This window comes from Caloenas nicobarica, chromosome 1 (assembly GCF_036013445.1).
Source record: "Caloenas nicobarica isolate bCalNic1 chromosome 1, bCalNic1.hap1, whole genome shotgun sequence".
Taxonomy (NCBI): Eukaryota; Metazoa; Chordata; class Aves; order Columbiformes; family Columbidae; genus Caloenas; species Caloenas nicobarica.
In genome coordinates, this window is record NC_088245.1 from 10213624 (window position 1) to 10422999 (window position 209376).

The 209376-nt window shown below is 36.1% G+C and overlaps 1 protein-coding gene across 1 annotated transcript; it reads left to right on the forward strand.

The window, feature by feature from the left end:
• Nucleotides 1-58959: 58959 nt before the first annotated feature.
• SEMA3E (semaphorin 3E) lies at nucleotides 58960-202339 on the forward strand. Its single transcript, XM_065632373.1, has 17 exons — nucleotides 58960-59080; nucleotides 133501-133661; nucleotides 141847-141906; nucleotides 146958-147077; nucleotides 163923-164016; nucleotides 172373-172492; nucleotides 174526-174668; nucleotides 177202-177316; nucleotides 177659-177728; nucleotides 179004-179148; nucleotides 184111-184333; nucleotides 186971-187062; nucleotides 188242-188283; nucleotides 191460-191626; nucleotides 197543-197610; nucleotides 199147-199286; nucleotides 201887-202339. The coding sequence occupies exons 1-17, from the start codon at nucleotides 58966-58968 to the stop codon at nucleotides 202337-202339; spliced, it is 2328 nt and encodes a 775-aa protein (XP_065488445.1). The 5' UTR covers nucleotides 58960-58965.
• Nucleotides 202340-209376: the final 7037 nt, after the last annotated feature.

The window sequence follows — 209376 nt, forward strand, 5'->3', positions numbered from 1 at the left end:
AAATCTATTGACTCTTTCTAGAAGTTCTGCTAAATTAAAAAGCAACCCCATTAAAACATGTAATAGAGGAAAGATTTCTGAGTGTTAATGTGGTGAACAAACTCAAGTATAAGAAAGACTATTTGCTTAATCATTAACATATGGATATTCAATAAAAATGCTTTGAATAATCTCTTTTGAGGGAAAATGTTAAGAGTTGTAGATAGTGGTTTTTGGGTTAGGTTTTGTTTGTTTGTTTGTTTATGGAAGCAACCAGATTGCATTACATTACAACCAAATTACACAAACAGTTGACAAAAATATGATGAATTTAAGCTGATTTTGGCTTAAGGGGAAAATAGCAGTGTTTGTTTATGTGTAGAAGATAGTAATGAAAAATAGCAGCATAACAAACATTTCAGGGCCAAGACCAAGCCATGCCCTTAGGTGTCCTTGTAGTGTTTACATGGAAGTTTTAGTGGCAAGAATGACATTGTCTAAACTGGACTATGGCCAAATTACAATGAATTCACCTTTAAATATTGCTATATTTATTTCAAGAAAAAATAGTGTGATTCAATGAATAACTGTAGATGTCTTTTTTACAGATACACGATCTAGTCACTGTTGTTCTGTCTATAGACAATAGACCTATGTAGACATAGAATTTTCATCACAAAATATGAAATTATATGAAGTAAATCCAAGGTATCTACCCAAAGTAATGATAAGCAGTTTGGGTACAGTGGACAGAGTGCTTCTGTTGCCTTTCTACAGTATAATCAGGTAGAGAAAGAGAGGTTTCCTTTCCTCCTACAAACTTTAAAAATCTGCCTCATTAAAGGATATTAAGACAAAAGACTTCATGGAGAGGAGGAGTGTTTAACTCCTAGTAAATACCCTGCGCATCATAAAGATGCTGGAAATTGTTGGGTTTGATCTGGGCGAAAATGAAAATATCACTGTCAGTTATTACAGTCATGTCTGGCCAGACAGATGTATAATGATAGCTCATATCTGAAATACATGTTTTGAAGAATACCTCCAGAATTTCCATTTGGGAAAATAAAAAAAAAAAAAAAACAAACCACCTTTGCTTACACTTTGTGTATTTCCCTGATCTTTTAGGACTTTTAAATTTTTTCTGAATCTATCTGCAGAGAACAGCTTTTAGGTTAAGTGCTAGAAAGACAAATAAATTCAACAAAATGCTTATGCAATAACAGCTCTGTGTATTTGATTTAGAAAGACGGGGGAAATCTCTGTTTTCCCTTTGGGGGTGTTTTGAACAGCTAACTTTCTAACTATACGTATATTTGTGGCTGTTTGAAACCATACAGCTGGCTTTTTTGGTTGCCTTTGAACCATATTGTCAAACTTTAGTTAAGGACCTTGTGACCCTCTCATCTATTTTTGTCTTCAGTCCCAAAATGTGTCATAGCAGTGTTGGTAATTGTTCCAGTTTTCACAGTATCATAATGCTTTATATTAAGTTCATTGGGTAAAATACTTTTTTTGGAGAATTGTGGTTATGACAGTTTCCAACCCTTGTTCCTACAATCATATCATCAAAATTTGGAAAAGGCCTTTGGAGGTTTTCAGGTCAGCCCCAATGCTCAAAGTAGGGCTAATTTTAAACTACAGAGCTCAAGGTCTAAGGATAAACAAGTGAAGTTCTCTGACCTTCTCACCTATCATATGCTCCAGCCCCCTAATCATCTTGGAGGCCCTTCCCCTAGGCTTGCTCAAGTGAAAACAAGAAGAAAATAAGCAAAAGATTGATTTACTGCTTTTTTTGTTTCTTAAATGTAAACTGGCTGGAGTAGATTTCTTCATTACATAGTCAATATTCTTACTCTCCCTTGTTGGAGATTTCAGTGCTTCCATGAGAAGGGAAGCAAAGCGAACAAGCAGGTGAGATTCCTGCCTGCTACTCTGCATGAAAACATGTTTCCTCACATGCAACTCTTTGTGGTCAGGACTGTTTCATTCTGTCTCAGCAGCATCTAGTATAACAAAGCCATGTTCCTGCAATACTGATCTTGATGCTGCGGCACTGCTTTCCCTCCCCCTCATCCCTTGTTGCAGAGGTAGAATAAGTAACGCCTCAGAAATGTGTCCTCTCAGGCATGGTGTCTCCTGAAGCTCTCTTGGCTTCCATGCCACACATTCCAAGAGCCTTAACACACTCCCCAGCCTCAGTATACAATTAATAAAAGTCTGCAATTCCTGCTATGAGCAATTACTGAATATCTCTGCTCAAAATATGCTCTGTTCAGCTGGAGTACCCCACTCAGACTTTATTAAGACTTGGCTCTGTTATCATCTGTTTCCCAGCCAGGAACTATGAGAGTTATGACACAGGAGGAAAACTAAAAAAGCAGAACTGACATTGATTTCCATGTGTGCGTGATCTTGCTCCAAAGACTAGTAACATAGCAACAAGAGTTGGATTTTTTTTTTTTAAATCTCATTTTCCCCCTGTTTATATAGCTCTATTCATCTTTTTTAAGACTATAGTTTAAGTTATGTGCTTCCTTCAGGGCATTGTGCTTTTATTCAAAATAGAGGATGAGTTCACAATACCTTGTTCACAGAACTCACTTCCAAATGTGTTATGCTTATGATAGGTAAACACTGGTGTAGCATCTGGTTTTGATGGAGTTTCTGCTTTTATGCACTACTGCTGTTGGTCTGACCAGATCATCATGTATGACTTCATCGAATATCAAACAGTATGGTTTAATTGATTTATTTTACATCTGAACCTGCACATCTTCATTCCACTCTTTACAGCACTCTTGTGTAACTTTCTTCAGTAATGTCAATCAAGAGTAAGCTGCTTTTTAGAGATGCATTTTATTTCCACTCTTCAGTCATGTTCCCTTTTCATGTAAATACAGTATTATCCTCTCCTAACCTTAACAGTGGAGCAGAGCTACCAAGTTACATATGAGTATTAAGACATTGTGTAACATGATAATAGCAAAGTCTCAGTCAAATTTGTGGGTATCTGGCTGCCTGGACACTTGTGTTCTGGGGTAGGTATGGGGTCTCATAAGCTGGTGCATGTGGCTACTGTGCAGTTCAGAGGAGAATTTCCATGTAGCTCCATGCTTGAGAAGCTGAACAGTCAGAAACGATAAAGAAACATATGGTGGTTTAACATTTACCCTTCTGACAATTTGGCAGGTACTGTCTCAGCTCAGAATTCAAAGCTATGAAGCCTCTCAAAGCTTTCTTTTTCCGAGATGAGAAAGATCAAATCCTTGACAAGATATGGTTTTCTTCTTATACTGAGTGTTTAGAAAACTTTCTGGTAAAGAAGCTGAGGCTGAAATCCTTTATTACAAGGGAAAATGCTCCCATGCATGTTATTTTTATCACCTAACTTCACTAATGTCCCTAAGCTTTTACTGTGAGAAAGAGACAGGATGAATCAGAGGAAGAACCTAGTTACATATTGACCTAGTTATTTGTGGCAATTTTTGAATCTGCTTATAAGAAAAATAAAGCTCCTGAAAGGAAAAAAACCCTGACTGTAAATGCTCTATCAAACCATACTCAGGTGAAATACTTCCCAGTACAAAATTTTAGTCCTTTTCCCTCAGACACAAAGTTTGACTCTTTCAAAGTAATTCAACTGAAGCTCAAAGTATCACTCATACTCTTCCTGTCAATCCAAACCCTCTTGCCAGAGCCAGCCTACCTATTCACTGCTGCCCTTCAACCGAGCTCCTAGCAGGCTTTTATGAGGACCAGGTGATCTTCATGCTATTATTTGATCCCCCATCTCTCATGTACAGTTGGGAGAGAGCTGATTAGTTGCAGATGGAGGTGGTTTAAATTTTAAGAACTTTAACAACTACCACTGTTTATAGTACCTAATACCAGATTTCAACTAAGTGCCAATGCTCTGATCATTTGTTTGATCTCCAGATGTGCGCATATTCAGAAATTGATAATGTCATAGTTTCTATCTCAAAAAAAGCTTTCCTGAACTCAAGTAGGGGCCAAAAAGCCATATAGCTTTCAGTTAGATTAATTATGCCATAGTGAAAGGAATTAGGAGGACAAAAAATATAACAGACACTAGATTTGAATGTTGCTGAATTTCAGGAATTTCAATTGTCAAGATTTTCAGCAGTAGGAAATGATCACATAATTCTCCCACTGCAGCTTAGCACAAAAAGGAAAGAGGAGGTTTGGTGTTGCCATTTTCAGTGAACCACTTTTAAAGGGAAAACTGGACCTATTAGAATTTTGAGGTAGCAAATTTCTGTCTGTCCCCAAAGAGAAACACTGTATTAGGACTGCTTTGGACCTGTATATTTGATGGGTGGCATCTGTTATTTTGAAGAAAGAATCAAGTAGTAAACTGATGAAACTTGAATGGTGTGTTTCTTTTAAAGTTGTTTTGTTTTGGTTTTGGCAGAAATAGTGTTTCTGCAGCCAGAGATCATGCTGTTTGCTATAATTTAACAATTATATTTAAAGGATTCTCCTATCTTTTTTAATTCCTGGGAAACTAGAAGAGAAATACCTATGAAAAGGAATATACTGATAAATTCAAACAGACATTTCAATGTTCTAAATAATTTATTGATACTTAGAAAAGAACAGATAAATACACAGGTGGCTAATTTTTAATGTGAGCCTCTCAATGATTTACTAAGAACATCGGCCCGGTGTTTCATACGTGTTCTGTTCAGTACTCAGATGCACATAAAGAAGTTGTCCTGAAGGAATGAGAAAACTGCTTCATAGCAGGCATGATGTCTACAGTGCAACACACACGCCAGTGCTGATCGAGAGATTAAGTTTCTCTCAAGGATTATCAAGGACAAATGGACTATTTTTTTTTTCTGTCAAAATTTATTCAAAAAGTGAAAAACACAGAGAAAGGCTTCGATGAGGATTTTGAGCAGATGTAAATTGTATAGCTCTCCATGAACACATAGATGAAAAGACTTTTATGAGCTAGTAAAACTTTCTTCAATAATCTGTTGCAATTTCAGCAAGGTAGCTTTAGCACAGGGTTTACTTTGACTGTATATGTGGTTCCACTTATTTTGGCTGAACTTCAACAAAGCTCATGAATGAATTTAGTCTACAATGGAAGTCAGATAGGATTGCAGTACTAAGTATATGTGCCTGAGGATAATTCTTATCAAAATAACTTGTGCATATGAATGTGAATATAACAGAGGAGAACTGAGTCTTCGGTACGTTCCTGTGTCACTAAAGTCAGTCTTCACCTTGAAACATGTGATCTTGCAGTGGATTATAGCTGTCACATGCCAGATGGGGGAACTCAGGAGTACAAGCCCTATCCAGTACAACAGCTGGCACTACAGTAAAATGCTTAAATACCTCTGTAACTTAAAGCAAACAGTGCAGTCTCCCTGACTTGCAAGGGACTTCTCCCACACCTTAAAGGAAGCTCATATTTTCACAGGTTTGCTGTCTGGTGCAGGAATACCCAAGTGTAAGTTTTGAATCTTTAAAATAGAATTAAGCTATTTTAAATATTTTTCTCTTCACTGTTATTCCTTTTGCAAAATTATTCAGACTGGGCAGCTCATTAAAATCCAAGTACTTTACACAATTAGTCAACTAATTCATTCAATATCTTTGTGCAACTAATAAATAGTAGCATTTCTCTACTAATATTCCTGTGCTGAAATCCTCAAATGATACTTCAGCAAATAAAGTAGTTAAAATAACTGAAAAATCTCAAATCACTGTCATTTTATTACTACTTAATGACTTTAATATTATCCATTATTTTGTTCTGAACAAAAGAACTTCTCTTGTCTTCACTTGGCCTGAATACAAAATGAAGATTTTTATCCCATTGTACCCAATATACCAATGCACCTCTACTCTTTATTAAAACTACGCATTAAACAAAAGAATGCTTTTCTTGATGACTTATACAGCAGGAATGGATTAACTTCACTCTTCTGTTTCTTTTGCCAAGCTAACATGAGTTAAAAAAAAAAAAAAAATATCATTATGTCAAGTAGATTTTGTTGCAGACTGGGAAATCTGAAAACTTCAAAAGTGAAGATGAAGACTTTAAATAATTCTCAGGATCCAGACCACTGGGCTCATCTGTGTAACTATCTTCTGTGTTTTGATTTGAAAGGTTGAGCTACCCCTGAATTCATTAAAAACAGCAGAGAAACCAAGTAAACAATAAATTAATCCACCCACCTACAAGATTCTTCTTCCCTTCTCACTCAAAAATCCTACCTAAATCTCCCAAACAAGAAAAAGTAACTGTGAAGGTGAAAGGTTGAAAAAAAATCCCAAATGGAAGCTGTTTGTGTTTAGTATATCTTTTGTCGGTTTAGACTACAACTATTTATTTGACTAAAAGGAAGAAAAGCTACAATGCTTATCGTCCTATCTTCTCACAAGTGTTCTTCAAGAAGATATTCCTGGCAAAATCATTCACAGCTAACTGGAGATGAAAGGATGATAAAAATAGGGCAAAGTGACTGTGCTTTTGCTCTGTTAGACTCTGCCTATTCTAATCTGTTTTCACTTAGTATCCATCTGTTCTATTGTCTTTAGTTCTTTCACATTTTTGACCACATTTAATGTCATCTTCAAAAAAAAAAAAAATAAAAGCAGCAACCTCTGATAGTATAGTTAGGATTGTGAAACAAAGGGAGAAATACTGTTTCAGTATGCAGATCCACACTGACTAAAAATACTTCTACCTTGTGTAAACACATCAAAGCAAAAAAGTTCAAGCTCTGTATCAGACTTGGACTTCAGCAGGTGTAACTTTTTAAAATTTTCTTTAACATACTTGGTAAGAAAGCCTTCAAAAAAGCAGGCTTCTCCACCTCTCTGGCTGAAGTTAAATAAATAAAAAGCCATTTAATGGTAACTCTTAATGCATGTTGACATAGTAGGTATAGAAATAGCTGATTCAACCTTAAGAAGGTAATGAAAATCAATGTAAGGATGATGCATGGACTGGAAAATACACCTCTGACTTTCTACTGTATAACTTTGTTTGATGAAATCTTGAGAAGCTCTTATCTGCCAATAAATTAGAAAAAAAAAAAAGATTAATGAGATTGTTTTTACTTCAACACTTTATCATTTGTCTTTATTCTCTAGTTAGACTTTGAAACATCAAAGCACTTAAAGCCCTTTAAGCGCAACAGTGTTAATCAGATGTTTCAAAATAAGCCAGCTTGCCATTGTGTTTTGTTAAGTTGGAGATAGATTATCAGTCGTGTGATGTGATATATCACGATCCTTCAGTTAGGCATATAGTATGAGATACCTGTACTTTTGCTGTAGTGGTGGTAAACAGATGTCCAACAGAGTCTTGCAGCAGCTGCATCACCTGGAAAGAGTGCCCATAGACAGACAACTAAAACTTTGTGCTTCAGCCAACATCTGCCTTGAGTGATTCCAAATAAGTGATCTCTACCAATATAATCACCAAGTTGAGCCAACTCTCAGCACTTTCCCTTTGACCCATCTACCCTGCAGTCAAAGGTGTAATTTCAGGACATGTAAGCATATTGGGACTGGTATAAATCAGCTGCCCCATGTACTAATAGCCATGATCCGATAAGCAGCACAAAAGCATTACGGGCCTGAACAAATACTGCAGGTCTAAAGGCACAGTATTCCAGAATCACAGAATCATAGAATGTCCTGAGTTGGAAGGGACACACAAGGATCACTGAGTCCAACTCCTGTCTCTGCACAGGACAACCCCACAGTTCACACCGTGTGTCTGAGAGCCTTGTCCAGTCTCTTCTTGAACACTGTCAGGTTGGGGCTGTGACACCTCCCTGGGGAGCCTGTTCCAGTGTCCAGCACCCTCTGGGGGAAGAACCTTTTCCTAATGTCCAACCTGAACCTCCCCTGGCACATTTTCCTGCCATTCCCTTGGGTTCTATCACTGGTCACTAAAGAGAAGAGTTTGGCGTCTGCCCCTCCTCCTCCCCTTGTGAGGAAGCTGTAACCGTGATGAGGTCTCCTCCTAGTCTCTTCTCTAGGCTGAACAAACCAAGTGACTTCAGCTGCTCCTCATACGTCTTCCCCTCCAAACCCTTCACCGACTTTGTAGCCTCTTCTGGACACTCTCCAGTAGCTTTATATCTTTTTATCCTGTGGTGCCCAGAACTGCACTCAGTGCTCCAGGTGAGGCCGCACCAGCGCAGAGCAGAGCGGGACAATCACCTCCCTGCCCGGCTGGCGATGCTGGGCTGGATGCACCAGGACACAGTTGCCCTCTTGGCTGCCAGGGCACACCATTGGCTCATGTTCAATTTGCCATCAACCACAACTCCCAGATCCCCCTCCACAGAGCTGCTTTCCAGCATCTCGTCCCCCAGTCTGTGGTCCACATCCTAGGTGAATGATAAAATCAATTAGAGGTAGTTTTACATGTTTCATTACACATCCAAGCCACAGAACACACATACACTAAGTATATTGTATTGAAAATGATTAGTGAACAAACTACTCCCTAGAAGATGACAAACATGGGCTGCAGTAGTGAAAATCATAGCTTAAATAAAACCAAGCTGTTGTGGGCCCAATCCAGCATCCTTTCTCTACAAACAGCCTGTGCCAAAGTCAATGGGTGAGCTTGCCTTTACAAATATGGAAAGATCATGTCAATTCCTTCCAATAATAGTCATTACTCTTTTAAAATATGTACAGAGTAATAAAAAAGCAAACAGTGTTTGAAAGCTAGTGTTACTTTTACCCCCACTGTAGGAAATGTGAATGCTGTCTATTTCTTCAAATAATACATTCATCATTTTTTCACTCTACAAAATAATTAAGTGACTTGGTAAACTTTCATATTCGTTTTGCTTATTCTTGTTTCTAACCTGAAAATCTACAAGTGTGTTGTTTGTTGTTTTTTTTTTCTTTTTTTAAATGAACCTACAACATTCTTTCAGATATTCTTCCATTACTGTGAATCCAGGCACAACTTTGTGCTATTTCAACAACCAGCGAGACAGGTATGTCTCTGCCGGCGCGTCGGTGTACGTGTCCTTCCCATTCTATCACAGATGAAGATGGAAACATAGCAGGTAGAGTAATCCCATTTTTCCAGGCCTTGAATCTCCCCATTACTTTCCACTCTTTAAAGAAGAATGGTTTCTGCTCCCTCATGCTGTTAATGGTCTCAATTTTCTTTTGTTAATATGTGCTTAAAATCTACTGAGTACTTCAGACCTCTCAAGGTTTCCTAAAAGGGTCATTTTATTTAACTTTCCATTCCTTTCTCATTCCTGTTCATAAAATTGTTAGGTCTGAATCCTGGACTTTTTCAAGTTATTGCCAAAATTTGCAATGAGTACATTTACAGCTGGAACTTCAACCTATTTTTATTTTTGATAAATGTTTTGCAAAAAACACTGGATTTAGCAAAAGGTGAGGTATTCTGACATGTTGGTACATACTTTTGGTCATCCATTTTTGGTTTTTAACTTCTTTGTCTTCCAGAGGTACAAAACTGCTATTTTAAGCACGTTAACGGCAGTTGAACCAAATGCCATATGAATTTCTCATACTAGCAAGTGAACGTGTCAGTTTTCTCTCACCTGGATCCTTTCAGTTGTTATATTTAGCAGTATAACTTCAAAGTATGACTGGTAACAAAAGCTGTATGCTACTGAATCTTCATTCAGATTTGATTTTCTGTGAAATTCTGGCTGTGAAAATAGATTCTTTTAATTACCTGTCAATATGCATGGACTGTGCATCATAATGTGTATTCCATGTTAATAGTCTTAAAACCCAATTTATGGGTAGGTGGGTATTAGAATGGACTCTCCAGGAATACTTTTTGAATATATATCTCTCAGATTGCATTTACCATTTTTTGCAGTCACAGACAAGAAAAGGTTGCCAAATTTTACTGTTCACTTTTCTTGGTTTCAAGAATGAGGGGTGAAATGAATGTAAATATCATAATTCCATTAAACAATACTGGATTAAGGCATAAAATAGAGAAAAAAAATATTTTTTTATCCTGAGCATTATACATTTGGAAGATTTTTTCCATAAAAAACCTTAAAAGAAGCAGAAAACATTTATACCCCAAAATTGCAGGACTCCTGTATGTTTCATTTTTTTAATAAGCTGCCAATAGTTTATCCTTCAAATCAGTGAGATTTGCCCCAGGTGTCTTCTGGATTTTACTTCATCCTGAGGATCTGAGCTGAAGTGCTTACTCTGGAAACTGAAAAACAGAGTTTCAAATGATCTCAGTATTCTCTGCTTCCTTTTTTTGTTGTCTTTACCAAGTAATCTAAGGGAGTGAAACACTTCAGGACTAAGTTTTGCTTAGCTTGCATAGTTACTAGACTAAACTACCTCACCCCTAGCATTTTATTTTCAAAAGAGCCAGCAAGTGTGACAATCATCACTTCTATATTTTCACTTATGCTGTTTTCCATAGTTGCAACTTGAGCTGTTGCTGTCTTAGAAGTTTTAATAAAGTATTTTGGCCTACTATATTTACTGCTATAAATGTTTTGATGAAGTATTATACTTAATAACAATATTTTAGGTACTATTTTTGAACATAGAACAGAGAAGTTAACATAAAAAGTACTGCATAAAGTTAAACAGAACATGAAGGAAAATAAAGCTTCATTATTGGTTGACATGTTAAGCATGGAATTTTCCTTATATATTTTATTGTGAATATGTTCCTCAGTTAGTTTCTGCTTTCAGTCTATCTTGAACTGTTACTATAAGAATAAAAACATGTCTTTACACACTGACTATGTATAATTCTTTGCCAATGCAGAATTACTGTAGTGTGGTTTCATGTAGATCATTGTTTGCTTTGGCAGTTTTTCTCTTTTTGACATTTTTCCATGGCTTGTTGAAAGTATCTTCTTTTTGACAACTACCATAACTTATGTCCAAAGTGAAAAGAAGCTCCAGCTCCAAAAGTTAAAAGAGAAAAAAAAAAGACCTGGGTTTTGTTATAATTCATTATCTTGTTCCAAACATCTCAAATGTTAGTGGTAGGTAAATATGCTTGGATTCAGATCTTTGCTGTTGGATTAAATTAAAGATTATCTTTCTCCTATTTTCTACATCCCCTTTTTTGTTGTTAATATATATTTTTAAACTACATAATCTCAACTATCACTTATTAAACGTGATGCATATGTTCTTTATGATGAAGGACACATCATTGCTTTAAAAAGATACATTCAAAGATCTTTTGAAAAGTTCTTTAAGTTTGTGTGCCTTTAAGGAATAGATCATCAGTGTGGTTTTTGCCTTTCAATTTTTTTATGATTATAAATCTGAAACTAAAATGGAGGTGATATATTCCCATATAGGTTTTACTTTCACCACAGTCAGGAAGTTCATAATGATGGTCCTCACCACAAGTGTAGCTTGGCCTCAAACATATTTTTAGTACCTTATTTGATATGTTATTAAATTTCTATGCTTATACAAAGTAAAAGCTGTATATAAAAGAGAATTTACTGTTATTTCAGATCAATATTTTCAACTATTATGTTGTATTGTTAGATTTTTGCAATTTATTTTCCAGTAATTTTCAAGATACTGAAGCTAAAAACTTTCAAGAAGATATTCCAAATTAATGGTAGAATCTATACTTACACATTTCTTTTTCCAGAGCCTTACATTTGAGGGTCATTCCTATACCAGCTTCACCGCCATGAGCCTCAGTCTGGCTGAAATAATATATTAAATCGGGTAATCATCCCATATAACTCCTCATACAGATTAGGGTATATGGTTGACGCACATACTTGGCTCTTTCCATCAGTTATAATGTTTTGTGAGTTGATTGATTATTGATTATCAAGTAAGTGGAGAGAGATTTTGGTCTGCAATATTTAAGCATATCATGAAGCTCTAGCAACAAAATCACAGCTTTTACATCTCCTAAGGAGCTGAAGAGTGCTCTGTCTTGGCAAATCCAGGGACAGAAAAAGCTGGTGGACTCATCCCCCTTCAGGCTATGTGGTGAGGTATGGGTTATCATCTTCTGGCAGTTCTTAGCTATTGAGTGACCTTCTGTCAACTAGCATAAGTTTCAGGGAACCTTTGTGGATAACTGGGTATTTGCTTTGTATAGATTGGAGGCTGAATGCAGTTCAAGAACAACTTAAGAAATGAGGTCACAGTTTGCATCCAGCTACCAGTGTATAAATCTTAATTTGTTAAGAAACTGTGGAGCTAATGTCTATGATTAGGGATTTTCCCACTTTTTTGCCGAAAGTGTCATATGACAGTACATGTGTCATCATCTTCAGGTGGAACTTTGCATTGCTACTTAAGTTTCAGGAATTTTATAAAAATAAAAAATCAAAGTTGTTCAGCATTTACACAGGAATGCTTTCTGAGGAATCCAAAGTGTATACTCTAGGACATGAACAAAGTAAAACATCAGATCATTTGTATCAGTTTGATAGGAATGGTCAACAGTCAGCACGTATCACAGCAACAGAAAAAAAAAATAAATACAGGAAATGTTAAGGTGGTTTTTTTCTTCTCTCGTATTTGCATTCTGAGGTACACTTTCTCTTTTCAACAATCTTTGTAGATCACCAACAACGCAACACTCGTTTGGCTTTCTGGTGGTAGAAGCACTAAGTCTTGATCCCTCTCCAAAATTTCTATTCTAATAATAGAATATACCAGCTTTACATCATTTTAGGACAATTGTGCAAGAAAAAGTTATCTTGTTCTGACAGAAGATGTGCTGAGAGGATTCCACAGGATTCCCCTATTTGTATTATGTGGATGGAGGGGTAGAGTGGAGCTTGTTAAAATAAAATGGATCACGTGATTCTGAATGTAGGTGTTTGCTAGAAAAAAATACTGTGCTAGTGGGTCTTTGTTTCAAGCTGTAAGGATATATGAATACTTTATTTTAAAATGTTAGAGGCTGATGAATCCAGTTGTTCAATGAACACGAGGCTGTTGTGACTCCATGTTCCAAGGCTCAGCAAGGCTGAACATGAAGGCGTGTCCTTGTCTCTTGGTGGGCTTCTCACCAGGGACAAAGGTCTCACCATTCTCCTTGGATAGCCTCAAGGAAGTGGTTCTGGGTTCTGCATTCACATTAATTTACTGGGGTTTCTCAGGCTGATACTGTTCCTCTGCATGCTGCTGGGCTTCTGTGTTTATGCTGATTAGTTTTTAATCATATAATCTAATGTGCCTTTTTTCGAGATTTTTTTCCTCATAGCATAGTTAATTGAATTTACAAAGTAATAATTACCCTTCATGGTCAACAGCAAAATATAAACGCACATTTCATCACAGATATTTTGAAGGCTTGCTTTGTACGGGTGTATGAACTGCTCCAAGCATATGTGACTATAGCACTTAAATCCAACAGTACATTGTTCTTGTCTATTCTATTCATTTCTGTCCTCCACTCTTATTTCCATATAGTCACTCTGCAATACCTCTATGTTAAAAAGTAAGAGAATTTTTTTCTTTGGACTTAACATAAGAGATCATGAGAATGATGATGACTTTTTTCTGTAGGATTTGCTCAAGAATTTCTGTTTTATCCTTTGATAACCGCTAATGTTCTAAGGAGAAAATCCTTCTTTTTTCACTTGAGTAGTGGAAGTTTTGCCAACATATTAATAATTTGCCACCACAATGTCTTTTAGACTTTTAGACTAATTTGACTCATAGTGTTGAATGACATAAAAATAATGATTGGGCTCAATAAAATTATTTGATAGTCTGTTAGGATGCCAGATTAAAAAGTGAATGGACTGATAGTGTGTTACTTGAGAAATATTTCTCAGCTTTTAAGACTATTTTGAACATTATGTACGCTGAAAGATTCATGTCCTGCTGATTTTCTGCTGTATCACTGTTATATGATAACATCCGTTTCTGACCTTTGGGATGATGAATAATATCATGTTGGGACAGTCATCTTAAATACCTTTGTTAGGAAATTCATATCCATTGAGAGAGGTAGGGGGAGATTTATTTTATATTGACCATAGTTTGGAAGGTTAATATCAAAAATTGAACACAGAGTTAGGTTTTTATGTTCTTAGTTCAGGCAGACTTTTTTTTTTTTTTTTTAAGGGTAGTACTAATTTGGAATCTTGAGTTTTAGAAAAAAATGTAAGGTTGGGTCTCATTGGAGTACTGCAGAATATGTACCTGAATTGTTTTTTGAATAAGTCATCCTCTGGTCCAAGATCAGATGGAATTTGGTAACAAGGTAAATGGGCCTCACAGACAACTTATTGACCCTACAGTCTTCTTTTCAGCTGCAGCCAAATCTTCAAATCACATACCATACAGCCTGCAGCAATGAGTTAACTTCCCACTGAGAAATATCCCTTTTTCACTCCATACAATTAAGTTTTATAAAATACTATGAAGTCAGTATGATTAAACTATAAGGGAGAGGGCTTGATTTTACTTTGTGTAAGAATGAAGGGTATAATTTGATCCTTAGAGAATGAGATAGCTTCTATTTTTTTTTTGTTTGTTTTCCCCATATGAAAATGATATTTTCTTGTGATGGAGATGTTTTGTGAGACCATGTTGGTCTTAATAAACTCTGGAAATGGAAAAAAAAATTGATTAGATAGGTAATATGGGACTGTCCCTCAAGCCTGAAAGGAAGTTCATTGTCCTGTGATGTAGGCACAGTCAGCCTGTACAGTGCAATCCACTAACATCAGCTCATTAGCTTTCTCTTTGTATTTCAGCACCCACTACACAGTTATTAAGCAGTAGAATTTCCAACATAGGTCATTTTGACATGGACTACAGCACTAACATCTTCATTACACAGTAGCGTATAGAAAAAGTGCATCACTGTATGTTATTTTAAATATTTTATGAAGAATTTGTGCTTTGGGAGCTTTATTTTACACTGTGTAGCATTCAGTCTATGTATTACTGTATATCATACATGTGTTTCATTTAAAATGTATATGGTTTCAGTGCAGCTTGTGCGAGAACATGAATTATAAACCAAGTAGCACCTCATAATTTTGAGAAACAGAAAATGTTGCAGAAGCCAGATACTTTCTGGGGACTATATAGGAATTTCATTACATAAATTGTCTTTTGTCATTAAAAATATCTAAGAAGACAGCACAGTGGTTCTCATTTGTAATTGTGCCCCTTTTTCTGCAATAAACAGGCTGAAGTGACAAAATCTGGTGAGGCCTGCTAAAATGAGAATTTCCCACCTCAAGGGGATTCTACATTGACGTAATGGCTGCAGTGTGCCCTAATAAACACCAGCAACAGAGGCAGAGGAGAAGCTAAACAAACATTAGCACCTGTAACAGTTAATGTAAAAGATGAGTTGAAGCATATCAGTAAATAGTTTTTGAGGAAGAGAGTAGATAATTAGGAATATAGAGAGAATAGGAATGTCCTCAGAGCAAAAGAGGAATCAGTAATTTTTGTGATGTTATGAGAAATGAAAGGATTAATGAAGCAAAGAAATGTGTAAAAAGAAAAAAAAAGTAAAACAACTGTCAGGGGAAAGGGCTTGGAAAACGACAGATAATGTAGAAGAGCAGGTGCCTGTAGAAAATAAAATTAATTAAATGCAGAAATTGAACTATACTTAGACATGGTATCAAAGAACAAGTTCATAGCTAAGCAAGAAATAACCTTGGAGAGGAGACTGATTAAGCAGACAAAATTTGAGTCTACATGATTTTCCAGTATATAACAGTAAACAGACAGTTTTGGAATGAACAAAGATGCTTCTTCTGAAGTTAAAATACTTCTTGCCTTTAGAGAAGACTGAGATTAGTTTTGGTCAGAGAGGTGCAGAAATGTCCTTGCCTCCAGTTGGTACTGAGCATCGTCATAATCTTGAACCCAATGATCTAAAATTTGGAAAAAGATTAATTATTGTGCAGGTGCATTTTGTGGAAATTTTTCAGCTAGAGAAAATATTTACTGTTCTATTCTTGCTTATTTTCCTCAACATTTCCCCTGAAGAGCTGGCAAGTACAGCATTCCTAATTACATTTGTTGGCCAAACTGTTGAAAGAGACAGGCTTGCCCAGACTTACTTAGAGAGCTGCGGAGAGGTGTGTAGAAACACAGAATAAATTAAAAATACTGTTATTCAGAGTTCCAGCAAAAGTTGTGAAAATTGAATCAACAGCCAAAATTATGCAGAGTTCGAAAGAAAAAAGGGTTTGGATCCACACTGTGGTGAGATTAGTTAGAAAGTTTTACTTTCGATTTTCTCTGTAGAAAATAACAGAGTTTTGGAGAGGAAAGGTTTTTAATGTTTCCATGTGTTTTCTCCCATCTCCCATAAAAGTGGTAATAATCTGTGTGGTGATATTTAGTAGCCAACTTTTCCTTATGAAAGGAGACAGCAAGGAACAAACTTGGGAAAACACAGATATGAGAATTACTATCACACAGAAGTGTTTTGGTTGAATGAGAAATTTAACTCAAGAACAAATTTTCAAAATTACATGATTTCTGGTTTTAGAAGATCTATAAGCCTTTAGTAGTAGACTTTAAATGGGATCTATGCTCAGTCAAATGTTAAAGTTTAATGAATTAGTGTCTATCACAAACTGAAGCTACTGGCCCTTCATTTACTCTATTCTCATGGTGAATGTGAGGCTAAGTGTGTTAAAAATATTAAAGTTACAGTGCCTCATCTCATATTTGTGAAAGGATTTGCATTGTTTTTCATCAAGGCTGTGTTTGTGCTGTGTATCTGTAAAGCTGTTTAACACGGGACTTGTCTTCTCTAGGGTTAGATGTTTCGTTGCGGTCTATCATTGAGCCATTCCAAGGTTGATTCATCCACTTCTGAAACAGAAGTTTAAGATGAGTGAAACGAACCATCCATTTCAGTGTGATGGTACCTTCTCCCTCACCTCTCAGTGCTGGGGGACCCTGGCCAATGAAGGTGAAAGTTCAGTGAGATTTATCTTACCCTCAGGCATTCACTGGATTCTTTGTATCACGTTTAACATGGAGTTCTGAGGAAATTAAAAACATAACTTGTGATTTCTGCATTCTATTGGGTGTAAGTATAGGATAGTTCTCCGCTAGAGAGAGGCAGCAGACAGGACAGCTTACTAGATTCAGTCCAAAGCACCATCTGAAAACGCACAGCAACTGCTTTGCACTTGTGTGGAGATCACACAGCCACTCTTTTCTAACTGTGCTTTTTCAGACCTTCCACCAAGCGGTGTCATCCAGCGAGAACCAGCAAATACAGATACATTAATAATAGTTCAAGGGTTAAGATAATGGTCATTTCTGTATGATATCTTTACTGAATGTGTAAGTCTATGTTGAAATAAGATTTTTAAAGCAGCCTCTGAAAATTAAGGAAATATCAAGGTTAAGTTTACTTGTGTAAAGATAAATAACAATCTTGTGTATATATGTTATACCCTTTGTCAGAAGACAAATTAGTCATATAGTTAAAGACCACATCACATTTCAAATGAAAAGGAATGTTCTCTCATTTCCTATTTTTAAGAGTTCATAATTTACAGAGATTTTTTTGATGAGTAGTATCAACATTTCAAAAACCAGACTGATTAAAATAACATCTCTATTACATTACCACTCTCTCAGTCAAGAACAAGTTTGAACCATAGATTCATTGTTCAGACGTGTATCAGCACAGGTAACCACCTATCAACTATCTGTAATCACAGGTTGTTATTCTTTATGTGGGTGAGATAAATGAATACTCAGACATTTTGCCCTGGCTTTCGCTTTCACTGGAGAAGATGATAAAACAGAAATGCACAGCTCAAACCATGCTCCTCGTTTCCTCTCCAAGCTTCTAATCTCCTCCAAGGTTCAAGTGGCGTGTTTCAGGCCCTGCTGATTTCACTTTATCTTCTCCCAATTTTTCTGCTCACCAGAGGGCCCATTGTCTCTTTCTGTTTCGGTCCAGTTTCCCCTGGATGTATGTGTGCTGGCTTTATTCCCACAGCTGTCTCTGCAGCAAAGAAAAAGGTCATATTCCAATATCTTCTTCCTACCATTTTTAATGCTCACGGCAAGACCTTCTCAAAGAAACCGAGAATGAGAATTTAACATAGTCACATAGTGTTATTGTCAGGCTTATTCTCAGCCTGTTATTTCCTTAATTTGGACATTTTGGTGTAACTGAAACCTTTGGAGAAAAGGTACAACCTATAGTAGACTTGTGGAAGTTCACCCTAAAATACTAGTTTTGTCAAAACTGTAAACAACAAAATGCAAAGTTTCGTGGTGGAAATTGCTGGGTGATGTTAATAAGAAAAAGTGATATACTACCCCTGAATGGGAAAATATGTGAACTACATTTATGCATTGGCAGTATACTTCCTGAAATAGCTGTTAAACAAAACTATTTTCAGGTCATAGAGCCCATCTCTTCTTTCTTTAGTGCTGAAATTGCTCTGAAATTCCAGTATCCATGTTTCCCTTTTACCTGGCTGCCTAAAACATGTTAATCTTGCAGCCAGGACTCTCTGGCCACACACAAGTTGAGATTTACTGCCATGAAATTTTGATGCCAAGGCCAGGAATGTATTTTTCCACCAAGAACAGCACACGGTATGTGGCAAACTTCCTGTCTGGTCTGACTGCTTTTGCCATTTTGGACTGGCATAAGAGGCTGCTGGAGAAAGGCTCTGCTCATGACTTGTCTTTAGTCCTGCTGCCATTTTCCTTTGACTGACTTCAATGTGAAAAACTTGTTCCATTCTGAATGGTTTATTACTAACTGGCACTTACAAAAATAGCATAAAGAGACTATTTTATGCAAGGGAAATACAGTTATGCTTCCAGTGTGCTCCTGATGTACTTCATAAGTCAGTAAGCAGGTTCTGAAACTTTTATTTGTTATTGTAAATTGCAAAATGTTTCTGTTTTTAGAAGTATTCAGAGAACAAATACATTCCTTTAACAAAAACCAAACAAACAAACAAAAAAAAGCTATAGCTCTTCGTTTGCATATATCTAACATATAGCAGGGCAGTATTATCTGCAATGCAGATAATTGGACTGAAAATTTTATGTAGTTCTTACTCTACCTTCAGGTTGCTAGATAACTTTACAGAATAAATTTTCCATTTCCGTGCATTAATTTATCTTCATAGTCACCCTGAAGAACTTAGAGTTTAAACAAAAATGGATAATGTTGAATGGTCAAGCTGTGAGATTTGAGTGCTGCAGACAGTGTATCCCATGTTCAGTGTGTGATTTATCACATGATAATATTTGCAAATGGAAGCATCTTTTGTTGGCAACAGTCCTTTATTTTTATCTGTGTGAGTGAGCCAAGAAAAGTAGTATTATTTATTGAACTTCCTTTATTAATATAGCAGAAGCAGTTTCAACAAAAAAGTCAATTATTATGAGGCCCCCTTGGGCTTGATGACTTTACACTCCTCTAAGATGAAAAGCGAAGAGGAAGAAGCACTGTTATCTCATTTCAAGAGGTAGAGAGTTACAGGCTTAAACACATGGACGAGTTCCCACGGAGATAACAAGTTACTGAGTAGCAACCAACGCATTGTAACTGTCCTTTTGTGTTCTCTTGGTTTGTGCAAATGTGAAGTAATTCAAATAATCCTTATCCTCTTTCATTACATATTTTGTTGAGGACCAAAGAAATGTAAATCAGTTCACACTTGTCACAGGCTAAGAGATTGAAGATACACGTTGTTGCAGATCAGCTATATTGGGTAACTCATTATGGCACCATGAATTTCCATGTGTCTGCGACTTGAGACCTAGATTCACTTTCTGTGCCAAAGACTGAATCTACACTTCTTGAGCCTTACTCCCATGTCTAACCTAAAGATAAAATCAATGCCACTTTTATATTTTTTCAGTGCCAGCCGTGACAACAAGGGTAACTCAGGAAAGCCAAGCACCAAGGTATAGCTGGCCTGACAGTGGCGGGGGGGAGGGGGAAATATATATATATATAAAAAACATCTTGAAAGAACTAGATTTTCAGCTGTCATTTGTAGAATCAAGAAGCTTGCATATTCAGATAAGCAGCTAGCATTCCGAATATTTATTCAGTGAAAGTAAAGCTGATACTTTTGGGTGCTAGCCAGTACTCCATCACTATTCATTATTATTAACATAGTGTTATTCCAAACACAGATCCAGTATTTGACAAGATTATGATTGCACCTAGTAATGTATCTTGAAGACAAGAGAAAAATTCTAGTAATGCATCTGCAGCAGCTGCTCAGTTTTAGTATGGTCACTGTGATTTTTAAATTGTTACTCCCACGTGCCTTGGGTTTCTTTTTTGATTTGTGGGGAATAAAGGTTTGTGGTTTGTGGGTTTTTTTCATAAAGTATCAGAATGGAGTTTGACACTATTAGAGAAACTGGGATCATTAATTCTCAGTCAGAACACCAGCATAATCAATTACAACTTTTCTTCTTCCAACACACTACCGGTTATTTAGGCTGAGGAGAAAGATGTCGTCACATTTCTGTAGCATTTTGCCAGTAGTATATACATGGCTTTTGTGTTTAAGAAAAAGGTGGGTTTAAAACAAAAAATAATAATAAGCCAACTTTCATGAAAGTAAGTTCAGAGTTTATTCTTTCCTTATAAATGGTTTGGTGCTATTTGGTGAAAATCTTGCAGTCTGGGACTTCTGATTGCTTATAAAAAACCAGGAGTGTTACAATCCATAATATCCACGACTCCTGGATCAATCTCTGGTCCATTTTCTGCTAAGTAAGCAGTAACAGTTCCTCATGAGGAATAAAGAGGAGCCAACACAGAGAGACCACTGACTACAGAAGGTTTATTGTGCAGTCTATTTACCACATTATCTAATTTAAGCTAAATTCAGTGCCTGGAAATAACTCCATTGTACTGCCCTTGGGAAAAAAAAAAAGTCTGGAAGAAGATTTGATCACGTGTATGAGAGAATATCTTCTTTTGGGTGCATACAATGATTTATTTCAGCACTTGCTTGATTGTTCTTCAGAATTTTCTTGACTTAAATAAGTCCTTTTCTCTCTTCCCCTAAAATATATCCTCCATACCACTGTCTTTTATGCATTTTAGTTGTTATGACGGGTGAGATTTGTCATATTTCTTCTTGGTCATATATTTTCCTCTTTCAGGAAGATCAGGTGAGATGGAATCATGCAGGGACAAAGCAAGTGTCAGGGACTTCAGGGTATGACAGGCAAAAGCTTGTAGATGTGGGGATGGGGAAATTTAGCTCAGAGAAAATGAAGGTGCTCTGAAAAACAGGGACTAATCAGCCAAGATTTAGATGAAACGAAATGAGAAACTCCCTAGGGATTAGAGTGTGGACAAAGTTTATTGCATTTCAAAGATCTTTGAGTTAGTTACAACATCATATGAAGGCAAAGTTCCACCTGCAAGGATGCATGGGGAAAGGGAAAGTTGGTGCATAAATATTTCTTATTTTACTTCTCTATTCCTTGGATAAAAAGAATTCTAAAATATTCCTCTGTATAAAAGAACTCATGAATTCTAGTTTTCTTTCTTATAAAAATGTAACTTTTATTGATTTTAAAAGCCTTGTGGTCTTCTTCAGGGAGCTCATTATAAGGGAAGGGTCTAGATAGGTCTGCTTCAAAGTAACAGCTAACTTGGAATGTTATCAATACTTTTCAAAGAAGAGTCTCTCATCTGAAATGTGTCTCTGTCTTCCTCTGTGTGTGTGTATGTGTCCGTATGCATACATATGTATCTCCTAGAAGTGCAACTATATGTTTGTATGCATGTGTATTATTACATGTGCATATATATATGTAAACATATATGTAAATATACGCATTCCCTAAGTATGTCTATTAACTCATTCAACAGGAAGTTGCTTAAAGAAAGTCTCATTTTGATTAATTTGTTTTTTTCAAAACATCATTGAAAAATACATTTCACATGTAAATGCGTGTCATACTGATTTGACATGAACAAAGCCAGTTATTTGATCCCAGTTGCAACGAATAAAATTTCTCTCCCACCATTTCACTCTTGCTTTTAGAGGTATCTTCTGAAGTTAAAATTGCACATGTGGCATAGACCTGTATTTCACCAAATGAGTTCTGTTAGCATAGTCATAAGGGTTAAATTTATGTGAACAGGAGACCAGGAGTAGTCTACTAGTCCCAGTGGATTCCTTCGGTTCGGATTCACAATTTGTGTAAGTTATGATAACCGTCTAATTAGTGCTTTGGACATACAGTTTTCCACTTGACAGATGAACTACAATAGCTCTTTCAGAAATTCTACTAATTATGTCTTATTAGTATCAGGCAAGACAATATAAATCTCATTTCACAAGAGATTTACAAGAACGCCTACTGTGAAGTGGCTCTTTTTCAAATGACCTCTAGTTTCTTTTTCTGCGTGTTAGCTGGATATTTCTAGAATACAGTCCTTAATATAAAGTATAGTACACAACAGTATCTAAAAATGTCAGTGTCTGAGAAAGTAGATGGTGTTTATACAAGCTAAAACAGCTTTAGGGAAAAACTAATGCTAATATTCGTTTTTGACAAATGGCTGTATCAAAATGAAAACACTTTTAGTATATATATCCTAATCAAACTCTGAAAAATTCTAAATGGCTTAACTTTAATTTGTTTTCACTAACACATGAAGCTGAACATCTTGATTCTGGATAGGAATTTTAGGTTTAGTACAAAACAATATTTTTTTTCAATTAAAAAAAATTCTTATTTTCTAAAAAAATGGAAAATCACTAATCACCAAAGCTTTATGTGTCTGATCTGTTTTTAGAGAAGTGGCATTTGATTTTTTTAATTGTCCTAGAATTAACATGTATTCATTTTGATTGGTTTTTATCAGAATACAGCATGTCTAATTAAAAGTTGAGAAAGTATTAGCATTCTTAATATATCTCTATCTTAGATAGTGAAAAAATAAATTGGGAAATGTTATTAATAATGCTTCTGGTAGAGTTTGAATATGAATAATTGTCCTACAAGCACGAGTTTCCCATCCTATGAAATTAGTCATGACTTGGTAGAAACCTCATCGCTAGATCTGGAGTAGAACCAGCTGGATCTGGGATGAGCTGTACAGAGAATGATTTCAATATAAGGTATGGTAAAGGTTAATTTATTATAACTTTCTACACTGTTGCTGGTTTTTGTTGCTGTTGATGAATGAGAATTAATTGCACTGTGTATGTTGTAATGTCATGTGAATGAAGTTTGTGTGCATAAGAAGAAAGTAATAGGCCTCTGTGTTTCACACTGCATTGGCAAGAAAGTGCACATGATTTGGCAAATTCAGTATTCATGGAACATATTCTATATTTGGTACGAATTATACAAGTGTGCAAACTTCCTGTGCAGTGACAAACCCTACAGAAAGTACTTGATATTTGTTTTGAGGAACAAACATGGTTCCTATTGCACTGGAAGAGATCATATATGTCTTTTTTTTGTAGTTCACATTTTTAGCATCAGCAAAACAATATATTTCTCTGTATGAAAACAGAGAGGTTAAAATGCCTTTGCTTACATCCGCATAGGCTAATGACTCATGCTGTATTTTAGGAACAGGCCAATTTCCAGTCTTTGATCACTATAAGCTGAATAATGATTTCCAAAGCCAAGAAAGAAAAAAAGTGTAATTTCTTCATCTGTTAGAACTAAGTACAGTGTACTTAGTAACAATGAAAAATAAATACATGGAACCAAATTCTGGTTACATACAACAAACTTAATTTGTAATAAACCCTTTGAATGTATTTTTGGTAAAGTACATGTAAACAGGTGCATTTCCCAGCTGTTCTGGATACGGGATGAAAGCAGACTCTGTAGAGTCAGTGGACTGTTCATTTTATCCGAGGACAGGTGATTTAAATCAAAAGTCTCAGTTGCCTTATGTCTTGGATATCTTTTACCCTTAATTAGTTTTTAGCTTCTTAGTTGTTTAATTTGGTAGCCATTTACTTTCCTGTTGCATATATGGGAATCAATCTGAATTAATTTCTAATGCATTGCTTTCTATAGCTTTTTCTAAAAGTGTTGTCTTAGGTTACAAAACCTTTATTTAATATTTCTGTCATATGCTATCGAAAACGTAATAAACCAGTATGTATAACGCAATTAAGCAATTCACCAAACTTGGGTATTAATTTCATTTAGGTATTTTTATTTCCTACCTAGTTATTTTCTTGCAACCTATGAATTAATCATTTTGACCCTAATACAGCTTTATGTGAGATATATGTGACTCATTAACAATTACATAATTTGACTATTGAGTTGCAAAATTCTTGTAATATATTTAAGCCTTCAGGATTTATAATTTCTTTCAATAAACAAACAAACAAACAAACATAGAATGGTTTGCATTGGGAGGGACTTTTAAAGATAATCTACCCCAACATCCTGCCATGTCCAGGAACACCTTTCACTAGATCAGGTTGTTCAAAGCCCCATCCAGCCTGACCTTGAGCACTTCCAGTGATGGGGCAGCCACAGCTTCTCTGGACATCCTGTTCCACTTCCACTTTCTTCCTTCTGTGCAGTCTAAATCTACTCTCAGTTTAAAATCATTGTTCCTTGTCCTGTCACTACAGGCCTTGGTAGAGCCCTCTCCATCTTTCTTATAAACTCTCTTTAAGTATCAAAAGGCCACAACGAGGTCTCCCAGGAGACTTCTCCAGTCTAAAAAATCCCAAATCTCTCAGCTTTTCTTCACAGGAGAGATGTTCCAGCCTTCTGACTATTTTTATGCTGTTTCCCCAAAACCTGGCTAAAATCAGTCACTTACAAGACACACATAAGATATTTTCCTTCCCACAGACTTAACAGAAAATGGACTTCCTTAGCAAGACCTAGTGGACCAAAAGAGCCCTGATTTATGTTAAAACAGATGTAGTAATATTTTCAGTAGTGTATATTGTTAATGTTTCGAAGTAAAACCCAGCTTGAAGGCATGTCTTTGAAAAATGTCTTTTCATCTAAAAAAATAAGTTATATTTGGAACTTATCCTAACATAATTCCACCGGTTCTCTGCAGAAACCATCACTGTTCCACACCTTGGATTTTTTCCTAGCCAGTCAGGTAGGTTATGAATCATAAGTACTGTAACAGTAGTAGTATAAAGTACAACAAAACACTCAGGGGCTTGCAGAATGCATTGCACAGACTTTGGGATGTCCATCCCTGCAATGGCAGTTGCTCTACAGGAAGAGAAATTCAACAAATACTACTACCACCAGCAATCTCTGTCTGAGCCCACATAAAAAAAGTGAGTCCCCCACTCTCTGTTCCCAGGTCTCATCCTGAGTGCCCCCAGCTTGTTGCCTGGCTCTGTAGCCTTGCATTTCTGGGTCTCCTTTCAAACGAAAGGAATGGAAGAAACCAACATTCATTACAACTCATCCACTAATGGGCACAAGTTGGGGACCCACCGCAGAGTATAGCTGCACCACAGATAGGTACCCATATTGTATGACATGGCCTGAGGTTACTTGCGAACATTAATGGAGATAGAAAATGGACAATGTTTCTGCAAGGACCTTTTTGTGACTGTACAGAGCCCTATTGACTTTGAGCTTGTGCGGAAATCTGGCTCATATGGGATCAAAGTCATATAGAGTTATAAAGAAAAGGTAAGAGAACTTTTGCCTTGTTTTACCAGCTGCCTGCAACGTCTGCTGATTCCATGAAAACTGAACTCAAAATGTCACCTTCTTTTTAATTACAAAGCCAAGAATCAAACTATGCTTAGCAAAGTATAAAAATAGAAATCTCTGCAGACAAGATACCATTACCCAATGTCTTGTTAGTAATTCATTTGTTTTAAAAGGAATTGCCAAGAACAAGTCACTGTTAATTGTACAGCAGGTTATATTTACTTTTCACAAGAATGTCAGATGGAACTGCATTTTCAAAACATTTTTTACAAGCAAATCTCAGAATTTCCAGGCTTCTCTAAAAAGAGTAGTTAGTGTTTAGTAAAGTAGGATGTGATTTCACGGCACATTAGTTATCCCACATTAACTCTCAATGTGAACAGTCCAGCCCAGAAGTAGGTAGTGTGCCAGAAATTTCTATACTAGCTCTACATACAAAAACTTTTCTGCAAAGACAGGGCCTCAGGCACCATTTATTCACCAAATTATTGCCATTTTTTTTTAGCAAAGCCTTATTTTACTACAACATTTCTATGTCTGTGTGGTACAAACTCAATTTACTGAGGCAGTTTCTTAGAAAGCCTTAATGAATAGGGCCAGATCTTAACTTTACATCTCAAAGAACAGATATTGGGAATGTAACGTCCCCCACTTCCCAGTGGACCCCAGCATGTGGCTCTCAAATGGTGCAGAGACAGAGGAGCAAAGAAAGCCACCGTGAGATCTTAAGTATATGGCAGCCTAGTTAATTCTCAGAGCGCTCCTACCTTTCCAAGAACGACCAGCTACTTTCATAAGGAAACGAAAACCATTATGGTTGCAACATGGAGGAGATTATAATGCCAGTAAGAAATGTGGCACTTACATAATCTCCATCATATTTCAATTGGACAAATTCTTGCTTTTGCTCAGTAAATTCACTGCAGTTGTGAATATCCCTCATCCTATTTATCCTCTTTATATCCTTAAGCATTATAAACATCCATTCATAGCAATTTTTTATTCCTTGAAGGAAACATTAGTGAAACGCAGGTGTCAGGTTGCACATAGTCATTGTACACATTCTGAGCAAGAGAATCATCATGTAAATGTATCTAAAAAATACCCTAATTCCTTTGAATTTGAAAGTTATATTCACATATGAATATAATTATTATTACAGTTACAATGAACCCCCTCCAAAGCCTCAAAAAAACAACAAGAGTTTGAGATTAATCTGCAAAGTTTATGGTGACAACCCAGCCTTTTATATACAGCTTTGCAGAAGTAGATCTCAAACACCTTTTTGATTTGATCAATGTCATGCACTCTTTAGTCAGGGAAACTGAGACTGAATATTGAATTTTTTTCCCTAAAAACTATCCAACAGCAGAAGCAGAAACTGCATTAGGCTATGTGATAGGCTAGTAAATCATGCCTATCTCAGAAACTGAGAGTTTTGTGGTTGAAAACTACCCATTCAGTCACATCAAGTAGTGGCTAAACTTAATAGCCCTACTCTCCGAGTAGGAAATTCAAATTTTCAAAGCATTTAACATTTGCTGCTAATTTCTTCCTCTTGCAGCTCAGACAAATATTATTATTATTTGTTTATAGGAGGAAGAAAGTGGGGCAAAGAATTAAGATTTTTTTTCTCCAAGCTAAACCAAAATTTTCTGGGAGAGACAGGATTACACTTGAAGAGTCCTGCTTTCCTACACTGTGCTCAGGCCACTTTCTCACTTCCCTTCCTTCAAATAATACAAATATAAGTGCTCATCTGTCTACTGAGTATATATTTTTCTGGGTTTAAAGTCTGCAGTGTTAACATTACAGCATTGCTAACCTTTCTTCCCTTTTTATTTCAGCATTAAACTACAAGCCCTTACAGTAATGCTTCAGGACAGAAGGAGGCCACGCAGTCCACTGCAGTCATTCCCAGTAACACGTCGCTAATGTTTTCATTGCTTCAAAGTGCTTGTTTAACACTTTTTGAATGATCACAGCTGTGGTTTCTGGTGCCATCTCAGATGATCCATTCTCCATGTTAATTACCCCTTTGCATTCTGCTGATTGTCACAGTGCCTGATCTTCTCTTGTTTGACCCTGTGTCTGTCAGCATTAAAACTTCCAAAGTTCTGTGTAACATCCTCATATCTCTTAATTGTCTCTTTTCTCGTGAACATTTACAGTGCACAAAGAAGTATAGCAAGGGGTTTTACCGCTGAACTCTGTGTGTTAAAGCCTGATTCACTGCACATGAATTTAAGATGGCTGGAGATGAGAATCCAGGTTTCATAATCTGTGCCACAGTTATTTAACAATGCCTAGTAAAAATTGCTATCCTATATTCCTCTGCTTAGGCAAGGAAATGTGCTTATCTTTTCCTTGTGTACAAGAAGCCACATATTAAAATTCGGAGGCCAAATTCGTACTGTATCTTCCACAGACTTCGAATCAAATTACTTTTGAGTATGGCAAGCTGATTGATAGAGCATTTCTTCCTAGCTAGTTGCACCTCAGCAGTGACCACTTCAGTTATAATAATATGCTAAGTTTAAGGCTCACATCTACTTTTCACATTTCACTTCTAGTCCAGTGAAAGGTAGTGTTTATGATCAGCCACATATACATTGTGATTTGAAACCATCTAGTGTAGGACCCCAGCAAGGCAGCGCTGAAGCAATGAGGACAGTATCATTTGACACTTCGTGGAAATCTTCCATTGCAGTCTGGAGTACTGGCAACCCCAAGAAAAAACATCCTCACAGAGACAATTTGAAGGATGGGGGGGCATCCTGTGATCTAGTTCCAGCAGTAGTGTGCAGTTATGTTTTGAGTATTTTTCTTTTATGCTGGTAGTTTGGGAGAGCCTGGCTAAGTTTAGAAACTTCAGGAACTCAGCAGAGCCCCACATGAATGTAAACGTCAGCTCTTTACCTGCCTCTGGTGAGGTGTCTGCTCTTGTTCCCATTGTATTCCTATAAATAGTATGGAAAAGGCTGGCTGGGGGATCACTGTCTCTCACAGAGGCAAAATACCAACAACCACATATTCTGCTACCTCTTACCCCTTCACAAGGCCATGGCTCCTAGACTCTGGCTCTCAGATGCCTCTTATACAGGGAATTTTTTCTTTCTTTGAGAGGTAGGGGATACACATTATAAATGCTTATATCCTGAAAAGTATTTTCTGTATTCATTTCCTGTTCATTTTTCCTGAACATTTAATATTTACTATTCACTGAATATTAATAGCATAGCTATTACTCAAACTTGTGTTTTGTTTCTGTATTTATTTTTAGGAGAAATACTTTGTGTTGCCCCTGCATATGCACGATCCCAAAATTCTTCTTTTTTAAAAGACTTCTTGAATACTTTCTCCCTAATTTTCGGTATCTTGCTTATCTGTTCTGTTATTTTGACATATAAATAGTGCATAAGAGTCTCTCCACTGTTTCAACAGTTTTCCATTATCTTTTCCCTTATCTGCAGCTGTAGATTTTTCACATGGTTCAGTAATATACTTCAGGCACTGTAGACTCTCTTTTATTTTGGATACTTGGTAAACCTTTGACACCAAGAAAATTAATGAAGTTTGGGGAAAAATAAAATTCACTCAAATGTGTATTTCTTGCTGTCCATCCTGATCCTTCTTCCTGCTCAATTCTTTCTTCTTCTAATGATGTTCTGAAAAAAACACATCATGAGAAGTGCAGAATGGTTAGTCTAGTGTTATGTGTCAATTTTAGAACTTCAGGTATTGCCTTGCTGAGTTTCATATCTATGTTTTCTTATTCTCTCACAGTTGTGATCTAATCACTGAATTGTAGTGACATGATTTTTTTTTTCCTGATTAATAGTTTCTTCATCTCCTAGAGGTTTATCTGGCTGCAGATGCTGGGAACAGCTCTCAGCTGATCTTTTGGTCATGCAGTTTTCAAAATTATTCTACTTTCACGGTTGGATTCAGCTTGGCTTCTAACGTATCTCACGGTTGCCTTCGAAGGCCACAGTGAGCATGTTTAGATGATATTTTTCTATTTGCCAAACATATCTGGATGGTATTTACCTTTAAATAGCAGAGATAAGGAAGCTCTGCCTGTGGGCCTGTCCCTTCCTCTGCTCCAAGCCACCCACAGCCATGCAAAGTCTGACAGGCCAAAAGGCAAGACGCATGACCTGATGTCTGGAGGAATTTAACTACGCTCTTATGGCTTGCCTTTTGACTCTGTGCATTGGCAGGCATCTCTTTGCTTAAAAATACTATTATTATTATTATTATTATTATTATTATTACTAATAATAATAACAACAACAACATCATATTCTTTATGAACCTAGTCCTTGTTCTGCCTCTGTGTTCAAGATAGTAGCTAGTTTGTGATGTGATATGCCAACATTACTCATAGTTAACTTGGCAATGCATGATAGTGATTCCCATTAGAAATGTGGATGTCCCTCCAATTCCTCGGGAAATTATATTTTAATATGCCTTCTATAACATGTTCACGTTTCCCTTTCTTTGGAGACTTTGACTCCAAATGCATTTGAATATCCTTAACATGACAGTTAGTTTCCAGGCAATGTCCAGCCATTCTCCAGAAGTTAAATGGCACACGTATACGTTATTTATTGAAAACAGTAAGTCTCTTAGCTGTCTCTGACAAAACAGTAGATTGTGGCTTGCTGACTAAAGGCTGCACATGTCTCCAGAGATGAATTTCCCTGGTTTGTATCACGTTCAGACAATCACATAGTTAGAGGTGGTAAACTATGTGCCAGCTTTGTCTGATTTCTGTCTTTCTTATAACATCTATTACATCTCTTACTTTTTATTCAACATGGTTGTAGTTATTCTAACCATGGTGAGAAGTTAAATATTAGTGCCTCTACACATCTGTTTCTGCATTCTGTGCTCTACATCGGTAATTTACCAGTAGGTGAGTCTGAGTGTTACTCATTTCAGTGAAAATGAAAAGCCTTCTTCCACTCAGTGTCTGTGGAAGGGGAATTGCACTCTTCCTTCACTTTTATTTTTTTACTGGATAAGAACTTTGAGGTGGGTTTAACTTAGCCTGGAACCTCAGTGAGAGCCACTGTTCCTCTTCTTCTCAGAGAAGTCATTTTATACTGTAACTCAGTAGAGCACTAGGGGTGCATTCACGCTTTTTTTTTTGTTAACTGTATAACTTGAACATGGTTCTCATTGCTGCTCTTTCATACTGAGCGTTTCCCCAGCATACCTCTCAGTTGTTGCATAATATAACTTTCCCCATCAATTTGTAAGCAGCTGAGGAGTCAGAGCTGAAAAAAGCTGAGATAAAGGCTGTTATATGTGATGTAAATAGATGTGAACTGGCGAATTATTATTGCTCTTTCATTTTTCCATACTGTGTAGGACTGTGAAAGTCAGATCTGGCAGAAACAATGCAGTGTTCATAACTAACAAGCAAGCCTTGAATTTAAATTTGATAATTTAGATGGGTGCAACTGGATGCCTGTGAGATGAAATGATTTAGTCTGATGTCAGCACGGTCTCTGATTTGGAGAATTTTAGGACTCCAATTTGTAACCACTGAAATGCAAAGCAACATATGCTTCACCAATAGATTAATAAACTAAACAAAACCACAGGCAGAGATCTACATAAAGTACGAGAAATATTCATACAGATATTCTCTGTTATAAATATTATTTGAATGATAACTGAAACTCCTGGGGAAAAATTAAAATGAGACCTGTACTGTTTTAAGCTACTCTTAAAATAAAACATCCTGTTACTAGATGGTTTACAGATAAATTATTGGACTCAATAGAGGGGAAATTCTTTTGCCTGTTTTATACAGGAGGTCAGGTTTGATGATCGAATGGTCCCTCCTGACCTTAAAAGCAATGAATCTACTCCTTTTCTAAAATGTACACATAAAAGGTCAAATTTCCAAGACTGGAATATTTCAATGAAGGACCAGAAGCTCTCTAAGATGTCTTTAAAATAATGAAGGGGGTAAAAAGAGGCATAAAGTAAGGACAAGAGAAAGAATACAAAATAAATTAAACTAATGAATTTCTATCTTTTGCTCTACAAATAGGAATAAAACATTAAACATCAGAGCATGTCATGTGATTCCAGAAGTACTTATGTGGCATTGCTTAAAATCAACTCCAGCTCACAGCTCAAGCTAGTCTGTTTTGCAAGGGATGTTTATACACAATCTCTCACCTAACAAGAACCTGAAATTCTTTGCTAGGGGGAAAAATATTTTATGAACTGAATGTGTACATGTCACCCCATGTAAACACATAAACATAATTAAGTCGTTGCGTTAAGAAATACCCGGATCAAAATAGCTACTAACTACCTAACAACGTTACCACAGTCATGGTATAAGCATCCACCCTCCCATACTATCCTGAGAGTGAAATATCTACAGAACAACATTTTCATTTTTGGAGTTTATGCTCTAATCTCAGTAGGGCTTTCAGTGTTTAGAGGAAGTCTTGATGAGAGTCACTCTGAAAAAAAAGGGGGTACATACTTTTGAGGCATCCTTTAGATCTTGTTTCTAACTGTGCCTTATTTGTAAAAACATTATACACTAAAAATTATGTTCTTCTGCTTTAACTCAAAATAGTTATTTGGTGGCACCATGAAAAAAAACAACGCTCAACTGCAAACAGTACAAGCCTATACCCTCTTAACAATCAGTACATAATTTAGGATTCTCCAAATATTTGCATTTCTCATCAATGACTTATCAAATACAAACAGTAATGAACATTCCTTCTCCTCCATCTTGATGAGCTCTGCTTCTTTGGAATATTGACTTCCTTATAATAAGGGTTTTCTAAACTGTAATAGACAAGGGTATATTAAAACAATACACATGCTATGCATTCATTCCCTCAATCCATATGAACTTTATTTTGTGCCCCATTAACCTTTACCACTTGACGAGAGTTTAATTTCTAATCCATACAACTATTTTCTGACAAACTATCTGTGCCTGCAGATAAGGCAAAAGTAGAAAGACATGATATTTGGAAGAAAAAGGCTGAACTGGAGAGCACAGCAAGAGGTGTTTTATTTAAATGGCAGTTTTTCATATAGCAGCTCTTATCCAAAGACCCAAAAGCACTTCAGTTTTGTAGCCTATATGTTAGATCACTGTATCCATTGTTGAAATTCAGCTATTTCTGGAGAAAGAATAGAGCAGCCTTGTGAACATACATAAAGATGACACATAAGATAGGAGAATAATAAGAAATCTTCATATCAGTGTAAGAAAAATAGATATAGGAGCAATTAGGTGAAATTTAGTCAAGATCTAAGAATCTCTGTCACTCAAATCTAGGTCATTACACTTACATCTTGCTCAAAGGATAATATGTCTCAGAATTTCTGTCATAATATGACACCATACTTCTATTTAGTATAATAAACTTTGTGTTCATATACCTCGTTATTATTAATAGAAACTAATTACTGTAGATTAATTCCCTGATATGAATGGCTCAGAGTTTTACCTGCAGTACAATGACTTGTGAAGTTTTTTGCAGGATTAATACTTTCATTTTTAAATCTAAAAAATAAGATTTTTGTGAACTGTTTATGCTTAGAAAGCAAGTAGAAATGATGCTGTACATTTCCTTGTTTTCCAGGGTACCTGAGCTAAATCCATTTAGGCTTATATTATGCAAAGTTTTAAAAATAAGAGTGGAGCTCTTATTCTGTTTAAAAAGAACTCTTATTTTAGAACTAGCAATAATAACATCATAAAATTTCCTGCCGGGTCCCTTTCTGTAAAAACACAAAGCAGGTTTTATACAACTTCTCTTCCCTACACCTCAACCCCCCCACCAACATACTCAGGAAAGGGAAATTTTTGAGAGAAAGCCCTCACTGGCAATGACCATCTGTCTTTGTGTGCACTGGTAGGTGCTAATTGGCATGAGTGAAAGGAGGTGGTAATAAACACTTAGCCCAGTGTAGCCAGCCCTGTTTGACTGAAAAAGAAAGTTCTTTGAACTTTACTGGATCTTCAACAAATAGAGCTTTTCAGCATAACAAATGCTTAGATTTTTACCAGTGTTAACAACACAGTAGTTGTGTCTACAGGGATATGGAAAAACATACAGGCATGACTCCAGTTCTATAGCAAAGGAAAAAGAATTTAAGTAGTGGTACATTTTCAGCCATTAACATAGCTTTTGTTTTAACACTTGCTACCCCAGAGGAACAGTTTTAGAGCTTGTAGCCTACAAGCAGAATTGCATTTTAGAGAACAGAGGCTTTGGTGTACCCTATACCTTCATATGGTGCCCTGATTTCAGTGGAAGTTTCTCAAATGTCATAAGGCTTAAGACTAAGGTTGAAACTTGGAAAAGGAAAGTGAAAATCTCAATGTCACTTTGTACATGTGTTTTATATATGAATGGCACAACATGGTAGTCATACGTGAAGTGTGTGCTCAATAGTACATTTCTTTCCCCAGATTTAAAATTAGTACCACTGGATTCAATAAACTAACTCAGGGCAGGGAACAACTGTCAGAATCAGATCTGTCTGATATCTTTAAATGTATCTTTAAAAACTTTACTTTTCCCTAACGTGAAAGCCTTTTTAGATATGAGTTCTAAAGAATAATTTAAAAATCCTCCAAATGAGTCTCTTCAGTCACAGTAATAAGTTGTGCAGAAAAATCCTAGTACGATCTTTTGAAACTATCAGTAAACAGCAATGTGTGCTTGCGGCCCAGAAGGCCAATTGTATCTTGGGCTGCATCAAAAGGAGTGTGACCAGCAGGTGGAGGGAGGTGATTCTGCCCCTCTGCTCTGCTCTGGTGAGACCTCACATGGAGTCTTGCATCCAGCTCTAGGGTCCTCAGCACAGGACACACATGGACCTTTGGAGAGGGGCCAGAGGAGACCACAAAAATGATCAGAGGGATGCAACAGCTCTGCTGAGGACAGGCTGAGAGAGTTGAGTTTGTTCAGCCTGGAGAAGGCTCTGGGGAGACCTTATTGCAGCCTTTCAGTGCTTAAAAGGGGCCTATAAGAAAGATGGGGACAGACTTTTTGGCAGGGCATGTTGCAACGGGACAAGGGGTAATGGTTTTAAACTCAAGTAGGGAAGATTCAGGCTAGACATGAGGAAGACTTTTTTTATAATAAGACTAGTACAATACTGGAACAGGTTCTCCAGAGAGGTGGTAGATGCCTCATCCTTGGAGACCTTCCAGGCCAGGCTGGACGGGGCTCTGAGCAACCTGATCTAGTTGAAGATGTCCCTGCTCATGGCAGGGACTAGATGACCTTTGGACTAGATGACCTTTGAAGGTAGTTTCCAACCCAAACTATTCTATGATTCTATGAACAGAAGAACTATATTGCAGCCATATTTAGTACTGTTAAATAATAAAGCAAATAAAAAAAATCTTAGAACTTAACAAAAAAAAGAAATAATAACTCATCTTGAGTGCATATTTTCTGTGATTTTTAAGTTATCTTTGTTGAATTTATCAGTGTTTAACAGGCACCTTGGGATTTCAAATTTGAAATCTGAATTTTACATATAAAAACATAGATAAGACAAAATTAATCTCTAGTTCCTGTTTGCAGCAGTGCTTCTACTTCTTTACCCCTGCTAAATCCATTCCTGCCTTATGCTTATCTTTCTCCATATGAGTTCAAGCCATAAATAAATTAATAGATGTAAATTTGAAATTCGTGACATTTTCCTTATTTCAGTTCTTTTTCAAATATCAGCCATTACAGGGGCAGTATTTCACTAAATATCTGTAGAGCACATGGTATAAGAAGCACTACATATTGGCTGGTAATTCCAGTTGCTACTGATATCAAGAAAAGAGCCTATATCATACATTTCATGTGGCAATACGGATCTGATCCCAAACACCTAGACTTCTCAACTACATCTTGGTTCTAGAAGAGCAGAGAAAGAAAATCTATTTCTAAATTTATATATTTGCAAATTGACACTTGCTAGCAAAGTTGTCACAATCTTATTAGGTTTCTTCAGTTATACGGTTTATAAAAGCTACTTCATGCATATTAAATTCTTAAGTGAAATAGATTTATGTGGGAGAGAACTTCCTCTCAGTTTACCATCAGTACAGTTACCCAAAGGATCACAGTTCATGTCTAATTGAGCTTTTGCAGCACAGTCAAAATCACCTACATAAGGAGATAAAAAAGACACCATAACTCTAAAAGAGAAAATACTTTATTCTGCTCTGCTTCCTCCTTGTTTTTCACTCCTTCCCCTTCCACACCCTTAGAGCAATAGCACACTGCATTTTAAACATTCCCACAACAGATAAATATTGACATGATTTCCAAGTGATGACCTGGTTTGTCAATATTTGAAAAACTTAAAATGATGTTTGGCCTTAGTGTTATAATAAAAATGAGTATGGTTTTTGCAATTCTTATTGAACTGTTCCTATAAAAAACACTCGGTTCTGCAGGTTGCGAAGAGCACTCTAAAACTGTTTATTTGTATAGTTATCATTATGGCTGCCATATAAAATTTAAAGACCTCTATAGCTGAGCGTATGGACCTCTGCAGCTTAAAGTACAAGAATCAGCCTCCACTCTTCAGTCCATAATATCCTCTTGTCTTCTGTGGAATGGGCAAAAACTGAGGATCCATACCACCCAATTTCTAGTAGCCTAATTTAGATTGTTCTGTTGCTAAAAATATTACAGGACAACTTTTTTAGTTACTGGAAGAGCTTTAACATATTTTCTTTCCTCCTTGCAGAGATCAATTAGAATATCTTCTGGTAATGTGAAGTATATATTACACACTATCAAAATATTGTATAGTGCCTTCTGTTGGATAAATGGAAACAGGGTCCTCAGACTATCTCTGTCGAAAGTGTTGTTTTCAGTCTCGGTGTAACAATTTCTCCCGACCTTCTCACCTGTTCCAAATTCCCTGCAGAAATGTGATCATATCTAAAGCTGTCAAATAGAAATGATGGCTGTGCATTTTAGGTAGGAAATGTTTTGCAAGTCCACTTATTATAATGTAGAAAAGTTGGTGTTACGTGTTTTTCCCAAAAGGCCTTGCTTTTAATATCTGAAATTACTTGCTGTGTCTTTCTGAAATACAAAAAAAAAAAATCACACTTGTTATTTCTCGTCATGTCTTCTCTCATCTTCTTTGAATGAATGTGTTGAATCAATCCAATTGTTAGAGGCTGATTGAGGAAGAAGTTCCATCAGATAGCTTTTAAGGTAGGAACAATTGGGGATTAGCACTGACAAGCAGGAATCAGTGCCGGAAACCAAGAAGAAAGTCCAGATTAAGTAGGAACAAAGGGCACTTTTTTTTTTTTGCTTGATGCAATGCAGCATTTCCTTCCTGTTATTATTTTGCAATAGTTTTACAAAGAATAAATAAACAGGCCTCATTATATAATACTTATGGATCTTGGCTTTCTACTTACTTTCTTTTTTTTTTTTTTTAATTTTTTCATTGAAACATTATTCTGGGACAGACTTAATACCTTCCCATGCCAAGAACTTCAGTTAGTTGCTAGCTAATTTTATCAGTCAAGAAAAACTTGAGTTAACTCAGTAAGTAAATCATAGTCTTTAGGCTAAGCTGGCACTTTGAGACCAAACATTTACTTTCTTACTGAGTGAAATGTTTTCAACTGTCTAATAGCATAAGTAATCTTGACTATGATTATCACACTCGTATGTCAATGCATTACTGAATTATTTGGCCCTAGTTTGTGAACTAATGGTAGCATATAAAGTTTTTACTTAATGTTTTCAGTAGAGGACTTACATGGGACAAAACCAAGTCATCTAAATAAAAGGAAGAGGCAGCTACATGGCACTTCATAGCATGTTGTTGTAATGCTTTCCTAGTGAAACTTTTTTCATGTCGAAAATAATCTAACTGGTGCTGAACAGGGGCTTTGGGAAGCCTTCCACAGAAAATGGTTATGTACTAGTTTGATGGGACTTAGAGCAAATTGCAAGTGTCACAGAAGATTTTTATTTCAAGATTTTGAGGGTGCTTTTAGAGAAACAAATGAATGGTACTACAGCAGCTTGAGAAAGGGAATAAAAAAAGTCTGAAATACCAATGTATGTACAAGAGGAAAAAATCTGCTGTCTGTCAACTGCCACAGCATTGGTAACTTTGTGATTGATATACAATATGCATAGTCCTAAAAAAATCACTGCGCAATTTGAATGCTGTCTATTTAGACACACAACATTGTACGTTTTTTTATTTTTAGGTCCTGGTAGCAAACTTTGTGTCCTGATTTTACAATTATAATATGATGCATAGCTTTAAAGTCATTAGGATTAATGTCAGTAAAACCAGTTAATACCCGTATTTTGAATAAAACAAAAATTAAAAAAACAAACAAAAAACTTTTGTCTGGAGATACGCCTAGAGTATGTAATTTTTTTTGTATTTTCCATCTGACTTACAATCTATTATTACATGTTGTTGATAGCAACCTTAAAACCAAAGAATGGCTTTGTATTCCGCAATCCCTTTGGAAGTTAAGCTCCTCAGGACGGCTGATTGTTACTTAAATCAGATTTTACATAAATCAGTCTTAAAAAAAAGAACCATTATAACTGTACTCTGTTTGGGGTTATGCTATCCATTAAAAACAGACAGCTTCTTCCAGCTACATGTCAGGAAGTACCAGCCTGTCCTCAGTACCTCCACAACTGTTTCTAGGGGATCTATTAATTACAATTCATGACACTTGCCAAGTGCATCCAGCTCTCCTGGAAAGTAACTATAGCAATGAAAGAATATGTCAGATAAGCCAAAGTCAACTGTCATTGCCAACATCAGGAATGTTGCACTGGACAATGGTCACTGTTAGACAGAGCAGAGCCTTAGCTGAAATCCTCTGTGGATTAAGGAAAAAAAAAAAAATAGTAGGTTTAAATATTGATTTATATCTCATGGGCATCATCAAAAGGATTTAACATCTTGGAAAATACAAGGCCTGAGATCAACCACTTTGCATAAAGCTATGCCTCCAGCTTGGCAAGTACTGGCATGATGCTAGAAGAGAACAAATGTGTTATATCAGACTCTGTTACAGGTCTCTGCTGAGAATGCCATTCATAAATACCTTAAGTGCCATTAACTGGTGTCGTCTGATGTCCTGCGTAATTCAGGGTATATATGATCCAGCTCTAATTCAATACAAAAAGTAATGTGTTTTTTCCTGTGTGGAAGCTGATAACTCAATGTGACTAAAGCACAGCTTCCAAAATGCACTTAGTTTTATTTTGAGGCTTTGTAAGTGGTGAATCCAACATGTTCGCCTAATCTGCAACATGATTGTGTTAAGAGAGAATAGGGACCTTATTTTTATTGAAACTTTTCTGTCAAATTTGTTGTCATGGATTCTCATTGTGTCTTTCACCACAAGATTAAAGTATCTGTGATATTTTTATTCTCATTTTGAAAAGGCTTAAAAACAACACTGGAAGTCCCTTTGATAAACCGCCATGATTTATGTGAATCTTTTTGTCTAGTTTTCACTCATTGCTTATGATGGTATTAAAGAAATACACGATCTTTACTGACCACTCAACCTTAGAAGTATCAGAGCAAACATTGGAAGTCTCTCGCCTTGCATTAATAGTACTTGATTCAACTTTCACAGTATAAATTGAAAAATTGCAGGAATCGTGCAGCCAATAGGACTTTTTTCATTATTTGTGTTTTCCAACAGAAGATGTGTGCAATCATTGAATACCATTTCAGTCTCTCTTTATTTGGATTTTCTTAAAAGCAGATGAATGACTTTAATTAGACTGAATATCACCCGTGTGCAGGAATAGTCTCAGGGAAATAAATTAAACTACTTGTGAACTAAGGATCTGATTTAGGTCAGGGTGAGGTGACATAGCTTGATACTTCGCCAGTTTTAGCAGGCAATATATTTTTGGACTGTTTTTTGGGAAGTTTACAAACTTCTGTCTTCACCCAAAGATTGTGCAGTCTTTTTAAAGACTGATCAACAGACCAAAACTGCCTAAGAATGTGAACTCACAGTCAAGTAAAATCATTAATATAACTATAAATGTAAAGATCTTTCTTGTCAGCAATTAATTAATCTTTTCTCTTCTTCTGCTCTCTTGAAACATCTCTTTCCCGATCTTGATACAATAAGAAAATACCAGTGCATTTGAGCTCTCTGAGAATCCACTATAAACTAAAAGCAATTTTAATCTTTTGGATATAAGCAGTATAGACAGGACAGTTGGTTTCTCACTGACTGTTCCACCTTGATATGAGAATCTAGATTTCAAGTATCTTTTTATTCTGGTTAGCAATTCTGATCAAACAAGGAGCCAGGAAGATAATCCTGTGAAAACTTACTCTATGCTTCCCATTAGTTTTCTTGTGTCTTTCTCTGAATTATCTGGTTTCCAGCACTGTAGAGAAAAAAATTCTAGACTTGACAAACGCGATTCACTATAATAGTTGTTTTTTAGGAAGTATATTTGTCATTGACAGAAAATAAAATTGTTCATTATCTTGCACAGCCACGCTCTTACATTCTCTAGGAAATATTTATTCCTTCCTAAGTTGAGGATGCTGCCCTCCCTCCGTCCTCCCTCCACCCTCCCGTTGCCCTCCCTCCCTGTTTATCAACTCTCTAAGGTTCCTGGGAGGGCGGGTTGAGAAGGTGGGGGGAAGAATCTACATTTCAGAGGAAGCACCCTCTCTATTGGCAAGAACTTCATGAAACCACGCTTCTTTTGTGTTGTTGATTAAATTGCCAGCCTATGCAGAGAGAGGAAAGGCGACAGGGCATTGCTGTTAGTATTTCATACAGCATGGAGACACAAAGAAACCATCAAAGTGATATTAAATGATGCTAATGAAGCAGAATTGAGAAACAGAAAATGTCGTGTCACTAAATAAAATACGGTGCTATTTATATAAAAACAAGGATAAAATATTCCATGTAATTCTAAATACATTTTAAAAATTATTCCAATAACTTAATAAAATATTGGACTATAATTTCACATAAATGTCAAGAGTTGACACACATGGACCAAAAATCTGGAGTCTGAGCTAAAAGACCTGGTCCAGAAAGACAGAAGTGAAAGTAAGCATTCAGCTTTAAAGGATCTTCAACATGAAAGTTGAGAAATTTTCAATGACCATGTGGAAATTTTCTGTCTGCTTGGAAATTTGTGTTTTCAACTTTCTAAGCATGGAAGTGATCAGAAATAAAAGAAAGCTATGTATTTTTTACTGTAAGTAGCACTGGTCTGTAACCAAGAAAAATCTTTTTTTGAACTTGTTTCCTGGTTTGTTTTTCAGACTTCTCATTGACTTCATGTTTCATTCCAATGTAGAAGGATTAGTCTCCAATTGGTTGATTACTCTCTTTACATAAAATATCTTCTCCTTCCCATGTTGCAGTTTCCTGTACAAAAAAAGTATGATCTATCTTAGGAAAACTGTAAATATAATGTTATTTCAGACACATATTTTTCTATTTGTTTCTTATTTTTCTTTATGTTTTTAAACAGAATTAGTGAGAACTACGGTCTACCTATGTAACCTCAAAACCCCAGGTTTTACATCTACAGAGGAAAAAAGAGATTGTGAAAACTTTTTTTTTTAAAATTACAAATAGGGCAGAAATTTCATCTGCAAGTCTGTAAAATTTGATGGGATTATTGGGTAATGGGTCTGTATTCTGTTTCCTTACTGTTTAAATGCTAACTTAAGTTGAAGAGCTGTTTTACAAAATCAGAATTATTTCAATGAAATAATTCATTTATATTGATCATTAGTTTCTTACGTATCTACCTAATGACAAGTGGAATTAAAATTCTGTGGAGTTTGCAACTAGAAGACTTGTGTAAAGCCTAGACACAAGTGATTACATGAGTAAACATTTGTGAGAGAAATGTGTAAAAAATGTGTGCAATACTGAAGAAGTTAGTAAATCTACTCATTTGGCTTATAAATTCTCATGTGATAATTTTAGATTTGAATCTTTAATGTCACATGCTGAAGATCAACTTTGAACTAAATGGTCTTGTAGAAAAAAAAAAGTAAATAGCCATATAAGGGAATCATTAAGAAAAATTAAAACATATGGTGGTATAATTTATTCCAAATATGAGTAACTCTTAACTAAGGAGTGGGAGTTTCCAAGTTTAGAAAGTGAATTCTGTCACAAATCAAAAGCAAAGTCAGCAGTAAAAAATCTCTATTAGTTTGACTCTAGTATTTAGCGGCTTTATTATTTTTCTTTGTATTTATCAGAAAAGGTTTTGGTTTTCTATAAAAATTAATAAAATAAACCCATACAAGTTCTATTCTGTGTAAAATAGGTTATTATTACAATTATTATTATGGTAGCCTACAGAATTTTAAGCCTTCAGTAATTCCTGTTCCAAAGGTCAAAATAATGCAAAAATTGATGTCAACTCAAATTTATCACATGATGTGTAAAGGACTGCAAGTGTAAAGGAGTACAGGTTAGTCTCAGAAATGTATCTTCCTTGGCTTGTAACAGATGCTGGGAAAAGAAGGAGCAACACAACTTGATTTCAATACATTTGATATCTTGGCCATTTTGGAGACAACTGAGTGCAAAAGAAAGTAAGAAAAAATAGCTTATCCCTATTTATATGACCGTATCTGAGACTTGGGCCTAAAGTATTATGCCACACTCAGGTCTGTCATAAAAAATATTCTGTCAAACAGCTGAAAAAGGAGAGGAAGGGAAGGGAAGGGAAGGGAAGGGAAGGGAAGGGACGGGACGGGACGGGACGGGAAGGGAAGGGAAGGGAAGGGAAGGGAAGGGAAGGGAAGGGAAGGGAAGGGAAGGGAAGGGAAGGGAAGGGAGGAAGGGAGGAAGGGAGGAAGGAAAGAAGGAAGGAAGGAAGGAAGGAAGGAAGGAAGGAAGGAAGGAAGGAAGGAAGGAAGGAAGGAAGGAAGGAAGGAAGGAAGGAAGGAAGGAAGGAAGGGAAAATGACCTAGCAAGAGTCACATAGGAAGCCAGTGAAGCAGAACCACATCACATTGACTTGTTGGGCTGTGCCACAATTTGTCACCCCATTCTAGTGTAAACTTTATCAGTTTTGTACCATTAAAAAAGCAGAAACCAATGCAAAAGAAAAAGTCTTTCTGATTAACATTACTGGCAGACGTAGTTATATAGAGATTTTTCTTGTAACATTTTCTTTTGAAGGAAAAGCAACATTCCTTCTTATTGAATCTGATGTTAGTTTTACTACCTCTAGCAAAAATAACACATTGTGATTTTATGGTTCACTTACAGTGCTACTATACTTCTTATGTTTTTGTGCAGTATAAGCATGATCTCTACGTAGATAATTAATAACATCTGCCTCCCTTACATGGCAAATGATGTTTCTTAAAACTGAGTTGTTTAATTTACACAAGTTTTACATGAGACTCACAGGAACAATTTTAAAGTGTTTAGCTTTGTGCAACTTTCTAAAGGGCTTCAGGCATCTTGGAAAGCAGATTATCTTAACTTCTGTATCAGAAAGAACAGAGTTTATTTAAAATTCAGCTTGTTTCTGTTGTGATTGTTAAAGTAAGCAATATCTTAATAGGAAGAATTAGTCTTACAATGTGATGGTGGAGTTAAACATGTATACACTTCAATAAGATAATTGTTTATACAAAAGGTGTTTGTATTTCAGATTTGATATCTTTAGACTCCATAAATATTCAAATAAATGTCTTTGTTGCATACATTTCACATGAAAAGTAACATGTCCGTTTTTTCTTATGACGAACATCAGACTTGAAGAAATGAAGTGACCTGAACAAGTATTTCAAAAGTAGAGCGAGGAATTGAATCTGGATCTCCTGAATGTTAATTCTTTGGTTATAGTTGCTGAAGTAGCCATTTAGGAAAGAAATTATGTGTTGCTGTTCTGCATCTTTCATATGACATTCCTACAGTTGTTCTTTTGGCTTCCAATAAAGTAGTCTTGTGGTTTAGAAAGCAGCAAAAAGCTGCATATTCATCTCAGGAATTATGAAAGGAAGCAGGTGGCTAGTTGTTATTCAAGTAAATTCCATTTTTTTCTGCACCTTGAAAGCAACTTTTAAAGCCAGTTGATGAAATAAGAAAAAAAAAAGAGTTATATGATTCATGGTGCTATCTAATGGCTGCCAATTGTAAGAAATGGACTCATCACTAGGAATCACATTTTCTGATGGAAAATGCAATATATGTTGTCAGTATTTTTGGGAGACTGATTGTATTCTTGATAATCCTGAGCAATTCAGGTAGATCTTAGCTCAGCCAAATTTAGCTGTTTCAACATGTATAGATATATGAACTACTCTATAGAGGACAGACAACTAAGTATCCTCAACAGTCAATAAAGAGGTTTACTTTCAGTACAGCTTAGAGGTAGGTTTCTGAGACTTAATGCTGGTACTTGACCCATATTAAGGTGGAAAGAACACTTCAACTAGTGCTTGTGCAAGGCCTATTTAAGCTTCATGACCAAGACATCAGATATATCCCAGGAACTGCAAAGAGGAGAGGAGGCCACAAGAGAAAGAGATATCTTGTCACTGGGTGGAGCAAAGAGGTAAAAAATGAAAATGACACAGAGAGATCTAAGACATAGCTGGTTTGGTATATGTTACATTTAAGAGGTAGTCATTTAAAAAATAATCACATATCTGGAAACAAAGACTGCTAAGCAGTTATATTCATCCTCTAGGAATTCTGTTGTTTCTCTGTTTATGTATGTGTTAAATTGTTGCCTTTTCTTCCTTAGATGAAAATTTTGTGTGTTAAACAATGTTTGTTAAACCTTTTTTTGTCAGGTTAGAAAATTAGTTCATTGAGAAGCAGAAGTGTTTGCATAGTTTTCCCAGGTTTCTCGATGGAGCCAGTGTTTTTGTAGTGGTCCCTATAAAATTTAAAGCCAGGTCCTATTGCTGCCAGTCAAAATTTGGCAGAAGGAAACACCGTACTAATACCATGAACTTCATGCCAAGATTCAAAATAATAAGCCTGTTCTCCAAAACAGAAACAAACTTTTCAAATAAAATCCCTTTCCTTTTTTTTTTTTTTTGTTTTTTTTAAGTTTGATGATTATTTAACTGTAGATATTATCCATACGAAGAAACTTTACAAAAAGGGAAGAAAATACTAGGGGAGGTCTGAGGGAGACTGAAATGCATGCCTAAAAGCAAATTATCTGTAACAAAAGGGAAATAATTATTAATTAATCTCAACACTTCACATTTTATTTTTATTATGTTTTTATTATGAGGGAGTTTAATCCAAAATATCTAGTGATGATTGGAATCACATTTCACTATCTTGTGTTAATGAAAATATTATCTTTAATAGAAAAAAACTCAGACACAAATGTTATATGTTATCTATATGGTGGAAAGATGTGGAGAATTTCAATCTGAAGAGAGTTACATTTTTGCGCATATTGGTTAATGCATCTTCATAAATGCTGCTATGAGCTTTTACAGTAGACTAAAGACCAGGACATTTGAAGGAGGTTTTTTCTACCAAGGGGTCAATTGAACATGGGCAGCTTGAGAAACCTCAGAGGGATGAAGGGCAGCCTGAGTTAAGGAGAAAATCCAGATTAAAACCAGTTCTCAAAACAGTTAATGATTATTATTTTTTTAATTCTTCCTAAATGCTTTGTATTCTTTATGTTCTAGCTAACAAAGAGTAAAATTAGACATTTATAAAGAATACAGTTCCAAAATTAATGAAGTCTAGAGAACAAAACTTCTGATTTAAATTCACAACATGCAGAGTACTAAACATTTTAGGGATTTGTTCCAGGCCAAATCCAGTCCAGAATATTAGCAGCTACACTGGATAATTTCTAGTTTTATTGTCCAGTGGTCAATGTGAAATATTTGGGCTGAGTCCCATTTTCAGCTAGGTTTAATACTCTAAAATGGCATGTGAAATCTTGTGGTGGCCTCAGCAAAAAAGGACAAAGGTAGATTCGATTGTATAAAAACATGTGGTTCTTCTGAACAAGATTGGTAGTGCATTATTTTTTCACTCATCAATACTGAGGTACATTTGAGCACCAAAATGTGCACTCTCTCTCTATGTGGAGTGGTTTTGGAAATTAAATGAAGATACTTAGGCCTAAAAGATGACAAAGCTTCTCCTGCTGCTATGATTGTGGAGACAAAGTTGAAGTGTTCTGTAGATATGAAAAAGCCATGCCAATACTTTCCATAACCATGGTCACTGGGACCTTCCTACTGCAGTATGGCAGTTTCTATGTTCTTTCTAGCTCCTTTGAAATCTCCTCTTGTAGTTTTGCCTTCTCTTTTCTCACATCCTATCCTAAAAACACAGTTACCTGAAATTACATTTCTTAACTTCTCTATGCATCACCTCTTTACATTGGCTCATCTCTGTCATTGTATTATTGGTACCAAGACTCCCTCTTTCCCTCCTTTGTGTAAATGTATGTAGATTCATTTTTAGTAAATTCTATTTGTGTTTCTTGTTTCTTTCAAGCAGGACGGCACTTTTCATAAGTATTAATTTCCCACAAAAATGACTGAGAAAGGCAATGTTGGTGAACAATTGCCCAGTGAAAGTCTAAAATTACTGAATGCAGAAAAGATAGTTGGTTTAGTATATTTCTCAGATCACGAGATCTGGGGGTCAAAGTTGTCGATCTTCTATAGAAATTATAAAAGAATAATCTTAAACTTCTGAAAGCACTAAAATCTGGAGGAAAACATTCAAAGAAATCTTGATCCTAAGACAAATTCCTGAGAACATCTGTGGAAAGAACTAGTTCAATAAAACAAACTTAGAATTAAGTCTTTCCAAAAGTTAAGTGCCAGTGAAAGACATGTGTTAGTATATGGTTTTATTTTTAGGAAGATCATTTAAAGATATTTTAAAAACAGGATATTAACTGTGGAAAATCACTGGCCCTTGAACTGAAATAAATAAAATATGACCCTCAGTACAAAATAATTCCTCCCATCTTATAGTTATTCAAACAGTGAAGTCAATTGGTCACTTGTTGGGTGTTCAGCCCATGGAGGAATAAGCTCCCAGCTATGGCTGATCAAGATTTATGTATTTATAAATATATACTTTTAGTTGGCAGGCTTTCTTGATCAGGCACACCCCTTTTTTAGAAGAAAATGGCACATTTCCATAAAAGTGACATGTAATACTAATATTTCTCAGACAGGCTTCCATTTTGCTGAGTGTTTTAGTCTGATGATCTGAACATGGGAACTGAGTGCCAGATCTACTGAGGTCCTGTGAATAGTGCTATGTGAATAGCAGTATTTCAGTACTTTAAAAGTGAAAATGAAGTTTTCAGTTGAATAGAATGTTAAGTTATTTTTCTCTTTCTCAAAAGAAAAAAAATAGTGTTTCTGGTGAATGAAAGATTACATTTATAGTGAACCTCAGAGGAAAGGTCCAAGTAGATCTAAATAAGATAACCTTCTTGTTTGAGGTGGGCATGCAAAAATACTAGACTACCTGGCCTACGGTTCATCTTCACGCACTGCTTCATTAAAAAAAAAAAAAAAAAAGACTTTACATTCATGGTTTTAAATCAAATTGTGACGTAGTTTGAAGTTGATCCTCTGACATCTGGACATCTAATCCCTGGTCTTTTGGATCAACATAGGTAAGATTCACACTCTTGCTTTAACATTTTTATAAGCCTAGTCACGTCCTTGCTATTTCCATGAAAAGCAGTTGTATCTGAAATTATTCAGTCAATTCAATGTGAATTTATAAGCAGTCAGGAGACAACAGTCATTTTGATCAGTTCATATATCATTAACGAGACCTGACATCTATGCTACATGAGTTCCAGGAGTTTAATTTTGGGTTAGTTCTAGTCTGATTCCCTGGACCAGTGCCCAGTAACAGTAGAAGCATGTTGGGTGCAATCCTGGAATGCATCTTCCAGTTTAGTTTCATCAGAAAGGAATCCAGTTTGCATCTTTGCTCTGCAATGCAAATTGAAGAGATTCACTACAAGTCCTAGTCCTGCTCAGAACAAAAGTGTCCATGTAGGCAGATGCACCCTTAGCCTGTACACTCTTTCTCCCCAGGCAAAGTGTTACTGCAGTCAAAACAGGGTGTAAGTTCTGCAGGTTATACTGTTTTCTTCTTTCTATAACAAATAATTCATGTCACTCTTTTCTTCGCATTCATAGCAATCACTTTAATGTAGGCTTCAGCTGAATCTTTTCAAGCTTGAGCATCCTTTGACCTTGAGACCAGAAATGCCTTATGGTGATTCTTGATTACAGCAGTAGGTCTGAAAGTAGAAGGAGACCAAACAAAGTCCCAAAGATTTCAAAGAGGAAAGCAAAAACTTCCGTTACAAACAGTTTTTGATTTCTTTTGTTTTTCCCATTGACACAGTTAGAAAAAGGACATAAAAGTCCCTTTAACAAGGCATATTCAAGAAACTTTGTCAGTGGTACAGAGAAACTGTACAGATTGCAAAGACTTGGTCAGAAACTGAGGGATAGACCTGTGCAATGACAGAAGTGACTAGCCTAGCCTCCTACATAATATTTACTTCCAGCAAAGTGAAATAAGTGATAGGCACTGAGTAGAATTTGTTCTCACAAAAGAGTACCTGAGTGTTAAAAGCTTGCACAGCATAAACAGAGACAGGCATTTGCCTACAAGTGTGTCCTGCAAGAGGCAATACACAGTCGCTTTTGCCTGGATCTGGGATGAGAAAGAGTCTTTGGGCCCAAATGTTTCATATCTATCTATTCATGCACAGGCCGGGGGGATACAGGAATGCTTTTTCCACAGTGTAAGTTTCTGGATCCTATGCTGACCCTGACCTTATGAAAGGGAAGAGGCCGATCCACCTTTATTCCATGTAAGAGCAGCTCAGCCTTCATGTCAGCCTAAAATACAAGGAAAGATGCATGGGAGAGGTCTCGGTGGGAAGGAAAAAGGGAGAGTAAGCACTGAGTGATGCCAAAGGCTGCTATAGCAGGGAAGGCAAAGGGGTCTGCAGGTGTGGGGGGAAGGGAATGGCTCCTGTCCACAGGTGAAAAGGAAGAACACAGAGAAAGGTCTCTGCCCTCACTCCTGCCCTTCTAAAATCTCTTGGAGTCTGCCTCAATCTCATTTCATTGAGCCAACTCAGGACTCGGTAACATTTCATTTGCTCTCTGACTCTTTTTTGGACTGTTCCAAGCAGCTCTCTCCAGCCCAGGAGACAATTCACTTCAGGGATGCCTTTCAGCAAGTGGCACAGAAAGGCTGCACCAGTCTTCATTCTACACAGTCCTTCAACATTATTTCTGTAGGCTTTGCATCCTCAGAAAGACCCACAAGCCTTCGTAACTCACCCAATGGCACGCAGACACAGAACCCTAGTTTTGTTTTAGAAAAATGCCAGACTAGTGAATTGCAACATAACCTCCTAAGTATTAGACTGCTCAAAACTAATAAAATACATAGAGTGAAAATCATACCTCAGGAACTCAGGATCACAGCGAAACCTGTAGTCCACACTTTATGTAAGTGGATGTGGTCAATCTGCACTATAGTGCATTAACCCTATGTAGTACGGACACGTCAGTTTGCGCCACTCACTCTTGTAGCCACAAGCATCCCCCAACCTTCTTAACACCGGAGAGGTACCTTCCAATCCCAGTTCTACTCCTGGCTCCATTTGCCTGCCCTCACTTCCCTGAAACTCACTTTGCTCAACTTACCCAATAAAACCTCAGTTTTTCGCCATCTCAGAACTGGTATTTACTGTACAGATGCAAAAAATGTGATCTCTGGAATCGGTGTCACAGAAATTATCATCTGTTTGAGGGGAATTCCTGAAGAGGGAAAAGCAAGTCTAAAACTAAGGAACAATTTCTAATTTTCTAACACAGTTACTGGGAACATTTTTTTGTTGTTTTATTTCCTATTTTTCTATTACTAAAAAATTCAGGATTTTGAACTCTGACCCAACAAATTACTTGACCACATGCTTAACTTAAAGCACGTGAATGCTGCTGTTGAAATCAGTGGAACTGTTTTCAGTCTGAAGGATAAGTCTGAAGTATTGCCTTGGATTACTGGAACAGCAGAAGTGTGTTTTATTCATGATGTTTTCAGTTCTCACAATTAGTGCTGCAACTAACTTCATGTAACCCCAAAAATTCAGCTTGGTGAATTTAACACACATTTTTTTTATCGTTGTTTGGGTTATTTTGTAATGAATGTTTTAACGTATTCAAATTTCTCACCAATTGCATTATAATTTCAGGATATTTATTGGTCCTAGCTGTACCTATTAAAAGAAATTGAATCAAGTCATTTTACCCAACCAGAAAATGAGGCCATCCTGTTTCTGGCCTTTTTAGTGATGCGATAATTTGGCTCTGAAATCTTAGGAAAATATAACTGAAGGAATAAGAGCTACACAGACTGTACAAGTAATACATAGGAACCCAAATGAGAGGGTTCTGTGTTTTACAGACTGTGTTAGTATTCCAGGTGATTTAACAGCTACCTAATATTTTAATTACTGTTATTTTTAAAACTGCATCATAGTAACTGCTATGGTGGTTATGCTGAGCATCAACTAGCACAGCAACACTGGACTGTATAACTCTCTGTATTGTAAACCAGGGCTTCCCCAGGCAGCCATAATTTGTATGTCCTTCTGGTTTTGCCTACTTTAACTTTTCTATTTTAGGGAATACACATGTGCTTTGTGTTAGAGCAAGTAAGTCATAGCAGACTAAACTACAGTCTATGGTGACTTTCCCTTTTGGGTCATGGCCTCCTCTGGTGTTGGAGGAAGATGGTCACTTCTATAAAAACAAATTATGATTCAGAGAATCCCTACAGAGAGATTAACCAGAGAAGTGTGGTTTCACTGTGCCCTCACCAAGTATACAAAGTCTCTGTATAAATAGTCTCATACTGGTCTAATTAATCAGCTCTCTAATCCTTGCCTTGCCCATTACATAAAAAGTGGTTTTGTTAATTCAAAATAGACACTGTCTTGAGCCACAACATTTATAAGATCATAGCACCTAGGGATGGAAAACAACCGATACATCATCCGGTACACCTCCCCAGCAGGGCATGCTAGCCTAGTTAAAAATGACCCAAATAACATGGCTTTAACCATGTCCTGAGCCAGCCAGTCCACCGTCTAATCCATCCTGCTGCTACAGTGATTTCATTGATTTTTCTTGATACCCTGTTTCATAGCTCCAGCCTCTCACTTTGAATTCAGCTCAGCTATGGTGAGGGAGTGAACATCCCTTGCCTGCTGACAGCTTTCCACATTCGTACAGACAATTGCTCGTCTCCTATTTATGCTTCTATATTGTTGCTATTGTTTTGAATTGGGGAAATTTGTGTATATAAAATTTCTGTATCAGCCAACACAGTCTTAGGATTTGATTTTTGATGTTTTACTCGTGTCTGGTAATATTATTGCACTTTTGCTACACAGCTATAAAACTGGATTTCTAAGTAGTTATTCTAATGACTGTAACAATTGATTTTCTTACTGGAACATTGTCAAATCACTATGAAGATGGAAGTATCTTAGTAGATGAGGATAATACTCGTCCGCCTTTAATCATGATAAAAATGATCTCAACAGGCAGACAACAGATTTCCCTGAGATAAAGTATTCACTTATCTACTTGTAAAATAGACTTACACTCCTCTCTTATATCCTCAAGTTTGTAATTTAAAGGATTAACTTAATGCTGTTTGATACTCTGTCCAGGGACTTCTTGAAAGCTGAAGCTGTTGGCTCTTCAATAAAGAAAATATATTAAAGCCTCCGTTTTCTCCGCTCTCCCCCCCCCTTTTTTTTTTCTTTAAGTGAATATGTTGGTGGTTCAAATAAATATCTGTCTAGACAGATGTTAAAAGTGAAATCAAATGATAATGAATTCTGCATGATAATAATAAAGCAGACGACATTAAAAAAGTGTTTATGGTGTATGGAACACCCAAGTTCTGAATGCAAAGTCAGATCTTTCTGTTTCAACTATTGTACAGCAAAGGACAGTAAGTGAATCAGACAAGAAGTTCTCTTAAGCAGTCCTCTTAAGTTCTCTTAAGCATATTACAATCTATGGGTGCATATCTGTGTGTGAGTGTGGTAAAGTGGTTGGAAATGTAGCAATGAATTTTTTTGTTTGTTTTTCTTCTTTCAAAATGATATGCTTGGATTTTTAAAGACCTTAAAGGAAATAGATTGTTCAGTTCCCACCACACTGGGTTCCTCATTCCTTTGAGATGTTTTGTACAGAAATTGAAAGGTTCAAAGTCTCCTGCACTTCCCAAAGCTGTCTGTGGCTACAGCAAGATCAGCCACTGCTCACCAGGAATTGCTGCAAAATACTGGGGATTTGTGTGCTTTAGTACTCAGTGTCACAGTACCTAAGTGTTAGCTGCCTGACAACTGTAAAGGGATTCAAAGCAGGATATATACCTATGAACATCTTTATACCAAGGAGAGAATTAGTGCTTTAACCACTGTGACACAGGAGCATATCAGCTAAGCTTCTTTTCTGTATTACAGTTGAATATAGACAGCTCACTTCTAAGCATGCTCTGAATTAAATGCCTGAAAGTGTGTCTTTAGATTTCTTCCGTCTTTCCTTTGGTTTTTGGACCCACATTGCTGTCACAAGAAATCTAATTCATTCCTGAAAGCAGATTATGTCCCACTGATACAAATCACAGAATATACCAGTTCTTGCTCTCTGCTTTTGGAATCTGTCATGGTGTATGTCTTCACAAAGAAGTGAGTGAAAATACAAACGAAGTACAGCGCAGGACTTATGTCCAGACTGATGATGTCTTTACCTTACTCAAGTAGGAATGTGGCATCCATTAGCGGGTGATAAAACTGGAACTGATTTTCAAATATTTTGCATGAAAATGCATTTGCAGCTCTAAAACCTGCAACTGATTTGTGGTCAACATGGTTTATTTTTTACAAGTGTGTTCCATTTCACCTTTAAGATGATAATTATATTAAAAGATGGCCGTAGGCTTCAGACAGAAAATTTGTAGGTTATAGCTTCACGTGTCTGATCAAGGCAAGAAAACTTTTGTTTACAGCTGTCTCTGATGGTGGCCAAACCACTTAATTCTTGCATAGAGAAATTAATAGCTAAGAACTGAAGCAACTAAAGAACACCTTTAAGGCATAAGATATTCTTATGTAAACTACTATTTTGTTTGCTGTTTTGTTTCTTTTTTAAATAGTGAAAAATCAAGAAGCAATCGATTGGAATAAAAATCATTTAAAGGGAGAACTACACAATATTCACATCATTTGGGATAAAAAGAGGCATCATTATCTTTTAATAAAATATATTCCTCATTGTGAGTTAATAGGAAATTTCTGATAGCCATAACTACTTAATATTAGACTTTTGACTATTATATTTTTATTTCCTGCTCAGTGATCAGTGGAAAATATGACATGCTGTATTTCATCTCGATCTTCGACAAACAACTAACTTCTTCATTTCTTTTTTTCTTTTGAGAGCCTTCAGCAACAATTTAGTAGCAAAAATGTCATTAAAAAACATTCCCCTGGAGAAATTGGTAATTTGATTTTCATCTATAACTAACCATACAGATTGCTGTGACCGATGTACTAATCCTAAGTCAGGCACATGGAGTTTATTTCAAAAATAAAATATGCTTATACGCCATTTTTTAGTGCAACCTATAAAGAAATCCTTCAAGAGGTCTGCATTTGAAGAAACATTTATTCCACCTGTTTTTATAGGTTAACCAAAGTATTTGATCTATGTTGCAAGTAGTATTGACATTCACCTGTGATTAGTCATAGAAATAACGTTACTGCAAATAACAATGTTCCAAGGACAGTATGTTTCAATATTTACCTGTCAAACCCCAGTCCTTCTGGAGTTAAGAGGAAAGTAATTTAATTGAGAATTCTTTTTCTTCCACCAGAGCATTAAGTTACCATGTAATTTTGTGGCTAGTTTGAAGTACAGGTTCATGTTTAGTCAAACACTTTTGCTTAATGAATATTGTCTAAATTTGATCTTGGATCAAAGAAAGAACACACTGTGTATAAAACAAGATGAATAACACTTCCCCAGCCTAGAAACATTACATATAAACGCATCCACTTTCATGCAGGTTTAGGATCCGACTTCTGCAGACAAAAGCAATGGCCTAAAACATTTCTAAATGGAAAATTCCATATGAGGACTAAGTTTTATTATTACTTCCTGTTATTTCCTTTTATCAAACAGAATCTGACAACATTCTCCTGCTATCAGTTAGCATATCCTCCCGAGGGCCAGTGGGGTCATCCAAGCAATGGTTCTGCTTGTTTCATTGTGAGATATCCCAGAAGATATTATTGAGTCATTGCTCACTGGTTGGATCAGCTTTTTCATGTTCTTGTTGTGTCTTGTCAGCGTTCTTACTTAACATGTCCACAGAAGTTTTTATGGGTCGACAGGGAGTTATGAGGCTGCAGTACCTGCACCGTGCCCGTGACAAGCAGTTTTGTGTCACTGTTTCTTCCAGTACTGCTGACGCAAGACAGCCAGTTACCAGTTTGTGATGGAGACTGGAGCAGACACGAATTCCCACCTCAAAGGCAGAGATAAAACAGAGATAACAACTACATGATATATAGATCTTCATCTCCTACATCTGGTGTAAGGACTTTTGTATGATAGAATTTGAAAGCTGACGTGTGAATGATGACTGCAATGCTCAGTGGATAACTAGTGACATTAAAAAACTCTACAAATTAAGTACTGTGAAGAAAGTTATTTGTGTCTTTTAAAGTTTTGTCTTTCAAATAAATGAAGATATGATTACCCATGAAATACAGCTGCCTCAGATTATAGTACTAATGAAGATTAGGCATCATTAACATCAGTGGAGGCCACGCAGCTCCTCTTGGGATTGCACACCTCTTTTTGATCTGTAAGCATAGTCCAATAATGAAAGAGAATTCCTGCCATGGCTCAGTGTATCGTCATCAGAAGAAGGAGGCAGTCTTGTAACTTTGAAACCTGGTTTTAAGTTATGGTTGTGGTATTACTTGGACCACCCCAGCTTTCAGATTTCTAAACACTTCATTTTGCTTTATAGTTATAATGTTTAGAACTTGTTACCAGTGCTAGTAGCTGCAGATCTACTTCTTTATATCCTGCTCCTGCGTTTACATTTCACTCTATCAGTTAAACTTAAACCAGTTCACATAATATGTCAGAAGCATTTTGTGTATTTAGATTTACAGGCTCAATGACTTCATTAGAATTGCTCTGGATCTGAAGCGGCTTCAGCAAATCAAACTGTGGTTCACAGACTTTACATAGGAATTCACAATTAATTTGTAGTGCTTTTAGTGGACTTCTTTACTGTACAAAAAGAATGCAAATGTACACAACAACCTTTTTTTTCCCCTTTTGATTAAGAAAAACTGTCACCTTCCTCTTTAGGACAGTGTAATTATACAAATTCTACCCCAGCAATCAAATACAAGGTTTGTATTTGAATGTCCAAATAGTCTTTACTTGCATGTTTCCAGGCATGATTTTTTACTTGTCTGTCAGCATTTACTTTACTGGAGATTCTATTACTGAAACAAATTGAGGTTTCACAGAGATCTGTTGTATTTGCTTTATTAACAGAAAATAAGCAGTAAACCTTGTTTACTCTTCAGAGACCTAGCATTGTACTACACGCAGGCTCCACAGCTCCAGGGCATCTGTGTTTGTACTCATCTAAGACTGAATCCTAATATTTGAACATCTTTGTTGCCATCCTTCTACTACTGTTTGAAATCCTTTAGGAAGAAGTCTTTCAAAACACCCCTGGAGGCAAGACCATATGCCTATTTAATTGAAAAGATGCTGAGGCAGAGAGCTGGACTGCCTCGCCGGAGGCCGCTGTTTCTCTTGACTTGAAATTGTGTGTACCTTTCCACTACTGGCTTAGCATCAAAACTCATTGTGTAAGGGTGGAGGTTGGCGTAAGGCTTACGATCCTTATGCAGCAATTTGAGAAAAAAATAAAGTGAGGATTCACGCTGTGAGAACATTCACTTTTCTTACCAAACAACAACAACAAAGTCTCCACCATATAGTGATATGTCAATTTTCCCTTTCTCTTCTATTCTGTCAGGTCTCCTTCCAGTGCAGGCATTTTTCGCCACGCTTAGTAGCCTTTCCCTGCTTTCCCACACCGGCACCTCTTGCTGACAGCCAAAGCTTTAGCGTCGAGCGGCAGCTCCAGCTTCTGCTTCTGCGCCTTTGCTCCATGGCCCTTCCCTCGGCAGGCAGGGGAAGGAGCCCGAGGCACCCGCACGGCCCACCCTGCTTGAGAATCAGATTTCAGACAAAAAAGCTTTGTCCTTGGGCACAAATATGAAAATCAGCTTGTTCGGGTATTTCTCACTCCACCGGAGCTTCAGCCCTGAGTCATGTTGTGTTTGTAGGAGCCAAGGAGCCGTGTAATGGCTGGGGATGTGTGGGGTTAGAGCTGCGTGTGGGTGCATGTAAGTTCGTGTTGGTGGGGAATTGTCCTTATTTGTACGTATGTCTTGTTTGAATAGACCTGCTGCACCCTAACACTAATCCCTAAGCATAAATACAAATCAAGGCCCATAGTTACCAGCAGTTCCCTTGTCCCTTCCACCCCTCCAGTTCCCTTTCCCCAACTGGAAAATGAAACCAAAAGTTTAAAGTAAGGAAATTGTTTTGAGCTTGTCGCACTAACTTTTTGGTATCACCTAAGGATACCATTTGGGCTATCTCAGAATTGGAAGTGTTTAAATTTTGCAGACTTATGTTGAAAGAAAGAGTATTTGAGAGTTCTATTAAATGAATGTTTTGTGGTTTGTTTTTTGTTTGGTTTTCTTTTGTTTTATGGAAATATTTCAACAAGAACTCACAGAATCACACCCAAAGACAAGTAAAAATTTTCAGAGTCTTCACTAACCTCAACAAGCACCAGGTCAGGCTCATTTACAGCATATTTTGATGGTCAAATGCAGCACATTTGTTTGCATCGTTACTACAGAAAGGTGTCAATCATAATAATCATCCCAACAGATAAATAATAAACTCACACATGCTGAGGTGAGTGCTTGTAGGCAGGGCCTACATTGCCTTCTCCACAGACAATGTCTCAAGTACACATGCTGAGCTGATGCCAGCCAGCCAGCACATCAGCATAAAATTCAGTGTAACCTGCAGTTGTGTGCAAGAAATGGAGCAAATAGCTGTGTGATTTAGCTCTTGCTCCTGTGGTTTAACTGCTGTTGGCACAGTTTCCAGCTGATTTAAAGCAAACCCAGGTATGCCTATGTGACCTGCTGTTGGAGAACTAACAGGTAGACATGACCTCCTCCCCGCTCCTGATTATACAGCCTCCAGGAGTCCTTGGGCATTCTCGTGATTTATTTCTTTATTTTCACCGAAGTTGTGTTTTGTGGGGTTTTTTTTTTGTTCGGTTGGTTGTTTTTTTGTTTGGTTGGTTTTGTTTTGGTTTGGTTTTTTGTTTGGTGTGGTTTTTTTCCATCCCGGTAGTTAATATTTTTTATTCTTCTTGAACAGATCTGTCTTCTCCCATCCATGTATCCCGCTATTATAATGATTAGCAGTTCAGTATATTATCGTACTGGGTTCTTTTCAGTTTGCTAGCATACAGAAATTTCTTATTAAATCTTTATCTCCAGATATCATTATCTTTTGTTGGCTACCAAATTTGTTTAAGAGCATTATTGTCAAATGCATATATTACTTTTCATTTTCCTTTCTTTGTGATTCTTTTTCTGTATAAAACAATGAGAAGAATAAAGACTTTACATGACTTTAATATTCCATTATACTAAAAAAATTACAATTTTTAATGACCAAAATTCACCTCAGAAAATTCTAAATGATTCTATGCATGAGGTCTTTATTACAGGGAACTTTATTCTTTAATTAATGTATTCCAGACATAAATCTATGTCTAGATTTTTTTAAAAAAATGTTCTTGCCATGGGTATATTTTTAAGTTACAAATGATATGAAAAGGGATGAAATTTTCTGGTATTTCTTAGTTGCAATATAAGAGGTAGCTGCTTGACACTTGTAAAGCTGATGCTGTTTATCATGTTATCACAGTGCTATGCTCAGATTTTTTTTTTTAATACTGCCAAATCCTACAGACTTCTAGTCAGATAAGTAATTTTACTGACATGTATAGATGACCTAGGATTCCAGACTTGCATAAATTTAAAATGTAATGGGGAGAAGCCACTATGTAAAACCACATTTGGAAAAAAAATTCATGAAAGCTAAACTTTTTTTTTATTTTTTAAATAAGAAAGTATATACAACTGGAATCTTTTTATTCTAATTCTATTGGTAGCATGCTGCTTAACGACTCTAAGTGATAATGTACTTAAATAGTTAATTCAAGGGTTAATCCTCCTCTAAAACTGAGCTGCGAACAAAAGCTGAAATGACTTTTCGAAAGGGAGGGACGGGAGGAATTCTGACCCTTCTCCCGATGCTTTACAACGTGAAACCACGAAGCAATTGAGGAATCAGCGCACGGCACGTGGATTAAAATGCTTCCTAGGAGCAGCCAGCACTGCACATTGCCTCAACCCTCCCTGAACTTTCTCAGTAAATACAGCAGCCTGACAGCCCGGCTTCCCCGCTGGGTGGATCCTGCAGCTCCAGGAGGGAATGGCACTTCTTGTTTTTAATTAGCAAAGGTGAAAGGTGAATTAAAACTAGCTGTTTGGCAAGTCAGAGCAAGGGGCTGAGTTCTGAAGAGCACCAAGGAGGAGGGTGCTTTCTTCTTTTTTTTTTTTTTTTTTTTTTTTTCTCCCTCCCTCCTTCTCTGAATGAATTGCCTTGCAGGAGGGACTGAAAATACAGCTTCTTCCTGAATCCACTGGCAGAGTTACTAAAGAGAGCTCAAGACACAACACTGCAGAGTAACGCCTTGGAATGTCCTCGCACTTTATAAACAATTGTCCTAGGGAGGGAATATTTTTACATGACATTTGCACAGCTTGACAAATGGCTAGCTGGGGCTGTGTGCTTCTTTGATGAACGTTGAATTTCCCATAGAGACACCCCACAAACTGACCAAAGAGAGAGATCTAACTGCACTGGGGAAGTAGAAGTGGAACTTGGAGGCTTAAAAAAGCCCTCACCAAAACAACAAACAAACAGCAGCAGCAGAGTGAAGAGCGCAAGAATTTTATCTTGGGCAGGATGGCATCAGCCCAGGACCTTTTAATCCTGGCACTATATGGCTTGTTACTAGAGCTACCGACTGGATGTCACGCAACAGATACGAGGCAGCCAAGGTTACGTCTGTCACATAAAGGTAGGTCAGTGTGTCAGGTTTATGAAGACTTTATGCTAATACAAGTTCATTGACTTCACTGAAAGTATTGCATTGGGGCTAAATTATGGTGTTTTGACAGAGTAACATACTCCCGTTCAGAAATCTTGTGAATTGTTTCCTTGTGCTAACCTTCATCCATAATTAAGTTGATTGAATTCAGGAAGATTAAGGCACTTACAGTGATGTCTTTAGGCTACTGAAATATTCTTCTACCTAATAGTGTGTTAGATTTACTTGTTATTCTGTCTTAGATTCCGTGCACTAAGGAGGATGTCTGATCTCTAATAAGAGAAATGGAGAAGATAACCTGAAATTATTGCTGAATAAATATACTCTTATGCATCAAGCAACTCTTAAACAATTAAATGTCTGTTTCACTTTTAGAATTCTATCTATCTACAAATATAGCTAAGGCAAAAAGACTGAATTCCTGTGTAACCATATGATTCATTTTCTAAACTAGCAAGTGTCATCACACTATAATTAAAATGACTAACTGCCAATGTAAGTCTGCTTGCAGTTTAAATGAGTTACCCAAAGGGAAAAAAATGTGGTTTTTTTTCTGACATATGTATGTAAAGTACTTACAACTTTTTTTTTTTTTTTAATTGTTTAAGTTTCTGTTTACCTGAAGCCTGAACAATTCTTCCTTAACTCCTTTAGAGTATCTCCTTGTTCAGTTCTGGATTGTATGTGATTTAAACTCTTCCCTATGATTTGGTTTTAATCCTCGGTCTGTATAAAAGTACCTGTGCACAACCATGCAATTTCAGTTATCTACAGCAGTACATACATGTATAGATCATGTTCTTAGAAATAAATGACAGGCAGTTATTGCAGTAGGAGTGAAAAAATTTAAGTGTGCAAGATAAACTGATGATTGACCAATCAGCAATGTTTTGATATTACCTCTTATGCAAAGATGAAAAGAAAATGCCTTTTTGCTGACATAGTTGGGAATGAGCAAATGCTAATTTACTCAAGAACACTTCTGTGGTTATGAAAGTGATAACTAAGCTTCATCAGTGTGAAGTACATTAGAATACCTATTTTAAGTACGGCTAAGATTTAAGAATTAGCATCAGCTACAGCTCCACATGTAGACAGCTTTAGTCTAAACAAGGTTTAATTGTGTTTTATATAACAAGCTGAATTACCAATTATAAAGAAAGGAGAAGCTGAATAGGATAATTGGTCTGAATGTCTTGCTAGGAAGCTATAAGAAACGGGGTTTGCTTTTATAGGGCAGTGAAACATGTTTTAAAGAGAGAATGATTCGTCATGGAAAGCTGTCTTGTAAATAAACAATTAACTGTTCCCAATGAAACAAAATTAAATGATCCCTTTTAATATATAAAGCACTTCTTTTTTAGCCTATGGTTTCAGAGTACAGTAGGAATGAGTGACAAATACTGTTTATATAATTTTTTCATCTCTCTTATTTTTGAAAATATGCATTTGAACATTGATGTATTTCTAGTTATAATTACCATTGTTATTGATACTTGATTGCATGTGATGGGGTAAGGGTGATGAATAAAGCACGGTAAACGAGACAAACAGACCTACTGTTATGTTGGTTCAGGACTCTGGCTTAGCTGCCAGTTTTGGCAAGCTCCCCACTATGGTGCCGCAACTATTAACTGCTTCTGTGCTCACTTGTAGAAGTAATTGTTTTTCTGCTGGTTGGAATCAGTGTACATTTTACTATATATTACTTCCATTTTCAGCAGGGACCCAGTAATTTGGTCACAACACATCATAACTGATATTTTCAAGGAGATTTTAAAACACCCATTTCTCACGGAGGGCAAAACCTCCCCTGCCCGTTCACTCAGATCCGATGACACAGGAAGATCTGTCCCAAGTAAATTCCCTACCACAGACACACACATCACCATCTTATATTTCACCTTGTACAACACCCGCTTGCATTTTTCACACTTACGAAATGTGACTGGTTTTACAAGCTGTGTTGCAGTCAATGAGTGCATGACCACATACCCTGAGCCAAGGGTTAGAAATGGCATACCTGCCTGCACCCCGGGAACAGCTATTGCAATGCGCCCCAGCCAAAAGAATGTAGCGACCAAGCATGAAGACAATGAGTAAATGTCATTGCTGTATTCACTAATCAAACAGGAACAGCAGGAGGGTCCCTCATCTTAATTGCCTTTACTCCAGGGAGAGGCTGCTGTGGGTACCAGCTAGGCAAGAGGTAGTTACAACGAGGTGGTTATGCGCCCTCTTTACAAAGCTGCTCCAGCCTGTCTTGTGAGGTGCTGTGTGGCACAGACAATGAAGCCCGTATGTGTAAATCTTCAGTGTGGAGTAACTGTAAATTCAGTTAAAAATTTCACTGCAAAGACCCTGAAGCATGAAGGTAAGGTGGCCTGCTCACTGCCTCTATTTCTAACTGTGGATGCTGGTGGCTAATTGGGATTCCGGCCGCTGCAAGATAAGCTAGTGCGACTGGTAAGATAAAGGCTTCTTTGAGGAGTATGATGAGGTTTATGGACATGAGATTTTTTTTTTTTTAATTGTTATGGAAGAAGTATTTAAAACTAGTCTTTGTTGAAATCTTGTTAAAGAGCCAAGAGAAGGCTTTCACAAATTACAGAGACTCTTTGATTTTTATATATTTCCAAATTTTCTCCTTTTTTTTTTTTTTTTTTTTTTTTTAGTTTTGAAGTGATGCTCAGTGAAGCTGTAGAGAACTGCCAGTGAATGAGAACTTTTTGCTCTCACAGCAAACCAGGCTTCACCTGCAGCACACACATGCCTCCAAACCCACTGCAACAAGATCAGGTCCTAACCCTTGCTCAGAGGGGTCACCTGATGGATAGGAATACCACAATCCCCTTGCCCATTAAGGGAGATATTGTGCAACCTCTGTTTGACTCTATGGTCATTAACTCAGCTTCAGTGGGAGTTAATGAAAGTTTTGCATTCTTGAACAGCTGTTAAACCTGTCAAGTTAACGCAAATTGTAATGGTGATTATTGGTAAGATAAAAGATGGTCTTTACTCACAGTAAACTCAAACATGAGAATTTTGTCATTCCTTTATATAGGTTAAGAATCAATCCTATAACCACCTAGTAGTCATTTTAAGATCCTAACTTTATTTTTAGTAAGTTGAACTAGATTTATATCCAGGACTTGGAGGCGTGTGTCTACCAGAAAATTTACACTGCAATTAGTAGCACTTGTGGTATTAGTGGCATGGTTGCACTAAAGGTCAGTGTTCGATGATGACCAATGAAGATCTTGAGGTCAGGTACTCCAATAGCTTCGTGTTGATTTGTGGAGATAAAAGTGTATTATTGCTTGCTCAGTATTACAGAGAAATAAATTTCTACATTATTAAGTTATAGATTGACAACTACATTTAAAAATCGTTAGCTCATTTTACATACAGTACAGGCTCTGCCTAATGAGGTGTTAATGGAAGCCAAGCTTCAGCCCCTATTCTTTATAGGCTGCTGGTTAAATTCTTTCCCAGTATCCCACAGTTCAAATTCTCGCAATGGGAAATATATAATTAAGGTGAAATCAGCACACACTGCATGTTAAAAAGAAACTATTTATATTACAGATTGAAATGGATTGGGTTTCCAGAGATCAGGAGGGATATATTTATATAAGCTGAACAGAGCTGCACTAGAAGCATGTAGGCCTGAAAAGCCCATGAAGGATGTAATTGTATAATTCAAGCATTACACATGGTTTGCAGTGTATTTCTAACATTTTTTTCCCCCTAGTTTGTGAATGTGGTAAAGAGCAAAGGTAACATAGTACGAAAATGAGATGTTGAGCCTTTACAGTGGTCTGTTCAATTTTGTTACTGCAAGGAGATCTGGTACAGTCAGTTATGTGCAGACATTTGCACATCTTGAGAGATCTGTTTTCCGTTTTTCCCATTTACACTGCTCTTGGGTGACCTGAGGGATTTTGTCATCACTGGATCTCAGGTTGGGTGGCTATACACTGGACATCATTTTTGTCTGGAAAAGGTATGGTTAACTAGCAATTGTGCCTGCCTTATCCATCCAAATATCTCCCTTTTACCTGCTGTGGGAACTGCTTGCTACATTTATAGTAGAGTCAAGCTGCAGCAGACTAAAGGAACAGACGGAATTTGAAAGGAAATTATCTGGATTAGCAAATTTGTTCTCCAAGCCTAAATATTTTAAACAAAAGCAGCAGACATCTAAGAAAGGGAGAGCTGAAATGTAGCAGAAATAAAGTGATACTTTCCATGTTCATAAACAGATTATAATATGTAGAATGAGTAATGTTAGACATTTAATACATAAGAATTTAGGTTGGTTAGGGCTGCCTAATCATCTTGAGGGCTGCTGAGGTCTGTTACAGCAGAAAAACTGTTTCATTGCCATTTGCGGGAGCCAGACTTTAAGAGCACCTACTTTAACTTTCTTGATAATTGTAATTTAGAATTCACTTTAATTAATGCTAAGAGTTTCATCATGCTTAACCATGATATCTTACTGTGTCTGTTCTCTAGCTAGGTGGCAGCAAAATTTACACAGGGACTAATGACTAAATTGAATAACAAAAAATGTAGGGAATTTTTAGACAGGCATTTGTGAATTGTGAAGCAGAAAAATGCATTTAATGCAAGTACAGTATTTGCAATTAGTAATCACCTGGCCACATAAATCATGACTTATTAATGACTAGCCATACAACCCATAACTGAATCATGACTGATTCAATTTCATACATGGAAATGTTTTCTATTTTTTAACAGCTTTCACTGTAATAGAATTTTGGTTTTGAATGCCTAGGAAAGACTAGTTTTCCTACTAAGTCAAATTCAAGAAATATATTAATTCATGCTAGATATAAATCACCTTGAATTAGTGAGGGTGACAGAGCACTGGAACAGGCTGCCCAGAGAGGTTGTGGAGTCTCCTTCTCTGCAGACATTCAAAACCCGCCTGGACGCCTTCCTGTGTAACCTCATCTGGGTGTTCCTGCTCCGGCGGGGGATTGGACTGGATGATCTTTCGAGGTCCCTTCCAAACCCTAACATTCTGTGATCCTGTGATTCTGTGTATCAGAATAAGGATTTGGCTTATGATCTAAGCTTACATGTAGTCCAGAGAAGTCTGTATAAAAAAGTCATAGATGATTATGTCTATGTATATGTACACATATATATGTATCTATAAAATATGTGTCTATATATATAACAGATTGAAGTTCAATTTTTTCTTACAGTGAATTAAAGAGCAATATAACTCCAAGGGTTTAGGAACTAAAGATCTGTATTATCCTGTATTATGACTCCAGGTCTCGATGTGTTTGGATATAAGGGCTGATAACCAGAATTACAAGTGTTTGGAAAAACCACATGACAAGGACTCTCTTCTTACCCAAATTCTCGAGGCCACATAGAACTCAGTGTCAACAGAGAAATGTCTTAGGGAAAGCTGCACAAGTATCTCTGGTCCACTCGTGGGGTAGAGAGGAGAGCTTCTGCATCCCTTCTCCCACTGGACAGACAAGTGATTCTTTACCAAAGATCAAGACAAGTTTTAGGTTTATTATTCATTCATATTACAAGAGGTGACTGGCAGCAAGTTCTGGAGTGTTTCCAAGTAATCCTGGAGGGACTTATCAAGACAGAAATTTTTTGGCAGAGAATCCATGATAGTTCCTTTCATAACTGCATTTTGTTGACAAAGGCTTCTGTAAGTATTGCTGCAGCAGAACTCTGAAGTGATAAGCACCACTGCCGGGGATGCAAGAAACAGACTGTTTGCTGTGTAACATCAATCACTTTCCTACTTTTGCTCTAAAGAACTAGGAACCATCTGAAGGTGCAAGACCAGAATATCCAGCATGCTGCTGCTTCAACTGTAGCTGCCTCCCTGCTTTCAAAGTGATAACACCATCTGCTATTTTAAATTCTTCGTCAGATATTGTATTCATCATTATCTCACTGAAAACAAGTGTTATATTTTACTTAAATGAAAACAGGATTAATGCTCTTTGTATGATTTGCAGTATGCTGTGCAAGGGTGAGCATCCGTTTCAGGCCTTTTGAGAAACTTTCAGTCAATAAATACTCTAAAAGTGTACAATGGGAATACTAAATATTATTAGAACTGCCACCCTGGTTTTCTTCATCTAGCCAGGCATATATGATGAAGTTATAGCATGCAGGCAGCACTAATTAGGAAAATCTCAATTTCTTAAAGAAATTCATAACTTGCAGGGATAAAGATAATAATCTTTGTTTTACAGGAAAAAAAGCCCTCTTAACTTGTGTATACTATTTAAAATGTTTTGCGTTGGTTAGTTAATGTTTTGCATTTAAATAATCAGTTAAGGGTTCATGACTAAACATGAAAGAAAATGTTAAAAGAGAAAAATAATGAAATTATTGCATCATAAGAAATCTGTAGTGTAGTTTAGTTATAATTCCAAACTTCTGTAAATAAAGGACATAAGTAACTTTGAAGAAACAATATTTGAGAAGTTTTTAAAATAAATTGATGAAAAATTTAAATTGATGAAAAATTTAAATTAACATCACTGAAACTCAGTTTGAGGAACTGAATGAATTTACTAGATACATTTAAACAAATAAAACCTTAATGATTCTCTCAGAGCGTAATTTCAAAAGCAAATGTTACCGACCTATTGTTTCCCCAAATTTATCATCTCACATTAACAAATTCCTTTTTCCCTTGATCTTGGCTCTTCCTATCATACTCAAGGCTGCAAATTCTTATTTTGGAAGAGAGATTTCACCTTGTTAGTGAATTCAATTGAGGGTTGACTTCACTGTGTTTCTCCTCTAAGTATTTTCTGTTAGTTTTGATGAAGCTATAGATTGACATGTTTTCATTCATCCTGCATCCCCTTGGCAAACTGTTTTATAGCAGTCTAAAGACATGGGTTTTTTTCCCTTTCAATACAATGTAAAGCAGGAATGTGTCATCATGTATTTACCTTTTTCTTACCCTGTGGTGATTTTCATGCCTATTTATTTATTTATTTATTCTTTTAAGAAACATTACAAACGCAAAGAAGTGTTTCTCTGTTTTTTTTTCTGAGGGTTTCTCAATGACATTTCTTGTTGCTAGACCTTCTCAGAGGATTTGTAAATCACAGCACATTATTATCAGGCATATGTACATACTGTTTGGCAGCACTGCTCTGGGTGCATATATCATCCGAGTGATGAATCTTTGTTTCTCTTCTAGTCTACTCTCATTTTTAATTTACCTGTAATTTGCAGGACCTCTGCAATATAATGGCATGTCAAAGGTTCTTTTTACAGTTTCTGTGCAAGTATGTACAGGAGATCTGTAGCCACAAAGATCTGAACAAGGTGATGTGTGCCAAACATCTTGGCCCTGGCATGAAGCACAGACTGTATGTGTAGCCAATAGCTGCAAAACTTGGATCACTCATGTAGCTGAAAAAAAAGTGATGGAATAAAAGTTGAATCTCATCTTTAAATTACTTTTTATTAGTCTCAAGTAAAAGCAGATAATTGGTAGTTGTTGATGTCATGTCTCGTGACCCTGTTTCAGTATTGTACTTGGTATACTTTGTTACCTCTTCTGTCAATCAGAATCTGCTCAACTATCATTAAAGTCAACAAGGGTCTTCCAGTTACCTATAATGACCTAAGATTTGTCCTTGAATGTGGTGAAATGTTTCAGATCGAAAGTGCATTTGCTTAGTGGAAGTGCCCTCCATTTACATTGTACACTTCAGAGTTTACCAGGAAACAGCAATGCTCTCTTCCATGTTGTCTCTTTGCCTTCCATGGAGAAACTTGTGCCACAGCATTTCTGTAACTCACTTGCTGTTACTGGTTGACTTCTAGTACTTAGATCTCCCGTATCAAGGAGTGGATTCAAAACTGAATTTTTCAATGCTTCTGCAAGCTAAAAAGTCAACACAAAGGAAACACTGTATAGTGTAATAGCAAAGATTAATTTGTGAGAGACATGCAACATCTAGCTTCTAAAATTATATCACCATTCTTAGTTGAATTTGCTTGACATGATCTTTCATATCAGAAACCTAGCCATGAAGGATAAGTTTCCAGTCAAGGAAGGCTGTATGATAGACATGAAATTTTTGTGCTTTTTATGACTAATACTTTATAGTTCAAAAGATCCCTATGAATATTAAATGTCAAAATACAGAAGAAATAAAAGGCCAAAAATTTAATTCATGAAAAAACAAAAAAAATCCAAAGCCAACCAACCAAAGCCTGTTAGCCAAAAACAAGAAAGGAAAAAAACCACTGACGACTTCTCATATCCCTTTAGCCTGGGCAGATGATGTTCATTATTTATAAGAACTCGATGACAAGCAATATATAGTCCTCTTCAGACTGTGATTTGGCACCAGCAGCTAAGAAAAAAAAAAAGTTGTTTATGATCCTTGTGAAATCATGTTGCTAACATTTCTACTTCATCAGTACTGAAGAATTTCAGGTTTTAGGAAATTTGCCTTTTCAGTGCAGCATGTGAAGTTAGTCCTCTGTTTTTATTTCTTTAAATCTCTCCAAATATATTTACATACAAATTTAAAAGATTTGTGGCAGTTTTTTCCAAGCTATTTGCAAAATAATTATCTAAACCAAGGAACCAGTGCTTGGAAGACAGGCATTCAGTGAAGGAAGACTTCACTCCTCTTAACGTCCTTAGTGTATCTATTCTCTACTTCTTCTCTGTTTATTTTTATCTAAAGGATTCCTGACTTCATACTGTGAAGCAATTGAAGCTTCTGTGGGGAGTCAAACAATGGGCTTTTTACTGTTGCTAAGTTTGCTTTATAGGCTTTTTCTTACAACACATTTGTTTAATAGGCCTAGTAAAATGGTGAATGCAGCTGTAAATATATCTTTTATTTGTTGATGTGCAATAAAATCACGGGGATGTTGCCCTTTTCTTATTCTGATCTTCCTGACAGGGTGAAAGGAAATTGTACAAAATGAATGAAAAGTGCCTTAAACTGATTGCAGAAAACAACAGTCCCCAAATACCTAAGGGTCAGTACCTTGTTTCTCTTTTAACAGATGGTTTCTCCCAGCAGTGTTACTAAGACTTAATAGTAGTAAAATAATAGGCTGTTTGATGTGAAGGAATTATTCCAGATAGCACTATTCACTGAGGTCATCACTGAAGGTCATTTTTCAGCCAGAAAGCTAAAGGTTAGCAAGCATTGCCCAACTCCACGAGCTCCTGCAACTCTTCATTTATGATTAAGCTAAGTGTTTTCCCATGGGTGTGTGGTAAAAGCCAAGAGTAAAGGAAAATAAACCCATTCCTTTATGTATTAAATATTTCATCTCAGTTGATTGAGAATGCTATGATGCAAAGCTTGAAAATATGTCTTGTCTGGGAGCCCAGAAAGACGTAAGCTGTCTTAGAGATCTTGTTCTTATTAATGGTATTGCTGAAAAAAATGTCTTTATGTGCCTGTGTTTACATGCAGTAAGTCATTATTTTCTCTTCTCTGCTTATCTTAGGCATGGCCATGTCCTTCTGCATATTTTCAGGTTACACAAGCATCTGGGATAGTAGTCATTTCTAAACACACTATTGAGGAGGTGTTGAAGCATTTAGCAGGTTGAGCATTTGTTACAGCTCAGAACCAGGCTGTAAACAGTCTCAAGCCCTTCATTTATTCCATAGTATTCCTTATTGAGTGACTGCAGCTTCTGTGGGTCAACACTATAACACTGCAATAGGTTATTTCATTTCTAAAACACTTTAATTCTTGTAGGTAAAGTGCTTTGCATTTAGAAGGTAAAATAGTTACAGTAAAGAGTGGATCTCCAACAACAGCTTTGAATACAGCACAATATTCTTGAGTTCTATGGCTAAGCATACGAAACCTTTCATGCAAAAATAGAACAGAGCCTTTATTTCACTTCTACTAAGGACAATAGCAAACCTCCCACAAGCTTCTGTGACTAAAGAGTTGGCAGGATATTCCTCGTTCCTGACTTTACTTTCTGAAAGAGGTGATTCATTTGGCTCTTGCACTTAGCCTGGAAGTGTATTTCTGTCCCTCCTGAGTATAGAAGGAGAATAATGGTCAGCTTAAACTGGAGGCCTAGTTTACACTCAGATAGAAGTAGGTGGGATGGATTTGGGATGAATGTCTCATGATAGATCTAGGATGTTACACATCCAAGGATAAAACACTTTCACTGAGAATGACTTACTGCAGACCTCACAAGCTGCAGCATTATTGCCTTGATAAAATATAAGCAAAGATATTATTACTAAGTAGTGTGTCTTTGATCCAATAATGGTCTGGAAGGTGGGGACAAAGGTGTAGTTACTTGGGCAGTGACATGAGCCCTGTAAGTGGCTACCATAGCTGATGGACACAGCTGTCTCTGGACCACAGTAATTACTCAGATGTGTTCTGCATCTGCTTAGTGCAAAATATGCTGACTTTGTTTAAGCACAATATGCTGATTTAGGTTAAGGATTATATGCTGATTTAGGCTAAGCTGCTTTCAGAACACCTTAAACTAAACTGATGCACTATCATATTGAAATAGGTGAGCCTCTCACAGCTGCCTCACAGCTACCCTCTGGCCAAGAAGGAGTAATAAACAGTGCTTATATACAAGCTGTTTAAGTTATTTTGGCTGCACACAAAGCAGCCTTATAGACCATATCCTAAAACATTGATTCTATTAATACTTGATCACGTGTGTACCTTTAATCATACAAATGACTCCATTGATTAAAAGTTAAGTGGGGGGTTGTTTGCAAGATCAAAGTCTAACGCACAGATTCTTTGTGGCCATCCCTGTAGTGTGATTGATTAAGACCAACCATGACAAAAGTTGTTCTATTTTGCCCATACCCCAGGCATTACAAAGCAACATGGAACTCTGACAATTTTGATTTATGTGTATAATTTCACTTTCCATTTTATTCTTTGGTTAAAACCACTTATGAAAAGGCTTGAGACTTACAACTCACCATGCTCCTTTGTTACAAGGAAAATGGTATTTTCAGAAAATGCTTCTTTGAAAATTTTATAGAGCACTGTAACATGTGTGGGTACTTGCCATTTAGAATTGTGAAATAGATGTTGCAAGTGTTATATGTGATCTCTGTAATTTTCTTGACACAGAACAACCCCTTACTTTGTTAGAAAATGCAACAAATTACTTCATAATATCAGGTTAATGAATTGGATTTTTTTTGTGGTTTCACTTTTACTGCTTTAATGTGTAATACCACTAAAACCCTTGAGCTGTAAAATTAGATCTCTGGGCTGTTGAAAACTCCTTGTACTCTTAATTTAAAAGTAAAACAAAGCAAAAAAATACTTACAGCATAGAGATTTGAAAATAATCATAACCGATGTTTATACATTCTTGTGAAACAGCTCCTGAGTGTGCTGTGAATTTGATAGCGGCATAGTTATGGTCTACCTTGGAATTGTTGAAAGGTAACAGACATATTGACATGTAGCGATAACTGATACTATCACCTGGGAATGCTGCAGGACCTGTGGGGAATATCTGAGTTAGAGTTGTCATGTCTTTGCATGTTTTATATCTTAAATACTGTAAACTATAAATTAACACAAATGAAATAGATTTCCAATCTATGACAAAAAGGTGCCTCAGAGTTTTCCTGAGTTAGTCATGCCTTATGTCCATGACTGTAGTCCTGCTACAACTCTGTTGCGGTGATTTGGCTTCTGTGTTTAACTGTTCACAACATGATGGTAAGTTTCTAAAAATGTGGATTTCTGCACAAACTCTCTCAGTGATTTTGCTTTATAAGAGTTTGGTTGTTCAGTCTGCAAGGTCTGCTCATGCCAGACATTGCAATTTTGATAACAGAGGTTACCTATTACTGTATCCACCTGAGTCCCATACTTTTGGTTGTAACTGCATTACAGTTTCACAAGGTAATAACGTGCTTCTGTTGGTATCTCGGAGTTCTGCAGTTGCTCTCACAGGGACTGTAATAATGCTGATACTATTTAGTCACTACAGGATTGTTTACAGACTTTGAAAAATGCATCTGAGAGCACTAAAAGTTGGAGGTAAATCATGAGAGCAGTTTTCATAAGTGGATTAGAAAACCTTCAGGCTGACCTTAATATTGTTGATTAGACAAGATTTGTTTTTATCTGATCAGTTCTTAACATAAGCAATTATTGATTTTTACCCTTGTAAAGACCTTGCACCTCCTGAAAATTTAGATGGTGAACCTCAGTAAAGACCTTACAACTGCTGAGAGCTATCTTAGGTGATGAACTCCAGAGATCTGATTGTGATGCTTATAGAAGTTATAGTACCCATAAAACACGTCTCTGTACAATTTTAAAACAAATTATTTTATAAATAAAATATTTCTTCCGGAAAAACAAGAGTTACAGTTGTTTTCCTGCAATGAGAGTATTTCTGTTGGGCTGACTGGATCACCAATAATGTGTTAATAATCTATTAGATGTGAGAAATCTGGATTCACTTTGAAGTTATATGAAAAACTTTCAACAAACTCCTCGGATCCTCAAATATTTAAGTCGTGCTAAATCTCATATTTTTTTTTTTTCCCCAGTAGAGTTATCTAACCTAAATGTGCAAATAAAACTTCCTTCCAACTATCTATTGTTTTGCCTATTTAGGCTGAAATATCTTTGACCAGTGTGACACTGGCAAGAAGAGATATTAAGAAGGACATCCCTCAATAGGACTCAATCATTAAAGCAGAAAAAAACACAAAAAGTTAAAGAAATATATCCTAGTCTCCTGTAAGGTTAGATATCATGTCCCTTGGGCTTTGTCCTTTCCCCTCCTGAAATAGTCTGTGATCTTATTCTCTTTATCACTAGCTTTTTTAGTGTCTCCACTTAAAAAAAAAATCACCTAATCCTTCTAAAGTCATACTCATCTTTCCTCATCCTTAGTATTTTCTTACCGCAGTACACATGATGGTATCTCAGGCACTAAAGTCTCCCTTATAGCATCTTCCTCTCATGTAACCTTCAATAGTATTCCTGGAACTCTTTATATTTATTAACCACATTTTTGGCTCCTTACATGGACAAAAAGTAGCAGATTGTTTCTGCGTGTGCTTGTTAACCACTCAATTTGCATGTGAAAACTGATTTGCACAAATGCAAAAATCCTGCTAATTGTATTAATTGGTTAATAACTGTGTTCTTCCTTTTGGTTAAGGAACTAATGGAGTATTTCCTTTTGTTAACTACTGATTTTCATTAAACTTGGAAAAATGTAATATTTTTTAGACTGCCCTTACTCCCCACCCTTTTCCCAAGAAATTTGAAATTGGTCAGAGGGATCCCACCTGTCACAGAGAACAAACGGCTAAATAGATTGTGTCACTGATGAGCACAGTAATTAAAAAGGCCGTATTTTCTTAGGAAATAAGACTCGTCATCACCTTAGTCCTTCCAAACTGATATTTCTGTAGTGAAGTCTGGTAAGCTCCCGTCAGTTTAGTGGCAATGCAATTATCTTTTTCAATAGCTCCTATGGAAATTTCTGTCTTCTCCTGTGTTGCAGGTAGGTGCTCCTAGGAAGTCCAGCCGATCACCAAGCACAGTTTACGCTGAAGATATATTCTTATTACACAAGTTAAAAGCACTAGGTCTGCTTTCTTAAAGATTAAAAGTATTAAAATTAATAGATACATGGGGTTTGGTTCTTAATGTTTTGTCTTTTATCAATAAAATGAGTGCGATAAATGAGTATTTGGAAGACATTTTCTATGGCGCGCTCTGCTTTCAGATAGTTTAGGATTATCATCCCAACTCTTCCTTGTAGGATTTTGACATGATCAATCCCACTGTATCAGTATCAGCTACTTTTTACCAATAGACTTGTTCATATGAACAGTTAAAAAAAAAAAAAAAGCTTATCAGGCTAGCAGCTGACAAGTGTTTAGACAAGCAAGATTAAAATTTATGGGTATCTGGGTATCTGAGCATAGTCTCATTTAGGAATAATAAGAAAAAAACATCCGCTGTTTACTTTGTATTATCTTAGATGCTATCATTCAGCTCTAAGTGATAAACTATTAATAAATTGGTTTATGTTGTGCTAACAAACAGTTTTATTTATCAGTAATCATAGAACCGTGGAATAGTTTGTCCTTTTGAAGGGACCTTCAGAGGTCATCTAGTCCAATCCCGCTGCAATGAGCAGAAACAACTTCAAGTAGATGAGGTTGCTCAGAGCCCTGTTCAGCCTGGCCTTAAATGTCTCCAGGGATGGGGCATCTACCATCTCTCTGGGGAACTTGTTCCAGTATTTTACTAGGCTAATTGTAAAAAATTTCTTCTTCATGTCTAGCCTGAATCTTCCCTATTTGAGTTTAAAACCATTACCCCTTGTGCCATTGTAACAGGCTCTGCCAAAAAGTCTGTCCCCATCTTTCTTACAGGCCCCTTTTAAGCACTGAAAGGCTGCAATAAGGTCTTCCCAGAGCCTTCTCTTCTCCAGCTGAACACCCCAGCTCTCTCAGCCTGTCCTCCCAGCAGAGCTGTTCCAGCCTCGGGTCATTTCTGTGGCTCCTCTGGCCCCTCTCCAGCAGGTCCATGTGTGTCCTGTGCTGAGGACCCCAGAGCTGGACCAGCACTGCAGGGGGGGTCTCACCAGAGCGGAGCAGAGGGGCAGAATCACCTCCCTGACCTGCTGCCCACGCTCCTTGTGATGCAGCCCAAAATACGACTGGCCTTCTGGGCTGCAAAGACCCTCCAAAGTACTTCAGTAGAGCAGCATTTTATTTGGATTGCTAAGTCAGATAACTTAACCTTTTTCCTTTTGTTGATTGTCCTGTAAATGCATTCCAAAAATTCTAGTGTGCTGATGAAATCAAGTTTTTCCCTAAGCTGCTGCCATTTATTCTTTTGTAATGTTTATCTAGATACTCTTAACTTACTTCCCTTTTGCAGATAGTTTAGGAATGTTAAAATAAGCCTTGTTTTCTCTCACTTCCTAGAAGCTGTAGCAATACTTTTAAATAGAAAATGGTAAGTGTTGTCTTTCAATTCTAGTCTCCACAAGAATGCTTATTTTCCCTAGTAGTTAAGTATTTAATTCAAAAATTCCATATGAACTGTCTGAGATGCTGAGACTTCCATATTAATAAATTGAGGTACGGCATTTTTCTTTTGAAGTCTTAGGCACTGAAATTTAAAGAGTTTTGAAAATATAAACATTAGTTTTAAAAAATTATAGTGTTCATCTTTGCAAAGAATTCTTGGATACAGAAGTCCCAAATATTGGAAAACTGGACAGTAAATTGAAAGAGCTTTGCATTTATTTCTTGAAATATTACATGCTTTTCTGGGAAGTCTGTTGCCATTTTGCCTGAGTTTAGCAAAATTGCCTTTTGATAAATATCAATGAGTACTAACAACTCCTTAATACATTGAGTTTAAGTGGTACTTTTTTCCTCTAGGACAGAGGTTTATCATTTTAACTTCAAACAAGTGAACATGTTTTGAACAAGTATTTGTGCAAATTGCTGTGGTGAAGGACAACTGCAAGGAAATGTTTGATTGCTCATTTATTGCAAGGCAGCTCAAGTGCCACATGCATCCTTCTGCAGACTATTTGGGTTTGAGTTTGACTACTCATTCTTCAGATTTCACTGTAGCTTTGCAAATCACAAATACAGAGCTTAGGAACACACTCAGTTTGCAATGGTTTAGCAAGTCAAGTGGCATCTGGGTGCACATTCACAGCCTGCAGCAAATATAAAGTAAAGCAGCTTCACAGGATCATTTTACTTTGGGGCCAAAATTACTTTCATTCTAAGGCATCCAGTTATCAAAAGGTAGCTGATGCATGTCAACTTGTCTTCTCATCATAACATGATCATGCATCAAATTGCCATCAGTTCACATGTTGTAGTTGATTCTTTTCTGTTGGTCTCAGTGCTTTCTTTTTTTCTTTTAAATGGTTTCTGCTTGAGTGAAAAAAGCACATCTAAGACCATGCTGCTTTATTTTGTGGGTTCTTTAAAAATTCATTTTCCTGAATATGACTGATTGCTATCATGTGTTTTTGTAACGTCCAGCTAATAATACAAGGGTTTAAAGTAACTTTCAAATTATTTTGGTCCTTTAAATTTTATTATTGTATATATTTTTCTTTTTATTTTAATGTCTTCTGAAGTTTCATATCATGAGGTTAATTTATGTCCTCTTATTTTTTTTTTTCCTTTTCAGTATTATTCTCCCTCTAAGAGAGCTACATTTAATCCTGATGTGATCACTATTACTTAATGTCTCGAGTAGAACTACTTTTTCATTTTTTGACTAGCTTTTCCTTTGACGTATTCCAAAAATACCATTCCAAGAAAGTATCATTTAACAGGCAAAATAGAACTTCCTTAAATGTTTTCTTTATTATGCCAGATAATCAGTTTACAAAAGAAAGGTCCAAGACATTTTCTAATGTAATTTTATTTTTTTGTCTGGGCTCAGTCATCTCAGCCAAGCCTGTGTCATTAATATTCTGTCTAGTAGAAGTAGAACCATATCTTCATGGTACTCTCCATGTCCTCTACAGACATCAATTTAAGAAATAAATACATTTAACATATTTTATTATGCACACATTCTTCTCTGTAGACTATAGCAATGTTTTTACCCATTCTTTTGTGGCATATGTCTCTTGCTCAATTTTTGGGGTTCTGGATGAAGAAAAATTGTAAATTTTTATAAAGAGAAGAGTTTCAATCCTGTCTGATTTTCTTGAGTGGATCTTCATTTTACTATATTTTAATATGAATTTGAGAATACAGAAAGCAATCATTCAAGTTTCAAATCAAGGTAGAGGGTTTACTTTGACTTACTGAACCAATTTAGTGCAAAATAAATCAGTTATTTTCAATGAGTTATTATATTTTAATTGCATGTACTTAAAATCTCTAGAAACTATCACTTGTTATTCAGGATAATTTTTATTTGTCATCTAGATAAGAATCAGGTTTTAAAAAATGAAATATTTTCTTATTGGAAAATATTGGATGTTGACACTGTAATGAATGAAGAACAGGACTGAAGCAGTACGATATCAGTATTTCTGTAACTAAATAGTAGAAACAGTGGAAATAGGTAATTATGGTTTTGATTATTAGTCCTTGTACAGCTTATGTTTCAATGTATATGCAATGCTACAGGCTTGGGGAAGAGTGGCTGGAAAGCTGCCTGGTGGAAATGGACCTGGGGGTGTTGATCAACAGCCAGCTGAACATGAGCCAGCATGTGCCCAGCTGGCCAAGAAGGCCAACAGCATCTTGGCTTGTATCAGGAATGGTGTGGCCAGCAGGACCACGGAAGTGATTGTCCCTCTGTACTCAGCACTGGTGAGGCCCCACCTTGAATCCTGGGGTCAGTTTTGAGCCTCTCATTATAGGAAAGACATTGAGGTGCTGGAGGGATTTCAGAGGAGGGCGATGAAGCTGGTTAAATTTCTAGAGTACAAGTCCTGTGAGGAGTGTCTGAGAGAACTGGATGTGTTTACCCTGGAGAAAAGGAGGCTGAGGGGAGGCCTTCTTGCTCTCTACAACTACTCAGAAGGAGATTGTACTGAGGTTCGTGTTGGTCTCTTCTCCCAAGTAACAAGTGATAGGACAAGAGGAAATGGCCTCAAGTTGTGCTAGGGGACATTTAGATTGGATATTAGGAAAAAATTATTCATGGAAAGGGTTGTCAGGCATTGGAACAGGCTGCCCAGGGAAATGGTGGAGTCACCATCCCTGGAGGTGTTTAAAAGACGTGTAGAGGTGGTGCTTAGGGACGTGGTTTAGTTGTGGACTTGGCAGTGTTAGGTTAACTCTATTCTATTAAAGGTCTTTTCCAACCTGAACTTAAGGTTTGTTTATTCCCTGCCACTGCCCCCCTCCCCCCTTTTTTTTTTCTTTTTCTGTTTTTTCTTTATTCTATGAAGCACTAGAGAATGGCAAAAACTAGAGGCAGGCTTCATACTTCTCTTGGCATGAATTTGTCAGGTACCCCTCTGTTATGTCCTTCTGACATAACCAGGATTAAACTGACAACTATATTTGGTACGAAAATAAATATTCCTCTCTTCTCCAATTTTATCTTCCCTTTTTTGTGATGCTGACACTCTTTCAGATCAGCTATAACTAACAAAGTGCTGCTAATGGAGTAATTGGTAATATGCTTGAAATACTTTAATTTGGCACTCTTTATTTACAGCTTTATCTGTGGTGTTCAGATTGTTTGGGAAGTTGGAAACTGTGTTGTGGTCTGTAGCCCAGACTGATGTCTGGAATATTAATATCTCCTGGGAGTCCTCCATGCACTTGTAGTAAGGTTGCTTTTAATTAGGTGGAACTAGACTTCATAAGCCACATATCTCTTTCCAAATTTTCCTGATATTAATTTTTAAGTTTTGTTGATGTCAATGAGAACAGAGACATCTGATTGTCATTCAACTGCAGAAGATTTCAATAACTCTAACTGTTGCACATTTCAGGCCAGCAGTAGTATAATTATATTAACCTACTTAGATAAACAAGAACGTCTACAAATTTTCTGACAAATTATCTGTTATTTAAAACATTTAATCCAAGTACAGGATTGGAGTTGGCCATCTTTTGCTTTCCAAAACTGTCAGCCTTTTTCAGAAATCAGTTTTATTTTTATTTGCTCCTTTAAACTTCTGCTACAACCTGAAAAATTCCAAATAGTTCCAGTTGTCTGTTAGCGCTCAGACACAGACAAACATTGACTGAATTCTTAGTTTAAATGATTAAGCTTTTGATCCAAGACAAATGTGAACTCTTAGTCTGCAAAAAATTCCCAGGTAAACTTTATATGGCTAAATTAAGAGACTATATTTCTTATGTCCTGTTAGCTTATCCTGAGTTTCACAACAGATGAAAACTTTCTTCTTCCTTTGGATAAACTGGAAAGAGAGTGACACAATTGAAAAGAACAACAGATCATTCATGACTACTGAATAAGCAGCACGTTTTTTTTTTCCCCAAGCTGAGCATTTCTGAATCAAATACCCCTTTTGTGTCTGTTTCTGTGTTAAAAGCATACATTCCTTTAGATAATGATTTTATAACAATGACTGATGATATAAGAATACATGGAATTTGATCTCAGTTGTAAAAATCAGTACACAATGAATTCAAAAATATCTGATGAATAATGCATTGCATTCTATGTAATTTCAAGATTAAGTTTTCTTTCAGCTGAAGACCAGATATCTCTAGAAAACTATTCTATAGGAGAAGGGGAAAAGAAAGGACAAAGCCTCCCTACTTAAATATACATCACATATGTATTATTTTTTGTATGTATTAAGGTCAATTGAAGAAGATTTCAGCTCTGTATCGCATGTTGATACTCAAGTTCAGCATGTCCCCTGAACATGTGTTCAGGACTTCTGTGAACATATCATCTGACATTTTAGTGCTTCAGTTGGCTAAGGTTCTTCTGATCTTTTCCAAATTTTGAGGCAACTTGTGTTTTTTTGGAAGCTTAATTAGGTTTGCCTTTTTTTTTTTTTCACTGCATTTTCACTGCAAAATAGCTACAGAACTAGCTCTCATACTACAGCCCAAGCTGGGCTTTGTGCTTTGTTTGAATAACCCCTAAACTTGGCCTTAGATTTCTTCTACAAATGAGTAACGTGTAAAAGCCCAAATTAACAGTGTAGCGAAGACGTGATCCTTTCAAGCTTGACTTCTTTCTTTCTTTCAGTTGATAGCTAACTAAATCTACTCAGAGCATTAGAAATATGCTGATGAATTTGTACTGTTTGGGAAGTAAAGCTGAGTTGAGGCCCTGATGGTTACTAACCATATTCAGGCAGAGTGTTCCCTTCTGATTCATAAAACATTATGACTAAGTAATTTTTCTGGGGTTTTGCGAATCCACACCAAATTTCTTGTTCTTTATGATTCTACAGTCTTTTCCGTATTAGCTATCCCTATAGTTAAATGCTCTTAGGATCTGTGATTGCATCTGTATTAGAAAAGAAATAGTCTGTGAGCATCCTCTGAAACAATTTCAGGGGGCCAAGAGGAAAGAAAAGGGAAGATGTTATTCCCCATCCTGCTCCCTCCACTCCCCCCTGAAAAACAAAACAAACCAACCAAACAAAAAAAACTTCACAACAAAACACTATAAAACCAACCACATCTAGAAAACCACTGGAATTTGGTTCAGTATGGTACAGATTTATGTGTTGAAATTGGTTAAGGCCATGTCACTGTGACCCATTTCCTCTTGACATGGGTTCCTAAAATCATCTCAGCAGGCTTTGTGCCTATACATACTCCCATCACCCTCAGGCTACAACCAGAATCATGATAGATGTATTATTCACATCTTGTTGTGAGAATCTACAACCTCCTCATTATTTATAGGGGTCTGGGTCATCATAGCAGAAAGTCAGAGAGTAGAAACTAATGAATTTTATCTGAACTGATAGATCAATATCAGTCAGGTAGATAATCTTGACCTATGTTATTTGTATATTTAAATGCCGTTCCATGTTGCAGAGTTAGAGCCACATAACCACTGAAGAAATGGGATGTCTTTCTAACCTTTCAGATCTGTAGTCAGTGGGACAGCTGGGTTATAGTCCTCAGTCAGACACTCTTAATCTAACTAAAATGCTAATTGTCATTCTGTGGGATTGGTCTTACATTTGAGGAGGAAATATATCATCTGAGAGACCTGTGGAAAAGATCTTGTGTCTGAAAGCTTGTTGCTTTTTCCAACTGTTTCAGCTATTATAAGCTATAGCCTCTTTATTTTCCTTACCTACACTCTTGGAGAATCATAACGACAGTCTACAATTAAAACTTAGGAAGTGATTGAGTTATTTTAAAACTAGTCATTAGCAAAGATTCATATAATGAAACCCTCCAAAACAATTACTTTGAAATGAAAACCAAAATAATGAACAGTAATGTTGTGGGATTTTAAATATTTAGATAATTTATCTAAATATCTCTGCTTTATCTCTTATGCCTTGTTTTTACCCTTGTAGTTATAACTAGGATCATAAATGGAAGTGTGACGATATTCTAGAGGAAGATATAGAATTACAAAAAAATCCTTTGCATATTTGTCGCATCTTAAATTCAGCCAATAACTCTGAATTTCATACATTGGTAGTTCTGCATTTGGGAATACAGTTTGAGGTAAGCAATTTTAGGGCAAATTGGCTATTTGGAACTGCTGGAATGGAAACCAGTGTTGCCTTTCTGCAGCTACAGTTGGCCGTCTCAAGCTGGCATGCACAAACACATTGAAGACAGATTTGAACTGAAGAACTATGTTGCATTATATGGCATTATGCTTTGATAGAATCTGACACAACCTTAAATGTCAAGTTCCCACTTGGCATGATAAATATAATTTTTCAAAATAGCTTTTTTTTCACTGCTTCACATTTGACAAGGAGATGTGAGTTTCTCTTTACTTGAAATATTTTGATATTACTGGTTTATTTATTGTTATTATTTCAAATAACAATAGATGCCCAAAATTTTCAGAGTCATCCCAGATAGATGCAATGTAGATGAAGCAGATTGTGTGCATGTTTATGTATTGGCATATATTTCCTCCTACCGACACACGGCTCAGCCTATAGAAAATAACAGCAAACAACAAAGTAGATCTCCTTAAATTTTTACACATAATCCTGCAAAAACTATACCTTTGCTCAAATGAAGACATAAATTTTGGTGTAAGTTAATACTTCTTTGTGAAAGATATAACTGTAATAAATATAGATACAAAATAATCTTATAATAAAAACTATTATCACTTCTGAGATTATATGAATGATCTTTAGAGACAAAGTCTATATACCGCATAAATCCTGATTTGAATACCTGTCATTTATTATTTGGTTCTTGCAATGTTTGCTGTCCTTATTAAATATTGTGTTTCACAATGCGTTAATTTGCTATTTATAAAGTATGATAGCTGTTTTCCTGTTCTTCCCAGTAAGTCACTTTATAAATTGTTTATTGATTTTGTGACGATATTAACAGATGTAAGGCTCGACTATTCGGAATCCTAGTATAGCTAAATTCAATATTTCACTACCATACCTTGGTGTTTAAAGAAGGCTTCCTTGTCATTTTAATACCACTTGAATTTTTAAAGCCAGGTTCCTTAATCCTACGGGACTGTCTGGAAAATAGATGAACTGTTATAATATGAAGGTTACCGTATTTTAGCTGAATAACCTTTGTAGTTCACCCTGTCAGGAAGAGCCATTAACGACTTTGTCCTTCTCCCATCAGTAAATCCAGACTTTCTAAAGAAACTGCGGAGCACTCTGAAACTTAAGCAACAAATCCCATGTTTTCAATTTTCTCTTCAAGACTTCAATTTTGAGTAACCTGCAGGACACTGAAATCTTGCACAGAGTGTAACAATTGCTGTTCACTACATGTAATTGAGAAGCAGAGATCCCTGGTGTTTCAGCTTACCAGGGAGTAGATCCATGGAGTATAGCCAGTTTCCTGGACTATTCATTAAGTCAAGGATAGAGTTTTCTACTTCGCTATGGATCAGTTAGACAGTTTATCATTCCTACAGATTGAAAAAAACACATCTATCCACATCTCCTAGACCAATATTTTTTCACCCTGTATATTGAAATAACATGTGTCTTTCAACAGTCAAAAGTCCTGTTGTTCGCCTGCAGTGATAAGTAGCTGCACTTATTCAGAAAGAATGTGATGTTCACAGTTAAAAAAGGCTGTCCAGTTTTCTTTTCTCCTACTTAGCATTGACTAGCTGAATTCTGTTTTAACAAAAGGAATTGTAATGACCACAATCTCCAACATAGGCAGACAAAAGTAGGGCCTTGAGAGCAGAAAGTCAATATCAGTATTGGAAGACTTTGCTGAGGAGATTGCACAACCTGGTTTGCAGCAACAATTGTTTCAGTAAGAGTATGTCTCGTCTCAACCTGTACATGATCATCTTTAAGTGACTGATTGTAAAAAGATGCTTGGGCAAGTGTGAAATAGTAAGCCCTGAGCAATTTTCATCCACACCTGGCTGTTTTTGTAACCTTTCTACATAAGAGAAACCTGAAGACTCTGAGACAAATTGCATGATCTGTCTTAACTATTTGCTTTAAGTATTAGTACAAACACAGCTTCACAACTTCTGTGTAATAAATCAATGTAAAGTTTGCAGCAGTACAGTAGGAGTCAGGGCTGATTATGACAATGATGATAATTTTATTCTTTAATTAATGCTACTATGTCAAATTAGTCTAGTCTACACCTGGCATTTCAATCATCATAATTCAAACACCTTTTTTCCTGGAGTGACTACACACTTATTCATAAAGCAAATATTTCAATAACATCATAATTTTCTTCTCTCTGAAAGAATAGTTTTCCAACTTGAGATACTGAGTAATCCAGGAATTAAAAATGTCTTCGTTATGTTGTATGTGCATAAGTTTCTACTTACACTTTCTCTGTTTATGCCGGGAACTGTAGTTTCCCTGTACTCAATTTTAACATAATCAAGCTAACTACCATTGCCACTCAGTGCAAATTAAATTTCATCCAAATTTCAATTCCATTGCAATTTACATCACCATTCAATGTAAACTAAAGTATCATCCACGACTTCAGTGTACCTATCTTGATTTCACTGGTTTACATCTGTGCAGGTTCAGTATACCTATTGCTTCACTGGACATGTAGAGATGTGCTGGGCCGGCCCACACGTGCAGTGATGGATGATAATTAAGTGGAAGATCTTTTCCCAAATGTAAACAAAACCATTACAGTATTTAGTTTTAAAAAGAAGATATTCAAATCATAATCAACTGAATTAGAGTGTAGTAGGTATTTTCTCTGTATAGTTCTTATCAAAAACACTCATAATCCTGGCAAAGATAAGACTTTTACAAGACCGGCTGGAAGAAAAAATGGTTGGAAGCATGCTCCCAGTCACATTAATTCTTCTTCAGATTCAATTCCTAGTGAAACTTCTAGTCACTCTCTCTTTAACTACAAAATAGGAGTAAAAAGGAAGGGTCACAATAAAGCAAGTCATTTGACATGTACTGGTATGGATTTATCTATCATCTATCTGTCTGTCTATCTATCTATCTTTTTTTTTTTTTTTTTTACTCCAGCAAAGCATATATCCAGCCAGAAATCTGGAAGGGAATAGGGTGGTAGGCATACAGCACTGCAGCTCTAGATTAGCTAAATAGGCTCAAACAAGGTTTTACAAAAGCCACTGGAGGCCTTTGGTCTGTCTGGGACCGGGTATATCACCAGGAACAACCTCTCCTGAAGGCTGGCATCTGCTTGATATTTTCAGGCACTCTTGTACTGAGGCGATCATCACACCTAGCTACGAAGTGCAGTATTATGCTTATCATTTCCACTCAGTCTTTGGTCTCTCTCATGGATCCAACAGGGAACGATTTATTCCATAAGTTTCCAAATATCTCAAGTCAGTAAACTCTCCATTGTATTAGACATTGCACAAGCGTCTATCAAAACAAAAACAAAACCAAAACCAAACCCAACAAACAAACAAAACCCAAACAACAGGAAAAAGAAAGGGCTGTAAACTCATGTGTCTCACAGTTTAGATGTAAGTGCCTAAACATTAATTAGGAAATCCTCCTACTTACCTGGGAGATCGTTTTCACAGCTACTGTGGCCACATTAGAGGCACAAAATTTAAAGGCCTCATAGCCTAGACCTTCCCCTTGTCTCAATGGATATTGAATGTAAAATATTACATGGCTGTCAATGTCTAGATGGATGTTGAAAACTGACCTCCCTAAATGATATATGTGGAAATAAGTCTATTCAGCTGCATTCTGTGACTTAGTCTTCATTAGCCGATATGAGAACATCGTTCTGTCTTTGGTCTTGCTTGATATATATTGGTTAAATAATGTTATATACATAAGTATTATATATATATTGATTAAATAAAGTTAGTTTTTTCAATATACGTCTAAATACAAATATTTATCTAGCAGTGCCTATAATGTGGCATTTCCTATGAGAATGTCTCTCGTACAAGAAAGAGTCTTTTCACATCTCTGACTATTGAAATAGTACTGCCTGTACTGAGCACACAGGGTTGGGATAGATTGTTATAATATTCTCTTATATCCTTCAAATTTCTGGAACATTTCTTATTTGGCATAATTCAGTCCAACTCTGTTGAATGCATAGGCATGTACAGGCTTAGCACAATTTCATTGTCAATAGAGTCCTCATTTATAAAGGCAGTTCTGATGCCCTTTCATCATTAATGTTCAGTTTTCATCAAATGCAGTTTTTTTCATTGGACTTTGAGGAAACATATGATATATATCATTTTAGCTGCTACTGCATGCCTGAATTTAAAAAGAAAAAAAAAAAAAAGTAAGAAGTTTTATTCCATTTAACCACAGCATATTTTTTTCCATCCTCAGGGAAAAAATAAATAATTCTGGTTGAAAAGGATACTCTGTTATGTATAGCATAATGTTTTCTCTGACATTAATGGATTTAGCTGTTTCAGAAAGCACTGGAAATAGAAGACTTTAGACACTAACAACTAAAATCACATCACATTGCTTTTATTAAAAGCAAAAAATCCTTAGAAAAGAGAGCAGACATAAGTATAGTTTCAGCAGTGTCCATTTCTTTGAAAAGAAAGAGACTTCCAGGATATATTTTCTTTAGAATCATATGTAAATATGCTTAATTGATGTACTCAGAGATATTTAATAATGAGTAATTATTTTTAAACAGAGAGAAGTAGCTGTCACATCAATAGTTTGGATAAATCTAGGGACTCTGCATGCATTCAATTTTCATAAAGCATTAATGTGACTCGATATTTGATATAACAACCGAAGAAATTTCTGAGATCCATCCAGCTATGCTTTAACATTTTTAGCACCATTCCCAATTATGTTCTAAATGAAAGTCTTAAATATATAGATATATAACTTCAAGTACAATGTTTAAGATGCCATATCTGGAATATCATAGAATTTTAACAAGAGATTCCACTCAATCTATTTGCACTACTAATAACTCTGTTAGCAGAGTCTTCCCTACTGATTAACTGCTTCATTAAAAAAGTAAATAGTAATGTGAATTGATTTTGCAATTATTTGTGGAAAGGAATTTTTGTGGATGTACCTGAGAAGTGGATTCTTCATAGCAATTTTTTACTTCATAAAAAATCAATTTTTTTTTTCACAAAGAAACTGAGCCAGCACATTTCTTTTCAGGCAAATGCAACCTGAAAACAACATATACTTTTCTTATCTTAGCCATTTTATTTTGAGTTGAACACTAGACTACTCTTATTGGTGACTTGCGTTTTTAAAGAAGTTTCTGTTCAAATGCTCAGATGCTTCTTTGGCTGGAGTACCTTATAACTAAATATAATATAACCATGAGTCAGTGCTATGCATGCATAACTTTATTACTGAAACATTCATGTCAGCTGACATTTTTGATGAAGGCTGTGGGATTTCAATGACCAAGTCCTTATCTAATCCACTTTAATCCCTTTGAACATTCTACCAGTAACTATTGAATTCTCCTAATGAATAATTTCTGAAAGTACCCATGTACTTCTCAAATGATATATAATGTAGCCCTTTGAAATAACTTGTCTTTGAGGAAGAAAACAACAGGTGATTTTTCAAGTGATAATTCTTAACTATTCATATAAACTAGTTGATTCTTTTACTATTTTAAGGACTTTGCTAGCTTTTTGCTATACATGCAGCAGTTTAGCAACATACTTAATTAATTAGCTGTTTGTGAGAAAAGTATAAAATTTTTTATGTAAGAAAAGTGTGAATTATTGAAAGACATCTATAAAAATGACCATACTTATATGTGGCAATATAATTGAGCACAGTTACTATTTATCATTCTCCCTAAAATTCTTTATATATATTTTAAACTATATTTTAAATCATATATTAGTTTTGTATCAAATATTCATAAACATACCGATGTAAAACACAAATGCTTTTCTAAGTTTAGTTGAATTACAAGTCTGGCATATCTATATGTCTTCACTTATTAACATTTTAATGTTATTGTTATATTTATCTATCATGGATGTGAGATTAGGGTGACATTTGTACAAATCTGTAGCAAGATTCTTCTATTCCCAGGGAGCAAAACTTGGCTTTTTTTTCTGAAAATATCTGGAATAGTAAACTCAGTTTTGTTGCTTATCTGCACACTGCCTGTTCTTGCTGGAGAAATAAGTATTAGAGCAATTTATTAGTATTCTGGCAAGATCCATAGGATTTAATGAGATAGCTCTCATTTTTGTAATCTTGTAATCAAGTAAAATTTAACTTTAAAATGTTATTCTTCTGAGCATTTAATTCAGTTTTTGTATGTATAGGTCAAATTCCTTATTTATATTGGTTTAACCATACTGAAAAAAATGGAGTTGCCTGCAGCGTATAGTGCTGCACAGACATGAATGATAGTATATGTATTTTACACAGACAAAAATGGGGTTCAAAAGCTATCTCATGAATTTATAATTACACTCCACAGAAGGCCAAACCAAATGACATGTGTGGTTGTCTGCCATTTCTTGGAGACACCAATTTGACAGTATCCACCTTGACTTTTGAACCATTCAATTTCAACAAGATATATCCTGGTATTTTATTTACCTTCATAATCAGATCCATAAAGTTACTTTTTCTGTTTCCCGGGAAAAAAACCATGGGGACCTCAAATTCAGTGAGCAACTAATTGACTCTTAAACTTTTCTTGCCACCAAGAAACACAATCTGATTTGGAAAGCAGTTCATAATCTGATCTTAGAAACCCCTAATCATGGTGTTATTGTTGAGTGGTGAAAACATGCATTGTTTGCTAGTATTTAATGAGCTGAGTTTAATATCAATAGAAACCAGAATGATATGGAAGTAAAGCTAGCACGTTATTCACTCAATTCGAATGTAGGTAATTGTAACATTTCTAAGAGAAGTTGTCATATTCTTGCTTGGTGCTCAAATGTAATATCCCTTTTCTCTAAATAAGAATCTCATGTTTTAATTTTATTTCACTGTTTGCAACAGAATCATGGATTGGCAGGGGTATTAGAAACTTATGTTTTTAGCATCAGTCTGTATATTGATCTGATAACTCTGTATTCTTACCTTTTACCATTTTACCATTTTTTTTTATATACTAACTTTATGACCATGGTAATCACTGTTTTCAGTGAGATCTGTGAATAATGACATTTAGGCTCAGCCCTGGGGTCAAATATTTCCATGCAAAGTCTTGGACTTAGGAGTTCTCCTTGTCATCAACAATTTTAAAATGTTCATTTTCAGCACTACTCATCTATTTAATGAGTACGTTGGAAAAGATTACCAAGATTCAACATTAGAAAGATCACCAGCATCTAATTTCTCCTTTATTGATCTTCTTTCTACTTGTTGCACATGCCTCATTTAGTTTTGGAGACCTTTGTGTTCCTTACTTAGAACTAGAAAGTTCCATTTTGGGAGCAGCCACAATAAAAGAGTTTTCGTCTTCTCACTTACTGATAAAGATGCCTGCTCTTGAAAGTGTTATCATTCATATAATAAATAACTGAGAATGCAATTCTTCTTTCTTATTCATTACTGCATGTTGTTCTCCTGAGGAAAACAGGTACTCTACTCAGTTCTCTGTTCACATACTCTGCTGAAGTTTTTTAACTTTTCATACACAAGACAGATCACTTCCATTATTTTTTCCTAGCTTATTTATATATTGCTGTGAGCTTTGACTTGGGTCTTTTCTTACTCTTGAGCCTTTCTTTAACACTACTTTGGGACTTAAATTTCAATACCTGTCCATTAACTACTAGGAAGTGCTTCACCAGGTGACCATAATTGCTAAATATTTACACAGCTTCAGTGAGCAAAGTTGGAATCATTGAGATGCATATGAGAAGCCAGGTTGAAGACATATAATGATCAGAAAAGATGAGAAAAAACAAAAAAGACAAGAAATGAGAAGAATCCAGACTTTTACCCATTAAGATGTTACTTGGATACCTACCATGTAATCCACTGAATGCTCAAGTGAATTACTTTCCTCAGTGAAACCGGAATGCCGGTTCAGAAGATTGAGGTAATACATTGAATGTCTCTTGCATATACATTCATTTAAAATATAAAATAGCTCCTTTTTTAATTTTTTGGGGGAATATTTTAAATATTAGTTACATAAGACATTGTAGCACTATTTAGTTAGGAACCTGGAAAACAGAGAAGGAAATATGGCTTGTCTACTAATTGGAAAGTATTACGAGTTCCATTGCTCATCTCTGAAAGAAGCACAGCCTATTAAAAAGCAACACTAATTAAAAGATTTTAAAAACCGAAGGGATTTAGAATTTATTATTTGCTGTGGTTAAAAGCTAGTTAGAATGGAAATGAAAGTTTAAAATTATACATAAATAAAATTTGAAATTTGAAAATTTGATGTCCGAATGACAGAGATGCTTACGGTTGGAACTAAAATCTAATATTTTGTAGCATTATACTGTGGACATTGAGTGGTAGTGAAAATTAAATCGATTTGAATTCTGTTTGGCTATTATGGCTATTAATTTCTGTATCACAGCTATTTGGATTTTGACTTTACTTTTCCCTTGGAGATATCAGAGTGTTTTAGAAGATTTATAATACTCATTAAATATATGATGCTCGTTTAATCAGCCATCTGCCTGGTTTACTCATTTGGAAAGCCGATATGTGTCTTCTGCATTTATATAATTTTTGGTGCCCTCGTCAAAGCAGAGGTCAAAACAACAACATGCTTGTGCATGGCAACTGTGAAAAGTCAGACAGTTTGGGCTACCCATGTTAGTAGTGCCACGTCTGAAAAATTATTATTAGCCACTTGCCTAATTTTTAGAGGCAAGTGACAAGAACCTGAGAATCTTGTATCCCAGTCCTCTGCTCTTCCTAGCTAAACCACTTTTTCAGGACAACCAATTCTCTCTTCACATTGCCCCCACCCCATGGAGCTCTCCAAGCTCCAGTAACTCTCAGGCATACTTAGTTAAGCTTGTGTGTTTCTTATTATAGAAATATTTTCTTGCAGAGGATATAAATTAATTGAAACCGAGCCATTTCTAGTTTGCAAAGTATACAGGCTTTGCCAGTGAAGGCATCTTTAAGAAAAGCATTAAAAATATTCAAGAGAGACATTTTATTGTGCCTCCACTCAGTTTCAAGAGCTACAATTTAAAAACTATTCAGTTCATGGTCTTCGGATTTGATTTTTAAGTCACAAAGTATTATTTAAAAAAACCCACAGAAGATACATAATCTTTTATTTACAAGTTATTTCATAAACAATTTTACATAAAAATAGACATGGAAAATATTTGAGAGGGTTATATTCAATTTGTTGATTTTGTTGTTGTTGTTGTTCATTTATTTAGATTACCTCCTCATCTGCTTCACATATGAATCAGAAAGAATTTACCATTGGGGAGAGATGAACTGTGGAAAATGTTATCATTATGGACATAAACTTGCAAAGAAACTGGCAGAACAGGATGAAGTGGAAATATTCTACAGAAAAGAGCACTACCATTAAATAAATATAGGATGAATTTTCTTTTGTTCTATCTATCCTCTCTTTCATGAACAAATGCGTCATTAGGGCCAGCAACCACTAGCAGCTTGATTTTAGAAGGCATTTCCACAAATATGAGACTATGGAACCAACAGAGAAATTAAATACTGCTTCTTTATTATAATCTAAATCCAACAACACTGGAATAATTTATGTATACTGTTATCTCCTCAATGTGAGATATGAGAGAATGAACCGGGAAAACAAACAAACAAACAAACATACATCTCAATTGTTTGCTGATTCAGAGTCAGTAAAAATTCGTGTCCTCCAGTACTTAATTGAGACTTTTCTGCAATGAAGACCAAGGTCCTATGTCACCACACAGTAACCTTTTACAGGTGTAAGTGCCTCCCTAGACTGAAAGCAGCCATCACTTTACTAAATATACTATTTAAAGTCAGAAAGAAACTCAGGAATTGCACTCTTCTAGTGAATAGGAAAAAAAGGGCAACATTGTAGTCTCAGTCCTCAGGTAACTAATGGTTTCAGACATCTGCAAGACAAAACTATGAAACTTTTGAGTTTTTATTTTTTTAAAGTAATAATCTACTTTTGAAACAAGAGAAGAAGTCTCAGTTTTCCTCCTTGACATAGCTTCATTCGCACCTAACTTAATAGGTGGAACATTTTTTATTTGAGATGTGAGAGGTCTGAACTCCACTTCCTTCCTTGGCTGATGACAATTCAACCTTTTATCCTACACCTCCAATAGAGACTTTTAATACTGTGTTGGGGATGCTTGCCTCTCCTCCCACTGCAGCTATCACTTTTATAAAAACATTTGAGTCATTAAAGAGAGGATACGAGTGAAAGTAAGGCTCTCATATGGAAACCCAAAAGCTACAGCAATGCTTTGGCTAAGGAAATTCTGGACATCCAGAACCTGAAGTCCTCCACATATTTTCTATTATTTTAATTATCTTCACTGTGGAGATTCATTACACAGCTAGTAAAAGCTGCATGTCATCTGTTCTGTAGCACTGAATTTAGCTTTCTCTGAGACTGCTATAACACTTCCTTGCTTTTCACATCAATTCCTATTTTAAATTCTGAACAGAAGTCCAGTCATTTACAATTACACAAGAATGTTAATGTATTAAGTTCTTCCAATAGATTATTCTCAGACTTTTAAAAATCAGCATTTGCAATGAAAATATGAGTCTGGAAGAGGCAGATTCTACTTATCTGCTAACAGATTCAAACTGAGGATTTGTTGATTGGGAAGTTCAATTTTAATTGCTTTGAAGACGTTTCAGCTTTCACAGTTCCTGTTCTGGAAAAGACAGTTTGCTTTTGCTAACAAATGAGAAAAAACTACAATGGATAAATATCTTAAATAAAACAATGGACACTAAATATTTCTTTGGTCTGAGCCCTATTAGCCAATGTCAGTCCCTGGGAGATTTGCTGCCAGTAGCTCGTCATATTTTTTATATATCAGTAATGTTTTTGCTTCTTGAATCACCGAAACCCACGTGCAGCTTAGAGCTGCAGAATGGTTAGATCAAGAGCTAAATGCCCCCACAAAAGTATAAAACCAGGACAACTCACAACCGCTTTGTTTTCCTTCGTGAGCTTCCCAGCCTGGCGGCGCTGCCTGGAGCACTGAGCTGGCCCCACTGCCTGCCCAGCCCTGGTGACAAGGTGCAGACAGGGAATTAACACCCTCTTTGGCTCAATTTCTCCACTCACTGGCCAATGTAGCTGAGCTGGCATGGAGGTGGGACAGTAACTTATTTCTGGAAAAGACCATAAGTAAATGGAAAGGCTGTGGGAGTGAGGAGGAAGCGAGGGAGGAACTATGACTCAGAGGGATGTCTGTGAGTCACAGTGTTTCCCTGGGCTACCCAGCAGTTACACACAGTCTCCTGCTTGGGTAGTTCAACAGCAAAGTGAGCACTGAGAACTTGAATTTAGAAGTATGGGTTTGCAAAGATGTTGGGTTTCTCAGTGATGTTTGTGGTTTTGTGGGCTTTCAACTTGAGCTGAGGGCATCTGAAGTTAACTCTGATGAAGTCATTAGCAAACCTGAGATCATGATTCTGCTTCATTCCTTCCATTGCTTTCATTGTGAATCTCACAGTGAGAAGTACAACTACAACAACTATAGACATCGCAACATAATTAGAAAGACCTAATTTCTCACTCTAGAAGTTCATCCTTGCTGGTGGACATCTGCCAGTTGAATCTGAGTTTTAAACAGCCATTGGCTGACAGTGCAGCTGGGTGCTTCCTAGGAGCGGGAATACTTTTTTCTACAGATTCACTCTAGTGGTGACTTTCAAGTGTCCTTGTATTTCAGGGTATGTTGAAATGCATTCATGTTCAGATGTTCTAACAGATCTAAAATATTAACGTTTCTGTGAATATATCTACATAGTGAACACGTTTGTTCCCACAGCTATCACTGATAAATTTCTTCAACTAAATACGAATCCATTCCTCTTTAAGATGGCAATTATGCTTAACTAGCATTCTGCATAAGGATGTTCAAATGAATCAGAACACATACCTACGAAAGACTGGTGGCAACATTTTTCTTTGCCCTACTGAACAGCTGCCCTGATAAAAGAAGTAAAATATGGAACAGATTGTGCCTCCCAGTTCAGGTGCCTTCTTCTCATAATCTGAAAAACAGATTATTCTTTTTGTACACCTGATTTGCTGCTTTTACATCAAGACAGGAGAAAGGCACTTTAGTCTTTGCTCTGTCTCACTATAATCACAGTCTCAGCAGCATAACTAAGAACTGGGCCTAGAAGACTGTCGAGCATTAAAACTTCAGTGATTTTCTAGAAGAATCTCCATAAAAGCCCCTAAATCTTCAGTACTGATTCTAGTAAAATAGGAGGAAAGTATATTTTTGAATTGATACAATCCAGCGTTAGGAAATAATTTGGTGCTCTTGAACTTCAGTGAGAGTTTTATGAGCCCCAAGAGAGGCACAGGACTCCAGGTGCACATTAAAAAACCCCTTGGCATTACATAAAGGTGAAATAGTTGGCAGCTTAATTTTCCTGTGATCTTATGTTCTTCTGATAAAGTAAGAAGATAAAAGTGTTAATATGAAGATAAGATTTGTATTTATGTGTTTACTTATATATTAATGTAGTGTGTATATGACTGTATGTATACACATTTCTTTAATGGCTGTCTTTGTACATATGTACATAGATATACCTGTATATTCACATACACTCATATCTCCACACTTTTGGTTTAAGAAGTTTCATCCTTGTTTAAACATACATTTTTCATAAAAGCCGTTACAGTAATTGTTCCTGTGCTGTGGGTTAGCGCTGTACTGTATTTGCTCAGTTATATTCCTGTGCACAAGTTGTACAGTTTTTCATTCACTAATTAGTGCACAAATGTGTTCAGTATTTAGTTACTTTTTCTATATTTTTTTAATAAATGCATATTTTTATCATTCACGTGTCTGTACTTAAGTAAAAAAAGAAGCAACTAATCTGGCAAAATTCTTAATCACACATAGAACAGAAGACTTCAGTTATTTTTTATGTACATTATTTAAAGTATGTGTGTTTCCCATATCTTTAAGTATCAGAACTTCAGGCAACAAATTTACATTTCTATGAGGAAGTTTTCCATTAAAACAAGGTTCTGTTCCCCAGCGCTGAGATTTCAGCCAACTTTGCTGTTTGAGTGGCCATACTCCTCCAAGGGAGAAAATTCCCCTTTTGGGCAAACAGGAAAGATAATACATGCATTCATGGTCTAAAGTCTGTGTAGTATGCTTCAAGTTTAACATTCAGCTTCCTTAAGAGAGTAGAAAGAGACTTCTGTTTGTGGTATAAATACACATGAAAATGTTTCCAAAAGAGAATCTTTCCACCCAGTCCGAATATAGAATAGTTGTAATCCCATATATTTAGGAAAAGTTTCTGAAACTCTTCTGTGTTATGATTTCCTAGGACAAAATTGCCGAGTTTACATTTTTCAATTACATTAATGAAAAGATAAATCAAGGTGTAAAAGGAAAGAAAACTGTAATTACAGTTCTTTCTTTCTTTCTTTCTTTTGGTGTAAGAAAGAAAGAAGTTGACCCACACGGACACTAGTTGGAGGAAAGCATCAAGACTTATTCCTTGGCAAACCCTGACATAATCTTTTCATCTCAACCCCATGTTTTGCTGTAGTCAGATACCAGCTGTAGTCAGTTTGCATGAGTCAGTGTCCCAGTAGCATGGGCTACACATGCCAGTGCTGCAAACTATTAAAGCTTTTGAAAAACCTTTGTTTCAAGGAATTTTAATTATGGCTTACAAGGTCATTCGTGTTGAGACTTTATATCATGGGCCAAACTTCAGATCTTCGTGAATGAGGCAAGAGGTTAGTATGTGTAACTTAATCCTCACTACAGAGTTCATATGCTGCTGATTATAAGCTTGTAAACAAATACTCCATATCTCTCCTGTCTGAAACAGCTTTATAAGAATTTTATTTTTTAGAAAAATAAGAACAGGTGACAAGGACAAATTGTCCCAAAATATGCGCAAGAAAGCTAAACCCTGAATTTCTGATGAAAAACAGATTATAATTAGAAATATCAGATCTCTTCAGACTGTGCTGAGTGTACTTAAGTCATGTCACAGTTTTGCTGCCAAGGAACACTGGTGCTTGGCTTCAGTGAGACATAGGATGACTTCCCCTTTCATTTTTCTCAGCATCTGGTTTCCTCTCTTTTCCCTCTTTCTCGATGTGGACATATATTTTATAGACTAGACTTGAGTTGAAAGCATTGAATCAAAATCCTTGCTCACAAATTTATGAACTCCTTAACTTATTTGACAGTTTGAATGAGCAAAATGTTTATGAATGCTACCGTCTCTCAAGGGACTTAGACAGGTGTAAAAAATTTAATCCAGGTGCTCATTCAAATATTGTTAATTTGCATGCTGTAGAAATCATAATGATGTTTCTGCTATTTATTCTACCATTTATACTTTACAGGCATCTATGTGTAAAGTCTCTTTGGTCAGTGCAGTAATACTGAATTTATGTTGTCTGGTACCTTTTTACTAGAAAAGACATAGTTATTTTTTTCATTCTTTTCTTGAAAAGAGCTATTGTGGCATGTCTGTCTCTCTCACTTTATTTGACATATATGACTTGTCTTATGCCTTAAGAATTAATTTGGCTCACTTGTGTAATTTGCTCTTTTAGCCTGCATTTATCATTGTTGCTTCAGAGAGCATTTATGTCCTCAACTGAATCTAAATTGTGTTAATTAGGAAAATATCTAATGGCATCTTGCCCATTACCATGCCTGAATGGCCGTGTAAAGTTAGAAAAAAAATGCAGTGTTTTTCTTTAATTCATATGAAGTCTTTCAAAAAATGCCAGCATTGAGTTATTTATCTTTTTAGACACCGGTATTATAGTAGACGAAGACATAATAAGACAGATTTGGATGGGAAATTATGTAGACACTTTTTTTCTTTTTAATAGTGAGAGTAATGAATTGTTGGGACTTTTTTCTACCCAAAGTGGTGGAGCAGCTATAACTCAGTGTCTTTCTAAATCATGTACTTGAGCTCATCAGGAAATTATTAGGCTTGATGGAGAAATTACTTAATTAAATTTTATGCCCTGTGTAATGAAAGAGGTCAAACTAAATAGTCATAATAATCCTTTTTGGTTCTCACTTGCAGGTGAAATTGTGGCCAAGTGAATCTAGGGCCTAAATCCTATTGATTTCAATAAGGAAACGATTTAATCCAATAAATTTATGAACGAAACTTTCACTTATGTTAGGTGAAGGCAGGAACAGAAAGTATAGGTAATTTATTTTTAACCTATTGCATTATGTAATCAAGTGTTATGAAGGAGAATGAGGTATGGATACAATGGTATAGAGCTATGTTTTTTGCTGTGACAATAAAATTTTACATTATTAATTTTGTTTCATACCAAAGGATTCAGAAATGTTTTGTGAACTGATAAACCAAGTTCATAATTTGTCTCAGTAAAGAAATGAAACTGTCTCTTCAGTAAAAATACTTTGGTTATTTTGATAGCTTTGTGCAATGCTGGTTTTGTCATAGTGATAGGGTCATGGTATACTAATAGCTGGAAAGTGGTTTGTTGTCTGATAGGTTAAAAGAAAATGAAAAGTTCTGCTTGTAAGAGTTCTACTCATAGACTTTTTAAAAAACTCATATGAATTTAATTTGAGATTAAATCCCTTCAGTGTAAAATGTGAATCATGACAACAGCAGTTCTGATACAGCTCAGAAAAGCCTGAAAATTTGTGTATCTTCTGCTGATTTGTTACTATTTGGGGCAGTTCTGCACCTATGCAGAAGGAATTTGGAAGTAAAACAAAGAGGCATCCCGATGGGAACTGTGGTGGGTTCAATACTGATGCATCAAATCAGGAAGTTTTTATGTGATTGCGATGAGGTGTCTCCAGAAGCATCAAATAAACTGTGTGCTCCTGTCGTCACTAAGAGCCTCTATTTCAGCTTATTTCAGCTTGGCTCCAGCTTTCCCACCTTATGGAATTATTTTTCTTGGTATCAATATTCTGTTTTCAACTATGATTAATGATTTGAGATTATCCAGTATAGAGCCAGAGCATCTTTGCACAACGGGAAGGATGGGACGGAAGATAATAGAATAGAATAGAATAGAATAGAATAGAATAGAATAGAATAGAATAGGACTATTCAGTTGGAAGGGACCTAGTCCAACTGTCTGACCACATCAGGGCTGACCAAAAGTAAATAAGCGTTAATACCTTCACAGCCAAATATGTTGTAATTGCTTTGGCCATTATTTTCATTCTCACTGAATTTATTACAGAAGCCGTTTGGTATGATGTTGAAGTGTTAGCCATGTACTGAGTTAATGCACAGTTGTCCTCTGAGGAGATGGACTCAATTATGCAAAAGGTTTTGTTATTGTTATCTCGTGTGCATTTACCAAGGGAGAAAATGATAAAAGTCCCTACTTTGTCATGTTGAGAAAACAGCTGAATGTCCCTATGGAAATTTAGCATCTTTCCATCTGTCTTTTCTTAGCTCATTATGACTAACGCAACTTCCAGCAAACCTGTTAAGATTTTAGTTAACATTGGGCTATAGTATTTATTATATTTAATATTGATATAGTGTGCTTGTGTGTATATGTATATACACACATCCTATATATTGTGTGCTGAGGAGTAGGTCTTAATCCTCTTCCAGTGAATTACAGACCTTTTTGGCTTCCCTGAGACACAGGTTTAGGTCCCTGCTGCTTTTTTTCTTTTTCAAGTTAATGCCTATATTTTTAGCTCCTTCATCTAATGTGGTAGAGAGACCCATGGAATTTAGAATCTAAAGAGGGTCAGTCGGCTGTTGTGACCCCTAATTGCTTCTGTCTTAAAACATTTCAGTGTTTCTAAGACATGTAATTTTTGTTCTTTTCAGTGGCCATGAAAAGGGGTAATGTTAGCGTTTTGCAGTTAATTCAATTACTTTCCACTTGTGAAAATGCTGACAGGATTTCTGATCACTGGAAGAAGTGCCCTGACTGTTAGATGTGATTGGCAGCACAGACATAACTTATAAATTGCAGCTTAAATTAAAGCATTTTATCTTCACTCATATATATGCTTCATGACAAACTGTTCAGCAATACTTTTAAGCCATTATTTCAGTGAATTGATTTTCAACAGCAATTAATTTCCAATTTGTTAGAGAACATTCTCAGTCAAATCACAGACAAGTCAAGATCTGATTCAGTAATGGACAAGACTTTAATGCACTTGTGATTATAAGTTATAGCTGTTGGTTTTTAAATACTACAGATTTTATTTTTTCAGATTTACACCATCTACAATACCACTATTATCAGGAGACTGTGCCTTCTGCATTTCATATAAACTGAAAATATGAAAAAAAGGAAGATTATTCAAAAAGAAAAGTGCCATTTTCTTCATGCTGGAGAATACAAGTTCCCATATTAAAAACTTTTTTTTTTTAATTTTGTTTTAAGATACTAATAAAAAATTGCCAACAGCATAATAAGAAAATCATTTGGAAAATAAAGCATGCCAAAAGGCAGTTAGGAAAATCACAGAAGAAAAAAGACCTTCTTTGAAATATGGTTATTACATGTAAGTTTACTTGAAGAGTCCAGTTAGCTCAGGTTTTCTCTATAGTCTGTGGAAAGAAAGAGACACTTCCAAAGGGTGAAAATGCCACTATGGCAAAACAATGATTTAATCCCATTATGAATTTTGCAGACATGTACATGAACCCTGCATTAAAACTTAGTAGAATAGATAATAGCCACATGTTGAAGTCATATTTAAAATTCTTAAAATGCATTAAAAAAAGGAAACTTAAAGAACAGGAGAAAAATTTTTTAAAGTATGAAGACAAGTGATGGTCTAAAGGAGCAAAGGATAGACTTTACTGTATTTTAGTCTACTTTTCCTTTAGTTCATTTTTAAAATTTAGTTTATGTATCCTGAGCAGCTAGAATAGCAATATTTAGTCTTCTGTATATCAACCAATGGCAAGGTCTTTCTTAATTGAAGATATGTCTGGGCCAGTTGGTGGAGGCAGCTGCAGGAACAGAAGGTCTGACTGGGACCATCCTGAACTCTTGTGAGCAATAGTGTTTCACGGTTTGCGGAAACAGATTTCTCTATTCATTCTGCAGCTCTCTGTGGGCTAGAAATGAACAGTTCCTTCTCAAGGCAACTGAGGTCTCCTTGTTGACTTTTCATCCCTCCTCAAGGAATACGGGAAGATTGATGCATCTCCCAAAATTTGGAAAGCAGGAACAAGGTCAAGTTGCTATACTTTTTGCCTTGACATAGTATGGAATATTGGTTGAAATACCTTAGATGTGCAGAAAATAGGTTCATGCTTTCAGCAGTGAACATCCAAACCACCATTATAGCTGACTTCGAACTGAAAAATAGTGGCCTAAAGATGTGAAAGGAATAATTAAATCACACTTCAATCTATACACAATTAAACATGTTAAATGCAGTCAATGAACATGCTGTTCAAATAATTTTCTTTTTAATAATAGAAACTGAATTATCTTCAAATACATGCTAATTAGAGATATGAGCATTAGAAGTTATTAAGGACAATTAAGAGATAGAATTATGTTAATGTGTAATTTAAACCTCGCCATGAAAACTGATAAGACTTTTTTTGTACTGTTTTAATCAAATTCACTTTTGCACTCTGCTTCATTTTAATTAATACTTTCTATTTTTTCAGTTTCTTTGCTTCTCGAATGATAATTAAAAATACACAGTGTTTCGTCCATTTAGAAAGGAGGTTAAATGTTTCATTCCTTTGAGAAAAATCTCAATTATTAAAGATCTGTTTGCAGTCCAATAGCTAGCTTGTTCTTAAGACATAAAGTCAAGCATTTGTTGCATATTTTACAGGATTTTTTTGCAATATCCACGTAAACTAGCAAACAGTTGCAAGATATATAGAGTAATTGCTTTTGTCATTTTACTGCTTACGAGCAAAAAAAGTATATCTTTTTATAAGTGTTTCTTTATTATGTCTGTATTTAATTAAATTTAGATACATGATTTTCCCCATCATCATGTGTTTTTGATTACACTGATACCTGCATTAACCTGTATTTTGAAGGATTTAAGTCTTAAATATTCACCATCTGTTAATAAAAGAGATTATCTCACTGCATTTTGGAACAGGTATAGATTAATTAGAACCTTTTTTTTTTTTTTTTCTTTCTCATAAAGGAACTCTTCAACACAGGAGTTACGCAGTCAGAAATGTATCTTCTGGCTGAGTGCAGTTTTATTGTATCATTACCTAATCCATCAAAGATGTTGATTTTATCTTTTAATAACTGGAATAGTTGAGACCAAAAAAAATGAGACTGATTTAATGATATGGCAGTTTTAGCACAAAGCACACATTTTAAATCTAAGATGTTGCCTGAAAGGGGAGAAATTGCCTGAAGGCTATGGAAAAAGCATTATGGTATTTCAGTGACAAATTTCTTTACTGCTACTTCAGCAAGGTTTACAGCTGGTTGCTTCTGTTTGTGCTCACAGAGTCTTCTAAGGATTATGAGATTATTTGTGTTGACTAAAATAAAATAAAGTGAAACCTGAGATTTCTGTACAAAATTTGTATTGCTAAACTTATATAGATGTATTCCTAGGAGTATCTTTACACCAGTAATTAGAGAACTCTACTGCCTCAGTGATACTAGTTTTGAGATGAATGTAATATTACAAAAAGTCTGTGTGAAGCAGCCCCAAAACCAAACCAAATGAAATAAATACATTCTGACAGGAAGAAAAAGGATATATCAATTTAAATTGTAATGAGGAACTTATGGAGGCGATTTGTAATTAATAATCTCCTGGACAGACCTATACGATTTATAAGTCCACTGAAAAAATCATTCACAAATGTTACTAGTTGGCAAGATATAATTTAATAATTTGTCAGAAAAATCTCCTTGATGTCTTTAATAAGTTGTTTGGTGAAAAATGGCCAGTACATAGGAGTAAATTCTTTTAACTAAAATGGCATTGTCCATGAATCCACCAAGAATTATTATGATGCCATAAATACAGATTTACTTTTGTTGAAAAAGAAAAATAATCAATTTATTTTGGGGAGAACCAGTTGGATAAAAGAAGTGAATGGAACTGACATTTTAACTTTTCTTGTGTAATAACTGTAAAAATTCTACATTAAGAGGTCATAAATCTTAGATGAGAATGGGTGCGTTGTTTTTTTCCTTGCTTGTTTCTTAAGATTCTATGTATTTGTTTGTTTGTGTGGTTGGTTGGTTGTTTTTTCCCAAAGTGAATTTCATTATCTTAAAGTATGCAGAGACATATAGGCTGCACCAGTATAGAATATAGTTTCATCTGGACTTTTCTCATAGACAATTTTAGATGGTTTAATCAGACTAGGTGAAAGAAAAGTCTTGTGAAATCCTCCAGTTTGTTCAGAATTGATGGTTCTCATTCTGAATTATGTAAGAATATTTCCATAGGTTTGCTAATCTCTGAAGCCTTGGCAAATTGTAATCCAAGATCACAAGGGCTGTATGAATTTGTCTGATCTGTTCCTCATTGATAGTAGGTTGTCCACAGGTGTTGGGGGAGACTGGAGTTTTAACTCATTATTTGCCATAACCAGCCAAACTTCTAACAGTTTTAATAACATCACCTTTTCTGTCTGTTTACCAGCTATGGGTGGACCTCAAGACACTTTGTGATTTCAGCAGGAACTGTGGCTGTCAAACAAAGTTCTCTATTCAGTGTGACAGGCTTAGCTTTGGCCTCAGTTATTTCTTTTACCCCTATTAACTGCTGAACTAAGAGAATGTTATGTTATTTACTCTGAGATTTGAGATGCTGAAGGTGATCTGAATAACCAGCAACAATTGGACTTTTAAGATTACAACCTAAAGTCATCAGACATGTTAGTTATGTTCACTAATGTGTTGTTAATATGAATAGTGTGTCATGGGAATTTTGAAATACACTCTATAGAAGATGATCTGTATTAGACTTTCAAATACTTCCTTGGAAGATGATTGTATAAACAGCTAAGAAATACTGAACAAAAAAGTTTTCAGACCATCTTTAAACAGAAGACTGTCTCTTCTCATATTGTTTTCTTGGATAAAAAACTTCAAAAAACTCCTGAAGACTGAAAGCATGAATGTTAAATTTGGCATCCTAAATCTTTGGTTCCAGTTCCAGCACATTGATATTTATTATTTTATTTCAATCACCATGTTTTCAGATCTTTTGATCTACTGATAACCTGTTAAGCTAACTCTCAGGAAAACCTGAAAGTAAAACATTATTCTTAGCAAGATTGTGCCAAACATTTTAACAGAGTAACTGAAAGGGATCTGGAAGTTTTGCTTTAAACACTGCACAGGAGGTAGTACAGCAAATCAACTATGCATGAGTAGGTGATAATGGTCATTTAGGTAAAACGAAGTTTAATCTGAATCTAGGACAGCATACTTTTGTTTACTTATCACAGAATCATACTGGAAATATTTCAGATGCTTTATAGCTTTTTATGTTGGCTGAATAATGCAAGTAATCTGAGAGGACTAGAGAGAAAAACCAGTGTGCTAGCAGACAGTCCCCAGGAGAAAAAAATATCAAAAACATAGTCTGTGTACCAAGATGACAATGGTTCTATAAATGGGTTGCGAGCAGATTCTGAAATCCAAAGACATTAACAACAGATGGACCAACACTGTTAGATAAAGAGTCTTTAAAAGTCAGTTTTTAACTTTGGAACTGCAAGTGAATCAGATGGATGGAGTAATTAAATCCATAATTTCATTAATATGCTTACAAATATGATTACCGAATTCTTGTGCCAATGGCTGTACCTGAGCTTGCTATATGGTCATCCTTTATGATCAGTGAAGACAAATAAGCACTTGTAGAGCACAATTTACCTCAGAAACATTGGACTTGTATAAGGATGACCTGAACACCTATTTTCTTAGAACGACTCACTTTGTTGCAAAGAGATTACACAGCTAGAACATATCTACGTATCAGGCTTCTGAATTTGGATCTCCTGCCTTTAATGTCAGATTTAGTAATGTGTTAGGCACATATCTGCATCTTTAGGAAAAAAAAAGGTTTCAAAGATTAAATGTTTCTAGGCTTTGATACAAGGACAATGTCATTAACCTGCCCTCTAAATGTGATCCTGATATCTTATTTGAGAAGAGCTATGAATGAAAGTATTCTGTAACTGCAAAAGTGAAAGAAGAACCCAGTCTTCTGGCTTCTTTGGCTGTGAAAGTATTGCCAAATGCCTGCTGCCCTGGAAGCCTTAACAGCAACCCTAACAATTTTTAATGCACTTGACTGAAAACAATTGAAATTGCAATTGAATTGCAATTGCTACAAAAGCTTGAGTTACAACTGCAATTTCTGATGGCAGTTTCCTTGGCACTTAGTGAGATTTTGAACAGTGCTTTAGTTGCAATTAATAGAAATAATTGTGTATCTGTAATTTCCTGTGACCTAAAACCAAAATATTCTTGACTCTGATTGATATAAATTCTAATAACATTCTAATGAATGTTAAGTATTTTTTTCTTTTTTCTTTTTTTTAATCATTAAATGAAGTAAATAGAGTTGGATGTCTTTATTAGAACAGGACATGAAGCATGCAATTATTTGGCTAGCAAGTAAATAGTAACTGGCAAACTGTAGGCAATCTGGAGCTCAGATATTTGGACATTCCTGGTGGTCCCAGAATCTGCAGTGAAGACTGAATGGCACAGGGACTGAACTATTCTTGCAGCTGAGTGGGTGGTTCTCTGCAGTTCAGAGCTAAAACAAATAACTAGCAAAGGCAGGAAAATATTTACTGCCACTACCCACCACACATACTGTCACCACACATAATGTACTGGCATTGTGACTGAAAATAACTTTCCTGGCTCAAAGACTATCAAAGTAGTACATTCTCCACCAATAATACAAGGTGTTTGCAGACCAAACAGTGTGGGAACAACATCTCATATACCACATCTGTGTCACTATATTCATTGTAGTAGTCAGCGCATATGTTCATCTTATCTAAATTCAGGCACCTGTAATGCTTAAATTAATATTATGGTCCTAATAAGCTGCTAATGCAGTCAGTCGAAAAAGATGGGCCTTTCCAGATGGAAATGCTGATCTTAAGTAGGCTAAATTACTCTTTGGAGTGGCTTATTTCTCTTCCTTAACTACTGGTGAATTTAGTTACTGGGTCTGTATCTTGGGTGCCTTTGATAAGTTCTTACTTGGGGTGGAACGACTCTGAATCCACATGGCTCAGAAAATTATCAAGGAGGGTACAAATGAAATGATAAAACATCTAGGATATGTAGGCCTGAACTGGTCTCCTATATTCAGGCTATTGAAGAGAAGTGGTCAGAAAAAAGTACTTTTCTTTTTTTATCCTCCTGATATTCCTCTGAAATTTAATCCAATATTAGTGCTGAGTATGACACCTATTTGTTCTAGTAAGTGAACTGTTCAGTTTTATCATTAGACAACAAGTCTTCTCTTACAGGAGGTCATATGTGAATTAATACTTAGTATACAATCTATCAAAACCAAAATTCTATCAATATTCACTCTATTGCCCTCACAGCCAAGAGGGCCAACCGTGTCCTGGGTGCATCGAGCCCAGCATCGCCAGCCGAGCGAGGGAGGGGATTGTCCCGCTCTGCTCTGCACTGGTGCGGCCTCAGCTGGAGCACTGGGTGCAGCTCTGGGCACCATGGTATAAAAAGGATACAAAGCTACTGGAGAGTGTCCAGAAGAGGCTACAAAGTTGAGGAAGGGTTTGTAGAGTAAACCGTATGAGGAGCAGCTGAAGTCACTTGGTTTGTTCAGCCTGGAGAAGAGGAGACTGAGGGGAGACCTCATCGTGGTGAAAGCTTCATCATGAGGGGAGGAGGGGCAGGTGCTGAGCTCTTCTCTTTAGTGACCAGTGACAGAACCCGAGGGAATGGTAGGAAGATGTGCCAGGGGAGGTTTAGCTTGGACATTAGGAAAAAGTTCTTCCCCCAGAGGGTGCTGGACACTGGAACAGGCTCCCCAGGGAGATGTCCCGGCCCCAACCTGACAGTGTTCAAGAAGAGACTGGACAAGGCCTCAGACACATGGTGTGACCTGTGGGGTTGTCCTGTGCAGGGACAGGAGTTGGACTCAGTGATCCTTGTGTGTCCCTTCCAACTCAGGACATTCTATGGTTCTGTGATTCTATTTTCTTTGTCTTCTGATGAAAAAGAAATCACATTGGACATAGCAAGTCAAACATTAATGTTTAGCCATTCCAGTTGTTTCTTCTCACCTTTTAGAATGAAAACCAGTCGGTCTCAACCATATATACATTGAGCTTTAGGAGCGTATGACTCATCCAAATTCCAAACAACAAATCCGTGACTAGTGTATTCAATTCATCAAGCAATGTCATCACATCATACACATCATACCCTGAAACGTATGTGCAATTTTTGGCTTAAAAAAGTAGAAATTGCCTTGGAAAGCAGGAACCTTAGAGTCTTCCCTCTAAAACAATGAACTAACTATTAGTCTAAGGTCAAATGCATGTTTGCTCGTTTGGCTGCACAAGCCCTCTCCATCTTCGCTGATGTACCTTTTTAAGCCAGCTGAATTGCACCCTGCCTCATAAAAGAAGTTCGCAGTGATTTCACTGAAGTGTCTTAATGAATGGTTAATGATAGGTAAGGATGTATTAATCAAAATAAGGAAGTTAAGAGTTCAATTTTAGGTAAAATTATAGGATAATTTTGATGAAGACCACTGTTGAAGGTTCCAAATCTCATACACTGGAGCATCTGACTAGCTGTTACAGTTACTGACATTTAAGGACTTTGTGGTCTTCATTTTAAAGCACAAGTATATATTTATGTATTTACACCCTTGAGCTATACCATCAAAGGCATCTTTGTAAGCTAAAATTTTTAGTAAAAATAAATTAAAATTGTTCTGAATGCTACTGAAATAATAAACCAGGCAATCCATCTGGAATTAATTTTACCTCATATTACAGGCTTTGTGTCACTGCTGTCCAATTTAACATCGAAAAGCACAAAAAATAACATTGACATAAGGATATAGTTATGTTTATACGTACAGAAGCAGATTTTTTTTCTGTTATTTTCAAAGTATTATCCTTAGAATTGGCATCCTCAGCTGGGTTTTGGAAAAAAAAAAAAAGAAAAAATCTATAACAGGCATGTTAAAATGCAGAGGTAGAAGCCTATGAAGTGAAAAAGCTGTCAGTTCAGCTACTGTTCTTAGTCAAATACTTCTGTTGTACCCAATGGGAGGTTGGGAGACTGGAACTGGAGATGCTTTCCCAGAGAGGCTTTGAGCAAAAGCATAGAATACACGTCTGCTGGCTGCATCAATGCTTTTTTTCTTAGAGTCCGTTAAGTCATGCCCATTAAAGTCAATAGGGTCTTCTTTCTTTAGTATGCCTAGTCTGCCTCCATCAAAGCAGAATAAAACCTGTTTTTTCTTTTAATTTCCTGGCATTACATTCAAAATACTTATATAATACACATTTAAAAAAAAATATGTATATGAAGCTTAGCCTTTGCAATGACTGCAGCTGTAAGATACAGGAGAAGACAATTAAATCACTGTTCAGTGAGGACTGGGCAGAACTTAGAGATGGTCTAAGTAGAACTCAAAGCTAAGTGGAAATTTGCTTTCAGTAAGGGCAGTAATATCGAATGTGGGAATAAAACATTATTAGTAACAATAGATATATTCAAGGAAAGTGTCTCTATTTGATTTAGAAAACAAAACAAAACATAAGGAGTTTGAAAATCTTAAGTCAGAAGACACAATCTTCTTCAACCCAAAGTATAGACTTATCCAGCTGTCTAAAAGTGTGGCTCCAAGTTCATTCAAGAGAGAAAGAGGTATCTTATTTAATTCTAAATATGTCTGTGCATATATATAGGTACATATGTATGAAGTAATTTACTCTTCACATATGCTTATGTCTTCCCACTGATTATTTGGAACCTAAAAGGCTATTTTATGCTAGATTCTTACATTTGATTTTGCTAAGTTTAGGTGGAGTATCTTTTCAACTTAAAGAAAAAAACTGTCCTTAAAACATGGAATTAAATCAACAGTGAGATAACATTGAAGACAGCTTCATCAAAGATAAATGCACTTACCTGTACTAATTTATTGTTATTTGATATATGATTCATTTCTTCAGACAGATGAAATGTAGTAGAGCAAATGTGTCTAGATTTCAGTAAAATATTTAATATAGTGCTATGAGATGCTATTAGTCAGCTAAAGGGTTAGGGCTGGACAAGTTTTATCACACACCTTATAAAATAAATAAAGCAAAATAATTTGACTTGAAGAAGGGCTTTTTTTTTTTTTAATTCCAGAAGGGTTATTCATGGAATGCATTTTGTTTAATAGACTCATTTATGTGCTTGGCATAAAAACAAGCAGTATGCTAATGATATTAACAGCTAATGAACAAAATAGATGACCTTAAGAAATAAGTGTTAGACTGAAATAAATTGAATGAAATGTTAATAGTCCTGAATGCTTGGTTGTGAACATAAATGTCCATAACAAATGGCTGCACTAAAAGCTGCAGCCAAGATTCTTGGGACCCACAGGGAAGGGGAAAACAGGAGGTTAAGGGCTGATCCCAGAGAGATTATTAGCTCAACATTAGGATTGGCCAGTCAAAGAAAAAAGGGATCCTAAAATCTATTAAGCAAAATATTTCCAATGGAATTGGGAAATACTACTATATGAGGTATGGATAAGAGTGCTAATGGATGTCAGCACAATGCCAGTGAGGATGCTGAACACTACTTGCCATATTGAGTCTTAAGACAAGTTTCATTGTTACCTCCCAGGGCTGAGCTCATGAACTGGGACTCCAAGTGAGAAGGTAGAAATTTTGTGCTGCTTCTCCAGCTTCCTACTTCTGATGCCTACAGCAAAGCTCTGTGAAGACATGGTGTCCCTGCTGTGGCTCAGAAGCCAGAGTTACTGACTTTTACTCAGGAAAAAAGCTTAAGTAGCATGATCTAAAAGAAGTGTCAGGTTGGTGGTGCACATGGCACATGGAGCGGTACAAGTGCGTGGTGCAATGCCCTCTCCTTTCCTTCTACACAGATGATCACACACCCATCACAGTTCATGTCATGGAAAAATCCTGTTTGAGTCGTGTAGTAGCAAGGCAGTAGCAAGCGGCTGCAAAACTGCAAATTTAGAAATATGGCCGCAGCTAAAAATCATAAGCAGTAAAAGAAAATGAACTTCAGGTAAAAGGAATTTTTTTTTTGTGCAAATGTAACAGGAATAAGGCAAGGAAAAAACGTAAAACAGCAAATATATTTAATTTTCCCTAAATAAATTTTGTTTCAGAGTTTTCCATGTGACAACAGCAGTTTTATAAATGAAACAGAACGAACATGCCATTAAAGTGTGACCAGAATGGAGTACAGCCACATTTATGCTGATAGAACATATTTCCATGCAAACAATGGTTAGGTATAAACAGCAGGGAGTCCATTTATCTGTTCATCTAGTCTGTGAGTTACTGTGCACTAATGAGCAGCAGATGAGATAGATTTTTTTTTTCTTCTATTTTTTTTTTTCTCTGTGGCTTTTTGTTTAGTGTCTTTGGCCTCTGGAGAGAATTCTCGTATAATTTACCTGGTTTCGAGTATAATAAGTTTTAAGGTTCATAACATACACTTTCCTAAATACCAACAATTTCTCTTCTGCTTTATAGAATTGCATGGATGCATTTTCAAGGGGAAATATTAGTGTAAAGGAACATGTATAGCAACCTTAGATAAGTATTTATTTTTGTTTTCCCTTACTTTATATTTCAGGAAAGTTTGCAAAGTTTTATACTATGAAGGGTAGGTGAAGATGATAAAAGGTAAACAACAGACTTCTACAGAATACTATATTATTTACATTCTTAATATTGTATTTTTGTGATTAATTTCAGTTATGTTTTTCTCCCGGTAGAATGGTCTTCAAATATATTAAAGTAAACGAGAGAAACAACAATTCAAGGTTTCCAGAATATTTGTACCTTTCCCTTAATGGTATAACAATTTTTCAGCCTTCTAACAAGCTTCAGTGGTGAGGAGATAGGACTATTGCGACATGTGCAGACAACTTTATTTGTCAAATTATACTTAGTATTTTTACAAAGTTCTAATCCAAGAATGTTAAACAATGAAAAACAGATGAATCTTTTTCGAGGTTTGATTGCAGAGTGACAATAAAACCGTGGCAGATGTATTGTTAACCCCCTTTCTCCACATTTAGCCTCTCCTCTCCCCTCTTCCCACTAAGGACAGATGATTGGAAGGGAAAGAAGGACCGAGAGAAGAGACTTGGAAAAATTAAAAATGTTTTACTAACGTTACTAATAAAATAGAGAAAATAATACAAAATATACAAAACCAATCTTGAAAGTCCCAGCAACTGCTCTGGCAGATGTAGGGCTGGCACCCGAAGTCCTGGACTGGACTCTGCAGCCAACCGGAACTGGATTCAGTCTGTCACTGGGCCTCAGTTCACAGGGACAACTCGCAAGGTCCTCTCCTAATGTCGGCTATAGGGAAAAGGGATGAGATCCTCATGATCTCCCACTTTTATATGAAGTATCACGTGAATGGGATGGAATACTCAGCTGGTCAGTTTCTCGTCACCTGTTTCAGTTCACTGCTCTCGCGGAATGTGCATCCATCCTTATCAATGACCTTGCATTCCATTGCTATGTCTACCAAAACATGTATCTAGTTTTCAGAAAAGTGCAGTTAGTAACGAGACTTTAGCTGACAAGAAAATTCACTTAAAGAGAAACTTGTTTTTAACAAATCCAGGACAAATTTAAAATTCTGTGTTTAGAAATAAATGTTACATTAACATATCTGATCCATACAAGTATCTATATTTATCTTCCACAAAGAAAAAAAGAAAAAACTGTTTGAAAAAAAGAAACTCTGATATGTGCTTATGCCCTTAGATCGGAGCTTCTTGTAAACACAAGAGAATATGCCCAGAGGTCAATGACATAGTTTTAGTTTTAGTTTTATTTTCAAAGGAATTTAGGTGCCTGAAAATGGACCAGAGTGATTTTCCAGTCTAGCCAGATTGGAAATAATGGGACTTGGTTGCCTAATGTGCATGGGTACTCCTGAAAACTTCACTATGCTTTGTATTTTTAGGTAAAATTGTTATGTAGCATTGGATATAAACATGATGCTTTATTAATTTAAATAGCTTCATAAACTCATTTTTACATTATATGGCAAATATTTTCTTGAAGAGGAGTATTAAAACTTTAGCTGCTGCAGGTGTGCAGTGGGAGTATTTGCATTTTATTAATGGTTAAAAATATTGAAAACAATAATATCTTGGATCTGATATTTAGTCCAGATTAACAATGCCATCTTCTTCTTACTTACTATGGCTTTTTATCTGCCCTAATCCTATATAAATGTATTTAAATGTGATCTAGTCATCAAGGACCTAATTAAATGTAACACTTAACAGAGAGTTTGGAAAGATTTTATATTCTCAAATGTTATGGGTAAGTGAATATGAAGACAAACATACATTATTGTTTAAAATTACAATCCCTTCACAGGGTGGAAGCACCTTTAAAAGGATTATGTGCTTTCGGCAACATAGAGGAGTGAATTTGCTTATACAACTGAATGTACTGATAGAATTTGCTATGAGCAATTAATGCTATTGACATTAGTACGTGTTCATGAATGACAATTACAATCCATTTTCATGCTTCTAGATGTGTATTACATTCTAGAAGACTCCGAGGCAACACATGTACTGTGTCACCCAGTCAGTATTAGAAGTCCTGAAACATCAGAGTTTTGCCAGGATCCTCAGAAAAAATGCCAGTCAAGATAAGCAAATGATTCAGCTTAAAACTACCCTTGCATTCTCTTTTATTATCAGAAAAATATTTCAGAACAATTAACTAAATGGACTCAAGGCAGTGGAAACCATATCTGTAATCCTCTTGTGGGGCTAATTAACTCCTTTTTGTTACTTTGATGTGGTTTTGTAGTTTAGATTGTTTAATTTTGGATTATGCAATTCAGCAAGTCTACATTATAGAGTGGAAAATGTAGCATTATGCCTACAGCAAAAAGTGAGTGAAGACATATTGGCATGGCAAGGTTGATCCTGTAGCACACGCAAGATTATTCTTTTCTTAAATGAGAAAAGTTGGCTTTTGCAAACAAGATGGCGACCTATCACATAATTTAAGTGAGAAGGCAAAGGTTAGCAGAGGTGTATGAAAACAGAATTCTTTCATGCTGTAGTTGAGTAAGAGGCTGGCAGAGTTATACTACTATGGTTTATAATATAGTTTATATTAATATACACAAAAAAATGGAAAAGCTTGAAATTCTAAAAATGTATTCATGATAACAGTAATCATTTGTAGATTACTCCTTAAGGAGACATGATATACAGCTCCCTTCCCTGCCCAAAACCCATGTCCTTTCTATGTGCTGAGTAGTGTATCAGAAGCTTTGCACTGAGGAGTCATCCCCACATCCATTCACAGCCGTAACAGTTCTTGATGTGAGGGACCGTGATGATAGAAGGAAGAAACTTTGAAGCAAAATTTTGACTGCGAGCTTTAGATTCTGTTCTTGGCTCTAGAACAAGTCACAGTTGCTGAGTTACTTATAAAAAATAACACTTTTCATGTAACTCTGCTGTTTCCCCTGGGGACCAGCATTTGTGCCTATGCACAATATCTCATATGCTTTATTAATATATACCTACTGTAGAACACGTTTATCTGATGAGAACGTGCTGGGTAAAAGTGACCTGTATTATTTTACTATCTTCAAGGTAATTACAGATTGCAGTTTCCGTGGTTTGAAGCAATTATTTCATATATCATCACTGTGAACTAACCTGTTTTATTAGATTCTAGAACATTTCCCATGGACAAAATCCATGATACAGACTTATTGGGGGCTAGACGTAGCCCTGAGATTTGGACCAATTAAAATAAAAGAAATTTCTTAGTTTGCACTCCATACTCAAGTGCTTCCTGGATTAAATGAGATTATTATTATTGAGCTATGTGGTCAGCCTAAGTATGTCAAACCAGCTTCTAACTAGGCATTAACTAACAGATTATAGATATGCTTTTCTTAAGATATTGTTGATGGTAACTGAAGTTACCGCTGCTCACTAACATTACTGTGGTAACATTACTTATGCTTATTATTGCCCCTTGGCTACGATGCAGCAAGTGGATATTCCCCTACTATTTCTTCAAACGCAAGGCCAAGGAACTGGGCCCTTTGTTGTACATATGTGAGATATTAGGGATAACAAAAACTCTTCTCACTTAGCTCTCTCACCTCTGCTGTAATATATCAGTTAAATAGTAATTATTCTATTCTGGAATAGAATAGACATGCAATAGACTAAGAAATTATCCAAATTAAAACAAACCTAGTAGGGATAGATTTAGTAAAGTTTACAAAGAATTTTCAAAAGCAAATCCAGAGCACAAGCACCCTTTGAAGCATTGACCTGTGGTTATCCCTTATATTTAAATTTTTCATGTTCTTCTTGGCAACTGTGAAAACTAGCACTCTTCCAAATAATATTTGACCATGCTTCACGAGACAGGACAAGGACCATTCTACATAAGGGGGCTGGGTGACGTTATGTTACTTGCAGATGTAGATGGCAGAACATTTTATTTTATGGATGTATGCTGTGTGTCCTCTGAGCCATAAAATGGTTTTATTTAGTAATACTTTTGCAGCCAAGGAAACCATAGTCCTTCATACTAGCTGGGCCTATTATAGTGTTAATACTTCTCAAACAGAAGAGGTGGTCATAGTTTCACAGCTGTATAAGTTGTGTCATAATTACATCATCTACAGCTTTTTGTTATTGATGTTATTTGTTATCTCATTTGAAAATAAGAATGGCTAAATGCAATTTAAATAATGCTGAGAAGTACCAAATATAATTTTTTAGTTTTCTTCTATAATAAGATTTCTAACACAGAGTTGTTCTCTAAGTTCACTTTTTAGCACAAATGAACTTTAATTCAGTCTCTCTTGGCTTGTTCTACATTTCATAATTGAATGGAATGCAGAATAGAGAAAACAGGATTCACAGTGACTTTCCTCCATAAATTTTTGTTGAAAATCATAAATTTTTTGCCAATATGATCAAGGTCGTCCTTGATTCCAGACATTGCAATTTATTATGCCATACTTTCTTGCATTCATCAGCATGCAACAGAAATAATACCATTTTGAGCTTTTTGATCATGTGAAAACATTTGTCAAGCTGACATTTTGGCTTCTTCACAAAAATGCATGAAGTCCATCCACAGTGCATAGAAAAGGTATAAAATAAAGCTCTTTTTAATGCCATTTTGAGATGTATGATTAATGGGATACAGCCTGTGCATTCATGGTATCTCATTCTTGACATTTGTAGCCAGTTTCTTCTTTTATGAAAATTTTTCTTGTAGCATTTATATACAATCATCCTCCCAGTTCATCACCTTTTTTTGTCACTTACATGCCAAAGAGTCTTGGCTTTCCAGGGAGTGTTTCTACTAAATACTCTTGCTACCATAATATTTGGTTTCTCCACCACGCACTCAGTTTTCATCTCTCTTGGCAAGACTCTTTTTCATTCTACAGTTTCAACAGAATGCCATGTTAACAAAGTATTTTAACAGAAAGAAACTATTACTAGTCTATTTGCTGTTTCACATGTAATGAAAACAATTTGAATTTGCGTTGACACACATGCACTAGTGGTGTTCATGCAAGAGAAAAAAAATAAATAAAAACAAGTGTCAGCAGTACTGGAATCTTATAGTTGTGTTTTACAAACAATTTCAGTGTTCAGTGACAGATTATATGGCTTGAGTGTATGCCTGGAAGCAATAAAGAGTGAAAAGAAGTGAGTTAAACTACAACAGGTGAGAGTATCCACTTATGCAGAAACCGAAGAGTCACCTTTAAACTATTACTTCTTCATTCCAATTGTGGATAATCTCTCAGAAGAAATATACTCACAGAGAATGCATAAAAGGCAAAAGAACCAGTAAAGGTCTGTGACCACCTCTGAAGCTTCTTCAGCCTTTGACTCTGCTTCTATTCCAGGTGCATCAGCACCAGCATTGCAAGTTATGCTCTTTGCACACTAACAGCTATCTCTGATGTTAGCACATACAGAAGAATAAAGAGAAGCTACTGGATGCTGTGCAGTGGGTCACATCCATATGATGAAAGAAAAAGGGATGAGAACTTTTCAAAATCTGTTACAAAACTGAACTGAGAAAATGAATATGTGGCTCACTAACCAGTTCAGAGGGAAAGAAGAGATCTTTACAGAAACAGTAAGCAAATTAAGTGTTAGTTTTAAGTTTCATGAGAAAAGACATTAAATGCTTCTGTGTTGTAGGGGAGCAACAGGGTATTTGTAACTATGAAATAGCTCATTAAAAATCTGCCACTGAATCTGTCCTTTAAAAGATGTGCCATCGTATCTATAAGTGAGGATGCTTGTTAGTAATAGCAATTATTTCTCACAGCACTAATAATTGATGCTTTCCCAGTAGTCAGTGCATGTTCTTTTCAAGACATAAAAAAGTTTTAGTCTCAGTCATCTTCTTCTTGCCTTATTCCCTTTGCTTTTTCAAAGGCAACATCCCTCTCCCTGCCTTGAAGCTCAGAAGCTCACATCTTTTGAACTTGTAGGTGAATAAAATACCTGGCAAGCAACCTGCCAACTGTAGATCAGCTTCCAGTTTCAAGGTAGACTTTTAAATAAGCTGGAATACTTTTCAGGGTTTGTTAGCTCACCAAGTCTAAATGGCAGATTCCCATATGCTGAACACCGTGTGGGTCTGTGTAATTATCTATCACAGCAACCCTATTGCTGCCATATAATTCACTGATTTTATGGGCAGTGCTGCTGGTGCCTGTTTAACATATTTCTGCTGCTTAATATGTCTTAAATAAACACTATCAAATATCCCTTTTTTTTTCCCATGCTTTTTCTTCAAGTAAGTCAGCAAAATACTAGAGATTCTCAGCAGCTCTGAAAGTAAAACCTCCTACCCCCCAAATAAAGATTGAAATGCCAAAATATGAAGATCTGTTTTAAAATGCTGGGTTTTTTCCTACTCCAAAATACAGCTCAGGTGTTGCTGTCCAAACATTAACAACTGTTCAGAACCATTCCTTGTGCACACATAATTAAGCAAACCCTAATAAGCTCCTGTTGACAGTAACAGACAAGAGACCCTATTGAAGGTATGGCAGTGCATATTTTAATGCCATTATTACATTTTTAATTGAAATTGGTCTCCCCTTAACACGCTACTCTTAACCTCTAGGTACAATACAGTGTACAAGAGTTTTGAGATAGCTGTACATTAAAGGTGTGTAGTTAGGCATAAAGCCAAAGCCAAGTGCTCCCAGGTCCTGTGGAGAATATCCTCCAAGGAATGCAAATATTTATATTCAGAAGGTATCCTTAGTAGCAAGTGATTCAGCCTTCAACAATCTCCAACTCTTCAGAAGAAGGAAGTAGATTATTTTCTAATGTTAATGAATTATTAGTATTCTATTTCTATTCATTTGTATCCATGAGTAAATAAAAAAGCATTGTAGTACCACCATCTTTCTTTGCTTACAGTATATTAAACAGCATTAAACTGATACTTACAAATCCTTGAGCTTGATATGGATTTCCTATTAGCTAGTTTGTGCTAAAAAACCTGTGATTTGTATAGACCTTTTTGATGTTAACTAGTCATCATTTTCTAAAAGTGATAAATGCAAAAGCAAATTCCAGTTTTCATGCTTGTTAGCAATGGTGGAAACAAAAACTGTACTTTCTTTCAACAATTAAAAAATTTTGTTAGATTGAGGTTTGCTGGTAATCAGCAAGCTTCCAGATGTCTTCAGCCTCTTCTGTGTGAGTTTTGCTTCTATCAGAAACAAACTTTGCACATAACTAGTCATAATTTTAGAAGGTCAATTGCTTATGTCTAAATTAATTTGTGAAAGGAACAAACGCTAATATACTGTGTAACTAAAGACTGCATAACATAAATAGTCAAACGTGTGTGTCAAATGATGGAGTCAGCTTGAAAATCACTAGCATAGAAGTATTTTAAAAAGAATGAAATGAAATGAAATGAAATTGGATTATTTATTTTTCAATTTCTTTTGCCTTCGAGGTCTTCATGGTTCTGACACATTTAGCATCGTCTCCACAATCACAAGAGACACTTTCATTTTAAAAACATTAGGTTCTCACGTACACTGAACAATCCAGTCGTAAGGATTTTCAGAAAAGTCTGTGATGCAACAGTCACATTAAAATGATGGAAGCTGACAGTGTTGTAAAACAGGTTATGAATTGAGTATAAGCAATATGTTGCACCTGTGTTGGCAATTTTATTCTATGTGAGTACAACAACCCCTAAGACTCTCCTAATATAAAGTTCAAAAAATTAGGAAGGTCTAGTTTTATGGAAAAAATAAGATAGCTTTCAGGTTACTTAACAGATTGTCACTAGGTTCTGGTTATTGAAAAATTGGAGATAAAACCAATGTGTTTGTTTGTTTGTTTGTTTGTTAAAAAAAAAAAAGGTTAAATACAGTTTTTGCTTAGCAAAGGGGGAATTTTTATGTTATAAATATTCCATTAGTCCCTTCTGAAAATGAAAATACAGAATCCCATATCTGGCTGGTTGCCTGAAGAACACCTGCAAAGCAACATAAATATTCTAATTTGAAAAGAAACCGAAGTATTGGCACATTAAAATATATTACTTTTCTAATTCATATTTGTATTAGAAAAGTATTGAAATATGGAGTAAAACATTAAAATTCTATTACACCGTGAGTCACAACATAGTGCTATGCATTAATATGAATGTTTAAGTTAATTCTCTGACCAGAAATACTTCAATATTACTGCACTCCTTTGCATCTTTCTTGTACTGAATGCTAAGTGCTTGGTTCCTCAAGGAATTAGAGGTATTTAACAGCAGCGAGGATAAGGATAGTAGACTTCTGTCATTGCAGAAAAATAATTTCACAGTACTAGCGATAGTGCTTTTCAACCAATGCTTCTGTTGAATCATTATTTAAATTTACAAGATATCGTTCATAATTAACAACACAAAGAAAAATCCCATACATCTACCATAGAAAAGCTTTCCAATTACTAAGAAAAGACATAAAGCAGGCATTGTCTTTCTCTTAGTTCTGTATGTCATTTCTAATAAAGATTGAATAATACAAATTCATGCTAAAACTAATCTTCTCTTTACAATAAGAAGGCTCTATAGAGCAGGAAAAATTATTAACTTTTTTGGTCTGGCTGTTTCCCAATCAAAAGGCATATCAGTTACTGTGTATTACTAGAACATTCCAAGCATTAAATTAAATTATAGACAATAGAATCAAGTACAATTTACATCTGTGGGACATTAAAAAATGAGGCGTGTTCAACAGTTTATTTATTCCCAGTAGAAATATCCCTGCTGAATTATAGTGCTCTTAAAACATTCTTTCCAACCAGACTTTGCTGTTTCAAATGCATTCCTCAGGCAATGTACATATTTAGTTTTCAAATGTGACATGTAGAAATCAACCTTGATTTTCTTGGATGGCTTGACTTTCTTTAGTTGTGCTATGGTTTAGGTAACCTTATCACTCCCAAGTTCTAACCCTGCTACTGGACCTATACAAACAGCCTGAAGCATGCTTATTCAGCAGGACTACAAATAAGCACCAAAGGTCCACCTGTGTTAATACATTTTGAAGGCTTCTGCCACTTATTCCACATGATTAATGTGCAAGGAGAGGCCGAATACTATGGAGACTGAACCTGCAGTCTTTAGTCTAAACATGAATCTGTAGCATCTGAAATGAAAGTTACAGTTAGTTCAATACAATTAGAGATCATTGCAGTCATAAAAGAAAGGGTTACAAATGTTACCGGTAGGTTTGGATGTGTATTTTTAAATTTATCTTAAAATTGTTTAGTAAATTTTTAGTAAATTTTGGATTTTAATAGTAGACTTCTTATCTTCATGTTCCTAACACAGGAAAATTCTTTCTGTAATTTAGATCAGCAGAATGTACAAATCACAAACAGAAATGTGGTGCATCAATGGCCAGATTTTACACAGGTGTAAGTAAATGAAAATTTATGCCAGTGGACATAGGCTAACTGAAATGAGCGACATCCCTACATGTCTGGCCCTCAGAATGTGTTTCAGCAGTGAAAAACTACTTGCAATTTATAATAATATCTTTTGCACAATGTTCATGCCATCTTCTTTTGCTGCTATGGTGTTTCTCTTGGAGACACTGAGGCTGAATGGCACAATACTGATGTCAAATTCATTTCAGATTTTGTTATACTACTCTCTAATCACTTATATTTCTATTCCTTTTTTTACCCCAAAAGACTCATTAGAACTCAAGAAAAAAATGCCAATACCTGCATAGAGTTTGTAGCTTGATGTGAAATTTAGTGTTTGTAACTGTGTGTGGAGTTCTGTGACTTAAAGCCCAAACTGGGTGGTATTGGAAGACAGAAGAAGGTAATTAAGAATAAATGAATCCAAATTTCCTTGAAGTCTTGTGTAATTTAACTTCTGAATGTTTATGATAATATTATGGAGACTTACTCCACTTTTATTTTTTAAAATTTTATTTAAAGCTCTCTTACATAATGTAAAAAGGAGGTGGAATAAATATTTAACATGAAGGGATTCCTTAGATGTCTTTAGTACAACTTACTTGAAGCGGAGGATGGGATTTTGAGATACGTAATTTGCGTTAAAGGGTTGATGCTTGTATTTTTGGTATAAATGCAAGAACAGGGCAGCTGGACTTAGTGGAAGTCACAGCTGCCTTGACAATGTCAAGGCACCTATGCAAACAGCATCACTTCTCTAATAGATTTCAGTACAGACAGCGTCTATATTTCTGCCTTACTATAAAAGCACATGTAAACCTTTATCATAGCAACCCATCAACAGATACACAGTGAAAATGAATCCTTCTGAAGGCCCTGAATTCTGATCTTTATAACTCATCTAAAAAGAACAAGAAAGAAAGCAGTGCAAATTCCAAAAAGTTAAGCTCTTTGAAATAAATTAATAATTGATACAGAGGCACTGACCTAACTGAGCTATGAATTAGCACAATGCTAAATCCAGTAAGGAAGAAAGAGTAATTGTTTTCAATAGCTATTTAGCATTTTTTAAAGCTATTGAGATAAAGGTGACGGTCATGGGCAAAAGAACTGAGAACTGCAGAGAAAATAGTTATTGACAAATGGCATTAACAGAAGCACCACTCTAGACTTGCACAGAAAATACATAATTTTAAATTAGCACTGTGACAATTTTTAGAGATGATCTTCATTTATTATATGAATGGCTATAAACTCTTCAGAAGGAATAGGCAAGGAAGGAGAGGTGGTAGGCTAGCCTTATCTGTTAGGGAGTTTTTTGATTGTCTAGAGCTTAATAATGGTGATGATAAGGTTGAGTCTTTGTGAGTGAGAACCAATGGGAAGGCCAACAAGGCATGTATCCTGGTGGGAGTCTGTTATAGAGCACCTAACCAGGATGAGGACAGAGACAAAATATTCTATAGGCAGCTGGAAGAAGCCTCAGGATCACTAGCCCTTGTTCTCATGGGGGACTTAACTTACCAGATGTCTGCTGGAAATGCAACACAGCAGAGAGTAAGCAGTCTAGGAGGTTCCTGGAGTGTGTGGACACAGCTGGTCAGTGAGCCAGCTAGGGAAGGCACCCTCTGGAGCTGTTGTTTGTGAACAGAGAAGGACATGTGGGTGATGTGGTGGTTAGAGGCTTTCTTGGGCATAGGGATCACAAAATGATTGAGTTTTCAGTTCTTGGGGAAGTAAGGATGGGCATCAGCAGAAATGTTACCTTGGACTTCTGGAGGGCAGACATTGGCCTGTCTAGGAACCTGATTGACAGAGTCGCTTGGGATGCAGTCCTGAATGGCAAAGGGGTTTTAATATACATATAAACATACATATATACATGTACACAAATACACATTCTATGGGTCACAGAATATTTTCCTCAGATGCCTGTAGGAGATGGATGTAAATATTCTTTTTTATCTTTTTGTTATGGAGAAATATTTTACTTGGAAAGGTGACACATCCAATTAATGACCTGGTATCAATATCCTGTGAGTACAGAAAACTCTGTTCTTTAATATAAATTTTATCAAGGAAAATGAAGACAGGGAAATAACCTGGAAGACACTTAATCCTTTTCGAACTAGTGCGTAGCTATTAACTAGAGCAGATTGTCAAATGCTTCCTCCTATCTTTTTTTAATTGGTTCATATAATAGTAGTTCTAGTGCTCACTTTTGCAGATTATTCTGAAGCTAATGGATCTGTCACATTATTTGTATCCATATTGCTAAATGACTCAACACAATTCCTTATCTTGTTCTTGAAGTATTTGCTGATTTCTTTCTTTCGTATTTTTTCTTTTTTTGTTTTTTTAATTTCAAGAGCAAGTATATACAATTGTGCTGTTTTAGCAACTTTATCTTTCATTGCTTCCAGCCATGTAAAATGGGGAGAGAATGTTTTATACTTATCTTACACTGTACTTGAACAAGTTGATGAGACTATTACAAAAGATGCAATGAAGACCATTTTCATTTGGTTTTCTTGCGATACAAATATAACACACATCATGGACCATGTGGTATCTTAGTGCTGTTCATGCAACTCTTAGATTGACAAATACATTCCTCTGCAAGAGAGCATGTTGAAATCAGAATCTTTATATAGATAATATCTGTTTCTGTGAATAAAACTGGACTAAATAAACTAGATATATTACATATGCATTTACACAAATGAACATTTTCTAACTTTTCCTTTTTTAAAATTTTTCTCTACAAAGAAAGCTGTCTCACTGCCTTCAGACCAGACACTATTTTGTAATATCCTACTACAGTCAGAATAGAATAAAATATTCCCAATTCTTCAATTTTTAAATAGAGAAAATTCCCTTGAACTTCAGTTAAGCTTATATAGTAAGTGGCAGAACTACTTAAGTGTAACGTTTTCCTGTAAAGTATTAATGAAATATAATATAAACAATTAAATAGCTTTCAGCTAAATAATATATGTTTAGGACCTATTCATTCCTAAGAGTACTAACTTGTGACAGTTTGATAAATATATTATTCTGTGACAAGCTATTTCATACAGTTCCTGATGTTCTTTTTACATATTTTCCATAGTATCAGGAATGGAGAATTGTATTCTGATGGATAAGTACTGGTGCAATATGCAGCATGTATTACAAAATTAACATGTCCTCAGATAGTCTGAGGCTCATAAATAATGTACAGAATATAAGTTCCTGTTTCTATTGTATTCTAAACAAAAACATTTCTGTCAGATTCAATCATATGGTACTTAGGATAGATATATAGTTCTAATATAATATCTTCAAAGTTTTCATGTTTATATTTGAGCTAATTTTGGAAGTAATCTTCATATCTCAAAAGTCAATAGTTAGAAATTGTCTTGTAATCCTTCTGAATGTTTTCTTCTACGTCTTTCCTACATCTTTCCATCTCTAAATACTACTATAAAAATCCATAACAGTTTCACTAATGACACACTCTTTTTCCAAAAGTTCATTTGGTTTTAGAGGTAGCTAAAAGTATGCAGAAGCTCTTTGCTGGCTACATGGATCTTGGTTTATATCTGATTTTTTTTTTCTTCTATGAAGTATTACAAAATCATGGAAACTGAATGTTTTTATTGATTAATATTTTGGGAAAAATATTCACATGTTTAAATTAAGACTTCTGGTTTTTTCAAAGAACATTTCATTTTGAAATGTTAGTTTATTTGCAATAAAAAGATGAAATAGTTTTCATCAAAATAAACTCTCTAAAATTATTAAAATATTCCTATCATGTCAGTGTGAAAATAACAGGCTTTTTCTATGTTTGAAAATATTCTGTATTTTAAGGTTTTATTCCAGTTCAGGATGGAAACATTTTTCAAAGCCTTTAAAAATTCTTTCAGTGCCAGAAAAATATTCCCTCTCAGTTCTAATACCTTTTGTGTGTTCTGCTCCTTTCTTTCTGAGGGCAAATTCTCATCACAGAAGAATAGCCTTTGTGTCACCCATGGTACTTGCATTCAAAATAGGAAATGTCCAATAGTTACACAGACATCTTGAATATCTTGGCAAATCACGTAGGGCTATATACAAATACTGGAGAATTTTCGGAATATGTAAATTATTATTTTCTCATTTTCTCTACCTTCATAACAGAAATTCTTTCCTTTTGTTTTCTTTCTTTGGCTGTGTCTTCCAGTTAGATTGCAAATTCCTAGAGAAAAGGGTTGTCCAGGGCTGTACATTTTTGCAGGGCTGATCTGTACATGATATGGGAAGGAGTTGTGTCCCTCAAGGGTCTGTATTGGGACCAATACTATTTAATTTCTTCATGAGAAAAATAGTGTGATTGAGCTGAATGGTGCAAATGACATTCTTGAGGGACAGGATGTCATCCAGAATGACCTTGACATGTTGGATGAGTGGGCCTATGCAAACCTCATGAAGTTCAACAAGGCCAAGTGTAAGGTCATGCCCTGGGTTAGGGCAGTTACCATTATCAGTGCTGACTGGAGGATGAATGGATTGAGAGCAACCCTGTAGAGCGGAACCTGGGGATATTGGTAGATGAAAATTTGGAGGTGGGCTAGCAATGTTCACTTGCAGCCCAGAAAGACAATTGTATCTTGGGCTGCATCACAAGAAGTGTGGCCAGCAGGCTGAGGGAGGTAATTCTGCCCCCCTAATCCACTCTCATAAGAGCCCACCTCAAGTACTGTGTCCAGCTCTGGAGTCCCCAGTACACGAAAGACATGGACCTGTTGGAGAGGGTCCAGAGGATGGCCATGAAAATGACCAGAGGGCTGGAACATCTCTCCTATGAAGAAAAGCTCAGAAGGCTGGGGTTGTTCAGCCTGGAGAAAAGAAGGCTCTGGGGAGACCTTATTCTGGCCTTTCTGTATGTAAAGGGGGCTTATGAGAAAGACTTTTTTAGTAGGAATTGTAGTGATATGACAAAGAGTAATTATTTTAAACTGAAAGAGGATACAGTTAGATTAGATATAAAGTGGTGAGAGACTGGAACAGGTTGCCCAGAGAAGTTGTGGCTGCCTCATAAATGGAAATGTTCAAGGTCAGTTTGGACTGGACTTTGAGCAACCTCATCTAGATGCCCCTATCCATGGCATGGACTATATTATCTTTGAATTTCCTTCCCAACAGAAACCGCAATATGATTCTATGATTCTATGATTCTATAATTCTATTATTATAACATCTAATACCTAGATCACTATGGGCTTCTGCACAACTTTCTAGAATACAAAAATGAATCCACTGTATCGACCCCCTTTTTCCATAGTTTCATTAGCCTTTGTGAGAAATAAAGGCTTTTAATGAAATTATCTCATGTTTTACCTACTGTAAAGTCAGCTATAAGATGCTAAATCAAGCATCAAGATGAAGGTGAATTTCTAAAGGTACAGTGAAGAAAGAACTAATGGAGGAACACCTCATAACTGTGTGCTGTTTATACATACTATGCAAAATTAATCGGGACAGAGTCATACTGAGACATGTTCCATTTCAAAGTGAGAAGAGTTGGGTTTTTTTATGGTTACCATCAGGTCAAATGAGGATATAGAGATGTTACTTGTAATGTGGGGAGATTGTTTCTTCCCTCTACGTGTAGATTTCTCCACAGTCTGACAGGGCTTTTATTACCATCATTTTTCTAAAAGCACCTGGAAGGTTTAGGAGCACAAATCATGTCTGAAATTCCAAAAGGTCTCTTGTGTGACTCCATTAGATGTTCAAGTTTGGCATGAGAAAAGGTAACTAGGATTTCCCCTTTCCTTGCAAAATCTGCCAGAAACAAATGGTGTGGGGGGAAAAAAAAAAAAAAAAAAAAAAAGAGTTGGAGGATGGGTACACATATCTGTGAAGGTTTAAGGATAAAATGCAGTGGTTCCCAGTACAACTCATAATAGTTATGTGACCATTAATAGTTGCCTAATATTGACTTTTATTCTCAGGTTACACTACTTGAAATCAACTCTGGTTAGTTCTACTGGCTCAAAGTCAAATGGCAGAAGCTTGTCTTTGGTTTAGACTGTTAATATTTGCAAAGTGTTATTGATTCTGAAAGGTTTCAAATAAGTCCCAAGTTATTCAAATAAAGTTTTTCCCTGTGTCTTTCTTCCAAGTCATTTAATCTAACCCGCGTTTTACAGATAATTAGGCATGCTGGGAGAGAAGAAGTAGAGGCAACAAAGGTTCTTAAAGACAGTTATTTCTGTGAATTGCCCTTCATTGCAGTGTTTAAAATTGCAAACATTGACAAAGTACAGCCTTAGCTTGTGTATAGAATACATTTTGGGGTGGAATTCATTTACATTTAACCATCTATCTAATACTTAGTAGAAATCCTTTAAATCTGGAGTATAGAAATAACTAATTTTAGATTATGTGTTTAGATTCTTTTATAAACTAATTTTAAAATCCCATTTGGGAGCCACTTTTTCTCTTGTTCAGACAAAAATGTCAGCTGGATGAATATCTTAAACCAGACACCTGACTTCGAAGAAAACAAAAGCTGAATATGACATGTCCAACCTACAATACAAGAGCTTGATTTTTTTTCATAAAAATCTGTCTCATAATAAAAAGGTAACACAATTAAAATAAAGCCAGAAAAGCAGACCTTTAATGTATTCAGTTTTCATTAATATTTAAAAGCATTTGGGACATATGAGGAAAAGCAGGACAAATCATGGATATGTTAGTGCTAGTTAACTCAAATTAGGTAAGTCTTCTGAAGATGCTGATGCTTAGCAGCTGAATATTGTCTCCTTCCTGTGAATGAAATATTTCCAGAGAAGCTTCTCTGTTCAATTAACAAGAACAGACTTTGGGGTAACAATGTACTCATTTCCATTCACTGTTGCTGTGCTCATTAAAATAAGCTTTTATTTCAGTGTGTGAGTTGTAGCAAATATTTCTAAACTTAACCATGGAATATTATCTCAAATGCTGTAATTGATTTGGCAGAAAACAATATCTTGAAGGTTTTATTTCATATTTTTAGTTATTTCCATCTCAATTTTCCCTCTGCCTTTTGCTTTTCTTGCAATGCTTCCTTTCTCCTTCTGTTTTTTATCGTGTTGATGATTACAGATAGCCTTACGTATACTGTCAATCACATGCCATCCTAAGAGCATATGCCCCTGAAAATCACATGGGATAGCTCAATTTTATCCATCTTTTTGAAAGGAAATTAAATTTAATAGTCATTTTGAATAGCATAAAACCCTGACTTTTGGCATCTTCATTTTAAATGAAAGCACCAGATTCTCTTTCTGTCAAAACACTGGATCTCTCTGCAGGAAGAATTCTATCCTTCCCAGACTGGTGTGGTAATAAGCATGTAGTAAGTGGTACACCTTAATAAATCAAGTCCTCAAGAGACTGGATTGTCTGTGTTTCATCAGGAGATGGCTGTGATTATTTGAACCACATGTGTCTTCTAAAACTCAAGAGTTTTATAAATCAGTTCTTTCACTTGTTAACACTACTAAGGTATTAAACATAATTTGAAACATCTTCTATGAGTATAATTTAAAGAGGACATTTCTTTGTATTCTTGCTTCCTAAGAGATACACAGGATGAAGTGGATAATGTGCTCAAAGACTATTTCATGGATGCTTATGTCATCCTTAGACTGGAATAATTTCATATTAAAAATTTCTATTTCTGCTGGAATGTTTTCATAGACAACCACATTTCTGAAACTTTCTATCATGTGTTGCATGTTTAGAAAAAAATCCAACATTAATAAATATATTTTATTATACACAACATTGTCACTTATCATCTGCCCAAAATGTTTATTAAAGAGATAAGGATCATTAGGGTTTGAAGTCACTAGAGAATTTTAGGCAGCCACATTATACTGGGTTAATATTGCTCACATGAGTAAACATCTACACTATCTTTGACTGAGACCTGGGGACTTGTAACAGCAATGGTATTACGCCATTTTGCATAAGCAATGAATATGGTTTAACATTTTGTATCACTACCACAATTTTGCGTGGTCAGAGAACAATTCAGGGATGTGTGTACCTTTTTCTGATAAAAATCACACTGGAAAGCTAAATAATAGTTTTTTTGATAATAGAGGCCCCGGTATAAGGAGTATGTCAACTTGACCATAGAAAATTTGTTTGAATGCCTGCCGAAATTTGCTACTTAACTCTGAAATTAATCAAAAAAATAGATGGTCCATCACTTGGGAAGCCATATCCAGCTAACTGGAAATAGATATAGAATCAGTATAGTAAGCTTAACATAAATATTTTAAAATAAATGTTGACCGAATTAATATTATTAAATATTAACTATTATCATTAAAAACATGTTGTGAATGCATGAAAGGAATTATCCTTCAAATAAAATCTTAATATTGGAATTATGAAGGTTTCCTCTCATTCTGAGTTGATTCTCTCTCTGTTGTTTCTCAGGTTCAAATAAAATACAAGAGGAAATCTATTATTCATATACTGTTTCACATCTATTTCATGTATATTAGTGTAATTACCTGGCTCAAAGTTAATGAACTTAACTGAGAAAAATGGCAGATGAGCTCTGGATTAGGCCTTATATCAGAAGCCATAGTAGCTTACTATGGCTGCAATGATAATCAACAATAAGATCCAGAAAGTGGTAGGGTCACATATATTACTGTCAGAATATAAAGAGCACTTCAACATACACTACTGTTAAGCAGGTACTGTAAATGTTTTCAGCTGATTTACAAAGAAATTTTCTTCTAATACAGTCTGTAAATTTGCCATCACTACTACGTAGGTTTTACTAGATACAAAAAAATACCCAGATTTTATTACACTGTATGGAATTTCTTTTTCAGAATTAGTAACATTAAATTGAATATCAGATAATTTTTATTGGACTGATATTTGCTTATAGAAACGCATGTTAAAATTGCAGTAAACCCAGCTAGTATGATGATTATGTGTGGTTTTTAATTTAGTGTACACTGTAGAAGTTTCCAGCAAAAACTAGAAACATTATGAAATATTGTGTAAGTACATACTTTGATTTTTTAGTAGTATGTAGCATATCAATACTTCAAGCCCTGGTAGATTTGTAATGGTTATATTTCTGTTGTTTAGTAACTAAAACAAGATCAGTTACAGTGGGACTAACGCAGTATGTTATTTTGCCAGCAGGGAAGAAAAACTTGCTAGATGTGAGAGTATACATGTGACATATAATAATTTGATATTGAAATATCAAGATTTAGGACATGAGCTAACATGATTAGCTGTGTTAAAATCTTTCAAGTTCCATTGAATTTTTTCTGCTATAAGATGAGCAGAATTAGGGGAAACAAAAATATACTTTATGATTTATTACATGTTCCAGTTATAGGTTTTTTCCAATATTCTTAGAAAAAAAGAGAGGAGAGGTTTTTATTGCACACAGATTGAAAATATTCTTGTCTGCCCAAACCGTACCTTTTAATTTCAGAAATTTTTGCCACTGTAAATTAAACAAACTCACAGCGAAAGTTCTTTGTTTGAAGTTTTCACTCTAATTTAAGCTTCAGCACTAGATCCAACACATTCGGAGGAAGAGCACCAAAGAAACAAAATTATTCATGGATTTTGCTGCACCAGCTCACTTCACGAAGCCAATTAGATTCTCCAAATATAGCTAGATAGCCAAACTCACCTGCTGTTAAGAGCAGAGGTTGAACCATGTGAGAATAGTTATGGACTAATGGGGTTTTGCTTGTCATTACCAGACTTTGCTTTCTGTCTCCTACCCTGCCAAGTTTCTGAGGCATCTGCCTGGCAGCCGCACAGACATAACCTCAAGCACTGAAAGTTCAGACTTCAGTCTCCCTCACAGCCTTTCAAGTTTATCTCCTACTGATTCATGCTTCCCAAATAAGATACTAAAACCTCTTAAGAGCTGTGTTTTAAAAGTATAGTGGCAACTTTTAGCACTACTACCACCAAGGTTTTTTTGGGAGTTTGCTATTTCCAATTAATTCTGGCTTTAAAGTTCTCGGCTCAGGTTTTGCTAGCAAATCTCATGCAGCACTATTGACTTCAGCTATCTCTAGCCAATTTACAGTCCTGTTTTCTGTTGCTCAGTTGGTTCAGTTGCTTGCTGGTTCACCTGAGTTAGTGTATCCTTCCATTACCTATGAATCACTATCACAACTCTATAATTATTGTTGCAGCAATATAGATGACTGATGACTGTGAGCACAAGAAAGTAAAAATTGCTAATGCATTACCTCATATTCAGCAGCATAATTTGTGTGTGTGTGGGGACTTTTGGTTTCTATTTTCTTTTTTTTTCTTAGGGAAGAAAACTTCTGACTCTTGTTAAGAATTTCATATGGAATATTGCCAGTTAGAGGACTTAACCTTGTTAGAAAGATCCAACCACTTGTTAGATTATATTTTTGTCTTCATGATGTATGACTCTTTAGAGTACCCTTGAATAGTAATCTGGTTTAAAACTGAAAGATAGTTGCCTTGCCTGATCTTACTATTAAACTGTATTACTATTAAACTGTAGTTCATAGACTCTGTCGCAGATATTTCAGGCAGTCCCCTAGGTCTCCTTTTTGTTTTTCCTCTTTTTTGTTTCTGTCTCTTTCTTGTCACATGTAAGCAGATTTTGGTTATCACTTCTCAGTTATATAGCAAAAAGCCGAATTAACTAAAATTGCAGAAGGCTCACCAAATTCTTGTAAAACTTGTTCCACTCTGTGTATTTCAAGACTATGCTGAAAATTGGAAACAAAAAATGTCATTCAGGTGTTCACATTACGTAGACGTTATATCTCTAGCCTTTTACATTATTGATGAGAACAGAAGGCAACCCCAGTCATTACCCCTTCCTGTAAAGCAGCACTGAGATGTACACCTTATGTACTCAAAATGTTCAGAGTGCCAGACTCATTTGTCAGTGATTGCATCTGGAAAACATCTTTGCTGGAAGAATGTTCTGTAAAATGAAGTAGTGTGGGAGGTGAGGCTATACTTCTGCAGAATTTAAAAGGGGAACCAAAGATTTTTATGAGGGCAAAAAAGGGCAAAAGCAATAGATTTGCGCAGTTGTGATGATGTAACGCTTGAAAAACAGAGCAGAGCAACAGCAGCTTTTTCACTCCCTGAGGAAAAAAACCAAAACAAAAAACATCTGTAGTGATATTTGTCTATATTCAAAGTTGAAAGTTATATCTTACTCAATACATGCTTAATTTCTGAGAACATGTTATACAGGAGAACTTGCTATACTCTTGCTGCTGTGGAGTGAAAATGAGGTTTTTGAATTTAATGTCCCAAGCATATTTTAGTTATCAAGCATTTATATTTAAAAAAATCAAAATAGGATATTAAAATGGTGACTTCATTTTTTTTTGTAATAGAAGAAATGGCTTAGAAGTTAGAAATAATTAAGTATTGATCATTAAATCATTCAAGAAATTGAAGCTATTATGAATATAATTAACATTGCTTGACAAATAGCTAACAGAATTCATCTTGTCAAAGAGGATTTAATATGAATAAGTTCACCAAAGTAGATTTGATATAAGAGAAAGTGTGATAAGAAATATCAGTCTGAATATTCACCAGTAAGCTCTGGCAGACATAGAACAAACCTTCAGGTTTGTTCCCAGCATTTATAGCAAATAAGATTTTTTTTCTCTTATGAAATGTAGCCTAGCATCCCAAACTTGCTTTAAGGCTTCCACAAGTAAGTGAAGTGCCATATTGGAATATGTAAATATTGAAGCAGTTCTTTCTTTGTTGAGTAAAATATTGTTTGTACTGTTATGGTGCAGTTTTAGTTATGGTGTTGAGCTTTTAGATTAAAATGGCAAAACACTATAGTACAAAAATAAATAACATTTTCTCAAGTTTGGGGATCAGTACACTGAGGCAACTTGAACCTCTGTTTTTACCAAAAGATAAGAGTAGGAATGATCTTTTCTCTTTTGTCCTGTGTTAGGCAGTAACAACATATACTACCTGAACAATTCATCCTCTTTTTCTCTTGCTTTTTACTTCTTTACACAAGATCTTTATAAAGGAAGGGCTTTTTGTCACAGAGATCTAGAGAAACTCATTAAAAAGCTGACATCTTTAGCCATTCCCATGTGAGAGAAGAGCAGAGTGTTTCTAGTCCACATGCTAGAACAGTTTATATAATTTACCCCTCCCTCCCAAAACAGGTACAGTCTATTTTGTGCACTACAGACAGAACTTCTTTCCCAGAAAAGCAATTTAACTACTAAACTAGAGTCATGCTACTGCTTGTCTGCTCTTCCTGAAGATTGAATATTTTGTTGCACAGCTTCAAAAGGACATGGAGAAAGTATCCATCCTTGCCCACCAATCCAGTAGATAATAGCTTGTGATTAGACCTCTTTATGGAAAGAGAAAGATCTGGGTTTCAATCCATTTAGAAAAGGAAATTGAACTCATGTCTGATATTTCTCAGGTGACCGATTTAGCCACTAGAATATTTTAAATACATTAGGCAGCACTAAATTTTCGCTGACCAGGTTCTCAAAGAAAATTGCAGTTGCACCTGATCTTATGTGTTAGATATGCTCAGCATAAATGTAGCCATTAAATCCTAGTACTGGGTAGAAGACAACCTCTTTCTTGGGTTATGATCAAGTTCAGGTATGATCTAGAAACTGAATTTTTCAAATTAAGGGTGTTGTCATGACCAGAAGCACAACTCTTTGACACCTTGAGGAGTCTAGAGTCACCAGGTAACCCTTGCAAACGTGAGCTTCTTCAAGGTAACTAAAGGTAGATTTTGTGAGAGTCACTTTAAGCTTTGAATTTAAGTATCTCACTCCCAGTTGTGCCTTGATTTCAATAGCTGGGGGTATCCGAATGCTGCAAAGAGCAATGACCCATGAACTAACAAGTCACTAAATGGATGTGAAGACTGTGCAACCTGTGGCTGCAGCAGCTCAGGTCTGGAAGCAATATAGCTGCATTCATGTAGTACTATATCAAAACCAACCATCTTTGCTGAAGGGACGTAGCACTACATGAACAAAGTTCTGCTGCTTGAACACCTGGATCATGTACATCAAGACAGATCACAGTGAGATTCACTTGCCTAGAAATGGCAGGCATCTAGTGCCATTTTAGACTCTCAGATGTCCCACCCATTTCCCTGATGTTCAGAAGGCACTGTATTCTTTTTGCCTGCACTATCCTAATAAAACAGATATACTACAATGTCCAGAAATCCTAGTACCTTTCAAAGAAACTACATAGTATTAGTACATTTGTGTTTCAGTTACAAAATTACTCCTCACGTTTCACTGCTTGGTGTTTTCCAGCCCTTCCACATGTCAGGTTTGCTTCTGTGCTTGTCTCTACACCTACAGCAAAAATATGCCTGTATGGCTTTGCTGGAGGTAGTCCTAGAAATACCTCTTTTTACAAGTTTCATCTTGAAAAGTGTTTTATATTCTCAACTTTCATTTAAGACAATGTGAGTTGTAAGTGTACCTGGCAGGACTGAGTCTTAAAAGAGTAGTTAGCAGTGTATAAGGTCAGGTAGAAGACTGTTCATTGTGCCTTGTGTTCTCATTGAGATCATGTGAGTGATATCTCTGGTCTATGTAAAGAAATACTGTCTCATTTGTGAAAAATTTGCCTTCAGGACAACATGGAGATAAATCAGGGGAAGATACCACAGTATCCTTTTGTGACTTGCATATAACTATAATTTAAAATGCAATTCTTTTAACTCTAAGACTGGATGTTCCATATTTTTGCAAATAAAGAGTGGCTTTGTTTAGGACCAAAAGAATATTTCCAGTTCTGCTTTCATTCCGTTTCTAATCTGAACACAATCAAGTAATGTTCTTCTGAAACAACAGTCTGAGGGATTTGCTTGACGAGAAGCTTGCTTTGAAAGCGCCATTTCCACACTGCTATGTGTTATAGTTGTATGCTGAGTGTATGACTGTCAGAAAATGTCTATATGTTCACTGATCAGTACGCAAGGCTTAGATAAATGGCTCTTGTTCTGCTCATCATGATGCTTCTCTCAGTGACCTAGTTTTCCCATTGTTAAATGGGGCAAATCACACCGAGGTACAAAGTGTTTTGACCTCTACAGTTAAAAAAAAAAGTTATGGAAAGCCTAGATAATAACATTATTTTCCAGAACTAGTTAATCAATGGGTTCTTTCTGAAGATAGCTCAGGAAAAAAATCAGTTGTGAGACTGAATTTCTAGTATGACTCCTTTAATAGAAACTTTATCATCTAGGGAAACAGCTTCCAGAGACTAGCTGCTTTCAGCTTCTGTTGACTTGAATCAAACCAAGTCAACAAATGGAACAAAACACATTTATCCTATTATTAAATTTCCTTATCATTGCACAAACAATATAAATAATCATTTAAAATAAAATGAAATTTTGGCAATTTGTTGGATTAAATTAATATCATCATTGAACGCTAAATTTCTCAGCTCGGCTCAAAATATTTGTTCTCTTTTCTATACTTTAGGATATAAGTAGGGTATCTCATGAGGAAAATTGGTCATGCTAAATCTTTTTGTGGATGTAACAGACTCATGTGAGGACCTTCTCTGGCATGTAGGACCAGTCCCCTTGCAGAAGACGAGCTGTGGCTTCTATGTGGCTGACAAGGTGCTGCATGGACATACAAACATAACTGCTGGTGTGGCACAAAAGCTGGAGCCTCCACTCCAAACTGGATGAGGGCACATTTGTTGTCTTCCCTAGCTCTGGGAGAACCCCACTTCTCCCAACATTAGATGCTGGGCCACATCCACACAATTGGAAAAGTTATGTTTAGTGATAGCTGTGAGGATAAGCTAAAAGGAATTTAATAGCTTTTACCAAGAGTGATTTTTGTTTCTTCAAAATGAAAAAAATCACCACAATATAGACATAGGAACATAGTTCTTGTCCCCCAGTCCCAGCTCCCCTGTTTTGGAGGCAGTCCTAAGGTAGTATCTGTAATGACTTCTTTTGATTCTTCCTGACCGCAAAATGGTTTTCAGCCTCTCAGGCCTGCTGCAAGCCAGGCTGAGCTCTGCACCATCTGCTCGAGAGTGCAGAAAGACCCCTGTGCTTGACTCTTTCTTACTTCCTGAGGCCTGATTCCAAGTTTCTGCAACATTACCCAGGATGAATTTCTCTTTCTGTGTGGAAATGACTTTAGCCTGGATCATGTGCAGCTAAGCCTCAGCTTTCCTTATCTAGTCACTGTATTTCTTGACAAAATCGGTAATCACTTGGAAAATTGTGAATATGCATTTTACAGATTTCATGCTGTTCTAACTGAATTTAGAGGCAATATTTTCAGTGAACTGAGTGGAGAGAGTGCTGGGCTTAAAACAAGCAACCTCAGCCCCCTCAAAATGCAAAACCAGAACAACGTAGTAAGTACAGTAAAAACCTGCAGTTTGACATGCCTAAGGGAAAGACAAGGAGAAAATTTGCAGGATTTTTTTCAATTTTAAACAGTTCATTCATTTTTTTTCTATTTGCAGTTAATGTTATAAGCAGTGTTTTTTCCTTTTCAGAAAACGTTAAAGATAAAACCTATTTCCCTCCCTCCCTATCTCACGAAACATTGAACACAAAGATTATGATAAAAAAATTCACACACAAAACTCCTGGAAAGCTGGCTTATTTTGAAAATTGTTCCCAGGTGTTTTGTGTCTCTTCCTTACTCAAAGATTATATGATTAGCATTTTAATGTCCCACAACTTGTTGTCTAGCTCCGTAGGAGGATATGAAAATGAAGCCATGAAACCTAAGCTGTTTGGTATTTATCACGGACACTCTGATTGTGTTTCAGAGCTCTGGGATTTAAACAGGACGTCAGTCTTTCATAGCCCATTTGGATATCTTGGTCTTCATATTATGCTGCTGGATGAGTATCAAGAGCGACTGTTCATTGGAGGAAGAGACCTCTTGTATTCCCTCAGTTTGGATCGAATCAGCGACAACTATCGAGAGGTGGAGTAAAAAGCTATATATATTAGTCAGTCTGTGTCGTAACGTGTAGCACAGAATATCAGTTTGCATGACTGGAAATGAGATAATTGAGTTTTTGTAGATGTTTGGTGCATGAATTTTAAGGTCATGTTTACATTTAAGAAAAATATGCTAATTACTATTTTTCTCCCAGTAATAACCTGTAAGGGTCAGTCTGGAAGGACAAATCTGGGTGACATATAGCTATTTCTCACTGTTTTTCAGCATGTTTACAGATCTTGAGACCTTCTCACATTTAGTCCATATTTGATTTCTGTATTTCCACGATATTATCAAGGAATAATTTCTCCCTGGTATTTATGGGGGACTTTGCCACAGAAACAGAGAAAACATTAAAAAGATATAAAGATTTTAGCACATAATTGGTAAGAAGTACTCAATAGCAGCATAATCCATGCAACTAATTTTTAGCCTTCTTTAGAAACTGGATGTTGCATTGACTTTGAGCCAGAGGTGCTATTAAGTAGTGACTGAAATTACCATTTGAAGTCTACTCAGTGGTTTGTGGGAGAAAGGTGGTTTAAGTCATAATCCTACCAGGGAGCTTGGAATGTCATAGAAACCACAACTGATTGGCAAACTGGCAACTGAAGCGGAGAGGCTGGAGTTTGAGCTGATGTGAGGTTTGGCTTCCTTACTTGCTTCTGCCCTTGGCAGCTGGGATTGGAAGCATATGGTGGCAAAGGAAGCCGGTAGGAGCATTGTTCCTGCCTCAACCATCTTGACTGTGGCTAAACGATGTCTTGAAATATTTCAGAGTTTTCCTTATCTACTTTTTTAAACTTCACCAAGGTATTTTAATACATTTTAATTCATTCTCAAATTAATAAATGAATGAAAAAGTGAGTAAATAAAGCCACTCTGGAGAAATATAATTTTTGTTGATGTCCATACTGCACTGACCACTGATGTTTCAAATTCTTTTTTTAATCTGCTCCCTTGTTGTAAGTGAATGTCACTATTCCCATGCCAACACTCTGGCAAACTTTACCATAAGCAACCTTTCTTATCTCAAAGTGTAATTAGCATGTTCCTCTTCTGTGAACAGATATGTTATGCTTTATCCTTTTTATAAACATTTTGGGAAAGACAATTCTAGATATGGGGAAATGGATATACTCAGGGAGGCCATTTGAGAATTTATCTACATTAAAAAAATATATATAATTTTTTAACTCCTCAGAGAGCAATGTTATGTACCGGGTTTTCTCCTCCACAGTGAGACATGAGTTAACTCCTTTTCTATTTGATAAAAATTATTAATATCCTGTGACAAGATATTAGAGCTCAGGGATATGAAAACATTTAGGAAGCAGGTTTTTTTCTACAAAATGAGCTTTTTCCCCCTCTCTTCTTCCCCATTTGCCAGTAAATCTGTGTGAGGAAAGATGACAGAGCACTTTATGTTTCTGTCCAACCACCATTGTTCCATCAGGACACATTCTTGAAGGTCGTTGCTCTCCTTCTTGTTGTTTTTAGATGGAAGGTCAGTCATTTCCTCTGAAACCATACTCTCTGTCTTGAGACCTGTGTGCAGAGTATGACAAATTAATGGAAGCTCTTCTTTCCCACTTGCCTGCTTTTATGATGTGCAAAAGATGAGAAACTGGAAGAAATGGGGCTTGACCTAGCATGTTTAGAAACATGACCTCACTGTGACTTAGCTCCCTTGAATGCAACGATGATGATCCTTTTCTGTTTTCCCAGTGTTAGCTCAGTGCTGATCTCATTCAGTGACAACCAGGGAAAACTTGATTGTCTCACAGCACTACCGGCAAAAGTGCGCAATGAAACATTTCTTTTGTATGAAAGCTTAATTACTGAGATACATTGAGGGAAGTTCCTGGAATTTAGAGACTGGTTGATTCATTATTACCAAAGTTCTTCATTAACCTGCCTTTGACTGTGTATTGATTAGCCTTTGACCTTTTCTTTCAGACTGAAGAATTTAGTTAAATTAATTTAAACCAGTTATATTGTAAGAGTGGAGACAAGTTCCTGAGTTTTATTCTCTCTCTGGTAACCAGTATGAGTCACTAGCTGCAAAAGAAATGTTTCAAAAAGTTGGCAGCTTTGGGGCAGATTTGCATAGATCTTTTTCATCCTCTGTGTTCTAGAAAACAGTTTATGTGTTTTAATTCATTGCCATCCTGTTTTCCATGATTTGGAATATGAATATGCTCTCTAAAACCCAAAGTAAAACCCATTCCCAATCAGAGATGTATGCCTTCTGCTGTAAAATGACTTAGTAATTCAGTTCTAGCAAGCATATTAGAAGACCCCCAAAGAAAAACAACAACATGCTGAGTGGATATAAAATGCTTTTGCACTGAGACCTATTGACTGCCTAAGTAATCCAGCATTTCCAAAAAATTCCAGTTGTGATGCATATAAGGTATGTATCCTGTAAATCTGTGTTTAATAGACTACATCTTTTCTTAAGGTTCAATTCACTTTATCTTTCAAAGAGAAAGCAGCACTCTGTGGGTAGATTATAGCTTTTTCACCTAAGCTGTTATCTGTGTATATATTTACCAATGTTACATTAAGCATACATTATCCTGACCACTTTTCATAGTCAGTAAAGAAAGGATACATACAAGACAGGAAAAATCTTTTGTGGAAGAAAACTGCTACTGTCATTCTTGCATTGGTCAAAGAGTTCAAAAATTTGGTTTGAGCTCACAACTGTGGCATAGACCTTCCATGTCATCTTGGACAGAGTCTCACTGCCCCATTAGTCAAATTATATTTCATTTGCCTACTTTGCAATTTTTTTGTACTCTTTGTATCACTCCCTTCATATAACATATGCAGAAATTTTCTTGCTTAGTGTATTTAACAGAGATTACCGTAAGGTTTTGAAACGAAGTTGCTCGTATGCCTTGGTTTCTACAAGAAGAATGCCCTAACACTAACAGCAGCAAGAATGAGGGAGAATATGAAATATGGATATCAATATTTACAGATAATTAAAGCACAGAAGCACTTGAAACCTTGTGTAAAGCCAAAGCTTTGGAAGTACCCTCCGTATGACCTTTGCTTTCCCTAAGATCTCATTCCTTTTGACACCACCTTTGGAATCAAACTTTGTATTAATACATATTTGGGATTTGATTCTAAGTCTTTCAGGTTTGTAATGATCTAACACACAGATAGAGAACTTTCTTTGATATCTGGTGCCAAATTTGTTTTAAAAAGCATTTCAGTTCATTGTAATTGGTGCCAGAGCAGATCTTTTTTGACAGCAAACTTGAATCTATGCCAGTTGTTCATCACCACTGGTCTAACAGCTCATAGAGAAAGACGACCTTTGTTTCTATTTTTCTTCTCTTGTCCACAAACTCCTTACAGATACTCTTTCTTCCTAGCTCCTTCTTCAAAGGGCTCATGAAGGTCTTGCTCTTCAGAGAAGCCTTTCTACTTCTGTAAATAGGCTTGTGCAGGTAGATTTCAATCTGCTGTTTCTCATCTAGTATGAGATAGCTCTAAATTAGGATTTACACCTCTGTTGCAATAAAATACAGAGCCCTCATAATATATCTTGCCTCTAGTGATGCTAACTCTATCTCCACTCCAGAGCTGGCTCAACACAAGTCTGCAAGAAAAGGGTTTGCTTATATCTCCTTTGAATACTGTGTAGGAATGTAAGTATATTCAAACTGAAACAAGAAGCACACAGTTTAGCAGAGAGTTTGATTATCCATCGGAATTACCTCCCAAGAGACAAGGTGGCTATGTATTTGTTGATAACATATATAAAATAACTAGTCACAATCAGATACTTTGCAAAATTTGTGCTTCAGCCCAACACAAGTTGTGTGTTAATTAAGCACTATTTATTGACATAAACAGGGTTGAGATAGTTGAATGGCTTAATTGTTCTGTCATATACTAGAATTCAGACTAGCTCACACAGTAGTCTATTTTGGCCTGAAGTGCTATAAAGCTCATAAAATTTCCTGAAATTAGTTTTCATTAGACATGCCATCTTGTTTTTTGAGGCTAGTGACTGAATAAGGAAGCTGTTTAGAGACACTAATTAGCATTCCATCTCCAATTAAAGTTTTCCCCCTATCTGAATTTGCTCAGTAACTGTTGTCAGTACTGTCTTATAATTCATTTTTTCCCATGAGAAGTATATTTAAAAGTAGTTTTTCCCTGTCATTTAAATTTACATCATCCAGCTCGCAAGGATGATAACATTATGGTGCAAGATGAGAAAACATCACTAAACAAACAATTTAAAAATTTACTTCATAGTAACCTGCAAGAGTGAAAAGGTTTGAAAAATTATATCCAAGCCAATAGTTATGTCAAACGTGCAGCCCAGTGAAATGTATGTTAGTGTGGTTATTCCAGTCTAGGTGCACAGGAAAAATTCCAAACAATAGTTATTGACAGTTTGCCAAAAGATTGAATTCCTGGCAAAGAATCAATACAAAGTTAAAGCTGGTATTTGTCATACCTCTAAAGCATAAACATCAGGAAAAATAATATGTGGCAAGTTAAAGGCTACCACCACAGCTGATTAATATCTGGATTTCCATGCAGTGCAAACACACCCTATGTTATGTTAGTTAAGTAAAACAGCAATAATTACACAAATATAATTAAGTACAGTAAGTACACCTTATTAAAGTATCACTACCATGAGCCACTTGCTATGGCTTTCTTTGCAAATGATCATAACAGACCGAGGAGTTTTTCTCAGTTGTTTTAACTGTGCTAAAAATCCTCATGATGATCTCAAGATTAAAAACAATAAAATATTTCTTTATGTTCTGCAGAACATTTTTTTACTTCAGACATTTTTGACTACTATTTAGACAATATGAGATATGATATGGTATGATATGATATGGTATGATGATATGATATGATAGCAAAATCTGATATGCAGATTTTTTAGTCTAAAATATTATTGAATAAATTAAAATCTTAAAGCTTGTTTATGTTGAGACTTATAAGCTTTTAAGAGTTATGAGCCTCAAAAAATAATTTCTGGATAGAAAAGCTTCGTCAGAAGACTCATGCATTACTAAAGTCATAATTCAGGCCCATCTACTTCACACAGCTAACATGGACTTGCCTTAGAGGCGGGCAATTTGCTGTGAGAATCTAAGATAGATCCCTACCTCTCTACACAGCCTGAGGAAGAGATACAGAGATGTCTGCCTTTCTTTCTCTTCTACTAGGCATCCTTTTCTAAGATAAGCTATTATAAGTATACCAATAGAGAAGATGCATATAGATGAACAAACACACGGGACTTCATTTGGAGAAGGATTTGTGCAGGAGTCACTTTGGGAAGCAAATACCTAAGAGCAGTGGTAGATATAGGGACACAGGGTTGCTCCCATTATACATTAGCCTTTTGTGCACACATCCCCTGCTTCTCATTAGCTCATGGAACAGATCCTTCTCGAAGATGTGTCAAAACATATGGAAGATGGGGATGTGATTAGAGACAGACTTCACCAAGGACAAATCATGTCTGACTAAATTAGGGGCCTTCTACAATGGGGTGACTGCATCAGTGGACAAGGGAAGAACTATGGATGTAATCTACCTAGACTTCTGTAAAGCCTTTGTTATGGTCCTCCACAACATTCTTACCTCTAAATTAGAGAGATATGGATTTGATGAATGGATAAGGAATTGGCTGGTTCACCATGTTGAAAGAGTTGCAGTCAATGGCTCGATATCCAAGTGGAAACCAGTAATGAGTTGTGTCCTTCAAAAGGTCAGGATGCATAGGGCTTAGAGCAACCTGATCTAGTGAAAGATGTCCCTGCCTATGGAAGGGTATTAGACTAGATGATCTTTAAAGGTCCCTCTCAATCCAAACCATCCTGTGACTCTCTGATTCATTCTATAATTCTATGCTAAGGACCAAATTCTTGTTGCTTATACTACAGCTGCTATTTGATACTCCAAAGTGGGGGCATTGGGTTACATCTTTGGCTTTTTTCTTTTAATTCTGTGTATGCATTTAATTCAGTATGTCTTAAGTGGAAAATGTGCATATAAAATATTTTCAATAGCACTGGGACAAAGTAACCAAATACATCTACACACGGTGTATTTAATATTAGGTTACAGAGTCAAGTGCTTTATTTCCTCTATGGTTTCTCTGTTCCTAACAGCCACCTACACCTGATATGGGCAAACCTCCCCGTTTTAGCCTACCAGTTAGAACATTTATTTGGGAAGTGGAAGCTGTGACTTCAAACTTTTAGGCTCAGGAGATCCTAGATTTCACATCTCCCAACTTCTAGGCTTTTACATTGAGGATAGGCTTTTGCCCCTTCAATTCTTGACCAGTGAGAAAAGTAAATGACTGTGGACCCTGGGTTTTGCACTGAATGAACCAGGTATGGTCTGACCAGGGCGACTGGATTAGTGCCCGCATAGGAGTTCAGCAGAGTTCAGGTACCTCCCTAGACCACACAGAGACTAGATGAGAGTTACCTCTGATCATACATAGGTGACTATAAGATCACCTTACTGAAAACAAATATTCTGTTTAATTTTATATTCCTTGCAAGATTTAGATGTCGTCTAAACAGAGGTGGTCTGATTTGGGCACTGAGACCTAAACACTGACAGTCTGTTGAAGCTGACAAGACTAACATGCAGATGATCTCTTGCTTTTAAGCACCAAGCCTCTGGTATTTATAATGTATCCACACTTCCCTTGCAATCTACTTTTCTTATAATTTATCCCCAGATATTATTATGTTAGACTTATTTCAAGAAAACTAAGTTAATTCAAATATTAAAAAAAAAAAAAAAGGAAAAAAAAGCAGAAGAATAACTTAATTTTTAAATATTCTCTAGATAGAATAATTTGTAATTGGACTATTGACAGAAATTTCTTAATGATGATGTCCATTTTTTTGATACTTAGTTGGTTTCAGCCAAGTTTGAAATCACTGAAGTGAACATGTTTTTGTTTTCACTTCTTAAAGTTATAAGAAATGAAGCAATCATTCCAGTCTGTTCAGTCATTGTTTTAACACTGTTTTCATCCCAAAAAATCATGCATCTGGAATGAAGCACAAATTTGATACAGTAAGTAGCTGAAAAAAAGCTCCCTTGTGTAAGTTGGCTTCACTTCCACTAACTGACTGTGAACAGCTGATCCTACACTCCTATGAGGTTAATTGCTGACCCGCATTAACTTCACTGTAAAGCATTTTCTTTCCTAAGTGTTGCTTAAGGCAGAAAGTCAGTTGTTCAAAATTAATATCCTATGTTGAAAGTCACTGTTAAATTAGCAGAGTTGTTTCTACTGAATTTATATAAAATGTACCACACATTAACTTTGTTTAAATTCTGTTGACTAGTATTAAGTTTTCTGAGTTACTCTAAGCAAAAAAGTTATGTTTCAACAAAAATATTTCTTACCTTATTGTAAGCTTTTATAGAGGTTTAAAAATAAAATTGGAATTTTGTACTTGAAAACTGTTCACATGATAACAGGAACTTAATTAAACTTTATAACATACAATAAAAAGTGTAGATATTGCTCTTGTCAGGCCTCATCTGGAGTACTGCGTCCAGTTCTGGTCCCCACAGTTCAAGAAAAACATGGAAAAAATGGAGAGGGCTCAAAGGAGGGTCATGAACGTGACCAAAGGGCTGAAGAACCTGCTCTACAAGGAAAGACTGAAGGAGTTAGGTCTTTTCTCCCTGGAGAAGGCTCAGGGGCAACTCATCAAAGTATTCCAGTACATAAAGGCCTACAAAGAGGACAGAGGCTGTGTCTTCACAAAGAACCACAGGGAGAAGACAAGGGACAATGGGTACAAGTTGCACCAGGAAATAATAAAGTAATCTTTTACAGTGAAAACAATTAATCACTGAAACAATTTCCCCAGGGACAAGTTGGAGTCTCTATCACTAGAGGTTTTAGAGATGTGATAAAATAGGACACTGTATAATCTCATCTAAACTCCCTTTCCCACAAAAGATTGGACAGGATGATCTTTCAAGAACCCTTCAAAGCTGGGCTATTCTATGAATCTGAATTCTTTTCTATGAGTCTTTCACATGAAAAGTATTGGAAAAGCTGGACCGATGTGATGAGACTGCCAACTGAATGATTTTCAATGTTTGGTTTTATTTTTTTTTTCCTCAGATCCATTGGCCTAGTACACCTCTGCAGGCAGAAGAATGTATAATTAAAGGAAGAGATGCTGTAAGTATCATTAATTACAAATCAAATTTACTTTAATTATACCAGTGGCTGGCCCAAAACAAGGATTCGGGCATCCCTAAACTTCAGAGAGATCAAAGCACTGATATAATTCTAAGTGTTGCAGCTTAAAAATGTGTAACTATTGTGAACACAATAAATTATTAGTTTAATTAGTTTAATTTTCAAACTAGCTCATAAACAGGCAATGAACACTTTTGATCATGTGAACTTTCTCCTTATTCTTTTTCTGGTGATATCAAAGAAGGTACCTTAAAAATTCTCCTTTCCTATTTCTGTTTCCCTTTCTTTTCGTACAAATAGGATACATACTCCTTTCAAACTTTTGCACATTCTAATTTAGATTTAAAGTTCACATTCTCTAGAAAACTTTCCAAAAGGCAGTTAAATTATTAGTAATTATAAATTTTACACCAGATTGTTTTGTCCTGTAGGTTTTTTTCATTCATTAATAAAAATATTTGGTTTTAATGAGCTCCGGAACTGTTCTGTTCTTGTGATCCAGTGCTTTGACTGTAATCAGTTCCCAGGGAAAGACCTGAAAGCTCTCTGACATACAGCAGCTGATATTATTGGCACCACAGGATGAAAGTTCTTCTGGATGGGGGAGCTCTTTTTAATTTTGCAGTGCACAAAGCTCATTATCTGCACCTCATAAACACACAGCAAGTACAACACCTAATAAATCCCACAGCTGAGAGAGCTCTCACTGTACCAAAGGATTTGAAAATGATGATAGTTTTACAGCAACAGGAACATAGACACGGAAGGGGACATGCACATTTTTCCCACAAATGCAGCAAACAGGCAACCTTGATGATAACCACAACATATTCCCAGCGAAGATTAGGAAACTATAAAGATTCCTGTTGAAGTACAAGCATGAGAACTGTCCACGTCAAGGGAACCAGTGAACTAGATTGGAAAATAATAACAATTTTTTTTTTAAGGAAAAAAAAAGAAAAATAGAAAAAAAGATACTTTAGTTATACGTTAGTTGTTACATGCACCTGGCCTAGAACTCATCCTTTTTAAGGTATCTTAAAAGTTCATTGCATTTTTCTGAATACTTTTGTACCCTTTAGAATTTCAGGCTTTTGTTGTAAACCATGCTTTTCTAATTTATCCAAACTTTGTGGTCATATTAAATGAATCCAAAACCTAAATTATTTGAGCTTTATTTAACACTAACTCTCAGCATAGGCTGTTATTAGAGTTAAAGCTCTGTCATCTTTCCTTCATCAGTACACGATGGGATTTATTTTTCTGACACTTTGACAATATTCTTTGGGTTAAATAAATACAGAAATAGGTACTGTTGTTCCAATGTAATGTAAGGGAGTCTCCCTCAAACCCATGAGATTCCCTAAAATTCAAAATTTTTACGGTTCAGTCTTTTATTATGTCTTCCAGCTTGCATTGTAATGAATGTGATCATTTAAAGAACTTCATATGTTTCCCACATCTCTCTGTACTGTGAAAGTTAGGTGTTTCTATTTTTTTAAAGAAAAACACTTAATTTTTAAGTAATCACAAGACTCCAGAACTGGAGTCTTTAAGAAAAAGATGTTAAAGTTGTAAAACCTGCCAATATTGCAATACCAAACAGTACCAAATAATATTCTGATCCTCACACGATACCTAATGATGTATTGGACTATGTAAATGACTAAGATTAATTAATTCCAGGGAAACTTTAATAATTTTCATTAGCATGCTCAGTATTCAGTAAGCTACATTGCTCAGCCTGAAAGGAATCTAAATTGGAATCAAAAGCTTTCCTATTACTTTCCTTTTCACCTTCATTTTTTGCAGCCATAAACCAATATTGGCTTAATGTCTTATCATAATGTCTTAAAAGCAACCCTTTGCTACTTCTATGTTCTGAATGCTATTTTTTCACACTCTAAAGTCCCAGAAAAGAAATACTCATCTGTGCTCTTTCAAACCTTTTTGCTTATTTCCATACTAGTTTGTCTTTGTTTTCCTTTGCAAAAGATCTTTTTCTCAGTGCACAATTAATATTTAGTAGAACTTAAGATGTTGTAATAAGCATCTCTGAGTTGAGGTACTTCATGTGTTCTCTGCTACCTCTTTCTAAATAACAGAACAGGCCACTTTTACAAGTTCTTATAACCTTTAAAAGTTATCAGTAAAATTTCAGGTGTTGTAGTCATAAACACAGTTGCAGAGAGCTTGTAACAGACCTAACAGGACAGTTAGAAAAGCCTTGCCTTAATATCATATACATCATCTTAACCTCAGATCACACTTTTCTGATCCAAATCAAGCCAAGGAAAAAAATCCTTCTGCTCTCATCCAGTGTGCCAGTAAACACACCTGTTGGCCTCTGGTGTGAGAGCTTTTGATCCTTTCAATTACTTTATCAGAATTGGAAAACGTTCAGATACGGAAATCAAATTCCGTAGTGATGACTAACTCCTTCACATTGAGAAGTTTCAGATGAATAAAATTCTGCAGATCTACTAATATGTCTACAGAGCTTGCTAAAGACAACCACAATGTTTAATTAATTCATACTGTAGAAAGAAAACTTATTTTAATGTTCCCTTGTCTGATATATCTCTTCCTTGTTATGTATACAGGCTATTATTAGTGGGGCCAGCAGGAATGCCTAGCTGCCTAACACTTCCCAGAATAGCACCTTTTTTCATTTGTTTATAAATTATAAATGTCTAGCCATTTGGAATGACTTTTTTCTATATTTGGTATCTGCCTTATCCTGTTTTTTTCTGCAGAAAATTTCAGACATCTCTATGAAGGTGCACAGAATAAAAAATACGTACTTTTTGCCCATTTAAAAAAGTCCTAAGATCTCTCTTCCTCCACAGTCCTTTTGAGACAAAGATCAAGACCTGAAGACATATGTGGAAAAAAATGAAAACTATAAAGACCAGACCACCACTGAGATAGAATAGAAGGGATAAGTCAGGAAGGTCATACTTGCAGGGGAGGGAGAAGGAGGGACAGCATCAGTGCCCAGTGAAGCATCTATTTAAAAACCGAAAAGCGTGGTAAAATTCATGTGTATTTCCGTTCTACTGCCACCAGCTAGCGAATGTTTGCGAAAGCACAGAGAAAGTAAGTGCCTCTGTCTTTTAGTGCTGATCCATGTATAGAGGATCACATCCTACTAATCACAAATCATTGTCCTCTCACCTTGTTTCACAATTCAAGTAACTGTTTTTTTTTTTTTCAGTGGATCTAAAATTTTGTCCAGGTGAGAGACCATGTGGATGCCACGTGAAGGAAGACCTTTGTTTTTAAGTTCCCTTTTTAAAAAAGGAATACATTAGTTAAGAATTAAGAAATTCCAAAAGCAAGATATTGCAAGGTTGATATGTCCTTTGCAAATATATAATATTTAATTACACAACAGGTTACCTGCCAGTGTAGGTTACCTGCTTCTTTCAATTAGCGTGATATCTCTTTGAGGTGAATGATTGTGGAGCATCATGTAGAAAAGGATATTTTTTCCTTATGATCCTTATTTATTTGTTGGAGCATTTGGAAGACTTATACTGAATGACACAAGAGTTTAACGAAAGAAGAAAGATGGTTTCTCAGTTTTGAGCCCAATGTGGGTTCGCAAGAACTGAATTCTGCTCGTGGCCTTGCTGCAGACTCATCCTCTATGACATTAAGTTCTTGCAGATGGTGAATAAGACCCAGGATTGTTCTCCTAGAAATGCACCAGTCTGAAAACTAGAGTAGTCGACAGCGAAGAACAGCAAATTTTCAGATTGGAAATTCCTCCACTCTGTTTTACACATTCATTTTAGGATAGAATTAATTGCCTTTTGGAGATGTATGACCTCCTTCATTGATTACTGAAAAAGCCTAGGAGAATAGCATAAATTACATGTATAAACTTTAGAATAGCTAAAGTTAGCTAATATTAATCCCATTATAATTGTCTTCTTAAACTTGATGTGACTGTCTGAAAACCCAGAGTCTGAGTTGCAAAACTATTGAGCAATGAATGGAAATGAACAGAAATTTTTCTCCAAACATAGAAATTACTGCAAAAAGTTAAATAGCCTGTAAAACCAAGTCTCCAGAGTTCCACAATCAATGGATGCTTTTATCTCACTGTCACCATTTCTAGTTTAGCGCAGGAAGGATAATGACCCCACATCTCAAAGGGATGTTTGAAAAATTTTAATTTTAATATTTATGAAGCTGCAAATGCACTAATGAGTCCCAAAGTATTGCCCTGAGGGAAATGAATAATTTCTTCTTCAAAAGAGGGTTTGAACAGTGGGAACAGATAAAGCGTGAGACTATACAATATAGAAAAATATTGATTAGTGATTAATTACATAAGAAATTAATGATGCAGTGGCCTTATGAAAAAAAAATGTAGGAGAAAAAGTGTTATTTTTCTTGAGATAAAGTTTATTAAACTTGAGAGAAGTCATTTGCTGACTATTCACATCTCATACTCTGAGTCTAATGTCTAGTCCATCTAATAATATTTAGTAAAACAAATATTTAGATTTTCAGAATATCTCTGAGACTAAACAAGGACAAAAGTGTGGTTTATAACTTAATAAATTATAAGTTAAACTTATAAGTAATAAGTTAAAACTTAATAACCTACTGGGTTAAGCAACTGAAATAAATTCTGATAAAATAGTTCTCTAAACCTGGTTTTTTTTTGTGTTTGGGGTTTTTTTGTTTTTGTTTTTTTTTCCTTGTTTTGGGTTTTTGTTGTTGTTGTTTTGGTTTTGGTTTTTGTTGTTGTTGGGTTTGTGGTTTTGTTTTTGATTGTTTGTTTGTTTGTTTTCATGTCAAAAGTGTCACTCCATGAATTTGGCAGCACTGAGGTACTAGCATGAAATGGGAGAACTATGTTATATTTAACAGAATAGAGTTTCAATATGCAGAGTATCACCTAAGGGCACCTAAGATATTAAAACAAATAAACAAGCAAGCAAACAAACAACTTTTAAAAAAAATGCTAATATTTTCCTGTGCTTTTTGTTGTGTTTGGTTTTTTTGTAAACCAGGATGAATGTGCAAATTACATACGTGTACTTCACCGATACAACAGAACACATCTGCTGGCTTGTGGAACAGGAGCTTTTGATCCGATCTGTACTTTTATTAGAGCTGGACATCCATCAGAGGTAAGAAATTTGGTTTACAGTAGTGACTCTTTTGGTCTGTATTCCAGCAAAGCCTCTATGGTTGAAAACAAATATTTAAATTCAAGTGTTCAGAGTTCTCATACAAACCATACAAGAGATATTTTCCCTGATGAAATGTAATGCTGGTCTAAAATTCAGTTTGTGACTAGAACTCAATAATGATTGAAATTATATTTTGGAGAATTATGCAAAGAACTCAAAGTCATTTTAATTGTGAAATGTTATTACTAGATAAGCTCATATAGCAATTCTTACCAAAAAGTATTAAATATTTTGGAGTTTTTAGCTAAATCTGGTTGGTTGGGGATTTTTGTGTGTTTGTTTGTTTCTTTTTGTTGGTTTTGTTTGGTGTGGGTTTTTTTCTTTTTTTAAATGAAATCATATCCCATATAATAAAATTATAGAATCATTTTGGTTAGATAGCTTGGAAAAACTCTCCTTTATCCCAGAAAATTGAAGCTCATTTTTTAATTATATTTGAATTGTGTTGTTTGGGGTTTTTTTCTCAGTTATTCCACATCAGAATTACTCAGTTCCTCAGCTTACAAATAATGTTTTTCCCCTATTTTCATTTCTCATAAATTTCAGCTTAAGCTTTCCAAACCAAATTTGTTTTATTCTTTCTCTTACATCACTTTAATTGCTGTACTCCACATTTAACTGACAGTTTTTGTACCTAATGAGTTAAAGCAGCTACAATTCAGGCTTGTTGCATACGTACAGTAGTATTACTATTTATTGGTCTTTTAGTCAGAACAATAGGAAAACAGAGGACAGGGGCTGGAGCTGATTTAAAATAAGCACTTGGCTGGAAGAACTAAATATTAATTTCAGATAGAAAGTTATTTAAAGGGTACTTACATAAGTCAATTAAGGTATTTACTTTAGTAAATTTTTTTTAATAAGCTTTTCTAAGTAAAGATGCAAACCTTTGACAAACCATACTAGAACCAGAAATGACCTTCCAAGGATCCAGTCCATGCTGTGCATCTCCAACTGATGGCAAAATTAGAAGCATCTGAGAAGTTAAGACTCCAGTGCAGCGCTTACACTTGAAGTTATTTGAATTGCAAAAATACAAAAAATTGAGAAAGGAACTAAATAACAAGCAGTTTTATAATAAGCCAACTTTGCATGTCGTCTTTGCTCTTCTCATGAACCTCCTGTTAGGCTTCCTGGTACAGTTTAAAGGAAGCAATGTCTCTATATTTAGGAACACTATTTAAGAAAGCGCAAGCAACAGGCTGATAAAAATAGAAACCAAACAAACAAAACATGAGAAACAAGACATATATATAAGAATGTGTGGCCCATGATGCTCCCCTTATGTATCACTGTCTTTCCCTTCTTTTTGTTTATTATTCTCCCTTGTCAAACTGAAGTTCTGAAACTTTACCCACACAGAAGTCATGGGAAAATTACCATTTTTCTATTTGTGCAGACCATCAGGAAATATATTTGCTACACTTATAAGTAGCTATATTAGTTTCCATTATCTGAAAAGCTGACCATCAGGATTAAAAAAGACAGGTGCTGTGTTTATGGTAGGTTAAAAATAACACGTGGTATGTGATCGAGTGGGCAAATTGTAATCTTGCTTTCTTTCACTGATAAGGACATCATGTAGCTGCAGGAAGTGAAGGAACAAGATCCTTCCTCAGAAAACTGCATTTCAGTCTCTGTTTGCCAGAGTATCTTAACCCAATGACTTCCAATTACTGTCCCCCACTTATTCCACCTCAGCTCTCTGGCCTCTTTCTTACTGTCTGACTCTCATCGAAAGTAGAGTAACAAATGAAACAAGCTTAAAGATGTAATTATGTTATTCTATTTCTAAACAGGACCCAAGCACATTTATTAAAAACAAACACAAACAAACAAACAAAACCTGGCAAAACTCAGACTTTTAATTTGAAGGGTAAATGCTGGTTTATAATATGCAGTTACATGCAGTTAAATGTAGTTCATAATATGCAGGTGGCTGAAAAGAATAATTTTTAGATATTGTTGACATTTTTTATTAAATATATTGAACTTACAAACAGAAGTAAAATCTGACTTTGACCTGCAAAGCAAGATGCTTCTGAACAGAGTCTCTTTAAGTAGCACAAGGTGTATTTAAGGCTTATATAAATTTAAACAAATTTAAACAATGAAACTTTGCAGACATCTGCGTATCTAAATACCCAGCCAATGTAGCATATTAAGCTAGATTCACTCTTCCATGTGGAACTATGAATCAGCTGTATCAACACAGAGGAAATACTTGCTGTATGTTCAGGGACCTTAACCATAAGTTTCAGTAGTTCTTCCTCGGCTGATGGCAAAGGGAAGGTGTGACCCTCTGAGTACAAACTGCAGGGTTCTTAAATTACAAACTGTATGTAAATTCAAATTAGAGATACAGGCATTTAAGAGCATGATAGAATAGTGGGACTATAATTTTCTACAACCTTATGTCTTGCAATTTACTGAGCAGGACAAAGAGAAACAATCTGTTGAAATAAAACATCAAGTTGAGGCTCTTGTTCTTGGTGTTCAGGAAAATTTATTTCATTGTTGTCTAGCAACATATGTTGCAAATGAATTGCCATTTCGTAAGAAAAGAAAGCATTAACATTTTTCCTTTGAACAGTGAGAGTATCCCAAAGCCATGATCATAATCATACTGTATGGCATCTTGATCTAGTATTTATCATGTTTTTTTGAGGTGCAATCCAGATTAAGAAAAAGAGCATTCCACCTCCTGCATTCTTATGCAACTACAAATTCAAACTTTCTTATCAAAAACAGGTTGAGCTGTCTTGCAGAACACTGAGCTCTTGTCAACAAAAAGTGAAGCCAAAAGATTTTTGTCTCCAAAAATAGGCAGAATTTGATTTCCTCATTGGCAGATCATTAATCTTTGGAATTTAATGAAAGTCAGAACTTCCAAGTTTCTCAAAAACTACAGTTAAAATGTTCATTCCCTCAACCAGTCTCTCTAGAAAATATTAGTCTAACTTACTGTGTAGTAACTGAAATGTGCTTTGAAACACTTCACAATCAAATTTTACTATTATATATTATATAGGTTTAAATGCTTCTTTCACGCTTTTCATGGGTTATAGAAATTTCATTATACTATGTATTTTGTCTTAATATAATTATGTTATTGATCATACAAAACTACAAGCAATAAATCTTGGATTTATTAACTTCTACCTCAAACTTGTACCACCAGCATCTAACCATATATGGTTTTGTAAATCAAATTACTTATAAATCTTATGATATGAAATCTTATGTCCAATTGAAAGATGATTCACTGTGGTCATTCTATTGTAATATTGTTTTAATTGATATTGCTTTGGAATTCAAGGCTGTTCATTTTAGTAAAGCTCTTGCCAGATACTACCTTTCTAAAAATGTACAATTATAGTCACTGACAGCAACATGCAGCTTTTTATCCTTTTCTGTCTTTCTAATTACTTTGACTCTGATGAATGTTGCTTTCCCAAATTTAAACATTTCAGCAAATTAACCAATGTTTTGGGGTATTTAGAAATAAATTACAAATTGGGAAAAATCAGAGTGCTGATTTCGCAGACAGAACAACTCTTGGTGTTTGCAAAAGAACATATTACAAAATCTTGTCCAAAATAACCTAAGTGAGTTGATTGCCAAACAGTGAGTTCATTGTCACTGGCTTAATGAAATGCTTCTAAATGTCAAAAATCCATGCTGGTCAGAAAAGGTTGGATTCCTCTAGTTTCTGTTTGTCTGTCATCCAGAAATGAAGGAGAGTTCATCTCATTAAAATCAACAGGTTTTTTTTCTGAAGAAAGTAAGAGTCAGAGGCCCTCCAGCCCAAATTTCCCATGACGAATGGAATATGCCTACTTTTCGTGTGCTCTGTAAGAAAAAAAATCTGTAATAAATCTTCAAACCAAGTATAGAAGAATAAGAAAAGTACAAAAAAAAAAAAAATTACTCTGCTTCCATTCTCACCAGATTGACATTTGCCACTCCTGTTGCTTTTGACACCAACAAGGGGGGTGGGAAAAGCATCTGCATCCAGTCTCCTCCTTCACATTTGTATAAACTTCTCGGTTTTGGTAGTAGAAGGTGAGTACTGGGCGAAGTACTTTCAGTCTGTTTTTCCACATCTATCTGCTAGTAAAAAAGCACTCTGCTACTGTTCTATATAGCTCAAAATACCTAAATAAATTATGTGAACCTTAGATAAATTAGATAACCTATCTGCAGTCAGGCAATGATTTTATCTTAATGAGTTATCTATTCAACAGAGCAACAGGTTTTAAGGGTGCTCCAGGGGCCATCCAGTGATCCAAACTGCGTTAGTAACTAACTCACAAAGTACCTTTAACAAGTCCAGATGGGAGTTCCACCAAATATGGCTATAGAGATCACTCTGCCTCCATAGGACCTGCAAAATGAGTGGAAATTCCTAAAGAAAACAATGTGCAGAAATAATATCATAAGTTTTTGCAAGTGATATGGCAACAAGATAAAGCTGATTCATGGAGAGGAAGACATCTCTGCTTGACAAAACCTGCTGAGAGAATACAAAAAAAATTGTGGGAAAAAAGTTGTGGGAAAGATCAGTGCATGAAAAATTTTTCTTCCAGAACACACTGTAAATTTTTAATATGTACATTGAGCTGGCTGGGTACCATTTTCAATGCCTCATTTAACTCAGTAAACTGCTTGCAGCTGTTTTCTCCACCTCAGAAGGCTGATGGACTAAGTCACCCTTTCCACAAAATGCACTGGTGGTTTCTGGGAGTCTCTCTTAGGTGTTTCTAATCTGATATATTCCGATTATGCTATTTCATCTTCAGTTAGCCAGATGAGATTCTGCTTATGAGGGAACAGCAGCTCTAAATTCAAAGTCTTTAAGGCCTGTTAGACATGAATTGCCTTCAGCGAAGCAGCAGGTGTATTTGTTTGATTGGAAGACAGTTCCATTGAGTTGGAATTTCTTCTTTTTAATCTATGTTGCCCTTAATATTTCATTGGATGAGGGGAGGGGCACTTCTTTTTCTACATATTCTGTGATTGAAAGCAAAAACAGGATAAAGTTGAGCTGTGCAATAAGCTTTCCATTCACCTCTCTACCCCAAACAAATGTAGGCAACATGAGTTCCTCAGCCCTTGCTTTAACAAATAAAAGTGAATTAACATGGAAGTTAAGCGAGAATGTTCCAGTCATATCTCAGTTTATTTTTTACAGGACATAATTCTTCTGTTCTTGACCAGCATTTGGTAATGTTGTCATTCTTTCAGATTTGTTAAGAAATAAAATTGCATATATTTTTATCTATTATTTTAGGATATTGTTTCTGACGTAGTTTTATAATCAAAACAAACAATGAGCTACCCAGTTACTTCCTCTCCGTGCTTTTTCCTATTACCTCATCTCCGCTCTCAGTTTCCAGAGGATTAAGGAGGAGGAACATCTGGTTTCACTGACCAAACAGAAATGGGTGTTGGTCAGTCCTTCATTAGGTAGAATGTGTGACAAATTCTTGTCCTGAAAATATTTACTGAGAGACACAGTATCCCTCTGCATGGATAAAAAGTCACCAGTTAGAATGCCACCCACTAAATCTTAGCAGGTTTTTAAACTCAATCTATTTATGGAATTGAATCCATAATCTTAAATACTATAAAATTGTTTATTTATTACAGACCTATGCATCTATAGTTCATGTGAAACTAGTAATTAACCAATATCAAGTGTTCATATATATGAAGTGCTGCCAAGTAAGCAACACAATGTTGTATAATTTTTTACCAGAAGGATTCTTAATGTCATCCAGTCTGAATACACACATCACAGTGTCTCAAATTCCACCAAAATATCCAAAAGCCCCCAATTTCAGCTAGATTAAAACATGTTAGGTTTTGGAAGTTAAATATGCATACGTTTTGTGATTAAAATGCTAACTAAGCTAATAACAGGCAGGAAATTAATCAAGTTAGCATTACTCCTATGCCTACAGCATATAACAAAGGTGCTGTGTTGCAAGAAGAAAAAGCTGAAGACCAACATCATCCCTAACCTGAAGAAGTATTTCTTACTGAACCCATGGCTTATCTATGTACTCCTAAGAAAATGAGAAAGCAGTAGCCAAGCAGCACATGAACAAGATTTTCTGCACCAGTTCAAATAACAACCCAATCTCTAAAACTGGCTAATCTCCAATCCTTACAAGAAAAAAAAAAAAAAGACAAACATCCACTTGTGATACAGGGTGAAAAGATGTCCTTCCAAACCAATGCATACAGTTATGTGAAATTTTAAAGTTAATGAGATTTAGTTATAGTAATTACCTTAATGGACATCTGTGTCTATGAACCTCAGTACAAATAATGATGAAAGGGCAATTCTATTTTTTCTGTGCTTTGCTAGGAAACAGGTAGTGCATAAATACAAAAAAGGCCAGAAGAGAGCATCAGGATATTTTATGTGGCCAGTCACATATGACATGGATAATTTATTTGAGATATTTAATTAAAACATATTCAGAAAAATACATATTTTCATTACAAAGAATCCAGGTAATGGTAGCTCCATTATTTCTCTGGTAAGCTATCCTAATATCTAATTACTTTAAATGTTAGGAAATAGCCGCTTACTCAAGGTTAAAATTATCTAACTTCAACTTCCTGCCATTTAACCTTGATATGGCTTTGATAGCAAAGTTGAAAAGTTTCCCACTATCTTTTCCACATCTTTTCCACATGTAAGTACCTATGCACAAAGATCAAGCCACCTCTTCACTTTTTTGATAAGCTGAATAAATATAGCTCCTTAAACCTCCTATCACAAGGATTCCTCAGTCGTACTTTTGTCCTTCCTGTGAACTCTGCAGTATTTTCACATGTTGTGGAAGTGCAGACACTAGAACCAGACATGCTCTTCAATGGTGTGTATACAGGCAAGGTCACTTCCCTTCCTCTATTTGAGATTCCTCTTTTCATAGGTGCAAGTGCTGAGTTCTTGGCACAGCATCACAATGAGAAATCTCTTTTCATCATTTTGCACTTGACTCAAAGTTCTTCTCTGGAGCACAAAATTATCCCAGTTTAAATACTTAGTTGAGGCCTCTAATTAGCAGTCTCATATGACAAGGTAATTGAAAAGATTTCTAGAGATGCTTGACACTATCAACTGTAACAAGGCACCTGGGCTCTTCAAGATCCCTCAGTCTAATGCATTAAAGTAATCTGACTGAACAAGGATCTGAACCTCCACCTTCTAGGACATTCTGATGTACTTCAGATATAAGCTGTGTTCTCTGTTCCAAGGTAGACCACTTTGGATATGGTTGTATTAAAATCTGCTTTCTATGCTTCTGACCTTTAACTCGGTATTGAAAGCATTCCACAACCTGAATGCACCCAGAGCTCTCATTAACCTTTTCTCTTCATTATGTCTTTTTGTATTTTTTTTTCTAGGAAAGAAATCACATGATTGTTTAAATCACTGCTAAATTAAACAAAAAAAATCACCTTTCTATCATAAGCAAAACTTGGGGGAACCTTCAGCAAAGGATTTATCAATGCATATCTATTAGAAACTACACTTTGATATATGTCAGCAGTTTATATTTCTTAATAATTCTACAATGCATATTGTTTCATCAAATAGGTAGGTACTAAGTCAAATGTCCTGGAGAACGCCAAGTATTCTGTATCAGCACAGTTGTTCTTATCAGTCAGTCTTACACATTGTAACAGACAACAGGTTTGTTTGACAATTCTCTCCATCCATAAAATGGGGTGAATGACATTTGTTACTTTTGAATACTGCCTAAATATGGCCATACTTGAAGTTTAAGTTCAATTTGGCAGATTAGTAGAGAATGTGAATTGATCAGCCATACAAAATGAATTTTCCATCATATTAAACCTGCCCTTTTGCAAGATTAAAGACAGATGGTCAGGAGAGAATGAATCAATGCAGAGGAATAATACTATTATCCCAAAGAGAAAGAAATACTCCACCTGTGTGGTAATTTGATGGGAGCAGGTAAAATATTCCAGCTCTCATCATAACAGTTTTTAGATTCTGCCACCTTTATTTATGAGAGAAAGTATTTTTCAAAGTGAGGGCACCTGGTGAAATCTATGGCATTGTTTGAGGAGTAGAGGTTCTGCTCAATAAGATGTTAGTCATCATAATTAAAACCAGGAAAAACTGAACAATGACAGCGTTTAGTTAACATTTTTGCAGGTTTATAAAATACACCCTTAATATTCTATAAATGTTAAGCAATTTATGACTGATAATTATTCTTATTTGACTTTGATCTATCCAGGAAAATTATTCCAGATTAAAAAGTGAACCTAAAAGTATTACATTCAGTTCCTATGTGCCATCAAGCAGCAGTGGATCCACTCCTCTGCCCTTTCCTCCAGAATGGTTCACTTTGGCATGCCTGGTTGAAGCTCTGCAAAAGGACTGTTGGGTATCTAAGGCTCCGCACTACAGGGACAGACAGAACTTCTCTAGAGTGTCGGCTTTCCTTCTGAAATCTATTCTAAATTGAATGAAACTGTTGTTCTCTCCATACTTAGTGTATCTGTTCCTCCATCCATCACCAAAACCGAGACTGCGAGCTCTCTTTTTTTTTTTTTCATTACCTTTGTCCCTAGTTGTTATTATAACAATCATTAGATGAGAGGACTTTTATTTGGTATTTGCTCTGATCTGACCCTCACAATCTCGACACAAGTTTAGCCTGTCAAAATAAAGGAAAAAGGAAAGCCCTGGCTAGCAAAGCTCTGTATAAATACTGTATGCTTCCCTACAGAAACCCCTTCACTTTTGGATAGCAATTTTTTACTATCTTTATCTCCTCTTTCACCTGGTCATAAGATTATATCTCCATATACTGCTACTCAACCATTTTAACTCTAGGGATCCCTTATGTCATCCCTGGAACTTTTGTATGTACCATCATGCCAGTATAATATAATCCTAATTTATTTTGCTGAAGAAACTAGTCTATAACATAGGACCCTAATGAGTTTATGTGTCCAATTTAAGGTCATGCAAAGGTGTGTCTCCTAAAATTCTGACCTATTCAATCACTTCTGTTTAAACATTCTAAGCTGCTGAGGATGAATGTCTGTGATTTCTCTATGCAAGGTGGTTGGATTTTTTTCCAGTTGCCAGAGTATTTCACATGCATTAAATCAGGGAAATACATTATTTCTGTCACTTTAGGCCAGGTATTTTGACACAAGTCACAAATTGCTAATCTTTTAGCAAACTCAGATGGCAGTCTGACATAGCTCCAGATTTTAAACGTGTTTTCTGATTGGAGCCCAATGTGTCTTAGTCATTTAACTGTGGAATAAAATGCATAGATCTGAAAAATACATCTGAATTTTTAGGAAGGATTTAATGTCTGTAATATTTTATGCACTCTTATCCCATAGGATGACTGATCTTTTCAGTACATCACTGGATCGTAAAGAGGATTGAAAACAGATCCTCAGAAGAAATACTACCTCCCAAATAATCTTAATTACGTCAACTAGTGGAGACCCGACTATTTCAGTCAGTTCTTTGAGGACTCTGTTCCTAACATTGCATCCCCAGTTTGGCTTGGAAAATAAAGTTGAGTGAACAGGGAAAGTGTAATCTTTGAAAGTTAATAATCCTCTGACAACAAGCAGACCAATTTTTTGCCAGTGCTTATGATGTTTTTAAAATTAGAGTTTGGATTTTTAAAATAAGATACTACATCATAAATTGAAAGTTTTTCATTGTTAGAGCATCCTTGTGTTACCTATGTATCTGCCTGCCTGTGTTATGGTGAATTATATAGGCCAGTAGGTTGTAATACAAACTTATTAGTGTTATTGTAAGTATTTGAAAACAAGTTCTTTTATATAAACTCCAATGGTATTGATTCATTTTCTATTGGTATTAGATTTTTAATTTCTTGAATGAGTTAGTTGTATTTATATCAATTAGGTATCTACCTTATATTTGCAACTATAGTTATCAGATACTACCAATACACATTTTTCGTAGTGACCAAATTTAGTCTGTTTAAATACAGAAGGCTGTATGTTATGAGGCATATTTTCAGGCCTGACCCAGTATGCTATTTTCTGTTGTTATGCAAAGACAAAATATTTTACTGCATGTCTCTCTTACCATGTGCTTTCTTGACGAGGCAAGTGTACAGATTAAGACAGGTCATGGAGTTGGGAGTTCATTTTGAAGACTTATATATGAACTATATTTTCTGCTGATTTACAGATATGTTCTGTGATTTTTCAGATCTTTTTTTTTTTTTTTTTATGGGGAAGTCAAGGTTCATCCTTTCTAAAAGAAGCCTCTGCATAGTGTATCCAGTGTGTCTTTCTATGTCAAAATAAAAATGTACAGATAAGTACGTATACAAGAAAGGAGAAAAGGAGTGAAAAAGTGTTTTAAGACTATACAGAATCAAAGAATATTTGCAAAAAAATGTCATGTGAATTTAAACTAAAAGCATTATAGTGCAAAAGAGAAAGGAAATCAAGATGAGGTTTATTCTGTGCATTTCTCTTTCTGTGGTCACGAAATTTCGCTGGTTTACTCACTGTTCAGTTTCTCACATGAGAAAAAAATCCGGTTACACCAGTGAAATGCTCTACAAATCTTATATTTTGATTAATTTCAAAATAAGTTGTATGATTCCTCGTGTTAGGCTGTGTGAGTGTGCGGGGGTACACATGGATGTGTAAAGTGCCAGACTTTAAAGGAGCAATGTTAAGCTTAAACCAGACTTTAAAATTATATGAATAAATAAGAAAGTACATATGGGCAACAAATATTTTCTTCGTTTAGAAATATGACACCTGCTACTTTAACTATTTTAAAATTTAATTTTCTACAGAATAAAGTCTGTACTAACTTGGAGATTTCATAAGTAACATTCATTTCTATGGTGCCAAAGACTGTTGGTAAAGCTGCAACTGTGTCCCACTCTGTCCCTAACAAGGTGAAGGTTTTCAATCAGTTTTAACCAAAGTGTTACTTTATTGTTTTGTCACTTGGATTTTAAGATAGCATTAAGAAAAAACAAACAAACAAACAAACAAACAAAACCAACAACAAACAAAAAACAGAGTACATGGAACCAGTGAATCCAAAACCAACATCCCCTATTTGGGAACAAGGATCTCAGTGTCTTTCTCATAAAGAACAAGGCCAAAATTGCAACAGAGTTCTGTGGAAGTGCCCTGTGAGAGGATAGTACCCTGCAAGTGAAAATGAACCTCACAGCTTTGGTCCAGAGGTTTGAGAAAAACTTCTGAACATGCTATTCAGAAGCAGGGATGTTTACATACCCTTGGCAGCCCTCTCCCTTCCACACCCTCCCCATCTGCAGCTCTCCCTCTTGCTCTGGGCTTTCATCTCCAAATCTTGTTGAAATCCCACTTTGCCAGGTCACTCAGTCAGGCAGTCCATTGAGATGTCCTTTCCCTGTGGAGTCAGTGTGTCCCAGTGTGTCCCATCCCTTCCCAACAGCATTCTTCATCAAACAGAGCACTACGATCAAATAAGTTGAATCGCTGTTGTTTACACTACCTTTTTTTGATGCTTTAGGAACTACTTGAACAGAAAGAAGAGCTCATCATACAACCCTGGTACCACATGGCTTTATTAAGATTCTTAAAAGAACATTTCTCATAGTTTCACACAAGCAAGGCATCTCTATTTCATGCTTTCCCATTCTATGCACGTGGCTTATGAACCTTCTTATTCATAGTTCTCTTTAAAAAAGTCTCAGATATATGACCCCTAGTGAATGAGATGCACGAAACAGCTTTTGCGTGTATTGTCATTCTTGCTCTAAGGTTGAATAACTATGAGATTGTTTAATACTAAGAACACTAAGAATGAATTTTGTCCAGTGAGTTATAGTAATAGTAAATAGTATAGCCAGTGTTAAAACAAACAAACAAACAACAACTAAAAAAACCCCCAAAAAACCCCAAACGCGCACACACAAAAACAATTAAAAAAACCCCACAAAAACCAAACCACCACCACCACCACAAATTACAACAACAACAAAAAACCAAAACAAACAAGTAAACAAACAAAACAACAAAAACACACCCCCCCCCCCCCAACACAACACCCCAAAACAATCAAAACATACCAACCACAAAAAGGCACAGGTCTTCTGGAGAGCAAACCTTGGCTATACCTTTGGAGAATATGCACACACAGTTAAGTATGTAATTAAAGGTTCTACAATAGTTTAAATTTCCTTTCAAAAATACTAGCATGATATGATTTACTTTTTTGTTACCTGGAAAATAATAAAAATTGAAAGTGAAAAAAAAATCCCCTTACAGAAAATCAAATTATTTTTTCTCATAAAAATAATATCATAGGAAAGTCCAACCAAAGCCTCTATATTTTTAAGTCCATGATTTAGTGAAGAGATACAGCCATTGTATTAACACTGAGAATAGGCTTAGGTACTTTGCTGAACAGGAATGGAAGTAAGCATATGTTTTAAATTAATCACATGCATAAATGCTGTCTTGAACTAGAGCAAAGCAGCACTTGGCATTAGAGAAAGCAATTTTCTGCAACAAAAGTTAAATGTGATCTTTAAATTTTAATGGCTCTTATTGACCTTTTCTTTCATTATTATTTATAGCTTACATTATTCTTCATTGTCTAAAATTATCAATTCATATCCAGTTAATGGCAGAATGCTCAATGCCCTTGGAAATATCTTCTATTTCTTTTTAAACAACATTCTTATTTTAAAAAGAGTTGAAACTGCATTACGTTTCCTGAGTCATAAGTATCATAAATCAAACCCAGAGTCCCATTTCTTTTCCCAAACTACAAGCAGAAATTTGTGATTCCACTCCCAGCCCTCCATATGTGTTTTTCAATTATTTTTACCCTAACCACTGAAAAGTGCTGGTAAAATATATTGCAGTGTTGAATTGCTGTGTTGGATAATCTGTGAGGAAACTGTCAGTTTTCTTCTGACATTTCTCAAAAGATTCCAATGTCACAAGCAGCAAGGAGGGTTAGAATTATGGTATTAGCCTTCAAAGCTGATTATTAATGTGTAACTCTTATTTCATTTAAATTCGCATCCCGTGGAAGCTGACACATCTAACACCTGATCTTCAGTTACTTGCCCCAGTGATGGGAATAACTTATTGCAACCATGGAATATATGGTATGCTGTCCTAAAAGGTGAAGGTGGAAAATCTCTCTTGGAGGAGTCATTGCTTACATTTCCATTGACTTTTCAAACAGCTACATGCATCTGCAAGCATTTATGAGATACACATCCTGCTTTATATCAAAACTGGTGAGATCCACTTAAAGACTTCTCTGAGTTGCACTGAAATCCAAATTTTTGTCTAGCCTCAGTGTCAATATTAGATTATATATTTAAACTACAATCCTTATGCAGAAATTCCAGCTGTTAAAGTGTGAATAATGAAATGATACTATATATACTGCTTAACATTTTCATTCCATGGTAATAGATAGTTATTTTAAACACATTCATGTCATGAACATTAAAAGAGATGGGTTTATCTTTGCCATTGATTTCATGCTGATTCTCAGAGGAATTATTAACTACTTTAGTAGCTTTTTCATTGTGATATTATAATTTCAAAATACTTCTACATCATCTGGAAGACTCCTATAGTGGCCAAGTCTCCCTGATCTGAGCATCAGTGGCATTTTACCAAAGGAGGACATGAATACGAAGTGTGTTTTCTGATGTCCTGGTGCGATCACGTCTTGTCCTACACCATAAAAAATTTCAGTTTCTGTTCCCTATCTGTAGGATGAAATAGGAGCCATATATTATAAACTGTGAAGTATGGATAATATAACTTCTGCAAGTATTGTTTCCACATAATTTTGTTTCTACACATGACTACTTTACCTAGTTGTTTTGGGTTTTTTTTCTGTAAACATTTTCAAATTCATTGCTTTTTTCCATTACTAGACAAGTAAATTTTTATTTTACTGTGTGGAAAAGTGAACAGAAAGCATTAAGACTAGAAAAATATATTAAATTTTTACTTTCCGTTTTATTTCTCCACTTCTACATCTTTCTCTCTGAAAACCAAAAATGTGTGTGGTTTTTTTTCTCCTTTATTGAACTGATTCATTGACAAATAGTTTGGTTGAGATCCCAGAAGACATACTTTTTAATGAGTAACTTTATTTTAATACCTGATTAGAGAATAAATAGCATCAGTTAGATTGTTTTTAGAAATATTTCCTTTATATCATATTTTATGATAATTATGGCTCCCTAGTCCTTTTGCATGGTTTCAGAAGGTTTTTCTTTTCCTTCCTAAGTTCGCCTTACTCTTTTTTTTCTACTGTTGACCCAAAATGTTACAGCATTTAGTTTTGAAAAATACCTGGTATGTGATGTTTGAAAAGTATGGAATGGGGCTGAGATTTTCACACACACACAGAAATATTTCTTCATTGTTTGACATTTACCCAACAGCAGAAGAGAAACAGTTACTACTGATGTGCAATTGAAGCTGATACAGCAGAAAATAATACTTCTGCACCACCAGTCTCTAGGTAGGATGATTATTTTCTGCTGCATCAGCTTTAAGTTCAGGCACTAATGTGTCAGGGTTAGGCCAACACAGGAGCTTCTGAAGAGGTGAGATTCTGAATGCCTTGTTACCTTATGCATTTTAGGACCACTATCTAAATTTTGTATGTTTTTTGCTTGTTATTTTTATTTTGAGGTGGCTTTTTCACTTCAAGTAGACATGAAACAGATGTCTTATTTTTCCACAATTGCATTCGGAGTTACGTCCCATTTTTATGGAGACTCTCTAACTAATGGAAATCTTATTTTTTGATCAGAAGTTGCAGCAAAATGGCATGTATTATTTAGACAGGTGGGAATGGAAGATAGGTACATCAGCTTGGATGATCTGGGGATTAAGAAGTGAATTAAGGTTTGAAGGGGAGAGGCTTGTGGCAAGTTCAGGATTAACTGTTTTAAATGAAACATAGAGAAATATTCAATTATTCATCAATGAGTGAGAACTAACAACTCCACAACTTTCCCACTTTTATCTTTTTTTTTCTGTCCTTTTAATTATTTCTTCTTCTATCACCAGTTTTCCACCCTATGTACCTCTTCTACTTCTTTGCTCCTTGTACATTTTTTATGACTTTTTAAAGAGAGCATAACTGTCATGAGTGGAGCTAACTAAAGAAAAGGGAACATCAGTTTTGCTTTGGTGGCACTTGCACTTGCTTGGGAAGAGAGAGATTTGCAAGCTGTAGGGTCGGATGGGTGGACATAAGTGAGTGATCTGATGTAGAGTGAAAAATACAGCTTTGCAGAGAGCAGACCTAATCAGGTTTCTGTGTCTCTCAAAAGCAAAACTTTCTAAGGACCAAGATCCATATGCTACAATGCCACAAAATTAAATTAATTGTAAACAGTAGTAGAAAAAAAGAACCTGTTATAATGACATAAGGACTAAAAGAACTACATATAACTAAATAATGACTACCAGGACACAGTGGAAAGGGAAATTTCTTATCAACTTTTCCTTATTTCTATTTTTTCCAGTGTAGATATATTGAGGGTTGTTTGTTGGGTTGTTTGTTTGTTAAGTTTTTGTTTGTTCGTTTGTTTCTGTGCGAGTGCAGATTTATTCTACCTTATAGTCTAGTAAAACCTGTTTTTTATGGTTGAAAAGTATCTTGGACCTCTTTGAGAATGTATGCTGTGAGGGAGAGATTCACACAGAACCTTCTCAAAATTCGGGGGTATTTGGCGTCCTGGATATTTGGGTTATTTTATGTCTCAAAACCTTCACCTTAGTATATTAGCAATGTGAAGCTGAGATTAGTTTACTGAACAGGTAGGTTGCATTTGTCCAATATGTTCTTACCATCTGCATTTCAGTAGCCTTTTGAGTAAAACTGTGACACAGAATTGAAACTGCTAGACTATCATGTTTACTAATCATGTACTTCATGGTTAGGTGGCATATTTTATATGAACTTTCATAGTTTTGTTTCTGTTTGACTTCTTATTCTCCCCCATTACTGTTGTGTGTTATGCTTTTTTGTTAATATGTAAGTTTAAAAATGTTTATGCTCTCACTTAATATTTTAATCAGATAACAATATTTGTTGGACTCTTTTGAGAAAGTTGAGACAAAAGTAGAAGTGCAAATGAAAATTTAAATGGAATTTTTTTTCTCAGCCTTGAAACCCTTACACAGACAAATTAAACTAAGTCGTCAATATTCTTTTTATACTGATATTCTGTTATATCCACTGCAGAAATCACATCTACTCTGAAAACAAAAAAATTGGGGATTAATTCCTAAGCATACTTTTATGAAGAAGAGATGTAAAACCATCAGGAAAAGATAACACAGGATGATATATTTAACAACTACTGGAAAAAATGTTTAAAGAAGGAAAACACATTCCATGGCTAGGTATCTATTTAATGTTTAGGTAATTTAGAGAAAAGATAGAGGAATCTTCTCTCCCTACTCCCACAAAATTGAAAAAAGTGTAATTTTAGTGCATATTTTACCGATTCTTTTTGGGCAGTGCACACACAAAGGTGACTTGTAGAAACCCAGAGAATTTTTACTAGTACATCAGTGTGCAACCGAAATTGTGTTTTCTCCCTAATGAAGTCAATCCATTACAAAGGTAAAATAAAGTTAAAGCTTGCCTCTAAGGACTTTTTTTTTTTGCCTATAGGGTTTATGCTTTTTTCTGTGATTTTTTTTTTAAAGGATCATCTGTTTCAACTGGAATCGCACAAATTTGAGAAAGGACGAGGCAGATGCCCTTTTGACCCCAGTTCTTCCTTCACCTCCATCTTAATTGGTAATGATCTTCATGTCACAAGCTTCACGGTCCTGTCAATCTGTCTTTCTGAGTCTCTTTCTTCAGCACACTGAGGTGTTGTCAGCCTTCCATTGCAGCCTTCCACATGTCAAACTTAATCCTCATGGTGCTGCCCACATTAATATTACATCCCAGGCAGCTTTAACTCCAGCAAGGGTGTCTCACTGAAGTGGGTAGATGTTATATGACATGTGCCATCCTGAAGAGGTAATTTATTGTTGTGTAATTTTGGAAATAAAAATTTTCTGCTTTCCTTCAAAGCGAAACAATATGTCTAGTTCAGTCTTTTACAGCATTGAGACAAATACACAAAATTTACTAATTTTCATCTACCGAGATGTAATCTGTGTAACAGGCATATTGTAAAAATGTGAATTTAACTGGTTTTATATCAAGCATTTATTTTTTATATGAATTATAGCTTTTGAGATCAAAATAGGTTTTTTTTTCAATACTGCCTTCTAACAAAACCTTCAAAATCTGGTGATTTTCCGTTAAGACAGTTGATCTTATATTTGACAGTTATAAAAATAAAATTCAGTCTAAGTCCTGCAGTGCCAGGAATCTGTGTTGAGATAGTGCTCCTCTGTGCCTCGTTGGTAAGTGTATCACTGTAGGGCTAAGACCTTTGCAATTGTAGTATAGTAAACCATATTTTTTTTTTCCTCTATAATGTTTTCCTGAAAATATTTTGTGAGACAAACACAATCTTGGCTATATTATAACACATTGACTAAAAATAGACTGGAAAAGTAGGTAAAGGGTGAAATCTAGGTGCACTTAGGGAGTAGCACAGTGATTTCTGATTTTAGAGAACACAAATAAGATGAAAACTGAGTACTTAAAAGGAATAGTCATTAAAAGAAATAACTAGAAAAAAAGAGGCTGAAGATCAGATAAATTTTCAACTTTTCAGGGATAACAAAGAGGATTTCAGGGCCCTTTGATATTTACATTTGACTTCATATCTTAAAGTTGGATATTAAAATCATACAGCTGAAGTCTCTGATTGTTAACTACAATTATGTAGTTTGCCCACGGTGACGAGAAAGTATTGGTGATGCGAGACACATGTAGTTTTACACGCTAGGTTTATTTGTTCATTTATATCAACAAATTACTTACAAGAAGAATCACCACCAGTAATGCCAAACCTTTCAAATTGCAGCAATTCATTAAAATATTGTTCATTCCCATTATAAAATACTACAGCTCAAATTTTTAAGAGTTAGTGAGTTAAGAAGTCATGAAAGAATCAGACAAAAATGCTGTATTTTGCTTGACCTTCCGAAATCCATGAAGAACAGATTGTTACGCTTTTCTTCCACCCTTATTTTGAAATAGTTTCTACAGTTTTTAACCGATTCCAGTCTTAGCACAGCCTGGGAACCAAGACTCATCCCATGGAATTTGCTGTAGGCCTGAAACCTCGTGGTCTAATCTCAAAGTCCTTCTCAACCTTTCCTCAGACAGAACTAAGTAAATAAACTAACTTGATCACGTTCCTACTGTGAGATCAATATGAATTTTATTTGCTTAAATGGAAGCCAGATTTTCCCACCAGACTACTGCTTAGTCCCTGTGTTTCTGGCCTATTCATTAATTTGCCTGGATTATGGGAGGACCTGTGGATTCTCAGTTTTATCTGAAAGACAAATCCTTTAAATAAGCCCTTCATTGATAAATGTTGATCAGAATCTTGGACATCCACTGACAATGAGTTAGAAAATCAATCTCACAAACCTAACAACTCTGTAGTGTGTTAAGATTAACAGGAGAACATAACACATTTTTGTCTGATCACTCATGCAACACGAAAAAATGGCCAAAATTTTGTCTCTTCATCAAAACTAATATGATCTGAGAAAGCTATTTAGAGGCTGTTTTTCTAGGCCTTCATTGGAAATCTATAATTTCAAGTGATCATGGAATGGTATTTTAAAAGCATACCAAAAAATTTTGAAATACTTTATTATTTCATTTTACTGTTATACTTTTTATACTATTACAATGACACACTTCCAACTCTTAGGAAAAATACCCTAAAGAAGTTTGCATTTCCATGTATTCTACTATATTGTATTAACTTCTACGGACCAGACACATAGTTCGCAGAATAAATAATGCTGCTCCTTATACTCCAGAATGTATAGCCTTTATCTCTGTAGGTATCCATTTGAAAAGGATAGAAGACACAGATGCAAACACAGTCAATATTAAAAATTCTTTTAATTGACATGTGAAAATGAGACTAGGACCTTCAATGCTAAGTGCACTCTGAAGGAAAGGATTCTCCTTCATTCAGGTGAGCCCTGACTCCAGTTCTTGGTGGCCATGATCCGATGACAGGAGATCACAGCTGCACCATGCATCCTCCAGGACTGGTCTTTCAGTCTTTCCGCCAATGCTTGGAGGTTGCCTTCCTCTTCACAAACTCCAGTTTTTTAGAAAGTGAAATTGACTCCTGGTGTGGAGTCAGCTTGCCCCTGGAGGCTGCAACCCAGAGCTGCCTCTACTCTCCCATATAGGTTCAGCCAATATGCATGTCCTTGAAAAGGTTTTATGCAAACCTGTTAGCAAAGACTTTCACATCCCAGCATCCTCTTCTTCCTAACCAAACAATTCAAAACCTGCTTCCATCTCTGAAACTCACATTAATACAGCTGCCTGCACCAGAATGGCTATTGACTAACTGTGAGGATTAGATTACCGAGGAAACTTTATATAGCTCTGATAAAAGTTTAAAAGCTTTTAAAATCTTGATCTTGAAAGATCATTTGCACGAACACTAATTGGAACCAGATTATCTAAATTAATTTAGGAAGAAAGAGAACCTCTTTTTCTGTATCTCTTCATGTATTTCAACACATCAGTTAAAATACCCAATGGTTCGTGACTTGGCTTTAAAACTAAATATTCATGCTATCATAAGTTTTATTACAGGTTGTCTGACCCCGTGGTAAAGTAGCTTGTGATGAATTCTTCAATTTATGAACAATTAACTTTTAGGAATTTATTGTCAGCATCAGGAAACAGAATAGATGTTGAATGAAAAACAGGCTGAATACAATGTATGTGTTTAGATAAATTTCATATAAAACTTTTGGACTTCAATTTCTAATGAACTCTCCCATCTGCTTCCAATAGCTGAAATTATTTTTGGTATCAGATCATGCACACCAATTAACTTAGATCACACTAGCTCTTAAAATATGAGAAATTAGTTCATGTCTATGTTTTGTTACCTGCAATATGTCACGATCAAGTGGTGAAAAACCTAAACTATATTTTAATACATCTTCTATCCATGGAATCCATTCCAACAGTATTTTCTAGTTTTACAATTTTAAAACAGTTTCATGGGTCTGTGTCTTTTCTTTCACTCTAGACAATGAATTAAAATAAATACATATTCTCTCAAAACAGAAGACACAATACTTGAGTGACTGACAGAAAATACAAATATATGGAGAAAGTTTACCAGTTAAGCAATAGCTAATTTCTTTTGAATTTGTTTTTTTTTTTTCCTACTGTGAAAAGTACCACTTGCTAAAAATGTGAATTGGCATTCTGATTTTAGTTGTCATGTGAGTAATAACTGGCCGACGGTCAAATAAATGCATGAAAGGTGCTGGTTACATTCCACTCATTATGTTCTACTGCTTTACTCATAACAGAGCTAGTCCACTTTGTAGAAAGTGATGTAATGGGGACTTTACACAAAAATGTCTACTGTTGAATTATAGCTTATATTTGTATCACCTTCCAATTTGACGCAGGTACACAAAACATACCAATAACAAACAAAAGAAATCCACTTCTAAGGTGGAAGGAGCCAATTTACAGAAATCCCTTGTATGTATTAAGTTTTTTAAATTAAATCACATGCTTCAATCTGTTTTATTTTAAGGGTTGTCATCTAGGAATTCTTGATTCTAGAAGAAAAATATTGCATTGATTTTATTAATCATTTTGCCCCTGAGGAAAGGGGCAAAAATGAACTTGTCTTTTAGGTGGGCCCAACTGAACTTTGATGTACTTGTTTGTGTGAAAAAATGCTAGCTAAAAAGTATTCATGTATCATTTGAGCTAAAAGTGGGGTTTTTTAGGTCCATGAGATTTTTTAAATTAGAAAAAAAAAAAAGGAAAAAAAGTTTCTATTCTTGTTTTAGCAGGATTAACCAGGCTGTGTTAAAATTTAAGCAATTAATTTGTCAAATACATATGGAGCCAAGGTTAGACTGGGAGAAGGAAGGAGTGGTGAAGTTCTGTGAAGCTGCTCAATTTGCAGCTGATTTTTCACTGGAAGATATTGATTTATCAGTGTGATGTGCAGCCGTATAAAACCCTGCAACCAAGACAGGAGTGAGTTGACATGTAGCAGTAGCTTTTCAACAGAGGAAAAAGAGTAGAAATCTTGCCAGGATTTTTCAAACCTTAACCTCAGGTTGTCTCTAAATCTAGAATTAGGCAGCACTTGTAAAAACTTAGCACTGTTCAAAATCTGTAACATGGATTTAAATGATGTGCAAAAGGGTACTGAATAGAAAAAAGAGAAGACTCTTTTAATGTCAAAAGTGCAAAAGATCTCAGAATTATGTCGAATGTTCTTGCGCCAGGATCTTTGCCAGTCACACTCATCAGTATCATCTCATCGCTTTCCTTAAGTGACCTGTCTGCCCACACTCAATACTTGTCTTTTGTTTAGTTTTGTAACACTACAGGCTAAAAATCAGATTTAATTTCTGTGTCTGTACAATATATTTCATGGAACAATATCCATCCAAGATTGGAACTTCCATTTTCTCCGCCCAGGATCTCACAGATTAAAGCAGTGATAACTTCCATGGTATATGGTTGGATGCCATACCAGTAGGTTGGTTAAGTACACTGACATTTTATACCTATGTTAAGCAGAAGGAATAGGTTTTATACCCAAAATTCTGAACATCTGGACTTATAAAAGTCAACTCTACTCACTAGCAATATGTGATGAATCACTTACCCTGCACTGATACATTTTTCAAGATTCACTATGGTATTGAAAGGATAAAAGCATTGTGTTTTTTATTACGCATCACCATAATTAAAGAAAACCCCACCCAGTCTGAGATATTTTTCCAACAATATTCTTAAAGTGGGATTTACAATTCAATTAGAGTTGTGAAAAATTTCTGGAACACATTTCAGAACCACAGGCAAATTCTGGTTTTTAAGCAGCTCTGTATTGTTCAAAAAATAAATTAGTTTGGGGTAACCTTAACTTCTACTGATGCTATAATTTTGATTTTTTTTTTTTCATTTCACTTGCCAATATTTTAAATCACCACTATGTATTTTACAAGGCAATATCCATTCCTTATACGGTGAAACCGGAGACAAAACTACACTTAGCTCCAAATCAGCAGAGATCCTGGAACCAGCCCCAGCTGCCAAACTGCAAATTTTTCAGAATCATTATTCAGACTTATGGTACCATTCAATTCATATATATCTCTTAAGAGAAACAAAATTCACACTTTTAAGGGAAACGAAGATGCAAAATTCTTGCTTTTGCTATAATCCTTTATAGATGTTATTTGAATAGGTCATTCTTGTTTATTTTGATTAGGGGGTAGGAAGCCGTGTCACTGAAACCTCCACTCAGATTAGCCACAAACTGGAAATAAGTTATTTCCATTTCGTGTCGTTTAAGTCGTGCTGTGTTATTTTCTAACATAAGGATGCCACCTAGTGACAATAACTGTCTGCTTCTTAAATTGGGCCTAAAAAAATTTCTATAGTAATCTAAGTCCGCAACGGTATGAAATATATTACTCTTAATGCTTGGTTAGTTAAGGGTAATTGCACCCATGCATAACTAAGAGTTAGAATTATTGCTGATATTTCACTAAAGAAAAGCATATCATCTAGCACAATTTTAGATGGGTCAGATAAAGTTAAGCTGGATTTTTGAGCATATGCATGATCTAGTTGTTCTTAACTACATACAGATTTTCAACAGTTTTTGGCAGTCATTGAATTATTTCTAATATTTTCCTATGCTCACTTGTTTTGTGAATGCCACCTAAACCCTTTGAACATGAGACCAAACTTCTCTTCCCATAATTTTTTCAGGAAGTATTCATCACCAGTTGCCCAGGATGGATGAGATCTCAGGTCCTGTCCCAACACTGGTGAATATTTTAAGGATATGAAAGCAAGTTATTGCTGGACCACAGAAAAATAAGCTCTTTTTCTCTGTCCACTGAACACATAAGCACATCCGCCAGCAAGTTATGCGCAAACTGTAGTTATTTCAGATAAAGTGGAACAGCTCCAGTAGGCTGACTAGAAAACCCCCCTAGCTGAACAAAACGTATGCTTGACATCTGTAAATCACTTCTAAGGTATCAAGTACTGCTGCTTATGTCTCCAGCTGGAGAGATAACTGCATCCAGCCCTCCAGTATTCACAGAATCACAGAATCACAGAATGTCAGGGATTGGAAGGGACCTTGAAAGATCATCCAGTCCAATCCCCCTGCCGGAGCAGGAACACCTAGGTGAGGTTACACAGAAAGGCGTCCAGGCGGGTTTTGAATGTCTCCAGAGAAGGAGACTCCACAACCTCCCTGGGCAGCCTATTCCAGTGTCTGTCACCCTCACCATGAAGAAGTTTCTTCTCATATTTAAGTGGAACCTCCTATGTTTCAGTTTGTACCCATTGTCCCTTCTCTATCCTTCTTGAACTGAGAGGCCCGGAACTGGACACAATATTCCAGGTGTGGTCTCACCAGGGCAGACTAGAGTGGAAGGAGAACCTCTCTCGACCTACTAACCACCCCCTTCTAATACAGCCCAGGATGCCATTGGCCTTCTTGGCCACAAGGGCACAGTGCTGGCTCATGGTCATCCTGCTGTCCACCAGGACCCCCAGGTCCCTTTCCCCTACATCACTCTCTAATAGATTGTTCCCTAACTTATACTGGAACCTGGGGTTGTTCCTGCCCAGATGTAAGACTCTACACTTTCCCTTGTTATATTTAATTAAAATTTTTCCTGCCCAACTCTCCAGCCTGTCCAGGTCTTGCTGGATGGCAGCACAGCCTTCTGGCGTGTCAGCCACGCCTCCCAGTTTGGTGTCATCAGCAAACTTGCTGACAGTGCATTCAATTCACTCATCTAAGTCATTGATGAATATATTGAATAGTACCGGTCCCAGTACCAACCCTTGAAGGACTCCGCTAGATACAGGCCTCCAACTAGACTCTACCCCATTGACCACAACTCTCTGTCTTCTTTCCTTCAGCCAGTTTGCAGTCCACCTCACTACCCGATCGTCCAGTCCACACTTCCTCAATTTAGCAGCGAGGATGCTGTGGGAGACTGTGTCAAATGCTTTACTGAAATCAAAATAGATGACATCCACTGCTTTGCCATCATCTAGTCACCTGGTTATGTCCTCATAAAAGTCTATGAAGTTGGTAAAGCATGACTTCCCCTTGGCGAAGCCATGTTGACTGCCCTTAATGACCCTCTTATCCTTGATATGCCTTGAGATGGCACCAAGGATTGGTTGTTCCATCACCTTTCCAGGGATGGAGGTGAAGCTGACTGGTCTGTAGTTACCTGGGTCCTCCTTCTTGCCCTTTTTGAAGACTGGAGTGACATTTGCTTTCCTCCAGTCCTCAGGTATTTTCATTATGTGCTTCACTAATGAATCTTTTTTTCATCCATGTTTTGTGCAGAGCTAAATCTGATAACTATGCTCAGGAAAAATTCCCCATTTGAGGTCTAATATGTGGATTTGAGTGTGGTTTAGCCTTGAGCTGTATCCATGCAGTGTAGCCCAAATCAGTGCTCTGGTGCAGCTATCACTGTTCTTTTCCTTAGCACTACATCCTCTGAAAACTGCTATTGCATTTTCATCCCATTTTCTGGCTCCTGTTATTTCTGGCTCCTCATAAACCTAACATGTCCTATCCAGTCCTGGGAACAGCAATTCGTTGCTTCTGATTTGCAAGACCAGGGCACATCTGGAAGTGCTCAGAAGAAAACCACTGGTCAGAGTCTTTGCACTGGTGAAAATTTAGGTGCCAGCAGCCCGTGAATGAAATTTAAAATTCTTGACCTCCTGCTGTTATAACTGTGTATGTTTGCAGTTCCAGTAGAAACAATGCCTGTATGCTCCTTACACCATATATAACTTACTGACTCGCCTTTTTACCTGAATTTGAGCAAATACTAATGAGCCATGTTTATAATGCAGTTCCTATCATATGCAGTGAAATTATTAACTAGAGCATTACCAAATTGCTTTGTTTTGGTTTTGGTTTTTAATGTATGATCTGCAGGTGGCGAACTTTTTACTGGTCTCTACAGTGACTACTGGGGAAGAGATGCTGCTCTATTTCGCACCATGAATCGCATGGCCCATCTGCGAACTGAACCTGATAGTGAGCGTCTATTGAAAGGTATGGGAAGGAGTAGAAGGAAGAACCAGAGGTGTTTTGGATGACTAGACAATTTCTGTTTAACCAGAAATTTAAAAGATATTGTTCATGCATATGTATATCCATTTGGAGATGAATTTGTTTAAATTATCTTTTTTTTCCATTAATTTTTTCATGAACCCCTTGCCAGAATGAACAAATTGAAATCTTTACTTTGATTACATATTGGATTTAACAAGCGGAACTTTTAAATCCTTCATTTTTCACTTTTAAAATTGCTTTTAATTTATACTTTAAATTTTCTATACTATTTCATTATATGTCAGATATAATTAAAATAGTATTTTAAGATTCTCTATTTAATTAATGAGCTTCTAATTAGAACACAGTAATCTTTCTTATAGACGAGACCATTTTGTCTTTGTTGCAATACAACTCTATATTTGCCAAGTTGTGTAGTAAAGACATGTCATGCAATAACACAAAATAATAAACATATGGTGATCATCCAGTTAAATGAAACAAAAAGTTAAAGTAGGTAATTTTAAAGAAGAAAATTAAAATATTGTTCAAGAAAAATATTGAGAAAAATTATGTGCTGGGAAATTTAGAAATTGTTTCACACTCTTCAATGTGAAATGTAACTTAATTTCAGTGTTGAAACTTCTGTGAAATGAAGAGTCAGAATCTTGATTTGTTTTGTGCCAAAAGAATTGCAATATTTCATCATAGCAGTTACATAAGTACTGCTAACGTTTGTCAAGTACAAGCAATAATTGCCTGTTATGGTGACTCATATGGTGAGCATCACCTTTTCAGTGAAAAGATACAGAAGTTCTTTCTCTCAAATTTCAAGGCAGTTTTCTCCCAAATCAGAAGAGAGAAAACAGTTCTGCTGCACACTTCCTGCACAAATCTGACCTAAGGCTTGAATTAAATTAATTATAAAAAAATATTTGAAATATGCTTAGATATGTTTTAAGTCAAATACTAAGATCTCTGCTGAACTCGGTGTTTAGATTAGCTATATATGGGTAGCAACAATCAGGTGGATGTTCACAATATGCAAGTGAAGTTTTCTCTCCTCTCCTCTCCTCTCCTCTCCTCCCGTCCCCTCCTCTCTTACCCTCTCCCCTTCTCTCCTTGTCTCTTTGTAAGATTTAATTATTTTAAATATTGAATTATCTAAATTATGGCCTAAAACTTTGCTTTTTGTTTTGTCTATACTTGAAATAAAAACTTGCAGAAAGCAAATATTTTTAAATGTATATTAAAAACATTTCAGAAAATCAGCAAATGCTGTATCAATGTCTTAAAATGCAATGACTATTTTCATAAAGAACAGGAAGTTAGAAAATATTTACATTACCAACTGCTTCTTAAGAAATCATACTAGTTGTATGAATGACGTTCTCATTTAAAGAACTTGTAAAAACTTTGCTACAGTTCAGTGAGATGAAGTCATTCACAGGTGTACAGGTATGGACTCAAGTCTGAACTTAGATTTCAACTTTGCAACAAAATGGCAAAACAGGAAAAATTTAGATTTTTATTTCATGACAAGGACACACAATGCCTCTATCTATGAACATATATGTTAATATAACATCTATTAGCTGAACTACCAGAGCTTTTTTGTTATATAAAAGGCTGTTTGTCCCAGACTGACATTCCTGCACCTGGTTTGTATGGGATCAGAGATTGTGATGTGAATATTAGTGCAAGGTTTTTAGCATAATCCAAATGAAAACACATAAACCCCAGAGAGCTGGACTGGAAAAAGGTCTTTTTCTTGCACACATACAAAGGAATATTGATTTGTGAACTGGAAGTGTAAGGATAGTTTGACAATAGTGTCTTCCACATGTTCTATAGATACCCACCCAGGAAAAAAAAAAAAAAAAAAAAAATCTTATTTCTATCACCCTATTCCCCTTAGGTAGCTCTCTGATTCTTTAATTTTATTTTTTCTTTACTACCAACTGATTTTCAGTATTGAAAAAAAGAGTGTTTAAAAAAACTTGAATTCAATTAATTTTTGTTTTCTTTTAAAGAACCAAAATTTGTTGGCTCATACATGATTCCTGACAATGAAGACCACGAAGATAACAAAGTATATTTCTTCTTTACTGAAAAAGCATTGGAGGCCGAGACAAGCACTCATGCCATATATGCTAGAGTGGGACGTGTATGTGCGGTAAGGTCCTTTTTCTGATTTCTCACTTAAATGAAAAGAAGTACCTTCTTTAGTCCTTCTTCCCCAGGCAAATACTGCATCTGTTAATATATGTGAGAGCAAGTTATAGGTCTGAATGAAAATCCTACATTTAAACAGCCTGAAGCATTAGAAAATCCAAAAGCAATCCAAATCTGGGCTTGAAGCTGAATTTTGCTGAGAGAGGAAGGCAAAGTTCATTGTTATTCAGCTTCATCTCTCTTTGTGCTATTACATCATAACAGTAATAGCAGTTGCCCACAGGACACTGTTACCATCCATTTTCTCAATTCGGATCAAGGCATCTTTGCTGTTAGTATTGGCTGGAGGTCCAGGGCCTTTTGCAGCTCTTACAGCTGGCATAAATTGATGTCAATTCACATTCCTGGTGACAAGACCAGCCCAGACACCTGTCATCTCTGACATTCCCACTTGCTTTCCTATTCTGTCGACAAGGAGGAGACTTAACTCACCTGCACTTGTGGAGGATCCATGGCTATCCTGTCAAATAGCTTTTGCACCCAGCTGGACAGGGTAGGAGACAATGGGCACAGACTGAAATACATTAAATTTTACCTGAACATAAGAAAGCAATTTTTTACCGCCAGGGTGGTTGAACACTGACACAGGTTCCCCAGAGTCTCCAGCCTTGGAAATAATCAAAACCTGAGTGGACACAGATCTGACAACTTGCTGAGCAACTCACTTGTGGAAACTTACTTTGAGCAGGTCAACTGGCTTAAACAATTTTCAGACATCTCTGCTAAATTCAACTGTTCTGTGATTCTATAATCTCTTTCTGATGCATGAACCATAGGAGATGCATGTCAGCCACCTATAGAGTGTTTTATAGAGAGTAGCTAACCACTGATTTCATTTCATCTGTCATTCTTCTTCTCAACAGCAACAAAGGAAAAATGTGCAGATAGGAAGCTAGAACAAAGGATTGAAGTGCCCAGCAAATTATTATCGCAACCAGGCATAAGGTTTACCAGAAAGAGCAGAAAAGTCATGAGGCGAGACCTTGCTTCCCCCAACTACCCTGCACAATTATCCATTTCCCACTCAGGCCACGTTCCTTGTGTGTTGATCCCATCTCTTTTTGTCTCCCTGGCCCCACACACAAGAAGAAGATGTCAGGCAGTCACTGGGGAGGAGCACTGTTAACTTATGATCTCCCAGATTGAGCTGTCCATCATTAGACCCCTCTGAACAATTGTAAAAGTTTGCATGCATTAGTTTTCTATTAATTGAACTATTAATTGTAAGGTGGATGAGAGGAGCTCTCCCTTTCCCAGTGGGACTACATCTGCTTTATTAAGGGAAGGAATGAGAAGCTTATTTCTTAGGATCTGATTTAGTTTCTGAAAAAAATTGCATTCTTCCCTCCTAACTGTAGGGGATACATTCCTAAATCTCTCACACAAAAAGCAAGATACAAGTTAAAAATCTTCTGTCACTTCAATGTATAGTATATGTCACATATGCTCACCAGGATATTTCCTATTAACATTTCTTAAGGAGTATTCATGTATAACTTAAAACATCCCAAGTACGCAAAATACCAAATTGCAGCCTAAGCCATTAATATTCACAAAGCCACTTGGCTTTCTGAACTCAAGTATGCATCAAGATCTGAAGTAGAATTCTTTGGCCTATGTTCTAGTAGATGTCTGAATAGATTACTTTTAACAGTTCTCTCTAGTCTGAAATACATCCACCTAAATGTCTTAGCTCTAGCCATGGGCTAAACCAAAATCCCACAGAATCTCTGTTTTTGTAAGATCTCAATAGGAAGCTGAGAAAAACAATTTATTTCAGTAGCTTAGAGTGACATTGTGAGAGGTGTTTTGCAAGCCAAATATGGAGCCTTCAACAGTCAGTTACACAGTCTACCTGAATATAAGGCCATAGCTTTGAGGGTGCTACTCAAAAGTTACAGAGTCCAATTACTATGTAGTACTAAATGCCCTCTTTTCTTGACAGTCTGAGTCGTAAAAGCATTAAAAAGATAAGACTGCCACAGCAAAGCAGGAATTATTTAAAGTTGTTGAGAAATTGTTAGAACACCAAGTAGCCACTTTCCTCAGACTTGCCCCATCTGTACCAGCTCTACAGGTAGACTCAGGGCTTCATTTTCCAAATGTGTTGATCTAACCCTGCACTGAGGTCCTACAGCAAAGTTAAACTTTGCTAATGTACTCAGTACATCCAGTTAATGAAAATGAGAAATAAAAAAGCTTTACAACAGCTGTATCATCAAAACTATCCATGGATGTGGTACAGAATTAAAAAATTCTTATAAACCCACAGCTCTTAATGAGACCTGGATTTGATCAGTGCAATTCTACTTGAAAACTGACTCCAGAGAAATTACACTAGTAATAGACATGTGGTTTGGCAATGCATTCTTTTGACATGAAAATATACAACAAGCAGATAATTCAGCAGAGATGTTTGTATTTCTAGACTTACTAATTCAAATTACCATCAGCATTTCTTTCTTTCTCTGTAGAATGATATGGGAGGCCAGCGAATGCTCGTGAATAAATGGAGCACTTTCCTCAAAACCAGACTAGTTTGCTCCGTACCTGGGAGAAACGGAATTGATACACATTTTGATGAATTAGGTAAATGTCCTAGACTGCGACAAACTTAAAACCGTAACACAAAACATATACTTTCCTGATAACACATCTTACTATCAAATACTGTTCTCATATTCATTAACAGAGGATGGTTGTTAATGTTTTGTTTCCAATGTATATGAAGTTCTATAATATACGGAGCTGATTATCATCAATTATGCCTTTATAATTGCATTGTTTTTAAAGACTGATTTTAAAATATGTGTAAAAATAAATAACATATATGAGCAAAATGGGATTACACATTTAACAAGCAAAGAATTTTCTCTTTTGGGGATGAGAAAAGTTGTTTGATAACAATAACACTGCCTTTAAATTTTACAGAGGATGTGTTTCTGCTGCAAACTCGTGATAACAAAAATCCAGTGATATTTGGCCTCTTCAACACTACAAGGTAAACAACTAGAAGAAATAATAGAAGAAATAGAGGAATGTTTGAACAGCCTATTGAAGAGACAGAAGCTTCATGACAAATATCCCTTAGCAAATACATAGCAAAGAGTTTAATTCCTATTCTATTCACAGTGGACATCCTTATTAATGTAGAAACTGCCATATGACACTCACGGGCTCAAAATCTCATTCAGGGATCCAGTCTATCTGGATCATAAACTAATTAAATGTTTCTCTACTTGAAAATTTTGTAGTGTCAAAGTCTACGCAGTCCTGCATGCTTATAAGAGCAGTCTATCAGAGCCCCTTGTCTTCCTTTAAGAGCTCCGTTGTAATTGGAGTTTAAGTAGATAGCAGCTTAAATTCCTACTACCCTCTTAGTGAAGTCTAAAATACCAGCTGTGATGTTGCTGGTGATCTCCTTTTCCACTGCAGCCTGATTCAAGTTCAAGCACACAGTACCCATTTCTTGGAGATCCAACTGTTTAGGATGTAACTGGCAGAGAAAAGCAAATGTGGTTTTGTGGTATTTCACTCTCATTTTTTATTTTTTTTGGAACAAAGAAAGCCAGATCTGGTCCTCTAGGGATGCAAGCACTTAGTATTTCCTACTGGCTCCCCATGCCAGTAAAGAAAGGTGGGCACCTAGTTAAAATGACCTGGATTACCTTCTGGAGTCTTCAGAGATAATTTCTTTGTAGCGAGAACTGGTGCTTCTCTAAAAAATAATGAATTGCTTCTCCAGAACTAAGTGAATAAAATTTAAAAGTAAAAAAGATACTTTTATGTGGTTTGATCTGCATAATCCTAATGATCTAATAACACCAACTAATATTCCCAAACAATATGAAGAGACTCCTGTTCATTTCAGTCAGCACTGGATGATTCCCATTTTTCCAAACAACAGGAAAAATCTTAGAGAAGAAAAATGGTTTACTGTTTAAGTCACTAATCAAAGACACATAAAACCTGGGTTCAGTTTCCTGCACTTCCTCTATGCTAAAAAAAAAGTAATTTAGAGCCTGGGCTCACCATCTTCAAATTTTGGGATACCAACGCTGAGCTTCCTCAGAGAATGCTCTAAATATAGATACATATAAAGACTTGTGAAGAACATTGGACTCAGCAGTTATAAGAAAAACATATAGGAAAAAATAAGTTTTTTCTCTTTGAATACTTTTGAAATGTGATTTACTTTTATTTGCATAATAATACCAATATTATATGTACAGAATGTCATATTGCTTTAATAATGTCCTTGAATTTTACTTCATAGCAATATATTTAGAGGATATGCTGTATGTGTTTACCATATGGCAAGCATCCGAGCAGCTTTCAATGGACCATATGCTCATAAAGAAGGACCTGAATATCACTGGGCTCTATACGAAGGAAAAGTACCTTATCCCAGACCTGGTTCAGTAAGTACAATCTATTCTCCATTGCTTTGCTATGTAAATGAATTCAGGAAGAAAATCAAACTCCTGCTATGCACAAATACTCCTGACTTCATAGTCCAGGATATATTTATTTGAATACATATAATACATTCTCTAGCATTTCTGGAAATAAGTTTAATCAAGTACTAGAGCTGTACATTTCCAAAAAGAAAATAGTGGAATTACACATATAACGGTTTTCAAAATTTGGGTTAAGATCCTAAGGTTCCCAAGTTTGAAGCCCAGGCAACAGGAGTAGAAAGCGGTGCCTCTAGAAGGTAGGTCAGATGCTGTGTTCAGAGCAGTAAGTGCATTACTTGGGAAGGAATCTCACTTTCTATTGAATCTAGAATAACTGTTCTCCTAAATTTGGCTGCTGACATCTGTTCCAGGTTTTTTTGGTTTTGTTTGTTTGTTTGTTTGTTTGTTTGTTGCATTTGAATCTTGATAACTTTAATTGCCAAATCAATAAATTAAAAAAAACAAATTTCTTTAAGTGCATTGAGTGAACAATGAGTTTTTTTCCTAATGGAACTTTTTGGATAACAAACTACCTCTACTGACTTGACTTGAGAAAATAAAGCCAGGATGAACTAGAAACGTATACCTATATTTACACCTTACACAAGGGAATTCACTTTCCTTCTATTGCCTGCTGAAAGTGTTAAAGGAAGAAAGAACAAAAGATGATCCACTATTTCAAGATCAGGTGATTCTGGTTCCTTTTTTTCGTCTCTTTTTCAAAATTGATCAAATGTCAATGTTTCTATAATTTAGATCAGGTCACAGGTTAGAAATGAGACATAGATTTTAACAAAAGTAACTAATTAGAATAAACATGTTTGTAGGTAAGGAGTAAATCCTCCATCCACCTGAGGTCCTTGTCTCAAGGCTGATTCTTTCTAGAGGTAATGCTCTAGCATCCCCACAATTCACTGGTTTGCTTTCGGACATCACAGTGTGAGATTTTATTACCCTCAAATCAGGTTCCCGAGCTTATTAATGTTCTCGTTCTGTACCCTTTACAGAGAATATAGACATATTAACACAATGTTGCAAAGAACGAAACTCAGCAAAATCACTCGTGTTTTTTGCTAATTTTCACGCGTTTCTTCCCAAACTTTTTTTTTCCCTTCTAATGGACATTAAGTGAAGAAAAGAAACAAGACATATTTTGACAATGCAATTAATCTGGCAACTATTGTTACATAGTCTGCCACTATACCAGTGCTGTCATGTAGAGCTGTTCCTGCCTGGCACTTAAGTTTTTCATTTGCTAAACAGAAACACATTACTTAGAGATGGGTAATTAATTTCTACAAGGAATTCCTAATCTCTGTGTTGATTTCCCAAAGGCATCACAAATAATCTTCTCAAACTCTTCACCTGTTTCACTCTCTTTTTAGATGTTTCTGAAGTTTCTCTCCCTGTAGTATCTTAGGCCAGGACTCTCACATCCCAGCCTGGGGGATGAGGAGAGCAATCCCACGTTCACTGCTGGTCAGGGCAGCTTGAGGGTGCCCTTTGCATTGCAGGGACCCGTCAGCACCTCACAGATGGGGCACGACCAGGGCCTCTCTCACCTTCTCCTTCCTGCGGCAGCTCAGGGGGAGTCCCAGGGCAGACAATGCCAGTCTGACCCAGAGACACATCACAGCCGGGATTTCTTCTTCACCCCATACCATTTGGAAATACGACGACTTACCCACCCATGGCAATTGTCATCTGTTGCAAAGCTGCTTTCATTTACAGTCACTGAAGGTCTACTCCTTATCATGTCAGCAATGTGCAGGTTTCTGCCTCTGTGAGATGCAAATATATTTCTACTAGCTGTTTGGCTAAAACCCTCACAGTTTTCACACTTCACCTCTTTATCTTCTTGCAGGCTATAGGCTCGCTCTCTTGAGCTTAACGGTAGAATAAGCAGTTGCTGGATCATTACTTTCAGTGTTGTTATTCCTTTGCTAACTGAATTAATATTCTCATTTATACTAAAAGAAATCATTTGCAGAAATAATCATTGCATACAATTCATTTATCACTAAATCACAGGAATGACAGGCGAAAAGGCCTGTTAACTTATCTATTCCATGTCAGTACAGCCCTTCTCCCTGTAGTATGATTACAAATGCATGTCGTCTCTCATTTTAAATTAATGTTTTCCTCTGCTTCTCTTGGAGTTAGAGACATAAGTCAGAATGTAGAAGTGGATGCTCCCAAAAAAAAGATTATCTGGTATTTAAACATTATGGAAATGATTTGACCTATTTGGCCAGTAAGCTACCACTGTAGCAGTGCTGACATTAATACTGAATGTTTTCTTCTTTGTTTGATGTAGATCCAAGTAATTTGTATTGAGTCAGGATGGAAAATCAGATAGGTAAATTATCACATTTTGAGAAAAATTATTGAATGCAAATGAAGGCTTAGTTTCCTATTTGACATTTTGTATAGTACATTTACAGTTTTTGCAGTTTTACCAAATGATGAGGCAGTATTATGCATGGATTACAGAATGGCTGTATAGTTTACAAAGATGATACAGTCTCAGCTTTTAAATAGTATTAACTTTTTTTTTCCAGGCAGTAGGACACCTCATACATGTTATTTGGACTAATGTTAAACACAGGCAGGAATTCAGTATTAATGACTACAGTCATTACATTGATATCACCAGCACTGAAGATTAAATGGTGTCTTTTTGGCAAGAAGAACACTGAGCCAGCACTTCGGCAAAGTTGACAATGATTTACAGAAAGGTTGCCCTAAGTTCCATTTCGTTTCAATGCTTCTCTCCCTTGCCTCTGAATGGTCACATTTGGATAAGACTAGATTGTAGCCTCTCCAACAGGCAAGACATAGGAGCTGAAGCAGATTTAAAAGAAGAGAGCAAGTAATTTCCCCAATGTCATGGAACAAGTTGAAGAACCAGGTCTTTCCTGGGTGTTAAGTGATTTAATCGTATTTGTCTCTGTGTGTTGCAGAGCACACCAGAGGTTGAAGTGGCTGGCTCTGCTAGCTAACAGGACTAATTGATTCATTTTTCACTGCTCATTTAGGGCACAGTTTATAGGTCTTTTCAACGCTTTTCCAGTAGCATGAAAACAAAGCATGTTTTGGGCTGTAGCCCACAGTGTTAGGTTTCACACTCTAAAGAAAAGGTCAACATATTGGTAAGGTGAATCTCACTACCTTTCCAATTACAGGAGTGACAGTGATAAGAGGGCAAAAATAACCTACTATTAGGCATCTCTGAGAGTCAGCACTCTTTGATCTTAGCTGTTGAATGGGTGAAGTTGAAGTCTATAAGGAATGACAGTAGAGCTTAAAGCTAAATAAACAGAAAACCACTGGGAAGAGATGCACTGATTCTAACAGGTTCTGCAATCTACTGCTCTCTGAAGTCTGCTTGAAGCACTTCTGCCATCATCTCAGCTCCTGTTTTGCTGATTCATTTAGTGCATTTAGACTGTGATGCTTCTGGGAATGACATCAGTTACCTCCAAAATGGTGCTCATAGACTTTAGAGACAGCTACATCTATAGTTTCCTTTCCAGACTACTTGGGTTTATTTAATTAAAAATGAAAAGCCTGTGAAGGATTATTTTTATTAAATCTCTCCAGGGCTAGGACTTTGCAAAGGAAGCCTGGCAATGCCTATTCACTTGATACGCTGTGCCGTGCATGGAAAGCAGAGGCTTAGCCTGTCTTCATGCTCCGGCTTTGTCTCTTTATTGCAAACAGCCGGAGAAATTCCATCACTAGGCTGATTAGACAATTACTTTAAAGTCAGCACTAAACAAATACTTTCCTGTAGCTAAGCCTAAAAAGTGGAAACAAACATTGCCTTACTTGACAAGTGCAGGAGTTTGTTATTGCCAATTATAGTTGACCACAAGATTAAAATTACTGTTTCCAGTAAACTAAAGAGTATTTTATTTCATTTTATTGATTGAAAAATCCAATTTAAACAGGGAAATGCTGCTACTGTGGCTTTGCTTGAAATGCTTCTTAAAACCACACTGCCTTATGAATATCTGGAGAGAGTAAATGGTTACTGAGATATTTCCAGCTTGATCATAAATGGTTTCAATTAGATATCATGAAGCAAATTAGAAACGTAGAATCTATGTTCAGTTAGGGAACACTATATCCTTCACAAAGCATCCTAAAATTAACTTTTCAGTTTAACGCATTAAATTACCCCTAATTGTATATTCGACCGAAGGAGTAAGCCTCTTTTAATCAATCATTGACATAAAGTCTATTTGCTTTGCAAAACAGTAGATTGATCAATGCAAACATTGGTGTTTCAAGCTAAACTGTGATATATAATACTGTCATCGTAAGTTAGGAATTAGAATCAAATGCAATACTAGTAGAATACCTGAGATCAAGAATTACTATTGCTGCTGGCATAATTTTTAAATGTGCTTAGTTTCTTATGGTAATACATTTTGCAATCAAAAGTAATTAGACTAGAGATTGATTTCAAGCACTAGTATTCTGCTGACTTTACACAGATGTCTCTTTACTGGGATAGGAAACTCCTTTCTCCTAGTTCTGCCAATGGCTATTTTGGTTACATCTTCAATGTGAATTTGGGGAAGACATAAGCATTATGTTTGTGGGGATTTTTTTGTCACAATCTAAAAGTTTAACTATTTATTCTGCTCTTTGTATGTCAGACAGGAAGGAGCTTCCTCTTTCTAGGCATGAAAATGTCTGGGCTCTGTTCAGCCTTTTCTTTCTTGATTTCTCAAAATTAATAATCTACACATGTATAAAGTATACAGTTCACTGATGCAATTCCTACTGTGTTCTTCTATGCCTGTTTTTATATCAGGTTTTCTGTAGACTTGTCATTACACTTCAAAAAAAGGCCTGTCTCTCACGATTTATTTGGCAAGCCTTCAGGATAATCTATGTTTTATGTCTTTGCAGTGTGCCAGCAAGGTGAATGGCGGTCTGTATACTACCACCAAAGATTATCCTGATGAAGCTGTCCATTTTGCCAGGAGTCACCCACTGATGTATCAGCCTATCAAGCCTGTTCATAAAAGACCGATACTAGTTAAAACAGATGGAAAGTACAATCTTAAACAAATAGCAGTAGACAGAGTGGAAGCTGAAGACGGACAATATGATGTCTTGTTCATTGGCACAGGTAAGTTAAAGAAAGCAAGGAAGAAATTTGATTTAATGGGGTTTTTTTTACCTCCAGGAGGAAGGAAATTAAGTTGTGTACAGTCCAGAAATAATAAATTAATACAACATTCCTTTTTAATAGTCATTCTTTGCATGACTCTTCCAGTCTCCAGCTTGCAGGAGAGTTTAGTCATTTTAGACATGTGTTCCACTGTGCTGATAACATTATATAGAAAAATAATGGTAGGAAAACATCTAAAAGACTAGGAAGAGAAACTTTAGTATGGGATTCAGCTTTTCATTTCTTTATTTTTTCCAAGCAAGAATCTTAAATTAAATCCCTGAACAACTGCCCTTGTTTTTAAAACTTTAGAACCCAATCAGGTGTCTAAGTATAGTTTTGACCTGAGACTTAGACTCTGAGAGAAAGAGAAACAGAGGTGATATGATTTTCAAAAATATCAGTTCAAGTTACTTACAAGTTTGTTTTCCCCAGTTCTGGACACCACAGCTGATACTGTCAAAAAGAAATTGCCAGCTTCCAGACTTGGGTTACACCACAGCTCAAGGAAGGAAGGAGGAAATACTCAGGTTTCTTAAAAAGAAACTGTTGAATATTTTCTGCCAAGTTTCCTTGTCTTTCTTTTGTGCTTTTTTCATAAGATACATAGAGCTTGTTTAAAAAGGATTTTTTAAACATATACCAAACACACATGAATAAGGTAAAATATATCATAGAAGTGCCCTAACTCTAAGGAGCCAGAGAACATTCTAATGGTACTTGAAAAATAAGAAAACTTAAGAAAATAAGAGGAAAGCCTGGAACTAGACAAGATTTTAGTTACATCTAATCTATCTGGATAACACTCAAGGATTCGTACATTCACATTTTATCAGTTTAACAACAGTAGTGGTATCACAAATCATTTTGACTATTTTGTCAAGGAAAGCAGTTATAGTGAATTATTTTTTACTAATGAAATTCCTCTGATAAGCACATTTCGGTGCTGACAACATTCAGAAGAAGCACGCTTGTAGAATAGCAAAGGGTTACTTATAGTAGTGCTGCTTTCTGAGCTTTTAAGTGGCCTCAGTAAGTTCTCAGTATTACACTTGGTGCGGTCCATAAAACATTTTGCCGTGTGTCCCTTATTTCTCTACAGCAGATTTTATAATGGTGACTATATTTTTCATATTTTCCACTTGCATTTGTGATTGAGATATTGTCTCAAAATACTCTTATACACAAGTCCTTTGCTCAGCAAAGTTGAATCCAGGGAGACAGAAGTGTGTGCTTTAGAGTTGTGCTGGACTGACACTCAGCAGCTGCTTAGTTTTCTCAAGATGTCTAATCTTGGGTGGTAAGAAATGCCTCCATAGGAATTTGGGCTTTAGAAACCATAAAACGATCCCTGCAATCTCTGCTCTGGCAAAGCTCCCATCAAAAAACTTGGTGGTAGAATGTTAGAACAGGTTAATCTTGTTTTATCCAAGTCCAACACCTGCTGTATAACATTAGTAAACAGGGTCTTACAGCCGAGCAGAAGTTTCCTTAGTGCAGCAGTGCAGGTTAGAAAGGTCCATCAAAGACGAAGTCTGAACATGAGGGCTAACTTTCATGTGTCTGTCAGCAGGATTCGAAGAGGGATTTATGAAAATCAGAGCTCAGAATGCTATTTTTTTTATGGTTCCATCACAAAGTGGATGTCTTTGATTACATATTCTCTTTGAGAAGCAGTGTATGACCAGTTTAGTGGTTCCTCTAGATTTTTGCCCCTTTGATCTTTTGCTGAACATTTTTCCCAGTGCTTGTCTGCTTAATATGTCCCCTGTGAGTTAAAGGTGACTGAAAACAACAGCAGAAATGAAGTGATATTTGCCATTGCTGATGACAGATTTTCAGAATAGGGAAAGCAAGACTATTCTAATAATAGTCAGCAAGACAAAGTTGAAGTGGTGGAAGACCAGAGGCAATTCGTGTGTTTTAAATTCCTGCAAGCATTGTAGTGACAGACACGCTGATAAATCTAAACTCCCACGTGCCTTACACTTTTTGAATGTGCAAGGGTTTTTTGGTTCCTCTTTCTTTGGTTAACACCTTCAGCTCAACAGCAACTCAGTGTTTCCCTAGAGGTGGGGGAGAACTGTGGACAGTGAACCCTTGAACGTTTTTATACTCTTGCCTGGAGGAATGGAGCTGCTGCTAGCAATTAAGGATAGTTACGACTTTCCTCACTAGTGTAAACACTCAGATCCTATAATAAAAGTGACTTTACACTCCCTTGCTTTGATGGACTCAGCTTCTGCCTACTCTCGTTTCTTTTTCTGAAATATGGTCATTCTCCTTAATCCTTTTGCAGCTGACCAAAAGGTTGTGACCCAGAGTCTGAAAAATACAAGTTGATTAATCAAATAGCTCAGGGATGTCTCAGTTGACTCTTATTTGCCAAGGACAAATTGTCATATGTGTTTATTTGCTAGGAGTAAGAATCACAGCAAAACCAGCAATATGCAACTACCTGTACATATTTATAAATTTCTATCCATTATCAATTTGAAAAAGTCATGTGAAGTATTTGAAAACCATATGAATGTTTCCACCAGTTTTAACCTTTAGTTTTATTTTGTTTTCTTTTCTTTTTAAAATTATTCCCAGATAATGGAATTGTGCTGAAAGTCATTACAATTTACAATCAAGAGACAGAATCAATGGAAGAAGTGATTCTTGAAGAGCTGCAAGTGTTCAAGGTGCACTATGCTGTATACAAAACTTATATGCAGGTCTTGAGTTTTCTGAAGAATTAAAATGTCTAAAAAAATCTGAGGATAGTCCAACATATAATAGATGTGTGCAATAAATTTTCTAATGATCTAATTATTTTATGACAGAAAATCTTCATTTTCAACTGATGTTTTTCTGAGGTAGTGTTATAGCCCAAGTATTGAAGCATATTGCAGTAAAACAGGACTACCGTCTTTCTGTTTACATGCTTGGAGGTTGTAGGGTGACTTCTAATTAATTTTCCCTCATATCCAATGAAGTATTTCAAAGAGTGTAAATGCATGCACAGAAAGGTGCCTACTGCAATATTGGAAGCTTAAATGAGGCCCAGATAGAAAATACCCAATCCTCAGAAAGAGTGAATCAGTTAATCTGTATTTACAGTGGTTAAACCTGAGTCCTAATGACACAAGACTCCAGTCTGTTTAAGAATAACCCATGAATAAAGCTCAGCATTTGGTACGTGGCAAAGCTAATATAATAACATTCTCATAGTGAATATTCACATCACATCACATTAGCCACATAAAATAGGAGGCTAACCCACTTGCAACCATAGGGAAAAATCTAACATCCAAATTTAGATATTTAAATCTGGTACCTGCATTTAAGCAGTGTAACTATTGGCTTGTTGCCTGAGGGGAAAATCACAGAAAATACCCCTCTTGATAAAGCTGATTTTCAATAGACCTAGTAGGGGATATGTCTTCCCATTGCTCCAGGAAATCTGAGCAGAGGGCAGAGAGGACAATGGTAAAAGAAGGAATTCCTGCTATTTTTATCTTATCTTCAATGAATGTTTTGTTATAAAGAAAACTCCACTTATCACTCTCAAGTAGGACGAAAGAGATTCAGTGGTGGCGAGAGCTAATGCAATGTTTGACAGGGAAATTGTGGTGTTCCTGTGGCTGGGATAATCCTGAATTAAGTGTTGGCTGGTTGTTTTTAAATAAACTCTTTTAAAGTAATATTTCTGAAAGTCAAAACTTCCTCACATCTTTCTGCAGCATCAGATCTTAAAGAAAGTCAAAGTATCTAGGAAAGCTGAATATAATAATTAATCATCAACACTATTTTACCTAATTTATTGTCATAGCACAAAGATATTATTTTTTCTAAGCAAGGAAATATTTCCCCTTTTCTAGGTGCCAGTTCCCATTATTTCTATGGAAATCTCTTCAAAAAGGGTAAGTATTTCACAAATTTGAAAAGTGAAGATTGTGACTCAAATCTAATGAACTTATAAATTTTATAGAGATAGATGGATAGATAGATAGATAGATAGACAGGCAGAGAGGTGGATGTCCATCATCTATAATGACACCTGATCTGATACATGTAATCTTTTTGTATTATAAATTTATTGTTATATGCTCTGTTCCTTTATGAAACATTTATATTTCTCAATTCTGATGTTAAATCTCCTTAGTTCACACTATCATTCATATCAAAGCAACTGAAACACAGTCTGTTTCATGAGTTACTGGCATAGTAAGGGATTAGCTTGGTGGATGTGGCAACTCACAGTAAAGTTCCTCTCTGATAAATGCAGACAGACTTCAACCCCATGGGAATATCAGTGCAAAAAGAGCATTGCTGGCTTTCCCACCTATTCAGCTGCCCATGAAAGGCAGGGCTGTTTGGATCTGACTCCCTTTCAAGTTTCTGCTAGTTTCTGCTAATATAAACACCCAATCTATGACTCGTGTAGGTAGACTCTCATCTGTACCATATCATAGATATCCAGACTATATAATCATGTAGTCTCAGAATGGAGTCATTATAAATATTCCAGGATAGTTATATTTAATAGATCTTAGACATCTGGTATAAGATAGGTGCACATAAAGAGAATGAAACACAAATAACAAAGAATGACAATTGCATTAATAGGAGGTGTGAGTGTGCTCCAAAAGATCATTTTAGTTTTGTTGTCTAGTCAACTTACATTATTTCTGTAGGTAATGCAGAAAGCCAAACTCCTCTGATGGTGATTCAGAGGAGGATTTTAGGGGTAAGAATTCTTAATTATTTCCTGGATCAATCTTTTTTTTTTTTTTCCCAGGGACTGTGAAAGCTGGTCTGGAGACTAGATTGTTTAACAATGCACCTAAGTGATTATTTGGAGAAAGACCTCAGTATCATTTCAGATATTTGCCTTACCTTTAGCTCTCAGTGAAATGTCATAGTAAAAGGGTTGTGTTGGAAGAATAAAAAGGAAATAATATATAAAACATGAAGTAGTCTTCCCCCATTACATCCAACTTGCAAGAGGGCTGCTAAGTCTACTAATTCAAAAAGTATCTGGAAAATCTGGAGAAAATTGTGAAAGGTACACCAAAGCAATCCAGTGCTTGAAGTATAAATCTTCTTGCGAGAAGTTAAAGTAGCTTAACTTTTTCAAGATATAAAAGAAAAGACAGGGAGAACAGGATAGCCAGATATAAAATTTTACTGAACAAAGTAACTTCCTAGTGTATATGGATTCTTGAACACTGATGGCAAAGAAATATCAGCTTAAATAACCCAGTTCACCTTGTTAAACGTAGGCAAACAATCTTGAAATAGGGTGCAATTTTCTGATACCTAGGACAGTTAAATGTTGGAATACTTGTTAGGGACAGGTCAGCAGCCAGTCATTTTGTCTTTAAAATGATCAGAAGTATAACTTAGTTGAGTTTATGTGAAAAAAAAAAAGTTATATAGCTCAAGTATTTTGGCTGGTCTCTTTGACCTTGGAGTTAGTGAGCCTGTGGAAACCTTGCTAGCTTTGTCTCAATATCCTTGTAACACTAACCAGTGTTCACTAAGTGGTAAAATAAAATATCATGTTTCAGGGATGAGCTAGTTATCTGCAGAGGCTTGGAAGGAATGTTCTTCTTTGATGTTCAGTTGGCTAGATATCGGTTGCTTTTTGCCCTCCTCTGATGAACCAAGACTTAGAGTAGTCTTTACCCCTGCTAAAAGATAAAAGAGAAAATCCCATCTCATATGTCTCATTGAAAGTGTTGCTCATGTCTTCTGGGAAAATCACACTGCAGCTTTTGCAGGCAAGAAAGATCTCCCCTCAAACAAGGATCCAAGAATTCTTCTTCATTCCGGTTGGCAAATTGGGTTCCTGCTACTATCATCTGGTTTATCTCAGCTGAAAGAGTCTTCAGACATTGCTGTTACCAGCCTCTCCTGGTCTCTTGCACTAGCATTTCTGAAAGTTAAATTTCTGTGATCTAAACAGATATTGGAGGTGTAATTAGGAACAAAAATGAACTATCTGGATTAAATTTCTTCTTTTGTGATAGGTAAACCAGACTAAATGAGCTGCCAGTATTTTTCAGTTTCAAAATATTTTTAAAACATTTTGAAAGCTTGGTCTGAGGTTGGGAATTATGGACTAAGTTTGGCCATTAGGATAAGCAGAGCTTAGGTGTTCATTAGGAATCCTTTTTCTGACTGGAAAAACCATGGAAGTGAGCTGTGCATAATATGCACACAGTGCATATTTCTGTTTTCAGATTGTTTACATTCACCAGCAACAAGACTTTTTTTTCAAATCCCCATAAATTCAAGCCATTCTCTTCTGAATTTATGTCAGCATCTCATGAATTAGATTGATCATCTTTCGTTTGAGTTGAAAAGAACATTTATGTGAACTCAGAAGATGCAAACAGTCTTAAAACTAATGCTGAAAAAAACCCCCAAAGCCTACACATAAATATTAAAGAAGTAGATCATGACTGGTTAATTTATAAGGAAAGACTGCACAGCACCAGGAAAAAAAAACAAAAACAAAAACCAACCAAACAAACACTATCTCATTTGCACTAAGGGATAATATAAATTGTAGTAATACTGTGCAGGTGTATATGTGACCATATTGTAAGTAGCCCCATCGAGAGTTAAATTTACTTGGTAGCTCCCATTTTAAGGTTGAGGTTGCTTATAACTTCTGCAAATTTGAACTGCTTTATTTAAGGTCTTACATGTCAAGTGTTCTTTGCAGATTAGTTAGGTGACAGAGAAGTTTTAAAACAGAGGCTTTGGAAACTATCTTGAGGAAGAAAAAGAAACTTAAAACCCTGCCTATTCAAACACAAAGCTTACAAAAGCTGAAACTTCAGAAGCAAGGAAATGCCAAAATAAACTTGTTCATTTTACCTTCTTTCTGTTTGTCTGTGCTCATGCAGGAGAGTTTAGTCTGTAATCAGATATTTTCCTACAGAGTAACTCTGCCTCCCTCAGGGCACAGGCTGGATGCACAACTGGCAAGCGACACTGAAGCTAACATTTTTTAATAACTCCATTGATAACAGAAGTTTTAGTGGAAGCTCTAGGAATTTAATTATATTTGGTGTATTTTTTCCAGCAACAGCTCTATGTTGGATCTGAGTCAGCCATAGCACAAGTGAAGTTCCACCAGTGTGACATGTACGGCACCGCCTGTGCCGACTGCTGCCTCGCTCGAGATCCGTACTGCGCCTGGGATGGCATCTCCTGCTCCCGATACTATCCCACAGGAATGCAGGCAAAGAGGTGAGAACTGCTGCTTTCCGTCATATCCTTTTTGCAAAGTGCCTGCATGAAGAGTTCCTACTGCAACACAAAGTACTTCATATTTCTTCCTCATAAAAATAACTGAGCAGTGAGAAGATATGTTAGCTGCTAATTTATTAGTGCAACCTTGGGGAATTGCAAAGGAGCCAACTTAACAGGATGGCATGAACTGCAGTACCAGGAATATTTTTATGCAAGAAGCAAATTCACGTAATAATTGTTTGCAGTAAGTCTTAAACAAACCTCAGTTTCCTTATATATCTTTCAGTGTGCAGAGAAAAAAATTCTTTACAACATCAGAGACTTGCTTTGGTAGTATTACACAGTAAATATATACACTGCAATAACATATACGACACAATTTGAAGAAAAAAAAGCTAAGAAGAGTCTGTGTTAATAGTCAAACACCTTCACCAGCCAAAATTAAACCAGAGTATCTGCAAAAGCTAAAGTTAGGCTTAGGCTTTCTCCAGTGAATGTGTAAAAACAAGTTAGTCTAGAGGCCAGTTCAAAGCACAAACCTAATTCAGGTCCTTTAATTCTTCCCTTGGGAAGACTTCTCTCCATCACGAGTCACTTATTCATGTCTCTTGGCCTTCACTCTTTTGTGTAGTCATTTCTCACTTACCTGTGAATCAGTTTTGCCACTAGAGAGAGCAATTTCTAGCTTTAGTCGGAAAAACTTTGGTAATATATAAATCAAATCCTTTCTGTGGCTTTTTTACAATCACTGCTTCAGCAAATATATGCTTATATATATTAGAACTACATGGACTGCAAGGACTAGAATGAATTGAGTAACTTCTGCAGACGGTTTTGAAAACCAGTAGAGATGGTTCAGTCAAAATTAAGTTATAGTACTAAAATTGATTATTGTTTCTTAACAAAAATCAGGAAAGTGAGTTTTCTATTTATTTATTTATTTTTGTTCTTCACATTTTATCTTTCCATGAACCCAGATGCACTCAAACAATTGCACTTCTGACTTTAGCCAGGCACAACAGATATTTCTGTGGATTTTTCTAAAAGATAACGAACACGATCATGTTACACTGGGTAACAAGACTTTTGGGTAAGGCACATTAAAACATAAAAATGAGAAATACAGCGAAGACTCAGCATAATTAAGATTCTTTTGCACTTATTACACTAAGGCATAGGTTAAACCAAGTAGGAAATCTATACCACTTTTTGAGCAGGATTGCATAGTCTTCTTGTGCCTCTTGCAAACAGATCTAAGGGAGGAAGTGGGCTCTGATTGTCTGCTCAACGTGAGAAGACTCTGGCTAAAATTTTCAGGCCCCAGATTAAGAAAGATGAGCAGTTATATAGTGGTCCAGGGAGAGTAATTTCCTACAATCCAAGTAGAAATTGGATTATTGTAATTATAAAGCATATCAGTTACTCATCTAATGATGTAAATGTCATTTGGAGAAGGAAGGGTGTGCAAAAATTTTCCTACCAGCCTACTAGGACTGTATCAGGATTTACGTGGTTCTGTAGGCTATTTATTGTCTAAGAAAAGATAAGAGAAACTCACAAGGTCCTGAACTCTGTTATACATTTTTAGCATATTTCTCAACTAAGACAGCGTCCAGAGTAGCAGCCCTTAAGTCTCCTCAAACACACATTTATCCAGGGTTGAGTGATATGGGCAGCACCCCGGGCACCTCCCTGTGCCTTAACTCCCCACCATTCAGCAGCTCAGTCTCTAAAAGAAGAAAATACTACTGTTATCATCCTTCTTCTCTTAAGATAAGCACTACAACGGTGGAGAGGGATTTGCACTCAATTGAACGTTCTTGAAGTCTGCAAAACTAATTTTACATATAAGAGTTTGGGGAAGAGCCAGCTAGAACTAATAATGTTGAAAGTAATGGATGGAATTTTCTTTGTTCACTTTAGCTCATAGCTGAATCTCAGAGCATTTTAAACTTATGAGTTTACACTAACTGTGTGGTACATGGAGAGGCAGGGAGAACTACTCAAGACACATATCTAGAGGTTGTTCCAAGTTGCCTCCCACTAGGTGATAGGTGGAGAGCATTGCTGGAAAAGGCAAGTCTCACTAAACAGCGTGGATTTTTCTGATAGTAAGCAAACCTGAGCAGGCGATAACCTTGACATGGCTGCCCTGAGTTCCAGATACAAGTAATGCTACGTCACAGAGCATACACATCTTAGTTTGGCCTTGTCTCAAGGCTTCTGCTCAAGCTGTACAGGGTAGTATAACTAATGTGAGTACAAGGGCATTGGAGAGCACTTGTTCCCCTTGCTTCTGGCAGCCATCCCTTCATCAGGACTTACGGAGCTGTGCCTTATATTACAGCACAGCTTGAGATGGTTTTAATACCACCTCTATCTGCTCCAATGTGACCCTCACGCAGTACCTTTAGGTGGGCTTTTGACTTGTAAGAGCAGCCTTATTAGTACAGTAAGAGCACTGCTAAAAGCTCTATTTTTAATTCTAGTCCTACTGGTAATGAGTTGAACCAGAGCAGGGATGTACAATGTGTCCTCCCCACTTTGACTCAAATGCTCTCTGCTTTAGATCCTAATGCCTCCAAGGTATGACGAGTGTTTAGAGAAGCATGAAAAAGAAAAGCCGTAAACGAAAGCATGTACAGGATATAGAGAGAACTGCAGCATAAATACAAAAAATCCTCTGCTTGACAGTTGGTACTAATTTGTTGAATTTTGAAAGCTTATATTATAATTCCTTGTAAATGCATAGCCTTGATAGTTATTTCGATATGGAATTTAATTAAGGACAAATGAAAACCAAGCTCAAAATCCCATGTCTTGATGCTGGCAGTGCAGCATGCTACAATGTCATGGTAGTTACAGGTGTATGGCTCCTGCATGCTGCAAATACTTAAGATGCCAGAAGGAAATTATATTGCACTCAACTTCTAAGAATTATGCTTGAGAAAGCAGAGAGGTCTTAAAGAAATGCTTTAGTTCACTATTACCTCAGCAATCTGGTTTAGGCAATTTTAATTTTAATCTAAAGAAGCACTAAATTCTACAAGTGAGATTCTTTTCCGTGCCAGCTCACTGTCCAGGCTGGAAAAGGACTGAAGTAATTTTAAAATGTCTTTCAGCTTGGGTAGGTCTGGCAACCTATGATTCTTTAGCCAATTTTAGGAAGCTGACAGTTGCCATCCTGACTCCTCTTCCTCTCTGGCCTCTTTCTCCACCACCCACTCCCCCCAGCAAACACACAAACACATGCTTCGTCTCTAATGGTTAGCAAGGGAGCTTTGAAGAATTGGGGTTTTTTTTGTTTTTTGGGGTTTTTTTTTAATTTCTTTTCAAACCCCTCCAAGCCTCCTGCCCTACCAGCTGCCTGTCTGCCATCGGGTGCCTGGGCTGGAGGAGCATGATGGAGCTGTAGGGACAGCGGCTGACCGCCAGGGGGTAGCGTGGGGGGCAGTTCAGGGGCTGCCTTCACCTGGAAGCTCCATGCTGGTGCTAACCCAAACGTCACTCAGCTATAACATTTGTTTTGGCAAACCCAAACTCATCTCACTGATTTACTCATTCAAACCGCAGTGATGCTTTTTCTCCGAGACTTTTCGGCTTTGCGTCATCTATCCCAGAGAAATAATAAAGAAGCGTGAGAAGGATGACGATGATGATGATGATGATGACGATGATGACGATGACTGTATTGCTTTCCTGCAGATCATTTTTACTAAGGTCCTGAAAGTACAGACTTACAGACTGAAATCTAAATTCATGGAGTTACAGGTCACAAAAGACACTTTGATATGTTCAGCACAATTGCTGGTCACTGAAAATTGTTCCTTATAATAGTTTACTTCAGGAACTGTCTGGTACTTTGTTATTCATGGAATTCTGAATGAAATGTTTACTAAGAAAAAGTAACAAATACCAGGCTTATGTCAGTATTTATGAAATATATTTATCTCCCAGCATTTCTCTTTCAGCATGTCTCACCCTTTTTAACTCATCTTCAAGGAAGTAGCAAGTGAAGGCACAAGTAAATGTACCTTCCCCAGTCTTCACACTCACAACAGCAAAATTCCATCAAATAAACATTTCTTTTTCTTGAATGGTTCTAACAACTGGAGAAACATCCTGTCTTACAGGACTAGGATTTTTTTCAGGAACTGAAGAGTAAATAGTGCATGCCTGCTAACTGACCTGTTCCTGCTAGATAGGGCTGCTGGCCCTGGCAGCAGTGGGGTTTTCTTGTTTGGTTTTTTTTCAAGGCTATAGTATTTATGTATATTTTTTTGCAGGAGAATGTCTCTTCTGAATAATCTGTATATACAGATATGCAAAGCTGGTGGCAGCATTATTCAGCACTGACACTTTGCAGAGTTATCAGTAAGCATGGCTGTCACATCCCTACATAACAACGAGAACTCCCAGGGCATGCTAAAGCCCTGTTGCTATCTCAGAATCTCAGTTTCCATTTAATAACATGGGTGTATTTTTAGCACTTCTGCCTAGAAGGCCCAACTTAGCCCCCACTGAATTTGCAGATTCCCCTGAAACAGTGGCAAAACATTGGTGCTTCTAGTTGAAATATCAGTAAAGGTTAAAGCTGTCCTGTTTGTCCACCAGCACCACTGGATCAGAATTCCATACGGGTGACAGAACTAAGAAAACAATTGCTGTCTACCGCCACTCTAGAAATGCAATGAGTATCATCCATGGGCAAGATCTTTAACTAGTATAAATCTATACAGTTTCAGTAAATTGCATTTGTGCCAAATAAAAATTCTGCCTTTTGCGTTCACATACCTCTGGAGAAAAGTATTATATAAGTGGTAAATGCCAAGAGTAACAAAACTGCTTGGCTTTGCTTGTTTCTATCATGTATGATTTATACTGTGCCCATACTTGCTGTGTAAGATTTGCTGCATTGCATATTTCTCTTAATCTGTTATGTATGGCATTGATAATACTGTGTAGAATTGTTCTTTTTGCAAATATAGGAAAAGTATCTTATTAGTATAAATAAATTTCAGGTTGTTGGAAACACTATGTCTGGCAAGATATGGCATTCCAATAAGCTCTTTCATTTCCTTAGTAAGGAATCTTAATTTTATTTTTCAGGACACTCAGATAAAAAAATTGCCGTATAAAAGCACAGTTCTTCTGGGAATGCACTGTACAATTACAATTTTCATTATTTTTCTCTAAATGTGCATAAAAACCCCAAAGCCCAAAACTCACAATAATTTTTCTTTCAAAAACAATTGCATTATTTCCAGGTCACAGCCAGGGCTGCCTGGTTCTGACCACAGTTCTGCCATCAGCTCAGTTTCTAGGCATGGGCAAGTCATGTCTGTGTCTGTTTCCCTATTGAGAAAAATGAGCTTAACAACTGCCTGCTACACATTTGTAATAAAATGAAGTATTTGCTCTGCACTTTGAGATTCTGAAATAAAAAAGAAATAAACAAAAAAAAAAAAAGAAAGCAAAGTATAACATGAGAACTACCATTCACATACATGGCAAAATGTTCTAAATTAAAAAAGGAAAATTTCCTTGGCTGCTGGGGAGAGAACCCAAAGACAGGCTAGAGGTCACTTTGACTCTTCCTAGCACTGAATGTTGCCCAGTTAATTCAGAGGATATTGGTTTACTATTTATAACATCGGTGTGGTTATATATAAACTGGACACATAGTTGTACCTCTTCCCCAGACAAGTCTGTTTCTTTTCTTCAGACCCGTGATTTCCAATAAGTTGAGTAGAGAGAAAAGACCAATGCATAAATGAGTACTTCTCAGAACAATGTTAAATTTTTAGGAATCAAGATTTAGCTCCTTATGTTTCTAATGAATGCCACTTTAGCACAAACTCAACAATCTGTAAGCGAAACATGTCTCAAACAATTCCATTTTTTTCTCTCCAGACGTTTCCGCAGACAAGATGTTCGACATGGAAATGCAGCGCAGCAGTGCTTTGGCCAGCAGTTCATTGGTAATCTACTCGCACATTTACAAATTGCTAGCAAATGCTTGGAGCAAAGAGCACAGATTTTGCCAAGAGTATGAGCCAGATCATGATCTCACCTGAATTTTTTTACTGGCATATTCCTAGAATAAATTGTAAGATTAACGGGGACAAGCCCATGTCATCCAAGTCTAAGAATTACTCTGTTTCCATGGCAGGTCAGGTTCATGCCATAGTGTTCACATAGTCCTGCAGCCCTGTCATTCGGACTAGGGATGTGGCTAATGCATCTCAAGAGCTTCCAATGGAAATGCGAGTGGGAAGATGAGGCAGGGATGCAAAATAACAGGAGTGCATCCTGAAATATGTATGAAATACTGCCAGGATGCTCAGCCAGAAGTGGGAATTGATGGAGCTCCCGAGCACAGACATAGGCAATGGCATGTCAGAACACAAATGTGTATTTATGATAGTTATCCAGATTAGTTCTAAAAAATGACAGATTAATGTGTCTAATGCTGTTGTCCAAGTCTTGGGAAGTGAAGAATTCAAACGTTGATATTGATAATGGCAAAACAGACAGCAAAGAGTTGCCTGGACATCCTCAATATTTTCTAGGATAACATCCAATACATTTCTAGAACAACAACAAAAAAATCCAATGTAAAAGGTTATTTTAGCAAGACAACCAAAGATATTCTAAGTATTAAATATTAGATAGATATTTTACTAGAGGAAGCTTCATTAAAATTGGAGTCCATTGGAAGATATAACAGATTTTGGAAAAGTATATCCCAATATGAAGTATTAATTGCACAGTAAGTTTGAAATACAACAGAGAAATCACAACGATATCCAACCCTGTATTTTTTAGGGTATAAAATTGATTGGGGTCGATAATATTTCTCACCACTGTGGAATAAGATGATTTCATTAATTATGCAATAGGTCTCCTCCAGTGTAACATCTAGCCTATCTTCCTCCAGATGTTTTGTTGGATGGAAAAGCAGAATTGAGTTTTGATTAATTTAATTCACCTTGTTTTTATTAGCACCCTTGGGTCAAACTTACACATTCATTTTACATGTGTATAACATGGATAGATATAATGTTGGTTAGGGTATTTATAATTTTTAAGATTTTCATGCTGCTCAAGGCTATGTGCTCTCATTTGTATCCCTAAAATATTTAATTATTTACTATAGTTAAGCATGTATGGAATCCTCCTGTTTCACTGACTGAAAATGAAATAGATGAACTATTCATAAGAACCAGGCACAAGCAATTAACGGTGTGAAAGGCTGATGTCTATTTCTGTACATAAAACCTTAGCTGAATCATGGCAAAATTTGATCCATTTGTCTTATGGCCAGATCCTGTGCAAGTCTGAGATGATGGGAAAATTCAGATAGCAGGTCAGACCTTCACCAGACACTACTTTTCAGTCACTATCTGGTTGGATCTGAATTAAAGCTCACTCTTAAAAATAAATATAGCCTGATTATGGAGTGTAACAACTATTGACAGTAACATGTATTTTTAAACCACTTCTTTTTCTTCCAGGTGAAGTCCTGGAGAAGACTGAGGAGAGACTTGTTTATGGAATAGAGTACAACAGTACCCTTCTGGAGTGTACCCCTCGGACTTTACAAGCAAAAGTAATCTGGTTTGTCCAGCGAGCACATGAATCCAAGAAAGAAGAGGTAAATATTCTTAAAGCCTAACCTTTGAATTAAAAGAGCCCGTGGTTAGGAATATTACATCTTCACTGAAAGGCCTGTCATCTGTTGCTGAAATGTATATGGACGTAGGGTAAAATCATTATGTTAATCTGCTCTCTTGAATTAACAGACTTAAGAATTTCATCTGGTCTTTGCATTCAGCATCTTGAACACAGATATTAGAAATCTAGCAAAAATTGATATAAGATCTCAGTAGAGAATCCAGCACTTCTCTTGGTATGTTATTGCAGAGGTGAAATGTCTATGTATTACTCCCAATGCTAGTCTAGTTTAACATCTACTCATTCTTGCTTCCTCATCCATTACATTACAGAACCTTCTGAAAATGGGTGGTGTTGGATTCTCTGCCTCTTTTACATATATTTCCCTATTACGGAAAGTCCTTCATAAGTATACTACATTTATTCCTCAATATCTCTCTGATATACATCAGTGTATCTATCCCCATTTAGTATGTGGAATGATGTAGGGAGAAAAGCCTCAGACCACCAAAGGGTGAAGATGGTTGGCTTCCTGCCCAGCAGCTAGGCTCTGCTGCAAATGTGAGACCCCAGTTAGCCGTAGACATCTGCGGATCTCAAGAGTGGGACTCAACTGAGAGTAAATGTAGACATTTATAATAAAGAGATCTATGCAGGAGCTAGTCGATGTAGGATACATTTGAAATCAAACTGGCTGGTGTTGCAGTTGTATCACCTCATGCTAAAATAGACAGCTTCATTTGGTCAGGTGAATAATGAATACAAAAACAGTCAAGGATGCCACACTCTGCTTTAAATATCTAAAATTAAACAATATAAATGCCATCCCCACTTCAGGCACTTTTTTGCCTGAAGTGTTGTTCAAGTCCCAAATCTCTGCATGTTTTTTCGCATTTAGTATTTCCTCATGTGTTTAGCTGGAAGATCCCTATCTATCCATAATTATTCTTCCAGTAGATCTATTAATCAGATCTTTCACAAAAGCTTGTGAAAGTGGGGGGAAGATGTTTTGTTATATACATATCTCATTTGACTCAGTAGTTCAGATACTGAATGCCAATAGTGTAAATCTGAACAGGCTCTAACCTTCCATTATGTCTTTATACTACTAGCATGAATTCATTTTAATTTTTCACTCTGAAACGTATTCAATTTTTCAATGAATATTTATATAGTCATTAGAAAAAGACAAATAAAAGCAGAGAGTAGTAGAATCATAGAGTCACAGAATCACAGGATAGTTTAGGTTGAAAAAGACCTTTAACGATCATCTAGTCCAAGCCCCCTACCATGGGCAGGGACATCTTTTACTAGATCAGGTTGTTCAAAGCCCCATCCAGCCTGACCTAGAACTCTTCCAATGATGGGACATCCACAGCTTCTCTGGGCAACCTGTTCCAGTGCCTCACCACCCTCATTGTAAAAAATTTCTTCTTTATGTCCAATCTAAATCTACCCTTTTTTAGTTCAAAATCGTCGCTCTTTGTCAGACCACTACAGGAGCTGGAAAAAAAATCTCTCTGTGTCTTTTTTATAAACCCCCTTTATATAGTGAAATGTCAGGATAAGGTCTCCCTAGAGCCTTCTCCATCCTGAACAACCACAACTCTCTCAGCCTTTCTTCACAGGAAAGGTGTTTCAACCTTCTGGTCATTTTCGTGGCCGCCTCTGGACCCACTATGAACAGGTCCATGTCTTTCTTGTACTGGAGACACCAAATCTGGAGTCAGTACTCCAGGCAGGGTCTCATAAGAGCAGAGTAGACAGGGGGAATCACCTCTGCTGACTTGCTGACCATGCTTCTTGTGATACGGTTGGCTTTCTGGGTTGTGAGCACACATTGCCAGCCCATGTCAAATTTTACACCCACCGTTATCCCTGAGTCCTTTTCTGCAGGGCTGCTCTCAATCTACTCATTACCAGTACTTCTCGTCTGCTTAATATTCAGCACCTTACTGTTCAACAAAAAGATAGGGATTGCATTCTCCTGAGCACTTCTGTTGGCTGGATTAGACAGCTCAGCACTCCCTGCTTGCTAGCATCTGCAAACAACTCGTAGTTAATCACCTAGCTCTCAGGAGCTGTAGGGGGAACTCAAACACCAAACTGAGAACTTAGGCTTTAAGATTGAAATAGCCCTGCAGTTAGATATATGAATATCTATGAGTGTTGCCTCAAAAACTTTTGTCGATGTATAAGAGCATTCACAGCCACAGTTATTGCAGGTCAGCTGGCAAATGCCCATTTGTTTTCCATCCAGTAGTTTATTTGCATCTTTCAACCTTATTTCCCTCTGTGATTTAGCCACAAGTGACTAAGCCATGCTGGGAAAAGAGGAAACTATCTGCTTTACTGTCTGTTCCACCACGCTTGCCAGATTCTCTAGACCACTTTCCTTTCACAGCTCAACCTCTAATGCAAGTAACTGGTTTTGTTATTTCGAAACTGAAGTAAAGGACTGTGAATCTGCCTCTCAAGACATGGTATTATATTCATGAGAGTGCATTTCAGAAATAATTACACTGATTTAATGTAAGAGTAAAGGCATGTGCCCTATGACTGCATCGATTTGCTTTTCAGGTGAAGACAGATGATAGAATAATCAAAATGGACCTTGGCCTCTTATTCCTGAAGCTGCATCGGCTGGATGCGGGGACCTATTTCTGTCAGACAGTGGAACACAGCATTGTTCACACTGTGAGGAAAATCACCCTGGAAATAGTTGAGGAAGAACGTGTAGATGAAATGTTCAATAAAGACTATGAGGAGGAGATACCTCACAAAATGCCATGCCCAATGCAGAGCAGTATACCTCAGGCATCGAAGCCGTGGTACAAGGAATTTCTTCAACTAATAGGTTACAGCAACTTCCAGAGAGTAGAAGAATACTGTGAAAAAGTGTGGTGTACAGATAAGAAAAGAAAAAAGCTGAAAATGTCTCCATCCAAGTGGAAATACGCCAACCCTCAGGAGAAGAAGGCAAGGATCAAGCCAGAGCATTACCGGTTGCCCAGGAACATAGCTGACTCTTGATGGACAAAATTCATCCACTGTGCTGGGCAAAATTTTATTTGGACTTGAGTAAGAGGATGAAATCAGTCTTGGTTTTGGTAAATGACATAGGTTTATATACATAATATCAGGACTGAAAACAAAAATGCTCTGGTAAGTTATACTGTACACTCATGATGACTGTTTAGAAGCATTTTAAACAAAATCTTAACTATCCGATTCTAAGTAGTTCAATGCAATCAGAGTTTTGCATTAGGGAGGACATGACAATCTTCAGACTTTGAGTGCTTGGATCAGTTTCCTATGTGGACCATGCTTGCATTGTATATTGTTGCATCTGATGGCATATTTAAGCAAATTCGTATAGCTAAGCATTCACAAGTGGATGAAAAATATAACATACCTTTTCTTTGTTTCACAATTTCTCATGCTTCTGAAAGTGGCACTACTTAACATCTTTCCTTTTGATTGTGACAAGTCTGATTTTATCACTGAGAACAATGAGTTGTGTTAATACAGTGTACTGCTATTTCTAAAGATAATGAAGGGAAATCCTATTTACTTCCCAACATTTTTTGTCTTATCAGTCATTTATGAAGTGCAGTGTGCTCTCACAGCTGAATAATATTGCCTGGTAACTTGATGTAGTCAAATGCATGCTGAGAACACAAATGGAATGAAATTCTTCAATTTATCTATATAAAAAGTTGAAATGATGGTTTAGCTAGAAAACTACTCTATCTTGTCTCTAGTAACGGACACTGACTTAGCATCGACACGAATTAAGGGAGTGCCCTCTTGTGGCAAAACAAAGTGAAATCCAATATTATCATCTATTTTCTGAAGAAATGTGTATAGTGAAGTACTACCCAGATCTACAGCTGGTTTGTTTTTAGCACACACTTCTAGTCTTGATGTGCTAAATCCATAGATTTAGAAGGCAGTGCTGGAAGTCATTTATGCTGGAAAGACAGCATTTGAAGTAAGTAATGTTTCATGTTGTTAATGTGCTTGTGGGGTAAAATGCAGTCATAAAAATTAAGGTGTAGATTAAAAACAAGAACAACATTATGCAGCTGGGTTTCTATAGTTTCAGGGTCTTATCCAGGTAAATCTTTTCCTGATGTGTGATCTCTGGTCAAAATGTCTGCTTTACTGCTCTTGTGAGTGATACCAGAAGTGGAGATCAAAGAACTAAGTCACAATTTAGGTCTTTCAATACTTACTTTAAAAAAAAACCAAACCAAACCAAACCAAAAACCTCACAAATTTTAAGTACAAGACGTCAGATGCAGAAAATGCAGAAAAATTAGCATTTCACTTTGTGAGAATTCTGATACTACAATATGAATTGGATTTAATTTTTAAAATTGGCAATTTAAAAATAGATAGGAAAGTTATAAACACAAATGAGTCACAAATGAGTTAACTCCTTAAATGAGAACATAATGCCAACAGGGGAAATAGCCAAGCTGTTACAGATTTTGATGCCACCAAGAAAATATACAGGAGACTCACCAGCCACAAAGAGGTTCATGCTGAGCTTCAACTTGTAATCAGGAAACAGAATTCAGACTTAGTGGGAATTAACAACCTGGATAACTGTGACTTGCCAGGTTTGCTGTGTTAACAAACCCAGCAACTGCTGCTGAGCCAGTGTTTTGCAAACAGGCTGTGTGTGAGAGGAGCTCACAGTTGCTGGCAGGACCAGTCAGGTTTGCTGTGCTCCTCTAGGAACAGAGACCGTCCCAGTGTTTGGAAGAAGCCTATGGGCACACTGTTAGCAACCGGTGTATGAGGAAAACAGGGTTTCACCTTGTGTTGATGTAACAGCAGACAAGGGTTTTAGTCAGCCAGCTGGGTTAAGGAAACCAATTCACCTGCGGGTTTGCACTTCATTTAGCTAGAATGCCTAAGAGATGGAAGCGGACACTGCATAGCCTTGCATGAATTCATGCAGTTCTGGACTTTGATCTGATACAGAAGAAGCATAAATTCACTTTTCTATGACAGTCTAATGGAACTTAGTTGCAGTTAGGATCCTCTGTTTACAGTTATATGGAAAGTGCCAGCACTGAGGGCTGTGGCAGAGACAACATACACAGAAGAAGCACCCCTGATTTAGACTTCATCCCCTATGCAATCCTCACTGGCATCCTTAACAGAAGACTGTTAAAAACATCACTGAAATATTTTACTTTTCCTGATTTATATGATAGTATCTAGGGCCAAATGCACCATTAATGGACTATTAGAAAGGAATAACAGCATCTCAGCCTGATGGAACAAATATAACTTTGTGTCTCATTCTCTGAGTTTTCAGGTGGAAATCATGTGATATGCAAATCAAGGCTCCTTATTTAATACGAGAGTGTGTATTTTTAGCTCCCCATCCCTTTAGTGGTTACATGTGCAGAACTGCATTAAATGTTTTATTTACCTTTTAAAATTTAAATTTCTAGCTCACACCTTGCAACTTCTTGATTGCAATGCCTGTGAGGATTCACAACTACGAGGTCTTGTTCAAAGAGTGCTATAACATCTATGGAAGAAGAGAAAGAGTGACGTATTTTGGAAGGATACGCACAAATATGCTGGCATATAGACAATGTTATTTAAAATGCTTCTTTGTATATTTGTGGGGCATTGTCTGCTTCTTTTCATTATGAGTTTGATGTATTTTGTATGTGCATGAAGTGGTCAAATTATAAATATAATTAAGAACCGTATTTGGCTGAAATCATCTGTATTATTTCTCATCTTCTATTTTCACCAGACAATATGGTTATGTGCAGATTACTAGTCACACATGGTTATTTACAGATACCCTTCACCGTGCATTTTATGAGCAGAGATCTCAGATCAGGACAGAGGAATGTTAGTATATGGTTGCCAAGTGGTCAACTGTGGTACAGGGTAATGAGTAGATTTAGTCTGTTAATGTCAGGTAGATTTGTGAAAGCTATGATTAGAGCAGCATCTGCTGCATGAATGCATTTTGAGAGTAGAATATGGTCACTTAAACCCAGAAGATTCTAATTGATGGATATTCACTGAGAAACAACAATTTGTATAAAGATTTCAACTCTGCCTTGCCTGATGAGGGACAAGCCAGATCGCTTGGACTGAACACTTATTTTGCTTTGCTCTTGCTCTTTTTCTGTCAATGAGATGATTGTCACCTTGTACAATCTACTGTGCTCTCAGATTCTGTTGGGACATCAAGCCAGGAGAATGCTAGCCTGCTGTTAAATTCCCGTCTTGTATATCTCAGAATAGGCTTTTAGTATATACATAAGTTTTGCGTAGCATGAGTCAGATCTCTTTATGTAGGCAAGAGAGAAAAATAATTGCCCTACATCCAAGTGTCTGAATAGCAGAGTTAACGGTCATATTTGAAGAAGTGCCTGAATTAGCATAACTAACATAGTTACAGAAATTCTCTTGTTTTTTATTTTCTTGTAATCTGGGAGGGAAAATCAATTTTATTTTCCCCTAAAAAAAGCAGTCAGTTAGTTTCCCCTTTTTAAAAAGTCCATTAGTCTCCTTAGTTTACCTTGGAGCAGTGAAGCTGGAGTTATTTATGCAGCTTTATGTCTCTGGGTCTAGAAGGCACCAATGCCTCTGAAAGCTGCACTGTCCAGATAAGAGGCTCTGAAAGTGAGCTTTTCTACATCTGTAACCTAGCAGGATGTCTGCAGTTCCTATCGGCCCTGTAATCCTGTTCCGTTAACCAAATTACTGCTTTAAAGGAGAATTCGTGCCCAGTTAACATGGGTATTTATCGTAAATGAAGCCATGATTGAGAAGTCTTGCTTCTGGGTGATATTTACGTTCTCGACTAGTAATGAGTGATTTTTTTTTTTTTTTTTTTGAGGCTATAAGTTATCTGACTAGCACTATAAACAGGAAAATGGAAGAGCTAGCAATACCAAGTAAAGCTGCTAGTCGTTACGAGTTAATCAACATTTTACAGTGACGCACACATTTCTGAACATATTTACCGCACATCAACCGAATCCATCACCGTAATCTCATTTCACAAAACAACTTTGCACCTTTGAGATATGACTCTCGTGTAATGTCGAACCAGGAAATAAATTGTTAAGGCTTTGTACACGTGCTCGTATTTCACTGAAGTGAGAGGTGCAGGACTGAGCATAGTTGAACATAGTTGGAGCACAGGAGCCATAGCTGCCCAGTTCCTAAATGTGCTGCGATTCTCATCCATACCTAGAAAGAGAAGAGGAGGAAGAGCTTGGGTCCATGAATGGTTTGATAAGTAACTGATTCTGTTTCAGAGCATCTATGGGCTAAAGAACCATTGTGAATAACTTGTTTCAGTAGACTTCTCCAATTGCAAGATGCAGAAAGCTCAATTGAAACAAAACATCTCTTTACTTGTGGTGCCAGTTAATTCAACTGCAGAATTTCATGCCTTTGAGAGGGCTTTTGTACATCTTTGAAAAGCCATGTTTGAAGAAGTACGGTCTAGATTTACATTTAATGAGGGTGCACTTGTATATAAATTATGAACTCTCAGAATATCTCTAGTTAGTTTGAAATTTAGCATATCCAACAAAATCACACATATAGTCTAAGATGATTTTTTCTCACTCTGAAGAATCACACTCACCAAGTGTCCTCAACATGGATTTCAAGCACGTCTGTGAAGGCACATAATAATGTTAATAATCGTCCTCACCACTGTGATCATTGTAAGCCACAACAGCTTTAACTGTCTTCTCTTCTTCCCAAAAATAAGAGAGGAAATTTGCAGACCAACGTGCAGGATTAATGCACCGTGAACATTGTCTGGATTTTAATTTGCTAGATATATTAAAGGTACTATTAATAATGAAAATTTGAAGAATGCACTGTGAACATAGTCAAAATCAAGGTACTGGATGTATTCAACCTGTAGCTTTAACTCAGGCATACATATCATTACAATTTAATTTACTGCATTTTCTTCTGATAAATGTGTTACGTATTACATTTTTATTTTGCAATCATAAAAAATAAGTAATATTTGATGATGCTGTTTATGTTCAAAATGTGTTTAGTTTCACAACAGCCACCAGAGGGATGAAAATGTATTTTAGCATCCCTTACTCTGTTGTTTACAGGAACAGAAAAGGCCTGTGGCCAGACAAAGCTCCCTCACAACACAACACCATGTCGTGCTGCAGCCATGTACAGTAGTGCCAGGCGAGTGGGCAAGTCAAATCAACATTGTGTGATGCCACACAGAGACCCCAGCTTCTACTCCAGAAGCAGTCTGTAAGGGCATGTTTGTACTAATCAACATTTTTTTTTCAGGCAGCTTCAGTTTATGAGAGTGTAGGCTAACACATCCTGTTCAGTCATTGCTGCTACGGAGTGGAAACTTCTGGAAAAGGATCAGAGTGAAAAATCAGAGGTCAGTAAGTCTACCGAAGAATGTAAAACCTCTTTACGGTAATGTTCATTCATGGCCTTGTCAGTCTGAGTCCAGGGTACAGGCCATATTAGTATTTAAAGCACAAGAGTCTGTGGTTGTTCAAGACTCTTTGATTTTTTCTTTTCTGTTTGGTTTTCTGTTTGTTTGTTTGTTTGTGGGTTTGGGTTTTTTTTTTTGGTTTTGGGTGCTTTTTGTTTGGTTGGTTTGGTTTTTCTTTTTTTTGTGGAGTGTGAAGGATGTTGGATTTTGTTTATTTGGGTTTTTTTGGTGTTGTGGGTGTGTTTGTTTCTTTGTTTTATGGGGTTTTTTCTTTTTTAAAATTTTTTTAGAATTGTTGGAGAAAAGTATAAATTTTTAGATTGCAATCTATCAGGTCCTTTTAAGTCATGTTCATTAGAATTAGATAATTCATTGGATTAACTCCACATGAAGCTTTAAGGTAATCAGGAAGACCATTTCAAGCTAACTTTTATCTCAAAGTAAATACTCCAAAACATCAGAGCTATCAATACAGCTGAAAATATGGTAACTACTTCTGAGCAGTTTTGTCTTAGAGACCTGGCAAATAAAGCCAGCAGGGAGGACAAAGTTGACAGCATTCAACAAGAAAATATATAATAGGGGATGGTTTTGGACAGAGAGATTTTTTGGTTTTTTGTTTTAAACAGCAGAAGTCTTTAAGTGATGTACTCTCATTTATTCAGAAGTCATGTTTTATCAGAGACTAATTTAAATAAGAAATCATTATTATTTCGATTTGCTTGGAAACTAGGGGAATTAGGTACTCACTTTTACACCACATTTCTGTGAAAAAAGTCATAACCTGAAGTATATCTTCCAAAGAATACCTGCCTTTTTGTCTTCCTACCTTTTAAATATCTTGAAAAAGAGCAGAGATTTTTTTATCATCTAAAAACTATAATAATTTTTTTGTGCAAGTGCACTGACCTTTTAAGAGTGTGCACATGGTAAAAATTCATTTAACCTCTGGAATATGAAATATTCTTTTGAAAATATGAATGTTCCAGCCTAGAATATTACCATCTCTGTTCTATGCTCTGGCTTTTTGGCTGTTTTCTACGCTTTCATGGCATTGTTTTGTGAATATCATTAAATATTACACTGGGCACAGAGAACTGTGAGCTGGTAGATGAATATTCATCTGTGAGTTATTTATATTGGTGTGGAGTTAGTGTCTGTAATGATTTGAGAACTGCTTACCCACAAAGGCTTTTAGAAAACACCTTGAGTTGTGATTTGTTATCATAGCTCCTTTGACTGGGTGGATTGCAAATGGTGAAGAAATACTCCATTGCATAGAAAATATGATCCAGAAAGACTTTTTTTTTTTACCTTAAAAAAAATCCTATCTATCCTTTTCAAATCACTTAAAATGCACAAATTAGGAAACCGCAGAGTAGAACAGTTGCAAAGGTGACCTTTCTGGGGCTTTCTCAGTGCTTCCTGACCAGTTAATATGGTCACCTGATGTGTCTCTCGTGGTGAATGTATGGTCAGTATGAGACAAAGCCCTCACTGTCCCCTTCTGTAGCTGTCAGTGGGACTGAAGATGCCAAGAAGACAATTGACACTTCTACAGCTTGTGCCAGGGAGC

Coding starts and splice junctions, on each gene's coding strand:
- SEMA3E (XM_065632373.1), top strand. CDS start 58,966: ATGGCATCAGCCCAGGACCTTTTAATCCTGGCACTATATGGCTTGTTA. Junction 172,493..174,525: donor TAGTGAGCGTCTATTGAAAG/GTATGGGAAGGA, acceptor TTTCTTTTAAAG/AACCAAAATTTGTTGGCTCA. Junction 187,063..188,241: donor AAGAGCTGCAAGTGTTCAAG/GTGCACTATGCT, acceptor CCCCTTTTCTAG/GTGCCAGTTCCCATTATTTC.